Raw genomic sequence first — 288,358 nt, forward strand, 5'->3', positions numbered from 1 at the left:
TAAGCTGAACGTTTTAGAACTTACGAAGTTTCAAACGCGAACCTACAAACGTCCTTCGCAATCACGTCCGGAAACCATTACTAGGGCATTGTAAAAATAAAAATTGTATTCTCAAAGGCCCCCCTCTCATATTGTGACAAATGTTAAAGTAAGCTCAGATGCCAAATTTCACATCATTTGGACAATTCTAGACTCCCGCCCACTTCGCTTGAATTTTTTGAAATTGGTACTATAGGAAAATATGGAGGAAAAATATATTAAATATTATAACTTTTGAAGTAGCGATCAGAAAACTACAATATATTAATCTTTTTAAAGGAAATAACCTTACTATTTCAATGGAGATATTTTTGTTTCTAGAAAACTAAGGGAATGCGGGGTACTGGGTCATTTTGGCCCCAAAATCCACTATTTTTAATTATTTTTTCTGCTCAGTGATGCAAATCATACATATTTTGCAGTTTTTCTAATGTGAAAAAATTCAGAAATCGAACGGAATCTTTTTGACTTTTGTCCGAATACAAGAAGTTGGGGTTATAGGGCCTTTTGTTTTTCATATTAAATTTCATAATTTTCTCGTACAACGGCGCCGGTGGTTGAGTGGTAAGCGTGACCGCCACTCATTCCAGTTGGCCTGGGTTCAATTCCAGCCGAGGTCGTTGAGATTTTTCTGAGGTGAAAAAATCTGTGGTCACGATGTCTTCCTTCGGAAGGGAAGTAAAGCCGTTGGTCCTCGGTCCATGAAATTGGTGGATCGATATCTAGTCCAGGTAGTGGAATCACCTCTCTGGCGTCGGTAAAGAAGAAGTATATCCAACTTCTATACTCTACTAACAAAAATATCCTCCTCCCGTGATACTTGTGGAGTGCGCAGTGTATATACGGCCTCTAGCAAAAGCAAGTATCGGACTAACCATTCCTTCCCTTTCCTTCCGCGATCTACGTTCGGGCCTGGCCGGCGCCGGTATTGATCAGAAACACTTTAGGATTACCAGGAGTTGCACATTGAAAGATGTTTCGCTAATCCCAAGCATAATTATCTACTGATTCCCTGTGCAACTTCAGCTAGTCCCGATCAATAACGGAGTAGCAGCCAGGGGTGGTCGCACAAGCTCAAGCTCAAATTTCATAATTTTCTCGTACATATCACTTTTAATAAATTGCACCTTGTTGAACGTGGAAAATCCTTAGGAACAAAAAAAATAGATTCTTTACCAGTAAAATTCAGAAACGGTGGGTGACTAGAGAACAGTGAGTCTAGTTATGTAAGGTCTGCAAAATAGGCTGGATGGAACTATCCAAATCAGTCTTGGATATCACATACATTTGGAGCAGCATCAGATGTCGCTTCAAGCTGTTCTCAACTCCTATTCGGCAGTTTTCATGCCGCCACCCGCGTTACGGCTTGGTAAAGCCAAACTGATATCGAAAGGGGTCAATTAAGGTTGTCTTACATATTCTTGATGGTCACATCAATAGCGTTTCTGCGCTAGAATCGACAGAGAGCCTTAGTTGATTATAAGATTTATATTTAATATGGCAAATAACGTCTTTTTCGCTTCAGATAGTTGATATTCGAGCCAGTAGAACTCCTTGAGCGTCTGACATACGAGTTCCGACGGAAATTGATAGATAGAGATCCTTTCTATGAGACGGTCGACAGACGGCGCGGAATGCCGGAAGAGATGAGCAGCGGCAAGCGAGTTTAACATGAGAGAATGAAACTACCATTGTAATGAAATCTTAATTTCAGGAACTGTACGAGATGACGCTGGGCCTGTGACCTTCGACTGGCATGGTTCATTATTATTGATTCGGAAGTCTTCTTGTCTGGTTGGTAGATATGTACTCCTACTTGCAAATTGATCAATTCGCTTGGGTGGGGGACATGTGGATCCTACTAGTTGTCGACTCTTTTGATCGTGCGTATGAGGCTAGTTCAGGAAAGGAGTGCAGGACTGGCACCTAAGAGATAGTTAATTATTCTGGACTTGTTCTTATGATTATTAAACTCGACCAAGCACACCGGCTCTCAGAAATGATAAGCAACCCTTTCGGGTCGGTGTGGTCTATTCGAGTCGAACCAGGCGCTTTAAAGGGTAGAGATTCTTTTTGCGAAATCCTAAAATACCTTCACTGGTCTAGCTACTCAGGATAATAATGATAGAAAAAATTGAGGGTTTGCCTGGTCCATAATGTAATGAATACGTATATTGACTAGAACAGGGATAATCGAATTATGTTATAGGATAGAGATGAAACAGCACAGTTGTAGGAAAAAGTATTCGCGAGTAAGGACTAATACTGCTAGTATGTTTACCGTTTCAATTAATAGTCGATTGATCCGCTTCGGACCTAGGAGACAAAAAGGAGATTGGGAAGAGACAGAAGCGGATTCAATGCGAAATTTGCCAATATGACGTTGACCCCAAGGCGATGGTAGGATGATTTTCCATAAGGTTACACAGACTAGATGACACGACGTTACACGCTCTAAACTTGTGCCAAATAGTATGTATTAGGGTGACAGGAAAAAATGACCCCTATCGGCCCACCTCTGCGTCAATTCCTAGTCTCACCAGGAGTACTTGTACCAAATTTGAAGCAAATCGGACAAGTCTAACTACCGGACCAACGGGCCTGAAGTTTGTATGGGAATTTTCAACAATTTACACGGAGAAAACCCACCAGCACGCATTTTCGCCGCTAGGTGGCACTGTATGCATCGTATTATCACTATAAGTGAAAATAAGAAGGATAATTGAATTGTCTACAACTTAGTCGAAGACTGCATGTAAATCCGACTTTGTTAAAAGAAGTTATTAAACTTTTAACGAAGTGATGTCTGAGTCAGTTTTGCATGGGGCCTAGCAGTGCATGGTTGTGTATCAGTACTCGATTCACACGAACTAAACATTTTTGTGAAATAATCGTTAGGTTTAGCTCAATAGTATGTTCAAAAGAATTATAGTAAATAATACGAGTCATGCTTTGATTAGAAAATTTTAGTTCCACCTGTTACCGCATAGAGGGCGCCAACACTAACTTTTCAACGGAGAGAGATAGAAATTTGGTGTCTTCTACAAAGTTATAGAACAGGAATTTTTCAGTATTTCTTCTGAACATTTTGATACTCTATCTCTCTTCTATGAAAAGTTAGTAGTGGCGCCCTCTATGCGGTCGCAGGTGGAACTAAAATTTTCTAACCAAAACATAACTCGTATTATTTACTATAATTCTTGTAAACATACTATTCAGCTAAATCTAACCATTATTTCACAAAAATATATAGTTCGCGGGACTCGAGTACTGATACACAACCATGCACTGCTAGGCCCCATGCAAAACTGACTCAGACATCACTTCGTTAAAAGTTTAATAACTTCTTTTAACATAGCCGGATTTACTAGCAGTCTTCGACAAAGTTGTAGACAATTAAAATATCTTTCTTATTTTCACTTACAGTGATAATACGATGTATACAGTGCCACCTAGCGGCGAAAATACGAGCTAGTGAGTTTTCTCCATGTAAATTGTTGAAAAATCCCATATATACTTCAGGCACATTGGTCCGGTAGTTAGACTAGTCCGATTTGCTTCAAATATGGTACAAGTACTCCTGGTGGGACTAGGAATCGACTCAGGGGTGGGCCGGTTGAGTTTTCAAAAATTCATCATTTTTCTGGGCAGTCTAGTATGTATGTATGTACGAATGTGAGCCCGTATGTATGCTGTATGCATGGATGTGTACAGGAGCAATGTATTCCCTGAGCAACATGGAAGGACAGCCTCTGAGCCGCCAAAACGCTGATGGGACGCCGGGTTGTAGGTGTGACCATAAAGCACTGCACACACCGTCAAGTGCAACGGTGAGACGACAGGTGTACAGTTAATGCACATAGGTTGCAGAAATAGGTTGTTGAGACAGCACGATTGCACACTGATAAATAACAATAATAACAATTTTATCAGCTTCATAAGAAAATTGAAAGGTAGTTAGTTGGATTCTAGTAGACGAACCAAGTTGAATTAGTTAGAAGTTGAATAAATGCTTTCTTGAGCATATTTTTCTTATCTTAGAGATCCGAAATATGGAAAATAAAAATATTTTTTTTGTAATTTTGCGCTGTCTAAATAATCAGGAAAGGTTATGAGGCTATATCTAGGGACTAGAGAAAAATATTTTAAGAGATTCTGTTTCTTAAAAAGAAAGAAAAATATATGTCCTGATTTTGTCAATGTTTCCGTTTTATCAGCCAAAAATTCACCAAGTGACTGATAAAAACGTGTCTTCACTGTATATCTTAAATTACACTCACTAACACAATCAATTGAATATTCTCTCATATACACTCGCAATCTTTCTTATTCAAAACGTACAAGCGCTCCGATGAATAAGTAAACGTTTTAGCACTTATAAACGCGGACCTACAGACACATGTGTTCGCACGATTATAAATCGGTCGCGTCCGAAAGTTCCTTACCATTGGCCCTAGTAGCATAAGCTCATGCCTTCAGTTGAACCAATGAAAAAATGACGCTCATATCCACTAAAGAATACGTACCATGGCGACATGACCGGGAACCCTACTGACGTGGGGAATCTCACTTTCTTTTAGCATTCAGCACGGTAACATACAAACGCTCAAGACATTCGCCATCACTCACGCACAACAAAACCCGTGGTCTCGCAAGCATGAAAACACTCCGATGATTAATATGGGAATGGACACATTGTTCTAAAATCGAATTCATACACACGCGATCGAACACGTTAACGTACAAACGCTCGAGCCTTTCGCGATGATAAACGCGATCACGAGGTCCCTACATATCTGATCCGTACAATGAATATCATATTCAGAATCTCGGCCCGCTGCAATCGACCTTATGCAGTGTTTTAGTGCGTGACATTTCCCGTCTCGTCTGCAATTGTAGTGAGTGATTCTGACGGGGAAGCCCTGTCGAGACCCTAGCTCTACAGCTCCAGTAGGACAACACTGGAAAAAAATTGCTGTTTATGATAATTTTGCTATTATCGTTTTTCTTGACTATTTTTACATTTTTTACCATTATTGCCAATTTCTGATATTTAGTATACCAATTGCTAATTTTACTTATAATTTTTAATTTACGATACATTTGCTAGTTATGCTAATAACTTAAATACGATCAGAATTTTTTGTGTCGTACTGTATCCACCTCCTTGCGTTGCACCTTTCCCCATTTACAAGGCGTTCGAAAGGAAACGATGGATCCAAATAATAGAGCACGCACGGCTAGAACGGAATTCTCTTGCTGGTCAAAATCCCGTTCCCGTTCTATAAACCCAACGATTCTACTATTTAGTTTGATGTGCACAACATTGTATGGTATGTCGTCGCGTTGTTAAATATAAACTCCCCCGGTCTCGAAAGTGTCGAAAGCTGCCGACTGGGTGGAAATTGACTTGCTGCTGAATGGCGATGAAATGGAAAACAATGAAGGGGGGCGGGGGGCACAAGGAGGGAGTTGATGGGTTCACATTTCCGTGTTGGCTATTTTTAAATTGATTCGCGTGCTATTTTTTTTTTCCTGCTTTCAATTGTTCGATGCGGGGTTCGAGTGTCGTTCTATCTTTAGTTCCATCGCGGTTGATGCAACCAACGTCGCCAACGGTTGATAATAGAAGTAGCACTTCTGGGAGAAGCCATTTTTTTAGCACATAGGAACTTTGGTTCCTACCTATATTTAGATAGTTTGGGTTGCTATTTGCGGACGCAATCTGTGGCTATTTCTGTGCCAGCGATGAAGCGAATCTTCGTCGTCTTGGAAATTTGCCTAGTAGAACTATTTCTGTTCGGTTCATGTCCGATCTACTCTTAACATGCCATCAGGTCATTCGGATATGTCTGTGGATTTAATTAAATTTTTCCAATTTTTATAACGGTTGATTTTATTTTGCAATTTTTGAAAAATTTCTGTACTCTTTGAAATGTTTGTAATTTTGGTAATTCGTGTAATTTTTGTGACTTCACAATTTGCATCATTTTTATTTGCGTGTTTTTTTTTTTTGAATTTCGCTTTAGGTCGTCAGCAACTGCAAAACTGAAAAATGCAATTAAAGTTGAGAAAAATATACCCACAATGAATTTGGTTCATATGTTCATATGAAATCTTTATATGTAGTTTCAAGATCTTACGCTAGTTTCAAGAATTATATGCGGTTTTTCAAAGAATATTTTATAGGAACAGTTATGACAAAACAATTTTTGAATTGCCCTACTGAACAGTCAAGTAAGTTTTGACATTCAATAAAAAATTCGGTAAAGGCATAATCGAAGAAATGAAAATTTATTTGGTGTACCAAAAACACTTAAAATCATTCCATTCCAATCGGGATCACATTTTTTGAGTCACCCTAATTAATACAGATTATGTTTAGTCGTTTGTTTTGTGTCAGCATTTATTTCAGCCTGCCCGAATAACTAAATATGTAATTAAAAATGTGAAATTTTTCGGGAAAATAATTATTGTTGAGTCACCCTAATGAATAAAAATATCCATGTTAAAATTATATGTAGTGTATCAAATTCACATTAAACATGTTATTGGTCTCTTCACAATATATTTTTGAGCCAGAATCTTTCATTATTGGTTCAATAATACAATTACGAAATATCTTATCCACATAAAGGACTAACATCTCTTACGAGAATGAAAAGCCACTTTTCCAGCAGCTTCCAAACTAACACACGGCTTGTCACATTCCATTGACCGTGGCCATCATTTAATGGGAAAATGCTCTTACCCTTTTGAAATTGATTCCCTGGCACGTACAGAGGTACACCCAACAAATGATATTCCGTGTCGGAATCACTTTCATTAACCTTAGCATGCCAGCAAGACACGCATTTCGCCCCGGATAGAAGTTATTATTAATTCACCCGAGCTCCTGTCGATAATCGGCGGCTTCCCACTGGCCGCTCATACAGAGACCGCTGCTGTTGTTGCTGCTGCTGTTGCTACTACGGTCCACCGTACGGATCAACTTGACCGACCTTCGACATTTTCCGCCGGCACGCAATCCTAGTCCAGTGGGTTAGTGCATCACGATACACATATTTGACCTTTTTGTGCGTTGCCGAATATTTTCAACCGGTTACCGGGGAGGGATGTGTGTGTTTTCGAACCAATGAGCGGTGAATTATGGGTCAGTTCACTGCGAAAATGTAAACCTTTTTGGCATACCGGGTAGTACCACGAGTCAGTGGCATGAAAGTGTGACTTATTGGTTTTCATTAGAACCCTATCTTTAATCGCTGAAAGGTGTTGACTGGAATGGCTTTAAACCGAAAGCCTCCATATTAAACAGTCTATGGGGTTTCGAGTTTGATCTGTATAGCCAGGGATGATTTTCATAATAGTTTTTGCTATGAGTTCAGAAACTCCAAGAAGTTTGATACTCATACTGATATGTACTGCGTTCCGGAATCGAGTTCCAATATCAATCATCTCGTAAGTTAACATTGTTACCGATATTTAATGTAACTAATTCGTTACTACGTTACTCCGATCTATAGTTTCTGGCGAACGTCTCCTTTTTGGAGTTGATTCTGCATAATAATGAGTATTTTTTTTCGTGAGCTTACCATATGTATACTAGCCGGCATACCCGAAGAAACACCACCAGCGCTAATAAAGAGGTAACTCGAGAATTTCGCGACTTTAGCTGCGTCATCACGCAGCTTGACTGTGAAACACGATTTGGAATAATAGATTAGCTTTTATTTTTGGTAGGTAATCGAATACACACGCACGGCGATGACGTCAATCCATTCGATGGTTGTTATTAGTTTTTCTAACTGACAATGGCTCGGCGATGGAAACGGTATGGCGTTCAGTTTGTAATTGGCGCTATTTTTGCATAAAGAATTAGGTAATACTTGAAAATATTTAAGAGACGGCGCTGCTGTGGTGGTGGCTAACGTGAATCAAAATGTATGGGAAAGATATTAAAAGTTGGATTTTTGGAGTAACTATAATATTGGAGTTGTAAAATAAATACACATTTGATGCAGAAAAAATATGGGAATAGCTTGTACAAATTTACCTAGAGTAGAGTGGTGTCAAATATGTCAGTTTTCTTTGGCAAGCTCTTGCGATGGTATTTTTGCACTGATTTTGACACTCGTTGGAAAGGTTATACATCTTGTAACGTTTTGATGATAATGATTCTATGCCTGGCCAAATATTTTTCAAGCTAAATCCAATAAGGTGAAGGCATTTTTTTCGATGTTTTTTCAATTTTTTTTGAGACCGTGGAAGGAAAGGTTGAAAAAAATTGTTTTTCACCAGCTGCGTCTAGCTTTGTACTTGCGAATGACTTCTTCGATGTCCTCGTCGTCGCCAGAGGGTGGAAATGAAGTTGTGCACTACAGCTCACGTGGTTGCTTCGGAGCATTGTTTTATTCTTTTTCCAACTCTTTTGCGATCATGTTTTTTCGATTACACGGTGCTACAGTGAATTTGTACTTTACAAGAGATCTAGTAGAGGTTGTAGATCTTATCAAATGCAATACAAAACAATGCATGAAAAATGCTGTATATCCTCAAAATCTTGATTTATAGCAAAAAAATCGATTTTTCGAAACTTTCGGCACTAATTTTTTTTTGTGTAATCCTTTTTCAACCGATTTTAAAATTTTTGAGCGTTTTGTAAAAGAGTAAAATTTCCTTTCCAACGGTATGCTATGTTATGTCCTTTTGTTAAAAGTACTATGCGCTTTTGGGACAACAATATGAAAGTTACCTTTATTTTGCCCTTTTTTATTGAAAGTATAAAAATTGCTCAACATTTTTATTAGGAAATGTCCTTGTTCTATCAAAAATTTGAGAAGAGCATTTAATTCCGCATCCAATGACCTATTTTGGATCAAAATCGGTTGAAAAATTGCTGAGTAATTTTTTTTCACATAAGAAACCCGCTCGCATGAACACTTAAGAGGTTAGTGAGGTATCGCACTATAAGATGCTATAATTATATCTTCTTATATCTTCCGTTCTTTTATCCAATTTCATGTTCAAAGTTCACATAAATACTTTTGAATGTATACGTAATTGAGCAAAAAAATCTTTTTTTTAAATTTTATATGAGACCATCCCCTTAAAAGTTCATTCGAGCCAGTTTCTAATTTGGAAAAAAAAACTAATAACTCTGCCAATTTTCAACCGATTTTGATCATAAATAGGTCGTTGGATACGTAGTTAAATATTCTCCTTAAATTATTTTAAATTAACCTAACTTTAAATCTTTTTATTAAAACAAAGACGCTTTCTAAGAAAATGATGAGCAATTATCATACGTTTAATGAAAAAATAGTAAAATAATGGTAATTTTCATATTGTTGTCCCAAAACCGCATAGTACTACAGTAATGTTTCGATTATATCACGCTTATATATCCATATATGTATGCATGTATCTGTTTATATACATATGTGTATGTATGTTTCTTAGTATGCATATGGTCAAGGCTTCTGTCTGTCACGTGACATTTTTACGCATATTTCATAATATATGTCAGCAAAAACGATAAAATCAGATTCTATTCCAACTGCACATTATTAAGGTCACTAAACCGCACATTTTTTCTACAGGAATTTATTTTCTATCATAAACGGTTTTTGTGTTATTGTCATTTTAATACGTCTGTCACGTTACACAATTTTCGCAGTGAGTTTGGAGGTTGCCCGACTAAATTGAAAAAGTCTGTTCCGTTGGCTCCCAAATTTGCATGAACACAGTTTTAAGTTGAAGCTTCGAAAACAAGGAATAGTTTGAAATATAGTTTTCCTGAATAAAAACTTTGTTTTCGATTTTATGGAGCATTCTCAATGATCTGTCACGTTACAACCAGAATCTGTCACGTTACAGTACTATATTTTTATTAAAGCAAGCATATCGAAACAGTCGTGCACAAATCATGCTTGATCTGGGAACTGAGTATTAACGGGAAATTTCATGTTTATTTAGAAAAGCATATTGGTTTTGATGAAGAAACGTGAATAACTTATGAAAAGGTCGTAATTTCACGAAGTAATATATCGAAAAAAGATGGGTGGGTAATGTCTAGGACATAACCGGAGTGTCGTGACTACTCGTTTGACTTGTAATTCAAATCGAATGATACTCAATGAAATATGTGGGAATGTTTCAAGTTATTCTTTATAATAATTATGGTGGTTCTGAAAAGAACCTTTGTTGTTGGCGTCTGCGTTGATAGGGGATGCGCTGGATTCTAAGCTCGTTGAGACATTCATTCATGAAATGAACAATTTTCTTGCTTTGAAATATCAATGTTAAAATCTCTCGAAACAACCATCGGAATCTTTTCCGTACAGAAATGAACACGCTTAGCGAAAAACTAGGGGCGGGTAATGTCCGGGACATAACCGCGATGCTCATATTCTTAAAATTCTGCTTGTATCTCCTTCAAATGGCTAAATTTTGCGCATTAAGTTCGATTCACCGGGCTCAGCGAAATTTTCCTGGGGATCCCGTTCGTTAGTATATTCAGCAAAACAATTTTATTACCGAGTTCTCCGCGTTGAATACAGGTCAATAATTTCATATAATGAGTTCAACATGCAGACAATGTACATGTATGACAGGTGGGAGTGTTCTGAAGTGGTTTTAGTGGAGGTAACAACATAAAATCATGTATTGGACATTTTACAATGATTCTCCTTAACCCTGCAAAACCACGTGGTTGGCAGCAGAGGGTTAAGTTGTTTGGAAGAGATGACAGTTAATATATGATAACTAAAAATATAAAATTGTTCTATAAATTGCAAAGTTATTGCCGCGTTGACCTGAAAATTTGTCATTTCATTCATAAAGGAACAATCATTGAAATTATGTCAATTTATGCTTTGCAAGATTTGAAATAACTTCGAAGTGTGGCCACGACACCCCTGTTATGTCATATACATTACCAACCCATCTTTTCATCATTCGTTTTGGTGTAGCTTTCGCTTAGTGGTAGAGTTGCCATATTCACTGATTTTTTTGGAAGGATTTGCAAAAACCTTCGGGTTTGTAGATAAGAAAAACATTTTCTGATTCACTGGTAAAAGTACAGAATTACCAAGTGCAAACTTAATACTAGTTAATAAAAGAAACTTTCTAATTAAGTTCTTTTTCCATTTTGCCTTCGTCCTAATAAGGACGGTTTGTGGATAACTATGCTGATACAAGACGGGAATCTTTTAAAACAATTCAAACCTTGCCGACGATTGTTTTTACTGCGTACATCCGTACGATCTTTCCCCTTTCGCAGCTCACACCGAATGAGTACGCTTTGCAGCCTTCGATGTTTTTTTGGTGGCATTTTTAGTGGCAGTTACTACCGCCTTTCAGTGACTGCGTTTCTTAGCCTTTGGCTTTTTGGACTTCTCACCGCCACCACCTCCACCAACGTTTTTCTTCTTCTCTCCGATGGTAGCTGATTTGATTGGTCGTCCGATGCAGCTTCTCACGACCACGCACGTCTGTTATGCACTGCGTCTTACACACGTCTGGCTTAGAGAAAAGCTGCGACACCCCTATTTATAGGTTTTATCATTAATGTTGATTTCATTTAAAGTAGTTTTCGAACTATTTAAACAAATTTTATATAGCAAAGAACGCATCGGTAGCAAGCATTGAACGTTTTCCTTCCGATTTATGAAACAAGATTGGCAATCCGTTTTGTAGAAGAAAAGTTAATAAGGTTCAAAATGTACGTAACGCTTTCGCTAATATGCACTACTATCGCTTTCTCGCTCGTTCTCGTGGCGTCATGAGCCTTTCCTTTCCGTCCGACTTCTAATGGCTTAACCAAAATTAACATCCCGGCTTTCCCCCACCAACTGCTCTCGTCAAGCAACCCAATACGAATAATCATAGGAACAAACATGTAGTGGACCTTTATATAAACTTTTCATTATTTTATTGTTCATTTGCTGCACCATTTTGACGGCTCTGTGCGGGATGGGCTGAAAATTTTCACTTTTCCGAGTCGTTTTCGAAAGATTTTTCAAAACACTATTTTTCCGTTGATAATGAATATCCTACATATTCCAAAATTTAATACAACATTGGTACAAATATTTTCGACAAAATGCCGAAGAAATTGATTAAATCCATTCAGTACAACAAAAGATATAAGCGTTCAAAATCTTACATCATTTTTCTTCCGAAATTTTGAAAAGGGGCCCCTATATTGAAAGGTAAGTCGTTAGTCACGACAAAAAAATCTAAAATAACTTAAAAACATCTGCATTTTGAAGCACAATTTTTCATGAGAATTTTGAATTGAAAAACCCTTTTTGAAATACATTTTATAACTAAATTATTTAAAGAAAAAACAATTAAATTAAAATATAAAAATTAAAATTTAAAAATTAAAAGAATTTTTGAAATATGTTAAAACCTTTTATTGTTATTTTCTCCACAATGCAATTATATTTTAAACGTTTTTAATTTGCAATTAAATTTTAAACGTGTTTTGTTTTTGCGTTTGGTATCTGTGAGTTATTTATTAAAAGGGCGTATTTTCACTACTAGATATTTTTGCTGAAGAAAAAAATAAAAAAAATAACGAAAAAAATTTCTCAAGAGCATTTTGCTTTGAAATTATATTTAGTATTAGTATTGTATAAGAAAAGTATATTTATGACTGGTAAATACTAAGAAATTTTGAAACATACTTGAAGTTAAAAATGCTTCCTTACTAGTAACTTCCTAATAATGTAATTACAGTTTCTTCAGTTTTTAGGTTTTCGTTAACAAAAAAATCATTGTTTTTTGCCTTTCTCATATAAAGAAAGGCTATGCAATCACTGTAAAAATCGACTTTTTAACCGAGGCCCGGAGGGCCGAGTGTCATACACCATTCGATTCAGTTCGTCGAGATCGGCAAATGTCTGTGTGTGTGTATGTATGTGTGTGTGTGTGTGTATGTGTGTGTGTCATTTAAACTCACACAATTTTCTCAGAGATGGCTGAACCGATTTTCGCAAACTTAGTTTCATCTGAAAGGTATAACGCTCCCATAAGCTGCTATTGAATTTTTAGTTAATCCGACTTCCGGTTCCGGAGTTACGGGTTGAAGAGTGCGGTCACACAGCAAATTCCCATATAAACTGGTACCACCATGATGTTCAAATGATGTAAAACATATTAAAATTGATGTAACATTACTCTAGTTTGCGGGTCTGGATCACTAATGATCAATCAAAGCAGCTTTGACCAAATTGGCCACCTATGACAGGTCATGACGCCCCCGGGGAACTCGCCATGTTCCTAAGCTAATATCACACCCATTCCCCAACGAATTCTCTACCGATTTTTACAAACTTGATTTCAAATGAAAGATACAGTAATGCCATTGACTGCTGCTGAATTTCATTCGGTTCTGACTCTTGCTTCTGGAGTTACAGGGGTGTTAGTAAGGATACACTGGAATTTCCCATATAAATCGGTACAATCGTAATACCTCAGAGGCTAAAAACTATTGAAATGGTCACCAAATAACTTCTAATCGCAGATCTAGATCACTGATTGCCAATCAAACATTCTTTGAATATATTGCCTACTATCGACGATTCCGGAAGTCCGGAATTCCGGGCATATTCCACAATTAAAGTCAAGTCGGTTCTTCGGTGATGACTGAACCGATTTTCTCAAACCAAGTCTCAAATGGAAGACAAAATATGCAGTTGAGTATTGCGTCGCCGCCCCCCTCCGTCTTGCCCTTACACCTCCATCCTTCATCACTCCCCTCCCCTTGGACCACCCTCACGCCCGCATTTCCTGCATCCATCCCGTATACCGAAATAAGATGAAGGATTTCTGACGCATCCTCCACTCCCACTCTACTAACCCCCCATTCCCTCCACTTTCAAACCCATTCCACCATCATTTCAAAATATAATCACATGAAAATACTATTGAACTCATGCTGATTAAGCTAAATATTATTCTTTTGCCTTTCTCATATAGAAAGGTTATGCAATTGCTCCAAAAACCGACTTTCTAACCGACTCATAACATTCGACTCAGTTCGCCGAGATCGCAAAATATCTGTGTGTATGTATGTGTGTATGTATGTATGTATGTATGTATGTATGTATGTGTGTATGTGCGGATTTGTTAACAAAATGTCCACATCGGTTTCTTGGAGATGACTGAACCGATTTTTACAAACTAAGATTCAAATGAAAGGTATAATATTCCCATAGGTTGCTATTGAATTTCATTTTCAATCGACATCTTGTTCCGGATTACGAATTGAAGAGTATGGTTACAAAACAAAATTTGTTGATTTGTCCACATCGGTTTCTCGGAATTTTCTGAACCGATTTTGACAAACTTGATTTTAAATGAAAGGTCCATCAGCTGCTGTTGAATTTTGTGTGGATACGAGTTCTGGTTCCTGAATTACAGGGTGATACGTACGATCACGCAGCAAATCCCGATTCTAACGAATTCTGCGATGAATGTAAAAAGGTGAATTTGTAAACACATTTGTTGAATTTGTAGATCTAGGTCACCAACAGTCATTCAAAGTCTCTTTGGCCACACTGGCCACCATCGACGGATCCGGAAGCATCCAAATTCAGAATAACGGTTATATTGGTTTCTCAAAAATGGCTAGACCGATTTGATCAACTTAGTCTCAAATGAAAGGTGTTGCGTCCCTGGAAACCGATATTAAATTCCATCTCCATCCGACTTCCGGTTCCGGAGTTACGGGTTGTGGAGTGCGATCACATAGAAAACTCCGATTCAAACCGAGACCGCGATGAATGCAAAAAGGTGCTCTTATATATACTTACCAAGTGTAATAAGAATGAAAAACATTACCATAATGTTATATTGTACGAACCAGCTACTAAATCATAGTTTGGAGAAATGAGAAAGGCACAATTGCACCTCTAGGTGGATTAAAACAGGTTTTTGTAATTGCATTTGTTAACATTTTGTTGTTTTCTTATTGAAAAATTTCACCAAAAAATATTCACTAGGAAGAATTGATTCCATAGAATTTGCTATCATATAGTTTTGCTGCACCAATGGCGATTTTCGAACAATATATTTTGAAAGTAGTGCATTCAGATCGGATACGCCCTTTTTAAATATTACTCTTGAATAAAAATTGTTTGTTTAATAATGCAAAATACTTAGTCTCCCATAAAGATGAAACGTAAAAGGTTTCATCAGAATCGAAGATGGTCACCATTTTTGACGTACTTGAATCAAACTTGATGGAATTGCTTCACAGCAGAAAAAATCTGTCACGTTACATAAGATCAACTGTGTTTTCTCAAAACACAAAATGAATAAAACATTAAGGTTTTCACAATACAATTTCAAAAAGTAGACTCAAAGTAGTAATAAAAAATATAGGTTAGACATTGTATGCATGCTTTTAGTGTGGTCCACAAAACTTTTTCGAATTTTTGATCTGTCACGTTACAAGTTATATGGTTTCCATTACTTCACAATTGAAAATAAGTATTTATCCATATTCATCTCAATTTTTCAAGTAATATCATCAAATATAAATTAGACTACGATGGAAAAATGTGGTTCCAGGCAAAAAGTTGAAAATATGGATTTTGTGTACATTTTTATCTCCTTACGGTCTTTTAGTCGTTTTCAGGTCATGCAAGTAGCATCAACAAACTTTTATAAATGACAGACATGGAATTTTTTTTCTGGGCTCACCATTCATATTTTTTAATATTAGAGGTTATATACATAGGGAAAACAAACAGTTTGACGCAAAATTTGATAAAAAAAAAAATTTCATTGCCATTGCCATTTTCGGAGCCTTGACCATATGTATGTCAGTATGTATATATTTAAATGAATATATATGAATGTACTTAAATGTTGTTCTATACATGTATAAATCCATCCCTATATATATAACTAGGCGTGATATAATCGAAACTTTACTGTATTAACGAAAGAACATAACATAACATATCGTTGGAATGGTTTTTTTTCTTCTTTTCAAGACTCAAAAAAATTAAAATCGGTTGAAAAATGACCGCGTAAAAAAATTATTTAGTGCCGAAAGTCCCGAAAAATCGTTTTTTTGCTATAAATCAAGATTTTGAGGGTATATTAAATTGATCAAACATGGTTTTGTGTTGTATTTGACCAGATCTACAATCATTACTATATCACTTTAAAAGTACATTCAATTATTTTTATTTTGTAGCACCGTGTTATCTACTTTAACAACACCTTAAATTATTATATTGTTCCATAAATGACGTAGCATTTTTTGAGTGGTTTTTAACACCCCCCTCCCCCATCGTAGAATTTCGTAACAAACTTCTAAATATCGTAATATGGTAATTAGGTAGCTTGGCGGTAACCCCCCCCCCCCCTCTTATCGCCGAAAAAAATATTTAAAAATGAAGAACGATGTTAGTTAGATGAAATAGGTAAGGTTGTCTTGACAGCAGGTCAACCCCTATTCTTTTAAAAAGCTACGTCGCATGACATGACCCCCTACCTCCCCTCTCGTCACACATCATCACAAAATACAAAACTCCCCCTCCTCCATATAATGCTACGTCATTTATGGATTGTCCCTTAACTCTTTCGTAACCGAGCGCTCGTTCGTTATACACGCGCGTTGTTTAGTGTAACTTTACCTTGAGTTAGGAAATATCGCCAAAGGTGTTTATCCCATCAAGGACTGGCGTATAAACATTTTATTGCATCAAGCACTGCAGTGTAGTGCAATGTTAAGCAGTTTTCTTACCTGAAAGACGGCTTTGTTTAGACGACTATCCTGTACCAACTCTCTACTGTGTGAAGATCACGCGGGTGACGAATAAAAAAAATTCATTCTCGCGATGTGGAGATTGACGGTGTGATAAGTGGTGATGGGTTGGCCGCTTTAAGGACCCTAACCTTCAATCAGTTAAGATTTTGGAGTGCAAGTGGAGTGCTATTCTACCAACAGTAGGAACATTTTTAAAACAGTTGACTGAACAATGGCCCCTCCTTGCAGCGATCGTATCCTTCGATGGTTAACTTAATAAACGGAATCATGTTTTACAGTTTTACTTCTAATGTAAACCTCAACTTCCACAATTTTAACATTATCCGCTTGGATCGAAACGATCCATATGGAGGGATACTTTTTGTGATCAAAAAGTGCTACTCCTTCAATCGAATCAATCTCCCTGCGACGCTAGGCATTGAAGTTGTCGCTTGTCAAACAACAATCAAAGCCAAAGATCTTTGCATTACTTCTATTTACATTCCTCCTAGGGCCATGATGGGATATAGAATATTCTCCAACGTGATTGAACATCTTCCCTCGCCCGCCTGTTTCTTGGAGACTTTAACTCTCACGGTACAGAGTGGGGATGTCTGTACGACGATAATCGATCCTCGACAATTCAAGACCTTTGTGACAACTTCAATATGATAATTTTGAACACCGGGGAAATGACACGGATTCCTAGACCACCAGCGCAAGCAAGTGCACTGAACATATCTCTATGCTGCCGATTGTAATTGCAATCACCACTCGTTCAAGACCTTCGGAACCAATCAATGTTTCCTATGACCTCACACGAAATATTGATTGGAAGAGCTACGCTGCTGAGACATCCAAAACTATCGATTCAACACAGGTACTTCCCCCGGAGGAAGAGTATCATTTTTTATCCGACTCGATTCTCGATACCGCGATTCAAGCTCAGACGAAACGAGTATCCGGCGTGAACAGTCAAAAATGTTCTCCCAACCCGTGGTGGGATAAAGAGCGCTCTGACGTATACACGGAGAAGGCTGCCGCGTATAAAGCCTTCCGGAACGACGAGTTAGTCGCTAGCTATCGACTGTACGCGATATTAGAAAAGCGAAAGAAAAATTTAATGAAAGCCATAAAACGCAGTTACTGGCGCCGGTTTGTCGACGGGTTAACAAGAGAAACATAGATGATCACTCTTTGGGACACGGCCCGACGTATGCGAAACCGAAACAGTAGCATCTCCGTCGTATAGGGCTTTCTGACAGTAATCATTGCGTTTGTGAGAACGGCTATCACGACATCGCGCATGTTGTTTGGCTGTGCGCAGAGTACCGTGTTGCCAGGTCCCAACTAATAGATTCCCTTCGGGTCCGAGGTAGATCACCCTATGTGCCAGTCCGGGACGTCCTGGCAAGCCGTGACCACCCCTACATTTTTCTCATCTACATCTGTTTGAAAACTATTGATGCCCAAGTTTAATACATTTTCCCCTCTCATTCACAGTAGAACCTCGTCAACCTCTCCCTGTATCTACAATATGGCATTGCTTCACGAGTAGAGTCACAGGAAGAAAATGACCCCTATCGGCCCACCTCTGAGTCGATTCCTAGTCCCACCAGGAGTACTTGCACCAAATTTGAAGCAAATCGAACAAGTCTAACTACCGGACCAACGTGCCTGAAGTTTATATGGGCCGATTGAGTTTTCAAAAATTCATCATTTTTCTGGGCAGTCTATTCACGAGTCTACGATGCATACCTTTCTTGATAACCGTCCATCCAGAACATCATGGCACACGTCACAAGAACATCATGACAGCATCGGAGAGCAAATAATTCTCCGAAATATCGATCCTCTCCTCGCCCCTGCGATTACAGAATGGAAACCACTACAATAAAGTGTGCATATCCCCCACAATCATCAACCAGCCAACGAGGATGTCAATTTTACAAAATTTTGCAATATGTATCCCACTTCCTACCTTTTTCCTTTACAAACATAAGAGAGGAGCAAGCCGCCCCTAAATACGGCTTTCTCTTGCCCCACTAACACGTGCGATGTACCTTAAAAAAATGAATTATCGGCCTCGTTAAGCTACCGCATTTGGCCTAAATAAACTTAGTTACATAAATAAATTGGACCAATTGAAAAAAGAAAGCTCTTAGATCCACTGGAAACCACGTTACCTTGCGACATTACCGGGGATTCTAGTGATATGGGGTAACTCACTCCCTGTCAGAATGTGAATTGTATACGAAAACTATCAGAATGAAGGTCCGCGTGGCCATCCAAGAACGCACGCGTATATAGGAATGGCCACACAGTTACAAAATCCAGTTTTGTACACGCAAAGTCACATGCACGCGAGCACACGTGACACACACGGTAAAATACGAACGCTTAAGCCTTTCGCGATTAACAACGCACACCTACGCCCGCGATCACGCAAACTTGATAACACCCTGGTAATAAGATGAACGTTTTAGCACTTACGAAGCTTGTTACTATGTTTTAATTGCCGCAGGGTTCTACTGTATCGATTTTGTTGGTTATTTTATAATAGTTATAAACTTAGAACGGAAAACTAGGACTAGGCAGGCTCATATGGACATGATCGAAAGGAAAATGTGAAGAATTCTTTGCCTTTTGCTAAGTAGGAATTGGGCGTTGCACCGAAGTCTACTGCATGGTCTATGGTATAACATAACTCATCATCATGTTTTACCGCCGACTGCTACTTAGCAGAAGGCAAAGAAATCTTCACATTTTCCTTTCGATCATGTCCATATGAGCCTGCCTAGTCCTAGTTTTCCGTTCTAAGTTTATAACTGAATCGTTCTAGAATACCTATCCGTCTTTCAATTTCATTGCTTTCGTTTCTCTTAGTCTCAAATTTGCCGAAAATAACCAACAAAATCGATACAGACTTACGAAGATTCAAACGCGAACCTACAAACGTCCGACACGATCACGTCCGGAAACCATTACCCTCTGTCCTAATAACATAGGTCCATACATTCAGTAGGACCAACCAAAAAATAAAGCTCATATCCACTAGACAACACGTTCCACGGCGACATGTCCGGAATCTAGTGATATTGAAGATCTCACTTCCTTCTATCATCTGAGCCGTACACCAAAAAATAAAGTATTAGACTCACGGTCCGCGCGCGATTATCCAAGAACACACGCGAATGTGCGTAAGGCATGAAATAGAATTTATGCACGCAAAGTTACATACACGTTAACACACGCGACATACAAACGCACTCGCGATCGAACACGTTAACGTACAAATTCTCGAGTCCTTCGCGATGATACACGCGATCGCGAAGTCCATGCGCCCGCACATATCTGAACCATACAATGAATATCACATTCAGAATCACGGCCCGCTACAATTGGCCTAAAGCAGTGTTTTATTGGGCGTCAATGTCGGTCTCGTCTGCAAATTGTGGCGTGTGATTCTGACGGGGAGCCCTTCCGAGAACCTAGCTCTACAGCTCCAGTAGGACAACTCTCGAAAAAAAGTATTTTTTGCAATGAAATTCGATTTTTCGAACGAAAATTTGTTCAAATGTCTGCCATTTTGTTCATAATTTGATTTTTTGAAAAAGTTTGGGTCAAGGACTAGATAATTTAGTATGTTTCAAGACTCTTTTAGATTTTTCATTTCCGTTGAACGTATGAGCACCACCCCATGGACCGTAGTATTCATCTATTATTTGCATTGGCAACTTCTAAGAGCAGGGGTTTTCGCATGCGACTGAAAATTGCTATTTAAGACTCAAGTGTGTTTTGTAATATGGTCGGTGGTGTTAAGTCAGATCGGACTAAATCTTTAAAAAAATGAGATATTGATAGCACTGGATAAAGAATTTCTTCAACTACATTCGACTTTTATCAGATTTGAAAAATGTTACAATAAACAAAAATTATGGCAAAAAATTATTTCTAATTTTAACGTAAAGCATGCTGTGATTTTAAACTCGTTTTTCTCGAAATCAATACAGTGTCACTTAGACCGGTCTGACGTAACACCAACCATAGGCAAATCACCTCAATCCATTTTGTTTCCCTGTTTGCAAGAATTTTTTTTTTTTTGAAAATGTGTCAGAAAGCATGACACAAAGCTGACGTCCCCCCTTAAGCATAAGCAGTAGGTGAAATTGATTTTGTTATTCTTTTTTAACTGAAAAATATAAAAATTTTACATAAATTTTGATTGAAAATTTCGCATTTCCATGAGATTTATCCTTCTTTTGATCATGAGCAGTTTTTAAATTAACAACTTTTAATAAAAAAAAACAGTCTGCGAAACGTCAGTGCCAACCAGTCGGTTAACCATGTACACATGTGTCTAGCTGGTGGCCAAGACGGTCTGCAAGTTAGTAATGAGACAAAGTGGAAAGAAAAAAGTCCGATTTAGTAATGTAAAGTATTGTGCTCTCGTGCATAGACCTAGTTTAATAGGATATCATCCCTGAAGATAAAGTACAAGATTTTAAGAATGTTATTGACTAGCTTATTGCTTTAATTAAAATTTTTATAAGATTCATTTCTGTTATACAATTAGGATGACTTCCATACAGACGAAAGACAACTTTTGAAAAAAATTCTGGAACATCTAAAATTTATCAAATACTCAATATTGCTTAAAATAGCTCCAAATAAAAATGTCGATGAAGCTTTAGTTTCATTTTACCATTTTTTGTTATGAAAGATTTCCACAATAAAGAACAATCCGGAACAGGTACCTTCCAGGATATGACGCACATTCCCCTTCAATCACTCCTTTACAATTATATTACGTATTAGCAGACCATGTGATGATTTGTCTCATCCAGCAATATTATGTGAGTTCTTGTATAAGTGCTTCCGTAACCGAGGAAAAATAGGTGATGTAGAACGGGCGGCGGAACGGAGCGGAATCCGGAAAATTACAATCACATTGGATATTATAGCACTCAACTATTACAGCCGAACCGGCCCGTTGGCGAATGAGATTGATGAAAAGACTATTTTAAGACTGGCAAACTGCGACATAATATTCAATTATGCGGGCTTCTGTATTATTTTGTTCTTCTACGTCTCGGCTATAGATTTACGTCAGACTTTGCACTGATTTGAGCTCATTTGGATTGGACATTAATCGTTGAACGGGATGGGGCAGAGTAACCGAAATTTTTTACGCACCCTTTAAAGATTTAACTTCGCAAATGCGCTATTTTCGAATAACAGTGTACAAACAAAAAAAGCATTCTCAAAATCTCACTTATCGCTGTCGCGAATCGCAATCGACGCTAGAATCCATGTTGACGTCGTCAACAAAGTATGCCATCAACCACGCCAGAAGCTAGCGCAGCTTTAAACATTGTTTTTGGTTCGTCCAAACTGGTTTGTTTTGTTCGAGAATGAGGGGAACAGATAAAACACCAAAATAAACAACCCGTTTTTTAGGGAATGCCGTTTTCATAGTACATAATAATATTGCGTCGTGGGATTGCATTGTTTGTTGGAATTCATCTAGCTTTCCAAATACAAGAACCGCTCTCTAATCCCCATTTCCGCATGACTGATCTACTAATTTTGTTTTTTTCTTTTATTTTACAGGTAAGATTTTGTACCAGAGTCATGGAGAATAGTACGATCGGCAGGGAAGTATGTTTCGCACAGATTCATGTGTTCAACTCTCAACGTCCAACGATACTGTGTGAGGGGAAACACTGCTGTTTTTGTTTTCAATTCTCGTACCATCAGTTCAACCTTAACTCATACATTCATCTTTTTAGGATAGTTCACGGATACCTTCTTACATTTATCGCCAGATTGTACCCCTGGGAATTCAGGGAATATATATTTATTTTGATACCAACGCAAACATAATTATCAAAAAAAAACGACTCGACGCAAAAAAAAATCCCGCCCCCGGGTGGGCTCGAACCACCAACCTTTCGGTTAACAGCCGAACGCGCTAGCCAATTGCGCCACGGAGGCCCCGGTTGCTGCCAGCTTCGCCGGTTCTGTAGTGGCTGGTAGTCTGCTGCACAAGTTGTTCGCACACAAGCACCCGCATTGGCCATTCGCTACCAACCACCGATGATTGCAATGATTACGGAATCTCACGTTAGTGTGGGTGCGCTTCAGTCAGCAATGATGCATAATAACTGGGCGATGCAGTTTGCAGTAGTGTCCCATTTGGCAGCTCTTATGCTCTAGATTACAATGGATGCAAGAGCAAGGAAAAAATTTTTCCTTGATTTAATCAAGATTGAACGGAACAGGCATGTTCCTAATTTTATACATCCCGTTCAGGACGGAAATAGAACACGCTAAAAACTGAAAGGCGGGTAAAAAGCGATGTTCCTATTATTAGAATGATTTCATCTGGTCGGATTGCGTCGTGGGACCGTTCTGTGACAGACGGAAGGCGTTCTCGTCGACTTTTTCGACCCGATTCTGCAGCTTACACTTTCAAGAATTCAAACTCAACACTCAAATTGGGACAAGTTCTCGTACCAAAACTCGCACGCCTACTTGCTGGAGATCCGACTTGAACTTGACAACTCGTTAGGTTGTTTTGGTTGAATAATCTAGTTGATTGAGAGTAGATATGAAAAAAACATCAAAGTCTCGACAAACATATGATAACTGCCTAAAAGCCAACTGTCAAAATCCACTTTCAATGGAAATTCCGGACAAAACGTTACTAGCCGAACACAGTTTACAATAGTTTGTGAAAGAGAAAACTTTTCTCTTTCGTTTACTACCAACATCTGTGATTGGCATGTAACGGTTTGTCCGGAATTTCCATTCAAAGTGGATTTTGGTAGTTGGCTTTTAGGCCGTAATCATATGTTTGTCGAGAAGTTATCGATCAATCCAGTTTGAAAGCATTAGCCAAAATCCATTAATATCAACCCTTTACCCAAATGGTACACACAAAGGAACGGCGGACTTGACCCGGAAGAAACAAGTAAAATAACTGTTTGCGGTACACGTTGTTGTTAGTATGATCCACGGCCTCTCCGGTCCTTTCACCCGCTAACCTGGATCCATCTGGCGTCCCTGACCTTCCTGATGGTTCTAGCGCTCAAGCGGAAGGTCCTGAACTCTTCCCGAACTAGCTCGTTACCGATGTTCCGAAATGCGAATTTACGGCAACCATCACCGGAGCTGGTGGTTGGTGGCGGTCGTAGGTGGCCGCTGTATGTAATCGCAAAACTACCACCACTGCAATGGCGCGGCATGTTTTTACGATGTTTACGGGTACTACCGGCGGCTGGAGGAGAGCTGTGTGTACACCACCCAGCTGTACCACTAATGTATGTAGTTAAAAGAGCACTCTCTCTGTCATATGCATATAAAAAATGACAACAAGTGCGCAAACAGACCCAGCGCAGTGGAGGCTATTTTTAGAACCCCACACTTTACACACCCGTATAGAAGAACCGAGAGTAGTAATAACAACAACAACAACAAGCGCCTGCTCGGCTAAACAACAAATACAACCGTATGTCTTTTTGATCTCGTTCGTTTGTATACGATACGATAACGATATTATGATGAGCGCTGGTATGGTGCAAAACAGACTCACCGAATGGTTTTGTATGATAGAATGTGAAAGAAAATTCAGCTAAGCACACGTGCACACTAACAAGTTGACGAAACAAGAAATTCGCGAAGAATCAATTTTTTTTGGTTCCTGTTCGCGAAACATGTTTATCGTGGAAAAGTTTGCTGGGACATCACAGCAGGCTGTTGCGCTGCAAGGTCTATAGTATTTACATAGATATAGTTTTGTTGATGAGTTAATTTTGTTGGATATGTGAATTTGTTATAACGTGTTTGTGATTATTCAACGACTTTATCGAAATGTTATAAAAGCATCATATTAGTTTAGGCCAAGGACGATTGCGCTACCGAAATACTTTTTGCGAATTAGAATTCTGTCCAATATTTCATGTGACAAATTTAATCACTCGTAATTTTTTTTAATCTGCATATTTTTTCTTTCAGTCACGACCATAAATATAACCGGTCAACTGTCATGATACGGGCAAATCTATTTGTCCTTTTTTACCAACTGAACTTACGTGGTCAGCTCAGATGTCCACATCTACTAATCAGTGTTACAAAGTAGTAATATATCATCCCGTTCCGAGTGTGCGACGTAAGGCAATACCTTTTGCTGGTAACCGGGTATTGCTAACTTGCCAAAACTGTCATCTCGGAAGTATGCCAGGTGGGTATTGTTGCACCGAAACTGTTAAAATCCCCTTCAATTCCACATCATCGGCATTTCGGTGTTTGCACGACGCGAAAAAAAAACTGTCATCACAACCATCGAAAGAAAAAAATTGCCACCATCAATGTATGGGTGTGGCGATGGTCCGTGTTTGTGTTTTTGTTTTTTGCACGGACAGCTCCTCGTTGCCTGCTGTGGTGGATTGTTTGTATGGGTCGAGCTCTGGTTCGGTCAAATGCAAACAGTCTATAAATAGACTATTGGCTTTTTTGTGACTGTTCGGCTGTGTTGTCTCCAAGCCCAACCTGCCTTCATGCCTGCCGTGTTGCGTGTCTCTTCCGATGGGAGTCAGCAGAAGCTGAAGGGGTCGTGGCGGTTGCGGTTGTTTGGGAAGTCGTAGGGTGGGTGGGTGATTGGTGCCTTGCTTCAATCACACGAGCCGTGCCATTTGGCGATGGAATTCGAACTTGAACTGGATTCTGCTAATCTAGTTTGAAAGTTTTGCCAGCTAAGCTTTCCGAGAGGGGCAAACTGACAACCGATTTGAAAGATAAAAATATTAGGAAGTGGAACATTGCGTGGCGCTTTGATACTGATATTAAGATTGGATTGTTATACAGCTGAACCAAAATTTCTTCTTAGTGTAGAAAAATTGGTGAAATCTAATTTTTCTCCTCTAAGGGTCTAAAGAGGAAATTGTTAATAGTCACATTTGCGCATTAAAGGCGCAAAACCTATAACTAGCTTAGTTATGGAACTTGCCTTTCGAATTCGTCTCATCAGAATGCGACACTAACTTAGTGACAGGACTAAGCTAGCGCCCGATTGACGCTAGCTCCAAAAACGGAGACACTAATTGTATTCCTTAGCAAACCCCTAATCAAGCGAAATGTCCCGCACGAAAAGGAGTTCATTTTTAAGCTGATGAGAACCACTGAAATCGAAACAATTGGTTTGAATTAGCAAGGCAATGCAAGATGCACTATGCCATATTTCTTCTTAGTGGAGAAGAGTAAAATTTGGAAACTTCCTTGGATAATACGCCTTAATGATCATTTATAGTGCATTTTCGGTCACATTCGTTTTGGAGTCTGGCTTGGCCCATCAAATCGTTCGTCCTTTGTGCCATTTAGTTACCATATTTTCGCTTGTAATTTATCAATCTCTTTATACTTGAATCATTTAGCTGCCAACTTTTACTCGCATAGTTCTCGGCCGTTAATCTACCCTACTGTGACTGAGTGTTCCCAGGTGGCAGAATTTCTGCCAACGCGGATGCCCGTTTTCGTGAGCCATCTAGTTCCCAGCTTTGTCTCGATCTAACTTTTGTCCGACTGAGAGTTTCTCGGCGGCGGAATTTCTCACCATACCGTACTATTTAGAACGATCAACACCTGCCATCGCACAGTGGGCACAACAACGAAAAAAGAGGGCTTTTCGATTGTGCTAAAACTATTGATTTTAACAATATGATGTGTTTGAGGATGTTTCGTGGAACTAAGCTGCCCTTCTTTTGGTCTCACCGGATCGATAAATTATCCCCTTATTTATTTTCTTCGCTAAATCAGCTAGAATTACATTCCCTTCAGCGAAGTTGTACATATTTGGATTGTGTTATTTTCAATCGAAATAAGTGAATAGAAGCGCTAGAAAGTTAGCGGCTTCTGCAAAGTTGTCTATGTTAGCAGTCTACACAGCTTTCTAGATCACCAAAAATCGCACAAAACTTCATACATTTTTCAGAGAAAAAACGCTTTAAAGAGTTCTTTCACAAAAAACGTTGTAGGGTTACTGTGCCCTAATTCATCTGAGCACCTCTATTCATCCCACCCATTTGAACACATTAGTTAGAGCAGTGTCTGCTATCTCTATTCAACGCATTAGCTCAAATGGTAGGATGAATAAAGGTGCATTGTGCTCGACTTTTCGCTTCGCTCTAGCGCGAGTATTATACATTTTCCAAGCTAGATTTTTTATTGATCTGCTTCTTAAGAACGAAGCAAAGATGTTGATACCTATTTAAGCGCAATTCAATCAGTTTAAGCCGAATTATCAGCGAAATAGTGTGATTCCGTGACTAATGAGATGAATAAGGGCACGTCTACCCTATGTCTCGAAAACCACAAAGTTGATGTCTTCTTTATAAATAAGTTTACTGAAGAAAATATATTTCTTTTGGGGAGAATAAACATCGATTCGCTGAGACAAAAAGAACGAGAGTTTTATTCCAAGAAACTACCTCACAGATATATTGCTAGAATCAATAGTTTTAGCGCAATCAAATATCCCACGATTTTTGTCCATTGACACCAGTGTGCCTCGGTGCCTGGAGACGAGATCCGTCCCCCGGCGTTAGACATAGCCCACTCAGCGATCCAGTCGGTAGGTACCGAGGTCAGGTAGACGATTTCGAATGGAGTGTAGCTTCACTGGCACCTCCGGCAACCAATCGCTTGTGCTTCCACACGACCCAATCGATGTAGTCCCCGGTGGTAGATTTAACCTACTTGACGGCACGACCTTTATAGCGCGCCTGTACGAACTGTCACCTATGGTTACTAATTCGTTGATCAATTCTCTATTTTCTTTGCAGTTCCACTGGTATCTGCCCGAATACTCTAGTTACAGACGGTGTTTGCACAACTCTTCTACGATATTCTCTCCGCTTTGAACCGGTAACTCTCTTCGCACTTTCCCAGATTCAGGACAGTCGAAAGCCTCGTACTGTTTCCTTTATACACGCACAATCCGGATGGTAGGATGAAGGGGCGTGATCGAACCGATGTAGATACTTCCTGAAACAGCCTTGACCTGATACGAACAGCGTGAGTTGAAATTCTACCTCTTCTTCAACCACTTCCAATGTCTCACCTGTTATCGCTAGAATGATTCAATCTGCGAATCCAGCCATATCTCGACTCCTATAGATTATTAGATGTTGCATAGCGTTGGATCAAGTACGAAGCCTTATGGCACCCTCGCCGTGACCCTAATCGGCTTCTACCCCGAATTTGTACCGTAGACCAGTATTCGAATCAGAAAAAAAGGAATTTTGGAATATTGCACAATTGTTAGGGGACGCGATGCTGCTATAGTTTTCCAGCTAGCGCAGTTAAACACATTCTTGCCGTCTATCAATACGATAACGCAATATCGATAGCCCTTCCTCTTCTAGTTGGACGCCTTCTATGCTCCCTCAATAACTGTTTGGATCGTATCCACCGTCGCTTTTTTTTCGGTTTTTCGGAAACCGAACTGCCTGTTTAACAGACTCCTTTCAGGTTTCATGCATTTCGTCACCCTGTTCAGAATAACACTTTCTTAGAGCTTCCCAAGAATTGCCTACAGGCCTGCATGACAGTCTGCATTTATATTCTGAGAACCGTTGTCTATGCGAAGACACTCGACAAAAAGTCCTTGTCGATATGATATTCCTGCTTCACGCCAGATCTTCTGTGCCGTATTGCCATACTGTTCCGTTGGGCAATGCTTTAATGAATCACCTCTGGTTGTCGCTGGGGGTGTACTTCTCACTAATGCCTCACTAACTGCTCACCAGCGACGAACTTCAGAACGTTACGTCGATAATGAATTTCTGGCCGTCTGCGTAGCTTCCAGTAGGCTGGATCTTCCTACGTTGTTTAATCCTCCCTCCACTGTCCACACACTCACACTCCAAACTGTAAGGTGAAGACGCGTGAACGAACCAGTAGAGATACTTCCAGCAGGCTTGACCTGATAGGAACTACGTTAGATGAAAGTTCATCTCCCCGTATTTTCTGTTTGTCCATGAAGACACATTCGGAATCAACCGATGGCTCCATCGTTTGTTCTCTGTGTTAACACAATTCTGTTGCCCTTTGGTAATCGTGTCAGTTTTCGCCATCTTCCTTGTCCAGATATCTTTAGTTAGAGTGATGCCGATAGGGACCATCCCGCAGAGGAGGCATACTACCTCGCACGATGTGGTTCTGAGCGTGCTCGCGTATGGTCATCAGCCTAAACGTGGTCTTCAGCGCCGTACCTCAGTATCGAACACGCCACACCAACCAGAAAACTTCTCTTGCTGCTTCTTGGACCATAGCCTCCAATTTCTGCTAGCGTATTACACTAGGAGATAAGCAGCAAACGTAAAAGCTGCCGAGTTATTAACTTTCCAACAGTCGCGCTAGTGCACTGAGTGCACGCTGCTCTGAAAATCTAGCGAAATCGTCTTAGGGCTCCAGCGGATGCTCGTTCAGTGGGCCACAAGCGCGACTTCCGGAGGGTTAACGGAAGAGAAAGTCAACAAAGAGAACTATTCATTTGCACTTAGTGCCATTTGACATTATCAGTCTATGGCCGTGATATCCTTTTCTGTATCAAGAAATTGTCTCCAGTTCACTCGGTCCATGGCTGTTTGTCGTCAGCCTTGCGGAGCGCGAAGACTCCTCAGGACCACTTCAACTTGGTTCCTGCAACTTGCTCGCCGAGCACTTCTCTTTCTTGTAAGTGTCGGATTAGTTTCGCGAATTTTTTTTACCAAGCTATCGTTCGCCATTTTGCCGACTTACCCAGCCCATCGCAGCTGCCCAATTTTTGCTGTGCGAACGCTGGGTTGTTCTTCAAGCAACTGTTGCAATTCGTGGTTCATACGCCGTCTCTACATTCCGTCTTCTTTCTGCACCCCACCGTAGATCGTTTGCAATACTTTCCCTTTCACTAAGAGCGCTTGAAATTCGGAAAAAGCTACGACAAGGTGATGAGTTCTTCTGTCTACTATTTAAAATCGCATATCAAAAAGACTCGAGCGTGTCTCTAAAACTCGGACGTAACACATCCCTTGATCCATTGTCATTTTGATCTACTGGAACCCGTATTCGTGCATTATATGCCGTAGCTGAACTCGATCGATTGTACCATATGCGGCTTTAATATCTATGAACAGGTGATGCGAGGGTACATGTAGTACTCTATCCAGATGACTCTTCTTCGAGTTTCAGTAGCTCACATAGCAATTGATCATTTCCAGCGGCATTATTATTCTTTTACCATCCGATCTCTTTCTAAATCTCAGGTAGATCCACTTCTGGGCATCTTTCGTCGGCATCGCTTCCACAGGCTGATTCTTGTCGGCTTGTGGTACATTGCCTTTGCACCTTCTCGTAGAATTTCGTCGTGTCATTTACGCGGTACAGTTGCTGCATCGCCTCGTTATCACGATCTTCCTGAAGGTTCTCTGGTCATCGGAATACCGAGTTTTGTCTACCTTTTCTGAATTGTTCCTCCTTCGCTCTCGTATGGTGCTGCAGTATCAACATCCTTAATGTATTCTTCTCAACTAATTGCTAACACTCGCCGTCATATCAGGCATTTCCTAGATTTGAAGCTCTCGTACCTAGTAGCTGTATTGAGCAGTGCTACCTATTGGCTGTTCGTATGTTACTCCAGGGATCATCAAGACTAGCCACTTCTAGCTGCTCTTTCGTGTCTATCTGTTGCGCGTATTTCTCGATAGTACCATCGTCCCTTAGTTACTCGATGTTGAACCTAGGCGTCCGTGCTCGAGAAGTTTTGTACAGGGTCGATCGTTTAAGCACATGCAGACCGCTACCAGATGGTGATCCGAATCTATGTTCGTACTGTGTTAGATTCGAACATGTTTGATGTCAGAGAAGAATTTTCCGTCGATAAGAACGTAGTCGATTTGGTTCTCAGTTTGTTGATCAGGTGATCTCAAAGTAGCCTTGTGAATTCTTTTGCGGGGGAAGAAGGTGCTGCCTGCCATTCCTCTCGGGTGGCTGCGATATTCACACATCGTTGACCATTGTCATTTGTAACGGTGTGCAGACTGTCCGGTCCAATAACCGTTTTATTCGTTGCTTCTCAGGCTATCTGGAAGCTCATGTTGCCAATGACGAACCTAACACTCCACCAGGCAGCTATCATAGATACGCCTTAGCTGCGCGTGAAATGAATTTTTCTCGTCTTAGGGCACGTTGTGATGCTGTAGTTGAAGAAACGACCTTTGATCCTCACTATGCACATTCTTTCGCTGATGGCCGGCCACTTGATCACGCGTTGGTGCATCTTGCCCAGCGCTATAGTGTTGGTTTCCAACTCGGTTCTTGTGCCGCCGCTCTGGTTCTAGAGAAGGTCAAACGCTCTTGCAGTAGGACTAACTTGGTGAATAGGATGAAACAACACCTCTTCTACCAAATTTCACGACGCCAAATTCAAGCAAGAAGGACTCTGAAGATGTCAGAGAAAGCCGTAACTGGATAGTTACTAAGTCCTTCTGAGCCGATTTCGGCGTCCATCCTAGTAGCTGAAATTCAATAAAGTTGTCGAGGTCTACTGCACATATGTCGACATAGGTATTCAAAATTGAATATACTGTCATATCTGGGACATCTGAGCTGAATACGACGGCAGCAGGCAGAATTCCGTACCGAAAAATCTTGTGTGGACCAAATTGTCACATTATCTTAGAGTAGATCGACGAATTTAAGGAATTCCTCAATATAGTATTTACTGACTATGAGTTCTACGTCTCCGTTTTTTCGAGCTAGCGTCAATCCGGGGCTAGCTTAGTGCGGTAACTAAGTTAGTGTCGGATTCTGATAAGACGAATCGAAATGCAAATTCCATAACTAATTTAGTCAAAATACTGCCACAGTTCTCTCTTTTCGAGCCTGATAGTTTTGAAGGCTTCAAAAAAGTCTTCGGGATTGCATTATTTTTCGGCTTCTTTTTGCTACTTCGCGTGGTATTAATTGAAAATTCTGAAACCAACCAGAAAATCGAAAGCATAGTTCGAGTACTATTACATAAATACATTCGAAGTCCTAAAATAGGATATTCAGGTATAGAAATGCAATATGTAATGCTGTTTCAAGGTGACCCATAACGGGGTACAACTAGTGCCAACTTGCTTAATGACATCACTTTTTCCACTCAATGATTTTATAAAAATCTCTTTTGTACGGTAAACTACACCTCTAAAAGTTAGTTTATACATATTTACTCACCGTTTGCCGATGATTTTACAGTAAAAAAATCAATCACTGAAATTCGCAAATTCACTTTTCCGTTGATTTTTTAACACTGTGCTCATCTTTTGAAAAGAAAAATGTGACATCCCTGGTTCAAAGTCTTTTTGGCTACATTTACCACTGTTAACCATTTCGAAAGCCTCGGTGGAAGTATCCACGTTCAGAATAACAAATAACTAAACCGTTTGTAATAAACATAGTCTCAGGAGTTATATTCTCATAATTTTGAGTTGACTTTAATGGCTATCCGACTTCCTGTTCCAGAGTTATGAGCTCATGAGTGCAGTATCATAAAAAAAAAATCGTTTGAAACCTATATTGTAGTCCATAATGAACACTTTGAGGGCAAAATCACTTAAATTTTCAGGTTTAAGTCACTGATGGCCAACTGAAGGTTCTTTGATAGCAACGATCACACGGTGGATTTATTAGAACAACTTTATGCAAAAAAATTCAGCATCTCTGAAACTTCGGAATATGAAAGAATGGGCTTTCTCCTTTCATTTGAAACTAAGATCAAAATAATCCGTCGGGGGGTCCAGAGCAACTTTTTTTTTTAAGTTTTTTTGCAACGGTATAGGTTTTACTACTGGAGATAGTTCACATTTCTGTCCCTAGATGGTGCTCTAGACATTCGGACAACACTAAAGGTGAGAATTTCATAGAAAATTTAATTGTCTACAAGTTTGTTGACGACCAAAAATTGATCTGAAATCACCCGGAAAAGTTGTTTAAGATTTTAACGATCTAAGATAGTTTCACACAAGGCCTAATGGTTTGAAAATATATTTTCTCGCACTTATTTCATTACCACAAAAATAATTGGGTCTAGTGGCATGAAAATATTTGACGGGATTCATTACAACTTCTTCGTTGACAATTCTGATTGACCTTCTGAAAATTAGGATGTTTACCAGAGACAGAAATCTATTTGTGCTTTTGGTTCAAGTTTGTAATCTTTCCCGATAGGTTCGAAGTAGCTACCATTCATCGGAAGGTATTGCTTGGTTACAAGGGTTTGCTTACATTTATGTTTTAGAAAGGACCATACGTCGCATAATTTAGGTTATGATCGTTTAAATAAGCTATTACAATTCCGTTCAAGACGAAATGTTGGGACACACCGTTTCTAATTGATCGCAAACCACAGCAGTAACTGTAACTGGTTAGCGTGAAACGATTTATTCAAATTTTCTCCGCAAAGTATATTGTGGCAGTTGGATTTTACCTATCAATTATACGAGAAATCGCTATTAAATGGATCCTAGATTATGTAGAATGTATTACTTTTGAAAAAAAAATATGATTTGAGTACTCGAATATATCCCAAAAAAAATATCTTGATCCAAAAACTCATTTTTATTCACTGTTTGTCACATTGATTTAATTTTGAAAACGGATACGTTGCAATCAAACCCGCGAAATATTTCAATAGTGTTAAAAGTTTCATTGAGTTTGTTCAAATATAAAGGTTGAAGTTCAGGACAAGTGAATTTTATACGAAGATGCTAACAAAGTAGGAGGTTCATGCAAGAGTAGTTATCAGTCATCCCCGAGAATAATCGAAAAAATGAAAAAGAAGGCATACATCATTGAAACAGCTGTTTCTGCCGGAGGAATCACTCACTATCTTGGAAAAGAATATTAATATCATACTAGTTTGGTCAATACTTATGTGAGACTTCTCATCCCAAAAATATTAATGGTGCCCTATATCAGGTGGAATATGGAATTATAATTTTCAGCTAAAAGATGAAACTTTCCAAGCTCTCAAATTCCGCTGAATTCACTGGTCAACTAAATACAACTATTTGGCAAATAAAAAAAGTGCGTGTGAATTGACTTACAAACCATTAGGTCTTCTGTGAAAGTAACTTACACTTAGACTTCGTTAAATTATTAAACAACTTTTCCGGATAATATCAAATCGGTTTTTAGTTGTCAATAAAGTTGTAGACAATTAAATTATCTATCAGATTCTCACTTTTAGTGTTGTTCGAATGTCTAAAGCACCATCTAGGGGCTGAAATATGAACTAGTTCCATTGTAAAATCTATGTTTTCACGAAAAAATTTTAAAAAAAGTTGCTCTAGACCCCCCGACGGATTATTTTGATGTTGGTTTCAAATGAAAGGGGAAAGCCCATTCTTTCATATCCTGAAGTTTCAGAGATGCTGAATTTTTTTGCATAAAGTTGTTAAAAAAAGACACCGTGATCAGCGTATACAGTTCCGGAAGCCCCTGGCGAAGCGACCATGATTCGAAAACTACAAATTTACCGTGGTTTCTCCCATATGGTTGGGCCGATTAATACAGACTTAGTCTTAAATGAAAGCTGTAGTTTGAAGGCTGTTGTTGTCATTCTCATGGATAGATATTCAGCTACCCAACAAATATTCCTCCCGATTTTCTCACCGACTAAACCGGTACAATCGACCAACTATGCAATTGTTGCCCCGACTTTTAGAGACGTTTAACATTGCAGACGGTCGATCAGCAATTAACCTTTTGCATGCCCTACTTTTGTATTTTTTTCCTTAAAAATGGTGGGGCCAAGAAACACGAAAAACCTTTTTTGATAAAGTTAGATACTTCCTTCGCAGTGCAAGAATCTACTCAATTTTTATCTTCAAATGTTCAATTCAATTCTCATAGAATATTTACAATAATCCAATTACGTGGAAAACGTAGTCGAAATGGTCTTAATTAAGAGGTTTTATGAGCCTGCAATAACATTACAAAATAACGAAGATATATCAAAATTTTATTTTTCGTCGTTAACGTAAACTGTCCCTGGCAGCACTGCTCCAGCGGAATCGAATCAGGCTAACTGTAAAAACTTCAGTTCTACAGATAATACTTATGATTTTTAGTGTTCAAATGAAAGATCATAGACACATTTATTAGCCAGAATACTTGTCTTTGTGCTCAAATCTTACTTAATACTACGTTCACACTACAGAGTTAAAACACGTTATAATAATTAGCAACAAGAAAAATGTCATCAAGATAGCGTTAAAACTAGTTATAACTCGTAGTGTGAACGTAGTATAAATTAAAAGTAATAGCTGTTTAAAAACGTTCTTATTTATAAACAACATCTCGATAAACATATGATTACGGCTTAAAAGCCAACTGTCAAAATTCTCTTTGAAAGGAAATTCTGGACAAACCGTTATTCGCCAATCACATATCTTGGTAGTAAACGAAAGAGAAAAGTTTTCTCTTTCATTAACTGTTATGAACTGTGTTTAACCAGTGACGGTTTGTATGGAATTTCTTTTCAAAGACGAATTTTGACAGTTGGCTTTTAAACCGTATCATATGTTAAATATGACCGACGAAATCTGTAGAAATCGGTCTATTTTAACAAATTTCGCAACAAATTTTCTTTTGGATATGTTACTTCAGAGTTAATCGCTTAAAAATATTCTACTATGAGCCTAATGTGTGAATGTCTTCATTAAGGCAAATCTAAGTTGTACCATGCGGTGTTGCGAATAACAACAAAGGATCAAATAATCTAGCCAGTCATTATTTCAAGTTAAAGAATCAATCGTAAACCGATTACCGATTCGATTGAAGCAATAGATAACCAGTATTTTCGACTGAATCAAATCCTGAAACCTACTAATCCCGGCTGTTTTGGTTCCACCGTGTACTGACTGTTCTCACTATATTGGTTCACACTTTCTCCTTTCGGTGGCTCCCCGTACCACTACTATCTCGAACAACCACCACACACAAACACATGTCAGCACATTCGGCGTGGAGCAATCGGCTGCTCCCCATCCCCACGACGTCGTACGATACACAACAAACGCACACAACAACGGGCGACACCCGAAACCGAACGGGACGACGAAGCGACGGTCTGTCGGTCGGTACGGTAGTCGCGATCGCGAAAAGAACGGTACCCTCGCACGCGAAGCAACTTAAGCTTTCCAGTCTCGAGAACCAGTTTGTCCCGAGTGGACGTGTTTTTGGTCTGTGTTGCGTAGTGTTTTTGGTAGCGTCGCGTCACAAAACAGCCGTCACAATCTATATTGGTATAGAACCCCGCACATACGAGGTGTGTTGAGTCGTTTGTTATATTATTTTTTGTGTGCAAGTGTGTGCTAATGTTGATACCCAAATGCGTATCAGGGTTGGTCGCGCAGAGCTTTGAATCGGGCAAACAAGAGCGCGCGCGAGAGAGAGAATACTGCGTGCTCTGCCGCGATGCTGATAAGCACCGCGTACCTTCATGCGTGTTCCGTCGGCTATCATTTATTTTATGGGCATACTGTTGCGGGAAATAGCCTGCTATGGTTATTTCGATGTTTAGAAATATTCAGTGGTTCTGAGATTTTCTTGAATGATGAAAAAACGAAATCAAGTGAAACCAGTGGAACGTTTGTTTAAAGGTGCGATTTTTGAAAAAAAGTGAGATAAAATGGTAGTGATTTTTAGGAAGACTGGTTTGCATTTTGAATAAAAGAAAAAAAGAAAATACTAAATAACTCCGCCGCCAAATAAAGCAGAAGTGAAATGTGCGAAATTTGAATACTGCTATGAACGGCCAATAGTGGAGTTCGGTGAAGAACAGGTAGAAGAGGAGTTAAAAACCGATAAAAACCTGCTCAGTTCGTTGGGTTATGGTAGCGGTTAATGCGTTTTAATAGGCTACGGGACGATCGATTGGTGATAGTAAGGCGATCAATAAAATGAACCGGTTGAACTAGCAGAATATCTTGTTTTTGTTAAGTGAGACTATTTAAAAATATTTTATTATGTCGGCCAGAGAATGTGTAGCATCAGGAATTGTAATGAAAATTATAACCTATAAAATTTTATTTCGTTGAAAAGTTTTCCTTTCTAAAATGGCTTAGCCTATCAACCAACACAAATTTAAAACCCTTCCGGAAAAGTACTGATCGGCAAAATAATCATTCTCACTCAAATACTATTTTCCTCTCTGTCTCTGCGTCTTCTTTGTTCCTCTTTTGGTATTCGCCTAAACGGAGCTTCCGTCTGACCGCACCATCATCATTCGTCAGCAAACGATCGACAGGCTGTTCGTTATCACGCGCTCTGTAAATGGAGCATGTGGGACATACGTACATACGTACGCCGAGATTCGACGCAACTGGCTGAACGGTTGTTTGGCCAAGTCACCGTATGAAGGGGGAAAGGGGATACGAAAATGCGCCACTATATTCGAAAGTTGTTTTGTTGCAGTGAAGTGATAAAAGCAGTTAATGAATTTATTTTTCAGTTTTTTTTTATTAAAAGTTGAAGGCGAAGATAAACAGAAATATATCTTTATTTGATTTATACAAAAGTAACGTGCGAAATATTGTGTTTGGTGCACAAAAAAGTGATTTCCAGCTAAAAGTGCAAAAAAATTGGATGTTTGTGAAAGTGAAAAAAAAACTTGAAGCTTAACTTAAAAATAATATAACTTTGCGAGTTGAAGAAAAGCAACCGTGTTTATAAATAATCGATGGTTTCAATCAATAAAAACAACACCAACGTGTGCTGACTCAAGGTTCATTTCGGAAGCATTTCGCGCTTTGTGTGTTTTTTTCGGTAAACAACATCTGGTGTAAACAACATGCACTGGTGCTAAAAAGGTGTTTTTCCATCTAGCCGTAGACCGGCAGAGTGCTGTATAATCGGTTCACTTCGACTCTTAGTCGTACGTCAGAGAAATGCACGTTTTGAAACTAGGTGAGTTGGAATTTAAATTCGATTAAAAATTAAATAAACAGATTTCAGGACAGAATGTTCTTTGCCAGTTCAGACCTGCATTTTTTCCTTAGACATTCCCTTAACCTTCAGGCTACATTCCATGTCGATCTAGACCTTAATAGAAGTCGTAAACAATAAACACGATGGCGGCAGATTTCACGAAAAAAATTCTTCTAAAAGTTTAAAAATCGAATAAACACCTTAAAAAAGTTAGATTTTTGTATTTCGAATAAGTTAAGTGCACGTGTATGCACACATTGGTTTAATCCAGTTTTTATGGTTTGAGAGATAAGTGCCGTTTGGTTCCCAAGCCAAAAAACAAGAGTTCATCTTTGCCTTCTCATCAACAAACCAGAGAAACTCTATAAGAAGCAAAAAAAATGCGTTACAAAAATCGAATAAAAAAATACAAAATTTTTATGATTTTGGGGAAAAACCCAAGGTTTCAATTCTAATATATTTGAATGTGAAAATAGGATATAAACTTCAAGTGTAAAAATCGGACAGGAGCTCTTCGATATAAGAGTCGATAAAAAAAACCTTCAGTATAAAAACCCTAAAAAATATATCCGATTTTTACAAAGCATTTTCTTTATTCGACTTTTAATCTTGAAGGTAACTTTATGCGGATTTTCCTGCGAGAGGTTCATTCCTGCCTACTTTTTCGGGTGAGAACTTTTTCTTATGCTGAAGTCCGATTTTGACGTTCATTTTCATATTCGATTTTTACATTCTAAGATATTATTAATTGATTTTGCAAAGAATCCTTGCGACTTTTATTTTCGGTCGTTCGAATATAAATGCTATTTTTTTTTAAAAACGTTAAACCTCATGAAATCGATAAAACGAAAAAAACCCATGTTTCGGTCGGGTTAAAACGATTTGGGAAAAACCCGGTTAAAACCCAAAAATAAAAAAAAAAACCGGGAAGATGGAATCACTGGCTCACAGCTGTCGATTGACGCAGCACGTATTTTCTTTGCTGTGGCGTGCGCAATCGTGTGTGTAGCCGCAAGCCGCTGAACGGTGGTTGATGGAATAGAGGGTCCGAATAGCCCCGTACAGTCATTTCGCACAAAAGTGGTCAGCGTCTTGAAAATATTTGTGTTTTCACCCAAACAAAAATTATTCCATAAAATAGGATCCTCACGCTTTCCAAAACTCGGTTTTACCATCATAATGATTTTTGTTTTGAGTATGACAAACAAATGAAACACGCTGTATCTCCTTTAAAAAAACAAAGGATAAGATTCAGTTGTCAAAATTAATGTTTTAGAATAGCGGTTCCACAAATATGTACGACAGTCAGAAAGTCTTAAGATTTTCTGAGAAATCGAGGGGGTCCGAATTATCCCCACGGTCTTAATAGCCCCGGGTTCCTCTACATATTTCAGGTATTTTCTTTACTTGATGAACATATGAATTGATATCCTGTAAAATGGGATTCTCTTTTATTATTGTTTATGTGCCGGTCTTTTGTCACTAATTTGGGTTTCTGGTGTTCTCTTTTTGTTTCTCAGTGACTACAACCGTCTTCCTTGTTAGTTGTTACTTCGCTGGATGTACTGGCTGTTGGTGTAATGTCCATATGAGCCTGACCTTTCCTAGTTTTCCGTTCTAAGTTTATAACTGATTCGCTCTAGCATACCTATCCGTCTTTCAATTTTATTGCTTTCGTTTCTCTTAGTGTTAAATTTGCCAAAAATAGCCAACAAAATCGTTACAGTAAAGAGGCTATATATGTTACGCTGCGCCATAAACATTGAAACAAAGTTAGTATATCGGAAAAATTCTGATATCGAGTACGTTTAAAGTAAGTTTGAAATATGCACGAATTCACTTCAGAGGTAGCGTAATATCAACAGCTGCAATATATATTTATTGCATATATTTGAAGTGCAAATTGTCAATAGCGTTTACTCAAATTTTCAACGAGAGTGAGAACTAAGGACTGAAATTGCAGCTGTTGGTATTACGCTACCTCTGAAGTGAATGCGTGCATATTTCAAACTTACTTTAAACGTATTCGATATCAGAATTGCTCGGATAACTAACTCTCCGAAATTGGTGGTTTCGAAATGATGTGAGCTTGACCATAAATTACTGTTTTCGAACATTTATTGTACTTATTCATATTATTGATAACACAACAAAAATCAAATGCCTGCTAGAGTCAAACGGAAAACGCCATTTTTCAAACATTGCTTCTACTTTCGGAAAGTGTTTTTCTCGTTATTAATCATATTAGGTTTCGGTCTCAACTCTACCCATTCCAAAAACAAAGACATGTTCAGCAAATGTTGAAAAATATGCAATTTTTTCCATGAGCAGTTCAGTGTTTCGTAGATATTCAACCTATTCCAACTTTAAAAAAAATGAATTATCGGCCTCGTTAAGCTAAAGCATTTGGGCCTAAATAAACGCATTTAAGATAAAATAAAACCTATTCCAACTTTGCTTCCCATTCGAAAATTGACTCTAATCCATATTTCAGTACACTCCTCCAAAAGCGAATTCAATATGACAGAAAAACTGAGGACTTCGATTGGTTTCTGAGCTCCGAAATGAGTTGCTCTTGGAGTGTTTTCTTGCAGATATTTGACATCGATGTGATTTCTCAGTCTATTTTCTGACTTCGCACCAAGCAGAAGCAAAAAACTCGCTACGCTATATGTACCAGTGAAGCAAGCTAGCGCTTTGTTCTATATCCGGTGCACAAACAGTATCGTATCGTTGCCCCCGGCTGCGCAATGAAATGAGTCTACCAAAGGAAACAAAAGTGCCCGTGGAATAACACAATTTCGATCGACTTTAAGAAAACTCATGTTAGACCCACAGTTCAGGAGGTGGAACAACTAGTTAACTTTGAAATGGAGCTTAATCTCGCAGAAGTTACGTACATTCAGCTACACCACGTCAAAAACTGTGTTTTGGTTACGTTTAGAAGTTAAGTACAGGCAGAAAACTTCATTGTAAAGAATAATATGCAACACGAGGTCGAATTTAATAACACCAGAATCAAGTTCCCCGTGTATATGGAAAACGACATGTTGGACGTTCGTATCCATGATTTGGCACAGCGCACTAAAGAAGATTACATCAAACGAATTTTGTCGCAATACGAACAAGTGGAATCTATTACGGATGACATGTGGAGAATTCTTTTCACTGGTACTCCCAACAGCGTTCGAACCGTGAGGATGCGAGTGACAAAACCAATACCTTCTTACATAACTATCGCATGTAAATCACCGAAGGATGGCGTAATCTATAAGCAAACGACGCTGAACCCCCCAACATGTTAGGGGAAACTTTGCCACTGCGACCACTACTCAGATTGTCTTGTGTGGCTACCCCTGTTTGCTCTACTTGTTACAAATTACCCGAATTCAGTGTAGTTGAAAGTGAGTTGTTTGTTTGTCCACATGTGTCGTCCCAACCGGGTAATACATTATTAGTGTAGTTGATAAACCAAAACCAACGATCCAATTAACCAATAATAAAGGAACAATGACCGAAACCGACAACTGGTATCAACAATAAAGAAGCCAATACCGACGAAGACGGATTTATAACAGCGACCCGTAAGAACAAGGAACCAAATATGAACCTCTGAGCGTGAACAGCAAGAAAGCAGTACCGATGATGACATGATCGTGCACGATAACGCGAGAGAAGCCAGACTGAATAACCCCAAACTGCGACGAATAAGGCAACTAATGCTTCTCCGCCAAGGAAAAGGATCTCAACACTCAGCAGCAAACTACGCCAACAAGATCTGGCAGACAGACATTCTTAGTATTTTTTTATTTTTATTCTGTGCGCATGAATATAAAATAACAAATAAAGCTTTACCATATGTAGTTTTTTTTTCGAAAATGGAAAGTACCGTATTATTAGTTCAAACATTATTCCGACTTATATAAAATGGCGTTGAGCCATATGCAAAATTATCGTTTATTCTTTTGTCTTGTCTTTGCATTATAGCATTTGATTTTTTTTTTTATATTTCGTTTATTTGACACGGCTCATAGCGGTAGCTAAACGGAGCCGTGGATCTTTCATATGTTAACAATATGTGAAAATTAAAAATAAAAGCAAATATTGATTACCCGATGGATCTCGTGCGCGCAACTTTTTATTGCGAGCGGAGACCTTTCGCGGCTCGCCTACTGCGTCATGGGGATCATTTAATTCTCTTCTATCGTCTTGGTGCTCAGATGGTCTTTCCTGCTTATTACCCTTACGGGTGACCAGTGTAAATCCGTCGTCATTATTTTTATCTTCTTCGCCGATATTGCTTACAGTGGTATTTGGGGCGCTGGATGCTGCTTTTGCAGTTGTCAATATGGACTGAACAGCTGCCACAAATTTTGCAACCGTTTGTGGTTCAGGTATTGGTATTGAAAACTCTTTTTTGGGTTGGTTTTCCGTGGATTCGTTGGGAATCGGTAGTGATGAATTCTCCTCTGTATCTTCCGCGCAAGGTTGTCCGTGGTGTGCTGTCTGATTACAATACTTGCAGGTAGGAGTTTGCCCCTCGTGGGTGCATAACGTAGTTTGATTAATAGTAGATTCGTGGGTTTTAAGTTTTATAGTCAAGTGGGAGGGGATAGGTTTTTCGATCCGCATCCTCACCACAAGAACACCGTTAGGTGTACCCGGGAAGAAATATCTCCACGTATCAGGTGTAACGGATTCTACTTCTCCGTATCGCGACATGTATTCTGCAACTAGATTAGGAGGGGTACGTGGTGATAGGTCATGTAACTTTACATCTACATAGTCTTTTTCTATATACACGGGAATCTTAATTCCAACTTTATCACTTTCAGCCACGTGCTTCAAGTTATTCAGCAAAACAAAACGTTCAGCTTTGGCTAACGTGTTGAATGATATGAGTACTACATTGCGAAGATGATGATACTGGAGGTACATAACCTCCTTGAGCCTAAGCTGCATCTTCACCTTCAGCAGGTATTCCACTTCACTAAAACTCAATCTTATTGAACAGAATTTAAAGTCAACGACCGCTGTGTTGGGTCGGAGCAGACTTTTTTCGTCAACTTTACTCATGACGGCACGAATAAATTGAATGTTTCCTTTGTTCTCGAGACAATGCACACTAGATCGAGAGGTTGCTAGCTGTTGTTCACTTGGTTCGATTGTACGTCTGGCTTGGGCAGAAGTAGAAAGTAGACTGATAGCATTTGATTTGTATGTTGCAGTATAAAATGCAATATGAAAAATAGCATCCAGCGCTTTTTTGATCATGCCATATTAGTTCGAAATTCAGTCGTCAACTTTCATTGGAATTTTCGAAAAAGTGCTCCCAACAATATACGTACGTGCAAGAAACATATTTTAGATAGAAAATAGTCATACATCGCAAATATTTAAGCGGCACTCACCTTCAGGAACGACAGCTTGGGTCGAAACGTCAACGTACAGCGCATTTTAATTAAAATCGGTTTTATATCGAGTTCACCGATATACAAGTTCGTGATTTTTTAAAGTGTTTTATGCAAATTTTATTTAAAAAAGCGAAACACAGTTCGTTGGTAACAGTATCGAAAATAGAAACAAGTTGAATTATAAAAAAAATACAAGGTTGTCGGAGTTATAGCCCATCCTCCGAAGCGTGTTTTTGGAAGAGGAACAAAAAACATTATTAAAGACAAAATTATTGTGGTGTACTTGAACGGATCGGTTTCCCAATAAAAAATAAGAATACATGTTGAGCAAAAAAGGAGTTTCGCGGTTTACAAAAATTTAAACAAAGATTCATTGCGAAGAATCAAAAAAATTTTAATGAAAAAGGTACTGTTCAAGTACAGGAGAATGTAAATAAAAACTACAAAAAATATGAAAATCGGATGAAAAACACTGCTTTAGGCCAATTGTAGCGGGCTGTGATTCTGAATGTGATATTCATTGTACGGTTCAGGTCCGTGCGGACGTAGAGACTTCGCGATCGTTTGTATCATCGCGAAGGGCTTGAGCATTTGTACGTTAACGTGTTCGATCGCGTGTGCGTTTGTATGTCGCGTGTGATAACGTGTATGTAACTTCGCGTGTATAAATTCTATTTTATATCCGTGTGCCATTCGCATATTCGCGTGTGTTCTTGGGCGATCGCGCGCGGACTGTGAATATAATACTTTATTTTTCGTGTACGGCCCAGATGCTGGAAGAAAGTGAGATCTTCCATATCACTAGAGTTCCCGGTCATGTAGCCATGGAACGTGTTGTCCAGTGGATATGAGAGCTTTCTTTTTTTAAATGGTCCAATTGAAGGCATGGACCTAGTCTGCTGATACCAATGATAGAAACTTCCGGAAGTGACCGATTCATGATCGTGCGAGCGCGGGAGTTTTTAGGTTCACGCTTGAGACTGCGTTTGAAAATTTATAGGAGCTGAGACATTCACTTTATCACCGGGATGTTAACTTGTTTACGAGATCGCGGGTGTAGGTGCCGTGGATGGTCGCGAAGGGCTGAAGCATTTGTATATTAACGTGTTTGTCACGTGTATGTGACTTCGCGTGCATAGTTTTGATTTTATAATTATGTAGCGTGTATTCTTGTTTGATCGCGCGCGGACCGTGAATCTGATGCTTAATTTTTAGTGTATGGTATGAGTATGAGTTCCAGGTCATGCCACCATGGAACGTGTTGTTTAGTGAATATGAGCGTCACTTTTTTGATTGGTTCAACTGAAGGCATTAGTCCAGATTGGTAAAACTTTCAAACGTGACCGTTTCATGATCGCGCGAGTGGTGGGTTAATGTTTGAGACCGCGTTTGGAAGTTTAAAGATGCCACGTTTACTTAACTACCGGGGAGTTTTCATGTAGGCGAAATCGCGGGTGTAAGTATATGTGGATTATTGCAATTGCATGGTCGCGTTTGTGGCCAGGTTTGTGTTATGGCGAAGGCCACGAGCGTTTGTACCTATATGAGTACAGATAGCGGATAGTAGAGATATACCAATAAAAGGAATCAATGTCATGCCATCAATGTCATGCCGAATAAAGAAAAAAAGATGCAAAGAGCTTGATTAGAAGTGTATAAATTGAACAATACTATTTTGGTATACTAAATAATGGAAAAGCAAACTAATAGATGTACAAAAGAAAAAGACTAATGAAGTAGAATAGAAAAACGCATGTAACATGCAATCAAACTCGTCTAAATGCAGCAATTGTTGCATATTTATCATTAACGACAATTGTTTGCTGTTAGACTTTCATCATGCTATGCTGGCCGGCAATGGATGACTCACGTGCGTCGGTAAATTTTTATTTTACCCTAATTTATCCAACCCGACTTTCCCGAATGAATAGAACCAAATGCTCAGATTGATCACCAGAAGTATTAGCCACTATTCTATCATATACGTCAGTTCTGCATTCATTCCCTGACCCAACTGTCACAAATACTCGGATGAATACACACATAGATAGACATACGACTAGCACATAACAGTTGTACACTAGTACGAAAAACTACGATTATTACAAAGCTACAACTAATAGGTTTCTACTTATTCTACTTTATTAAATTAATTTAGTTATTAAATTAATTTAATTAGTATATGCATGATGACGAAGTCGACCGATAAATGGACACACAATGACTCCCTCCGTGAGCCCCGTCCACGAATACCACCAATAGAACAATATTCGCAAACACGGCACACAGGAAAAGTCAATCCACGTCGACCCGCCAGTCGGCCACGTTACCGCGCACAGACTAGTGGTTGAGCGTTGGTATGCGCTGGTGCAGAGTATGAAAAAACATAGAACATAAAAAAGGTGCATAACCCCTCTCGGTATCCTCGATGCACCACTAATGATGCGCAACCACTAATCTTAAAGCAATTGTCTGTCAGAGATTCTGTAGCACTGCACTGATGCACGCAATATGTTTGATGATGTTTGCAATACCGTCAAATCCCTCAACCTTGGGGAGGAAAAAAACTTCATTCCGAGATAAAATATTTTGGTTGCTTTCATGTAACTTTAAATTTTTTCACAATATCGCCTTGATGTCAAAGAGAAAGTTGCAGGAAGGTTTACGGGCCTTTTGAAAAACCTATTATTGTTTATGGAGAAACGCGACTAACTTATGAAAAGGTCGTAATAAAACAAAATAATTGTGTTGTTAAAACAAAAGTTAAAATATCTCGAGAACTACTACATTTTAGAAAATTTTTGTTAGGAGCATTTCGATTTAAAATAGCGTTTAGAATCATATTCAAAAAGAAAATTGTAGTTTAGACTGAAAATAGTAAGAATTATAAAAAAATGTCAAAAGTTGTTGTTAGAAAAACTTTTTTATTGAAAGCTTCTCCAGGATCCAAATACACTAAAAAGTTGCTTTTACGTCTTTAAAACGATAAACATTAAATTTTTGACATTTTTTGATGGGGTAACGCGAATAACTTTAAAAAAGAGCATAATTACACGAATTAATTGTTTTTGAAGGAGCAAAATTTCAAATATCTAGAAAACTATCGCATTTTGGAATATTTTTGTTAAATGCATTTTGATTTTAAATGGTGCTTAGAATTATATTCTGTAATAGAATTACAATTTTGTATGTCTATTATAATGAAATTTAAAAACATGTACGAAGTTATTGTTAGGAAAACTTTTTTACCGATTTTTTCTCCATCATACAATCACATTCAAAATGTTTCTTTTCTCTTTAGGTTTTTGGTAACAAAATATAAAAAATTTAAAAAATGGGTTTTTTCGCAATTTAAATTTTTATCATAAATTTTTGTTTTTTTTTGAAAAATGACAACATTTTTTTCAGTGTATATTTTTTCAGACAGAAGTATTAATTCCCTGTAACTCGTTCTCAGATAGTTTTGCTGTATAAAATACAGTAATCGAACAAAAAAAATTTGAAATTCATACGCGTAGAAACGTTTACGCCCTTTTGAAAAGTTGCTCTTGAGTCAAAATAATCTTATTACCTGTGGAAAATATTTAGTCTTGCATGACGGTGAAACGTGTAAAGTTTCATTGGAATCTAAGATGGTCGGTCACGATTTTAAAGATTTTCGGACGGATCTTCGTGGAATTCCTCTTTGGGTTCTAACTTGGTTTAAAACCCCTTAAAGCCTCGAAAAACGAACGAGTTTCCATAATACACAACGTAGGGGGATCCCCTACGCCAGTTAGTACTGCGATTCCGCCACGGTCAAGTTTGAAACTGAAACTAATTCTCAAATTTCTCCAATGACAGTACACGTACTTGGAACTATTACAAAAAGTGCACAAAAGGCAATTTTGGAAAAATGTGGAATCGTAACCTCCTCACGTCACACGCCGCGCAGAATAGGGCAGTATATTGGCATCTGTAAGCTGTCATTTTTCTCCCAATCTCACTCAGAGATCCATTGGAATAACTACCATTACATAAAATATCCGGCAATTTCTATAAACAATACCAACATTAGGGATCCGTATGAATTCAAATGAAGCCACAATCAAGTGCAAAGACGACCAATTGATATCGATTTAAAATTTTAAAAAAAAATCGAGTTAGCGTAATATTACGAAAAAACGGAGTTTCGCCAAGTTCAACAATTTAAATTTATTATATTTATGGACCCCTTGCGAATTTGATGCATTCCGTTTTTCAATTTGCAGCTACAAATTGCTTGCGAAACGAGATTATTTTGTTCAACAACAACAAAAATTCTCTTTGATTCTTTTATATTTCCAACTTTTTGAAGCAGCCTTCTTACTGTATGCAGTGTCTTATCCGGAATCGATCGCAGTTTTTTTCTCACTTAAGCGAATTACGATTATTTAATTAAAATGCTTAGATCAAACCATTCTCTTCAATCTCCCAGAATAGTATTGACTTCTTTAGCCGCAAAATGTTTACTGAGCGAGTTGAACTTCTTGTGTCATAACCTAAAAGTCAAAAATAAATGTCCCCTCGATAGCCCAGTCATCAAGTGATGCAAAGATGGCTAGCAAATCAGTTCCCTCGTTCACCCCTTTTGATAACCGGTCCCAGATAAAGTGCAAAACAAACACCATACAGCTTCCCGGAAAACTAGAGAGAACAAAACGAATACGGATCCCGCGCGGACAACGACGTAAACAACATTAAATATACAGTGAACTCGAACTAAACCGATCGTATGCATGAACGGAATTTTTTCTACTTAAAATTCTTCCGATTAACCATTGCGCGGTTGGCTTCCTGCAGTTGTCAAATTTGTGATTGAAATGTGTCCACTATAAAAAAAACTGAACATTGCGTGTTGCTCTCATGATTTAATAAGTGAAAATAAAATAATGCATTTACTCTTCAGCATTCCCCCCTAATAAGCTACACGTGTGACATACATTTCTGCCTAAGTAGAATGTAGATTCATTAGGAGTAAGACTAGCCTGTGAACGCGAACAAAAAACCCAAGCGAAATATTCATGCGACAGAACATAAACAAGTCCGTTTGTTTCAGAACAGTGAAGCGCCACCGAGAGCCGCAAAACATGCTGTACATAATAAATATGAGGCATATTTAATCATAATCGTACGCCATACACGCATACGTTCCGTCCTCCTCGAGAGCATGTATGGGTTTCGTCGTGTCCACCAATATCGCAACCGTGACGGCACGTGCGGGCGCGCTTCGAGCAATGAACAGTTTCCGCATGAAGAAATTCCGCGAATCTTTTGGTTGGTGGTTGGCGTTGGCGCGTTGCGGTCGGTGGTTGCTGCGCTGCGGTGGCGTCGACCGACGATGGTCATTGATTCTTCTTTTTTGTTTGCTTCTGACGAGTCAGAGAGACCGGACTCGATCTGGTGGTGGTGGCTCTTATCAGGAAGACCGAAGCAAACCGTTAGGCGTTGCAGTCAGTAGTACCGGCGAGTGGGCGGCCCCATTGTTATTATTGAAGGAATGAAGAACTCTTATAGCTTGATACGACAGTCAATGTCTACTCGCGCATGCTTGAGCTGGTGTTGGCTTTGGAAGTAAGTTTCATTATTTTGATTGTTCACATTGCTAGTAATTGCTAGTAACAATCGGTGTTTGGTGACTTATCCAATAAGTCGAACAATTTCACGAACTGTATCTCAGTATCGGTTACGATCGGTTGCGATCTTTCTCACCCGTTTGAAATCATGAGATTCCGAATCAAACACTATCATTTCAAAAGAATGTCGTTCCCACTCATCGCTTAATTCATCAAAAGTGCGAGTACAGTAAATTCCACGACTCAAGCTTTAATAAACCAATCACCGATTCCGGTCGCGGCCTGACAGTCGGCAGAAGCGTGACCACAGACCAGCGCAAACCGCTGTAAACACAATACGCCTGACGAAACATTTCGAGCATTATGATCGCAAGAAACAGCTGTTGATTGGTAGCTTATGGATGTGACAAAGCCGCGAATGTTCCATCACACACACGGCGGGGATCGAAGGGGGTCGGTCGGCTTCTGACGCAAATCGCCATTAGCTTCCTCCTACTCCTACTACTACTCCTCCATTGCCGGCGACGCAAGCTCTGATGCCATTGGATTTCGCACTCTTGAACCGGAATGAACTGGTTTTTGTTTACATTGGTATCGACCGTCATATCTTACACCGACTTCGGGGTTCGTATGCTTCTACAGACCTTGTGCTGCTGATGCTGCTGCAGCAGATTCAATTTGGGCCACTTTATTTGTTTCCTTCTTAGTTTTTGTTCGTTTGTGCTTGGGATTCTACTAATTGTTTTGCCGCACTGTTGACACTTTACGTGGTATTTTGTTGGGAATGTGGGGTAAAGATAACCGAAATCGAGTGCAGATTTGTTATGATCGTGGTCATCCGAAGGAAGACTACCCATAAAGAAAGTATGTACACCAATTAACTTTTACCGTTGTTGGTAATATCAGCTTGAAGTGCAAGATAATTGTACTCTTCATACTTTTTCAACTGTCAGAATGCAGTTCAGAAAGTTGGTTCAACTTTTTGAATTCATTCCTTCAGAATATGGCAGCCGCCAACTGGACCATCGAAAATAGAAAAGGGAATTTTATTCACTTAAAAACACTGATGTCCCCTTAGCAAAGAATTTCTGATTCTGATGAGACAGCGACATTGAAACATGGATCGGCTAACAAGCCATTGCGAATACTCTTTGTTGTATCTCTCTTTAAGGAGAAAATTGCACATAAAGCATTTGTACTAAATAGCACAGTATCTACTTTAATAAGCTGGTCGTACGCTTCGCACTCATCTCTTCAGTACCGTAAACCGGGGTGACTTTGATCAGCGGGTGACTTTGATCACTCGAAACTTTTTTCCTAGATCACTTATTAAACCAGAATAATCTACCGAATCATTTTAATTTGAACTGATTTTTACTCTGAACTTATAAAATACTGATTTGTTCTACATTTTGAGTATATTGTTCGGTTTTTGGGTACAAAAACTACAGAAATCCGAAATTTGACTTTACCTTTTTTTACGAAGCTGCGTAAAGTGTCTATTTTTTATATAACAAATAAATTTCAGATTGGAGCAAAAGTAATAAATTACAAGCGAGTTTTTATTTTCCTTTAGATTGGGATATACCAACTTTAGTTTTAAGAGTTTGTTTATTTTAAATACATTTTTTTGTAAAACTAGTTGGCAATTATTTCAAATTATTTTTAGCTAAAATTCGCAACATTTTTTTTTATTGTTCAATATTTCAACGTTTTAGAATGAATGAAACTTTTTGTACATCGATAAAGCACTGAAATAAAACAATTTTAACAGTTTCAAAGGTTTTCAGAATCTTTTATTCTAGTTGGACACGAATTATACAAATTTTGGTTACTCGAATTTTACAGTGCATTGAAATTCTTTGTATAATACCAATTAACATCTATTTAACAATGAATATCTTTCCAGAATCAGTTTAAGCAAACATTTCAATGAAAAACATTGACAGCGATAACTTAATGTGGGTGAACATGCAGGTTATCAAAGTCACTCCGGAACACGAAAACGGACTTCAACTTGAAATCATTTTTGGAAAAATAGCTGTAAGCGGACAATTTTAAGTAAAACCATCCAATCTTGTTCTCCATACATCAGTACATGGTTTAAAAATATTAAACTTGAAAAAAATGTATTGCGTCTAGAAATATGTAATGATTACTTCGAAAAGTGATCAATGTCACCCCGGTTTACGGTATATGGCAGCCGATTGGCTTGCTAACCATACCGTATTCCAATGATGGTGTATTGTTTCATCGGAATCAGAACTCCTGGTCTAACGGGACGTCATCCGTTACCATTAAATTTAAATGAACACAGATATTATTTTCTGTTTTAGGACGTCTACATAAATGGTGGACCAGTATCCTCCTTAGGGATACATATGTACAACAATGTACAGTTGTTTGTATAAGTAATCAATTTCGTTCACTTACAGCTAGAAGAAACTGTCACTGCCTGATATGTTAATAGCTTAAATTTCAGATAAGCCTCCAACAGACCGAAATGAGTTCGGTATATAGACAAAATTAATTAAAGGTGCTAATCCTTAGCTGCCAAACCTCAATTTGAACCAATGACGGCATTTCATTCAATTGCCTCTCATCATATTCTGTTCGAAGTGGTGTATCAGGTTCGATGAAAACAGTGTGTTTGAGTGTAGTTGAAAATATTTCAGCTTGAATGATACTGTCTGAAGGGAAATATTCATTATTAACCTTTCCCGATTTCAATACGCATTATTAATTTATGCAATTCAAACAATACAAACAATGTGTAAGAAAATGTAACCCAATTTTAAAGATAACGCAACCGATTTGCACTAATTTAGTTTTAAACAGATGGTATAACGTTCCCATATGCGCTGCTGTTGATTTTCTTTCCAATCAGAGTTTCGGTTCTGGAGTTACGGATTGAATAGTTTGATCACATAGTAAATTCCATATTAACTGGTTCGTCTGATGCGTTAAAATGGATGCAAAATTACTTGGATTAGATCACTAATTACCTATTAAAGTCTCTTTAACCACACCTGCAGCGGTTCTTGTTGTCATATAAGAGAGAACAGAAATTTCAGAAATCACATTTGTAATTTTGAGTACAACTGTTTTTAAAAATCATCTAGATAAAATGTCAGCTCCAAATTGACTTTCTGAGATTTTCTTATACAGAACGGCTATGCAATTACTTTGAAAACTACTACCTAACATTTTTTTGACGAGGGTCAGTCGCATAGCCCAAAAAAATCTTGTGTTGATTAAGCTAATTAAACGCTATAATTTTTTTAAGCTTTCTTTCCAATTTATCAATCAACGTTGACACCTAACTAATCAAGTTCGTAATAGTCGAGCGATTTCTCCCGAACTCATGCTGGCATAGAATCATAATTTGCATACATGACAAAGGCACAGTTGCACGCTTAGTTGCATTAACCCTTCGGCACTCGCGCCAAATTTTGTAACAAGAACACTCGCGCGTTGTTCTTTGTACAGCACAGATAGACTTTAGAATACCTCGTGATCCTAATCGTTTGGAGCACTATGTTTTCTTCTGCAAACTTGTGCAGTAGATTATGACCGTTTCAATGGGCGAACGAATCCGTTGTCGTGTTTTATCAACCTTTTGATGTTTGCATTCGTGGTTCATGAGTCTGCGTCATTCTCCGCTGACGAGCATTGAGCGCAGAATTGTTCTTCAAACACACCAATCACTCGATAGAGTGCCTCATGGCTGTAGAGAGCAACAGAGAGTATCAGCGATTTGTATAGAGTGAACTTTGTGCGCATCAGTAGGTTACGAAGACTTTAGCAGACGACGCAAACCATAGAAAATCTCTACCAGCTACTATTCTCCTGGACTCAGACACCTTACAACCCCTTAAAAATACCATAAATATGCTCAGCGCCAAATTTCACGACCATCAACATACCATAAAAACGTAATGGATATATGGTTTTATATGGGATTTACCAGGCCATTATGATGGTGTTTTCATGGGTTGAACCCATTACAAACACTATCAAGTGTTTGTAATGGGTTCATGAAATAGGGGTAAATTTGAACTATCAACATGTAAGTATTGCGATCTTTACGTTTGCTCGGGATGTATTTTGTCTTGCTAGTCCAATTCGTTGAGCCTCCCTTTGACAAGACACAAAAACGTCTTCCTCTGCTCTGCGATCAACGCCAATATAGGCAATGCACAGTGGCACGATTTAGAACAAAAGGTGGACTAAAGTCCAAACTTTACCGTATCGGTTCAAATAGGACGTTTTTATGTAATTTAGGTACGCTGAATTCGTTTTTGATATCAAAACATTTTAAAAATAAACATTTACCATTCATCAGGGTGTCTCAAAAAAAAATTTCGAATTCGTTCTTAAAATTTGTGTATATTAATTTTCGTGTGCTAAATCGTTTTTTATATTAAAATTTGTAAAAAAAATCATTATACATTAGGGTGGCTCAAAAATTATTATTTTGTTGTGAAGGTTCAAAAAAAATTAAAGAAATTTTTGTGCGCTATTTTGGTTATAAAAATAGAAACTAACTTTACTACTTATTAGAGTGGCTCAAAAGTAAATATTTTGTCTTTTATAATGTTTTTCAATAGTAATTTTGGAATTTATTTTCCATATTGAAACAAATTGATTGAAATTTCATTATGGGGTTTCAGAAATGACTATTTTGTTTGTGTGGATCAAATAAAATATGTTAGACTAATTTTGGAACGTTTAATTCATTATTGGGTTACTTGACATGAAAACTACATTTTCTTTCATTTTCGAAACAAACATTTTGAGCGTCTTAGTGGAATGTTGATTTACATTCACTAATCAACAAAAAAATTTTCGCAGGTGTGTTTTACTTAGATTGCTTATTTCATATCTTAAATAAAAATAAATCCAAAACCTTTTTTTCGCGTATATGGTTCATTTAAAAATGGTCTTATTTCATATGGATAATATCGCATACCCTTAAGCTATATCAGTGCTATGCAAACTTGGGTCAAAATTGTCTCACCAAATGACTAGAACTAAACTGTGTTCACTCAATTTGATAGTTATTGCATAAGTTAGCAAAAATAGTTCCAGAAACATTTTATGACACATTTCAGATGGTTGAAAATATTTACTGATTTTTAAACATTAACATTCTTTACCACCTAAAAAATCATACTTCCCACTCGGCTTCTTATTCTTGATCACTAGTAAAACTCTTGTAGATCATGCTCTCAATGCTATTTGAAAGTTGTGCATGTATTAATGTCATTATTCTAGCTATAAAGTGATTATTCAAATTCAATATCACGAATAACCATGCGTCTCCATTGACAGTTTTTTAAAATTTTGATTGCTTATCGCAAGTTTTCGCAAAACTAGCATAGACGCATTTTAAAGAGAAAATTAAAAGCTTTTGAATGAGTATAGTGTGTTCGCAGGCATTCACGGGCGTCGTTGTTGTTATCGCATTAGAAGTTTCGAATTCAATAAAAATTAATGACAAACAGTTATCTAAACATTAACTAAACCAACTAGTGACTTATTTTTGGCGATTTTACGATGTAATTTTATCACACGGATAATCTTGGTGAAGTAATACAATGCATAAAATCAACCGTTTCTTTGAAAAACGAAAATAATCGTATGTAGTTTCTATGGTCAAATAATGCAAAAAACACTTGAGTTATGACTTTCAAAAAGCTGTCAAAAATTCATTTTGCGTTCAAATCACCTAAAATCTCGCGAAAATGTCTCTGATGGCTCAGCTGATACGAGAAAAATACTAGTGAGAATATCGCATAACCTTCACATATGGACTTAAGTCCGGGCTCGTCCCACTGTGCAATGGGGCAAACCGAGCACGATAGCGCATTTTAGGGCATTTTAAATCTGAAATCGATTCTCCAAACATTTTTATATACATTTTTGATAGCCATTCATCTATTTAGCAAAGTTGTGTTCTTGATACTTTTTTCTCACACACGGTGGCCCAAAAACTTAATTTGGCATGAATTTTAAATTTTTAATCAATCTAAAGAACTCGAAATTATTGGATTTACGGATGATGTGGTCATACGAAAATGTTATATCCAACCGCATGCAAAGTACTCTAAATTAACGGGTGTTAAATAGAAAATGAGAATTTTTTTCAGTCATGTAGTTAAAAACAAAACAAAATTCATCGTATTCAGTATTTTTTTATTAAAAACATAATGTTTATTCTTCAAAAAACCTCAATGAATATTGGAGAAAGGGCCCTGAGCAACCGTACGACGCAACTTTGTCGCGATGCTCTCACAAGAGCGCTGGACGGCACCAATGAAGATACTCTAGCGTCTTCTTGGCGTAATGGGAAGACGCCTTGTCCGACCAGCAGACGTACTTCCCATCCGCATGATGCTCTTTTTAGAACGGCAGAAGAATTTTCTCAAGACACTCCTCCTGGTACACTTGTTGATTGATGGCCAAACCGCTAGGCTTGAGCTACGGCGTTGAAATTCCCCTGTCCGATATGGCGATGTACAGCATAACTTTTTTTGTCAATTTTATGCTTAAACGAGGGGTGTGGCCGAATTGTCGCTGGAATAGTAGCTGTCATTTCCTGGAATGTGTGCCTTCGAGAGTAGAAAGTAACTTTCGTCGTCCAGCACGAAAGACGTCCCGCGGTAGTTCTTCGTCATCCATGGACACTGCGATTTAACGATCGCTATCTGCTCGTCCGTGTAATCAGAGGACCGACTCTTCTTCCGCCAGATGATGTCCTCTATCTTGAGGATTCGGTGAATCAAAGTATGGGAAGCAGTGAAATTTTCGTCCGGCGTCACGCAAACTCGTTCCGTCCTTGTTGTCGAACAGATTTTTTAATGCTTCCTTCTTCTTCATCATTATCTTCGTCGGACGGCCGCTACCGGCCTTCCGCTTCACGTTCAGGGATACCAGCATCCGGTAAACTGCACTCACGGGCACGTTTTCGTCTTGAAAGTGGTCTACTGTAAACTTTTTTCCATGATGACCATGCGTTTCGTAAAACCGTACAACACGCTCGCGGAGTGCTTGCTGTTTCGACGCCATCTTCGATTGATCTGACAGCACCCGAGCGAAAAGAAATATACCACCCATTTCTAGGGAGTCCAGAGAGCAATTCTCTTGGTGAGAAAAAAATTTGCGCTCTTTACTTTAATTACAGAAAGGTCTTGAAATCATTCTCATTTTTTAATGAACACCCGTTAAGTAACCCCCACGAAACAGCAACAAGATGCGTAATGGTGCAAACGAGAAGAGCTCAACATAAATTCTTCCAAAACAACCACCGTTCCATTCACAAAGAAAAGAAAATATACAATAAGCGATACTGTACTAAAACTTTCATCTGAAGTAAAATATCTGGGTATTACTCTTGAGGAATTCTACGAAGATCCGTCCGAAAATCTTTAAAATCGTGACCGACCATCTCATGTTAGACTAAATATTTTCCACAGGTAATAAGATTATTTTGACTCAAGAGCAACTTTTCAAAAGGGCGTAAACGTTTCTACGTGTATGAATTTCAAAATTTTTATGTTCGATTACTGTATTTTATACAGCATAACTATCTGAGAACGAGTTACAGGGAATGAATACTTCTGTCTGAAAAAAATATACACTGAAAAAAATGTTGTGTCATTTTAAAAAAAAAACAAAAATTAACGATAAAAATTTAAATTGCGAAAAAAAAACATTTTTTTAAATTTTTTATATTTTGTTACCAAAAACCTAAAGAGAAAAGAAACATTTTGAATGTGATTGCATGATGGAGAAAAAATCGGTAAAAAAGTTTTCCTAACAATAACTTCGTACATGTTTTTAAATTTCATTATAATAGACATACAAAATTGTAATTCTATTACAGAATATAATTCTAAGCACCATTTAAAATCAAAATGCATTTAACAAAAATCTTCCAAAATACGATAGTTTTCGAGATATTTGAAATTTTGCTCCTTCAAAAACAATTAATTCGTGTAATTATGCTCTTTTTAAAAGTTATTCGCGTTACCCCATCAAAAAATGTCAAAAATTTAATATTTATCGTTTTAAGACGTAAAGCAGCCTTTTTAGTGTATTTGGATCCTGGAGAAGCTTTCAATAAAAAAGTTTTCCTAACAACAACTTTTGACATTTTTTTATAATTCTTACTATTTGCAGTCAAAAATACAATTTTCTTTTTGAATATGATTCTAAACGCCATTTTAAATCGAAATGCTCTTAACAAAAAATTTCTAAAGTGTAGTAGTTCTCGAGATATTTTAACTTTTGTTTTAACAATACAATTATTTTGTTTTATTACGACCTTTTCATAAGTTAGTCGCGTTTCTCCACCAACAATAATAGGTTTTTCAAAAGGCCCGTAAACTTTCGTGCAACTTTCTCTTTGACATCAAGGCGATATTGTGAAACATTTTAAAGTTACATGAAAGCAACCAACATATGATTCAGCTATATAGTTTAATCAACAGACCCTATGGTTGAAATATATTTTGGTTGCTTTCATGTAACTTTCAAATGGTTTACAATATCGCCTTGATGTCAAAGAGAAAGTTGCACGAAAGTTTACGGACCTTTTGAAAAACCTATTATTGTTGATGGAGAAACGCGACTAACTTATGAAAAGGTCGTAATAAAACAAAATAATTGTGTTGTTGAAACAAAAGTTAAAATATCTCGAGAACTACTACATTTTAGAAAAATTTTGTTAAGAGCATTTCGATTTAAAATGGCTTTTAGAATCATATTCAAAAAGAAAATTGTATTTTTGACTGCAAATAGTAAGAACTATAAAAAAATGTCAAAAGTTGTTGTTAGGAAAACTTTTTTATTGAAAGCTTCTCCAGGATCCAAATACACTAAAAAAGTTGCTTTTACGTCTTTAAAACGATAAACATTAAATTTTTGACATCTTTTGATGGGGTAACGCGAATAACTTTTAAAAAGAGCATAATTACACGAATTAATTGTTTTTGAAGTAGCAAAATTTCAAATATCTCGAAAACTATCGCATTTTGGAAGATTTTTGTTAAATGCATTTTGATTTTAAATGGTGCTTAGAATTATATTCTATAATAAAATTACAATTTTGTATGTCAATTAGTATGAAATTTAAAAACATGTACGAAGTTATTGTTAGAAAAACTTTTTTACCGATTTTTTCTCCATCATGCAATCACAATCAAAATGTTTCTTTTCTCTTTAGGTTTTTGGTAACAAAATATAATTTTTTTTAAAAAATAGGTTTTTTCGTAATTTAAATTTTTATCGTAAATTTTTGTTTTTTTTTGAAAAATGACACATTTTTTTCAGTGTATATTTTTTCGGACAGAAGTATTCATTCCCTGTAACTTGTTCTCAGATAGTTTTGCTGTATAAAATACAGTAATCGAACAAAAAATTTTTGAAATTCATACACGTAGAAACGTTTACGCCCTTTTGAAAAATTACTCTTGTATCAAAATATTCCAATTGCCAGAGAATATCATGGATATTCATACAGCAAACACACCTGCAAAGTTTCGTTCGAATCGACGATGGTCATATTTTGCGGTCGGCCGGTTTCTCGTGGAATCCCTCTAATAGAACATCCATTCTGACCGCATTTCTCCTTTCTTTCGATGCTCAACCAAACTCGATTTCTTTCGAGTTTGGTTGACTGCACGATTCTGAGTTGTTTTCCGATGTCCTGATGAGAGAGTTGAGGATTTTCCAGGCGCTTGCGCAAAATTTCCGTTGAAAAGTTAGTGTTGGAGCCCTCTATGCGGTAACAAGTCGAACTAAAATGTTCTAACCAAAACATGACTCGTATTATTTACTATAAGTCTTCTGAACATGCCATTGAGCTAAACCTAACCATTATTTCACCAAAATGTTTAGTTCATGCGAATCGAGTACTGATACACAACCACAACCCCATGCAAAACTGGCTTAGACATCACTTCGCTCAAGGTTTAATAAGTTCTTTTAACAAAGCCGGATTGACTAGCAGTCTTCGACAAAGTTGTAGACCATTAAATTATCTTTCTTATTTTCACTTACAGTGATAATACGATGCATACAGTGCCACGTAGCGGTGAAAATGCGAGCTAGTTGATTTTCTCTATGTAAATTTTCGAAAAATCCTATACAAACTTCAGGCATGTTGGTCCGGTTGCTAAACTTGTTCGATTTGCCTCCAATTTGGATTTTCGTTATTTTTAAACACAAAAATATCACGACACGTTTTTATTTTTTGCTTATATACTGCTGGATCTCGTGAATACAATATGGCGATTGTATGAACTATCTCCCAAAATTCCTTTCCGCGGAGGATTTTTGCGGTGAACATCGCGTATGGACACCACACCAGTTGCGTATGGACACCATACTAAAATTGGTTATTTACTTTTGTTTAGTGCAGGAATCACTAAAATTGCATAAATCGTCAAATCCAGTCTACCTTCTCATCTCGCCTGAAGCAAAAAGTATTAAGAGGTTGCATACTTTTTTGTGCAAAAAATGACAAGCAAGTTTGAATTTATGTAGAGGATGTAAAGCAATAATTTCATTACATCAATCATACAGTATTTTGCTAGCACATTTTTCAGTGAAATAAACAAGCATAAGATTATAAAAATGTTTTGATAATTGGTGAAGTTATGGCTTGTTCCCCGAAACGATTTTTTTTTATTTAAGAGATTTGCGGTGATCACGATTCAAAACCAATAAATCAACTAAAATCCCAAAACTCAAAAAATTCCCTTAGTATAGAGTATTCCTCGTACCTTAACGATTAGTTGAATAAATAATATTTTTTTCCTGCATTCGGGAACATTTTTCCTAAAAAATCACTGTTTTAAGCTCTAAAAACTGTATTAAAAAACCAAAAATTTATGCATATAAAAGGAATCGTTGAGGTACGAGAAAAATTAATTACGATCAAATGAAAAATAATTGAAGAAAATCGGTTGAGTGATCACGGAAAAACAATTTTTGAAAAAACGACGCTTCGAGAAAATCAAGTTCAAAATTTCAAGTTACCACTGCTCTTGGTAGACGAAGCGCGCTTCGAAACGCTGTAACTTTCGATCTGTTTCGATTTTTTGAAAAATAAAAGGGTATGTAACCCCTTAATAGAACTGACGCGCGGCAATTTGATTGTCATAGGTGCACAGCGTAATCTATGCATAGGGGTTGCCATGTTCCAGCATCACGCTGAAAGGCAAAGAGCGATTCCTCCGCATATCAAAGAATGAGTCGACAATTATTGCGACACTTTAGATTACTTGGCAAATCGGGTACAGCTATCAGAATGAAACCAAAATTTTACAATAGTTCATTATACCCATTTATTTCAGCGCACGTACGTCGATTAAATTTTAGCATGAGTTTGAGTCAAATTCTTGACATTTGCGATTAACGCCCTCTATCGAAACCTGTACAGTCGTTTTCGACACGTTTTTGCTGTTTTTCCCGCCTCCTCGTAGTTTCCTTTTCATCCGTCCTCCGCCACCCCTTTGAAGTTCCGAAGTTCGCGTTTCATCATGGACCAATTGGTTTTAATTGGACGCAGTTCAGAACAGTTTTATGGGTCCACAGAACTAGTCGCTTATTACTTTTGCGCGCTTTTTTAGTAGTGGTATGCCAAAATCCTAATCCGGCCAAAACAACTGGTTTCAACCGCGCCGTCTCGAAAAAGGCATAAACTGTTTTGCTAAATTCAAGCGTTTATTGTGCTTTTTCTCACCACTAGTTCATATGGCCTGCCAAATCAGGTACTTCTTCTTTCGGTTGAAACAGTTATGCACAGCAAACTGGTGCACTCGTGAAATATTCTCGTTCCGACAACCAACCAACACCTATATTTCTTTAGCAGTGTCATGGAGAGTTTTCGGGCGCACATTTTGGCAACACTTCTGGTGTTCGTTCAGATTTGGGAATGCTCTGTACTAGACGAAACTTTTCGAACCATCGAGTTTTTTGGGCGTCTAACGGATCTTTTCGAAACATCGAGTTTAGCGTCCAAATGTTCAGATTACACCTGAAATCTGCGAAAGGTGACGTCAGATCATGTAGTCGTATATTAACTGCACCTTTCTTCATATGGATGGGGCTTTTTCTTCAACGTTTCATGTTATCAGTAAAGCGTTTCACGTTTTTCTTATAGATAGTCATCTAGTTGGCTTCGATTGTCGAGTTGAACCAAAATCATATTCAGTACATGTTGGAACTGGATAAGTAGAACTTTATAATCGACAATTCATATTTTCTCTCTTTTAATAAATGATCCGTTTCTTGCGCGAGCGGATTTTGTTGTCAATAATCGCTATGAAGTAACGCTTTAAGATGAACTCATTATATTTAGATTAATACATCTATCCATGCAATGTTTACAATAAGGATAACGGTACTTTCTGTAGAATTTCTGTAACTCAGTGTACACGAACCAAACGCGCCGAGTAACTGTTTATTGTTTAACTTTTCTCCACTTGCATTGAACGCAATTCGTAAGCGCTGTCGTCGGTGTATGTAGGCAGACTGAATTCTAATACTTGCCAATTACTGAACGATTTGACGCTTTCCTGCACCCCGTTAAACCATGAGCTGGGACCACATAAAATGGCGAACAGTGGAGAAATGAAAAAAAACAGTTGCAGCAAAAATATAGGAAGGAATGCAAGGAAACAGCATAGACAAACTAACATTACATGAATAAGATAGGAGGCCTGTACATGATGAAGCTAAAGAGTTAAAACATTAAAACCAAGAGGCACATCATCACTAGAAGAATGGCGAGGAAACAAACATAGGTACTCTATCCCAGGAGACGAGCGGTTCAGTGCAGAAACCTTGACGAAATCATAACCGAAGACAAGCCGAGAAGTGCTTCGAAGGAACAAAGTGGCCGGGAGTGATGCACAGGGCCGTCGAGAGCCACGTCGGGCCCCAAGGCTTGTATTACTGCCGGGCCCTTTTAAACCTAAGTCCTCTAGCGCAGTATGAGTTAGTATCTCTTCAGCCATGGGAAACTCGTGAGTCCGTGGTTTCTATTAGACTCCGGTTGACTCATATTGCCACATCTACAGATAGCGTGCCAGACAGGCGAATTTCGACAGCTTCTTATTCCGCGGTATCCAAATAGGGTAAAATTGCCATAGTTAAATTTGTGGGTATTCAGGAATCAGTAGCGCCTGGCTCAAATGGCACATTCCCCATGTAGATCGGAGATCTGTGCCTTGCCCTGAATCGTTTTTTCATCATTTCCCTGATGGGAAGGATTTGGGAAGTGGTAAGGTTAGGGGTAAGGAAAATAGGATCTGCAGGTGCTACAATAACAGGAATAATACTTCTAACCTACGGAGGGATTTAGAATTTGTATTTTAACAGTGAGCGAATATATTTCGTTTCGCGAAACAAACGCTTCTGTTCCATTGATGGTCTGGAACATAATCAGCATGCTATGTCTAACATGGTGAAATTTTATGGTGTAAACAATAGCCATCTTTAGCTCCATTTGTACTTTTAACAATAGATCTTAAGGAAAGTCTCGAAAAGTAAATAGGAATATATTTTGACCGCAATAGGCCACTTTCTGCTTGAAATCGTCACTCATTTTTTTCGACACTGTAGCTTGGAACATAACATTTTGCTTCTACTGTGCAGAAAAAGCGACACATGGATTGATTTATTTGCTGGTAGCGGTGGAGCAGTTTTTGGCTTTTGTTGTAAGCAAAATGAGAAGGTATCGGATGCAGCTCAAAATTCTCGTTTAAAATTATCAAATCAAAAAGATTTTCTATTTACATAAGTAAGCTGTGAGAATATGTGGGACGCGATAACAACATAGACACAGAACATAGTAATCATACGCAAATAAAACAACTGTGAGTACAGTAGGCAATTGAGCACTGCTGCTATTGCATGAGCTGAACTGATTTGATTTCTTTATTTCGCACATTATAATTGGGTTCACACGCATCTTTGGTGAGACCCAAAATCACCGTTCTATCTCAACACAATGCATTTTTAGAGGGAAAATACTAGTACGTGCATAACAATACAAAACTATAAAAATTAACCATATTATTCAATGGTTAGTTAAGCTCAGTCTATCTTCTCATCTCGCCCAGAGTAGAAACTAAAAATCGTTCCGCTATAGATACACGGTGAAAACGACTGCAGACGAATTATGTTGTTATTGATTTTTGGCAATGTTCTGTAAGATCAGCTACTCGAGAAGTGAAACAATTACCTGCAGAGATACGCTTACATGAATTATCGCCACACACCCCTGACATCGTGATTAGCAAATTTATGTCAAGATACGGAGAAGTGCTTTTCATAACAGCTGAAACTTCGTATTTTCCCGGATGTCCCTAATGTTGTTCTTATGGTGAAAATGCTTCTGTACATACGTAACCATTTTATGCGGATCAACCGAAAATGGGACGTTTCATCAGACAACACTTATTAATGATTATGCACCCATGGAAGATTCCTATGCACGAATTTTTCAAAAAGACACTACACCACGGAAAACTTTGTGCAAAAGAACAAAAAACCCACCTGCTATAACCGTAAACAGCACACCGTTATCTTATGCCAAACCACAGACGGCTACACAGCAATATCTACGACTCTGACAGGAACAAATATTCACTCAACAACAATCACGCCCAGTATCTCCACGCCAACAACCAGCAAAGAAGCGAACGTAGAAGAGGACGGATGCGTTTGTCCGTGCGCTCGTATTCCTGTTTGACGTTCTATTGCTTTCTTCGAACATACTTTGAATTGGCTTCTCAATATTTCGTAGTGTATTCCTCGATTCAAGTAATAAAACTCGCTTTTTTAAATTGTACACAAAGTAGACAATTCCCTTAAGAACGTTTGTTCTAACAAATGCCAACTACCAAATAAAGTTTTCATTTTTACGCTTCCATCATACAATAATTTAATAGGAGGAATGATTACAAAGAAATTACTATGGATATTTTTATTGCTCTTTTATGAATACCGGACGTGTTCGCCCATTTACCGGATAAAAACGCGGGCCCCCAAAGACGACCCGGGCCCCAGGGCAATTGCCCTGGCTGACCCCCCCTCTCATCGGGCCTATGCAACAATTTACCACCGGGTGAGGAAATGAGTCAACGTCGATCAATAGTGACTCTAGGGGGAGGCAATGGAAGGCACATGCTCCTACTCAATCAGAGCGTGTTTCAGTATACTATCTATTCATGATTACTGTTTTTTTGTAAATATCGTTGATGAATAAATAAAATGTCAGTGGTTTTTAGTGGCTTCCTTGAGGAAAGTTGTAAGTAATTAATGGGATCCGTACGTGTAGTGTGAACACCCGACATTGCGCTACCCCCACTGTACGGATGGAACGAGGTTCTCGCGACCCTTCGCACTACTATCCTTATGTCCAGAAGAGGTTGTGAGAGAGAACAAGTGCCAGAACAGGCAGATAGAAGGCCGCGCTAAAACAGAGCAAATCTAAATGTTTTATGTACTTGTTAAGAAGTAACAGGGAGAATCCCCAACGTCGCTTTGAGATAGGAAATTCAGATTCCCTTACATATTCAGGGAGGTACTCCAAAAACTTCTAGATGAAGGTCACTGCTCTGATAGATGGAAGAGACAGAAGTTAGTGCCGCTACTAAAACTTAAGGCTCCTAAGAATATGACAAAGTATCACCAAATATAACGAGTTCATATCTTACTAGTCAGTACATCCTGAGAGCCTAAGTTTAAGTTAACGATCCGCAATACCAATCTTCAGAGAAAGTTGGACGTTTATTATACTGCATAAAAAGCACAAAAACGTCTACAAATGCACTTGTCGCACTTAACTGTACTCCTACTGCACTGCTAACCTGCTAGTTGTTTACAAACTAAATTCCGTACAAGTTGGATTTACTTAAATATGTCGGCAACCTGTTCCAATGACGACGTACAAAAGAAATTCTTTACGTATTCAAAGACCACGAAAGTTTGCTATTTAAAGCTCAACTTTCAACTGTATCTTAAAGAAAATCAACGTAACTCATCATAACCATAAGCACACACCGAAATACACAGCGAAACAATTCGAAAAAAATACCAATTTGTTACCGTACACGTCACCGTAAACTCTTTGCGAATGGAACATTGATCATTTTGGATGATTTTGACACATTTTCGCAATACAAATTAAGTAAATTCGATGGCTATTACACTGACAACATTGAAGTAACACCAGACGATGCTTAAAATATCCGGCAAATCAAAATTCGAGCTGAAGATGTTGGTACAGGCAACCATTTCTGAGAAGCATGTTTCAATGTGTCCGTCGAAACATTGCTAAAACGGTCAATTCAGATATGTATACCGGTAAATGCTCGGCGTAATCGAAACAAATCATCGAAAAGTATTACGCTCGTGAAGACATCATGTTTGGGCCGGATTTTCCAAGCTGTCACTTTGTGAAAAAACGACGGATTGGTTGAATAGACAAGAATAGCATTTGTGCAGAGAGAGGATAGTTCTCCAAACGTGCAACAAGTATTAAGTGCACTGTAAATGTATTTTTCGTCAGTTTATAACTAAAATGAAACACTATAAAGGGAAATTTTCAATTCAGCGTTTTGTTTTCAAATGGCGCACACTGAAATTTGGTCTAAAAATTTTCGAAAACATGTTGCATGGTGTCACCATAGGCTAAAAGCTTCAAATTCAAAGAGTTGTAATGGTAACATATTATATTCATTAAACTATATGTTCTGCTATGTAATGAACATCCATAAGTTTTCGTTGAAGTGGTAGAACTTCAATGTCCGAACTTCAAAATGGTTTGGAGAATACTTGCATTTAGCCATATGAATTGTAAAATTCGACCAAGCTCCATAAATCTCATTATCTTCGAATAATGATTCCGGACACAGTACACAGTCCATGTGTAAAACCCTATTCGAACTCGAGATCTGAAAAATGGGAATGAAAATTAAGTATCAGATTCACTGTCCGCGCGCGATCATCCAAGAACACACGCAATTATGCGAAAGGACACACGGTTATAAAATCGAATTTATACACGCGAAGTTACATACGCGATAGCTCTCGCTACCTACAAACGTCCACGCGGTCGAACACGTTAACGTACAAACGCTCGAGCCCTTAGCAAGGATACACGCGATCGTGAAGTCCCTATGCCCGCACATATCTGAACCGTACAATGGATATCACATTCAGAATCACGGCCCGCTGCAATTGGTCTTAAACGATGTTCTCTTGGGTGACATTTACCGTCTCATCTGCAATTGTAGTGAGTGATTCTGACGGGGAGCCCTTCCGAGACCCTAGTTATACAGCTCCAACTTTCCCATCAGATAGCGTAAACATCTAGTTTGTTTCTTTTGTAACCCGTCAGGGTAACAATTTTGCACTGGGTGGAAATATACCCTTTTGTGCGTACTCTCTCCGTATAGTGTATTGTTTACGAAAATTTATGCTCACCACTGTTTCGATACCGTTCACTTTTTCTTGTAAATTTTTATATATTTTCGCGTTTGTGAACGGTTATGTGCGTACAGATAGGTGTAGAAAATTTTGTTTAACATTTGTGTAGTAACAGAAGGTTAGATAGGCTCCAATTCTCCGATTGCTACAAGAAAGAGGTGTATGGATTATGCTGCCGACTGACAGCTTCGAGCGGTTTCGTGTTTTGTTTTGGTCGTGCAGAAGGCGGCTATCGTAAAAAGTTAGAAAGTGACGAACCACGGCAGTGAACAGACGCCCAGAATAATCGATCCTTTTTCGGGACAGTTTCCCGCCACTAGTGCCAGTGCACAGTGGCACGATTTAGAACAAAAGGTGGACTAAAGTCCAAACTTTACCGTATCGGTTCAAATAGGACGTTTTTATGTAATTTAGGTACGCTGAATTCGTTTTTGATATCAAAACATTTTAAAAATAAACATTTACCATTCATCAGGGTGTCTCAAAAAAAAATTTCGAATTCGTTCTTAAAATTTGTGTATATTAATTTTCGTGTGCTAAATCGTTTTTTATATTAAAATTTGTAAAAAAAATCATTATACATTAGGGTGGCTCAAAAATTATTATTTTGTTGTGAAGGTTCAAAAAAAATTAAAGAAATTTTTGTGCGCTATTTTGGTTATAAAAATAGAAACTAACTTTACTACTTATTAGAGTGGCTCAAAAGTAAATATTTTGTCTTTTATAATGTTTTTCAATAGTAATTTTGGAATTTATTTTCCATATTGAAACAAATTGATTGAAATTTCATTATGGGGTTTCAGAAATGACTATTTTGTTTGTGTGGATCAAATAAAATATGTTAGACTAATTTTGGAACGTTTAATTCATTATTGGGTTACTTGACATGAAAACTACATTTTCTTTCATTTTCGAAACAAACATTTTGAGCGTCTTAGTGGAATGTTGATTTACATTCACTAATCAACAAAAAAATTTTCGCAGGTGTGTTTTACTTAGATTGCTTATTTCATATCTTAAATAAAAATAAATCCAAAACCTTTTTTTCGCGTATATGGTTCATTTAAAAATGGTCTTATTTCATATGGATAATATCGCATACCCTTAAGCTATATCAGTGCTATGCAAACTTGGGTCAAAATTGTCTCACCAAATGACTAGAACTAAACTGTGTTCACTCAATTTGATAGTTATTGCATAAGTTAGCAAAAATAGTTCCAGAAACATTTTATGACACATTTCAGATGGTTGAAAATATTTACTGATTTTTAAACATTAACATTCTTTACCACCTAAAAAATCATACTTCCCACTCGGCTTCTTATTCTTGATCACTAGTAAAACTCTTGTAGATCATGCTCTCAATGCTATTTGAAAGTTGTGCATGTATTAATGTCATTATTCTAGCTATAAAGTGATTATTCAAATTCAATATCACGAATAACCATGCGTCTCCATTGACAGTTTTTTAAAATTTTGATTGCTTATCGCAAGTTTTCGCAAAACTAGCATAGACGCATTTTAAAGAGAAAATTAAAAGCTTTTGAATGAGTATAGTGTGTTCGCAGGCATTCACGGGCGTCGTTGTTGTTATCGCATTAGAAGTTTCGAATTCAATAAAAATTAATGACAAACAGTTATCTAAACATTAACTAAACCAACTAGTGACTTATTTTTGGCGATTTTACGATGTAATTTTATCACACGGATAATCTTGGTGAAGTAATACAATGCATAAAATCAACCGTTTCTTTGAAAAACGAAAATAATCGTATGTAGTTTCTATGGTCAAATAATGCAAAAAACACTTGAGTTATGACTTTCAAAAAGCTGTCAAAAATTCATTTTGCGTTCAAATCACCTAAAATCTCGCGAAAATGTCTCTGATGGCTCAGCTGATACGAGAAAAATACTAGTGAGAATATCGCATAACCTTCACATATGGACTTAAGTCCGGGCTCGTCCCACTGTGCAGTGAGGTAGAGTGCGCGCGTGCGACGGCAAGTTATACTGTCGAAAGTGCCGGCCCGTGGTTCGGGCACACGTAAGTACGGTGTTGATTCGCCATAAGGGGATAGCTAATCGCTAAGGAGTGCTCCCGCTTCCCCGGCTAAACGAGAAGGAGTCAAAACACCGACCGTTCTCACTGTGGAGGATCAGTCGAACGAGCCTAGCTCTCCTCCACAGTTAATCGCCAAGGAGAACGAAGCAGGGCGGACGAAGGATCCCTCTGGGAAGTGCACTGCGGTGACTTCCGGGATCGCTTGCGGCGAGCAAGTCGATCCGGCGATAATTCGCCAACGTCGCTAGGGAGGTTCCAACAAAGGAGCCAAGCTCACCTCCCTAGCTAAACGCCAAGGACCGCTGCCGGAGCAGCCAACGCCATTCCGGGAGAACTCGGCCGTTGTAGTCCCGGCCGGTCGGAAGAAACCGCCCGTCTTCCCGCCAACGGTAGCAGCAGATCGACGAGATCCAGCAGCGCACAGTACAGGAAGTTGAGGAATAAAAGTCGGTAAACTTATTAATTTATTTTGTTTATCTTTTGTTGTGAAACGAAAATCCGAAATTCTGTAGAGGCCGCCCTGAAAAGAAGGGTACGCTGGGCAGACAAGAACCCGAGTAGTGGGCAAACCCCTACTTACACTTTCAGTAAAACGGCCGTTATTCATGTTGAAGTAAAGTTCGAAAACTAGTGCGGCTGAAAGCATATTGAAACGGTAAAAGTTTTTACCCCATAGCAGGTCACTTTTTTATTCCGAATTATTCTAGACTTTCCTTGCTTTTATTAAAATGGACCAACTTTTTACTACCTACTCTTTACATTACCCACACTCAATAACGTAGATTCTAACTTGCTTCTCTTATAGCTTACATCATTAATTGTCATCGGTATCTCCAAAAGAGATGTTTTATGTTTTGAATTCAACCATCGAATGGTTCCGATATGATTGGAACACACTACAGCAATCTAGTTCATTTGACCCGATTCTTTGGAACAGCTCTTCAGTTAATTTGAATTTGACAAAGCCTGTGTTTATACCGCAAGCGGAGCAATATCATACGTTGGTTCACTTCCAAGGAGCGGAATGCCCATCTCTAGGGATCACAATGAATAGCTAAATTAATTTTTACACTTTCATTTTTCTAATTTAACACAGAAAAAAATAAATTATTTTTTTGTGTATTGTATTGGTGATCGTTAAAAGGGTCGATATGTTAGTGGTTCGATAGACAGCGGAAGTTATTTCGACCAGGTATACTGGTGATAGCTTGATCCGCCCAGTTTTTAAATGGTTCGAATAGAAAACAAACTTTATTTTATGCGTAACCGCCGTTCATAGTCATCTAATGGAGCGGAGCTAACAATGCAATAAAATTTTCGCTCGTCGCACAAATGATGACTGCACTCAAAAAAATTGTTTTTCGTTATTTGAAGTAATCGTACATTATACGAGATTAGATTGAAAATTGTTGTACATATTATCTATCAGATAATGCAAAAACCTGGTCAGTGTAACGGCTTTCATTCGCGTTAAAAAATATCCGAAACTATTTCGGTCGAAAACTTGGAAAAGGCATCTCTATATTGAAAAGTCGAAGATATTCTCCTTAAAAGAATATTTTCAAATCTTCTGACCAGCTCCCAACAGCTACTACGCCTTCATTCGCGAGTCTGAACCTTTGACATTTACCGAATTCTCTCCCCCGACGGAAAATGCCACACATAACAAGCCCGAACACAAGTCTTGTTGAGACATTTGCGTGGGCTAGAGACTAGATGATGAAATCGAAAACAACTCCCCCTATATGCTGCCATCCGAAGCGCATGGACAAAACAGCCACGGGCCCATGATACTGGAGCTCTGCCTGCTGCTGCTGCTGCTGCTGCTGCACTAGATACAGCAAAAAAGGTAACCAGAGGCAACCACCGACACAAAAGCCCCGTCTATTTTTGGAGCGGCCCACCTCCTGCGAGCATGACAATCACTCAAAATGCCACCGAACGAACGGCGGTGGAATGGGGCTGGGTGGGTCGTGCCCTCAAGCAGGGTTGCTCACTAGCAACCCATCATCACCACCACCACCGTAGTAGAAAGGGGAGATCTCATAGGTAGCAGCAATAGACCTCGTGTTGACTCCCACCCCGACGACAATGACTGTGGAAAGGTGAAACACGTGCAGTTTTTCTCGTTGCAGCTCGTTCCCAGCACAACCATTCCGGTCCGGTACCGGCGGTCGGTGCTGACCCTGGGGCAGAACGTTGTAATTTACCAATCACGAAAAACTTCACCGTTCGGTCAAGTGCACCGACTGACTGACTGACTGATGGTTGGATGGTGGGAAAGCTCCAGCTGCTGGTGGTAACGGGCGGGACCAGGATTTGCTGGAAGCGGTAGACCCGGGTGCGGCAAAATGTATACTATTTTTAGACTCCAATCGATAACGTTATTATTCTTTGTAGACGACGCACATTTGCGCCGGTTCGGTGTGGATATGTGGGTTACGTGTTCGGCGGCATGATTTAATTTTGTGCTGTGGAGGCTCAAACAGAATGGATCCGTTAGGGACTGGAAGCGTTGAAATTTGATTTGAAAAGTTTTAAAGCTGTTTTCATGGTTGGACATATTTGTCAAACAGAATGTTTCGGCAATGGCGAAGCACCGAAACCCACTTTGTAATGTCTGCCAAACGATGAAACATTGAAACTTTTCAAATGTAGCCTGACGCTGCGACAAAGGTGGGATCATTCTGTTTGACTCTCTGATCTAGCTAGATATTGTCAGAAGCGTTTCTACGAAGGCAACTAGATAATGTAAACACGCACGAAGCAGGCGATGAGAACACTCAGTGAATGCGCTGTAGTGGTACAACATTAGTTTGTTTTTCTATTGTTGTAGCGGAACAATGTGTACGTACCGGATCTTAGCGATAAACGAAATTTCCCCTGTCGAAAAAACACCAATACTTACCAGTTGAAAGTTGGGGAAAATTTTCATGTCACTGCTGTATGCGCAGCTGATGTTTATGTGTGTGTGTGTGGGCGAATGAAGAAAAAGAGAAAGGTGCTCCGGGAATGTACATACAATGAATCATAAGACTACGTGTTATACCCCTAGCGCGGGTCCGGAAACTTCAAGGACTCGCATGCTAGCTGTCTGTCATGTGGAGTCCCGTTTCGTGAGTTACTGTGCAGAAAAAAATCCTACCGTTCTTAGTGGGTGTATCCCGAGGTTGGGATAGAGGATAGAGGGACACTTGTTGGATTTTATTTTTATTGTTCCACACTCACTCACCCACACATACATATACAGAATAAGCTTCTCGTAACGAATGGGGGCATGTCAATAGAAATGCCAACGGATTATAGTTATTATTTTTTTTCCTAGACAGGGTTATTGCTCCATTAGTCATTTCAATAGACAGGCTCTCGCTGAATATTTGTGAATACGCAATATTCTGTCGATAATTAAAGCTCCAATTAAATTGAGCTTGATTCGCATTAACAATCGACAATCAATAAATGAACGTTTAATTTTCGACATTAAAATGGTTACTAGCTCCATTATAATTTGAAAGTATAGAAAACATTCAAACTTTGAATTTTTCGGAGACCGTGTAATATACACCAATCAGCGCAGCTTGACAAATTCGGATATTATTATTTATTTATTTATTTCGTCAATCAAATGTAGACTACATTATACAGGGTGTTTGGTTCATGGTTAAGAATCTCTCGGGGGGTGATAGACTGCCATATTTGGAGAAAAAAATTGTTCTACACATACCATCAAATCTCAACCGTTACAGAGTTATTGAACTTTTTGTGTAAAAAACTTATTTGTCTTAAAATACCTCTAACTTTAAAAGTGTACTTTGTATTTTAAATGTTTTAGTTCCATTCAAAAGGTGAGAAAATTTTGCATTGAGTGATGCCCTCACATGTTTCAGCTAATGAGTTTAAGTAAGCTTTTCAAAGTAATTTATTGAAAATTAAACAATTTTAAACGATTTTTCGTTCATTTCTTGAAAATTCTAATAGTTCACCTCATCATTTTAATAATTCAGATTGTTAGTCTTGATGAGCTGCTTAATTCGTTCTTTGACATGATACACTTACCTTTTCTTATTTTCATGATTTTGGGTTATTCAACTTGGATATTTTTATCTCATTTTCACTAGTACCAGCTCTAATTGAAAAATTACGGCACTTATTGTACTTTTTTTCTTTTTATTCGAAAGCCAGGAAAAATTTACAGTGAAAAATGTATTAATACCTTTCAGTTAAGTGAATTTAGTATTCTTTTAAAAGTAAATTAGTTTTAAGTTAGTGCTATTATTAGCATTTTCGTTAATTTTCTTGAAATAGTAAATAATAAACATCACCATTATTATCATGTAAATAATGCATCTCAGCAAGTTCTACAGTTCTTTCTTTGACTTCATTCAATTATCTCTTTTGGTTTCGACGCAAAATCGTTTTTATCACATCGTTTCGTATGCAAAAATAACGATTTCGACCCCACTACATTTGTGGCGGGGTCATGCTATGTTAACTATTAAATAGCAGCAAAACGAAAAGAGATATAGACAAAGTGTCAAATAAATAGTTATAGAGAACATTAAGGGGCATCAGATGAACAATAGTAACGATAAATTTTGTTGATAAATAATTGGAATAATTAAAAAACTCCAAAAAACACAAATTTTGAGTTATTTCTTTAATAAAAAATCATTTAGTACACTTAACTAACAGATATTTGTACATACACTGAAAGGACATTTTCTCAACTTTCCAATGAAATCTTGTAAATAACGATATAAAGCATATTTTTTAGATTAGAGTCTTTTAAGCACTTGCAAGTCGGTTACAGGAAAAGTATAGTAATGAAATTACAAAGAAATGAGAAGAGATAGAAATATGACGTCCAAGAACAAATTATGAATCGTCCTAAAACCCAGCTTTTGGAAAATGGATATTGCTATAATCATACTTCATTATTTCAAGAAAATTAGCAAAAACAATCTCAAAAACCCTAACTTTTAACTACTTTACAGCTAAAAGGTAATTAAAACTAATTACTTAAAAGATACGAGAACACCATTCAATAGGAAATTTTCTCACCTTTCGAATGGAACTGAAATATTTAAAATACAAAGTACACTTTTAAAGTTAGAGGTATTTTATGACAAATAAGTTTATTACACAAAAAGTTCAATAACTCTGTAACGGTTGAGATTTGGTGGTATGTGTAGAACAATTTTTTTCTCCAAATATGGCAGTCTATCACCCACCGAGAGATTCTTAACCATGAACCAAACACCCTGTATAAATATTAATTGCTTATATACTATCCTGTAAACTATTTCTATGTACTATGATGCCGTAAAGAGTTGAAAAACTGTTTTAAACTTGTTCGGGGCATGGTAAGGTCAATATTTTCACAATGCTCGTTATACACAGCCATCATCTGGTTTAGTGGTCCGAATTTAGCATAGTCTGTACGGTGATGACCTATCGCGAACAAATTTCTATTGCGTAATTGACGAGTAGGAGCATATAAATTTAATTTTGACAAAATGTAAGATGAGTCAATACGCTGCATGACGATATCGTTTAGAAACGAGATCATAGCATAGTCCCGACGTTCTTTTAATGTTTGAATATCTATCAACATACAACGTGCTTCATAAGATGGAAGAGGGAATACTGTCCATCTTAACTTGCGTAATGCATATAATAGAAACTGTTTTTGGATTGATTCAATTCTCACTTCGTGTTTTTTTATGAATGGTGACCAAACAATACTACAATATTCTAAAATAGACCGAACATATGCTACGTAAAGAGTTTTAATTGTGTAAGGATCTTGAAAGTGATATCCGAAGCGTTTTATAAAATTAAGCATATTACTAGCTCTATGAACAATTGTGTTGTAATGTTCCACAAAGTTTAATTTTTTATCTAAGATAACTCCTAAATCTCTTATTTTATCGCATTTCTGAACGGTTTGATTACCTAATGTAATTGACACGGAAGCCGTGATTTGTTTTCTGCTAAAAGTCATGAGATTACATTTTTTAACATTTAACTCCAGTAAACATTTACAACACCATGTATAAAAGATTTGTGTTTCATCGTGAAAAACATTATAGTCATTATTTCTGATTTCTAAAAATAGCATATCATCCGCATATATGAGAATATTAATGTTTTTTAAAATAAGAGAGATGTCGTTGACATATAAAATAAAAAGAAGAGGTCCTAAGTGTGAACCTTGCGGAACCCCCGAAGTAACTTTAATTATATCAGATTTCATCTCATAGAATTTTACTATTTGCTGACGATCTGTTAAATACGACTTAATCCAATTGAGGAGTCTCATCTCGATTCCCAATTTTTCAAGTTTGAATATTAACATGGGAATGTCCAGCTTATCGAAAGCTTTGCTGAAGTCAGTGTAAAGAGCTTCTATATGATTTCCTTTATCCATGGCATTTAACGAGTAATCAACAAATTCTAAAAGGTTTGTACTAGTTGAACGGCCTTTAAAAAACCCATGTTGTGAATTTGTTATTTTATGTTTGACTTGGTTGAAAATGGTTTGATTTATGATGGATTCGAAAAGTTTGGGAAAGCAAGACAGAATGGCAATTCCACGATAATTGCGAATATCAGATTTTTTACCCGATTTATAAATAGGTATTAAAAAAGATTTTTTCCAATCTTTTGGGAAAATACCAGATTCTAGTGACTTATTGAACAGCCAGAATAAAGGTGACGTAAGCTCAGTTGCTAAATTCTTTATGAAAGCAGGTGGAATTCCATCAGGTCCTGAGCCTTTAGTGGCATCTAGATCATTGAGACCAGACAAGATATCTTGAACATTAATGTGACTGACACCAACATCCCTTGAATAATCAGGAAAATAAGAAAAATATTCAAAGTCACGATCATTGTCTGAATAGTTAGAATAAGTTTCTTGAAAAAATGTTGCGAAGAGATTACAAATATCTTTTGAAGTTTCACCCTCTTTCCCATCTAAAGACATTTTTGATGGGAAGTTGCATGAATTCAACTTAGTTTTGATGTAATTAAAAAAGTTTTTTGGGCATGACTTGATCTCATTTTCAGTTTTTGCATTATATACAGTTAGTGCCGAAGAAATAGCCAAAGTTAGTTGGTCACGAATGTTAAGGTATTTTTCCAAATTATCCTGATTATTGTGTTTTCTGTAAATTTTGTGAGCTTTTTGCTTCCGATTTTTCAAATTAATAATTTCCTTGTTGAACCAAACTGGATTTTTGGATGCATGATTTCGTCGTTTTTTCGTGAGTGGAACTTCCTCCTGTATTATTTGCCATAAAATATTATAAAAGATCTCCACTCCACATTCAACGTTCACTTGATTCTTTAAAAGGGACTGCCAATTAGCACTGCTTAATTTATATTTAATATTTTCATAATTTGCTTTTCTATAATCGAAAACGTCCTCGAAGTCACAATCAATGAAATTATGATTCTTGTGCACAAAAATAGAGAATTCTATTGCTGTGTGAAACGTTTCATTTTTCCATAAGGGAGAATGAGATTCATCAACACAGAAATCTTCATTAATGTTTGTTAATAGCAGATCTAAATAACGATTGTGTTGATTTTTTATATGGTTTATTTGATTGAGTCCTAGCAATGCAATTTTCTCAAACATATATTGTAATGTTTCGTTATCACCAACGACAGGAAGTAGAATGCTCTCATTTTCAGAGTCAGGAATAAAATCTAAGTTGCGCTGATTAAAATCACCATAAATATGAACTTTGAATTCTGGAGGAAAATTAGAGATTATTTCTTCAGCTGCTTGAAAGAAAATCTCATATGTTGATTTGTAAGCTAGGTCCGGTGGAAAGTACACTGAGACAAAAATGTGGATTTCATCAGCGATATGTGCTTTAACCCATACATGTTCAAATTCTTTGAATTTTGGTGAGACAATAAGATCGGAATTAAATATAGATGAAACTGCGATGAGAACTCCTCCGCCTGACATTCTTTGGGTTAGTCGTAAATCACGATCATCTCTAAAACATTATAGTCACTACCGAAAACCTCTTCACTTTTTATATCCTCATTCCAACTTGTTTCGGTACCTAGAATTATCGAAAATGAGGAGCCTAATATATTCTTATGGATTTCGTTCATCTTTACGGCGCTCCTCATTCTATTAAAATTTTGACAGTAAACCAAAATTTCAGTGGCTTTCGAAGAAGTTGGTTGTGATTCGTTATTCGTAAAAATATTGTTTAAAACTATTGTACTGTTACCAGTTGCGTCATGCTTGTCCTGGTCTGCCTCTGAGAAGTGCGTTAAAATTGGCGAAAACACGAACGTTCACAGGAGCAAGATGAACAATGATGTTTATTGTTATGGTGATTGTTGTTAAGACCATTGTTGTTTCTATTGCAAATGCTGTTTCTGTTGTTGTTGTTGTTGCTGTAACTGCTGTTTCTGTTTTCGTTGTGGTTGTTGTTATTTCTGTTGTAGTTGTTGTTGCTGTTTTTGTTGTAGTTGCTTATTCTGTGATTATTGTTGTTGTTGTTGTTGTTACTGCTGTTAATGTTGTTGTTTCTGTTTCCGTTGTGGTCGTTATTGTTTATGTTGTGCCTGTTTCTATTGAAATTGTTGGTGGTATTATTGGACTTGTAGCTGTTGTTTTTGTTGCTATTGTTGTTGTTTCTATTTTGGTTGTAGCTGTGATTATTGTTATTGTTGTACTTATTGCGGTTCCTGTTCTTATTGCACTTGCTATCTTTGTTGTTGTAGTTGTTATTGTTATTACTGTTGATATTGCTGTATCTTGTACCCTGTTTTCTTCTCGATTTTTTACTCTTTGCTGCTTTATCTTTCTCTTTTTGTTGTTTAATGCGACGCTGTTTACGTAAGTCATATTCTGACCAGTCGGAGCGCCACACTCTTTTCGAACCAAGTGTGCGCCATCCATCTTTTGCCACTTGATTATGCTGCGAACCTGAGATAGCAGTTTTATTTGAAACGACGGTCAATTCCATCAGACTGGGGGGAGACACCGCAGGTGTCAAACGAGCATTATTAACACTGGTTTCCAGGGTACTAATTGTCGCGGCAATTGCCCTTACTTCGTCTAAAATATCGTCGCCAACAGCGCTGGCTTGTGATTTTATTTCGTCAAGAGCATCACGAGCAGAAAACGACTGGTTACCGGTATGTTCGTTGCATTGAGACGCCATGTCAATGGTTATTACGCTTAAATTTTGAACTTCGCAGCATATTTTTTTTAGCTCACGAGTCAGGTCAGTTGTGAGCTCCACCACGTACTCCTCAATGCGCTTCCTTGTGGATTCCATAGATATGTTGAATAATGACGTTATATGATTTTTTAAAACAACGAGCTCATCGGCCTTATTGACCGCGTTGTTTTCCATTGCGCGATAATGTTGACACCGCATAATCAACTTTCGCGCAGGTGATATTATTTACATTAGTCACCGCTTCTTTTAGCTGGTGATCAATGTTATCGAACAGTTCACCAAATGCGTTCAACTTTTTGATGTCAGCAGCCATTCGAAGATTGGAATCCGTTTGCGTCTTGATTAAATTAAAGAGCTGCTCCTGTTGGAAAAGCACTTTACGTGTGTCAATCCCCGTTTTAAGATTATGCTGACAATCCGAGCATAGAGGAATCATAAAAGACGTGATGTGATGCTCTTGGTGCCGTTGCACTCCTACACAGGCCGCGTGATACGATTTGTTGCAAAACTCGCACTTCCATAAAAAACGATCATCACTAATTGAACACGATCGAACACTGCACGACATAATGCTGACTATTTTTTTTCGAAAATCGCGCGCGGCTTCAATTAAATTAATCAAATAAATACTTGTAGCGTAGCGCTGTTCAACTACGTCTACTACCGGTAACGGTCGACTAAGAATTCTATGATAATAGATGTGTACGTATGTGCGTAATTCCCAGACGCTAAAGTGAATGGATAAACGGATCTTAACCAATCTAGTTTAAATGAAAGTTCTGATATTTCTAAAATTCTAAAATATTCTAAAATAAATAAGTTTCTAAATTGTTTTTGATTGCGATATTTAGTTTCTAAAATACTATGCTATATTTCTCCTTAGTGGAGAAAATTTTTGATGAAAACTATTTTTCTCCATTAAAAACAAAATTGTTTAAAGCCTTTTGTGCGCGGGAAGAGCACCTATAACTAAATGTGTTATGAAATTTGCCTTTCGACTTCGTTTCAATAGAATCCGACACTAACTTAGTGACAGAACAAACCTAACGCCGGATTGGCACTAGCTCCAAAAAACGAAAATACTATTTGTGTTTCAGAGCAAGCCAATGCGATATGTACTATGCTGTATTTCTCCTTAGTAAAGAAAAATTTTGGTAAAAACTAAGTTTCGATTTCATTAATTCTCCTCAGCTTAATCAGAACACCTTTTCTTGGGGGACATCACGCAGGACTACGGGTTTGCTCAGAAACATAAATAGTATTTTCGTTTTTTGGAGCTAGTGCCAATCCGGCGCTAGCTCAGTCCCGTCGCTAAGTAAGTGTCGGATTCTGATGAGACGAGGTCGAAACGCAAATTCCATAACTAATTTATGCACGCAGGTTTTCTTACGCGGTTTTTTTTTTGGTGCGGTTTTTTACGAGGTTTTTTTACGCAGATTTTCTAATTAACGCGGTTTTTTTACGCGGATTTTCCAATTAACACAGTTTTTAAACGCGGATTTTCCAATTAACGCGGTTTTTGCAAAAAATATTCTAAGTCCTTTTGAATGCAAAAGACTTAGACTTTTTTTTTTCTAAAAAAATTCTAAGTCCTTTTAAATGCAAAGAACTTAGATGAATTTTGGCAATTTTTTATTTTGCGCGGATTTCGCAATTAACACGGTTTTTGCCAAAAATATTCTAAGTTCATTTGAATGCAAAAGACTTATGGCCCGCACCCCAACAAAATGGGTATTTTCGGAATGGTCTTGAAGAGTATGTTCCAGAAATTGATTTTTGACGCCATTTTAAAATCAAAGATGGCGACTTCCGGTATAGCGAAATTCGCTATAACCCAATCAATGTGGGTATTTTCGGAATGGTCTTGACGAGTAGTAAACAAAGATCGATGTTTGACGCCACTTTGAATTCCAAGATGGCTTCCGGGTTAGTCACATTCACTATAACCCAGTCAATATGAGTGTTTTTGGAATGATCTTAACGAGTAGGTTTCAAAAATTGATTTTTGACGCCATTTTTCAATCCAAGCTGGCGATTTCCGATTTCACGAATGACCCAATCAATATTGGTATTTTTGGAAGTTGAAGTTGTAGTACAAATAGTTTTAATTAAACAGTTGAATTTACTTAAATTTAAGCAATATGTTTAATTTGAATAAATTCAAGCCCCCAACTCACACCACATACGTCTCTTTCTTCTCTCTCTTCCATTCTCACCGCACTTTCCTAGACGAACCAAAAAATATTTTTCATTTTGCTGGTTTATGATTAGATCTTATATTTGAGGGTGATTTAGATGATTGCCCAAATTTTTCATGCGGGAATTTCGGTAAACCGGAAGTCGCCATCTAGAATTTTACAATGACGCCAACCGTTTGTCTGCTACTCGTCAAAACCATTCCGAAAATACTCATGTTGATTGAGTTCTAGAGAATCTCGCTAAGCCGGAAGTCGCCATTTGGGATTTGAAAATGGCGCCAAAAATCAATTTTCATGGAAAACCTTGCGGGGAAGGTGCAGATTTATTTATTTCTGGCACATACTCGTAAAGACCATTCCGAAAATACCCATATTGTTGGGGTGTGGTCCATAAGGAGTCTTCCAGACCCGTCTCTTCCATCTTTCCGAAAATCTTCTAAATCTTTTGCATTCAAAAGGACTTATATTTTTTTTTGCAAAAACCGTGTTAACCCTTTCATGTCCAACGTTTTTCTAGTGCAGGTAGGAATACAAAACTATTTTTCCTTGAACACGGTGGTGTCAAGACACACGAAAAGCCTTTTTTCATCAAGATAGGTGCCTTCCTCGCAGTGCTAGAAGCTGCTCAATTTTTACCTTCCAATGCTCAATACAATTCTTCTAGAATATTTACAACAGTCCACTTGCGTGAGAATCGTTGCCAAAGACAGTCTAAATTGATAAGTTTTATCAGTTTTTAATAGTATTGCAACATAACGAAGATATCTGAAAAAATCATTTTCCGTCATCAGTACAAACTGTCCCTGGCAGCACTGCTCCATCGGAATCCAATCAGATGCATTTCAATAACATCAGTTCTAGAGCTGATCCTTGTAACTGTTAATACTCAAATGAAAGGCAATAGTCGCATTCATAACCCTTACTTGTTTTTGTGAGCAAACCTTGGCTCAATCAAAAGTTATAGCTGTTTAAAAACATTATTGTCCACAAACAACATGGGCATGAATGGGTTAATTGCGAAATCCGCGCAAAAAAAACTTCCAAATATATTCTAAGTCTTTTGCTGAGAGTTTTTTTTACGCGGATTTTCGAATAAACGCGGTTTTTTTACGCGGATTTTCTAATTAACAAAAAAAAATACGTTCTGCGCAGAACCATAACGCTGGAAATGGGTCCATTTCCAACTTGCTATAGACTTTTTAAATTTAAATACAATCAAAAGAGATGTTAAACATTATCGAAGAACGAATTTCGAATATCTATAATAAGAGCTGTTCGTGGCGCGTTTCTGTTAAAAACAGACGAATGGTATCTTCGCTGAGTTTGAATGACGTAACGAGCATTTTCTTTCGATGTCGTGTTAAAATTATATTTTCTGAACCAATTTGTATCACCGTCCACCAGGGATTCCACTTTGGCCATCTTTTTTATAATGTACATAAATGACAATTTCTTCGTTTTCAAATTCCAATTTACACTGTTCGACAAAAAAAAACAACTTGAGTGTTTTTTTTGCGAAAGTAGAAGGAGAATGATGAAAAAATTCTGTATGACTTTAGTACGTCAGGGTTAATTTTATAGGAGCATTTCAAAATATTTAATATTATCACTTATGAAAATAGCTATTTTTGGCTTACATTTGAATGCTGAGTTGCATGGCGTAATTAGATTTTACATACAAGGTCGCGTTCTCAAGTTGTGCACTTTTAAAGTCAAGGATACTGAAAAAAATTAAAAAACAGTTTTTACGGTCAGGACTGCATAATTTTGAAACCGTCAACTTAAGATGTTCAGTTTCTTCTGAGAAGTTTTCTTATATAACACAAAAAGTCGGTGATTCGTCCCTTGGAAATTATAATGGAGATGCTCTCCATTATAATTTCCAAGGATGAGATTTAGAGATTTAGCGTCTTCAGTGAAGTTGTTGAGAATGGTATTGAAAACAACTTTGTTGAAGACATAAGAGCTCTATGTGTGCAGCTTATCAAGATATAGAACAATATTCCCGGAATTTCATGAAACAACTTGTTTTAACGGTTTTGTTCTTGCAAATAACCTAATATATCTCAACACCCTGAATTCATAGAGTATTCATGTCTTCAACAAAGTTGTTTTAGTGTCTACAACTTTACTGGAATCATCATATACCTAATGATGTTTTTTGAAGATTTTATTCTCCATTACTATTTGTAAGGGGATTATTCGACGATTTTTTTTTTCAAGATGCGATGCATTCTATTATAAAACTTCTAAGAAGATACTAAACTTTCAAAGTTAACGGTTTCGAAATCATGCGATTTTGACCGTAAAAAACTGTTTTAAGCATATATTTTAGTATTCTGGACTTTTAAAGTGCAGAATTCTAATTACACCATTCAACACAGCACTCAAATTTACATTAAAAATGACCATGAAGCATTCCAGGACCAAATCAGTCTATTCCATATAGATACGAAAAAATGTTCTCCCAAATGCGTGAATAGCTTGTCAAGCATTCTGGAACAATCACGTTTCATCGCTTGTCCTTTAGCTTGTGTAACCATACCTGGTTACAATGCCATTATTGATCGGGACTAGCTGAAATTGAAGCAGAAAATCAATAGATGATAATGTTTGGGAGTGACAAGTCACCCTTCACGACTGCTGCCAGCCAGATGGGAACGTAGATCGCAGCAGGAATGAGAAGGAATATTAGTCCGGTATTTCTTAATGCTAGAGACCGTATATACTAATGCGCACTCCACAAGTGTCTCGGGAGAAGACAGATTGTTAGTAGAGATAGGAAATCTATTAAAAACTGCAGATCAGTAGTGCTCAATTCTATAGTATCGGTATCTCTGGTTTGGGCACCAGGAGACTCAGGTACCTAAAATACCTGTTTTGGAAGATCGCAACGGTGAATACAAAAAAGTGTGTTAAACAAACTAAGGCTACAATTAAGAAACTATCGCTTGCATTCGCTACGAGAATATGAAATAATTTTGAGCGGCTGAAACAAGTATTAAATGTAGCAAAAACCTTACCTTATTTGACGGACATACTAGCAATTTCGTGCGCGTGTCATTTGTTATTATGCTAACTACTATCTATCCGTGGAATAGTAGTATGACGCCAAATCAGGATAAAAAAACCATAGCTTTTGGTTGTACAGCCTTGAAAGCAGCAAAAATTGCTTTTGGAGGCACTTAGTTTCGTAAATCTCTCCGTACATGACTCTTTTGGTCACGAATGGTTCGCGACGTTTGCCCCAAGTGCATATGGACTGCCAAATCAGACACTTCTGCAGCAGACTAATCTGTGGTGCTCGATCTGTCCATAACAGAGGCAGACCTTCGCGAGACCTCCAAAAGTAGAAGTTGTGTTTTAACATATTGTAGCTTTGTCTGAATCAGAATCATTTTGGTCCCATTCGCAGATTGCTTGCCAGACAAATATTTTTTACCAATTTGGACAACTTCTTCTTATACTTCCTGTGATTTTGGGTCATCGTGTTCTGATTTTCATTACGGTTCGGTGCCTACCGAGCTATATGTACACATGTTAGAAATATTGGATCGATGTTTGATTGATTCAATGCCTAGCCTTTTCGTGCCACATTTCTAGAAGCATGACAAAAATGGGCTCATTACCCTATGTGCATTATGACTACTGTTTGATTCCGCATTCGCTCTTCAGGTGGGAAAATAGCGTCGCGTATCGCGAAAATCCAAATTGCCTGCCCGCCAAGTTGACGGAATTGTTGAATGTGGCCAAATCAGCTGTCACTAACGTAATGAAAAAGTTTGGACAACATTTGTAGACAACCAGGAAGCTTGGATCGTGGTGAATCTGTTTCAAGCGGAATCTCAACTTCTTTGTCCAAAATGTCGCAAGCAAGTTGGGAGCATCGTGCTAAAAAACGAGCCGAACAATTGGCTCACAAGAAAGTGGAGACCAGTTTGTATCGATAAGAAAAATAAATCGACCAGAGATCGATCGTGGAAACATGAAGATACTGACGAAGTTTGCTTGCCTGGTACAGGATGACGAAACCTACGTCAAGACAGACTTTAAACAGCTTCCTGAACAGGAATATTAGACGTCGAGGAAAGGTGACAGAGATTTTCAAACACATGGCGACGATCTTAAAAAAAAAATTGTTTGGCAAGCCAACTGCACCTGTGGCTTGAAGAGCGACATTTACATCGCAGCCGGGACCAATAACCAGCAAATTTATGTGCAGGAGTGCCTGGAAAAATGTCTGTTGCCTTTCCTCAAGCAACGCAATTGTTTCGTTCTGATTTGGCCACATTTGGCATTACAGAAAAAAGATCATAGCGTGATGTACCGCGAACAACATCCAAGTGCTACTCACAGCATGAATCCCCAACACGCATTCGCCAAAAAGGAGGTGAAATATTGTTTTATTCTGTGTGAATTCAGCTTGCAAAAGAAACATGATTTGATTTTTGCCTTTCTGATATAGAAAGGTTATGCAATCACTCGACTCAGTTCGTCGAGATCGGAAAATGTCTGTGTGTGTATGTATGTGTGTATGTGGAAAAAAATGCCTGTTTCTCAGAGATGGCTGGACCGATTTGCACAAGTCTTAGTCTCAAATGAAAGGTACAACTTTCCCACCGGCTGATATTGATTTTTTTTATTGATTGGACTTCCGGTTCCGGAGTTACGGATTGAAAAGTGCGACCGCACAGTAAATTCCCATATAAACTGAAATGAAAAATTCTTAAAGGGTGGAATAAGGGAAAATTTCAAAATCAAATTTACATTTTTGATGCCAAATAGCTTTTAAATGCATGAAACGTTGAGATTTGGTGAAATCTAAAAAATAAATTGACGAAAATTTACTGTTTTGGGTTTTGGCATATTTTTGCCTTTCTCTTATAGAAAGATTATGGAATCACTCTAAAAATCGTCAACCTAATTCCGGCCTATAAAGGCTTCGGTAGAAGTATGCAATGAGGGGTTCCTACTTTAAATTCAAAACTAGTTTAAAATTTCTTAACAAGTTGAAAATTTTCGGCACGGTCCGGACCACCGGATCTTCCTCATTGATCCGCCGCTGGTTTCAAGCGATGTTTCAGTGTCGAAACATAGTATCTCAAGATCTTGCCTGTCGATCCATTGCATGTATGTTCAAATCGTACTGAATATGCAATAAACATTTTCACCATTGTATTCAACATAACATAACCGTAGTTTAGACAAATGAGAAAGGCCCAATTGCACCACTAGGTGGATTAAAACAGGTTTTTACTGAAAAGTTTCAATGATTTACACACATTCTTGTTAGTAGCACCCTTTTTATGTTGTGTTGGCTCATATACATTTCAAGTAACATTATATGTTGCTTCAAGTTATCGTCTATTCCTATTCGACAGTTTTCACGACGCCACCCGCGTTGCACACAATGTTCGGATAAAACGGAGAATAAATTAATAACTCCTCAAGGCTAGAATGGAAGTTTAGTGTGTTCAGCAAAGCCGATGATTAATATCTAAGCTTTCATGAGGTTGCACCAAAGTAGTTCGAAACTCGGCCGCTAGAGCGGTGCTTCATCCAACTTTGTAAAGAGACTTTATTGATGTTGCTGGCCCGAACGTACTGGTCGCAATCGTTTGTTACTACTCCGTTGATACAGGCAATAGGTTAAGAGATCCAAAATGGTTTTGGATAGCTTTTTGATTATGTTTCGGCAACGTATGTCAAAGGCTGTTTGTTGCTGTCCGTCCTTTCCGTAATGTACTGTTTGGGTACAGAACTGGCACGCATAAATCTGACCATAGTTGGTGCACAACGTTATTTGCGTGAATTTGATGTTTTTTACTGCTTTGACTACAAAAATCAGATAGGAAGAGATAGATTTGGTCAGTCAGTGAAAAGGTTTTTCAAAGTATCGCTCGTAACGGGTGCCACTTCTTCGCATTTCGACATGAATCTTTTAATGTAGTCTGATTTGGTGCGCGGTGCTAGGTCGTGTGAACGTACTTCTATTTTATCGCTTACGATGAAAATAGGTATCTTGGCTTTCCCGTTGTCATGTTAGACATTGTGTTACATGTTGTGCTTCGCAATGAAGTTTTCTGCCTGGGTTAAAATTCTCAACGTTACCAGTACACGGTTACGAACGTGTTGTAGCTTAAGGGGGGCGCCTGGTGTAAAGTGCTCAAACCGGTGGTTATTTTGGTTTACGATTTTGAAGGCAAGGTAACAATGGATATGTTGTGTAATGTTAAGATTTATTTATACATTCATGGCGCACAAAAAAAAATTAGTCACACAGAACCACACATACGAGTGTTCCAAAAGTAGACGTCCAACCATTTCCACGTCGAGCAGCGCCGTGGCGAAAACGATAGCTCTCGATAAAATTGTCTGATACGGCTCTAACTTTCGTAAAGCTTATACTTGTAGTTAGTCGATGAACCACAAAAAAAATAGATAAAAGTTCGAGTTCCGGAAAATGGCTTCATGAAAACTTATAAATCTCGTATTTTACTGTAAAATTCGCTCACTTTTCTTCAAAATTATGGGGAGTAATTTTTGTTATTCAGAGTTCATCGACAGGCTACACATATTGTGCAGTCTTATAAAAATATCAAGTCAATTCGTTGATTAGCTTTTGAGTTATCGTGTTCGCCAATTTGAAAAACGCTCTTTCGAGAAAAACGCTATTAAAGGGTGCCCCACATCAAATTGCATCACGGAAAAACGCTGTAGAACATGACCTATTGGGTATTTTTTCTTGAAAATTTGGGTAGAAGTAGTTTGTAAGTAGGGGTTTGCCCACTACTCGGGTACTGGTTGCCCAGCGAACCCTTCTTGTCAGGGCGGCCTAGGTGACTCTGACGAATTTCGCGCTAAATCGTATTCAGAGTTGGTAGCACCCTCTCAGATTTTAATGAAACTTTTTGTACATGAAGACTTTGTCACAAAAAGCCACTTTGCAATTTTATTTTCGAAAATAATCTAGACTGTTTTGAAAAGGGTCAAAAAATTTTAACCATTTTTTTTTTTTCAAATGGCTACAATCAAAAAATGACAAATCCTACCAAAAATGTTGTAGGAGTGATTTTCAAAAAACAAGTAAAATTTTTGAATAAAAATATTGAAAAAATTCTTCGTCGACTCCTACACTGAAAAAAATCGATTTTAAAAATTTAAAGTCTATTTGCTAAAAAACTCCATCTTTGATTTGGATGAAAATTTGTTCCAAGATTGGTAATTATGTTCCTCATATACCGTCAAAAATTCAAGTTGGGCACTTTCAATGAAAAAAAGTTATTTGAAAAAAACTTTTCTTTGCCCAAGCTGAATTTTTTTCAGTGTATTTTTACCCGAAAGTCGTAATGATGTCAGAATCCAATAAAACTCAGTTTATGAGAAGATATTGTCAAATTTAGCAACTATGTATATTTTTTTATTAATAATCCCTTAAAAAAGAGTTTATGGCATTAAACAAATATATCATTATTACTTCTTTTTTTTCTTATTTAGTTCTTAGCAAGGATCACGTGACAAACCCGATAACGTACAAATGCTTGAGCCCTTCGCGACTATCCACGGCATTTATACGCGCGATCTCTCATGATAACATCCCAGTGATCAGGTGAACGCCTCAGCGCGTATGAATTTTCAAACGCGATTTCAAGCTCGAACCTAATAACTCCCGTGCTCGCACGATCATGAATCAGTTACTTCCGGAAGTTTCTATCTTTGGTATCAGCAGACTAGGTCCATGTCTTCAATTAAACCAATTAAAAAAGAAAGCTCTCATATCCACTGGACAACACGTTCCATGGCGACATGACCGGGAAATTCAGTGATATGGAAGATCATACTTTCTTTTAGAATCTAAACCGCACACCGAAAACTAAGTATCAGATTCACGGTTCGCGCGCGATCATCCAAGAACACACGCGATTATGCTAACGGCTAGGTTATAAAATCATATTTACACACGTGAAGTTACACGTTAGCACACGCAACATACAAACGCACACGCGATTAAACACTTTAGCGTACAATTGCTCGAGTCCTTCGCAATGATACACGCGATCGCAAAATCTCTACGCCCGTACATGTCTAAACCGTACAATGAATATCACATTCAGAATCACGTTCGCTGCAATTAGCCTTAAGCAGCGCTTTAATGGGCAACGTTGCCTGTCTCGTCTGCAATTGTAGTGTGTGATTCTGATGAGGAACCCTTCCGGGAACCTAGCTCTACAACTCCAGTAGGACAACTGTTAAAAAAAAAAGATTTTTAAACATTTAATTTCCACGAAATTGTTGCCATCATAGAAATACACCATTTTATTGAACCGAATAATTTGATATACCGAACAGTTCTTGAGGTATTCTCATTTTTTGTTTTAAAAAAGGCCTACCTTGTATTCCCCCCTAGGTTTGGGGTTTGACGGTATTGCAAACATCATCAAGCATATTGCGTGCATCAGTGCTAAAGAATCTCTGTCAGATAATTGTTTTAAAATGGTTATTGCATTACGCCTCTATAGTAATGCATCGAGGAGACCGAGAGAGCTTATGGGTCTTGTTCATGTGTGGAGTTTTTTCATACTCCACACATGCTCAAACAAACGACCACTGGTCTGTACGCACTGGCGTGGCCGACTCGCGGGTCGATGTGAAATGATTTTTGCTGTGGGCCGTGTTTGCAAACATTATTCCACAGCTTAATGGTGGGGATATTGGACACGGCTCGCAGTGGAGGTCATTGTGCGTCGATTTATCTTCGTCATCGTCATTGTTTTTAAAAAAATGTAAAAGTAGAAGCCTATTAGCGTTAATTAATTATTTTGCTAATTTTAAAGTTTACATTTCAGGTTTTTTTATGAATATATACCAAATTCGTTACTGTTACTTTTTACATGTATCAGGCAACTAGCCTGGCTTAGTCTTCGATACAAATACACTGTAAAAAAAATCAGTTAGGCAGGGAAATTTTTTTCAAATAACTTTTTTTCCTTGAAAGTGCCCAACTTGAATTTTTGGACGGTAGGTAGGGAACATAATTACCCATCCTGGAACAAAATTTCATCCAAATCAAAGATGAGGTTTTTGAGTAAATCTACTTTAAATTTTTAAAATCGCTTTCTTTCAGTGTGGGAGTCGATGAAGAATTTTTTTTATTATTTTTATTCAAAAATTTGACTAATTTTGTGAAAATCATTCCCACAACATTTTTTGTAGGATTTGTCATTTTTAGACTATAGCAATTTGAAAAAAATTGGTAAAAAAGTTTAACCCTTTTCAAAAGACAGTCTAGATCATTTTTGGAAAAACAAAGTATGCAAAGTGGCTTTTTGTGATAACATCTTCATGTACAGAAAGTTTCATTAAAATCTGAGAGGGTGCTGCCAAATACAAATTATTTAACATATTTGTATTTGGTGCTGCCAACGCTGAATACCAATTAGTGCGAAATTCGTCATATACAAAGTCGGTCGTTGCTGGTACTTAGATAGTACTTATTTTATACCGTTGATTAATCCCTTCAGCTGGCATAACAACGCGCACAAATACTAGTAAATCCATCATAAATTCTCGGCATCCGGCTACCCAGAGCAATCAACACATGATAACACTTGTTAGAGTTGCGTAGATCGTATCATTTATCAAGATGAATTCAAATTTGTGTAACTCTTTACCCCGCCATCCTCCTTAGAAAAACCTTTTCCCGTGACGCAGAGATGCAGAGGTATACACGGTCTTCACAACAAAGTTTGTTACACTAACATTCCTTTCCTTCCCCCATAACTGTAAGGACGTCAAGGATGCCGCTATTTCAAGGTTTAATACTCTCCCATTCGTTGATTTTCTGTACAATTTCGCTTGTTCTGATCAATCCCAGAGTAGTAATTATGAATTGTATGGACATCATGCTCATATTTAAAATTTTAACTATTTTTGAATTGTTTGCGAACACATGTGTTTAGAGAAGAAGAAAGAATCGTGAAATTTGAATTACGACAGCAAAAATGAGTCACGATTACGTGTAGTATATCGGGTGCTGCCATTGTTTCTGCATAATTGTTTTATGTAGAATCTCATTGCACAGAGGACAAGTACACACTGATCGTATAGTTAAGTGGAAGGTTTTATGTGCCCTTTGCCATACAACTACCTACAACATTTGCAGCTCAATACCAAAATAGGGTCTGCGGTAAAGGGAATCTTTTCATCTGTCGTAAATCTTTCGATTAATAATCAAACATTCCTCAATATTCTAATCTGAACTGAACTTGAATCGTAAACCTAAAATCCAATTTCGACCGACCAACGTCGATCCTAAATGCCCCTCATCAGTATTCCATCGAGCGACCATGCATCTCCATAAAACTCGACACGCCAACCTGGATCGATGGAGACGCACCATGAGTGTAATCAATTAGCAAATTATTTCAGTCACTGCTTAGCTCGGTTTAGCTTCGCGGATCGCCCAGAACCGCCGACATTTTTTTTCTAGCTTTGGAATGAACTGCGTCAAAGTTGTGATACTTGACGTCGCAGCCGGTTAAACCATAAAAATTTTGTTGTTGTTGTTGTTGCTGCTGCTTCTATTGGGCGTGATGTTCTAAATTTGTACGTTTTGATCCCACGCGTTCGCTTCATGCAAGTGAATGTGTTTGTGCTATACGTGCGTCACTCAGCTTGTAAGTAAACTAACTGCCTGTCCAGCTTTTCAACACTCACTTCCACCACCGCAGCAGCCATTTGAATCCGCACAGCCGGGACTATAAATATTCTTATAAAGTATAAATAAAGCCGTTGATAAAAATAAAAAAAAATCAAACGTTTCACGCCCGTCGTCTTTGTGTTAGTGTCAGAAGGAGAGATGCTCTACCAGCGCGCTGCTGTTCGTTCGGGGTCAGGTTTGATGCGGTTGGACTAAAATGCGCCAACTTTTTTCGACGTCTGCTCATGAATTATTGAATTTAGCCGAGGAATGTGTTCTGTGAGGAATTCACAATCTTCTTTAAATTTAGGGCCTTACGTTTTCGATGTCCGAAGTAGGTGGGTATCGGCAGTTTCTACGACGCAGAAAGCGGTTGTTCCGGTTATCACGTTTGACGTTGAGGTTGCGGATCGTGAGTGTCTATTTTCAGGAGGTTGTGACTTAAAATTAAAAAAAACATTGTTTTTTCAGTAGGTCCGCTCTTACAAATGAAAAAAAGATCAAGATATTAACTTACAATAAAATAAGTCTGCCACCTGAAAACTCGATAAAGCAAGTACCGCTATTAGTTTTTAAATGAGGATATCAAATTAATGTCATTAGTGTCTTAAATTGAATACTGTTTATTTATTATTGCATTTACAAAATTTGTTGTTATTGGCAAAGCTCCGAAATATTGACATCTTGAGAGTAGAACAAATTTCAATGCATGGCCTATTGCGTTCAAGGCCATGTTTCCGTTTGTTTACTTAATCACTCATTCGTTCAGTGCAGCGCTGTCATCCAACTAGTTTCAGTTCAAATTCCACTTCTGTTTGCAAACTGAATTTTCTTTCTACCCTAGCTCTGAGTGGGATTATCAAGCAAAAAATCCACCCAGCTTAGATTACGCAGTTCATAAAGGTTTAACGCAAGAGCAACGCACGCAAAATAGAAGCAGTGAATGACTTCCACGTCCGCATCACCACCACCCCGGTTCATGTTTTCATATGTAGTAAGTGGCAATACATCGGCCATCGGCATCGCGGCGGGAGGTGTGGCTGTGGTTTTAAATTTAGCACCGTGGGAAACTAAGGGGTTTCAAATATTCTTAGTGTACACATATGAAAACCTTCACTTCGACGAACGGGGAGGGTTAATATGTTGAACCGCGGCATCACCGTGTAGCATCACGCACTTGTTACGTGACTTGCTGGTCGTCGTCGTACAGTAGATGCGATCCTAAATTTACAACAGGTTATAGATTATTTACCACTGACAGATGTGATGCAGTGCTGACAGACGCTGGCGGAGATGTCGCGGCGTCCCCACTGGAACTGAATGCGAAGTGTGTAAATTTAACATCTGGATACTGACACGCTAGCCAGATGAAGATTATTCCGTTAAATTATTTCCCTTTGGATTGCATTTCCGATCTCGTTCGTATGGTGGGAACTGATTTTCTGAAATACGATTATTCTAATGGAAGTAAATTCAAGTATACAATCTTAAGCACTTAACTCTTTGAAGGTCATGTTTAGTCTTTAGACGTGTACAATAGAAAGGGGGAACTACAGTTTATGATTGGCAAAAATAATAACTTCAGTACTTCTTACTACTTACTGCACTCTGAAACGAAATGGATGAAAACATATGTTTTTGTACCCAATATTCATTAATCACATTCATTGCAACTGACTTAAAAGGGTTATGAAATAAATAGTCTCTGGTTGTGCGGCTGGAAAACTATAGAACTTCTATTACATCACTCGTCGGAATCAGATGCCCTGAAATCAATGAGATATTGTTTTTCCGAACCATCGTATGAAAATTCCATCATTATTTTATCACGAACAAGTGCGTGTGTTGTTTTTGTTCGATTCACAAATTATAATGTCCCCTTTGTTCGGCAAAAGTGGGGAATGAAACGGGACAGGGAATAGTGCCATCCATCTATTAGAGCACGCATTACAGCTCTATATCATCCGCTATAAATAGTATTGTGATTGGTTTCTTTCTTCCCCGCGCTATGACGGCCACTAACTATTTCGGGAACCTACGTGTGATCGACATTTTTAAGGAAAGCACACTTCCATTGCGATGGTGGCGGGAGAGTCGTTTATCTTTTCGATAAAGTATTTTCGGTGGTGCTTCGAAACACAACACAACAGACCGCCCTAGCTACATACATATTGGTACACTTTTATTATCTAATCAATCTTAATCATTTCAATATTTCTCTATTATTTCCTTCGCAGAAATGGCACGCGACTCGACAATGGGACGCGACCGGGTTCTGGTGATGCCGAGCACCGGTATCGCACTGGACACACCCTCCACATCACAACCGGCGGCTGGACCGAATGATATCAACCAACAGATACTGGAGGTAAGTATATTGCAATAGTAAAATTTTTAAATCGATGTAAGTTGCGTTATCAGTGGCTCACTACTGCTATCTACTCAACTGTTTGCTACATATAAAACTTTTGGAACGGATAATCGATCATCACATCAGATGCGTTAACTTAATTGGGTGGGAAATCCACGATTACGCTGCTTCACGATGTTGTTTACAACATTGGAAAGGCCTTCTTTCACAAGCATTGTAGTTTGAGTGTATTCCTAGATAGTGAGGGTGCTTTTGACAATGTGTCCTTTAAGTCTAATCTGGAAGCGACACGCGGTCATGGCACATCTGCATGTATCTCTGGTTGGATGAACGCAATGCTTAGTAACCGCATTCTGTGCTCGTCACTGAGATAGGTAGAGAAAAGGAGGTCGAGTATTAACGGTTGTCCTCAGGGTGGCGTTCTATCACCTTGGCCATGGAACTTGGTTGCCGACGGCTTGGTGCGGAAACTCAAAAAGCTTAGATTTCAAATCTACCGGTTGCTGTCGAACAATACTTTGACTTAATGCAACAATGATTAGGAGCTGTTGAATTGTGGTGTAAACAAGTTAAATTATCAGTTAATCCAATTCACGAAGAAGCGAATAACAACCGGAGTTCATCTCTTGCAGTTTTTTGGCTCTGAGCTACTGAGTGGATCAAGTCAAGTACGTTCGAGTTATATTTGATTGTAAACTGAACTAGTCTGTTCACATTGTGCTGAGAGTCAAGAAAGCGAGCCTTCGGGCAGTGGAGACTTTTGGAAAGACCTGGGGTCTCAAACCTAAATACATCTATTGGATTTACACGACAATTTTCATCACAACTCCGACTGCTGTCCTTAAGTGCCCTTCTAAATATAAAACCATTATACGTACACATCAAACAAGAAGCACTATCCTGTGCATACAGACTGCAGATTACTGATCTTGCTACCAGTCATACACGACTGTGGAAATAAATAGTTATATGGGGTGCTACCAGCGATATTACATTCACATGTAGTTTTCCTTACAGGACATTCCATGTGAAGAATCCCTCTCTGGAGGAGTCTGGCTATATGGAGAGACAACAACAAACGCAAGTGGCCTGTTACCTTGACGGTTCTCTGATGGAGAAACGTGCTGGTACTGGTGTCTACTGTCGTGAAATGAGATTGGAATAATCTCACTCGCTAGATAGATACTGTACTGTAATCCAAGCAGAAATCTTCGCGATTAAGTGCGGGGTACAATCGGCTCTTCAAAAGAGCTTGTCCGGTAAAGTTATAAACTCGGATGATCAGGATGCAATCAAGGCGCTTAGCTCGGACAAATCACAGCCTAAGCTAGTGACTGCATGCCGAATTCAAATAGTAGAAATTAGCTTTGAGAATACTATCAACCTCATTTGGGTGTCCGGGCATTACTACAGAGCCGACGAACACTTTGTTGATCCTGACTCTGGTTTGCCAATTTCAACAAATTGGATAAAGGAAAAGATCCGGTCTTGGGCTTCAACTGCGTACTGCAACTATCGGCGCGATCTACTTACCTTGTCGTCAAACAAAAGCTTTTTTGGAAAAACTTTGACCAGTAATTGCGGAAAAACTTCTTACACTTTCCGAAACAACACTGTGGCATGCAGATCAGGACTTTAACCGGGATCTGCAAACTCAATCATCACATGGCTACTATTCAGCGCGCTGCGTCATTTACATGTGTTCTTTGTGAATCCGACACAGACGAAACAGTGTTTCGGCGACTGAAACTTAGTAACATATTAAAAATTTTATCCAGTGCGGTAAAGAGCTTTTGGTTTTATCGCAGGCGACCTCAAGTACTTGTGATTTTAACTTAGCTGCTGTTTATTTTTGTGCTATCATTTTCTCACCCACTCCATTTTTCTTCTACCCTCCTCCTTTTCCTTTCCTTCCAAACAGGGAAATGAAGGAGAAGGCACGACAAAGCATAAATCCCCGACTGCATACGGGGAAAGTGCCATTTGAGCCAATATATTCTGATTCCTGACTCCTGCTATCTGCTCAACTACACGTAGATTGAAGGTTGTATTCCAGTTGGATAGCATGGATCGCTGCGCTACCCTCAAATGTTTGCTAAACCGACTTGGTTGCTCGCTTTATTCGGAACGACAGTAGTAGGTTCTTCATTTTTATAAAATATGGCCCTAAAATCACAGACTAACAGATATGACACTATCAGGGAATTCCCTCAAAAAATTTCGATCCGGCAATTTTCCCAGAAAACTAACTCCACCATTTATTCACGGTCTCAAACACTCATTTGCTGGTAAGTTACCCATCAAGCTTGGGAACAATTTTTCACTAGTGGTCTATCCCCCACATGCTTGTTAATATACCAGTGGCGCCATAATTACAAATGTGGCCACAGTCCCAACTACAAATATATTTAAAATGGCCGTTAAACCGGGCGAAGCATTATTTTCGAGTGTTATGTCTGTTAGTCTGTGCTAAAATCTTCCAGATAGATATTTTAGCTCTTTAAGAGGACGTTCTCTTTCTTTTGGACAAAAATTAGCCCAGTTCTGTTATTTTTTGTAATAATGAAGGCATACAGATACTAAAATTATGTACCATTCACGTACAAAATTACCATTAACAATTATTAATTTAGAATTTTTGAATGTGGATCAAGAGAAAAAAGGTGACAAAAAATTTAATTTTACAATTCAAATACATCAACTAAAAGAGCCAAAAGCTAAACGATGTTCATGATTTCAAGAGCTTAGTCGCGATTTTCGTAAATTTTCATCACGGTACCGTGATAGTCTAAATTTCTCTTCACTTTATCGTGATGTTATTTTTGGGTTACTAACGGATTGTTTACTCGGTATTAACTGGATCATAATTAAACAAATAAACGAAAAAATGTATTTTAGTTCTCAGCGTGCTTTTCTGTCCGCACTTCACCTTATGAAATGAATAACTATGCCGAAGGTTCTAATAAACAGTTCATGGAAAAGTTCATGGAACGAAAATGATTCTTGAATACTATTCTACATTTTGCGAAATAGTTCGCGCGAAAATTTCATGTGCAGAGTTACTTGAAATAGAAAATGATCAGGGATGTCTTCTGAATATCACAAGCATGTGAGATAGATCGTTAATAATTTACAATGAATTATAAACCAGTTCACGAATCATGAATGATAGTTTATGATTTTGCGGAGTTGTGACTAATATTCTGGAAATCATGAACCAGTTCATCAATAATTGAATATTTTATGATTTTGTGAACTATATCACGATTACGAACGGTGAGTTGAGACTAATATTCAGTCAGATTTTTTTTACGCGGCGATATCTACCTTTTCGTTAAAATTTTTCTAAAAATACGTATAACAAGCCTTGGACCTTTTTTTAAATGGCGCCAAACTTCGACCTCTGGCACCTATTCGTCAAGATCATTCTGAAAATACTAATATTGTTTATGTGCAAGCCATAAAGAGTCTTCAAGATCCGTCATTTCCGTTTCTTCAAAAAGTCTATATTCAAAAGAACTGAATATTTTTTCGCAAAAACCGCGTTAATTACGAAATATGCTCAAAATATATATTTTTAAGTAGTTTGCATTCAAATGACAGAAAAACCAGCGATGATTGAAAAATCCACGCAAAAAGGCCGCGTTGATTAGATAATCCGTGTGAAAAACTTCGTGAAAACCGCGTTAAAACCTGTGTCGCTGTGGTCCACTAGGAGGTCGTGTGGCATCCGACGGGTTGAAGTATCTCAGCCAAGAATTGCTTCACCGGGTTCCTGCTCCCATATCGTAAGAGGCGACTGAAAGCAGAAGTTCTCAGGTCGAGGAGTTTCTCCGCGCCGTGGATCTTACCCTTGCTGTGTTAAGCGACCATGCTTAGAGTAGCATAAATTAATCTTCAGCCTAAACCAACAGCAACTATGAATCTATCCCGACTTTTGCAGAAAGGAAAAGCTTCCATAGCTTTGGTTCAAGAACTGTGAAACTTCTATGTTGGATAGCTACTTAACCCCGTCTTCGTAGCATTCATCCACGTGAAATGCATCGTGCATGTAAACTTGTGAATAGTTGACGCATGTCTTCTATTCGGCCTCACAACTCGTGATAGTTTTGTTGTCACAGTCAATATGACTGTTAATAACATAAACAAGAAATACGTCTATTGTTCGGCATATTTGCCGCATAATGAATCATTACCTTCTGATGATTTTAGAAGGTTTGTATCACGTTGTGTCAGAAATGGGTTTCCACTCATAACTGGCAGTGATGCAAATGCCCACCACATAATTTGAGGCAGCTCAGATATCAATTTGAAAAGCACCAAGTTGATGGAATGGTTAGGTTTCACAAAATATTGGATCTGGCAGAGAAGAGGTATTAAATGTAACTCTGCTCTGACGGTATTACGCATGAGTTGGCAAACTGGCTCGTACCCAACGAGTTCGAGCCGTCTGATCATAAGTACATCGACTTTGATCATTTAAAGGTCTAGATGTAGCAACCTCCTGCGGTTCTAAGGGGCCATGCATAAATGACGTAGCCTTTTTGGGGGGTAGGGAGGGTATACCAAATTTGTGACGAAGTGTGACGAGGGGGAGGGTAGGGTCAGAAGATGTGCGACGTAGCATTAAGTTTAAAACCCATTGTTTAGAGAAAACAATTTAATGATCCTCCTTTTTCAAGAGAAATAAATTTAAATTCAAACAAATTACTTTTGATGCGGTTTTTCATGAGATAAATTTTATGATTCACAAGTTCGCAAAAATACGAAAAGATTTTGTATGCGGATTTAACTTGCTACATTAGTTAGCTAATGTTGCTAACCAGTAGACTTAGTTTGGAAGCTGAATTAAATTTTCACTTCGGATTCAACCAAACAAAATTTAGTAATTTAGATGGACGTATGCTTCTTAGAACTATTGGCAGTTGCAGGATTGTGAACTGAGAGAACTTCTCTTCATGCTCCCCTTGACTAAAAAAACTATAAAATCGAAAACAAAACTATCAACACTATATTTGTGATGAAATGGGCTTATTTTGCACGCAATTTGCTGTTATAATGAAAATGTTGATAAAAGTCGTCAAACATTTTGAAAGGACATGTATATAAAATAATTGAAAAACATGTAATTTTTTTTTCTTCACCCGATCGCTTTGCATGGGAGAAGGGGTAGGGGGTAGGTAAATGCTACGTTATTTACAAGGGGTAGGTTAGAATTTTGTGACCAAATGCTACGAGGGGGGAGGGAGGGGTCAAAAATCGCCGAAAAATGCTACGTTATTTGTGTACGGCCCCTAAAGTGTATCCCACATCAAATTGCAGCAAGGAAAAAACGCTGTAGAAAATTATTTGGTGCACCAATCCTTTTCAAACTTTCAAACAATAAAATATGGCCCATTAGTTAGCTATTGGGATTTTTATTTCATTCTACTCCAATACCATAACCGTACGCTCGCACCTTGCGCTTAACTCCTTTCATTAGGCTCTGTTCAACATCTGGCTGCTACTTCCTCTGTACGGAAACCCACTTTTTCTTCAGTCTTCCTCATATTTGAGCTCCTTGGGATGCTTCCGTAGTGTTCACTTTACAATTGCCCAGTATTTTTCCACCGGCCTCCGGTGCTTTGGGGGAGGGGAGTTTATGTCCTTAGGTACAAAAGTAACCCCTGGTTTCGTACCACTCCAGGATAACATTTGAATAGTGGCACGAAGCTGGATCCGGTCAGAAGATTGTAGGGCCCCCGTGATGCTTCAACAGAGGAAGCGGACACTTCGGTAGACACTCTTTGCGATAGATCTCCCTGTTTACAGTCCCGATAGTCACAAACTGCGCATTCCGTTTGCCACATGAGCAGATCGCTTGCCAAATCATGTATTTATTGACAAACTTTGAAATTTTCTACTTCCTTACCTCCTCCGGAACATTAAACTTGTACTGGGTGGTGAAGAACAGCAGCCCCAGAAACTGCCGCTGGAAGTCGACCTTGAAGTCCATGATGACACAATGAGGCTTCGTTAGCATGCACAGGTGTACAGTTTCCGGGTCCGTGACTTCCCCATCGTATTTTATCGTTCGTCACGATTTTGAGCCTTCTGCAATTTGTACGTATGCAGTCCCTCCTCCCGATCCTTGGCTCTCTGAACGAAAGACTTGGAGAGATTCAACTTTTTGGCCACATCCCTGACCGAAGCATTGGTATTTCGTTAACCCAGCAAAAGGATAGAGGTCGGATCAAAGTGGCTTAACGAAAGACGCTGCCTCGTAAAATTTAGATAGCCTTCCGGCAGTCGCGCTAGTGCACTGAGTGCACGCTGCTCTGAAAATCTAGCGAAATCGTCTTAGGGCTCCAGCGGCGCTCGTTCAGTGGGCCATAAGCGCTACTTCCGGAGGGTTAAAAAATGTTTTTATTGGTCATTGTACGTGCAAGCAAATGAAAACTAACGTCGACTACGTTTATTAATGTCACAAAACAAAAAATCAAAAACAGGAAAGAGATTATTGCATAATGACATCAATGGAGAAAATGACAGTACAGCGAGCTTGGAACTTGACTTCAGTTTCTTGTACTGTGGCGGAATCAGAACAGAGCTTCCAGATGATTCTGATAATAATCTGTATCGTAATAAAACTGTTTTAAATCTGTATCAGATCTTTAACTGCACTTAAAATCTGTATAATAAATCTGTCGTCCCGGTCCTGCGGTCGGAGGTCGTGAGGGGGTCTCTCTTCTCAGGCGAGTATTTTGCTTTACATGACAGTTCGATTTCTGGAAACCACTCGGTTTCTAGCGTATCATCGGGTACAACACGTTTGCGCAATTTGCCGTTACTTGAACGAAGCATAATTGCCTTGCCATCGCCAAGACCACATCTACAAACTCACGCTGCGCTGCCATCACCGGGACGCCCGTTATACAGTACTAAAGGGCGAACACGAAATTATTGCAACACCGAAAATGTCATGCCAATTTTCTTATAATGTTTAAAATCAAACCAAAATTTTAGGGTAATTTTATACATATATTTACTTCAAAAATCAAAAGAAAAGTTAATCGATGGAGCCTTGAGTGTAAAATTGAACGCTTTTTCGCTTGATGCCCTCCGTCAAAGTCTTTACAGTCTCATTCGGTACCAGTTTCTCAGTTTTTTTCCATTTTCTTAACATGTCCTTCTCGTCTTTGACTGTCTTCTTGCTCTTCCGAAGTTCCCGCTTCATCATCGCCGGGCGCAGCTCCGGACAGTTTGGCGGATTCATGTCCTTTGAAACAAAATGGACAGAATTGACCTCATACCACTCCAGGACACTTTTAGAATGGGGGCATGATGCCAAATCCGACCAAAATAGCGGAGCTTCGGCGTGCTGCTGCAAGAACGGTAAAAGGCGCTGCTCGAGGCACTCAGATTTGTAGATCTCGCCATTTACTGTGCCCTTTGTCACGAAAGGCTCACTCCTCAGTCCGCAAGAGCAGATGGCCTGCCAAATGAGATATTTGGAGGCGAACTTCGACATTTTCTTCTTCTTAAATTTGTCGTCCACATAGAACTTGCTCTTGCCGGTGAAAAACTTCAACCGTGGAATTTGCCTAAAATCGGCTTTTATATACGTTTCGTCGTCCATCACTCAGCAGCCATATTTTGTCAGCATCTTCTCGTAGAGCTTCCGTGCCCGAGTTTTAGCCGTCGATTGTTGCCGCTCAGTTCTTGAGGGAAGTTCTGTACCTTGTATGTATGTAGTCCAGCTCTCTTCTTTGCATTCTAGACGTAGCTCTGCGACATGCCGATCTTTTTAGCCAAATCACGGCTTGAGACGTTGGGATTTGCTTTAATCATCCGCTTCACCTTTCCCTCCGTCTTTTTGTTCTCCGGTCCCGGTTTTCTTCCAGCTCCTTTGCCGTGGTCCAACGTCAACCGCTCCTGGAACCGCTTCAACACTCTGGAGACGGTTGAATGGTGAATGTTCAACATTTTTCCCAACTGCCGGTGCGACAGGTCAAGAAATTCCAGATGTTTGGAAAGAATTTGTTCTCTCGACTCGCGTTGGTTCACCTCCATTTTGGTTGAATCGAAAAACACGACTTCGAGTTTGACAACATGTAAACAATACACATCAATGAGAAAGTGTGCGAAATTTGGTTGATTTTTACCCAATGGTAAAAAAGTTATACCCTGTTGAATGTGTCGCAATAATTTCGTGTTCGCCCTTTAATTCGTAGTTGCTACTCAGTGATTGACCAGAACGAGCGAATTGCACAGAGAATCAACGGATGGGGCCTGGGAGTAGCTATCCATCCTCAATGTACACGTTTCGAGAGTTCTATACTTTGAAATGCCATTAACGGCGACGGCCACGACCTTACAGTCATCGGGGAAGGGAAGGAATATTAGTGTAGCAAACGTTGTTATGCGGGCCGTGTATACCTCTGCATCTCCGCGTTTGTCACGAGAAGGAGTTTTTGTTAGTAGGATGGGGTAAAGAGTTACACAAATCTGGATTCACCTCGATGAGTGATAAGATCTAGGCAACTCTCAGTAGTGTTATCATGTGTTTATTGCTCTGGGCAGCCGGTTGACGAGAATTTATAATAGATTTATCGTTTATTGAATTGATTTTGATATGCTTGGTTTGAAAAAATGCAACTTCAGCCGACAGGTAGTAGTGTTGCTTATGTTTAATTGAATCAAACGGCAGGTGAACGATTTTATTGTTCCTTGCTCCTTCATTCCGGTGAAACACGGCATTCCAAAAACAATAGAATATGATGAAAAGTGATTACTTTAGTGTCTCAGACATTTGTCTATATATCCATGTGATTAGAGTTTTCGTAATACACGCATTATTTATCGTGTCTAAATTTTGGTAATTTATACGTAATGACAATTATTTATTGGTTCCTTTCTGCGCGGTGTACGTAAACTTCTACGCAAACTTGAAGATAAACTTGTACATAACAAAACTTTACGGAAACCAATACAGATTCGACGAGAAAAACTTGTACGCAAACGTGAACTTGTACACAAACGTGTACGCAAGCTTGCACGTGAACTTTTAAGTGCTTGTATACGTGTACGTAAATTTTCATGTAACCTACGCAAAATTGAACGCGTTTGAACCTAAATGTTTTTGTCAATCTTTGCCTAAACTTGTACATAACAGCACTGCAGGGAGACCAATACAGGTCAGATAAAAAATCCCCGCAAAGTTATACGTAAACATAACTACAAACTTGTATTCAAACTTGCATGCTAACTTGCACGTAAACTTGTATACAACATTGTGGTCAACTTGTAGGTTAATCTGAAATCAAACTCGGGGCGCATACTTTAAACGCATATTTAAAGTGTAAATTTGAAACGGGAAAATGGCTTTGTACCGCTACCGCTAGGTCTCTGTCATTCTGAAATGGGTTATTGGAAAATCGGTAGAGTTAACACCTACTATGTCGTGAAATGAAACTGTTTGTATGTTTGCATGATTGGACCATATTCAGTAAACTTTTTTTTCGTAATACTACTATCGGCCAGCGAGATCAGAAGGTTACCATACTAGAAAAGTTGAAAAGTGTTGGCGCCATCTATGCGGTCACAGATTGAACTAAAATTTTCTAACCAAAACATAACTCGTATTATGTACTGTAATTCTTCCGAACATACTATTCAGCTAAATCTAACCATTAATCCACAAAAATGTTTAGTTTGTTAGAACCTAGTACTGATACACTACTAGGCCCCATGCAAAACTGACTCAGACATCACTTCGTTAAAAGTTTAATAACTTTTCCTATTGGAGTCGGATCTCTTTGAAGTCTTCAACAAAGTTGTAGATAATAAAATTATCTTCTTAAGTTTCACTTTTGGTGATAATCTGATGTATACAGTGCCACCTAGCGGCGAAAATGTGTGCAAGAGGGTTTTCTCCATGTAAATTGTCGAAAAATCCCATACAAATTTCAAGCACGTTGGTCCGGTAGCTAGACTTGTCCGATTTGCTTCAAATTTGGAGCAAGCACTCCTGGTGGGACTAGGAATCGACTCAGGGGTGGGCCGATTGAGTTTTCAAAAATTCATTATTTTTCTGGGCAGTCTATTACCATACACACAAAACAGAAAACAAAGCGAAACTAATAGAACGACATCAATAGAAAAATGACAGTACAGCAGGCTTGCATGTGTTAGCAATTAAAAGTGACTTAAACCTAGTTTTTTTATACTGAGATGAAATCGGAGATTTTCTAAATCCATGTAAACAAGCGCTCGGAACTGTCAAAAAAGTTAAATTAAATATTTTTATAGAATGTTCTATGGCCTAATGAACCAATTCACATTAACCCTTTCATGTCCAACTTTTTTCTAGTGCGTGTAGGGTTTTAAAAACAATTTTTCCTTGAAAACAGTGAGGTCAAAAAACACGAAAAGCCTTTTTTTTCATAAAGATAGGTGCTTCCCACACAGTTCTAGAAGCTGCTCAATTTTTACCTTCCTATACACAATACAATTCTCTCTCTCTCTCTCTCTCTCTCTCTCTCTCTCTCTCTCTCTCTCTCAATATTTACAATAGTCCAATTGCTTCGAAAACGTAGCCTAAGACAGGCTGAATTGATAAATTTTATCAGTTTTCAATAATATTTCAACATAACAAAGATATATGAAAAATTTATTTTCTGTCGTCAACGTAAACTGTCCTTGGTAGCACTGCTTCAACGGAATCCAACTAGACTAAGTGCAATAACTTCAGTGCTAGAGCCGATCCTAGTAACTGCTAATACTCAAATGAAAGGCAATAGTCACATTTATTAGCCTTACTTGGTTTTGTAAGAAAATTTTGCCTCAATCAAAAGTTATAGCTGTTTAAAAAGTTGTTGTCCACAAACAACATGGGCACGAATGGGTTAATTCCAATCGACCCCTTGGACCCGATTTTATTCCTCATTCATTGATCCAAGTGAAACAAGTCGCAGCATCCCAAAAAACTCCCCTCAAATCGGATGTAGATAAAACAAGAGGAAACAACCATTCACTTGGCCTTCACAGCCTGTGACTCAACCGTTTTTCCGCGTACCAGTCTCGGATTCTCGGAATTTTCGTTGAATAATCACTCTAAGATGAGTTTCATTTTCGCAACTCAAGATATGTAGAGAGAACGACTAGATGGTAGTAAATCAGCCGTTCACAACTACCACTAACTAGAGTAGGCCAGCGTGCTCTAGAGACTTACGACGAGCCACTAACAAAGGCGCAAAACACTGCAAACTAAAAACGGAAAGTCATAACACTATACTGTACATACCTACTGCCAGGCACAAGCTAAAAATAGATCTGTAAACAAAGCGCTCTATATCCCCCAGGTCTCTAGCCCGATGCAATGAACAGTTGAGTCGAACGCTCTCGGACATTTTAGAACTTGCTATGGGTTTGAAGTGTTTGAACAAAACTTTCAAACATACCAATCGTTGGAGCGGAGAGGAGGAGTAGGAGGAGGAATGATGCTGAATGTGGAATTGATGATGTAAACAACATCGCATATAGCAAATTAACACTCGAAAGGTGCTACGACCCGGAGATGCGTGTTCGTTTTCGGTCCGGTCTCTTTGTAAACAGTGAGTCGTTCTAGGTAGGCGGTACACGGTTCTAGACTACAATCAACCATATAATGTCAACGAAAAGTTAGTTGCCCTTCGTTCGACTATTTAGGCAGGCGTCTGAAAACCGAAAGGCGGAATGAAGTTTTTTATTATTTCAAATTTGAAAAACTCACTCGTGGTTCTAATTTCGTTCCGGCTCGAGTAGGACGAAAATCTATTAATAAACTTCCGTTAGTGATTCGTCGTGGGAAATTTTTTCACTTTCAGTTTGGCGTCATTGGCCACTGTGTGGGGATCGGAGACAAATTGTGTGTGTGTATTTTGCTTCCGTTTCGGAGGGGTTTTTTGGCTTTGTTGTTTTTCGCTTGCTTGCCGCGTCGCAACGATGGGTTTCTAAATGACGAATACGAAGAAACTTCCTTAACTTCTTCTCGAAGTATTTCATCACAAATATCTAAATGCGTCTATGGTCAGAAAGTTGCATAACACATCTTTCGAGTAATGCTTTTCGTAGTGAGTAGTCTGTTGTTAGAAATAACTCGTAGCAATTTGATTGACCTAAGTACTTGGCGTTGTTTGAGCTCAAACTAGGCTAGGGAACCTACAGTAATGAAATGAACGATAGGATAGGAAGATTTGGGTACATTATCACCACTAAAAATTAACTGTTCTCACCAAGGAAGATATTTATTCAGGTTAGAAATGGCTGGAGTGGCTCCCTATCTGCACATTTTTAGTCACCCCGAATAGAAATGTACAGTAACATAACGATAGTTTTCAATGTAACAGTACAATAATTTACAGTACAGTCTAATGGTATACTACAATCAGTGTCTTCTTGTCACATCAGTATTAGCGCTATGTTGTAGATGTGTTGTGCGCAAAATTATTGTCTTGTCAATTATGGTCTTGTTAAACTGCGATGCAATGGCGTGAAAACCCAAGAGTTTTGGTGCTTTGAACACAAGTGTTTCTTTCTACACAAATACTAGTATTCTTTTTTTATTTTGATTATAGAGGTTTTATCCTTAGGGTCATTCGCCTCTTCTCGGGATAGAGACAACTCTTTTGGAAAAATCTCTAACCCCAAGTATTCTATTAATTGTAACAACTTTCCCGGTCCCTGAGCTTCGGTGATGAGCCCTGGTATTGAGACTCTTTAAACTTGGAGCGTTCCAAACCAGGGAACCCAAAGATCACAATAGACCGCCTTATTCTGATGATAGGAGCTTTTTGTTGTTGTTAATGCATGTTATCTACTGTTTGCTTGGTTTCGTTGTTGGCACCACAAGGGTATTTTTCTAGTTCACTTGGGTGTTTAATAGACTGGTTCGAGGTTGTAAGGGAAAAATAGAAAAGATCCTAATTAACGAGCACAACACTTCTTGCGTTCTTTTGCGGACTCAAATGACTGTGCGAAATATAGTAGAAATTGGTTGGTCCTCGGATTTAGAAATTAGTATGGAAAAATGCACATGTTTGCATCTCCACACGTTCAGATCGTTATTTCACTCAAATTGAAAACTAATGCAATAAAAGAGTAATCCAGAATGTGGTTAACAACTTTGTCGAAAGTTGTTACTTGCTAAGATTTTCTATAAAACATTACAATTTTAGATGGAAGGGTTAAATTAATTCCAGAAATTTATTAAATCTGTCAACACTTCAATTGTACCACCACTCCCTATTGGATTTCTGATAATTTTCACGGGTGAGGATTTAGTGACTTTGATCGCTTTGCAGTGCCCCTTGATCATGTCCGATTGGGCTCAAGCTTCGCGTGGAACTTGTGATGGTCTAGCTTTTGCGGTGTTTCCGTTTACAAAATTCAGATGGACCATTTTTATTACTGCTCTACTATACATACTGCGATCTCACAAACACACAAGCGCCTCGGTGATTTAGATAATGGGTTAGCATTTACGAATTTGCAAACGTGGTCTCAACGGCGATCATGCAAAAGCAAATTCCCACATGATCGCGAATCACCCGTGCTTGGAAGCCTTAACCCTCGGCCTTAGCAGCCTTGATACATACCTGCAATTGGACCACCCTGAAAATAATAAATAAAACATTGTATATTAGAATCACGACCGCGCGAGTATACAAAAGGCAACGTTATTATGCCAACGAAAACACTATATACTATACATACAAAAACAAATAAACTTATATACGTAAAGATACATACATGCTAGCACACGCGACATGCAAACGCTCAAGCAATCAAACACGTTCACATAAGACAAACCTGGTCACGAGCGCGAACAATAAATCGCGATCCTTTGCCCTCAGTCCTGGTGTCTAGGCTCGGGTATCTACGCTAGACAACTAGTTTCAACGTACCATAACCGGAGACTAGCGAAAATAGGAAGCTCAACACCTGAACTGGAAACTCAAAATTAAACATCAGTATCACGGCACACGCAAACATTCGAAAATCCACGCCAATATGCAAATGACCTCACGTATTGACACGAAAAATAGGCACGCTAACACACGCGACAAACAAACGCAACGTGATCAATATCGTTAACATGCAAACGCTCGAGCCTTTCATGACCAAACCGGGACACAAACGCGTGAACATGCAATCGCCGTCGAATACTTACGTGATCAAACTTTCAAAAAACGACGCCTAAGCAGCCAAAAAACGTCCACGCAACTTTCTATACTAACCATACGATCATACACAAGCAAACGAATGCTCATACAAAGACACATATACTCGACTAACGACCGGGCGAAGTACATTTCAAACGTTGAACTTGTCATTTCGATGATCGCCTTAGTTCTGCGTTGCCATTATTCACACAAGACTCCATAGTTTAGTCCATTTGGTAAAGAATGTAGGACATCCGGAAGCCCAAATGCAGTGTCATCAGCTTTCATCGCACTAGGAACACCTTCCCTTTTGATTATAATATTGCTGGAAATCAACTACAACGTGTTGACTACATCAAAGACCTAGGAGTAATACTGGATTATAAACTGACTTACCATCGTCACTTCTCTGCTACAATCGACAAGGCCAATCGACAACTGGGATTCATGTTTAAGATATCCAACGAATTTCGTGATCCTTTGTGTTTTAAAGCTCTTTACTGTTCATTAGTGCGTTCGATGCTAGAATTTGGAAATGTCGTTTGGAATCCTTACCATGCTGTTTGGATCAATAGGATCGAAGGCGTTCAATAGGGTTTGTCAGATATGCTCTGCGTTTCTTGCCATGGAGTGATCCGCAAAACTTGCCGCCGTATGAAGACCGCTGTCGTTTGTTAGGCTTGCACACCCTTGCTGAAAGGAGAATGACATCGCATGCAGTCTTTGTGGCCAAAATACTGCTGGATGAATACGACGTACCTGACCTACTAGCACAAATGCATTTCTATGCGCCATCTCGTACTCTTCGCCAAAGACTGATGCTTGTTCCTGAAATGAGACCAACTGACTATGCTGCCAATAGTCCTGTCATCGCAATGGTTCGGAGGTTCAACGAGTTCTCCGAATTATTTGATTTTAACCTCACCGCATCTGGATTTAGAAGACGAATTGAATCACACTAATTTTAGGAAATTTCATTAAGACATTAAATGTTAGATGAATAAATTTTTTACAAATGCAAATACAAATACAAATACAAAGAGAACAAAAACATCATCAACTTTTCTAATCACATTCGCGATTTTTGTGCTTCTTTGGTCTTTGTGTTATATACAAGTTAGCTTACCAATTATGTACAAGATTGCTGCGCAATTTCACAAGTGGGCGTACATGTTACCATTCAAGTTTACGTACATGTTTTTTTTTTATTATTTTATTGTTATTTTACATTGATAGTCTCCATGAAGTATTGTAATCAGTGTGGCCATTTTTGTTTGAAGGTAGATCCGTAGATTTTCACTTCAACACACTGAAATCCAAAACATACACTTATTCTAAAGGCTGGTTTTGACAAAAAGTGTTCTGCTTTAATCCAACTACGATACTATAAGTGGAAATAAAGCGGAATATTTTACCTAAGAGCATTATTCCGACAAATGTGAGGAACTTTATATTGTGCATTTTTAAATCAGGGACATTCTAGGTCTTTAGGTCTCTTACGTTTTTTTTATCTGTAACGAGCTATCTCATATTGGTTTAAGAACTAAACTATTTGTTGCCGATTTAAATTTAAAGTAAAATAAAACAAAAAAAGTTTTGTCTTATATATTTAGGTTCGATCGTAGAATACATTTGGGATTTCAATATAGATCCTAACTTAAAATTTTGTCCAGTTAGGTGGGGTAGCAGTTTGTTTCTTAAGCCGCGTCTTTATTAAGATTACATATGATTCTTTACATACAAAAGAACGAACACCGACTCAGGATAGGTGCGCGAAGCATTGCAACGTCTATGGTCGCAATAGCTGGTATATGCCATAAACCGAAAATATACAGGTCGCACCTCTCAGAATTAATTGTTATTTTTTGGAAGATCGAAGATTCCTTATTGGGCCATATTAGCTAAAACTTGAACAGTTATGGTTTTCAAATAACGGTAGAATAATGATATAGAAAATAGGTCCGCTCTTTCAAAAATTTCACCAACTATGATGTCGAATAGGACCTCGAGAGCGCACAAACTTTTCTAACTGATGTCTGGCATCACGATATTTTGTGTAGACGAAACAACGTGTTTGATGTTTTGGTAATACTTGACAGACGCATAGATTACAATCAGTGGGCGCAATACGATAAAAATGAACATCGAACGTTCTAAAGTAACACTCTTCTTCTCCTTCTTCTTCTTCTTCTTCTTCTTCTTCTTCTTCTTCTTCTTCTTCTTCTTCTTCTGAGGTAGAAAGTATGCACTCTAATTTCCTTGAATTAAAAAATCTGTTTACAGAGAGATCAATAGGCAAAGTTCCGATTCTGAGGGTATTCTGAATTGCAACTAATTTTGTGAGGTAAGCGAAAGCAGGATGATACTGGAGACACTGGACTCTTCGATATGTGATACGTCAAAGAAGAACACTTTGCCACAGACAGCGTATTCTTATTCATTTATTTGTAAATATTTTTAGGATCTTTTACGAATCAAGTTTCCTCTTGCATAGACGTGTCGAAGAACAAAGACGAGTTAGAAATATCTTGAAGATTGATACGATAGGGCGTAAACGATGAAAGATCGGCCGATACGAATTGTAGTAGGAGGCTGGTTTTTCTGGTTTCCGCATAGAAATTCCTATTAGTTATCGCCAGTCGCGTGAAACAATGTCTTCTTCAATATTTTTGAATGACGAAGTAGGGAATGATTCGCAAGCTAAGTTTCAATTGTTTTCGTAGTTGACTCTACTCGCGCAGATGGTAGATCTGGTCGTTTGTAGCGTAGCTCAGTTCGAATGGTCAAGGAGTGATTCCCGCAATTCCATTCCATTCTGTTAACTAAAATGTCACAGGACAACCGCCACAATTGTTTCTCAGATATGGTCGTTCAGGTTCACAACAAATTACCATGGAATGTCCGATCTCTGTACCGTTTCGAAATTCTTCGAGTTAGTCGTTATGGATACACAGTGGTTCAAAACGGCATTTTGAGGTACTTAATTCACTGGAGTCAACAATGTCCATATTAGCGATTTTACGTCTTCTACATTCTACAATGTTTGAGTGTTCAAAAAGCACCATTTTTTGGTAATTTTACTAGTAGGCTATGAGAAATCTAACTTTTGAATGCTTGACCGTCTTCGACAGAGTTGTAGAAGAGAGTAATTTTATAAAATTTGCGAAGAGATGCTGTCCCTGGTACACTATTATCGAATTATGAGACTTTTTCTCAGATGAACTAATAAAATTCTTTTGTTACTTATAACAATTTTGGTTCTGATTTTTAGCGTTAAAAATGCTTTGAGGTACTTTTCGTGATTACAAAACACGCAGCTTTTCCGAAGAGACCAAATAGCTGTGAATACTTTGTGAGGAGTTATTGCTGATTTGGTTTCTATCTTGGCCTGTTTTGAACCCTTATAACATCACTATGGGCAAAATTTGTAAGTATGTCTAAATTATTCTGGTAGGACTGGATTTCACCTACAAAAAATCATTTCTTCTTAACATAAAACGCTCGAGCCCTTCGCTATCATCCACGCACACCAAAGCCCGCGAACTCGCAAAAGGGATAACACTCCGGTGACTAAGTGAACGTTTTAGCACTTATAAATTGTCAAACGCAGTCTCAAGCGTGAACCTACAAAGTCCCGCTCTCGCGCTGCTGTGGATCGGTCAGTTCCAGAAGTCCCTACTCTCGACCTTAGCAGTCTAGGTCTATGCCTTCTGATGAACCAATGAAAAAATGACACTCATATCCACAAGACAACACGTTCCATGGTGACATGACCGGGAACTCTAGTGATATGGAAGAACTCACTCTATTCTAGCATCTGAAGTTGTGTACTCCAAATATTAAGTACTCTCAAGTTTTTTTTACGCGGTTTTTTTTTGCGCGGTATTTTTTACGCGGATTTTGAAATTTACGCGGTTTTCATTTACGCGGATTTTGAAATTTACGCGGTTTTCATTTACGCGGTTTTTGAAATTTACGCGGTTTTCATTTACGCGGATTTTGGAATTTACGCGGTATCCATCAATGAGGTTCCCTTTATCGCGGATTCTTAAATTTAAGTGGTCTTCATTTACGCGGATTTTGAAATTTACGCGGTTTTCATTTACGCGGTTTTCATTTACGCGGCTCGCATCCCCCGCGTAAAAAAACCTGAGTGTACCAGATTGACGGTTCGCGCGCAACCATCCCCACACGCAAATATGCGACTGGACACACGGTTTTAAAATCGCATTTATACACGCGAAGTTACACTAGCACACGCGACATAGAATCGCCCACGCGATCGAACACGTTAACGCACAAACGCACGAGATCTTCACATTTCCCGCCACGTCTGCAATTGTAGTGAGTGATTCTGACGGGGTACTTTTCCGAGACTCTGCAGTTCGAGTAGGACAATTCTCAAAAAATTAGAATAATGCTAAAATTGACATTAAGGTGGCATAATATGTGGCAATAATTTTAAATGTGAGGGTCCTTTGAAATAATGGATCAGACATCAGAACGTATTGGGTGGATTATCGGTGTTCCCCTTGTTATTTGAAGATTTGTGCCTTGCCATGTCGTCTCATAACTTTACTGATAGGAATAGAAAGCGAGGTGAAAGAAAAAAGGTAGGGAAATGGAAAATGACATCACAATGCAATCACAACACAAAACCATAAACATTCTCTCGATTCTTCACTACCGAAGGAATAATGAACCCTACTGATAAAGCCTATAGCTCTTTGCCACACTGCACTAAGAATAATAGCATATCATTAAGTTTTAGCTCTCTGTACATAGGTTCATCTATGTATGGAATGAATATAACGAACTACAAATTCGGATACACAATTGCATTACTGCATAGTAGATACATATCAAATGATATGAAGTTCCGTAATAACATTGACAACGATCACACGAATTATACTCGGCACGCTGTGATAATTGAGTATGAATTGTCCAGTCAGTGCCCTGACAGGAATATTTCAATTGGGCTTGAAAAAATGCCACAAATTCTTTGCCAATGGTTGGCATGGCCGGATGCAGCCCAAGAGCGAATCTTGTGATTTATCCAACTTATTAACAGTGATAGAACTGGTTCCGGACCAACGAAGTCAGTGACTTCATCCGCCCAGTTTTCTATGAATGACCGGATACTTATAATAGGTAGATAGCATTTAAAATGCTGAGTTCTTCAATTTGAGTCCGACATTCGATTACTAATTTCGATCTCGAATCTACCGAACTAAGTACTTTTGTAGTACCGATTGTACGCCACACAGAAGACGCGGTACGGTACAGCACCCGATCAGAAACACATAACAAGAATATTTTAAAACTATATCTCCCGTTGGCACTTGTAAAAATTTTCTGTTATTTTAACTACTAACGAGACCAAATTTATAACACAATATGTTACGAAAATTGCATTCTGTTATAATCTTGTTATTTCATTCTGCTCGGGATATCTACCAAGCGAATGAGATTGGTCTGATCTCATTTCACGACAGTAGATATCGGCACCGGCTCAACCCTCCAACAGAGAACCGTCAGTGTAACAAACTACGTATTCTTCAAGTTGGCACTCCATACAACGAGACACCCATTCCTCGCGAGAAGGAATACTGGCAGTAAGTAAATACTCTTCCCAAGCAACAATTTATGGCCGCAGTGTTCCTCTGGAACATCAGTTGGTGTTGTCTTGAACGCACCAGTCATCGCCGTCAAGACCATCCTCTGAAGACGGTTTAGCTTTGACTGGATTGTCGTGATTTCTCCTTTCTGCCACTACACAAGCCACCCGTATGCCAGTATTGGTCTAACAATTGTTGTGTAGATCCGCTGAATGTACTTGGGTTTGAGTCCCCAACATTTGCCGGAAGCCTATATACATTGGCCGAAGGTCATGTAATCTTTCTTGATTCTCGTTGTGAGCTGACCAATTCAGCTTTGAGTCAAGAATTATCCCAACGTACTTGATCTGCGACTATAATTTCAGAGTCAAAAAACTGCAACGGACAAGCTCCGGTTGTAATTTTTCGTTGCGTGAAAAGCATCATTGCACCCAAGCTCATTAAGTTTCCTCAATAAGCCATCGGTGACAAGGTGCCATAGAAGTGGTGACAGCACACCACTTTGAGGAGATCCACATACACTCAATTTCGATATCTCTGTTTGTTGTAACAATAAGCACAGATGTCGGTTGCTAAGCATTCCGTGTATCAAGTTTGTGATATATAAAGATATTCCATTACCTCGTGCTGCTTCCAAGCTGGATTCGAAAGACACGTTGTCGAAAACACCTTCAATAGCAAAAAATGTACTAAGCTTGATTGTTCTTGCGAAAAAAAAAATTCAGTGTTGTAGGCAACATTATGTAACAGAGTCGTAGTAGACTTCCCTCACTGATAAGCATGGTATATTGCATAAAGTGGATGCTCGCCTAAGCCAACATCCTGAATGTAGTGATCGATTAAAAAGTTTCACCAATTTGAGAAGGACTAATCGGTCTAAAACTCTTTGCCTCTCATAAATAACGCGGCAACCTTTGGGAATGAATTTTACAATTATTTTCCACTACGCTAAAGGTATATCCTGTTGCAAAACTACAAGTAAGAACTTTTTTCAAAATATGCTTGAAGTGTTCATATCCTCTTTGAAGTAGAACGGGAATGATTCCATCTGTTCACGGAGATCTGCACGGAACAAGGCTTTCAATCGCCCATTTGATCGATTTGTTTATCACAATTCTACGAGCAAAAGTCCAAGAACAATAACTACCTAAAAAGAGCTCAGGGGCAGTTGTTGGTGATGGCTCCGTACATCCTCCGTTTGTCAAAAAGACAGTTGAATACTACATTTTCGTCGAACGAGAAATCACAATTAGCAGCTCTAATCGAACTTTCGATTTCAAAAATAACTTATTTAATCTATTAGTCTCGTTCAGACTTGAGACATTTGTGCAGAGGCTTTTCCAACCATTTCGCTCAGAAGATCGAAGGGAATTTCTGTAAGCTTTGTAAACCAACTTAAAGTCTTCCGACTCGTCCCTGCGTCTGCGATTCCTAGTTATTCTACATAACTTTTTGAGTCTGAAAGGTTCGGTATTCTAGCAAGGTGTTCCTCTAGAAGTACGCATAACTCGAAGCGGACAAGCCTCTTGGTACGCTGTTTGTTTTATCAACGACCTCCTCCAAGTCTCTTGGAGATTCATTCGTTCGATTCAGTACCCAAGAAACCTAGTCGTTAAATCCTCTCCGTAGAGTTCCCAGTTTGTAGACTTGGGACTATAATATGTGACGATATGCAACGAGACGTTTAAGTTATCAAGGGTGATGTACTTATGATCAGATAACAATGGTTCGAGCTCGTTGGGTACGAGCCAACTCATGCGTAGTACTGTCGGAGCAGAGAGTTACATCCAACACCTCTTCCCTGTCAGATCATGCAAATGTGGGGTGATTTCCAAATTAAGTATGTGCAGATTTGTACGACTTAAGTATTCCATCGATTCGGTTACCTATTTGCCGCATCGCATTCTACTTTAAGCGACATGCAAAACTACGACTGTACTTCCTTTTGCGTTAAAGAACAGAAAACGTAAAATTTCTAATTTGTTTGAATTACCTGATACTGATTCAGACGGAGCCGGTGGTTAAGTGGTAATCGTAACCGCTACTCCAGTTGGTCTGGGTTCAATCCCAGCCGAGGTCGTTGAGATTTTTCTGAGGTGAAAAAATCTGTGCTTACGTCTTTCTTCGGAAGGGAAGTAAACCCGTTGGTTCCTGGTCCATGAGTTGATGGATTGATATCTAGTCCAGATAGTGGAGTCACCCCTCTGGCGTCGATAATGAAGAAGTAGAATCCAACTTCTATACTTACTAACAAATATCCTCCTCCTGTGATACTTGTGGAGTGCGCAGTAGTATATACGGCCCCTAGCAAAAGCAAGTGTCGGACTAATATTCCTTCCCTTTCCTTCCGCGATCTACGTTCGGGCCTGGCCGGCGTCAGTGTTGATCAATTAAAACATTTTAGAATTACCAGGAGTTGCACATTGAAAGATGTTTCGCTACTCCCAAGCATTATTATCTACAGCTGGTCCAGATCGATAACGGAGTAGTAGCCAGGGGTGGGTCGCACAAGCTCAAGTTCAAGCTACATTACCTGATATTGATTCATATTCGACTGAATGCATTTTAACGGGGATTTTACCTTCTTTCAATCATGAGTTGTTTTTTTTTACCTTGTGCGGATTGCTAACGACTATAAATTTAGTGCAGAATTTGTGTTGCTGATTCTAACCTTGATTTCTGGCGAAGAATTGTTTCTACAGTTTTAATAAAGACACTTTCAATATCCTCCAATTTTCAAATCGATATATAGCCAAAGTGTTTATTGTATTCTTGATGCAAGACCGACAATAAAGAACAAAAACTTAATTCAATAGTGCACCCTGACTAAATGCCGTTAAACAATCATAGCCTCAAACCAAAATTTCGTGCAATCGCACCTCCAACCATTTTCAATTAATTGATACTAATTGCGTCTATATTTTTTTGGTTTCAGCTTCGCAAAGAGCAGGAAATCCAGAAGCAAAAACTCTGGCATGCCTTCCAGGAGAAGAACAAAGAACTAGAGATGCAGCACCGACAACAGCTTGAGCACAAATTTCAGGTAATTTTCACAGTGGGCCCACCATCACCCTGCCCTCCTTAATGTTTGGTTTCCCAGCAAAAACTGGCAACAGTTTCTGTTGAAAAAACCGCACGCACACACTATCCTACTATTCCTCGTCTGAGTCACGCGAAAAACGAAAAAAAAAACACAAAGCAATCTGTTCACAAACCGAATACAATATCGATATAGCTTGCGGCCTATCACACTACTGGCTACATCTTCCAGGAACTGCGCGATCAGCGCCTGGCCGAGGAAGCCGCCCAGCAGCGGGAACGCCGGGAACGGGAAGCGATGAAGCGCAAGGAGAAGCAGGACTTCAGCGCCAACGCAAGTTCCGAGGTCAAACAAAAGTTACAGGTTTGTGCGAGCTGGCTTAATTTTTCAGTTCAACCATTAAACCGTTTCCAATTTTTTTCCAGACCTTTCTGATCCAGAAAAAACAAGCAGCTGCCTCCAACGGTATGAGTTCACCGTCTTCCTATCGAAATTGGTGAGTGGTGATAGGTTCTTTGAAACTGTCTTTAAGATTAAATGTCATTATCAAATTTTAGGGGCGTCGTGAAGTCTTCGTCGGGCGAATCGATACCAGCCGGGGCAGTCGCTACCAGTTCACACCCGTACAAAATCCCGCCACCTCCTCCGTCGTCGATCGCCAAGTACGATTCCGACTTTCCACTGAGAAAAACAGGTACGTTGCCCGATCATTTGTCTGACTTTGTGCGTGTCATTTGTCGTTTGATTGATACTAACTGGGTGGTCGCTGAGACTGTTATACCGCTACTTCTCGATAGATGGAGTTGACGGAATTAAAAATCGCGAAACTAATGCAAAACAAGATTTTTTTAACTCCCCGCATGATTCGCTAGTCTTTGTCGCGCTTTGGTAACACTTAACAGACAAGACCAAACGAACCTACTAGAAGATGTTTGAATAATTGGCCTTTTTGAAAAATGACGACGACTATGCCGAATCAAGTCGGCATCGCACGACTCCCTCACACACACACTACCACTATTTGTCGATGTAAGAAGCTACCACTAACCGCCTAAATCGAATGCATGTATTTTTGCCACACGACAGCTTCCGAGTCGAACCTGCTGAAGATTCGCATCAAGCAGCGGGTCATCGAGAAACGTGCCATGACGGGACCGTTGGCGGCGCGCCGCCAGGAGCGTCTCCAGCAGGCAGCCCAACGGCGGCTCCAGAAGCAATCGCAAGCCCAACAACACCAGCAACAGCACGCTCAGCAGCACCAGCAAGCTCAACATTCCCAGCAGTTGTCACATCACCAGCTTTCCTCGATGGCCGCTCATCCAGCAAGTATGTATTGTGCCCTGAACCAACCAACAACCAACCAGTCAGGGGTCACTCTGATGCATTCACTGTTGTTTTGTATTTGTGTGAGTGTGTTGTTATCATTGGAGCCAAACTTAATTTCGCAAACGACGATTAGCTGCACGAACAAACCCCACAGTTTTCACAAGTTTGTGTGCTAATGGAACTAACCTGTCGGTGAAGATCGACCTGAGTCTGTATTCGGCTGATAACAACTTCTCTTTAGCGCCATCTCTGGATGTTTAACGGTACTTAACGTTGTTTTCCACTTCCTCACACAGATTGCTCTACTGGAACGTCCGATTCGGGTCCCAATTCGCCACCGGCATTGGGAAGCCGCGGGTCACCTTCCAATGCCCCGATTCAGGAGGAAAACGAGGATCCACAGTACCGGTCCAGCATTAACGACCTGGCACTCTTTAGTTCACCCTCGATGCCAAACATTTCGCTGGGCAGGCCCCATCTTGCCGATGCACACTCGGCAAATCATATTGTAAGTGTCTCGTTTCCAGTACGCTATTTTTTTAAATGTAACTAACAAAATCCTTCTTTGCTGCAGTCGATGGTTCCGCTGAGACCTCCGCACCAACTGGTGGCCGCTGGTCAGCCACCACAACCTCCACTATCGCACCATCCACCACCGTTACCGCCTCATTTTGTGAACCACCCCTCGATGCTGGAACAACTCAATGAGCAGCAGTTGCAGGCGGCTGCTGCTGCGGCGGCCGCTGTAGCAGTCGCCGGTGGTCTTTCCATCAATCCGACCCATCTCGGTGGAATCAATTCCGGTGTTCCACCTGTGTACGGTCAACCAATAACCGACGCTCAGGTTGCACAGGCAAGGCTTTACAAGCAAGGCCATCGGCCCCTCGGGAGAACCCAGTCAGCTCCTCTACCCCTCGGGCATCCAATGCTAACCGGGGCATCTGGTTCTGTGGTGAACATCGGGCAGACTCACTACGAGGATAGTGACGTAAGTAGTTGAAGAATCACATCTTGATAGCATAAACAAATCTTATTTTACAGGCCGAACGCCAAGCGTACGAACAGCACCTCCTGATGAAGCAGAAAATACGCCAGACCGCGCTGAACCGTGCCAACTGCGTGCGGGAACCTCAGCTCAAAGAGGAAGTCGAATCCGGCGAGGTGATCGACCTGACGGATAAAAAGCAACCGCCCAAGACTACGGTGATAACGTCGAACAGTGTGATCAAGAGTACCTCCCACACCACCCTGCTGCGCGATTCGGCCGAGAGTTTACAGCAGCAGCACGTGGAGTTCCTACAGGCACAACAGCGTGAACTGGCCTTCATGCGACAATCGATTCAGCTCGGAATGCTGGAAGATCCCTACAATCGCGCATTATTGCGACCTCTCTCCCGAACGTCATCGAGCCCACTAGTCCACCTGGGAACCCCGGCCAGCAGTAATCATCCCGTGACATTATCGGACACCGGTCAGGAGGATACTCCGCCTCCGGTGAACCTTACGGTCCAGAATCGTAGCCGCTCGATGCTAAGTTATACTAACGAAGGGCTCGCCAGCCCTGGACCTTTACAACTAACGACCTCTTCGTCCGCCTCGGCCATCCCCGTCCGATCGGTACAGCAGCAGAACGGAAAGCTCACCACCGGTCTAGCCTTTGATAGTCTCATGCTGAAGCACAGCTGCGTATGTGGTGACAACGCTGCCCATCCGGAGCACAGTGGACGACTGCAGAGTGTTTGGGCTCGGCTGGTGGAAACTGGTCTAGCCTCTCGCTGTGATAAGCTCCGCTCTCGTAAAGCTACCCAAGAAGAACTGCAAACCGTTCACACCGAAGCGCATTCCCTCGTGTTTGGTACAAACCAGATCAACCGGCAGAAGCTGGACGCCAGTCGAGTCAGCTTCGTCCGGTTAGCATGTGGTGGTGTTGGCGTCGATCTCGATACTACCTGGAACGAACATCACACCGCAGCCGCTGCCAGGATGGCTGCCGGCTGTGTGACGGATCTCTCGTACAAGGTGGCCAAAAATGAAATCCGCAATGCTTTCGCCGTCGTGCGTCCTCCGGGACATCACGCGGAACCTAACGCCGCCATGGGTTTCTGTTTCTTCAACTCGATAGCGATTGCGGCAAAATTGCTGCTGCAGCGACTGCCGTCCGAAATTCGTAGAATCCTCATCGTTGACTGGGACGTTCATCATGGCAATGGGACACAGCAGGTGTTTTACGATGATCCGAACGTGTTGTATCTTTCGATCCATCGTCATGATGATGGGAACTTTTTCCCCGGTACTGGAGGACCCACGGAGTGTGGTTCCGGTGCTGGACTTGGCTTCAACGTTAATATCCCTTGGTCCGGTGGGCTGAACCCTCCTCTTGGTGATGCCGAGTACCTGGCGGCATTCCGAACGGTGGTGATGCCGATAGCGCGCGATTTTCAGCCGGATATAGTCCTGGTCTCGGCTGGATTCGATGCTGCCTATGGTCATCCTGCTCCTCTCGGTGGGTACATGGTTTCACCGGCCTGTTTCGGGTATCTGACCCGGGAACTGATGAAATTGGCTGATGGAAAGGTAAGTTGAGCTGATACTGCGTAGATTGATCTAAGTCGATTGACCAATTATCGACATTACAGGTGGTTCTAGCGCTGGAGGGTGGCTACGACCTGCCAGCTATCTGCGATTCCGCCCAGGAGTGCGTTCGGGCACTGCTCGGTGATGAGCTGTCTCCGATTGTAGCGGCGGAGCTGTCGCGACCTCCCTGTCTGCCCGCGATCGATACACTGCAGAAAACCATTGCCATTCAGATGACGCACTGGCCGTGCGTTAAGCGACTAGCGCACACGGTGAGCTTTTCCGCGATGCAAGCGGTCAGTGGGAACGATCGGGAAGAATCGGACACGGTCACGGCGATGGCTGGACTGTCGATGCAGCCGCCCAACAGGTGAGCTTTTTAATTTTGAAATTTCTTCGACAATAATAATTCGAATAATTCCCTATTGTAGAACGTCAGACATCTCCCGGGAGGATTCGGAGGAACCGATGGATCAAGATGAGTCAAAGTAAACAATCCGTACCAGAGTAAACTGTGTCCGACCGCATGACCCCGGAGGTGACAACCAAGAGCAGCTCGGACATTGTTAATGTTGGATACCTCATTTTTACGGTGTTTGATAAAAAGCCATTGTAAGCTGCGTTGAGGCTGAGCCACCGGTGCATCGCCATGCCGGAACAATGTGTGTGATGGAAGGGGAAGGAACGCATATCGGAAACCAGGACCGCCTGTAAGTGGGAGATAACTCATCAAACGAATTGATTTTCTATTGACTTGGTAGTAGTATTTGCAGGAAGCAGAAGTAAGAAACGTTACCTCGATGTGGGGTAAAAAAAAGAAATCGAAAGTTTAACGCTAAAAGCGTTTATTTTAAAGTTTAGGCACACACAAGATTTACACGAAGAAAAAATGGGTAAGAAATAAGCAGATGTGAGTTATTTTTGAGGAGCTGAACTATATTTTCTAGCAAATTTATTGGTAGAGTCACAGACCAGTTTGGAAACAGAACAGTCGAAATCCAATATTAAACACACAAAAAATTGAATCAGGGAATATTTTGAGATTGACTCCAGGGAATAATACGGAAAGAATTTGTCTTACCATTTGAAGTTGCTACTTGTTAGTAGACCAGCTAAATCCAACCAAATTTGTCAGGAGAAATCACAGTACTCTTTCTCGGTATGTCGACAATGATTATGAGAGGTTTTCACTTTATGGTTTCGTCATTACGAACAAGTTAATCGCATGATATTTTTTCTCTATTGTTTCTATTTACAATCGTTTTAGTATTGTTAATGGTTCATCGAGGTTCATTTTTCTTTATTTCCTAGTCATTTCGATGTTGAACGGTTTCCTACTTGTATCCTCTACAAGAATGTAAATTTCTCTCCCAGTGCTAGCCAGTTTTTAGACCTGTTGGTAAACCTTAGAGATAGTCGAATTTAAATGTATTGAATATTGTAGATAGAATACTTCACCGCGATGTCACGACTAAATTTATCATTCTTGTCCGTCCTCATGGTTAAGATCTCCTACTGCACTCAATGGATTAATGTTTTCTCCACCTGCATTAATTCGTCCGTGATGAAGAACGCTCCTTTCGACGTTGCCGTGTCCAGCTGGACGCAAAGATACGGTGCGCTGTTTCGATCTCGTATGTGTCAGTAATCCAACGTTGTAGACGATGATCCCTGAAAGTGGACAAAAACTAGAATGAAAAGTGAGCCGCTACTAGAGTGCTTGTCTTTCTTCGAGTTTCCTTATCAGGCAGAAGAAGTTGCAACTATCTTTTAGAGAAAAGTTGGATTTGAATGTTTCGTGTTCCACTCGTCAGTAACGGACACCAACTTGTTACCAGGTAGGCAATATTTCCAAACTAAAGCCAAATTGAAGCCAGTTCGACACTAAATTCAAACGGACCCAGAGCTTCTGAACTTGGCTAACCGAGAGTCACTCGGTACCAGCCAGTTGCTTTAGGTGTTGACATATGTTGTGTGTCGCTCCCTTTGATGAACAAGCTAAATAAATGCTGCTTGCTAGTGGCAATCCTACAACTACTACGAGGACGGCCCACATCCATCGGTTTTCATTGGCGAACTTAAAAAAAGGCGGGAGACAAATGTTTCCGCTCTATCGTACGATACACTGACCGTCCGTACTCCTCCGGCTCACACAAGTTACCGTTAGCTTCTCGCAATCACTCCGAAACAAGATAGCGACTGGACCCGTACACTGCAACCTACACTCGCGGGTCGCGCGAAGAAAACTTATCGTGCCACGGAGAATAACTGCTCCTACCTTCTGCTGCAGGCTCGCACGACTAATTTGCGGCTTTTTTTCCTTGGCCGCTCTCGTCTCACGTCCGCACTCAACCGGCTATCCAAAATTGTGAACATGCGGTTTTCTTTTCTGACAGCTCCAGTGCTGCCGTTATCTCGACTACCCATCGCGGGTGGGGTACGTTCACGCGCGTGCTACACACTCCCGTCTAACACCTCATTATTGCACTTTAATTACCCTTTACCCACTTTAAACGTAATACAACCCTACCCAGTGGCAAATTTTTTTCGTGAAGCACGAAAGCGGTGCACAAAAAATTTCAAAAAACTTCTCACTTCTTTAAGAAGTGTATCGGAGACTGTGCTGATTACTAACATAAACACTAACTTCAAACTGGATTGTTCAGCTGTTCCTCCTTTGCTTCTGCACACCCGCCTCACTTTTTTGGCATTTTCTGCGGTCGTGATCTCCCTGCAACACGTTTCCAGTCTGCAGGGTACGATTTCACCCGAATCGTGAAGGACCCGCGCGGTTGCGCTTGCTTGTCGGTTTCTCACGTCCTGAAACGGTTCGCGCGCTTGCGCCAGAAACTTAGGTCCTTGATTCAGCTTGATGTGTCACCATGAAGCAGCTTACCTATGAGATTGGCGTGCCTGCTGGAGGCTTCTGCTTCCGACGTGCGTTTTCTCCTGAATCGCTAACGGCGTGCCTGCTGGAGGCTTACTGTTCTGATTGGTGGAAGTCCTGTCCCGTCCCTCACGTCTCGACAGCTACTTGCTGCGACTGCGAGTTGTCATGGGCCTTCCTAGACAGCTCTTCAAGTCCAATTGACGCTGGCTGATGTGCCATGGTGGGGAGGTAGTTTCAAAAGATATTGCTCGCCACACCATGACAGGGCACGATTTATCCCGACCGGCTAACGGTGTTTCTGGAGCACTAAACTCGTGGTTAGCAGGCTGGAGCCTGCCAACGCAGCTGAGCAAATTTCTTCTAATCGGCCTTTAGGTCCTTCGCGTGGTACCTTCCTACTTTCCGGACGGAACATCCTCCAGTTCATATAAGTTGGAACCCAAAACTTTCCGGATCATAGCTGGCAAGAACTTCGGGTGCAGTTTCTGGTTGATGCGATCTACCTTCGATGATAGTCCGAACGACCTTCGCCAGACAAGATCTCCGACGTTGAACGCCACCGCTCTCGTACGCATGTTGTACCGTTTCTTCAATTTTTCGTGCGAGTTTCTGATCCGTTGCAAAATGAATTCATGGATCCGCTTTAAATTCGACAAACACAGATCTTGCACAAGCTTTAGATCCTGCGGCGTGTTGAGTTGTTTGTACAGATCCGTATGCAGAATCAGCTCTCGGCCGAAGTTGGCAAAGTGCGGACTCACTCCCGTGACCTCGTGCTTCGCGCTATTGATGGCAGCTACGATCGATGCTAGATTTTCGTCCCAAGTTCGATGATCTTCATCCAAAAGCGCTCTGATGCATGTTATCAACACCCTATTTACCCGCTCTGCGTTGTTCAGCATCGGCCAGTAATACGCTGTGGTCATATGCTCGGTATTGTGCCTCGCGAGAAGAGACCGGAACGCCAACGACATAAACTGCTTCCCGTTGTCCGTGAGAATGACCCTTGGCCGTGAGAATCGAAGGAATATTTCCTTTTCCAGAAAGTTACCTCTGCATCTGTAGCGCGCATGGGTTGCGCAATAACGTACATGATTATCCAGTCGGCTATTACCAAGATGACCGTGTTTCCCTTCTTCGATCTTGTGAATGGGCCGACGAAGTCAAGCGAAATCAGTTCCCACGGTATCCTGGCTGGTTTTAGCTTCCCCATGTCCGGCATCATTCGATGATTCGGAGCTTTGCTAGCTTTGCATACCTTGCAACTGCGCACGTGGCGGCCTATATCCTCTCGCATCTTCGGCCAGTAGAAGCCCGTTTGAACTTTCTACAACGTTTTCTGGAATCCCAGATGTGCTCCTGTGGCTGAGTCGTGAAGCTTGCCTATCACTACTGCTCGTTCATCTTTCGGCACCACCTTTTTCCACTTGTGCGCGACCTGTTCCAATTCGTCTTTGTATCGGCAGTTCTTAAACAGTACGTTGGTGATGATTCGGAAGTCCGGGAACTTGTACCATCCGTCGTTGCTTGTGCTGATGGAGAAAGTCATCGATGCCACGATCCTCGGCAGAGCATCCGGAACCACGTTACACGATCCCTTGCGGTATTTGAATTCAAAGTCGAACGCGTTCAATCTCAGTATCCATCTGCACATCAGCACCGTCGGATTCTTTATTGACCTAAGATACGACAACGCCGCATGGTCGCAAAATACCGTGAGCCTAACGCCCTCTACGTATCCGCGGAACGTCTCAATCGCTCGTAGAGTGTCAAAGCATCCGTTCACATCTCCAACTGTTTCATTGTCAAAGTATATTTGACAAGAGATTTTTACATTCAGTTGCTTTTCAGATGGACAATGGTCCAAACAGTGGATGTCCACTCTTTGAATGTGTCCAACCAGTGAATCACGGCTGTATAACACACTGTTTTTATTTACAGAGAGTACTACATATTTAACAAAAATGGAACAGATGTGCACTGGTATGAAACCAGACAAGCCGGCAACCTGAGATTGTTGAGCGTCAAGGGTACCTAGAACTCCGTATTTTATAAAGGCTGCAATTTGTTCAAAGCATCGCTACAATAAGCAAAGAATCAATAAGCTGGGAGAATGTGTGCAGCTCCGCAAAATATGTCTTAAGCAGAAGTATTTGGATGCATAAGAGTGCAGGATGGAAATGCACAGAAATGAAGCAAGATTAAAGCGAGGTAATATCGAGTTCAGTATCCTCAGTCTGCTAGATTTTGGAGTAGATCATCAGCAAACAATAACTGTGGACCGTTCAGGGCAAAGATAACCTCAATTCGATATTATAGAATAACATTTTGAGCGTATGGCCTGGTTAATCTTGCCGAAGACAGCGGATAGATCAGAGTAACTAGCGCTCATCCATGGATCGTTTGACACAGCTTTTGTCACGTAAGAAGTGAAGGACAGAAGATCAGTAGCCATAGAGCATGTTCTTACACGAAATCATGTTGATTCTCACCGATTTACTGCTTGCGGTGGTTTGAAATAAAATCCAAAACAACCTTTTTCAAACAGTTTTGGGACGACGCTTGATGATCTAATGTCACGTCAGCTGTTAATTTTGCCTTTTTTTGTAAACTGCAAAACACGAGCCACAGATCTGTTTGCCATAGACCGGAAAATACTCCAGTAGCGAGTGATAATCGAAACAGATGACAAATAGGTGCAAATTACTGCAGGCACACCTTCTCGTTCTGTTGAGTTTGACGTCTTCATTTCAACTAGCGCCGTCAGATTCGAATTTATTTCTACGTCAATCGAATTCAACGATTGACTTGATGCAGGCAAATTAGGAGCCACACGTGAGATTTGCTGCGTTGTTTTGATTTAAAAATTTCAGTAAAAAATTTCCACAAAGCAAGCTGGCAAATTACCTGTACACTCATACACCAGTGCGCTTTTCATAGTCCATCGATGAAGAGTATTGTACGTGCAATGGAAAAAAAGTTGTATTGCCGATGTGGATTTCAAATGGGATTGAAATATTGTAACAATATCGTCAATACTGATACTGACAAAAATATTGAACGTGTAAGAGCCGCTTATGACAAATCTCGCTTCACTCGTCGAAAATTTCCTCACTCGGTTCTGAGAATCGACTTGGGTGTCTTGCTATTTCTCAGTGTCATTTAATCTAATTCTACGCAGCGTGTGATGTGAGACGATGCAGCGAAGTTCTAGTAATAGACAGACTCGAATGCCGTGGCTAAAGAGCTTGACCATGCGGTGAATTTATTAGAAATTGAGCATGTCACTTGTAACAGATCGGACGATCTTCTTCAATAACTCAACTGTGGCTGGAGATCGGGGCTTCCATAGTGTCAACTGCAGTACGCCCTAGTATGCTATGAACTCTGCGCGACGTGACTGAAGCTATGAAGGATCAAGGAGGTAAAAATGAAGACTGAAACGATCTAGCGTACAGTATATCAACTCATGAATGGTCCGATATTTTTCAAAAGGAAAGATTTATTACATAGCTCTCGAACACGGACTTGAAGATCCAGGCGGTCGAGATTTGCTCTGGCAGACAGTAAGTGCAAAATATAGAGCTCGAAAGCAGTCCCTCCGGATGCTGAGAGTATCGAGGTGTTGTATTGACTGACAACGGTTTTCGTAGCTCAGCAGTTGGAAAATTGTTTCGCAATGGGAGATGTCGAAGTGTGGGACAGACCCCGTTCTTGTAGTACGCATTCCATGTCAGAGACCAACGTTGTTGCTACCCGGAAAAGGAACCCTAGCTGTCTTGATGCCTTATCCACAATGTATGCAGTATGTGGTTTGATCGTTAATGCCGAATCCAAGATGGCTCTGAGATCCTGGACGTGAGAGCGTCTTGGAATACTCGAGTCGAACAAATGGTATTGGATTGGATGACGTTTCTGCGCAAACGTGATAATTAAGCATTCTCTCGGGTTTAGAAACATTCATACTTTGAAGAAATTCGGCATTGTTAGAATCCCGTATGCGTCGAAAAATTTGTCGTTGGTGAAGGAAAGGCAGGGTCCTTGTAGTTTGATATTGACGTTATTAAAATAGAGGAGAAACATTACTGGGCCGAGGTGACTTCCTTACGGATGTAGCGAGAAAAGGGCAGAAAGATAGTCCTTTATCTTGATTTGAAGTTGCCTTCCCTCGAGATAGGAACGAAACCAGCGAAGAAGTTTGGATACGACAATTTGGATACGCAATTCCCCAGCAATAATCGATGTTCGATTTGTTTCCCGTTTTGTGGGGCGCTTTCCAGTAGTGAGAGATAGGTAACCTCATTCTTGTTTACGACGAATGCGAGATTCGAACGAATTTGCTTCGTATTCTCGTTTACGACAGCAAAATCAAATGGGCTTACTATTCGTTCGAACAGCTTTCTAACGAATCTCGCATACGTCGTAAACAAGTATAAGAATGAGAATGAAGATTCATCGAATTCGTTTGAAACGTGGTATGGCACCCAGTCGAATCCACAAGTTTTTGGTTCGGTGGTTCGGTAGCATATGTGCATTTAGACCGGCAACAATTTTGACTTTTTTTCGGAATATTCTAACGCAAAAGAGAACGAACGCTGGAGGCAGGGACCATAAACATGATGTCCGAACAAACCACATCATTTTATGAACCAGTCCAGCGATCGTTTTAGTAGAGTTGCGCAGCACACAGCAAACTAGAAGCTATCAGCTACCATTCGAAGCCGATGGAGGTAATCGAGTTTGAGTTCAGTGTCAGTGGCGAAACTGTACCAGTTTGGAAAGTGGAAGAGCTGTTCGAAGATTCTTAATCGGAGTACCAGTCAGGAGAGGACTAACCAAACGAATTCACAGACTACCCAGTTAAGCTCAGTCGAAAATGAACCGGAATTGTGGCTGGTTCCAGTTCTCATTCCGGCTCCAGTGACACAATCGATTCTAGTTAGTATCGGTTGTGTCACTGGAGCCGGAATGCAAGCTGGAACCAGCCAGAATTCCAGTTCATTTCCGGCTGAACTTTACTGGGTAACAGACACACTTGAAAACAAAACGTTGACAGAAATGAACCAAACTTTGCCCAGTTTCTCTTTAGAGTGTATTGTTTACATCCGCTCAGTTGTCCCGTTACCAGCGAGTTCCGGTCAAGAGGGAAGAAAATTATCAAACCATTCGCGAAAGGATTTTGTTCACCTGTATGCCAAATCATGAGTTATCACATCGCGCGATGAGTATGCATCATTCAACTGTCTCGAAGGTAGGTCCTCCAAAAGTTCCAGGAAGTGGAATTACTGTGGATCACAATCCAGAAGCTGGACGAAAAATGGTAACAATCAGTGCATGGTACTGATGGCCAGCCTGATAGACAAAAGAGGATGAAACGTTTAGCAGTCAAAACAGTAAGCAATTGAGTACCGGTTCTCACTCCAATCAATTGAAGACCATTCTCTTCTGAATATCACTCATTGAAATCATTATAGAGAGGAGTTGAAATAGGCCATCACTTTATGTACAATTTAAATACGGTTATGGCGGTCATCGTATTACAAAACAACGAGCTAGTATTAACAAACAGGCGGTTTCACACAAATAGCTTTGCATACAAGATACAGAAAGGTAGAGAAAAAATTAAAATTTCGCATGCTGTCTGGATATAATATACTGATAATATTTCGTTTGACATACCAATACAAAATAAATGGTACTCAATCTATCACTTTAATGCGCTCTCTCGTACGGCTTCTGTGAGAGATAGTAAACTGAAACACTGCAAGGAAAATGGAAATGAAATAACAGTCATCAGTCTTCCCAAATGAACATGTTAGCCTGCACAATCGAACCCCATGTACGTACACGGTGTGAGTACACATAGGCTTGGGGAACCAATTTTCTCTTTCTCACTTTCACCATCACTAGCGTTAACTCTTTTTGCCTTGTGCGAATCGTTCTCGTGTACGTACTCGGTGTACACGGATGTTTGAACTAGAGTTTGCACATGGGTTCGATGTTCGAGGCGAACTTGTACATCGAGACGAAGTATGTTTGAGGTTGAACGCATGCACGAAATTTTGTACACAGGTGCAAATATGTCGATGTTCATGGGAAGTCTGACGGTAATTCTTGTGGTGATACGATCACTTCATATTTACCGCCACAATTCAAAGACCATCATGAGACACTAAACTAAAAACTTGATGTTTCGCAAAATTTCGTCCAGATGGCCAAAAAACGATCTGTATTGAAAACTTACAAGGTGCAGAACTTCCTAAATCGAGACGAACATCAGCACAATGTTGCCAAAACGCAAGCTCGACGATGCTAACAAAAATACCGGTGCTGCGTCATGGAAGATGGAGACCTACACCAAAGCGGATTTCACGCAGTTACCGGGACAGGAATATTTCACGAGTAAGGGCAAGTTCCTGTGGATGATCGTTTCAAACGGAAGCAACTGTCGAAATTTACTTCGAGGTTCTTGATTTGGAAGGTGAACCATACGTTACCATATAAATGGTGTTATTAACAAAACCGAGTGCCTCTGGAAAAGGGCCCAGCCGTATTTGAGACAGCACGATCAAAGTCGTGCACGAGTAGTATGCGGCTGATTCAGTAAATTTTGTGCCAAAAGATATGAACCACCCCTACTGTCCTAAACTCCGTCCGATCGAAACCTGTAAGGCCAAGAGGAAGCGCGAACTTTGGTAGACCAAAGGAGAGGATGGAGGGCGTCAAATTCGTCCTAAAATTTTACCGAAGTTTGTAAGGTGAGTTAAGGGATTTCTTTGCACGGGAAGCGGATGATTAAGCGGTTGAATGGCCTGATTAGTTGTTCTTCAATATTGGGACTAGAGAGGAAATTCACAATGTAGGACGCGTAACCTTTTCGATTATGTCTGATCGCAATAACTCTTTTTACTTCGATCCAACTTCCTACGAAGTGGTTGTATTACTGAACGAATCATTCTATCTATAGCAGTGACTCTCAACCTTTCGTTCTATGTATTGTACCCCTTTCTGAATATTATTCCCCATCATGTACCCCTTTCTGAAAATTGTAGCGTTTAGGCATTATTTTCATTAAGTCAATTATGCGCCAAATAGAATCATAAATATTAGAAACTAAGAATATTTAGGCAACATTAATATTCATTACTAGAATTGTATGGGAATTTAATCATTGCTCGCCTTACACGTTCATTAAAAGTGACATTACTGCTCAGTAATGACATTACTAACGCCTCGTGTACGGGACCCTAGACACAGTCAGTTGAATTTAGTCGTCCATCGCGGTAGTAAGCAATTTTTCTCGTGGCGAAATAGTGTGACAGGTTACCGACGATTTATCACCACAAAATCGGCTTTTTGAGCCGTATAGATTTGTCCGTCGGCATAAGCTAGTACAAAGCTCCGCAAAGGGAATTGCGCTCTGCCACCGAGAGCAGCTTTGAGAAGAAAGAAATCGACTAAGAAGCGCAAACCAGAAAAGGAACGGGGTTATAAATCAGATCTCCGGACGATTCCACGTCGCCGTTAATTATATGGACGAGTAAGTACGGTTCGGAAAAGCTACTCGCTAACTGCAATGGCCCCTTCACACGAACACATTCGGTTTGGTTCAACGATGAGGAAGATTTTGATAGACCCCAGAAAGGGTTTATTTTTGGAATCTTCTTTTGGTGATTTTCCTATAGGTATTTCCGCTTTGGAGCATCTCTCTTGGACGACGATTGTTGCCGTACGTAGTGCTTGCTGCTTCGATGCGATCCTTCTCTACTGCTGACTTAGATCTAGAACAATGATTTTGCCGGGTAAGAATCCCGCGTATCTTGCAGTATCCTACTATCTGAAACGATAATGAAATTAATTCTTTTATTGCATCTGCACGTTCTTTCCTAATACTCAATTCAGGCTGCCCGTCGATTTTAGCTGGTAACGATCAAGAATACGTCAGACAACCACAATTGACCTACTTCGGCACCCGCTTGGCCTTACCAAGCCGTAACGGGGATGGCGTCGAGAAAGCTATTAAATTTGCGTTGAGAACAGCCTGAAGCAACATCTGATGTTGTTCCAAATGTACATGATTCAATACAACATGTCCTGAATCTACCATCGAGTCGAGCATGCATACCGTACGTAACTACCCAAGTAACAATTTAGCTGGATATTGGCTTAAACAGCTCTTGTTCAGCTTATTCTCTCGGATCAAAGGCTTTTTCAGCTTTCGTTGTTTTTTAGGTAGACTCACTGTTCGCCATTCCGTTTATTGGTATGGCTTCTTATGAAGCCATTCTGCTTTAGGACATGGCTTCAAACGATGTTCCCGTATAATTTTTACACTGAGTTCCCTTAGGAACGTTCTTTGTTGAATGCTACGATTCGAGTTCCTTGTTTCACAGGACAAATCTTGTTGATTATGTACGATCAGTGATGTACCAAAATGGGTTTTTACAATTTTGGGGAAAAAACCCAAGGTTTTTTCCCGGTTAAAACGGTTTTTTCGCGGGAAGATTGGGTTTTTTGCATTTTTTGATGTTTTGGTAATTGAACATTAATGTATTGTTATCCTAACATTTTTATTTTATTTATGAGAATTATTGTCATAAAGTTTTGCATGTATATGAATTCTAAATGGTTTTCCTCGATTGAATCATTGTTATAGCGGTGATCCAACATTTTTTTACAAATATTGTGGTTAAATAAGTGATAAAACTTTTCAATGTTTGGGCTAAGTCGATTGTGCTTCTTACTGTGAATCCACCTAAACGAACTAAACATTTTTTCTACTGTTGCTGATGTAGCTGATAACGCAAAAATTCAGATTGTGATTTGTGAGAGTTCTGATTACGGTTCATACTAATGACGAATGTCAAGGCCACTCGCATTCTGCATATGACTCACATTTCACCGAATTAAATAGGTATTTTCTAAATTTTGTGTGAATACCTACCTCATTTCGCTAAAAGTATAGCAACCCCTAAAATGAGTAACAAGCAGAATAAAAGTAGTTTGGGCATCACACGATTATTCTAATTTTCACTTGCCACAATGACTATTGTTCCCAGTATTATATGAAACCAGTTGGAATATGGAATGGACCCAAAATTAAAGTCGCAGGAACAGAAAATGCTTCGTAAAACCCGTATTAAATATATTAGAATGTGAAAATTGAATTTAAGCTTCAAGTTTCAAAATTGGACAGGAGCTTTTCGATTATGTCCTACAGAATAAAAACCGTAAAAAAGTATATCCGGTTTTCGCAAAGGACTTTTCTTTATCCAACTTTTAATCCAACGTTACATTCAATTGTACGGAATTTCCTCTGAGCGAATTATACTGGAGGTTTATCCTTGGCGACTTTTTCGTGTGAGAATATTCTAAGCGATTGTCATGCTCAAGGATCTCTGTCCGATTTTTACGCTTGATGTTTATATTCGATTTTTACATGCTAAGATATCTGGAGTGGATTCTACAAAGTATGTTTTATCCTTGCGACTTTTATTTTCGGTCTCTCAAATGTCAATGCAAGATTCTTTAACCCTCCGGAAGTCGCGCTTATAGCTCACTGAATGAGCATCCGCTGGTGCCCTAAGACGATTTCGCTAGATTTTCAGAGCAGCGTGCACTCAGTGCACTAGCGCGACTGCCGAAAGGATAAAAAAAAATTAAATGAACATTATACATTCGATAAAACGAAAAAACCCATATTTCGTCCGGGTTAAAATGATTTGGGAAAAAACCCGATTAAAACCCAAAAATAAAAACCCGGGAAGATGGAATTTTTCCCATTGGTACATCACTGTGTACGATAAGTCCCTCGACCCTGGGACGGCAGATTCATCAGAAAGGTACAGCGGAAAAAGCGATTTTAGTTGAGAAATCGTGTGAAAAGCACATAGACGCTAATCACGGCGCTCTATGCGCTGGCTGTACTCATCCAACAAACTTACTTTCACCGAATCGACAGTTCAAGCAACATCGCTCCCAGTTTGCAGATTTTGAACGAGCGTACGGTACGACGGCAAAACCAAATTTTAGTCGGCAGCTTCTAACTTATCGCAAAATACCTCTATCGAATGTTACAAATATTCACACCGCAAATCAAACAATACTAATGTAAAATACGGTCGTGATTCGCTGGTTGCGCCACACCTTTTGTCCAACTAACGAATTGGATTAGCTAGTTGGACCGAAAATGCATCTGCCCATATCTCTAATTATTGTCAGTTTGATTGTCAAGGTGAATTTGACATGAGATTTTGACATTCAGATACTTTTTAGTTGGACAATGATCCAACTAGCGGAGGTCCAACTAAAAAGCCAAAACTAAAAAGGTCCAGGTAAAAGTTACTTTCTAGTGGCTTTCCATGAGTAGATTCCACATTCCCTGAGCACTGAGTACACTCTTCACCAACTAGAAATGGTTCTCTTTCAGGAACAGTCCAATATTAGTTCGAGCCTTTCGATTCTTATTCCACCATTCATTCGTCACTTCACTTGGTTCCGGTTCCGCGCCAATAACCACTTCCCAGAAGTCTTCTTTCTCCAATAAATACTCCATTCGTTGTTTCCACGAAATCCAGTTTTGTTGGTAATTTTGTTCACATTTTGTAACACCGCCGCTTTCATCTAAAACTATCTTTTTGCACATACTGGGCCAAATAACCTATGGTAAAATACGACCACGGCCAATGTGTCCAACTTAAAACAAAAGGACATGCATGGTCATGTACAATCATTCTCATGGTTAGTTTTTAAAATCTTAGTTGTGCCAGTCGGTCCCTTGTTGGCTTTTGAAGCTCCAATTTTAACCAGATTCGCCGGAACCTGCATCATACGAGCTCGTATCTGTTGGGAAACTGCTTCCAGCAAGGAATTATCCAGGGAGGGACCGGAAATAAGAATTTGGAACCAGTTTAAAACTCCGATTCGCAGTTTGGAAATTATACACACACACACAAACCGGAGCGCTTGTATAAAGATGCCTGACCTCCAGAAAAATTAACTCAGCGCTCACGAAAATGACGTCCAACGTCCAAATATACGTCCATTTGCAAGAGTATTCGAGAATTGAGGGCTGCTATCCGGTCAAATTATTCGGAATTTTAATTTGAAATCTTGAATGTTGTCGGCATGGATTCCAGCTCAAATGAAACATTGCATTGGAGCTGGAATCTGAATTCGTTCAGAATTCCAAATCGGTTCTGGAATGGGTTTAAATAGGCGATTACGAGCGATCTAAAACGAAAAAATGTTGTAAACTTCGTATTGAAACCGCGGCTCGTGTCCAAGTAAAACGAGGACAACTCATGCCAAAAAACCCATTTAATCTTGTAGTTTTTTATGGAACAAATCCAGCCAGATTCACAGGAAACCGGTATTTTGTATCCACTAGGGGACTTCTGCAAAGAAGTGGCCTGGTCCCTTAACGAGTTGTTTTATTTTGCAATTGTAGCACCTCTTTCGGTTGGGCACTGAGCCGGACCCAAAATTTGTGGAGAACTGGAACCAAGATATTATCACTATAAATACTTTTCGCACGCACAGGCAGAAGAAGCAATGGGGTGAAAACAAATTGGCAAAATTTTCTCCACAAGCCAAAAGGTACCACCACAAAACAACCAAGTGTGATCACATTCAAAGCTGAATTAAACGCAAATGAATCGTTTTAGTTTTGATCCGAAAAAAGGTAAGAGCGAGAGAAAGAATCTTTCAAAAATCAGAAACGCACACGCCTAGAATAGGAATGACCAATGTAATCAACTGTGGTAGAGCAGGATTATGGCCTTTTTTGTTGCACTGAACGAAAAGGGAAGTTAGTGTCTGCAAAAAGATCCAATGCAAGTTAAAGGAAACGGTTGAGAAAATTGATACCAATAAAATGCATCGTGACTCATCAGTCCACCGCTGTCGCTGTGGTCAATGTTTATTGGATTTTTTGGTGAATTTATTCTTTGTTGTTTAGAAAAATTATTGCTGTTTTGTTTTACAAAGGAACTATTTTCAAAGTATCTGAAACGTTAGATTAAAGATATATGTCATTTTTCTGGTATTCAGATGTTTCAGATATTTGAATTGAATCACTAGAAATGCGAACAGAATCCTCTGTAAACGTTATCGACTGGAAAGAGTACCCTATTCTAAGGTTCAATCTACATTTAAAATAAATTCAATGGAGCTTGTGAAGTTGAATATTTGTAACACTTCTGTACAGAGTGTATTATATATGTTTTTTGTGAACCGCAAACGACCGTTTTTTCGTTAATTGTTCTTTACTGGTTGATGATGGCAAATTAGACAAAAACTATAGCTATTCCGTGAGTATTGAAGCTAACTTGATGGACATAATCGGAAAATTAAAACTAAAAATAACAGAAAACAATGTTTAAGACTAAGCGTTCTTAAAACTACCAAGAGTTAAGGAAAGTACGTTTGTTTTACAAAATGCAAATAAAACGGTAATTACAAAGTAATTTTTATATAGAACTAACCTAACGGTAGCCCAAGTAGGTGGAAAAGAAAAAAAAATACTTACGGCAAAACGATTTCCTATGAAAGCTCTTGCATAAATAATATTATATTTGCATCACTGTTTCTAATCTTTCCAAACCGAAACCAAAAAGTTACCCGTCAGCAAGTTTTAACGTATTCCCTTTGAACCCCGTTCCACTGTAACTATACCGCAGACTGTGGTAATCGCGTATAATAACTTGTGCTAAACTAAAACAACCTATATACTCTCAGAAGATTTTGCTCAACCCTGAACCAAAATATATGCTTCACTCGCTCCGCTCCCTGCTAGACAAAAAAAAATAACAAAACAAAGCTAAATAACGTAGCTGAAACTAAGGCCACACTCACAAATAACTGCTGCCAGCGAACAATAAACCAGAGAGCCCATGAACCCCTCCCCCCATACCAACTGCATGTCAACTGTCAGAACAATCGTGTGTTTTAACTATCGTGCAAAACTGATGCGTAGCTGGGTAAGCTTAATGTGCAGAAAAAGATAATATGGCAAAATATGAATTACAACAGAGAAAATATTTATAGCGATTATTAAACAACACAAAATAAAACACAGAAGTGAGTAAGTAAATTTTTAACAGTTTATCTTTAATAAGTGTTGAGTGACCTTAATGTATACCAACGAAAACAAAAAAAAAAGAATAAGTAAACATAACAGATGGTAAAACTTCAAAAATTTTAAGCTTTCAAACAACGGGGAACGAGATATTTAGAGAAAAAAACGTTAGAACTTTTGAGCGTTTAGTACTATTTGAACAGAAAATTTTGCCTAAAGTTATCACAAAGCACACACACACATACCGTGGCACAGCGAAAGCGGCACGGTTACGAGCCCTTCCGCATAAATAGAGAAGGTCAAAATCAAGAGTATTTTATCCAATTTTCGATCTATTCAAAGTTTATCACGGAGTTGTTATTTTGTGAGCCTGATTGTACTAAAAAACAATAGTCGATTCTACATATATAGAGAATAATTTGTCAGTACTAAACTTGTGTTATGTACTAAATACACATTTTTCCTAACATGTTTTGTACTAAACCGCTTCTGTTATCTGGAAGCATGAAAGCGAATACCGAATAGTTTGTAGTAACGATTTGTCAAGTGCTGGACACTTATTTTCTTTTTTTTAAATACCCACACAGTCGAACCGAGTGTAGAAAACTCAGCGGAGGCGTTTAGTACTAAAGAAAAATATAGCTTCAAGCTGTGAGATGTGATATTGTTTCTCAAAACACAAAAAAGCAGAAAAATGCATTTCTACTACATCTTGCCACTTATAAGTTGTTTGTGTGTTTCTGTTGCCGGTTCCTCAACATCCCACGTTATGTCACAGAACCGAATTTTGTTCGATGTTAATCAACCTCACTAACACCGACGAAAAAAAAGAAAACCAATTCATTGTTATGGCAGGAGAAATATTTGAAAAAACGAATGAATACGCTTTTGTTGTACTGAGCAAAACGAAAAAAAAGGTAGAAAGAAATAAAACACCTCATGTTTAGAAACCAACATTAAAAAAAACAAACAAACGAAACAAGAAAAAGCGAAGAAAAACACTTGAAATAGGCGTAAGGGTATAACACAGTAAGCCAATAATAAAAAATGAAACATTCCTCTTCAAAAGAAAGTAATTTATATTGAAACAAAGGTAATTGAATGGTGGATACACTGTACGAATGTTTATTTTAAGTTGAAACTCACTGTCTAAGTTTATGCAATGTTACAACAGCAGCTTCGCGAATAAGTTGTAAATAGTTAACCCGTAAAGCTGTAAACTTCCCTCCCCTTTCGTTAGGTTAACGGTTCTCCCTTTATTACAATCATTATTATTATTATTATTAAAACTATTATTATTTAGCCATGTAGAACGTTCAATTTTATTACGCTGTTGCTGTTCATTTATTTGTACTGAACAATAAGGTGGAAAAGAGTTTATTTTGTTTCCGGAAACGAATCACACTCGTACATGCAATGCAAACATACACAAACACACACTCACAAAGTGAAGGTAGTCCAGATATACACGAATAGCTAGTTCAATTCAAAGAGAGAAAGAGCTTGATTGAATAGAGCCAACGTATTTAAGAGGAGGAAAAGTAAATGCAATTGTAGCTAGGGTAGGCTGAAAGCTATTTGCAACATAACAAATAAAGAAAAAAACCGATAAAAAACATCAACGACTCATTTGAAAAATGAAAAATAAATGTAGCAAGGCGCCAGATGGTCTATTTTTAAGCGCGAACATCTATACTTGTTTCATGGGAAGCAAATAAAACTACAGTCTATTTTCTTCTTTTCCGTAACCTCTTTTTACACCCCCTTCCCAAAAAAAAACCGACAGGCGAGTTTTAAAATACACAAAAAAATGTAACCCGTCCTACATTGTCGTTGTTGTGAACCTGTTCCGAAGCCTCTCTCTCTCTCTATCTCTTTCTCACGCACACTCATACACAGCTGAAAAACCTCTAAAGACCAAAAACAAAAATCGGTGAATTAGTTCAACAATCAAATACACAATCTCTTGAAAACGGAACAAATCAATTGCAACCGTGTGAGAAAAGAAAAAAACAAGCAAACTGCTGGATTGGTTTAAGCTAGATGCCCTGCCTGACTTTTGCTGTGAACAATGAAGTATAGACAACTATAAAGGTAAAGAAATTTTGCAACGGGTTCACTGATTCGTCAAATTGTTGTTTTGAAGGAAATAAGCGAAGCGTAAAAAAGGCGACCCAGAGAGTAAAATTTAAAGAAAGCAAAAAAATTGTTAGAAAGGGAGACAAACAATATTGATCGTTTTGTGTTACACGGAAATTAATAAATATATGAGTAAAAATTATGACTTTTGGTGGTAAGTGGGTTATTTGATGAAATATACAGAGAATGATATATTTTTATTTTTTTTCGGCTATGCATATTTCGACTCAATGTAGACCAGATCAAACATTCGAAACATTCAGCGTACGACTAGCCTCTTCTTTAATATACTGAACAGGATGTAATTTACATCATTGTTTTCATTTTGTAACCCGTTAGGGTACGAATTTAGCACTGGGTGGAAATATACCCTTTTTGTGTAAACACTCCGTAGAGTGTATTTGTTTACGCAACATTATGCTCACCGCTGTTTTGGACGTTTTTTCGCTGGACCAATCCAGCGTGTTCTAGTGTGCGGAAAAACTATTCCCGTGAAAGTGCCAGCCCGTGGTTCGAGCACTAGTGTTTTGGTGTCGGGTCGCCGGAAAAGGAAACTAAGCGCCAAAGAGCCACTCGGTTTCCCGGCTAAGTATAAAGGATCCAGAAGACGCTTTCCCGCTCTCGCTGTGAAGGATCAGCCGAACGAGCCTAGTTCAGCTAAACGTCAAGGAGAACGAAGCAGGGCGACCAAAGGGGCTCCCTGGGAAGTACACTGCGGTAACTTCTGCGATCTCTCGCGGGGAGCGATTAGACCTGGCGATAATTCGCCATCGTCGCTAGGAAGGTTCCCGGGAGCAAAGCTCACCTTCCTAGCTAATAGTCAAGGACCGCTGCCGGAGCAGCCAACACAACGCGAAGGAGAACGCGGCATTTGTTGTACCGGCCGGTCGGAAGGAGCCACCTGCCTTTGACGGTATCTAGCGAGCTGCAGCGGCTGTTGATAGCAGAGGGAGTAGGTGAATAGACGGTAAAAGCAATTCATTTGTTTGGTTATTTTTTGTTGTTTGTTGTGTTACGAAAATCCGAAATTCCGGTAGACGCATCTAGGCCGCCCTGACCCGAAGGGTCCGCCGGGCAAACAAAGTACGAACAAAAGCACTAAAACAAGCTTTGGCGGCGTGCCGATTTCTGTACATAATCGATTCATTAGTTCAAATGTGAATGTAACCCGAGAAGAAACGTTAGAGCAAATGTGTGTGTTTGTGTGTCGATGACCATTGGATCCAAACGACTATTGCGTGCAATTTATGTTCCTCCCGACAAGAGCAAGGATGTCGACATTTTGAATGCGCACATCGAATCGATCCATGAATTATGTGAAAATGGATCTGACGTAGATCATGTGCTAGTTTGCGGTGACTATAATCAGTCTGGGATATCCTGAATGAGGGGTGACGATGGAAATCGCTTCTGTGACTCAGTGGTCCTATCTGCGGCAGGCTCCTTATTGGTTGATGGTATGGACTTTCTTAATTTGCTTTAGACCAATCTCAGCCGTAGTCATTTAGAGCGCACACTTGACTTAATCTTTTGCTCACTGGATATGCCCATTTGATATAATGTGTCATGTTTCACCACTGCTGCCCATTGGTTTTCATCATCCGCCGCTGGTGATTAGCTTACCATCTCTAGTACAAGATATACGTGAACCATCTCATGATAATACCGAATGAGAGTTGTTACCGTTGGACTATAATAAAATCGGTGGTTCCCAGCGTAGGTTACGACATCACCTGAAAACAGACGTCCCCGTAGAAAATCCTCTCGATTTTCCCACTGACTAAATCGGTTTGCGTCGGCACCATTGGCCGACTAGGCCACCAATTCATCGGTCGATTGTTGAACCGACACTTACAGGAGTTTAACATGGGCGTCTGCCGACGCGACAATCGATTAAATATGACCGACGAAGTCTCTTGAAATCGATCTATTTCAACCAAGTAAATCGGTCGATCAGATGGTAGTACACAGATTAAATGTGGCGATTAACATGTTGACGAAAATTGTTCACCGGTGAAATCCAACTTAGTCGGTTAATTAATCGGTCGACCTCGAAGCACCCGATTTCGTCGGTCGACTGGGAAATTTATCAACTGTCAAATTTTCTATGCGGGTACCCTTCATCTTGCATGTAATGAGTAAAGACGCTGAATACCTTGGGATAAAGACTCGACACGTCTATCGTTTATTTAAAATTTATCTGTCAGTGTCATTCCAATCGAGCACGAGACCTGTCAATGGCTCTCGTTCCAGAAAGATTGTTGGAGCAAATTGGGTTGAAACGAAAATGGGAATTATGTGAACTCTAATGTCGTTTTCGATTGAGAACCTAGAAACTAACCCAGGTTAGTTGCTTCAAACGAACGTTTTTAATGAAACTGAGTTGGGTTCTCGCCAAACAGCGGTGGTGTGAGCGAACCCGAAATATATTTCAGGTTGGAACCCAACCCGGTTTTCAGTTCAGTGGCGCATAACCTAGGTTGGAAACTGGCTTCAAACAAACGGTTTGACAGCAGTTAGGTCCGAAACTGAGTTAGTTTTTGCTTCAAGCGAAAACGACATAAGAGAAAGCTTTCCACAATTCCAGCGAACGTTTGGCTCCACGATATGGAGTCATCAATAGGCGGAGAGAAATGTTGGCTACTCGTCGATATTTGCTGTGCAATCAGTTTCCTTATCCGACCTGGATTTAGTACAGTCGTGATTCGCTGGTTGGACACTTTTTAACTGGACCGCTTTTTAGTTGGACCTCCGCTAGTTGGACCATTGTCCAACTAAAAAGCATCTGAATGTCAAAATCTTATGTCAAATTTACTTTGACAATCAATCTGACAATTATTAGAGATGTGAATAGATGCAATTACACTCCTAACGTCTCCTTTGGAGAGTTTTTGACATTTGTCAGTCGGTCCAACTAACGAATCAAATTCGTTAGTTGGACAGAGGTGTGGCCCAACCAGCGAATCACGACTGTACTATTAAATGGTACGGCCCTATTCTGCGCGGCGTGTGACGCGAGACGACTAATCTCACCTTACTCTACGTGACTTTTCTCACCCAATTCTGAAGAGTCACTTCGGGTGACGTGAGACGCCCATTTAACCGCAATGGGGAATCTCACCTCACCCGAGTCGACTCTCAGAATCGGGTGAGAAAAGTCACGTAAAGTGAGGTGAGATTAGTCGTCTCACGTCACACGCCGCGCAGAATAAGGCCGGTAGCCTGTTAGATTTTGATATCTTTGATGTAACGCCTGCAATGGTTACAAAAGCCGCAAAGAAATTGAAAAGTACATTCTCGCCCGGCCCAAACGACATTCCTTTTGTCGTGCTATGCCGTAATATTGGTGCCCTTGCAGGGTCGCTGTGCAGAATATTCAACCAATCGTTCGCTAATTCGACATTTCCTGCTATTTGGAAGCAGTTGTTCATGGTTCCTGTTCATAAAAAAGGTGACAGGCATAATGTCACGAACTACAGAGTGATCGCCAGTTTATCTACGGCATCGAAGATTTTCGAGATTATTACATTTCTAGCGACCAGCATGGTTTTGTGCCTGGACGATCGGTCACAACGAATCTTCTCGATTTCACTACTACCTGTTGTTAATATTTGGGACGCAGAACACAAGTTGACGTTGTTTACACCGATCTAAAGGCAGCATTTGATTCGATTTGATCATGATATTTTTTAGCTAAGTTATCCATGCTATATGCATCGGAGCGCCGACAGGAATGATTCGAACCTTTACGACTGTTGAAGGGATTATAGACTTCGGAGAGCCATCCTCCCGTTTCATCAAACGGATTCGAAATAGTTGCAGAAATTTAGGTTTCAGTTTTAATACTTACAATAACATTTTTTCAACTGTGCATTTTGATTAATTTGAAGCAATTTTTAGAAGAACTAACGATACTGAAATTTAAATACAACCCAGAGATTGTATCTGCTTATCTCAAACACGACACACATTGACTTATAAGGTAAAGTGTCATAAATCAAAAGAAAATTTAGAAAACAGCCCAAAGAAAATGATTACAGGATCAAATCAAACAAATTTTTAGGAATATTTTTTAGCAGTAGTGGAAATAAATTTATGAAATAAGTTCAAAATATGCACCGGTTTAGTTCATAAAAATAAATAATAGATGATAAAAATCCGAACGTAAATTCTATTATAAATATTCAAACCACTTAAATCCATATAAAGAAGAAATGCTAATGTCATGACGTGCACACATACCTTCTATGTATCAACTGTATAAACTATGTATACACACACATAAGTTATATGATCGTATCGGGATTTATGCCTTATAGTTATGAAATGTGAATGTAAGATTTATATTTTTTGTTAATACACCCATTAGGTTTATATGTCAACAAATAATGTCTATATGCCACCGCTAATCGCAAAAATCTATGTGTAAACTTGATAGACAATGTTTACATTTTTATCAGTGTGTAGATTGCAAACATTTCCCACTGAGACGTCCAAAAAATTTGTTTCAAAATCGTTCAACACGGGTCCAACGATGGACGTTCGTTGAACGGTTATTTGGACGATGTCCAAATTGGTCCAACGAACGTCCTTCATTGGACGATTTTGAAACCAACCGTTCTTAGAGGGTTCCCTCAAACTTGGAATCGGGAATGAAAAGTGAATAGCATTCACCCCTTAATACGTCACTACACAGTGTTTACCTAAAATTTATATATTCGCTGCCGAGCGTGCATTGCCTAAATACCACAGTTGATCGGCGTGTTTTCCAGTCAAAAAAGCGGAAGAACATTTCACGCCTTTTTTTTTGAAAAGGACCAATTCAGCTTTTTGTTGGTGGCTGCGTTCTCAAATGCGCACCCCATTTTGACAAGTCGTTCGTCCAGTGTCAATTTTATCAATCCTAGCAGGCCCTGTTTAAAACTTTTCTTGTGTCAAACAATAAGCGTCAATTTTGATTGGTTGTTGGTGCGTTTGCTTATAATTACCTTTTTCACTACTTCGCGAATCAATTTAAACACTGACCAATTAGTTCATAATCGTATTTCTGGTTATATGAAAACTGCTGTAAGTGTCGATATTTAAACCTGAACCGTTTGTCATAACTTTGCCCAAAGCACTGAGCGAACATCTCGGGCCCAGTCGATATTGATGATCATGATCGAATGTAGGCTTCCAGCTTGTTCGATGTTGAGCCGCCAGCATTTTCCTCGATTGCACACAGCCAGCAATTGCACGGTGTACTCCGAAGTCGATGGCTAGTTCCAGGTTATGTTCTAAACATAACTCAGGGTAGTTATCTCCGTGAAAACCGCGCTTGCCGAAATTTCTCACGCGCAAAGTGGCCAGTAGGAAAGGAAATCCGGTTTTGACCTTTCCACAAACTGAATCCAAATCCGTCCACAATACAACGTGTTGACATTTGGATTCGCTATATGTTTTTCAAAACAGTTTAGCAACATTCCCTCTTCTACGCAAATGATGATCACAACGAGAAAAGGCTTCTAATAGCAAACGCACGAATATCAATAAAATTTATATTTTTATTGTTTGACACGAGAGCGAATTTTAAATAGGCATGCTAGGATTGATAAACTTGGATAAACACTGGACGAACGACTTGTCAAAATGGGATGCGCATTTGAGAACGCAGCCACCAACAAAAAGCTGAATAAACAAAATGATTGAATCGAGTAAAATGGGTTTGAAATTTTGCTAATATATTTCAATCCGCCATTTGAAAACGAAGGTGAATCTTGTCAAAACAATGCACACATTCGTTGTAGTTTGATCTACACGGTTAAATAAAACAACCTGCAGAATAAGTTCTTTTAACTTACTTTTGAGTTGTGCGTCGCTTTCGCACTTATTAGTGTTGTCGAAAACAAAACGAGAGATTCGACTCAGTGGAGGTCTTCCGTGGAGGAAGGTACTTTTGAGTTGTTTGAGGTATACTGAAAATTAGGTAAATTCAACTTAAATTTGAGTATAAAAAACCTATCAATGAGTTGTAATTTTTGCCGTGGTTAAATGGAAACTACCTTCAACGCGGTTTACCTAATTTTAACTTCCCCACGATACCACGAGATTGAGTCGAAGGAACCCAATTTTAGGTAGTTTTTCGCTTCCGTGTATATTTTTGCTCAAAAAAAATTATTGGCCCTTTACTTTCACTGTATAGCACATCGGCCGTTTACTTTTGGCCGCCATTCGCCAAACTTCAAATGTTTTTTTGGATGTTAGCTGTTATGTATGTTTTAGAAAGTATTCTGAGCATAATTTCACGTGCATTTGATTAAAGTATTATTAAATTAGACGAACAGGATCGAGAAAAGTTCTAGTTCTACTGATTTGTCCAAATTTGATTATCAATCAAGATATTGAAGCAATTTACACCTTGCATGGTGTTTTTTATGTATTTGACAAGCATACATTGCTTACTGGATATTAAACTCGATAGATTTGGATCAAAAAGTTTATTGGCCTTTTACTTCAATCGTGTGGCCTTTTGGCCCTTTGCTGAAACGTCAAATTATTTATTGACCCTTAACTAAACTTATTTTTTTACGTCTTAGAAAGAGTTATGGACATACTCAATGTGTTTTAAGCGTTAATTCAATTAGCTGGGTAGTTGAATGCATTGTGGTTTTTATATTTTGCATGTATCTTCAATGATTTAAGATTTTTAAAAAGAGAACTAAGAAAAATGCCTTCTTTTGTTCTATAATAAAGCACCCCGCATAAATGTGTACCATACGCCAACCATTGTATCAAACGTCGAAAAACCATTTTCAATACGGTTCGTTCTACAATAGATTAACCATTGCCTGGTATAATATCGAACATAACCAGTGTCGCTTTTCCATGCTCAACCATACAAACAACGGGTCGTTAAGAACAGTCACCATACCAAAATATGCGATTTTCCATATACATTTTGACAACATACCATTGAAGAACTCTACAGATTATGGTGGCATGCATATTTTAGATCTAGCGATGTATAAAATATTGGCGCAGAAAAAAATGTCTTCCCTTTCACATATGAATTCTATCGATTGATGAAATTTCATTTTGTTACACGCAATATTCTGATGAGAGCTTGGTTGAGACTAACTGGACTGTCGCTTTATCCAACTGAGCTATCGCCGTAATATTGCAAGACGAGGATTTTTGATCATGTTAAGCTACAGGTTTTTGGAGCAGCGTGAACAGATATGCGAATAACAAAGACCACCAGAGCAATATTACCCTCTAGCGCAAAAGTACAATGTAGTATACAAATCTCCAATATAGGATACACGGAAGGTATTGGAAATTGTAACTAAAATGAGTATGGTAGTATAATAGTTGAAATATATTGGTGGAATGTATCAGTAGTATCAGAGACTAATCGAGACTCCCAACTCCCGAAGAAATCCCTGAAAACTTATGGTTCACAGTGTAATAGAATGAGTTACTTTGGTCCCTCGATATGTCACTTCACTCACCTCACTCAGTCCTTGGCACAACAAGCTTTTAATAATTTTAATCTAGTGTTCGATGGTATTTAGAGTTATTGTTTATTACTGACGCAACGAATTCCTGAGAGTAGCAGTTAAAGTACTGAAAAATCTCCGTTGTTTTCGAACGAACCGAAGTCAAAGTCAACCGTATGACGAACTTATCCTATTTTGCGTCTTGATTCTCATTCCTCTATTTTCAAAGGAATACGACGACTTTTTATCAAGCGGATTAATTAAGTAATCAAGAGTTTTCGCCTTCATTTTTTCCATAAAGTGGTAGTTTTGTGATATTTGAAGTGTCGCGCATTCGTCTCTGTTGGGGTAGCAGTAATTCCAAATAGAATCGTTAGCGTGTTGGTCATCGTTATCACTGCAGACGTCCGTGGAGCCTGTGGTTTTGAGGAACCACCCAGTAAGACAAAGAAGACAATCAAACAAGCGAAAAAGGTTGAAGCAGAAATTGGATGGATCTGCTGTGACTCGTGCCTAAAGTGTTTTCATACACATTGAATTTGAATTACTGGGTACAGTAAAATTTTACTGGTGTTTTGAACAGCAAACCGTTCTGTAACCAATTCATTAAAGCAATTTGGTTACCGAACTCTCCGCAAACCGTTCTATCCAACATATATACATCTTTAAAGGCAATCTGTCTTCGTTAAAAAGGGCTGATTGTATTTTGAGTCTCAATAATGTTCTTAAGTTCTGGTATAGTATATTGTTGAATAAACGAAATATACAATGATGCAGAATCTATTGTCATCATGAATTTGATATTGGGAAATGTAAATATATTTCTTTGGTTGGTTTACCCATTTTAATACAAAAACAATATTGTGGGTTCTGCACCAGTCCATTTAGAACAGTCCGGATATAGTGTAAAATGCTTCACCGGTCATAAAGGTGTTAGGCCTAGCAAAAGTTACTTTCAGAGAAATTTGTCCTTATAGATTTCTCTATAATATGATCCAAATATGATGAAGAGCTGTGTCAAAAGAGATTATAACTACTAGAGGTCGCATGTCACTGTTAACGCTGATAATTTATCATCTCGCTCTTACATATGCTAGACACATATTGTCCCGGATACACACATGTAAAACTAATGGGATACAATATGTTAGAGCGAGACTCCATGTTTAAGTCCGTGAATACATTGAGACAGTAGCACTTTGCTCCCTCTAGTAGTTATACTCTTTTGCTGTCATCTGGCCAAATCCGTAAGAGGCTTTCGAGTGAAAGATTTAATTGTCAGTTTGAATGCTTTTTGTTCTGCTTCCGGCACAGCTTAATTGCGGAAGTTTTGGCCACCGATTACAAGTTTTAGTATGAATAGTGTCGTCCTTAGTGCGGGGTCCCTGGCCATCGCTAAGGGCACCCATGCATAAAATCGATACTGCATTCACCGTGTAAAATTTTTCACTAATTAAGAAACACCGCTTCGTCGGCTAAAATGAAGTTCAAAATTAATATTCTTCTGTATTTGATCCTGACAATATGTGAAGCATTTGGTGCAGAAAATTTTTACTTGCCTGACCTCTTTATTATTGTTTAATGTTACTATAGTCACGCGAAGACGATTGCCTATATCAAAGGCATACTATGATAACGTAAGGGAATGAGTGCTGAGTACCGATCTTTCTTTGACATTTCGGGGGACCGTGCTAGTACTACTTGAACCATGGGAAATCCTTGAGTCCTCCGTCTCAATTAGTCTCTGGTAGTATTCCCAATATGGTAAGTATTATATGAATAGTTTGGAAATGGTTCCGAAGATTTCTGGAATGGTATTTATTTATACGGGTCTCGATTATTGGAAATAATGTTTGATTGTGTTTAAGTAATTTTTAAACGAAAAAAGTTAAGGGCCAAAAAACCAAAACAAAACAAAGTAAAGTCCTTAAGTAAACGGCCAATGTATTATCGCACGGCAATCTAATATTGTCCATTTACCCAATATAGCGATATGTTTACCAATTATTATTTTTATGGTATTTGGGTTTTTACACTTCAAATAGCGATCCTAAATATGAAATAAAACGAAAATCCCAAATTTTGTTTATTGCCAAACCTCACACCCCCTCCCCCATAATTGATTCTACCTCTAAACGACTTGTAAAGCACATTTTTGCCAATGCAATATCCGATTGAGCGTGGACTATGTGATTTTTAAGTAAAATTCACGTGAACTTGTGTGAAAATCAGAAACATTATAAAGAAAACCACGCTTTTACGCATTTGGGACTATCACACAAGAGTGTACCTTTCCTTATAATGTGATAGAAGTGCACAGGCACGTAGCCAGAGGGGGGGCTAGGGGGCTAAAGCCCCCCCCGAAAATTTTCAAAAATAAATTTAAGAAACAACATGTTTTTCGGTGACTCTTAAAAAAATTGTATCTTGTTTGGTTTCAACAAATTAATGCGAGAATTGTGAGGAAGATTGCTATTTCGAACCACCGAAGACAGCGGTCAGGATATCTACTCAGTATGCTGAGTGTGATAAAACAGTTCCCTTCATATTGTGTGACTCGTCGGAAGACAAACGAAACTGTTACTTTAATTCTTGCTGTGGGGATCTGTCGAATGATTGAGTCGCAGAAGCAAGAAGTAGTGCTCCAGCCAAATACGATCTTATGCGAAAAGACCTGAAGTCAATAGCCTCCGTATTTGGCTGGAGCAACATTAATGATGTGAAATATTTGCTGAAGGTGATTATGGTGGTTATGCTTACGAACATCGCCTTTAACGAGTTTAACCATGTCAGGCGTTCAGTGCTGATGCCATTTAACAAATTAGCCCAGGCGAAACCAGTCATTTTGCATAACAATTTGTAACATGTGGTTGATCCTCATATATATGGACGATGAGAAAATCAATGCTCGGCTACAAGATCTGATACCACTTACTTGCACCGTGGCTATTAAAAGATTCCTGTCACATTTGGAAAAAATGGTATTCATTATAAAGGACACATCTAGGAAGTATATTAAATGGTGTTTTTGTGGTGAAAATCTAGGTGAACAGACATATTTCCATATGACATATGAATGCGATAGTATTATTTTACACATTATATCTTTGCATATACATAGTCTCCAAAACCATTTCCTGAAAAACAAACATTTGCCAAATTTTGGCTGCTGTTCGGATAATATTGACGGCAAAAACTGCGTCTAGTATCTCAAAATCAACGGTCGGCACCATCATTGAGGAAGTCGACACTCGTGACCCGTCAGAAATTCGCGAACATGGACATGGCAGTAACCACTATGATGATAAGGAAGTGTACGAGATAGAAATGAACACCACCGCGACACTGTTGGTTAGGAAAAATATTTCTCAGCCTAGTAAATAGTTCTCCACATGCAATCGCTAGTTGTTCGCACGAGATCTGTAGGACAACCATTTACGTTTTATCACTTTCATTGTTCACATCATGGAAATATATTGAAGACACAAGGCTTCATTTAGCTAATGCATTGAACCGAATAAAATAAACAAAATATATAATAAAATTGCAGAAGTTTTATAGAAAAGTGAGCTCAAAAACTGTCCCAAAATGAGAACTTTATCGCTAGTGGTTGTGTCTAACAAAACTCAGATATTATGTTATATATTAGCCAGAATAAAGTTAGTTAAAGCATAAGCAGATTGAATTTCTGTAATAGGTTAGTGCACTGTACGCTTAGTAGAAACATCAGGCATCTCACTCAAGCGTGCTAGACAAAAACATTTCCGTTAGTTGATGACAATATAGTCGAGAAGACAGTTTTTGTTTTCGCGTCATTTTAATGCAATAGTATTTCTGTTGACACTCAATTTCATGTTATGCGGAGAATGCGGTCCGTATTTAAACATTATTAGTCCGCAAAGTAGTGATATTTTAAACAATCGAACAATAAGCAAGAAAAATGCCAAAAAATAAACAAGCCAAAAAGTGGTAAAACAGCGGTTTTTCTGAGGTGTTCATCAACCCAAGAATTGTATATCGTCGTATATTACTAATGTTGTTCACATACAGAAACGTACATAGTAGCGGTAGGACTATCTGTTGTGATTTTATCCTTACTTTTCAACGGATGTCAATAGATGCTAAACCACATATTAGTCAATCAATCATAATAAACTTAATGTTGTAAGCAGCAGCATTTCTGTCTCTTTCGATGGTTTCCAATTAATGTCCATGTAAGTCTAAAAACGACGTGACGATACAGTGAACAAACATCAGTAGCCTATCACGGAGAGCGACTAAAATGTTGTAACTAGTTGAGTCTACAGTCAATAAATTGGGATTAATGTTTCGATTTCATGTTTTCGTTTTATTTGTGTTCGTTATGGAATAAAATGAGAGAGATGAGCAGAGATCACGAAGAAAAAGAGAGAAAAAATAATAAATAAATTGAAATCGACCCAAGAGCAGCTGTTCTATATTTTCTGGGCACTCAACTACAGAACAACAGAAATCATCAAAGAAAGTTGGCCTTACACCTACGTTACTCTTCGACAGAGGTGAAGTAAGTGCGATGTATACCCGTCCATATGTCGGAATAAAGAGATGCTGAAATTATTGAGCTTGTTCATATTTATAATATTTCTTTTTTTTTCAATCTAAAATTTTATTTGAAACGGCTCAATGCGTTAGCACAACTGATCCGTGGGTCTTTTAATTTTTTTTACAATAAGTAAAAATAAAAAAATTCTAAGAATGTCGGTCTGCCAGATCTTGTTGACGCAGTTTGCTGCTGCGTGTTGAGATCTTTTTCCTTGGCGGTGAGGCCGCTTGGTGGTCATTCAGTCTGCCTTCTCTCGCGTTATCGTTCCCGTCCATGTCGTCGTCGGTACTGCTTTCTTCCTGTTCACGATCAGAGGTTCTTATTTGTTTCTTGTTCTTATGGGTCGCTGTTGTATATCCGTCTTCATCGGTATTTGCTTCTTTACTGGCGATGCTAGTTGTTGGTTTGGGAGCGGTTGTCGTGGTCGTTGTACCTGCATTATTGGGTAATTGGATCGTTGTTTTAGGTTTATCTGAAGGTATCGGTGGCTGCTTGTTAGAGTTGGCTGTAGTAGATGAGTTTTGACTAGTTGCTTCGGCGCATGTTTTTCCGTAGTAGGCTGTATAGTTACAGAATTGGCATGTTGGGGTCTGCCCGGGATATGTAATTAGCGTTGTTTGCTTATAGGTCACGCCATCCTTCGGTGATTTGCATTCGATAGTCATGTAAGAAGGTATTGGTTTAGTCACTCGCATTCTCACAATACGAACGCCATTGGGAATGCCGGAGAAAAAATTTCTCCAGGTGTCATTCGTAATAGATTCTACTTCTCCATATTGCGACATGATTTGTTTGATGAAATCCTCCTTCGTGCGCGGGGCCAAATCATGGATACGCACGTCCACCATGTCGTTTTCTATATGCACGGGGATCTTGATTCTGGTGTTATTAAATTCGACCTCGTGTTGCATGTTGTTCTTTGCAATAAAGTTTTCGGCCTGTGCTAAGCTTCTAAACGTGATCAAAACACAGTTGTTACGTGATGTAGCTGAATGTAGGTAACTTCAGCGAGATTAAGCTCCATTTTCACTTTAACTAATTGTTCCACTTCCTTAACTGTTCGTGTTATCCCGTAGCACAGGCACTTTTGCGTCATTTGGCAAACTCATTTTACTCCGCAGCCGGGGGCAACGATACAATTTGTATGTGCACTGATATAGAACAATAGCTAGCTTGATTCACTGGTGCCTGTAGCCTGCTATAGCGTAGCAATTTTTTTTGCTTCTGCTTTTTGCGACATCAGAAGGTAGACCTTCTAGTTCTTTTGGTAATACATTTAACAAATTTCACGTACCGTCAAGTCCCCAGTTACCGTGCGTTTAGGTGGATTTGACGTGACTTCAAATCCTGTTTTTTCATCAAAATGAAAACCGCCCTCATAGTCACCGTAAAAATACCTATCTAAATACGTCACAATTTAGAAATAATATAAAACTATTACCAACAAAACGAGAATAAGTAGTTGAGGACATTTGTTTGGCACCAGTGCACGTTATATGATCAACTTACGGTGTATTTAAAATTTTGATTCAACTTTAGTTGGAATGTTTCAATAAAACGATGAAACGAAAGGATTTGGGATCTGGATCTCTCCGATGGATTTAGGGAGCTAGTTCTTTAAATTTCGTGATTTTGAAACTGCACGGTGAACGACACATGCACGGCGACTGGCGATTTGAAGGAAAATTAGAAGATATTAGTAATCAGTGTTTTCATTCGATTTGTAGACAATTTTCTTTAATCAATTAAAATGTGGGCAGTTTCCTTCAGTTGATTTAATCATTTAAATTTATATTTTGATCCTATTGATTACCAAAAATCCTTCCTAACTGGGGTTCTAATCTACCCGACCAAGGCTAGTCTTGAAAATAGTTTCATTTAAATAGAATATATCAAAAAATTGTGTTAGCATGATGCCTTGGAACTGGTAATACTCGCAGAACACCAGACAAAGAAAATAGAAGTTGAACCGTCTCTGCGCATCTACAAATCGCTTGCTAAATCAGAAGATTTTGTACGAATTTCGACATTCTCTTCGTTCGAACATTTTATGGATATTTTTCTACTCATTTCGGTTTAGCATCTTCTACGCCTTTTAAAGGTGTAGCTTGGAACACCTAGTGTTTTCCAGTACCGTCAAGCATTGTCATATTCGGTTAGCGCATAAATACTGTGAACTCTAGAATATACTTTGTTGTAACGAGAGTAAGTACTATAACCTTTCTTGTGACAACATATTTTTAGGATTGTCTTTGATTTGGAATTGATTTCATTATGAACTTTTCAAAATTTAATTTAGTTTCTAGTGACTATATCAATTTGTCAGAATTAAAAGCTTTATGCAAATTTTTTTAAGCCCCTCCCGAAACAAAATCCTGGCTACGGGCCTGGAAGTGCACGTTCGGATCGCTTGGGAGTCTTTAGTGCACTTATTTAGTATAAACCAAGGAACACTCTTGTGTGATAGTCCCATTTGGTGTGAAATGTACAAAAAAAATTCCAAATGAATTTTACGCGAACATCAGTTAGTTTTACGTCGTTTCACCTAGAATCGGCCAAATCAATAGTTTTTCTTATAGAAATACACCATGCGTTTTTTTTTGAAACGAAGCTATGTGGAAAGTTCAAAAATACGAACGTAAATTGACTATTTGCTTCAACCATTTGCGACCAATTTCTTTACCCGAAGAAAACCAGTTTTTAGATAGCTGGAGCAATAAGGCAAAAAGCGGTTTTCACCGAAAACTAGTTTTCATCCAAGTGAAGAAATTGGCCGTTGAAATCCATACGAAGAAGAAATGTTAATGTTATCAGGTTTACACATATCTTCAATGTGTCAACTGTTTGCTCACACATAAGTTATATATGCGTATTGTTATAAAAATTTGAATGTAAGAATAAATATATACATTAGGTTTATGGTGCAGAAAAAAAGTGTTTATATGCCACCGTTAATTCCAAAATTCTATGTGTAAAATTAATAGACATTACATTTACATTTTTATCTGTTCATTATTCAACTCAACAGTATGGCATTAAATATTCAATGGAAAAATATATTTATATTAAAGTTACATGACATAACACATAAAAAGCGCTTTAATGAATTTCCATATGTAATTCGAAAAATCATTTGGTTTGCTTCGAAAAAGTTCGGAAAATCGGTAATTGTTCCGAATCGCGGCTTTTTCGAAAAGAGGGTTAATTTGTTTTGGAAATGGTTCTAAATGGCCAATTTTATAACAAGCAATGAAAAAAATTCGGGAGGAAAGCTTTAAAGTAGTTTAAACTGGAAAGATAAGTTGTTCCCACTTGCCTATCTAACAATTAGTCAATCCATCAGACGTTTCTGATCAGCTGATTATTTCTTTTTTACTTCCTCTGACGTTACTCCGAGGGGTGCGACGTCCGACAATATCGTTGATTCGATCCAACATCAAACGAATCGGATTAACGAAAGATGTTTGTCGTACGAGTTTTTTTGTTCGCAGGAGTAGACTTGTTGACAGAACCCACCGCTGGATTGTCAAACAAACGTCTAATGGATTGCCTAATGGCATTGCTCATGAGAAAGTGACGTTAAGGGTGAAAGTAGTGTGATGCGGCTTTGCCGCATAGTCGAGTCCAAAGATTCGAAGCGGCGCAAAGCCGCTGAGAAATCGACGGACGAGGTGGTTTTGATCTTGCTATCGAAGGGTGCAATCAAACCTGTAATCCACTCGTTTGCCCGGTATACTCAAACATAGGGGCTATCCCTAGTTTAAGTCCGACTGAGCGGTAGCGAAGTCGGGCAGCATGACAAAAAGCGATGTGGCGTAGCCACATTAGGCATTAACAATGTTTTATTTAGTAACAATAGGATAGTATTCATTTACAACAATAAAATGCTATGACAATTTTTATACTTATTTTCAAATGGTTTTATTGTGTAAAAATCCTTCAGTATACTAAACGCACTTAAAAGCAAAAAAATGTTCCCACCTTTTCCCTTTTAACTCCTGCCACAGTTGATCATGAAACGCCATTATTTTTCCAAGGCTTTTTGACGTGCCGTCAGTCGCCGCAACTGCGCGCAGTGAGAACGTAAACGAAAAAAACAAAAAAAAATTCTGCAAAACAGCATAGCTAAGTAGAAGCGTGACTATGTAGGTTGGTTGGTTGATCAGTGGAAAATCGAAACAAGCTGCAGAAAAACCAACAAAACGGCACGGTAAACCGTCAGCAGCAGAGCTCGGTAATCGGTTGTGGTCGCTAGTCGTCTCGGAACAAAAACATTCGCACCCGAAGCGGCACCAGAGTCGGACGGTTTTTTTTGTTCACGCGACGGATCTGCTCCAGCTCGCTCGGAATCGGTCGTTTGGTTCTTGCCTTGTGTATAGTGTGATTTGTGTACTATTTTCAGTGCCCCAGAACGTGTATGCTAAACAAATTACAAAATCAAGTGTGCGTGTGTGTGTCGAAGAAAAACTTGATCCTGAAGGAATCCTGCCCGGGCAGATTCCGGTGGTTATCGGTGCGGTAAGTGGGGATTTTCCGCATTGCAAAACCGAGTGTCCTTTACGGATACGCGGATCCAAGGGGGTAGAGTGCAGTGAAAGTGTGTGACGAGTTTAGAATTTTTTATTCTGCAATGCTATGCTTGCAAGTTTTGCAAACGCATCGGTGGAAAATTTGGTTGGATAACCATTCAAGTGCAGGCAGAAGCTTGTGCCAGGGGTGGAAAATTGTTTAGTGGGTGCCAAGGCGGGGGAAGCTTCTAAAGGTGTTTGGCTTCGCGAGCTGAATCTTATTTCTCTACTTTCGCCTGTTTTATGGTCCAGACGGACGGAGTGTTTATTGATTCCGAGTCGATTATGATTATCTGATTATTTTAGTGTTTTTGTTTTTTTTTAATTAAGTTGAGAGCTTTTTCCCTAACACTGGGAGAGTCGGGGAGTCTTGTTTAAATCATTCGAATTAACTGGACTCGAATGTAGCTCAATGTTCCTATATTATGATTCCACGTTTAATTTTCTCATGTGCTTTAAGGTTTCCTATTGATATGGGACAATTATGATGCAGCCCATAATCGCAAGGCAGTGCCATGTTCTATGAGATTCGCTATATACATGGGACACTTGTACGTAGAACGGCAGAATAGCAAATAGATGTAATCAATTACATCCGTAATAAAAAAAAGTTTAATTGCAGCTCCGTGAGTTTTGAGTTTTACAGTCAAGTAGGAGAGAACTGATCTTTCGACCCGTATCCTCACTACAAAAATTTCGTTAGGAGTTCTCGGGAAGAAGTTTCTCCAAATATCAGGGGTGACGAATTATACTTCTCCATATTTTGACATGCATTTTGCAATTGGCTCAGGTGGTGTACGAGATGATAGGTCATGTAGCCTTACATCTGCATAGTCATCTTCTATTTACACGGGAATCTTAATTCCAACGTTGTCGCTTTCAACCACGTGTTTCTAGTTGTTTTGCAAAAAGGAAGCACTTTGCTTGGGCTAACGTGTTGAATGATATTGATACTGCATTGCGAAGATGATGATACCAACGACCAACGTTTATGATACTGCAGGTACGCCGGGTACCATTTCATAAGTCTAAGCTGTATTTTCACCTTCAGAAGGATATTATTTGCTTCAGAAGGTATTCCATTTAACAACTCGCTCGTGTTCAACAAAATTCAAAGTCAACGACCGCGGTGTATGGGTCCGAGTAGAGCTTTTTCGGCAACTACTCATGATGACAAGAATAATCCACTGTTTCCTTTGTTCTCGGAACAATGCATACTAGATCGAGAGGCCTGTTGTTCGCTCCAAGTTAGTTACTCTTCGAGCACACGATCACTCGAAAAAGATAAGATCTTGTTTTGTTTTTGAGTTTTGTTTTTTTAAACTCTGGGCAGCCGGCTACCGAGAGTAACCTGATTTCAAAACAAAGGCATTTTAGTAAATATCTTGGTTAATATCGAAGGTCCGCTCAGACAAGGTTAGGGTCGTGTTGAATAATCCAAAGCAGGCAAACGATATTACTTGCTGTGAGTAATTTACATAGAACTATTAGGTGTATATTCCAGCAATAAGGCATGAAGGCGTCGTCAACGATGAGAGTTTGAAATGCGAGGATCTACTGAAGTACGGGGTTGGATGTTTTAGAGATCGCTTACTCCACTGCCGTTATAAGCATATTTGTCCCACGTTCTATGGGATTCCCTATACACATGGGACAATTATCCGTAGAACGGCAGTCCAGCCGGTCAAAATACCTGATTGCAAGCGTTTTCATTTAGTATTAGTCACTGGGGATGGTAAGAAAACGTACTCCCAATCAGATTCGTATCGGCTGACCTTCGCTGAAACCACCTGACCGAACTACGTCTTTTTGTACAAGGTCCGTTTGCCTCTTTGTTCCGCGGGACATGAACTGCACCAAGTGTAAAAAGTTGGGTCAAACAGTCACTTCATTGTAGCAATTCGGAGAAATTAATGTGGATGATTCGTGCATTAGGAATGCTGTAAAGTGTTCTTAGTGTACAGAGGGTCTGTATGAGATCTCAGCATGTCCCCCGTTCAAACTAAGCTAGGGTAAACGGTACAATGTTCTTTTGCGGGACGTTCCAAGCTTTTTTTCTCAGAAATATTGAAGAAAGCTACGCCACCACCCTCACCGAACCGGTATGCTGTCTTGCCTCCTAACGAAAGCGAGGCTGATGACCCACAAGAGGGTACATCTATTAGGGATGCCTAGAAGTTATAGGAAGAGAAGGAACATTTCCTCTTCTAAACTTCCTTGTAAATGCCAGAAGGTGTCCCTTGACGGGGCTCCGAAAGTGCCATGTCTTGGAAGCGTTGCAAACGGAACCGAAGCATGTAGCACTTGATCTTGGAGGTTTAAGCTCAGAGAAGGAGTTCCCAACACTTTCCGGAACACCAAAAACTCCAAGGGATCCTTTGTTTCGATTCCAGAATAATCGCGGCTCCGGAATCATCAAACTCTCGGACATAGTGGACTGGTTAATAAAAACTTTCAATATTACTGATCCAATTAAAAGTCTGTTAGCTTTTCTGCCTATAGCATGAAAATTTTTGAAGCAGTCATTGAGGTCACGGATTTGGTCACTGTTCTACGGTGGAATTGCAGAAGTGTAATACCGAAAATAGATTCTTTCAAATTTGCAATAATTAGCTTGAGATGCGATGCATACGCGTTATGTGAAATTTGGTTAACTTCCGATATAAACCCCAACTTCCACGATTTTAATAGCGTTCGCTTGGATCGAGACCCTCCCTACGGAGGAGTGCGCTACGAATGCCTATTCGGCGGCTACAATTCGTTTGCACGTGGAAGGTAATCCCTGATCCTCATGGCCGCAATCGTCTGCCGATTGTAGTCTCGATCACCAATAGCTTAATGCCATTGGAATCAATCAATGTTTCGTATGACCTCATACGAAACATTGATTGAAAGAGCTATGTTGCGGCGGTATTCGAAACTATTACGTCACAGGTATCCGGACGAAGAGTACAATTTTTGGTCCAACATGATACTTGACACCGCGATCCAGTCTTAAACGAAACGAGTAACAGACGCGAACATCCAAATCCGAGGTGGGACAAAGAGTGATCAGACGTATACGCAGAGAAGGCCGCCGCGTATAAGGTCTACCGCGACGACGGGTTATCCACTAGCTATCGACAGTACGTGAAGAAAGTAACGCAAATGAAGAATTAGATAAAGCCAACAATCGTGGTTACAGGCACCGGTTCGTTTATGGATTAACGCTAGAAACATCGATACGCACTCTTTTTTGGTGCACGACCCAACGTACATAATACCAAAACACTACTAAAGAGAGCGTGGAATATTCAAACCGTTGGATATTCTATTTTGCCCGTATGGTTTTTTATTTTCGCCCCGACACAGAACATCTACCGCGTCGCTTCCCCTCACGATAATACGAACGGAACACCTTTTTCGCCGGTGAAGTTCTCACTTGCTCTCTTATCATGTAACAATAAATCCCCAGGGCCAGACAGAATCAAATTCAACTTGTTGAAGAGTCTGCCAAAACCAGCCTCCGATCACAACTCGTATCGACCGATTGTAATGCTCTCCTGTATCCGGAAGCTGTTGGTGGAAATGATTCTGTTCCGTGTCAACAATTGGGTCGAAACAACTGGCTTACTGTCAGATAGGCATAGGGATGAATGATGTCGACAGAAATTACGTGATTGTCTTCTTTCTCACTCCTGTGTCCTAGCATAAACCAAAATTGGAGCCGAAACAACCCGAATATCTGGCTCAATTTGGAGAATTCCCCAAGGGTCCGACGGGACCACCTGACGTCCCGCTCCGTGCTCTCTTGGCAGTACAAGGCTGTCGTAACAGTCAACGACCTGCCATAAAGTGCAAGCTTGATTCTTCTCTTCTCTGTCATCGTTGTCCATCTACTCTTCCCTGTATTTGATATTTCTTTTCAGGAATCAGAATATATAGGCTTAAATGGCACGTTCCACGTATGTGGTCGGGGATTTGTGCCTCGCCGTGTGTTTTCATCATTTCCTGAGCGGAAGGAAAGGACAAGGAGGTGTGGGGAAGTAGAATTGGAAGCATGGGAAAAATAACAGCACAAAAACAAACAGCAGGTAAGTTAAACTCACAAGTAGTTGAACTTGCCTGCAAATAAGCCTAAAGCTCTTTACCACATTGGATAAGAAACTTTAGTATGTCTCTGAGTTTCAGTCGTCCAAACATGATATTTTCTATGTAAGGACGGCCGAAAACTCCAAATCGCAATTGCGCTACCGCTGGACAGTTGCATATCAGATGATATGAGGTTGCGTAGTCGGATTCACAAAGATCACATGAAAAAGACTCAGCGCGCTGCGATGTGATAATTGAGTTTGCAGTGGCCGGTTAAAGCCCTGGTCAGCATGCCGCAGTGGAGCTTCGAAAAATGAAGGAGATTTTTCGAAATCACTGGGCACGGTTGTTCTAGAAACGTCTTTGTTTGACGACACGTTTGTAGATTTCTCCAATAGTTGCGGTGCTCGGACGACCGTATTTTTTCCCTTATCCAACTTGTCGAAATTGGCAGCGCGGGCTCAGGACCAACGAAGTCTATCGCTGAACCTGCCCTGGCTAATTCGTCAGCCCATTCATTTCCAGTAATACCGCAATGTCCTGGCACCCAGACAAGGTAGATAGTGTTGACAATGCTTAGTTCTTCGATTTGGGTTCGGCACGCGATCACTTGCTTGGACCGGGATTTGTCTGAGCTAAGGGCCTTGATTGCAGCCTGACTATCGGAGCAGAAGTTTATAACTCTGCCGGACAAACTCAGTTGAAGGGCCGATTGCACCCCGCACATAATCGCAAAGATTTCTGCTTGGAATACAGTACAGTATCTACCTAGTGAGTGAGATTTTTCCAATCTCATTTCACGACAGTAGACACCAGCACGTCCCTCCATCAGAGAACCGTCAGTGTAACAAACCACTTGCGTTTGTTGTTGTCTTTCCATAAAGCCAGACAACCACTCCTCTCGAGAGGGAATCTTCACATGGAATGTCCTGTAAGGAAAACTACAAGTGAGTGTAATATCGCTGGGAGCAAGAATATCTTCACCCCATGTAACCATTTGTGACCACAATCGTGTATGACTGGTAGCAAGATCAACATGGTTACTGTTCCAAAGCCCAGTAACCTGCAGTCTGTATGCACATGATAGTGCTTCTTGTTTTAAGTGTATGTGTAATGGTTTGATATTTAGAAGTGCCTCAAGAGCAGCAGTCGGAGTCGTGGTGAAAGCACCAGTCAACGCCATGAGCGCCATTCTTTGCAGATGGTTTAGCTTTGACTGGACTGTCACCACCTCTCCCCTCTGCCACCACACAAGGTATCCGTATGACAGTATTGGACGTACAATTGTCGTGTAAATCCAGTAGATGTATTTAGGTTTGAGACCCCAGGTCTTTCCAAAAGTTCGTCTGTACTGCCCGACGGCCATGCACGCTTTCTTGACTCTGAACTCAATGTGAGCAGACCAATTCTGTTTGGAATCCAATATGACTCCAACGTACTTGACTTGATCTGCACACAGTAGCTCAGAATTAAAGAACTGCAAGGGACGAACCCCGGTTGTTATTCGCTTCTTCGTGAAAAGGACCATTGAAGTTTTGTTTGGGTTAACTGATAGTTTAACTTGTCGACCCCACTGTTCGACAGCTCTTAATGCCTGTTGCATTAAGTCAAAGATTGTTCCGATGCAAAATCCAGTAATTGGTAATCGTCAGCAAACCCGTAGGTTGGAAATCCATGCTCATTGAGTTTTTTCAACAAGCCGTCAGCTACCAAGTTCCATAACAAAGGTGACAGAACGCCGCCCGGAGGACAACCGCAAATACTCAACTTCCGTATCTCAGCCTGTCGCAATGACGAGCAAAGTATGCGGCTACTAAGCATTGTGTTTATCCAACCCGAGATACATGACCGCGCGTCGCTTCCAGAATAGACTGGAAGGATACATTGTCAAAAGCACCCTCAATATCTAGGAATACACCCAAGCTAGATTGCTTGAGCGAGAAAGATTTCTCAATGTTGTAAAATGTAAACAACATCGTGAAGCAGAGTGGTCGTGGATTTCCCACACTGATATGCATGTTGCATTTTGTGCAGTGGATATTCAACTAAACTAACGTTCCTGATGTGATGATCGATTATCCGTTCCAAAGCCTTCAGACGAAAAGAACTTAAGCTGATAGGCCTAAAACTTTTGGCTTCTTCATAGCTTGAGCGCCCCGCTTTGGGAATAAATCTAACAGTTATTTCTCGCCATGCTTTCGGGATATACCCGGTAGCAAGACTGGAAAGCAAAATCTTTTTCAAGACATGTTTGAGAATATCAAATCCCTTTTGCAGTAGCACGGGAAGTATTCCATCTTTTCCGGGTGATTTGTGTGGAGCAAAGCTGTCAACTGCCCACTTGACCGATTCAGTGGAGACCAATGTGCGTGCTAACGCCCACGAGTCCGAATCACCAGAATGAGATCTGTGAACATTGTTCAACTCCGGATCGATACAACCTGGAAAGTGTGTGTCGAAGAGACAATTAAGAACATCTTTTTCGTCCGTCACATAAACACCATCTCTGGTTTTTAAGGAGTTCATCTGAAAATCATTCGATTTGGAGAGTTTTATTTAATCTGCTAGTCTCGTTCAGACTAGAGACATTAGTGCATAGGCTTTGCCAGCCAGCCCGTTCTGCAGATCTAAGACATTTCTTATATGCACTACGAGCTGACCTGAAAGCCCTGGAGTCATCACGCTGACGCCGGTTCCAAGCTCTTCTCATAACTTTCTTCATTCTTTCAAGCTCAGCCCTCCACCAAGGGGTTCCGCTAGTAGATTTAATAGTACGAAGTGGATAAGCTTCTTCGTAGGATGAGTTTGTCGTATCCACGACGTCATCTAAGTCGTCTAGTTGACTAATTGTTGAAAAATATGCATAAAATTTAGTCGCCAAGTTTTCCAAAAAGAGGTCCCAGTTTGCAGGTTTAGGATTACGATATGTTACCACATTGAAGGTGACATCAAAATGTTTGAAAAATATATATTTATGATCGGATAGAGGCGGTTCAGTTTCATTTGGAACCTGCCAATTTCCCAGCTCATGCAAAATTCTATCAGAGTAAAGTGTTATGTCTAATACCTTCTCCCTCCCAGACCTCGCAAAAGTTGGTCGGTTTTCCACATTCAGAATATGGAGATTTGTACTACTTATGTACTCCATCAGTTCAGAGCCTCTCAGATTGATGTCTGAGCTGCCCCAAATGATGTGATGAGCATTCGCATCACTGCCGATAATGAGCGGAAGCCCATTTCTGCTACAATATGATACAACGCTTTTGAAATCATCAGAAGGAGATGACTCGTTATGCGGTAGACATGCTGAACAATGTATTTTTTGTCTACGTTTCCGACAGTCAGTGTAACTGTGACAACACAGATATCGCGAGTTGTGAGCTCTGATATGAGATACGCGTCAATAGCCTTATTTGCAAGAATGCTAGCCCGAGGCATTTCACGTGGGTTAATCATACCTGTCTTGTTGTAAGCAATGAAGGCAGTGTTAAGTAATTTTCCAAAATAGAAGTTTCCTTTATGGAAATACGGTTCTTGAACCAATGCTATGGAAGCTTTACCTTCCTGCATGAGTCGAGATAAATTCATAGTTGCTGTACGTTTATGTTGGAGATTGACTTGTGCTATTCTAACCATTGTTGATTAGAGAACTGTACATTTCATCTCCAACACAAATTGCACAACAACTAGAGGACACCAAGCGAGTTGGGATGTTAACGCATTTAGCGAGCCATATCAGGTTTAAATGGGACACGATCATTGGATTCCCACGATTTGCGAAGAAAATAATGATCCACTGTGTCAGAGATTCGCATAACACAGTAAGGGCAAAACCCAAAATGCTCCGTGCGCGACTGGCATATTTTAGACCCTCCAATCATCAAGTCCTCGGCACAGAACTACACCTTGACTTAGGGTCTCCTACTTTCAGTCGCCTCCTACGACATGGGAGCCGGACCCCAGTGGCTCAATTCTTGGCCGGATACCACACGGCCTCTGGGCAGGTTCATCTGTACACATCGAAATTTGATAATCGAAACCCAGCAAAACTTCACCGAACTACCATCAGCTGAGAGCCTCAGCAAACCCCCACCCAACAAAAATTCGGCAAAATTAAGCGGATCATCGGTGAAAAAAAACTTCGGTGCGTGAACGTTCCGCTGCGTAATGCAGCATACTGGGGAGTTCGCCCAACTCTTCCCAGGCTCCGTTCGCCATTGAGAATGTTTTAAACCCCCTCAACAATTTTACCCATAGCACGGGTCGCATAACACTATGGAATTGGGGTTACCTGTTTGGTGGATTTTTACCACTGGAACAGGTAGTCCGTAGTGAAATTCTTAGCCGGTTGAAACAACCACTACCGACACTACACGGCTTATCTAGGCTGTTCGGTGAAAGAAGCTGACATTGCAGGAAAGCTTCCATAGATGTCCGAACAGCCGTCATGTCGTCACCGTCAACGAACTGCTATAAAGCGCAAGCTTGATTCTTCTCTTCTCTGTCATCGTTGTCCATCTTCTCTCCCCTGTATTTGATATTTCTTTTACTACGATACTGAATCCAAATCCCCGTGAAAATGTCTCTCAAGCAAATTGACCGTTGTTAAAAAAAAAGAATTAGAATCAGTTTGCCATTATTGCCTTCCATTAATTCTCAATTACATTCTCACTAGAATAATCGAAAAAGTACGTTCAACAAAATAAGAAAATAGCCGTACATAGTAAGTATTGGAGCGGGTCTCACCTTCAGGAACAGGCTGTGCGAGCCGAAACGTCAAGGTACCAACTCTTTCAAATCGCTGAGAATTTGTAGATTGGACAAGATCACATGAATTTGAATGTTATTTGGCTGACATCTTATTTTCTAACACAGCTTCAGCTACTTTGCTGGATTAGTTAGTTATGGAATTTAAAAACTATAACTAAATAAAGAATCGAAATAAATATATTTTGCGTTCTGGCTAAAAATTTTTTCTAGTTATTCCTCTGTATGTCGAATCAAGCATTGTTTTTGGTTACAGGCCATTGGTCACTACACAGTGACGTCATGATATTGGGAATCATGTTTTTAGAAGTACAAATGTTCTCATGAGCGCCTTACAATTAAATTGTGCGAATTCCCTACTGTGCGAAAATGTATATGAAAGATCTAATTAGTGAACTAATTATTTGTTTATCAATTACTTCTAGTGTTCTCTGAATCGGTAACTAGTTTTGCGGTTAAATTTCTAAGCTTATTTCAATGTAATTCAAATTTGTTAAGTCCAAACTGTAAACAAAAGGACCAGCACTTGTCAAATTTGTGAGGTTAAGGCATTTCATACAATCGTCAATAGCGTACGGTGAAGTTGACTGTTCCCAGTCAAAAAGGGCAAGTTGCTGGCTAACGGAGGGCTACTTGTCAACTCGGATGCGCTAATTGCCCTTCAATGTGCTGGCAATTAGGGGGCTATTTCAAATGCAACATTTGGGCGATTTGCCGCCGTCATTTTTTGGCCGCTCTACTCGCCCTTAAATCGCTCCCAAATAGCCCACGGAACGCGCCATTTAATCGCACTTAATTGCCTAATATGTAAAATTACAAATAATACGTATTTTCGGATTCACTATCTAGTCTCATAAACTTAACAGTATACTAGGTAATCAGCACCAAACTATAAGAAGTATCAATGGTGAAATTGGTATTGCACACCAAAACTTACCACAATCTGACTTTCATTGAGACTTTAGGTCAGAGATCTTGTTCCACTATACTTACACACGATTCCACAGTTTCCCACATTTGTTGGCTAAATGAAGTGCACTAGACAAACAAAATACAAGCGAGAACACGCCAATGGTTTAAAAAAAACAATTTTAAGGTTAAGCCAAATATGAACCGCCATGTTAGAAAAACGTAAAAAACAACCAAGTCCATTTCAGCCGCAAGAAAATTTGAATAAGTATTGAAATTGCCTTTAAATCGCATTCGTAAAGTGCATTTGTTCCTAGGGGCAATTAGCACAGGCGAGTTGAGTCAAACGTCAAACTGTTTAAATCGCCTGACCATGTTCGTCCGCATTTTTTTTGACCGGGTTGTCAGATCAAGGGGGCAAATTATAGACACTCATAGTAATAGACCAGCGAAGGTACTTTTATCGAGCCAAACGAACTGTCAAAATCCGGAGCCAAACGAACATGACGTCATTCAATGCAAACAAGCAGAACAAGTATTGCGATTTTATTTAAAAAAATATATTTTGTTATTCACAGTAGGCTTCACTTTTCGTGTATTTCACAATGTTATTTAGAAAGATATTTATTGTGTTCAATATAACTACACAAAAAGCATTTTACTTATGCTCTTTTTCATCAACTTTGTGTTTCTGAAGAAATTGTTTTTTTTCTTTCTTTTCTCAATTTCTTGTTGCTCAGTATCCAACATATAACTTTTCTTTTGATTCATATATTGAACCACTTGAAAAATTATTTTGATAAAAACAGATGATCGAATACAGTCGAGCACGTTCGAGCTTGCACATTTTTGGGTGATGCCAGTTTAACATGCTTGTTTTTTTAGTTGCCAGTTTTGCGGTTTTTACATCCGCGAGTCTATTACTATTGTGGTTTTCGTTTGAGGCGAAACTGAGTCAGTTCCTAACCCCAACTGCTGTCAAAATGTATGAACTGACAGCAGTTGGGGTTAGAACCTGACTCAGTTTCAGGTTCAAGCGAAATCGCCATATGAGTGTTTATAGGGCAAATGTAAACATTTCATCATACCTTTCATAAACACACGCGGCGAACTACATTTTTTCTGTTTTATCATTCTATTGCTGCTCACCAAAACTTGTTTTTAAGTGAGCAGCAATTTGGTACTTTCAACGTTATCGTTGAGTTCTTTTATTGTGTATCGGAGGTTCGGTTGAAGAGATAAATAAGTCCAGCTCAAAGCACACCTTTAGTCGCATTGAAAATCACCTATAAATATAAATTGTTTCTATCATGGCAGTGCTCAAATTCCATATCGACATCCAACCGTACTATCCGTCAAGTGAATTTAATTAATTTCTTTTTTACTGTAACATTCGTAAGTGAGTGTGTGTAAAGTTTTAGTGCGCGCCATTTGGTAAAGCTCCTCAACCTTTTGATTGACTGTATGCGTCCGAACACTGCTACCACCGTTTACGACCGCTACCGTTGGAAAAAGATGGACCACTCGGGGGACAACAGCAGAAAGTCGGAGAACGGCACTGCCGCCGGTCAGAAGATTCCAGTACTCACACACGGCACACCGCCGGGTTCTGCAGTACCGATCGCTGCCTCCGGTACGCCACCCGCTGGAACGCCTGGTTCTGGTGGAACATCACCATCAAGACGTGCCACCAAGCGGAGAAGTTCGTCAGGTAAGCTACTAGTTTTTGTTGTATATCGTCCCCTTCCAAGATTTCACGAAGCCTAAAAAAATTGGTGACTTAAGTATTTACTAGTGGAGAAAGAGAGAGACAGTTTATGTGTTTCTAGACCATTTGCATCACGGGTACCGGAAACCATTTCCGGTTATGTGTTAGTTTTGCAGTTGGCATAAAAGTATTTCTTTTGCGCCCGCAGTGGATTTGTGCTGAAAAGATTCTGTTTGTCCGTAGAACGACGTTTTTGTCCTTCACTACTAACATTCCAGCGGGTAGAGAGAGAGGCGCGCACTGGAAATTCACCGAAACGAAACAGTGACACGAAACTATAATACCACCAGCTTCCTGGGGACGGGAGGGTTGCCGGGGGGCTGCGTCAGTGAAATATATCCGCATTACGCTAATTGCAGTTCCCTCATTCCCCCGCGTGGTGGTTGCTTTACGACGCGTTGGTTGTAATTCTCAATGGAACCCACGCCACCCACCGACCGGCTGCGCTGTAGCCTAGAGCCTAGCAGCGATTGATGTCTGCCGAAGGCAGAATGTTTTCAGTTTTCTAGAATCGTTACCATGCTAAAAAGCCTACTGCTACTACTACTTACCAGCAGCAGCGACGGCATGGGTTGAATCGATTAGGTTTCCACTTATGTCACTGGAAACGTGCTGTTCCACTTTCCGTGCGGCTGGAACAGACTGTGTCGCGAGTGTGAATAGATTTTACCGAATTTGTTTTAGGTTGTCAGCATTTTATTAAACAATTATCGTATGGCTTTATATATACATGGTTTCGGATAAACTTATTGTCGTTACATTTTAATGATTTCAGCTAGATATTAGCAAAATTAATTAGGACTGCAGATGCTTTGCTTTTATTTCGCAAAACAGAGCTTACTATAGTGCTTGTTGTAGTGTCATTTTCCGAGATGATCTCCTCCAGATAAGTCAATCAGTGTTTTATTGGTCCCGTCAAGGAAAATCAACTTGAATTTCGTTAATCACGGCATATGAACCAGTTTTGTAGCAATTCCATTGGATGCTTAGGAATTTTATGAGCGGTCCTATGAATAGTTCATAAACTCATAGACGTCCAATTACTTATGATGAAATTCATAAGTTGGACTTCTATGGAAAGTTTGAATAAAGATAAAAGAATTCATAAGATAGCTTGTCCAGAGACTTTTCATTATTTTATCTGGAACTCTCAAACTTCAAGGATCAATCCCACTATAACTACAGTTTTATAACCTATCTATGGTTTTTTCAGAAATATTTAAAATTCTGTTGTCAATAATGTGTCCAATTCGCTACGCCCCCGTCTTGTAATAGTGTAGGACACCGTTGTCTTCGATTTTACGCACCGAGAGACGAACATCCCGAATTCACTTTCACTCATGCCTTAGAATCTGTGGTTCGAAGTCTGACGAAACTTTTGTTCTGTAATGAAATGTAGACTTTCCGATTCACTTGCCTTGATATTTTATTTTTCAGTTTATTTTCAACTACCGAAGGCAACAGTCACGATACGCAGAATCAATTTACTTTCTACTTTTACTGACAACGTTCAACGAATCACCGCGTACATAGATGTCAAAATAGAGGTACGATTACACAATCTGACCACACAATCGAAGCAGATGGAGCCAATGAACCACCGGGCTCTGCTCGAACCAGCGAGACGATCACGATCAGCCGAGGACTGGCAATTTTAAGCAATCGGCAGCTGCTTGTAGATACACGAACGCGGATAGTCTTATCCGTTTTATGGTCGCGCGCATGAATCGGTTCAAAGTCGATTACTGCTGCTTCTTCCCGGAGTACCGCATGTTGTTAGAACCTTGCGAACATTGTATGATCGGCCCGAGTTACTCATCTGGTCGCTAGTGGGAACGATCCGACAGTTACATTGCAATCATTTCGGTTGGCGTGCGATACAAAATACCTTAGAACATCCCAAAGCAGGTCGCCAAGTCGGCCATTTAGAGAACCCGGTATTTAGGCCTGTTGCCTCCGCAAGAACAAAACAAACATTCAAAAATCCATTCGATTTATCCTTCCGCGCACTTGCCATGTAAACGACACGCATGCAACGCCAAAAAGAAGCAAAATAACATTTCAAATCCCCACTAGCCATAGCGCTGCTAACCGAGTGATTGAAAGAGTTAGAGCGAAAGATTACGAGACAGCGAGAATAAACAAGTGCACAGTCGCTACCGAAGAGCACCCGACGTCATTACCATCATCAACACCATCACACGCACTGAATGATGACCGCGTGGCTTACAGTGACGCCAGGTTTGTGGAATATTCAGGAATTTCCGATTTTTGTCCCGCAACATTTTCGAGCGCTATACCGGTTGATGGAAACAGTTTTGTTTTGACTTTGATCTGGCTAATTGATCTTTAAATTGAAATGTTATCCGACAGTAGTGATTCCGATTCCTCTCCAGCGGCGATTATTCCGAGATTTTCTACTACTCTAACAGAGAAGAGGAGAACCCGCAAGTATAATATCAACAACCGCAACGATCAACCGAAACAAGTAACACTTAGGGATCCGTCGTGTGCAGTCCAACCCAATAAAGTGATTTTTAAACCGAACAGTGCCAGATTCATGGAAAAGATGCCGGGGTCATTAAGGCTTGAGTGGGCTGTTTTCAAACACCAACTTACAATGGTTACGGCGGCAATCTTCATACATTTTAAGTTCTTTCTGGTTAACACGGCAGGTTCGAGCTGCCATCTAGCACGGACGACATGCAAGGCCATCGTATGATAGAATGTGATTGTTTCAAAACACTGAACGTGGAAGAATGGTGGGAAAACATGTTCAGAAAAACCTTGGCGTATGAATAATCACGGAAAAGGCCCTACAAATCGTTGAGTAGCTACTGCGATAGACATCAAAGCTTCGTCCTTCATCTGGGATAGTGGCTGCAGCGTAAACGTAATTCTGCTTAGCTCCAGTTGCGCTGTTCGGCAAAGCTACTGCCCAGACAATCATTGCCTTCATTGACGGTAACCCAGCTAGAAGGAACTGTTGCTTAGTTGTTGGATGTTAGTGGGGCACCGGAGTATTTTATCTTATAATGGACTGACCCTATGACGAGAAAAGAGCCTAGGTACCAGTGTAGTGTAAGGTTGCGGGTGTTGACAGTGCTATACGACAGTCGATTCATGCCCACACATGAATCTAGCTAGTTCTTCCGAAGCAGACAGCGCGGTACCGCAATCTTACCGAACAGTTTTGTCACTTGCGACGAGTCTCACTGAAAGACTGCGCCGATGTTCAATCGAAATTAATTGCGTGTGACTTCCGATAAAGCTGCGCGGAGGATTGAGGCATAATGTCGAGTCAGCTGGAGCATCTACGGTTGCTGGATCCAAAAATGCAACTCTCGGCTTGAAACTTAACAGTGGACGACCCATGCAACAACACTTCGTCTTTTACAAGCACTGAAGATGAAGCTTCTCAAAGATCCAGAACTAAAGAAGCTAGTGAACGCGCGAATTGCAGAGTCCGAGATTGAAGATTATGCCCGCCGGTCACCTAACAGTTCACTAGGAGTTGTGCTTCATCCAAAAGAACTCGGCAAAGTTAGGCTTGGTACGCCACGTCCAAGGTAGATGGTAGATGCTTTGTTTAACTCTACACCTTTGAAGGAGACAGATTTCCTTTCGCCATTTTCGAGTGTCCTCAACCGTTTTCGTTACTTCCCGATAGCTCTTCCACAAAATTAAGATTCGTGAAGCCAATCGGGTCTATCGCGGGAAAACTTCGCAGCGTCCTTCTCATCTACATCGATCCGTTAAACATGTGAAGAGTTTGCATGCGAATGACTACGGGCCGCTGTCGTATTGTGAAGAGCCATACGTCGTTGATCGATAATTTTCGAACTACTCAAGAGGCAGTGGACATGATCAACAAAGTAAAACTCGTGCATTTTTTCGATCTGTTTTGAAATACGGAGCTTTCTATCCATCAGACTGGTAGTTCTATATCGAATCAAGGAATGTCAAAAGATCTTTTACTAGAACGCAAAGAAATTAGAGAATCTGTTCTAGGAATGAGATGGATACCGTCGAAGGACATGTTCACGTATACGTCCACTCTTCGGAACGATCTGTATCACGACAATTCACGATTGTCCCGCAGGAAATCACTTCATGCTGGTGTACACTACTTCTAAAGCATTGCTTGACGATGTCTTACGCCATTCCGTTCATCCAAAATCTTCGTCGAATTCAGGTTGGCGTAGTAAAATAGCGGGATGTTCTTACGTAGTCAAAAGCTTTCTCGGTTGAAATTTCTGTTTGCGATCAATACAAGGTCGTCGACAAATCGAGTTCGATTTGCGGATCAAGGCGATTCAATTCTACGGAAGCGTGACTGTATCGATGCTGCATCACCGCCATTTCGACCAATCCAATCGACAGACCACCGTAAACGAAAAGCGCCATCGATTCGAGAAGGCTAAACATCGAGAGCTAATCAAAACGGTAATATGTAGGTGTATCTGATGTCGGGCAGCTCCTAAAACCTCTCTCACTACCAGTCTCTCATCGAGGCTTTCTAGCAGACTTCCACTGCTAAAACATTTTGATGCTTTATTCCACCTGGTATGCCGCATATTTGTATTTGTATTTCAATTTATCATCGGACACGTAGTCTTAATGAATATGTTAAAATATCAAAACTTAAACTTAGATTAATCTAGAGCTACCAATTCTATTTGCAAACCGACTAGAATTTTCTCCAAAATCGAACAAATCCTCTACTAAAGCGAATATGCGGATACACGATGTGAGCGGTTCATTGTATCCGAATGATGTTCTGTGGAATCTTGGATGCAACAGCGCTGTACTACGAGACGATCTGGATGGTGTTCGAAAGTCCATTAATGGCAATAGATGCGGTGCGTCAATTTCTCCATTCAGCAACTTGCCAACGAATAATGCTTGTTGGGTCTTCCTACGTCGTTGCAGCGTGTCAAGTCCTAATAATCGACATCGATCAGGATACGGAGGCAGATTCAAAGGATCACGCCATGGCAGGTTTTTCAACGCTAAACGAATGAATTGTTTCTGTATGCTTTCAACCCTTAGGCACCAAGGCGTCTGATGTGGACACCAAACAACAGAGGCAGTTTCCAGTATAGGACGGACTAAAGAACAATAAAGTGCTTTCAGGCAATACGGATCGGTAAAATCTTTCGCAACCTTAGCGATGAACCCCAACTGATGAGTAGCTTTTGAAATAACGGCTGACCGATGTGCCTCGAATGATAACTTAGAATCCAACAGCACGCCTAGATCCTGAACTTACTCGACTCTGGTCAGTGAAACACCGTCAATGTGGTAGTCGAATACAGTCGGTGTTGCAATACGATGGAATGTAATCACCACACATTTGCGGATACTTACAACTAATTTGTTCTTCTGACACCATAAAACGAACAAATCCAGTAGTGCATGAAGACGTTCGCAGTCCTCGATCGAATGTACAACAAAATATAGTTTTAGATCATCAGCATAAACTAGCTTACAGCCGCACCGCATGAACAGTGTTACATCGTTGAAGAACAGAATAAACAACATGGGACCGTGGTTACTACCTTGAGGAACTCCAGACGCGTTGGAAAATGCAGTCGAAAAACAGGAGCCCACCTTTACACGTAATACTCTGCCAGTTAAATACGAGTTCAGCCAAGCCACCAATTGTACCGAAGCTCCGAGACGCGACAGTTTGCAAAGAAGTATTCGATGGTCGATTTTGTCAAAAGCGGCTTTCAAATCAGTGTAAATTGCGTCAATCTGAGATCTGTTTTCAATTTGTGTGATGCATGTCGAGGTGAACTCCAATAAATTTGTCGAGACAGATCTTCCAGGCATGAAACCATGTTGCTCGAATGAAATGTAATTACGAGTGCTTTCTTGAATCATGGCGCTCACTATGATTTCAAATATCTTTGAAGCAGCAGACAGGCTAGTTATACCACGATAATTCCTCACGTTTCGTCGATCTCCGTTTTTAAGACAGGCAACATTGTGGATTGTTTCCAAATGTCGGCAAATTTCGCCTCGGCAAAAGAACGGATGAAAATACAGCACAGAGGTTCTGTTAAATAGGCAATACAGTGACGAAATATTACTGCAGGAATACCATCAGGTCCAGAAGAGTACGAATTTTTCATTTTTAATGCTGCCGACCTGACTATTTCTGGCGTTATAGTAAACGTTCTTAGGTCAACCACATCAGCTGGAACGTCCAAAGCGGCCGACGCAGCTTCCTACATAGAGGCGACATCAGGCGAAAAAACGGAAGCAAAATGATTCGCGAACAATTTACAAGATGTTGCAGCAGACGTAGATTCGGTTTGGTCCACGTACACGGTAGACGGCACTGATTCTGATTTCCGCTTGGAATTTACAAAACTCCAAAATCCTCTTGGGTTTCTCCTTAAACTTGGTTGGACGCGTAGAACATACGATTTGTATAAAGTTGCATTACGGTAGCGGTACGCATTACTAGCACGATGAAAGCAATCTTCAGTTTCCGGAGTTCGCTGTTGTCGAAGCCTACGTTGACATGCATTTCGTACACGTTTTAAATCCCTTAATTCTCGGGTACTCCAGGCAGGCGACGCAGGGCGACGTTTCCGCGGCACATTAGAGGCCAACCTCGATTCTATTTTATTACAGAACATCTCCGCCATATAGTCAACTCTATTCATTCATATAGATGGCATCTTGACGGACGAACGTGAGGTGGTCGAAAGGTGGAGGCAGTACTACAATGAACATCTGAATGGTGCGCAGGCCGACAATCGGGCGTTCGAGGAGGACGATTATGTCAGTGTCGCAGCTGACAGGGATGCACCGGCGCCCACTATGAATGAGTTTAACGAGGCTATTCAACAGCTCAAGAACAACAAGGCAGCTGGTAAGGGTGGTCTAGGAACGGAACTCTTCAAGGTGGGTCCGGAGAAACTGACGGGATGCATGCATGCATGAATAATCGAAAGAATCTGGGACAGAGAACAGCTACCGGAGGAGTGGAAGGAAGGGGTCATCACCCCGATATACATGAATTGGACTGTGAAAACTACAGAGCGATCACAGTGACAAATGCCGCATACAAACTGCTGTCCCAGATTCTGTTCCGGCGCCTATCACCGCTGATAAATGGATATGTCGGGAGTAATCAGGCCGGTTTCACCAATGGCAGATCAACAAACGACCAAATCTTTACGGCAAATCCTCCAAAAATGCCGTGAATACCAGGTCCCAACACATCACCTGTTCATCGACTTTAAAGCCGCATATGACACGGTGGACCGTGTGGAGCTATGGAAAATGATGGACGAGAACGGCTTCCCTGGGAAGCTGACAAGACTGGTTAAGGCTACGTTGGATGGTGTAAGGCGTTGTGTCGTTGTGGCCTCTCGGGTCCGTTTGAAACACGTAGGGGACTAAGACAAGGCGATGGGCTGTCCTGCCTGCTGTTCAATATAGCGCTGGAAGGTGTGATGCGAAGGGCGGGGTTCAACATGCGGGGTATGATTTAATCGGTAGAAACAAGGAGACGGTAGCAGATCTGTATACCCGACTGAAGCGCGAAGCAGCACGAGTAGGACTGAAGATAAATGTGTCTAAGACGAAGTACATGCTGGCTGGCGGAACCGATCGCGATAGGGAACGCTTGGGCAGTAGTATTACCATCGACGGCGACGAGTTCGAGGTGGTTGACGAGTTCATCTATTTAGGCTCATTGGTGACTGCGGACAATAACACCAGCCGGGAGATCAGAAGGCGTATTATCTCTGGAAGTCGTGCTTACTATGGGCTCCACAAAACTTTGAGATCCAGGAAACTTCACCACCGCGCGAAATGCGCCATGTACAACACACTGATTAGACCGGTGGTTCTTTACGGGCACGAAACGTGGACAATGCTCTGCAAGCACTCGAAGTCTTCGAAAGAAGGGTGCTGAGAACGATCGTCGGTGGTGTGCAGGAGGATGGCGTGTGGAGGATTAGGATGAACCACGAACTTGCGCGACTCTATGGTGAGCCAAGTATCCGGAAAGTAGCTCAAGCTGGAAGGGTACGGTGGGCGGGGCATGTTATGAGGATGCCGGACAACAACCCCACCAACTTGGTTTCCATCTCCAACTCGGCAGGTACAAGACGGAGAGGAGCGCAGTGTTCCCGGTGGCTGGACCAAGTGGAGCAGAACCTGGTGAGTATCGGGCACCTGAGAGGTTGGAGACAAGCAGCAACTGACCGAGTGGCGTGGCGGAATATTGTGGAACAGATTAAATCATGTTAATATGATGTATAATCAGGAAATAATAATAATAATACCGCATATACGCTTGGAAGCGTCTCGTACGATTTGTGAAGGCGGTAGCAGTATCACTTCTAGAAGCAAGTCCAACGATGAGACCCTACTGACGATTATGAAGGAGCCAAAGGCTACCTATAGTGCATTGTAGGCCACTCACCTACGTTGTATTGGAGTTGATCAACAGAGAAGCCTCAACTCCGAACCATTTTCTGCTAAAGAGCTCGAACGGAGTCAAAATGTGAGACACACTTTAAAGTAGCAGCCAGTTAGAGCAACACATTTGAGACGAATTCTGGAGACGGTGGGCGAAGGTATACCTGCCAAAAGGTGTATAGCTGAAAGTATCTCCAACGAGCGACATCCGCTTAGGCTCAATGGAGGTCGACTTGAATATGTCTTCAAAGGCAAAAATAATGCCAATAAGTCTCCTTTGCGATACAATTTATACACATCCAGGACTGGATGGTCTCCGAACTAAAGATAAGAGTTGCCAAAAACTGACTAATCACCACACATATATTTAACTATTGTCCAATTGATTGACATCCTATTTGCCAGGAGACATCCAGCTTAATAGTGGTTTATGTTTTACCTCTAGTGTAAAACTTCGATAGAAACTATGTCTGAAGTCCTTGTTCAAATTGGTTCAAACGAACCGAGTCTTGATTTGGTCAGGAAATATTTTATCATTTAGTTTGGGCACCTTATCAGACCGATAATTATTTGATCAATACAGAAACTATTTATGGCAACTCGTGCAAAAAAAACAAATGACAACCGGTCGACACATTTCAAAACAGCGCACCTCCAAAAGTCAGATAGTCAGAGCAACAGCTCTGTTTACGGGGTTCATGAAGGCTTTTGCGGGGTTTGGAAATAAGGTATATCCCGCTTTCCAGAATTTGTATAACGTCACAACAAAGCCCGACACTTGACAGTGTCTGGTACCTAGCAGAAAGCGGTTTCTCTAACCCTTGCCTTTATTTTTATTGTCATTTTTGTTGCTGCTGTTATTATTATTGTTGGTTGAACAATGACACCGAACCGAACAAAAAAAGTGTGATTACGGTTGGCTCGCGTTCTTTCCCGATGGCACTGTTTGCAACTTTGCACCGAAAGGTGCGCGGTGCACGGAGCAGAACACTGGAATCCACAAAAATGACACGTGAAGCTAGTTTTTTATTTTTTTTTGTTCCGTTCCAATTTTTGCGTCTTGGCAGGGGGTAAAAGTTTTGATTGATATAAAAAAGTTCAATTATTTAAATTTTAATTAAAAACTAAACAACTCATCCCACTCCGAAGCCTCAATTTTAATGAGTGCTGCTCGTAGTTTTGAGAACTAAACAACCAAGCTGTCAAACAATGGACTAGAAAAACAACGAAACGAACAACAATGAAATCCCGTTTGAGACAAGCCTGTCAGTTAGTAGGTAGGAGGAATCCTTGACTTGTCAAACTGAAACTCTGGACAGGCGCTGGTAAAATAAATTAACACGAACCTAATGCACGGGTTATGTCCCGGAAAACACCAAACACCAGCCAAGGACCAGTGCCACTTCCGGTAACTGAGCTATAGTAGTTTTGTGGGATCAACTAAATCAACACCTTCCACCATGGCGTGGAGACAGGGAAGCACTGGTGACTGTACAATTCGTCCCTGCTGCGTGACGTTTGACGTCGCCTGCTATCGGCTGAGTGTTGTTGAAATCCATCCCAATGTTCCAGTTTAAAATAATGAAATTGACTACTGTGTGGCACTATTGGGATTTATGGAGTATGAGGCAGATTTTTTTTAAGGGCGATCCCTAACCTTGTTGCTTAGTTAGAAGAGTCTAGATAGTTCGGTATTCCACCATAAACAAGCCTCTTCATATACTGCTAACCATACCGATGGATACGGTTGCCGTAACTTTTCTGTGGCATACCTCAACTTACAGCTGCATTTGCATTGACATCATTCGTTCACAAGCGAGAATATTTCAAGCCACGGAATGTTCTGTCACTGCAATGGTCCGGAGCGTGGTAGATAGCTATGCAGCAACACCATAAACAATTCAATAACCTTACCCCAACAACACTTGTGGTGGTACTTACACTTATGCAAAAACAAAACGGGTTTGCATGCGATAAAAAGCAGACTTTTGTTGCTGAAATGCTGCCACACACATTTCCCGTTATCATTATCGAGACGCGAGAATTGGGAGGGTGGTAGGTAGTTATGTTGGTAACAGCAAACGATACCAACTGCAGTACTGATCCGAAAGCCACTAACCTCGAGCCTGTAGCCCTGTTTTAGGTGTTTATTTATGCTACTCCGGTGGTACCAGAATATTGAACTGGGGAAAAACGAGGGACATCAGCTTATTAACAACAGCGCTAGAGTGTCATTTTTGCCAACAAAACCGCACGTCTTCGTCGCTTGCTCAACCGATTGAACCGTGTTTCTCTTTTAGTCACTATTTTAGTATCGTTAGGTTAAATAAAAATCGATGGTTAAACCGCTCCGATAGGAGCTGCAAACAAACACCCACTTTTATTCTGCGCGGCGAGTCACGTGAGACGATATATTTCACCTCACTTGCATACAACTTTTATTCGATTCTGAAAAGTCAGTTCGGGCTACGTGAGACTTCCGTTTAATGGTAGTGTTAAGTCTCACCTTCACCCAAGTGTGAATCTGACGAGAAAAGTCAAGTAGAGTGATGTGAGATATGTCGTCTCACGTGACACGTCACGTTGGATAGGGGGGACAGAAAAATCCGTTAATATGTTCGTGACTTTTTTACCCTCAAACTATCAACTCTCAAAATTAGTCGGAGCAATGTGATGCTATATCTCCACTGTTTTCTCAACCGATCTTGAAAATTATAACTTCCTTGGATAGCCCCAATTTCATAGATATGTTTAGAAGCCACAATATTTCTAATATTAATATTACGACGTTAATATTCAATTTTACCGACAAGTTTTTTTTACCCGCAAAGTGTCCTGTATGTATGCAATGCTCATGTTCCACTGGGACATCAGCGCTGCTGGAAAAATGTAATTTAACTCAACGCATTGCATACATACAGGATATTTTGTCACGATATTGTTGGATTTCAATGCATTTTTAACCGATTTTCAATTTTCTGACATCACATCTACAAACTTGGGGTTATCGATGTGCACCGGATTGACGCTAGCTCCGAAAAAAAGAAAAATTTCTAGACCTTTTATTCAAAACGACATATCTACAATGAGTGACTCTCATTGTTTACGCCCAAGTTTACCCGCATGGTCTTTGATAGAACATAACTCATCATCATGTTGTACCGCCGACGCCGCGAAGTATATTGCACACTACATTTGCAATGTCACCGTGGTCGTGTCCTGTACACAACTTTTTAGTTTTTGAATAAAAATATTGACAAAAATTCTCCATCGACTCCTACACTGCAAAAAATCGTTTTTAGAAATTTTAAGTCGAATTACAGAAAACCCCATTTTTGATTTGGATGAAATTTTGTTCCAAGGTAGGTAATTATGTTCCCTACCTACCGTCAAAAATTTTTCAAGTTTCAAGGGAAAATGTTATTTGAAGCTTTTCCTTGTCGAAACTGATTTTTTTTTTCAGAGTATTTTTATCGAAAACTAAACCAATGAAAGTCATAATCATCTCAGAATCCAATTTTCCAACTGCTAGTTGCCTGATACATGCAATCAGTATCAGTAACGAATTTGGTATAGCATCTCGGAATGGACTGGAACGAGGCCCAAGGGATTCGCTTAACGGAGATCTGGTACTAGTGGAACACTTAGCGCACGACCAGACAACATGTTCAATATCGCGATAACCGCCGCCACAAGCGCACTTTCCACGACCCCAATATTCCGGAGACAGGCATTCTACGTTTAATGATTGTACATGACACAAGATATCACCCGAATGAAGTCAAGACCCTTAGCCATTCACTTGGACCAAGGTATCTACTTTGGGATTCCTGAACTTTCATCGCTCCACGAAATTTGACAATTTTCGAGCGTCTTCTGAGAAGAAATATTTAAAGACTCGTGAAGCTACGCGATCTTTCATTAATATCACCTTCTAATGCTCAAATGTCTTCCTTCTCATTATCAATCTAATCCAAGTGTCCACCTCCTCATTACCCGGAATGGAGCACTGCGAAAGAACTCAATCTAAGGTAATCTGCCATGATTTTTCAGATAAAGTACTCAAAAACTCCCATGTTTTCGCCAGTAAATACAAAGAGTACTTTCCATGCTCCATCAAACAGAGAGCCTCCTGTAACTGTAACGATGTGGGCATGGTCGTTGATAGGTAAATAAAAAACCATCAGTTTTGCGGGGAGAATGTTGGCGCAGTGCAGCCTCTTTTATGATTGCACTCACCACTACTGTCATAATAATTAGCATAAAAGCGATGCATAGCTGTCATCAAATGACGAAAGGTCCGTGTATTCCAGCCACAGGATGAATTGAATACACAACGTAGGCCCTAGCCACCATATGAAACGTTGTTTCTCTGATGATCCGCCCGTTAATCCGTCGACGGACCGGTGCCAATAATCGCGTTTTTCAGCTTTCATTAAGTTTTTCATTTGCATTTGTAGCATCGCATATATTGAGAAAAAATCGGGCTATCCGACGTTCAAAAGTTCTATTCGCGTACAATTCTAAGCAATCTCTGCTCACCGGGTCGAGTACTCGTTTCGTCTGACCTTTAATCGTAGTATAAATGCATTGTGTAAAGCCTGGGGGAAAAGGTAGGGACTGAAATATAGGGACACTTGGGGTTTTTTGATGTCCCATGGAGCCACTTAATTCGGTTTTGTAACAGCACCCTTCAAGGGACACTCTCAGGGCTTTACGAGGAAGCTGAGAAGAGAAAAGGATTTTCCTCTTTGGATATTTTACGGGTGCATTAGAAGATGTTCCCACAATGGGATAGTCAGACTCTCGCTCTTTATTGTACAAGGAAACGTAGAAATTAGTTGTTGTCGGTGGCGTAGCGCTCTTTTGTATTTCTTATCGGAGTGTTCCTTAAAAAAATGTTTCATTTTGTCCCCACATAATTTATATGTGAGATATGTCGAGGGATCATGCGGAGTCTCTCCACAGTAGGAAAACTTTTCATGATTCTCTCCGCGTTTTTTATAGCGTGCCTTGTTTCTACAATAAGTCGCTGTAGGCCCAATTGTTTGCAACGACGGAAGTTTATGCCTCGCGGCACAAAAAGGCGAACAGGTAGACTAGCCCCGTCCAAAATATCAATGTTTGGAAAAGCAGATGCGGCGAAAGGTGCGAAATGAGGCTGATGGAAAATAAGTTGTTTTCCTGTACTCCTGGATTTTTCCTGAACGCAATTGCTTGCGAACCAGAATTTTCACTGACCGAAGCAAAGGGTTCTTTAAGGGGCGAACCCCATACTTCGCAATTAAGGCTCCTGTTGGAGACTACACCATCAATCTCTACTTCCCGGGCGGGTACATAGACAAGATACTTCTTCGTACACGGACAAGCGGTATTTAGTTAAATCTCACGGCTCATCTTTGCCCTCATTCAAGCTTGTTTTGAATATATACGAAATCCGTAATTGATATTTTTTTGCATGTGTCAGGCAATCAGCAGTTGGGAAATTGGATTCTGAGATGATTATGACTTTCATTGGATTGGTTTCCGATAAAAATACGCTGAAAAAAAATTGTTTGGACAAGGAAAAGTTTTTTTCAAATAACTTTTTTCCTTGAAAGTGCTTGAATTTTTGACGGTAGGTAGGGAACTTAATTACCTATCTAGGAACAAAATTTCATGCAAATCAAAGGTGTTTTTTTTTGTAAATCGACTTTAACCCATTATAACCCAGGGGTTTCAAAAAGTTAGCCAAATGCAGTGATATCTTCAATTCTACCAAAAAATGTATCAAAGATTATGGGAAAAATAAAATCACCGCTTAAAATGGTTTTGGGAATGAAAATATCTCGTGGCAAAAATTTCATACGCTGAAATAAAAACAACAAATTTTAAGTTGTTTGACATATTTCTTCGGATTTTCTGATAGACTACACTTCTTTTACACCTGTAGGAACGTTTTGTCACATAATGGAATTATTAGCACGAATTCCAACAATAAAATTCAATTAAATGTATTGCTTACTTTTCAGTCGCCATTTGCCCCAACTATACACGGTTCAAAAATGTAAACAAAATTATAAAAAATGGCAGTTGTCTTGTTTCACAATGAAATATGAGGTGCAATGATCCTATTAGTGCAATAATAAAGTAGTTAGATGCCAAAATTCTGCGGTAAATACGCGTTAAACGAAAGATAGTTCTGCGTCTGAAGTTTCATACGCTAGGATATAATGGGTTAAATTTTCAAAATCGATTTTTTTCAGTGTGGGAGTCGATGGAGGATTCTTTCAATATTTTTATTTCAAAAATTTGTAACTAATTTTGTAAAAATCATTCCAACAACATTTTTTTAGTAGAATTAGTCATTTTTAGACTAAAGTCATTTGAAAAAAATTGTTAAAAAAAGTTTGACCCTTCTCAAAAGTCGGTCCAGATCATTTTTGGGAGAACAAAGTATACTTTGTGACAAAGTCTTCATGTATAGAAAGTTTTATTAAAATCTGAGAGGGTGCTGCGAACTCTGAATACGATTTAGCGCGAAATTTGTCGCCTATGTTTTCGTGTTCTACAGTGGTGTAACCCGTTTAGCTCACCTTTCACCTTCCAAAATGGTTCTACCTTGGAAATAGAAGGACAGACACGGCAATATTTAAAATCAACAGTCATTGTGTAAAGCCGAAGTATTGTTGCATTACTTCTCTCGATATCCCCATAACAAACAAAAAAACGATCGCCACCCCAAGAATAAAAGCAAAAGTCAGTACTTTGTTTCTTATTAGGTCGAGGCGACTGTTGATTGTTGTTTGCTTTATTTTTATAACAGGATAAATTGTTTGCAAGTATTGTGTGTAAATCACTTCTACTTCACTGGTTTAAACAATTTCCTCCTTGGTTGAGAAAAAATTAGATTTTATCCTATCTCCACTAAGGAGACATATAGCATAGTGCAGTCTTGCTATGTTTTAGTCGAAATTAATTTTCTTTTTTCTAAAAAATGTTAGACATTGATATTGATTGATAGATATAGATATTGAATCATTGCTGCAAAAACTGTGTGTTCTCCAAAGTCCCAATACGGTTGAGAATTTTGAGGTCATCCGCCAATAACAACCGTGGTCCTCTCGCTCTGTAGTTCACATCGTTGAAATAAAGTAGGAAGATGAGTGGTCCAAAATGACTTCCTTGCGGATGCCGGATATAGCTGCAAACATTTCGGAGTATTCATTTCACTTAACTTACGGTCAACGAGATACGACTGGAACCAACGAAAGAGTAAATCGTTGAATCCCAGTTTGGCAATGGCGTGGTGAGATCGGTGCAGATTGCACCCGCCATAGTCGATTGACTAGGCATGAGTCCATGGTTATCTTCTGAGATGTATTGCTGGCAGCAAAAACGCAACGTTGCAATTGACAGCGACAATTCGAATAACCGGCGAAGTGGTTCAGTTAGGCCGGAAATGCATTTTTTCAAGAGCACAGACGGAATACCATCCGGGCCAGAAGAAAACGACGATTTTAGCTGGCAAATCACTCACTTGAAGCTCAGACAATGAACGTGCATGTTGAGTTACTGGTGGCGTTGGCAATCTGGTCCGCCTATAAAATTTCGGCGACAAAAACGGCTGGAAAATTAAGTGGAGGTATATATACATTAGAATGTCAATGGCATGTATCCAATTTGTAATTTTGATGCCAATATCTTAGAACGTCATGAAACGTGGGGGTGTGTTATTTCGAAAAAAAAGGTTGGAAAAAATGCTTTTCTGGGACATTTTTACTCGAAGTGAGATTTCAGTTTGACTTTTCATGTATACCTCTGCCGTGAGGTTTAGCTCCATGTTCAATTTTAGTAACTGTTCCACTTCGCGCTCTGTTGGTCTAATATGAGTTCGACATTATATCACAACCAAGGCAACGATACTATACTGTTTGTGTAATGAATAAACAACAAAGCGGTAGCGAGAATATATTTCTTGCCGGGATGATAGCTGTAGCAAATCGGTTTTTGCTTTTGCTCTGACGAGATGAGAAGGTAGACTGAAACGTTGAGCGTTGTCTTAAATATGTGAACTAGTACATAACCGCATACAACGTACCTTGACTCATGGGATACCTCAAATAGTCTGCAATAAACGGAAGGCGCCATCGTGGATTTCAAAATGTCTTCAAACATCAACCAACCAACTTCATTCAAATGGATTCCATATTGATGATGAAATTCCGGGTTTTGTGGTGACCGTAACCCGCCATCTTGGATTTCAAAATCTTCAAACATTTATTAACTTTTTTTCCTTTTTTATTACCGATTTAGAGTGAGGCGTTTCCTTTTGTTATATTATAACGACATTTAATTGGCAAGGGACTGGAAGGTGTGAAATATTTTTCAATATTAGGAGCCATAGTACTCAAAGAATAGCAAGGATTTGATGGAAGAAAGTTTATAAACGCGTGAAATAGGGTCATATGAGCAAGCTTGGAGTTTCCCGGCGACTTAAACTTTTGTCTTCTACACGTAGGAGTCAGGATATTTTGGCATTAGCTGCGAATCACATGAGTCTGTGGCATGTCCGGACAAGCGTAAAATCACCGGATTTATTAATCACCTGTCATTTACTAACGACCCTCTTTTAACTGACACCCACAGTGATGATCGTTTGTTGTTGTATTTTGAAGTAACACGAAGCCGATTTTAAAATTAAGTCAATCAGCAATTCCCAAGGTTGTAGTCACGATTTTTTAAGCATTTTGAATAAGTTTAACCAAGCCAACGTGATTTGACGAAAAGTTGGTCAATTTAGATCGCAAAATACTAGTTATACACGGCTGAATGAGAATGAGAAATAAATTTGTTGGAGCTGAAAAGAAGATTTAAAATAATGATCAATTTTTAATTAAGGGTGAATTTATGAGAATCTGGTTAAAATATAGAGCAATAATGTTTGGCACTTTAGATTAATGTTTGTGATAATTCCTCTCTGTATATTTAAATATGTAAAACAGAGCGTTTGTTTGCCAGTAGTATATATTTATAAAAAACTTGTCGCAAATGAAAAACTCCCGCTTCCGCTCAGTCGATCTTATGTTTGAGTAATCCAGGCATAGCGTAGTAACTCATGATGGGGACGGGCATAGCGATTGCATTGTGCGCAGCTCATCTGGGTTCGATTCCCGACCCCGCACATAGGGTTAGAGGCTCTACAAAAGAAATTTCTCTAACCCGAAAAGAGGCGAATGACCCTAAGGGTAAAACCTCTCTAATGAAAAAAAACTTATGATGTAAAGAAGAATAACAAGCAATTAAAGGGAAATATTTGAAATTATTTCTATTCTCCTTAGTTGTTACGAAATAATGAGAATGACATGGCTCGAAGGATGGTGAGCTATATATTGTGCCACTTCAGAACATCTTTCGAGTAATGGCATGAGGATAAATCCGGCTAGAAAAATATAGGACAATCGTCAGACCTCAAAAGTGGAAGCGGGTGATTTTGGAGGCATTCTTTCCGCTTATCTCGAACGGAGTGATCTGCTTCCACATGAGCAAATTGCTTGCCAAATCATGTATTTTAGGGCGAACTTAGACATGTTCTGTATCCTAACTTTCTCGGGTTGTAGATCTTATGACGAGTAGTAAAGAAAAAGTTTCGAAATATACATGGGTCAGCTCAGATTTTTGTTCTGGGTGTGAATTTAAAAACTCACCAAAAATGACTTAATTTGGACATGATTTTAAGGTGTCTCCAATCAAAAATCGTGTTTTTGCAATGTATAGGAAGATCACTTACACTCTGATTTTATAGGCCATACATGCCTACATATTGTTGTTCCTTAGACATATCTTAACATGTTTTAACATGTGAACATCAGAGCATCGCAAAAAAAATTTTTTTTTTGAATTCTCAAAGGCCAGATGCCAAATTTCACATCATTTGGACAATTTTAGACCCCCGCCCACTTCGCTTGAAATTTTTTGAAATTGGTACTATGGGAAAATATGTAGGAAAAATACATTAAATGCCTTTGAAGTAGCAATCAGAAAATTACAATTTATAACTCTTTTGAAAGGAAATAATCTTAGTATTTGAATAGATATTTTTGTTTCTAGAAAAATACGGGAAAGTGGGGTACTGGGTCATTTTGGACTCAAAATTTAATATTTTTAATGATTTTTCTGCTCCGTGATGCAAATCATACATATTTTGTAGTTTTTCTAATGCGAAAAATTCTCAAAAATCGATAGGAACCCTTTTGACCTTAGTCCGAATACGAGAAGTTGGGGTTATAGGGCCTTTTGTCATTCATATTAAATTTTATCATTTTCTCATGCATATATCTCTATTATTCTTCAATCAATTTTCATAAAATGTAACTTGTTGAACGTGTAAAATTCTGAGGAATAAAACAAAAATAAAAACGTTAAAGGTAAAATTCAGAAACATCAAACTTTTTGATATTTACTCTACAAATCTCATTTTTTTCATTATTTGTCCTAATATCTCAACTTCCCCTATTTTTCCAGGAATGAAACTTTTTTCATGTGATTCCTAAGTATATTTTACACTAAAAGTGGTAAATTAAATAAGAATTTTGTTGTTAAATGGAGTTAATATGTGCGATTTTATGATAAAAATGTGAAATCGACACTATATGTCAGATAATTTGATGTTCCTGAATTTTACCGGTAGCGAATCTATTTTTGTTATAATCCTAAGGATTTTCCACGTTCAACAAGGTATAGTTTATGAAAATTGAGTGAAGAATAATAGAGATATATTCACGAGAAAATGAAGTTTAATATGAATTACAAAAGGCCATATAACCCCAACTTCTCGTATTCGGACAAAGGTCAAAAAGGCTCCGATCGATTTTTGGAATTTTTTCACATTAGAAAAACTACAAAATATCTCGACAAACATATGATTACGGCCTTAAAGCCAACTGTCAGAATTCTCTTTGAAAGGAAATTCCGGACAAATCGTTAATGGCCAAACACAGTTCGTAGCAGTTAATGAAAGAGAAAACTTTTCTCTTTTGCTTACTACCAACACCTGGGATTGGCGATCAACGGTTTGTCCGGAATTTCCACCCAAAGCGAATTTTGACAGTTGGCTTTTAGGCCCTAATCCTATGTTTGTCGAGATATGTATGATTTGCATCACGGAGCAGAAAAATCATTAAAAATAGGGAATTTTGGGTCCAAAATGACCAAGTACCCCACTTTCCCGTATTTTCATAAAAACACAAATATCTCCATTCAAATACTAAGAATATTTCCTTCCAAAAGAGGTATAAATTGTAATTTTCTGATTGCTACTTCAAAAGTTATAGCATTTAATGTATTTTTCCTTCATATTTTCCCATATCATCAATTTCAAAAAAAAATCAAGCGAAGTGGGCGGGGGTCTAAAATTGTCCAAATGATGTGAAATTTGGCATCTGAGCTTACTTTGACATTTGTCACGATAAGAGAGGGCGGGCCTTTGAGAACTAAAAAAAAAATGGCGATGCCCTAGTGAACATAGCTCTAATCGCAATAGAAAATTTGTTAACTGGATTTTTATATAGAAAAGTGTGTAAAGAACAGCCTTTGATAATATGTGGGCATGTGGGGCTTATTAAATCAGAGTGTAAGTGATCTTCCTACGGAAACATCACAAAACGACGATTTTTGATTGGAGACACCTCAAAATCATGTCCAAATTAAGTCATTTTTGGTGAATGTATTCAAATTCACACCAATTACTGCAGTTGTGGTGCGAAGGGGCTTAAGGAATATGCAACAATTTCTTTCACAAAAGTGAAAAAAAATTGATGAACCAATTAGCGCATGAGAGCCCAATAGCTGTCTTGGAAAAGTTGGATTTGAATGTTTCGTGTTCCTCGTCAGTAACTGACAGCAACGTGCTGCCAGTTAGACGATATATCCAAACTTAATACCGAATTGGCGCCAGTTAGACACTAAATCCAAACAGTTCGCACAACAGGGCGCTCGTTTTTTGTCAATTCGAAAAAAATGACCGAGTGACTTAAAATTTGGCATGGGAACTTTTTTTGAGGTACCAAATCTTTTACTCACTACCCGTTTTGAGAATTTAGAATGACCTTTTTTATTGGCCTAATGCACATTCGGCAGAATGACCTTCGGCTTAATTCAGGCAAATATATCGCTTTTAAACGATTACCGTTTACTTTTTTGAAACTTTGTTTATACATACTTGAAAATTTGACTATTTTTGATCAACGCGCGCTTGACAAACCTGATTTGCGATGAAACATGCACATACTATAGTCGTAGAAAACCAGGTCATCGAACCGAAAGTCAGGTCTAGATGTATATTTCGGACGGGCAATAATAAAATTAACGTGCGTTGCTTCTATTTATAGATTCGAATAATTTTGATGCTTCGCGTAAAATCTATTTTTTAAATATTATGACTAAGTTTAACATAGCCAACAAATCGGTACGAACACTTTTTGGCAATTAGATTAGCGAAGAGAATGTTATAAATGTTAAATGTTTATAGATATTTTAACCTTATGGGCATTCGTTTCTTTGGGTCTGGAAAAGTTTTTAATCTTTTACGCGGAGTCCAACCCAGGTGAGCTGCGTACAGGGTAGTCGACTTACCAACTACGCCATGCTCGTACCCGTTCATCCAAAATAAGAACAGTTTTGCAAATTATTTCGGTTTAAACTACCATTTGGAATTTATAATATTTCGAACGATATGTATGAGTGCAAATGTGGTAACAATTCAATTCCCGAAACAGATCTACCGAGGCACGAATTCAACCGACTCCTTACAGGATCGTGTGAGTTTGCCCCTAAAAATGCTATCCGGCGGTCCTGGAAAGAATTTCTCTAAATCGTTCATAAAAGAAAAACAGTCACCACTCAAACAAAGACTCGTGTGGTAGGTACTACATGTATGCTGAACGGTGGAGTACGGCGGTTTTTGCTTCACTCAACCTACCCCCAGTCGCTCTAGAGCAAGCGTGGATGTGGATGAAGTAGCAACCAAAGAAGATTCGCCAAAATAAACCTACCTTTCCCTCCAAACAAACAACAGTCGGTGGATCCCTCCCGGAAGAGCGGAGCGGGTTCATCAGCTGTCTCCGAGGGGCATAGCTGGTGTAGAAAAAAAAACGATGGAAGTGAAAAAAACCTATTTATAGCAAGCACATTTCATTCCGTTCCTGAATACCACCGATAAGTCCACCCCATCTTCCGTTGCCCCCGTTCGCTCGTTCGACAATTTTTTCCCGCGCAAAGAAGAAAAAACTTGGGACTGTTTTACACAAGTGGACTAGGTGATAGTTTATGTGATAACAACGGACTAAACTGTGAAAAATTCTGATTGCTCGCCTCAAGCCGGTAGTTTAAGCTGCTCCGATTCAGTACTGAACCCTGAAATTCGGCCTGCATACGCCCTTTGCCTTTGTTAGTTGAAAAATGGTTATTACCAGTGTTCCTTGCGGCTAAGCCTAGCAGTGGAGCGCTTCAAAGAAAAGCAAAAACCTGTGCAAACATGAACTGCACAAAGTGCATAGTGTACGTCCTGCATACCACCACTGAAAGGAAGAAGCTCCCTCCATCGGCTCTCACTGATGAGGAAGGCAAGCACGGAATATAGAATATTACGGAAACAAAAGGTGTATGGCGTGTAAAGTGTGTCTCGCGCCTCAATGGAGGAGCGCGTGATTCAAGCCAGTCATGAGTACCCCTTACACTCTTCGGTAGTGTGTGGTATAATGTTTACGTTTAAGGTATGAATAAGCTGACCAACTGTGGGCTAAGAAAAATCCGTACACATTTCATTTCAAAATTTAGAACACAGAGGTTGATTTCTAAGACTGTTTAGTGTTTCTCTTGTTGACTATATTTTACTACAGGCAATGGAATTTTTAACAATGATTTTAGGGGTTGGCATAGCGTAGTTGGTAAATCGATTGGTTCGATTCCCAATCCCGCACAGAAGGTTACAGTTTTTTCAAAGGAGATACCTACCACGAAAAAAGAGGCAAATGACCCTAATGTTAAAACCTCTATAATCGAAATATTTTCTGGATTTGGGGCTGTGTAAGTGATGAAGCACAAAAATTATATGCCAGAGTTGCCTGTTGTAGTGTCCTGATCAGTTTCCTTCATGTACATTTGTTCTTTAATTTGCAGTTAGGGTAAGGTGGGGCAAATCCGACCTAGTAAATGGTTTTGGCTGTAAAATGCTGATTTTACAACGGATCAATTCGTTTTATATACCAAATTAAAGGTTAGACTCCCCTCTCGCAGGTTGATGGGATTGACGGTATTGTAAACATCATCAAGCCACAATATATTCAATAGAGTTATCTAAATATAAGGACCTTCGCTCTTTTTAGTTTTTATTTGCACCAAGTTCTACTACTAGAGGTTAATTAGTTCTCATGTTAATATTCCACCAAACATTATGACTACTGAGGATTTGATTTATATAAGAAGCCCGCTTCAAGATGTTGATTACAATACGCCTCGATAGTGGTGTGTCGAGGAGGCCGGGAGGGCTGATATGAGCCTTTTGTCTGTTCTATACCTCTCCTCTATTCACCAGCTAATAACCAACAATCAACCAGTAACAAATAGATAATTGAGAAAGGATGTGCTATGTGTGGTGATTGGCTATTCAAGTATTAGTAGTGTTTGAAGTACTAATGTATGTCTCATGTGATGATCATAATTTCAGCTGTATCTTGTACCTATCTAATCTATTATGTCTCTCATATATTGTCTTTTATTTCTTCTTTTCGAGTCCTATACTGCCATTCTACACCCGCCTTCAGCTGAATCAACAACGATGGTGATAGTAAACGTCTTAACACTCACACATTCTCAAACGCGGTCTCAGCGGGAACCTACAAAAATGCCATCGTGCACGCGATTACGAATCGGTCACGTCCGAAAGTCTATCCTTGATCCTAGAAGCCTAGGTCCATGCCTTCAGCTGGACCAATTAAGAAAATACGCCCATACCTATTAGACAACACGTCTCATGGCGACATGACCGGGAACCCTATCGATATAAACGATCCCACTCTGCCAGAATTCAAACCGCGCACTGAAAATTTAATATCAGACTCACGGTTCGCGCAACCATTCAAGAACACACGTTACAAAATCACGTCAGCGCACAAACGTTAGAGCCCCTCGCGATTTTCCAAGCAACATACGAACTCGCAAACATGATTACACCCCGGTGATAAGGTGAAAATCTCAGCACTCATAAACTTACCAACACGATCTCAAGTGTCAACCTACAAACTCCCGCGCTCGCGCCATCATGAATCGGGATCGTCCGGAAGTATCTATCCTCGGTACAAACAATCTAGGTCCTTGTTAATTATTGAAAAAATAATAAAATTGAAAAATAACTACCATATCCACTAGACAAAACGTTCCATGGCGACATGACCGGAAACTCTAGTGATATGGGGTAACTCTCTCCCTGTCAGAATGTGATCCGTACACCGAAAACTAAAGATCAGAATGACGGTCCGCGAATATATGAATCGCCGCAGAGTTTCAAAATCGAATTTATACACGCGAAGTCACATACACGCGAGCACACGCGACAAACACGTCAACATACGAACGCTTAAGCCCTTCGCGATCATCTACGCACACCTATGCCCGCGATCGCGTAAACTTGATAACACTGCGGCAATTGTGTGAACGTTTTAGTACTTACGAAGTTACAAACGCGATCTCAAACGCCAACCCGCAAAAGCGCGATCATGAATCGGTCACGTCCGGAAGTCTTTAACCTTCATTCTAGCAATTTAGGTCCATACATTCAGTTGGACCAATCAAAAAAAAAAAATAAAGCTCATATCCACTAGACCACGCGTTCTACGACGACATGATTGGGAACTCTAATGATATGGAAGAACCCACTTCCTTCTGGAATCTGAACCGTACACAAAAAATTAAGTATCAGATTCACGGTCCGCGCGCGATCATTCTAGAACACACGCGAATATGCGAAAGGCACACGGTTATGAAATAGAATTTATGCACGCGAAGTTACACGTTAGCACACGCGACATACAAACGCACACGCGATCGAGCACATTAACGTACAAATGTTCGAGCCCATCGCGATGATACACGCGATTCCGAGTCCCTACGCCCGCACATGCCTGAACCGTACAATGAATATCACATTCAGAATCACGGCCCGCTACAATTGGCCTATTGCAGTGTTTTATTGGGCGACATTGCCTGTCTCGTCTGCAAATTGTAGTATGTGATACTGACGGGGAGCCCTTCCGAGAACCTAGCTCTACAGCTCCAGTAGGACAACTCTCGAAAAAAAAAAAAAAAAAAAAAATTAAAGGTTAGACTCCTGGGCAACTTTCTGTATATAGCATTTTATTTGGATCTTTGGAATATCTTGAGATACAAGCGTTTTACAAAAATGTTCATTTTTGCTGTTTTCAAAAATGGTGGGGTAAACCCGACCCCCTATGTTTTTGGTTGATTTAGTGCAGATATTACTCAAATTTTATGGGTTTTCAATGATAAATCAATTAATGATGTGTTATTGAATTATAACATGAAAAAAAAGGAGTTCAATATCAATCTAGGAATGCTAAAATCACGAGCAGTAGCACGTAATGATATTCCCAATTGCATCGGAGCAATTGCTCGACAAATACTATAATCATTACGTTTTTGTGTCTTTCGTTTGTAATTATGTACCATTTTGCATAAAAATAATAAATAATAACAATAAAAATATATTTCAATTTGATAAATAAAAATTTTCTTAACAAAAAAGCGGTTGGATTTACCCCAATATTTAGAGGTCGGATTTGCCCCACAGCGTCATTTTTCATTAGGATGCAATTAAAAAATATATGAAAAAGGTTGAACTGAATTCATCTATGCACTTTGTAGGACTTAAATCAAAGAATTTAAATCCACTTACATTTATTATGCAATCACTTTAACAATCAGAAATATCCTGTAGTCAATGATGCACAAAAGTCAAATCAAAAGTTGTAAAAACACACTTTTTGTCGTATGAGCATCTCAATGTAGACTAATAAAATGCTGTCGTACCACCATTATGATTATTTTCGATGCTCTACACGACAACATTGATATTAGTTCGCGTAGTGCTTCTGATTTTCGGTAACAGAGGGGGGTCGGGTTTACCCAACGGTCGGATTTGCCCCACCTTACCCTATAATTTATGGAACCAAACTATATTTAGTTTACCATCTAAATCTAGTTCGACCATTCCGAGACATCGTTTCGTTCTTCGCATTATGTTTTTAAAAAATCCAGAAAAATACCTTCTTTTTAACATTCTTCATGTTAAGTTCACGACGAACTGAAATTTCTTGCCATTCAGGAAGGTTCTTTGAAATTATATGGGTTTCTGTAGAAAATTAGATATTCCGATCGAAATGAACTTACGAAATTATAACAGACTGTTGCTCAGCACATTGGATAAAATAATTAGGTTTCGAATTTAAATATCCACGACCATCCAATCCCGGGATTATGAATTTTGATTAGAATCTTAGTACAGAGACCAAAGACCCGAAACGCGCACAGATTTTTTTTTTTCAAATTCAAATTTTGGAATAAAAAGGATGTATTCTATACATCAAATTCACAAAAACAGCTGTTCGTAAGAACAGAGTTCTATACAAATCGACAAATTAAAAATAAAATGCTTATGCGTTTCGAATTCATCTCATCAGTATATGCACGGTTGGATCTTCTTTCTTTCTTCGTTCCAACTGAGAACTCTGGCTTTTGATTTGAAGTTGCACACAGTTTTTACGGTTTTGCAGTTGCCGTTATTGCCTGAACAAGTGTCACAAAGTTGGCAACCATTTGGGGATCAGGCAACGGAATTGAAGACTGTGTATTGGTATTAATTGTCAGAGATGAGTTTCCTTAACGACTGCTGTTACGTTTTATGATAGTGAGCCGTTTCATCATAGAATATGGAGGTAGGAATCTGTCATTGATAACTGCAAAGCATTATTTGTAAAATAATACTGTCGTGTTTTGTATTGTCGGATCAGGTAGGAAGGACGCAATCTTACCGCGTAATTACCATTGAAATAATCTAGGCATAATTAGTTTTTTCATGTATCCTTTGTAACGATTCCACTTTTCTGTACAGCGATACTTTTAAAGACCGTATCACAAGTTCGAGGTGCCGTATCGGGCAGTTGAATCTTGATTTTATCCATAAACACGAGGATATTGAATTTTATTATAGTGCTTCACGATCAACGACATGTTGTAGATTGTTCTGCAAAATGATTTTGTTTGCCTGGCGCAATCTATCGAAAATTATCATTATTGAATGCCTGATATGATGGCATCTGATAGAGGTGACTTTCGCAAGGCTAGGCTATGAAACCTGTAACTAAATATTCCAAAAACTCGGGCTAATACGGAACGACTCGAAGTTCGTTCTTTGACCAGAGTTCCACTTTTGTTTTTAATATTCACATATCTCGACACTAAACGATCACTTCGGCAAGATTTATTACAGCGATTGTTGTTCAAATTGGCACTTCCCGACAGATTTTACAATACAGTAATTCCTCCAAGATTCACCCAAAAATCTTTAAAATCGCGAACGACCATCTTCGATACGGTTGAAACATTAGACGTTTTAGCAGCATGGGTTCCGAGCATTTTGCACGCAAAGAAAAGCATTTTGATTCAAGCGCAACACTTTCAAAGGCCCTTAAAATTTTTGCAGGCATCGTTTAAAAAATGTGTTTCGAGATCTGTACTTTGCACAGCAAAACACTCCGAGAAAATATTGCAGGGAATATTCTCTTCTTCGCAAAAAACAAATGCTGTATAAAAAGTTGTGAATTTATCAAAAAATTAAAAAAAATTATTATAAACTAAAACTACAAAAAAACTCATTTTTTAAAAAGTCTGAAAAGAATGAAAATATATTTAATGTGATTGCATCGCGGAGAAGTAATTGGTAAAAATGTTTTTCTTGCAACTGCTTTAAATATGTTCCTAAATTTCATACTAACTGGCAGACAAAAACATAATTTTATTACAGAATACGATTCTCATAGATATTTTAAATTTTATTATCTTTCTTTCTATTTCGAGAGTTTTCCTACTGGAGCTGTAGAGCTGAGTTCACAGAAGGGTTCCATATCAGAATCACTCATCACTGCTTCAGTCCAATTGCAGCAGGCCGTGATTCTGATTGTGATATCGACTGTACGGTTCAGTTGTACAGTGGAATGAACTTGACGATCGCGTTGGAATGAGCGTTTATTTGTGTGCGCTTGAGACCGCGTAATCGGATTAGAAGTGCTGTAGGGGTTACTAAATCATTGGGGTCGTTTTTGTGTTTATGAAATCTTGGGCGTAGTTGTACATGGATGATCGCGATTGTATGTTCGTCTTTGTGTACCCTCGCGAAGGGCTCGAGCGTTTGGATGTTATTGTGTTCGATTGCGTGGGCGTTTGTTTGTCGCGTAGATGTTTGTGTGCCGCGTGTGCTAGCGTGTCATTTCGCATGCTTAAATTCGATTTTAAAAACGGGTGTCCATTTACATATTTGCGTGTATTCTTGGATGATCGCACGGACCGTTAATGTAATACTTAATTTTCAGTTTATGGTTCAGATGCTGGAAGAGAGTGAGTTCTCTATCACTATCAACTCTATCACTAGAGTTCCCGGTCATGTCGCCATGGAACGTATTGTCTAGTAGATATTAGCGTCATTTTTCTGATTAGTCCAGCTGAGGGCGTGGACCTAGGCGGCTAGGGCCGAGAGGAAGAATTTCCGGACATAACCAATTCATGATCGCGCGAACACAAGCGTATGTAGGCTCATTCTTCAGATCGCGCTTGTAAATTTATAAGTGCTAGAACGTTCACTTAGTCACCGGAGCGTTATCCTGTTTGTAAGATCGTAAGCGTAGGTATGCGTCGATGATCGCGAAGGGCTCAAGCGTTTGTATGTGAACGTGTTTGTCGCGTGTGCTAGCGTGTATGTAACTTCTCGTGTATAAATTCGGTTTTATAACCGTGTGGCTAGACGCATATTTGCGTGTATTTTTGAACGATCGCGCCCGGATTCTGAATCTGATACTTAATTTGCAATGTATGGTTCATATCCTAGAAGAGAGTGAGTTCTCCCATATTACTAGAGTTTCCGGTTATGGCCAAAGAGGCATCCACGTAATATAAAATCACCCCAATAACTGAAATAGAAGTAACAAATCTCATCGCAACAACATACAGCAGTAAATATGGACGGTTTTTGATACAAACAAGCCTGATATATAACACAATTCCTATTATGCCGCTATTCTATTATGTATCGCTGAGGTTTCTATTTTTGGGTTGTAACCGGGTTTTTTCCCAAATCATGTTTGTTTAGCGTTTTTTTTTAAGAATCTTGTATTTAGATTTGTGCGACCGAAAATTAAAGTCGCAAGGATAGAACATGCTTTGTAAAACCCACTTCAACTATCTTAAAATGTTAAAATCGAATATAAACATCAAGCATAAAAATCGGACAGAGATCCTTCAGCATCAGAATCACTTTGAAAATTCTCACTCGAAAAAATTTGCAACCTCCAGCATAATTGGCTTGTGGCTAAATCCGTATAACGTTACATTCAAGATTAAAAGTCGGATGAAGAAGATTCCTTTGTAAGAACCCAATATATTTATTACGGATTTTATACCGGTTTTTTTAATCGACTGTTACATGGAAGAGCTTCTTTTAGCTTCCGATTTTAACATTCTAATATATTTAAAGCAGTTACCCTAATAAAAATCAGAATAATCGTGATGTGTGCTTGTTACTCATTTTAGTTGTTTCATTTTTATCGAAGTTAGATAATTTTTCTAAATACCTTCCCAAAATTTACTAAAAATTTACCCAAAATTTACTAAAAATTTACCCAAAATTTACTAAACACTTCATTCGGTGAAAATGAGTAATATGCACAAAACATCGCACCGCAATCAGAACTTTTACAAATTGCAGTTCTTTCGGCCGGTGGTTGATTCGCAGCAAGAAACGCAATCGACTTAGCTGAGCTTGTGTTGGAAAGCTATTTAAATACAAGATTGGTAAATAAATGTTGGATCAGCGATCAGACAATGATTATATCGAGAAAGACTTATCAAAATTTTCCGATTCAAATCAATCTTAATGACAATAATGCTCATAAATCAAAAAATACATTAATTTTCAATTATTAAAACATCAAAAACTCAAAAAACCTAAACTTCCCACGAAAAAAACCGTTTTAACCGGGAAAGAAACCTTGGGTGTTTTCCCCGAAAATTATAAAAACCCGATTTGGTACATCACTGTACGCCATAATTTTATAAACGCACAACATTATACTACGTTCACACTACGAGTTAAAACGTGTTTTAACGCTATCTATGACATCTATGACATGTTTCTTGTTGCTAATTATAATAACGTATTTTAACTCTGTAGTGTGAACATAGTATTAAAGTCAAAAAAGCGCTTCTTTGCACGAGAAGAAATTGATTACGGAATATAAAAGTGAGTGTACACGCATTTTGCACTTATACTCATCATGTTCCTTGTGTGTATCAAGCTACCCAATCAGTTTATCTGGCTGAAAATCTAACGTAAATATAAAGACTCTATTGTACTTAACAGTCTCGTTTCTGTATCTAATGTTCTTCGAGCATGATTAAATTTTTGGTTCAAACTTTCAAATGAAATTAAAGGAAAACGTGTTAATCTATGTAAATGGAAAATTTTAGAGAGTTCTAGAATCCACTGCATATTTTAATTGTATTATATCTCAGAACTACAGAATATAATCGAACTGCAGTGGTAATAATTTGGTTCCGAAAAGGATTAAAAATAGAAATTGTATAATTCGGATCATATTGAGATACCTTCATAGGAGGCAAATTGAGTTGAACCAAATGTGTACATCGAGCACTATATTTTTCATAACGGAAATTAATCGGGAAAATTGCGTTTCGACTTAGATAGAACGACTTGGCGGCTGCTAGACACTGATTTTCAAAATACTACCCAACTTGGGAGAACGACTTAAACAACTAGTCGAGGCGAATAGTGAGACACATAAAAGTTAAATTTTTTCTTTTATGTTAGAAAAAATCGCAAAGTTTGCTTATGTCAAATTCGTTTTGGACAGTGCACTACACCGGTGTAGTCGGTGCTACACTCATTCAAACTTGGGTGTAATCAGTCTATCTCTTTCTTTGCACTACACCGGTGTAGCACCAAGAAAAAACGAAAACGCCATTAGTTCCACAGCTTATGAGAAAATTTACAAAAATCAAGTTTTTAACACTCTCCTTGTTCACCGGTTTCCATTTGCTAACAAAAATTGCATATCTGGAACCTGGGAAACTAGTTTGCAACATTATTTAGTCTGTTTCCATTTGTGGAAGATTTTTGTTTGTCCCGGGAGTACTTCCACTTCCACTGAAGTTGGAAATTCCGTACAAATTCTGGTCAAATCCGTACAAGTATTTTTTCCGGACACACGACCAAAAATCCGTACTGTCCTCCCAAATTCCGTACGGTTGGTCAGCTTAGGTATGAACATAATAACCTCGAGGCGAAAGATACCTCCTTGGACGGGTTTGGTGGCGGTTGGTCACGGAAGGGTTTGCGAATAGAGATTTGGTTTATTCTGCTGCAATTTCTTACTGGTTCCAATATGAGTAACCGTGGAAGGGATGTGGTTTTTGTCAAGTGGTCCAATCTTGAATATCTTGAAAATGAGTTCGCAAGCGTTTCGACGTAAACGTAAAAGTTGTAGGCTTAACTGAGAAATGTTTGAGCATGTTTAAGAAAATTAACGGATTATCCGAATTCTGCTTACTGATTGTCAGAAATATGTAGGCAAAGGTAGTAGAAAACTATATTTTTCGATTTTAAAAATAGTTTCATTATGGCGATCGCCTAAATTAACAGACCATGTTCTAAAATGAAGTCTTCGTGTAGTCCAGTATCTGATGAAATTCTCCGTCGTACTGAAAAACTGCTCAAAGTGTCTCCTGCTTCCGTATCAATAATGTCCTGCTTTCAGGAAGTTTCCCGGTCGCAGTACTTTGTGCTATTCATTTATTTTTACATTTTTTTTATTCATTTCGTTTATTTGATAGGCATAAATGCGTTACCTTGGCGGTGCCAAATTCTTTTGTTTTTACATTTTCGATATCTTAAAACTAGGAGGTTACAATGTTGAAATATTTTTTTTTACAAAAGAAAAGAAAGTTTACAGCTATCTTAAGACTAGAATTCAATATACAAGAGAGGGCCAAAAGATTTTTTTAATGAAAAATTTTATAACAAGGGATTCAGTTCGATATACAAAAGGGGGAGTAATAGTATTTTACGAATAATTTTACAGTTATCTTAAAACTAACAATATAGTTTAGTATACAAAAGGGGGAACAAATATTTATGAGAAATTTCACAGATATCTTAAAACTAGGGATACAATTCTATTTACAAGATGGAGGGCAAGAGTTTCAATAAAGAGTAAAAATTACAGCTATCTTAAAACTAGGAATACAGAATACAAATTTGATTTTTTTAACGAAGACTTTTGCTTGGTCAAGCTATTCAGAGGGTGGCTTATTTCCACATCAGTGTAGCAGCAGTTGTATCATGGACAGGGGAGAGAAGGCGTATCCAGGACAGGGGAGAGAAGTCGTATGGTGACAGGGAAAGAAGAGCAAAACTTGCAATTTCGCTCAAACGGGAGATCAGCGAAACAAACTTGCGCCTCAGTCTAGTAAGTCGTCGAGTATCGAATTGGCGGATGGTATTCTACGGACCCGCGGGGAATCCTTCAAAAGTCATCGGACCTCGAGTCGCTCTCGCTTCAGTTTCCTTCTATGCAGGCGGAGTGGTAAGGGCGACGGCGGTTGCATAGTGGCTCTCTGGAGCTGATCGGTTCCACAAGGCAGGAGGAAACTTCAAAAAGCAAGAAATAAAAGAGAGGGGTTAAATTGGGATATTTATCGTTTTTATGAAAGTATAAATAAGGGACATATAGGGGAAATCACGATTTGCCAGCATATCTCGGACTGGGACATTGGGTGGTCTACCTCGGGCCCGAAGGGAATCCTTTAACTGAGACCTGGCGTCCAAATACCCGGCGCACACCCAGACAACGTGCTCAATGTCGTGATAGCCCTCGTCACAAGCGCACATACTACTCTCCGCAAGCCCAATACGCCGCAAATGCGCATCTAAGGTGTAGTGGTTGGACATAAGTCGGGACATTACACGAATAAAATCCCGACCCACATTGATCCCCCTGAACCAAGGCTTCGTTGATACCTTTGGGATAATCGAATGTAGCCATCGTCCAAGTTCACCATTGCTCCACGAGGTTTGCCAACTGTTGAGTGTCCTCTGAAGACAAATACTAAAAAAATCGTTGAAGCAGATTGGTCTTTCGTATATGTCACCATTTAATGCGCCTACCTTTGCTAATGAGTCGGCCTTTTCATTGCCCGGGATAGAACAATGAGAGGGGACCCAAACAAAGGTAATCTGATAAGATTTTTCAGATAACGTACACAAGGACTCTGTGGGAAGATCCCCAGAAAATACGGGAATTGCTTTTTAGGCTTCACCGCCCGAAGAGCCTCGATAGAGCTGAGGCTGTCCGAAACGATGAAGTAGTGCTCTGTGGGCAGAGTGTCGATGATCCCAAGGGTGTACTGAATAGCAGCTAACACTGCGACGTAAACTGAAGCGGGATCATTCAGCTTGAATGAAGCGGTAATAGTATTGTTGAAGATACCAAAGCCAGTGGACCCATCGAGATTTGATCCGTCAGTGTAAAACATTTTGTCACAGTCGACTTCTCGGAATTTATTATAAAATATATTGGGGATCACTTGCGGGCGTATATGGTCCGGGATTCCACGAATCTCTTCCTTCATGGATGTGTCGAAGAATACAGTAGAATCAGAAGTATCTAGGAAACGAACACGGTTGGGAGTATATGAAGAAGGATTAATCCTCTGTGCCATGTAGTCGAAGTACAAGGCCATTGTCCGGAGAAAATTGATCCTTTGTTGGCATTTCTGTTTCAGATACCTAATGTGACATCTCCTACCTTTAGTACCTTTAGAGTCGAACCAGACCCCGAGATATTTAAATGTGAAGACCTGATTGATCGTTACACCCATTAATAGAAGCTGGAGTTGCGCCGGCTCTCGCTTCCTAGAAAGAACAACCAACTCAGTTTTCTCTGTGGAGAATTCGATGCCCAGCTGAAGAGCCCAAGTAGACGAATTGTCCAAGGTATCTTGTAATGGTCCTTGCAATTCGGCAGCTTTGGGCGCTGTAACAGAGACCACCCCGTCGTCTACACGTTGCCTTAACGTGCATGAATTGGCAAGACAATCGTCAATGTCATTCGCGTAAAAATTGTGGAACAGGGGACTTAGACATGAGCCCTGGGGAAGAGCCATGTAGCTAAATCGCGATATTGTTAAATCGCCATGCGAAAAGTGCATGTGCTTTTCAGACAGCAAGTATAGCAAAAAGTTGTTTAGAGTCGGCGAAAGACCATGCTGGTGCAGCTTCTCTGACAGAATATTGATTGAAACTGAATCAAAAGCCCCCTTAATATCCAAGAAGATTGATGCCATCTTAGCATAGGCCATTTGGATTTCTATAGAAAGCAACGCAAGGCAATCGTTCGTCCCTTTGCCTTTGCGGACGCCAAATTGTGTATCTGACAGTAAGCCATTTGCTTCAACTCAATTGTCGAGGCGAAACAAGATCATTTTCTCGAACAACTACCTAATACTTCATTGCAATCGGTCGATACGAGTTGTGATCGGAGGCTGGTTTTCCTGGTTTTTGAATGGCAATGACTTTCACTTGCCTCCAGTCATGAGGGACAATGTTACCCTCAAGAAACTTGTTAAATAAGTTCAGCAAGCGCCTTTTTGCAGTGTCAGGCAGATTCTTCAGCAAGTTGAATTTGATTCTGTCTAACCCTGGGGCGTTATTGTTGCATGACAAGAGAGCAAGTGAGAACTCCACCATCGAAAACGGTGTTTCGTTCGCGGTATCGTGAGGAGACGCGGCGCGGTACGTTTTCTGTACCGGGACAGAGTCTGGACAGATCTTCTTGGCGAAAGCGAATACCCAGCGGTTTGAATATTCCACGTTCTCGTTGGTACTGTTTCGGTTGCGCATACGTCGAGCCGTATTCCAAAGAGTGCTCATCGCTGTTTCTTTCGTTAACCCGTCGACGAACCGGCGCCAATAACTGCGTTTTTTGGCTTTCATTAAACTCTTCATTCGCCTTTCTAGTGACGCGTACTGCTGATAGCTAGCGGGTAACCCGTCTTCCCGGAAGGCCTTATATGCAGTGGACTTCTCCGCGTACAGCTCTGAGCACTCTTTGTCCCACCACAGTGTGGGAGATCGTCCATGGGTATTCGCGCTGGGTACTGGTTTAGTCTGAGCTTGATTCGCACTGTCGAGAATCAAGTCTGTCAAAAACCTGTACTCTTCCTCCGAAAGAAGCTCTTGAGTGGATTCGATTTTAACGGATATCGCGGTCGCGTAACTCTTCCAATCAATGTTCCGTGTGAGGTCATACGAGACATTGATTGTTTCCGTTGGTCTTGAATCGTTAGCAATTGAAATTACGATAGGCAAATGATCGCTACCGTGGGGATCAGAATTCACCATGCAATCTAACTGTAGCGATATCGAGCAAAGCGATAAATCCAACGCGCTTGCGTGTGCTGGTGGTGTAGGAATCCGCGTCATTTCTCCCGTGTTTAAGATGGTCATGTTGAAATTGTCGCAAAGATCGTGGATTAATGTTGATCTATTATCATCGTGAAGACAACCCCATACCGTACCATGCGAGTTAAAGTCTCCTACAACTAGCCGCGGTGTCGGTAAGGATTCCGTGATATCACAAAGCGTTCGGTGCCCTACCTAGGCTCTAGGAGGAATGTAGATGGAAGCAATGCAAAGGTCTTTGCCTTTGATTAGAACTTGACAAGCGACAATTTCAATGCCTGGTGTCGAAGGGAGGTTAATTCGGTTGAAAGAATAGCGCTTTTTAATCCCCAAAAGTACTCCTCCATAGGGGTTTTCTCGATTTAGACGAATTATATTAAAGTCGTGGAAGTTGATATTTATATCGAAAGTTAACCAAGTTTCACATAATACGAAAACATCACATTTTAAACTGTTTAGCAAAAATTTGAAGGAATCGATTTTCGGGAGGATACTTCTGCAATTCCACTGTAAGACAGTGATCAAATCAGTGACCTCGTTTGATGACTTAGCCATCGAAGGATACGATCGCTGCAAGGAGGGGCCATTTAGCAGTCAACTGCTTCAAAAATGTTTGCACTATAGGGAGAAAATGTATCAGAATGCTTTTAAGAGGATCAGTAACATTGAAAGTTGTGAAAATTAAGTCCACTATGTCAGAAAATTTGATTAGTCCGTTACTGGACTGAGTGTCTGTTGGAAAAAGGGGACACTTGGGGTTTTTGGTGTCCCTGGAAGTGGTGGATACTCCTTGTTAGAATTAATATTTCCAAGCCCTGGAGCAAATTGCTTCGGCTTTAGTGCATCACTTCCGTTGGATTTATTGATTGTAGTTGGCGCACTCTGAGGGGACGACACCTTGGCACCCTTACGAGGCAATCTAGGGGAGGCTAGATATCTCCTCTTCCTGGATTCCCCTGGGTTAACCAAAGATGTTCCCTCAAATTCTTGCTCAACGTTAGCCAAATCAGCATAGGGATTTTCGGACAGGACAGATGGCGAAGCATTCTTTAGCATTTCTGCATAAGAGCGCCTCGAGCGTTCCTTAAGGGAGCGCTTAATTTTATCCCCGCGCTGCTTGTACGCAGGGCATGATTTAAGAGTATGCGAAGGGCCCCCGCAGCAAATACACAATTCAGTTTCTTTGCCGCAAAAGTCATCCTCATGCTCTCCTTCGCATTTGCCGCATCGTTTCTTATTTCCACAATATGTGGCTGTGTGACCCAACTGCTTGCAATTGCTACAGCTCATGACCCGCGGTACAAACAGGCGAACAGGTAGGCGAACCTTGTCAAGGAGAATGTAGTTGGGAAGAGAGGACCCGGCGAATGTCACCCGAAGCGAGCCTGATAGAGAGTAGGTAGTCTTACCTCCCTCGGTGTTTGCGGTATACAATTGTTTGCATTCCGATATCTTAATCTGTTCAAGTGAGGGGTCCTTAAAGCAGCCAACCCCTTGCTCCAACAGTTCTTCGCATTTGAGGCCCGGTTCTGACACTACCCCATCGATTTCGACGGCCATAGCAGGCACGTACGCCTTAAATTCCTGCATAAAGCGCTCACAGCAAGCAATCGCGTTTGCCTGGCTGAGATCATTCACTAGAACACGTATCTTGTTTGCCCGAACACGTGTTATTTGAGTTACAAACGGGTATTTAGCAGTCAGATCTCGAGAAAGTTTTAATATATTAACCGGTTTCTCTCCGGTCCGAAAGTATACCACCCATGGCCCAGAGGAACCTTGTGGGTACTACTTTCTACGGGGAGCAATGCGAGTGTTAGGGGGATCAGGGACTTCCATGATAACATCAGATGGTATTTCACCCTCGGCCATTTTAGCACGAGGGCAGAGTTTTACATAAACGGAGATGTGCCTTATTACTTGATTACAAGGTAGAGTAAAAGAAGGGAAAAGGAAAGAAAGCAAACAAGGGAAAAAAAAATCAATCAAAACTTATCTGTAAACAACGTCGATTGTTCCGAACCAGCGAAAACAATGTACTGGATTTACTACCGGCACCGGCAGCTAACGAACTAGCAAAGGATGACCTTCACTCACTGAAACTTGCACACCGAACACCACTGTGAAGTATAACGATCCGTTCCGTTCAAAGGTTGGGAGACGTATGCTATTTTTACATTATTCAAAAACATAAAAGCTACATGGCTCAGTTATGCTAACGCATTGAGTCGTTCCAAATGTATCAAACATAAATATAAAAAGTGAACGTAAACCGTGGGGGTTTGCAAAAACCAACGGTGATTTCGAAGAGGTCCGTGATACGAAAAAGGAATCGCTGGCATAGATCATATTTATGGTCTTTTGGAGGGGCTGCATGTTGTCCATGAGTCCATGAGAATTTGTTCGAGAAGTTCTCACCATGTTCCTACCTTTTCGCCTACCTACCACTGTATTAGATATTGTACTTGAATGAGGTACCTGTTGGGTCGGAATTCTTTTTTGCCTATGCTGGGCCATCAAACCCTATCAATGGCTACAATGTACACCTTCACTTTTTGTGAGCAAGCAGGGTTGCTTTCGCCAAATTCAACAGGGTTTTAACGTTCCAACTACCGAATCAGTTTCCGATAAACATTGTTGTGTTCTTTCGACATCGTGGCATTTTGACATTATCGTATCTCGACATTTTGTCTTTCGATGTTTTTAATAACTGTCAGACCTTATTCTAAGTTCTAGACTCATTCAGGTTCTATGCTATATATCATCCTAAGGAGAAAAATTGTGTAAACACCAGGGTGAAAATTTTTGGTAAGCTTATAAACCAATAAATCAGTATATCAATTTTTACTGATAGCAATGAGCATCAGACATCTGTCCCTCGGCACTTGATGCAGTTCAAGCCATTCCATTGTACCTTGCAGGCATATGAATGAATACTGCGGCCCACTCTTCAAACGTTCGAATATTGAACGATGCAGAACGATCTCAATGACACTCAGTGAATGCTATGAATCGAATAGAACCGACCGACCCAAGTCGAATTTAGACGACGAATCAGATGGGATGTGCACCGGTCATAGCAGTGTCTCTTTTTAAATATGATTTAGACGATTCGTGAACCGTAAGCGCCACGAGAACGAATATATGCACTTTACTCAAACGGTTTTTGTGAAGACGGATGGTAACTCATAAGGATTATCACATACTAACATTAAATTAACGTGTCGTTCCGTTCCAGTGTTAAATCAACTTTATCCAGAAAATCGAATATAGCTGATGTGTACCACTGCATAAATCTTCATCAGATTGAATATCTGTGTCGTGGTCAAACCCGAAGCGCATCCTACCGTTTGCTGTGTTCTAAATATAAAATTCTGACAGATTAGCTCCTGTCGAAATAGCAAAGGAAAACTTCATTTTTGCGCAACTATATGACAACTGTTAGTACCATCAATAGCGGTGGTTTTACGATGGCGAAAATTAGAAACTTGCATTTTTAAACCCGCTGACAAAAAATGGCTTCCGGCGACAATAAACATCAAATGGCGAAGGTTGGGAAGCATACGGTCGCGTGAATTGTAAATACTTCGAATGCGAAGCAGTCAGATCAATATTGCCTACAATAACGCCAACTAAAACGTTCAAAAATGCTCGAAGCACCCTGTTTACGAACTTCCTCCACCGGTGGTCGCAAAAAGGCAAATCGCACATACTTTATAGGACACTGCCATTGGCTCTAATGGGGCTGCAGACTACCAAGCCAATCCAACCTCAACCAGGAACAGGAAAAAGGTCCGCTTCATCGTAACCGTTGTGTGCAACGCGGTCCATCCGGTCTGTAGGCTAGTTATGCCGAACTGAGCTATCCCGTACAGCCGGTAGGTAATGTTTATGTTCATGTCCGCCCTGACAGAGTTCGGATGGACATTAAGAAAAAGACGTTGCGGCGGTCGGTCAACTGAACCTGGTTTTGTTCGAGTAGTGGAAATAGAAAACTCGCCTCGTAGTACGTTGTACACAAAAAGCTACTCTGTAACATAAACATAACCACAATCCTCACGCAGCCGCCTCTTTGGGTTCAGGCATGTTTTGTCCGCACTACATGTTCGGCGACGGCAGGTGTTGCATTGAAGATTCACTGTCACTTGCTTAATTTTCAACATTTCCCAATGCAAATTCAGAAACCATCTCACTATTAGAAATGCTCTTGTGTTCCGTTATGGGTTTAGTACTGCATGCGTGTTAATTTTTGAATACTGCCGTCACTACCGGAGCGATTATTTTCCATCGTAAAGCACGTCCGATCAAGTGATTAAAATGAAAACAAACGCGAACATAAATTCTCCATACTACTCGATTTTCGGCAGCGATCGGTACGTCTAGTAGATAAACTAACGGACGCCGTTCGGAGCAGTAATTAACAGTTTGAAATATAAACAAATCGGGGTGATGAATTCCACCCACTCAGGAAATATTGGAAAAGTAAATATTTGACGATTGAGACACAGTGCGCCTCTCGATCGATTTTTTCCCAGGCTGTGAGGGCCCCTCGCACTTTAATAAACTTTTTAGACTTCGTTGGAATTGGCGACCGTCCAAACAGGCGAAAATCAATATAAACCGTGGTTTGATTGTCAAAAGTCTGCCACCAAATGTGTCTGTACTGGGTGTCATCGATCGAAGGGGGCCATTCCCTGCCTTTCAACAGTGAAACCAAAAGAATCATACATTCCACATACCGCAAGTCCTTTTAATGTGAATTTTATTTTCATTTTTCTTTGTTTTTTTTCGATTTCATGACTCGAAGCCTGTGCGCCCTTCCGTTGAAGGTACCGGTGCGGAAAATTGTGATAAAACATACAGAAAAACACCGCCCGCCATCGTTGTTCGGTCGGTAATGACTGCAGACGCACGTACCAGTCCTTTCGCCAGTAGGTACCTACTACTTATGTACAGTTGGCAGTCAGTCGGCATACATACTGCATACCTTGACGGCGCTGTTCATCCGTCGCCGGTATGAATAAGTTTTCCACTTTCCTCTCCCCTCCCATTGCAAGGGGTCTCCTGGCAGCGCATAGCTCATTCTGCGACCGGAAGGTCCCCAAAACATGAACGGCCGAAATCGCGAAACTAAAAATATTTCACTTGCGTCGCGCTCTCTATGAAGTGACACATTTTGAACTCGTGCCGAACCGAGTGACAGCTATAGTGTGACGCGCCGCGTAGCATAGGGTGTACTGAGGTGTAACGGGTCGCTCGACGGAACAGGTTTGTCTAATTAATGCCGGGAGCAGTGTAAAATAGTCCCACATTACTCTAATACCGCAGTTATTACAAACCTCTTACGCATTTCTTTTAACACAGATACCGATGTGTACCCTAGTATCTGCTATATCCGTCGACGGTGCTACATTCTCTATTCAATTGGCCTTACAGTGGAAAATGTTCTTGTTTGACTTATTTTCTTGTTCGACCTGAAAGAGCATAACGACTTTTAGCCGCGCGTTAACAAGGTGGCCACGTAAAACACTAAATCAACCAGTGACAAATAATGATAGGATTTGTGTAGTCCCCTTCTTTCTCGTCAAAGTTCTACGATTACGTTTATTGAACGAGAAAATGTGATTTGCTAATATGTAACTGACTTATATTCAGTTTCACCATGTGAGGAATGTGATCCAGATATCACTCAGTAAACTAAATTGGTTATAATCTCTAGTAACAATTGAGGTTTTATGGCACTCCTGAAGCCCTTCTTAAAACTTAGAATGCACTTGTAGTGTGCTATAAAACTAGAAATGCTACTTGGGAATAATATCACTAAATTGATTATAAAAGTGCCAAACTTAAGGTCTTCGTGCGGATGGATAACACAATCAAGGTACGACTACTTGATCTGTTACTTTCGGCTACTCTAAAAAATGTTGACCACAAATGACGCTTTTCATTCTACTATATTCCATTTTTCGTAAACATGGAGCACGTCACTTCCACCAATGCTCAGACTACGCTGTGCTCTTATACAAGTCAAATTGCCACGTGCAAACAGACTGCTTATAATTGAAATTGTACAATTGTAAGCGAAGCAAATGATTCTTGCGAAAGACACAAATTTCAACATTAGAGTAGCGGATACGAGAGGGCTGACATCGTTGACAGAACACAACTTGCTGTTTCATGGCAAATGCACGATTGCTACCAGGACATTGTGACCCGGAACGCCGGTTGGTCATCGTTTGATTTCTGAGGTCAGACTTCCAGAGCACTACTGTTTACATTAGACTTCCAGTTTCGCAGCATTAGAGACAAAACAAAATGTAGCTGAAGTTGGACATTTATTGTTTTCATATCTATTTTTGGGGTTCACATAGGAGAGATCACTGATAGTCAGAACATCCCAAACTCGGGCCCGAAGGGAATCATTTAATTGAAATCGTACCCATAACACTCGGCGTACGACCAGACAACATGTTCGATGTCATGATAACCGCTCTTCACGAGCCGGAAACGAGCCGCGCATCCAACTCGTAATAATTTGGCATGTTCCGTGATATCACTCGATTGAAGTCACTATCCACATCCAGTGGCGTATCAAAGGAGGAGGGTTTGGGGGTTGAACACCCCCCCCCCCCTGCATCAAAATTTGTTGGATCGAAAAAAAAATTGATGCTGACTAATTAAATATTGCGCCATAATAATTTTGTAAATATAATGTCTGATCACTGTATTGAGAACCTATTGTTTAAGCATCATGGGAACTCTTGGAACATTGTGGGTATTAGATCTTCTAACTGATCTCTTTGTCGACGTCCCATAGTTGTAAAATTACAATGAGCTCTTTTTTAAAGAGATGCTCCGAAATATGGATTAAGGACAATGCTTCGAATGGGAAACTCAGTTTAATGTTTAAATATATTTTATTGAATGAAGCGGGCATAGAGTAGTTGTCCAGTCGCAGTATGCAGCTCACCTAGGTTCGATTCCCAACCCCGTACGTCAGGTTAGAAATTTTTCTAACCTGAAAAAGAGCCGAAAAACCCTAAGGTTAAAGCCGTTATATTCAAAATAAAAAAAAACTATAGAATACATTCCTAATTTTGTGCTCAAGACTAATTTTGTTGAAGATGTGAATACTCCGTGTATTCAGAATATCGGATGCTTTTGAAATTATGTGATCTTGACCGTTAGAAAAGTTTTTGAACATTTATTTAGCCTTAAAGGTGAACTTCGTGATTTCATACTTTGTCTTAATTGACTTATTATAAAAGAAACTATAAATGGCATCCGTTAACTAATTTTGTTTATGAACTTTCAATAATTTATATGAAATTTAAGCATTTTCGAAAAGCAAACAATTTTTATCAACCCTTCCCACCCCAAACCAAATTTCTGGCTACGCCACTGTCCACATCCATCCATTTGAACAAAGATTCCGTCGACACCTTTGGAATAATGAAATGTAACCAGTTTTGCCAACTTTGGAACATCCTGTGATGAGAAATACTACAAAAAATAGTATCCTCATCTATTGCGTCCACGTTAGCTAAAGTGTTCGCCTTCTCATTGTCTGGAATGCAGAAATGCGAATTGCCCGGAATGTAGAAATGCGAACTACGCTAATCTGGTATGATTTTTCTGACAAAGCACTCAAGAGCTCCGGTTTTTTTTTCCAGAAAATATGGGGAGTGCTTTTCACTTAACAACTCCGGAGAAAGGACGATATTTCAATCGGATGATACGAATTGTGGTCGGAGGTTGCTTTTCCTGATTTTGATTTGGCGATGAACTTCACTTGCGTCCAGTTATGAAGGAAAATGTTACCCAGGAGGGGCTTGTTGAATAAATTGAACAAGCGTCTTCTCGTAGAGTCAGGCAAATTCTACAAGTTGAATTTGATTCTGTCAAACACTAGGGCTTTATTGTGGCATAATAAGAGAGCTAGTGAGAACTACCCCATCGAAAATGGTGATTCGTTCGTGGTGTCGTGAGGAGACGCGTCGCGGTAGGTTTTCTGTGGTGGAACATAGTTCGTACAGATCTTGGTGAAAGCGGTTATCCAGGTGTTTGAAAAGTTAACGTTCTCGTTGGTACTGTTTCGATTTTGCATTCGTTGGGCCGTTCCCAACGAATGTTTGTCGATGTTTCTCTCGTTAGCCCATCAACGAATCGGCACCAATAGCTGCGTTTTTTGGCAGTCAAGCTCTTTCTTCTCTTTTCTAATGTTGTGCACTGCAATGTGCACTTCCTCCAGATAGAAGCTTTTATACGCAGATTTTGCTGCGTATACGTCTTTGTCACATCACGGGGCAGGAGACCATCCGCGGGTGGTTGGTTCTAGCCTTGATTCACGGCGGCGAGAATCTGGCCAGCTGTACTCTTCGGAGGAAACTCCTGAATGAATTTTTTTTTCGGATATCACGGGTATCATCTTCCGATAAATGTTTCATGTGAGATCATACAAATCACCGATTGTCTCCGATGGTCTTGAACCGTTTGCATTTCATATCATGATATACATTATGGTCGCTACTGTGATGAATTTGCCATCGAAGAATGTCGCTGAAACGAGAGGCCCTTTAGCTGTCAACTGCTTTAAAATTGTTCATACTTCAAACAGAAAAGCTAGCAAACGGATTCGATTAGGATCAGTAACATTGAAACCTATGAAAATATATTCCACGGTGTGAGAAAATTACAGTATTCATGTACTAGACTGCATATCTGTTTGCAATAAGGGGACACTTCAGATTTTTGGTGTCCATGGAAGTGGTGGGTACTTCTTACTGGAATTCAAATATCCGGGAGCAACTTGCTTCGGTTATAAGGCAGCACTTCCTTTGTATTTATTAGACCTAGTAGAAGCACTCTCAGAAGGGGGATATATTGGTACCTTTACGAGGCAATCTAGGGGCGGGGAAAGATTTCTACTCTTCCTGGACATCCCTAATGGGAGCGTTTCGACTTCGTCTCATCAGAAACGAACACTTACTTTTTGTGGGAATAGATTAGCGATCCCTAAAACTAAAACACACTTTGTGTTTCAATCGAACGACTGGTCAAACGTGATGTCCCGTCCGAGCAGAAGTTCTGTTTATGCTGATAAGACACAGTGAAGCCGAGATTTGTCTTGGCTTAGCAGGCCTATGCAAAAGCACTAAGGAGAACAAATTTTCACCTATTGAGGGGTCCTTAAAGCAACCAACCCCGTACTCCGACAGGTCTGTGCACGCCAGACTCTGCTCGGCGACTACCCCATCTATTTCCACTACCTTTGCAGGTACGTAGACACGATAGTCCAGCGTGAAATGATCGCACGTGTTGTTTGAGTTACGGGCGGATAGGTGGCAGTCAGGTTCCGAGAAATTTATAATATACAGTGATTTCACCCCGGTTCGAAAGTACATAACCCAAAGCCCAGATGATTCCAAAAGATATCTTTTTATTCGAGAAGTTGTACAAGCAGTAATTAATCACTATGCTATATCTCTTCTTGGTGCAGAAAATTTAGGCGAAACAATTTTTTCTCGACTGAGTAGAAGTTTTCTTAAAACCTTCTGTGCGTAAACGGCACAAAACCTTTACCTAAATTAGTTAAGGAATTTCCATTTCGACTTCGTCTAATCAGTATCCGACACTAACTTAGTGACAGGATTAATCGGGAATTAATCGCAAATTCAAGGGGCAACTAAAATAGGGGTAAGAAACTGCCACTTATCTTTGTTAGCGATGATTCCTTCTTATCAGTGAGAACCACGGAGTCGATTGATTGACGGGAAAGAAAACGAACAAAGGCAAAAACGTTTATCTTCACTTTAATCCGACCTCAACAACACAGCAAAAGTTAAGTTCGGTCAGAGGCTCGGAAACGAAATATAGCAAATATCCCAAACTGGCCATTTAATTGTTATTAGGAAAACGCATTGCAGTTCGAACCTAGTAAGGGTTTGTGCACTATAGAACTGAAACTGGTCAACCGATTTAGAAGTATTTTTTTTCTGCATCCTGATCAAATACGCAGAACCAAACACATCATAATGAAATCGATTTAATTAGTTGTCGCTGAAAAAATAGGCTTCGAGCAACATGCAACCCTACCTCGAACCAATACAAACAATGAGAAGCATTACATTTTGTTTCTTTTATATATAGGAGAGCTATATGTCCGAAATAAAAAGGACATGTGCTTTGAGTAGTGGTTCTGAAACAGCTCGGGTCTGAATAGGTCACTGTCCCTCCGGGTTTTGTGAGTGGTAATCGGAAGACGTGATTTTGAATTTAAAAATGTCTATTTTCAACTGCTACTGTTTACACACCTTTCCCTTTCAAGAAACAACCATGCGGTCTAATCAGTGTGTTGTACATGGCGCATTTCGTGCGGTGGTGAAGCTTGCTGGATCTCAAAGTTTTGTGGAGCCCATAGTAAGCACGACTTCCAGAGATAATACGCCTTCTGATCTCCCGGATGGTGTTAATGTCCGCAGTCACCAATGAGCCTAGATAGATGAACTCGTCAACCACCACGAACTCGTCGCCGTCGATCGTAATGCTACTGCCCAAGCGTTCCCTATCGCGATCGGTTCCGCCAGCCAGCATATACTTCGTTTTAGACACAATTATCTTCAGTCCTACTCGTGCTGCTTCGCGCTTCAGTCGGGTAAAAGCGGTTATAAAGAGGTTTAAATATTCAACGCTCTCGTTGGTACTGTTTCGGTGTTGCATTCGTTGAGTCGTTCCTCAGTGTGTGTTCGACGATGTTTCTCTCGGTAACCCCTCAACGAACCGGCACCAACAGCTGTGTTTTTTGATTTTCATCAAGCTCTTCCCGATCTTTTCGAATGTTGAACACATCCTGCAGATGTAGTGGGTTCTATCGTCAGGAAGTTTTTATACGCAGACGATTTTTCCGCGTTTACGGCTGAGCACTATTTGTCCCACCACGGGGTAGGCAAACAACCACGGTCTTCGCTTCGGGTACTGGGTGATTTTGATCTTGATTCGCTGCCTCTAAAATCAAGCTTGCCAAAAAAACCAGTATTCTTCGCTTGGAGGAAGAAACTCTTGAGGTGATTAAAGCAACCAAGCCCGTACTCCAACAGGTTTGCGCACGTCAAGCCCGCATCGTCGACTACCCCATCTGTTTCCACTGCCTTCGCAGGTACGTAGACGCTATAATCCAACGGGAAATGCTCACACCTGTTATTTGAGTTAAAGCCGGATAGGTGGCTGTCAGATATCGATAAATTTAAAATATGTTTAGTGATTTCTTTCCGGTTCGAAAGTACGTTACCCAAAGCCAAGATGACTCCGAAGGATATCTTTTCATTCAAAAAGTATTGAGAGGATGAGGAAAATCAGTTTTGGAATTATCAGGCACTTCCATGTCAATATCAAATCGTCGTTCGTCCTCGGCCATCTGTTCACTTGGGTAGCACGTTGTGCAAACACGAATTAATCACTAGGTTATATTTCATATTGGTTGTAGAAAATTTAGGTAAAAACTATTTTTTCTCCGCTGAAAAAGCACATGAAAGCACACAACCTTTAACTAAATTAGTTATGGAATTTCCGCTTCGACTTCGTCTCATCAGTATCCGACACTAACTTAGTAGTCATCAAGTTAACGCCGGATTCATCGGGAATTAATCGCAAATTACAGAGGCAATTACAAAAGGAGTCAAAAACTGCTACTTATCTTTGTTAGCTATGATTCCTGCTTGCCCGTGAGGACAATGGACTAGATTGATCAACGGCAAAGAAAACGAACAAAGGCGAAAAGGCTGATCTTTACTTCAATTCGACTGCAACAACACAGCGAAAGTGAAGTTCGATCAGAGGTTTGGAAACGAAATATAGCAAATATCTTTTTTACATTTTCACGACATTCAATTAGCTAGAGATTACTGGGTTGGGAAAGTTATGAAAATTAGAGCCATAGTGCTCAAGTGAGAGCAAGGATGTGAAGTAAACAGATCGGAAAACTAGAAGTAGCAGGGTCATTAGAACAGGCTTAATATCGTATAATCTTTGCCTTCTGTTAATGAGGGTCGAGCTTAGGCAATATAACTACGAATCACCCGAGTTCACTAACATGTGTCCTGGTATCGATAGACGTGTCCATCTTTACCGTGACACCCGTATGTGTTTTGTTGTGACCGTAAGCCGCCATCTTCAATTTTAAAATGGGTTTGATCATCAATTTCCGTTATCTACTGACCACCTCCTGTCAAGCGGCCTTCATAATTCGTTGCGTTGCGTAAGCACGGTATATTTCGTAGATTGCAGACTGATGACTCTCATTTCCAGCCACACTACTTGAGGAGCGTTGTTTGAGAATAACAATTGATCCAGTCCAAGCAAGAATTTCACCTGAGAACCACCATTGTGGGCCACGACCATCTTTACCGTAACTTGGGATATAAGAAAGGAAATGTTGATGTGGTACTTACTCAACGGAAGGCCCCGACTCAGTGACACTCCCATAAGTACCACAGATTGGGTAGTGGGTGGGTTTTTCGTCAGGGTTCGCCTCAAGCAAGCGATGCGACTGAGAATATATTTCATTTTACTGACTGTAGGGTACGTAAATGTTCTCGATTTTAAGGCGGTCAAACTCTGGGTAACCGTTTATCGATAGTTTGTTTCATTGAAAACAACTTGAACTCCGGACAGCCGGCTGCCGGGAGTGTTGTCGACAATATAAAATGGACCATAAACAATGAGTTTTAAGGGATGCGTTAGTCTGTATAAATCTCAGCGAATTGGGAAATTGGTATTGTGGACCATTCATAAATTATGTCACGCAAAGATTGCCTAATACTAGCAAACTCTCTCTCCTGTCAAGTGGCCTTCATAATGATGATAATGCATTTTCGTTTTCCACTGACCATCAATTGACATCCATATTGATCATGATTTTCAAAGTTTTATGGTAACTGCCACTGGATTTCAAAGTGGTGTCAATCATCAATTTTCGTCATCCACTTATCACTTCCTTTCAAATGATATTCATATTGATGATGGCTGTCAGATTTGTGGTAACGGGTAGCTGTCATCTTGGATTTCAAATTGGTGTCAAGCATTAGGTTCTACATCTACTGATCATCAAATGATACCCTTATTGTTGGGATTTTGCAGGGTAACTGTAGTAACCAAAAACCACCATTTTGGATTATGAAATGGCAGTAAACATTAGTCCTGTTACTAAGTTAGTGTCGGATTCTGATGAACTTCGCCTCGCAAATTCCATAATTCTACAAATCCAGGTTTGAATGCTTGAACCTATATTACTAAAAACCAATTGTAACCAATTTTTATAGCGTGGTTAAGTCAAAATTTTATTCGGAATTTCCAGAAAAAGCTTCGATTTGACAATATTTTTCTGGTTCAAATAGAAAAAAATATAATACTTATGTAAATTGGAAATTTTTGCTTTTTTTCTGATTTCAACAAGAACTGCATTTTTCCCGTCAATTTGGTACTATACTGCCCATAATCGCAAGTCAGTCCCATGTTCTATAGAATTCCCTATCTACATGGGACTGGTTTGAGATTATAGGCAGTATAGCAACGAATTACTTCAGTAAATAACGCCTAATTTCGACGGTTGGTGATTTTTAACGCAAGTTTATTTGAACTTTTTAAGTGCGTGCACTAAACTGTTTCAATTTTTGACTATTGGCTCCACCAGGCTCCTCTTATTCCTTTTATGGCCCTTAGTAATTGTTGAAAATTTGGTACCTATCGGTTGTGTCTACGGATCTTCCAAAAATTTCAAAGTTTATATGGAAATTACTATGGAAAATCGGTGAACATAGAAACTAAATTCTTAAAAAATCACCTCATCAATCAATCAATAAATCAAAGAAATCATAGGGCCCTGGTGTTACTTCAAGAGAGGAAGCAGATGCTTCTGTAGACACTCCTTGGGGTAGATCCCCGTTTACAGTCCCGGTAGTTATGATCGGCGCACTCCGTTTACCACATGAGCAGATCGCTTGCCAAATCATGTATTTATTGGCAAATTTTGAAGGCTTCTGCTTCCGGAATATCAAACTAGTGCTGGGCGGTGAAGAACAGTAACTGCGGAAGCCCCCGGAAGTCCGGCTTGACGTAAGTCTAATCATCCATGATGAGACGATGATGTTTCCTCAGCATCTGGGTGTACAGTCTCTCCGGGTCTGTGACTTTCACACCGTACGTCACGATTTGTAGCCTTCTGCACTTTCCGGTCCTTGGCTCTCTGAACGACAGATTCAACTTTTTTGGCTACATGCCGTCGGTCCGGCATTGGAATTCCGTTTAAACGCTTTCACTACACGCTTGTGATCCAGATCACTAAACAGAACATCCATTATGACCGCATTTCTGCTTCCGTTTGATGCTCAGAGTTGTTTTCCAATGTCCCGATAAGAGAGTTGAGGTTCTTCTACGTGCTTGCGGTAACATCAATTCGCGACGTTGCTTTTCGGGTGACATGATGTTTTCAAATTTTCGTAAAACTGGTAGGTATAAAAATACAGTGTAAATAATAAACTCTAAACTACTTCTACCCAAATTTTCAAGAGAAAATACCCAGTAGATTATTTTCTACAGCTTTTTTTCGTGATACAGTTTGATGTGCGACACCCTTTATCGTAGAAAAAAAATAAAGAATTCTTATGAATTCTTCGTTCTGCAATCGTCGTGATTCGGTTACAGCATTAATGGCCTCTATGTAGCACGTACGACTTATATCAAAGGTTTAAGTCATCAGTCGATTGAGGATTGAGGAGATCACCCGATTTTCCGTGCCATTGGCCTCATCAATCTTGCTGGATTCATTTTAATCTGTTTTTAATTTTTCCATTGGAACAGCTTTTGCCTTTCTTCCGGCTTGTGTCGACGATAGTTTATCACATTCCCAAGACTTTTTTTTATATAAAACACTGTTTGTTCCGACACATGTGCCGACCGAATTATATTCTTTGCGCTAGCATCTAGGCACAATAAAACGACAAGAACTTACCGATTGCTCTCTTGTTTCTACATTTTTGCGTACACTCAATACTGTTTGTTTACATCTGATGCCTTACAGAATTAACAATCCAGTGCTGTTCAATATATGTTGAACATAATCATCCTTGAGGAACAGTATCTAGTGCAATATAGCAAATAATGTCGAATTCAAGCAGATTATTGGATTTTTGTGGGAGGACATAGAACAGTTTGATCCCCTAGATTCGACAAATGATCCATAGAAAATGTTATGTTCCGTTGAAAGTGAGAAATGATCCATAGAAAATAACAAACGTTGCAGTTGTGAAATGGATCAATGAAACACAATTAAAACGTTCCAGTGCTCCAATCATTCTTATCGTTAATGCGAAAATCTAGATCCGAACAAAACATGTTATTCCAAGCAGTTAGCATCACTATTGTCGATTGGAATGTTACCCCCTTCATAAACATTTACTACATGCAACAAATCAAACGTGACATTTGTAGGGCAATGTACAGCTCCCCTGACCTTTGGCACGAGAGTTCGATTAACCCCCATTCCCGTTTCGCGGTCTACTCATTGGTCTTGACTTCCCCATATGAGTAAGGGCGCTGCTGTGTAGAGCACCATAATTTGACTATTGTCCCTATTGATTACTGGAAAATGCACGATATAACCTTCCGTGAAACCTGTCAAAAGTTACTGTTTGATTTCAATTTGCACTCTACTACCTACCTTCTAAGTCTGTTACCGTGCAACACACTCATGTTGAGGAAATAAACCATTCCCTGCCTGTCCACCGACTGTAGTCACCAACCTGCTTTACCCTGCCTGCGCCTGGTTAGGGTAAGCTAAGGGTGGAAAATTTTCAACGCTTGTTGATCTGATTGGAAAATACCTACCTAGCTCGAGCTAGGTACTATCAATATAAACAAATAGCTTGGGTAGGTGGTTGTCTCTGCTAGTTGCTGTAATGGTGGCATATGGAAACAACGATGGATCATCTACAACCCTCCACCTGGGCTATGTGGCTAAATAGGTAGGTACCTACCCGCAGACAATCAACACAGAAAAGTCTACCCTATTTATTGTTGGATTGCGTGCGAATTGGCGAAAAGTAGAAAATGCTTCCACTGGTTCTTCGCACCTATAGGCATTCTTTGGAAGGTGTCTAACAATCTGCTGTATACAAACATGCTAGCGTATGCTATGCTATTTCCGTCCCTAATCCTGATGGGTTTTCCTTCATTTTTCTTTGGCAACTTTTCCCCAGTGTTATAGATCATCTAGCCATTGTTCCAAACACCAAATCTACATTCAACCTTATTATATAGCACGCGTATGTATGGTGATACATTATTCAAATCTTTGCAGCAAAACACTTTTCGAAATTGTCCCCATTTTAGTGAATTGCGCTGAATCGTTTTCGTTGGTAGTAGTTGGAGGATCGGGATGGTTCAAGCGCCGGTGTCCGGGCTCTGTCAATTCAGTGTGGAGCAAGACGACAGTTGTTCAAAGTTGCTTAAATCATTACGTTGACAGTTTTACATTTTTGCATGGCGTTGCAATGCGCGGATACGTACAGTGTCGGACAAAACAATTCGACCAACTTATGAAAAATAATGCAGAATTCGTCATTTTTTAATTCTTTTGTGTCGTTAAATATTTGTTTTGAAAATCAATTTATTTTTAATTGTTTTTGCGAAGTAACAACAAGAAGATAGGACATATTCAACACATTTATATTCAAAATCAAAGAAAGTATGAAATCAATCACACTGCTCTGAAGCTTCCGTCATTAGTAGTTGATAGCGTGATCGTTGTTATTTCCTTCTTCTCGGATTTTTCTTGACATTGACTTAGCGGAAGACGAAAGTATAGCAACACTTACCACCGACTGCAACTTCCCGCTGGACAGAAATCAAACAATTAACTCCTTATTTGGCAGGCAATCTGTACCTGCGGAAAACGATTCAAAATGTTTGTCTTAAAGGAATTATTTATGATTAAATTTACTATACGGATGTCTCTAAAAACCTCGCAGGGATAAATCTTTTCTTACTGCCGGGGTTTGGGTATACCGAAGACGATGACATGAATTATGGTTTGTAACTTTAATGCTGTACAATATTTACTCCCTAAAGCGAAGAAAAATTGGGAATGAACCAATTTGTGCATTTCGTGTTTGGAATTCATCTCGTCAGTAACTAGCACCAGTTTGGCATCTGTTAGATACTAAACCCAAACTATCACACAACTTTTGTGAACATTTTAGGCAACTCCGAGTGATGCAGAAAGTTTTAGCACTGTTGAAAATGAAGTTGTTAGTGTGATGCGATTAAGGTGCATCTCGGTTTATCGAATGAAGAACTTCGTCGAGAGCGATTAAAACATTTCTCGGCACTACTTTCAGAGGATTCTGCAGGTGGAAACATCGTGATCAGATTCCAGAAGAACTAAAGGGTTGGAAGACTGAATTTAAACGGCGATTGTATGAATTCCTCTAGTTAGGATTGGAGAAGATTTTTCAAGTTGTCGTCGACAGTTCGCAGTTCGTGATCAGATTCAAGCACACGCCTTCATCGATGAAGGGTAAACAATTTGTATTTTTAGTTTCTGACAATGATAGCATGGAATCCCGCAACTGCAGTCCATCAGCTGGATTTAATAATCTATAGATGTTAAATGGTTACTGCAAATTTTAGGGATTAAAGCCAATATAGATGAACTCTTTCCTCTGTGTTATTATCATGATTGAATTGTTTTACAAAGTGTTCAAAAGTACCGAAGATGGTACATTTCCTCAGCTTTTTTTTAAAAGAATAATCAGGTACGGAAACAGCAACAGAAGTTTTTTTAGATATGAAGGTTGTGTGTATCAAATCAAACTCCTTCTAGAATTGGGTGAGAAAAGTCACTTAGAGTGAAGTCAGCTTCGCTGCACTACAACAGGTTTTACGTAATATAATCTGAGATAACTTACGGAAGGAATTGTTTTAACTCTTCGTAGAACTGCAAAGCACAGCCGAATCTTCTTAAGGGATATTCAGTGTCGCACTCTTCAGGCAAAATAGCAGAGCGGTTTGTCGTGACCTGTGGCGTAACTTCCTGTAGTAATGCTGCAAAAGAGCTCTTGAAGTGTTTCCTACCCGGGACATGCCGAGTGATTATGCAGTTTCCCTGCAGTTGGGCCAATTCAGCATCCCTATTGATAGAAATATTCCCATTGATACATAATGTGTAGCTGACTGGATTGTGTGCAAACGAAGGCATGATTCATAACGCGTGGCACAAAAACAGGGAAACGAACCCGATCCGAGAAGACAAAATTTGGCAGAACTGACCCGATGAAATCCAAACGAGACAGATGGAGGATAAGATATTGTCTAATGTTCTGTGATGTTTACTCAACGCATTTACTCTCAGTGCAAAATTTCCTTTTACTGAGTCTTCAGAAGTCTCAACCCTACACTTCAGCAGATCTTCGCATTTCAGTCCCACGTCGGTGTGCACGCCGTCGATATCAAATGACGTGCGGGTACGTAGACTCGATCTTCCCACGTAAAAAACTTGCTTCAAAAAGCGAAGCAGTCGAAAAGTTGGGATAACCTGAGCAAACGGAAAACAATTACAATAAAGCAAACAGAAACTGAAAAATAAGTAGTAGTGAAGTTCTGGGCGCTTATTGGAACAGTAAGCCGGTATCGCTAGCTCACCGGTTCTTCAACCTTTGCGAAACGATTGCAAAACCAATTATTAAACGACTTTTAAACAATTACACTCAGGTTTTTTTACGCGGGGGATACGCAACGCGTAAAAAACCGCGTTAATTGAAAAAACCGCGTTAATTCGAAAATCCGTTTAAAAAAACCAGCAAATATTTTTGGAAGTTTTTTTTGCACGGATTTCGCAATTAACACGGCTTTTGCAAAAATATTCTAAGTCCTTTTGAATGCAAAGAACTTAGAAGAATGTTGGCAGTTTTTTGCGCCAATTTCGCAATTAACACGGTTTTTGCAAAACATATTCTAAGTGCTTTTGAATGCAAAAGACTTAGAAGAATTTCGGAAAGATGGAAGAGATGGGTCTGGACTCCTTATGGCCCGTACCTCAACAATATGGGTATTTTTGGAATGGTCTTGACGAGTAGGTGCCAGAAATTGATTTTTGAAGTCATTTTGAAATCCAAGATGGCGACTTCCGGTTTAGCAAAATTCGCTATAACCCAATCAATATGGATATTTTCAGAAATATCTTGACGAGTAGGTGCCAGAAATTCATGTTTGACGCTATTTTGAAATCCAAGATGGCGACTTCTTTTTAGCGCAAATTCTGGCACCTACTCCCCTAGTAACAATTGAGGTTTCATGGCTCTCTTGAAGCCCCTTTTAAAACTTAGAATGCACTTTTAGTGTGCTATAAAACCAGAATTGTTACTTAGGTCGTCACGACCATTCCGACAATACCTATATTGCATGGGTTGTAGAAAATTTTAGCTAAACCGGAAGTCGCCATCTTGGATTTCAAAATAGCGTCAAACATAAATTTCTAGCACCTACTCGTCAGGACCATTCCGAAAATACCCATATTAATTTGGATTTCACTAAACTGGAAGTCGCCATCTTGGATTTCAAAATGGCGTCAAAAATCTATTTCTGGCGGCTACTCGTTAAATCTATTCCGAAAATATCCACATTGTTGAGGTGCACTTGAAGCGTTTTCCAGACCCGTTTCTTCCATCTTTCCGAAAATCTTCTAATTCTTTTGCATTTAAAAGGACTTAGAATATTTTGTGCAGAAACCTCGTTTATTGGAAAATCCGCGTAAAAAACGCGTTAATCGGAAAATCCGCGTAAAAAACCTCGTAAAAACCGCTAAAAAAACCGCGTAAAAAACCTGAGTGTACCAGCTAATTGTTCAGCACGTTTTTGTTTTTCGCGCAGTTTGTCATTGCGGATAGAAACCGCGTTAAGCGCAATACATGACTGAAATTTAAGTTACAAAAGCCGTACACCGGGTCGAAACGAAAACTGAACCTTCACGATCGAGATCTAATACAGTTCTGAGATGCTTCCGGGAAACGATTGTAGCTACATAAATTTTAACCGTTTTCACATAAAAATGTTCTGTTAGATACTTCTTAGCTAAATTGTAAGAGACTTTAACCAAATAAAACCATTAGAGTGATGAGCTCATTTGCGCCATGTTTCTATTATCACCCTACCCATTTGAAGCCGTTGGTTAGATCAGTGTCTGCTATTTTTGTTCAACGCATTGAGTCAAATGGTAGCGCAACAATAGGGACACTCGATTCGAGTTTTCATTGAACTCAAACACGAGAATTTCGCTGTTTTCAGTGCATTTGTGTTATTATATTGGGTCTTAACAACGAAGCAAAGCTATTAATGTCAATTTTTACGTATTCCATTGATTGTAGGACGAGAAATTAACGAATTAGTGAGGCACCTTGCTTAGTATGGTGAAAACAGTCACTTCACCCTACGTGTAGTCGTCGATGATTCAGGAGGACGGTCTCATAGACGTCAAAATTCTGTTTCGATGTTCGAGTTTCTAATTCGACCGTGCAGTATTGGCAAGCGAAAACATTATTGGAGTCGAAAGAATTGATTCTGGAAAAAATCAAGACTTTGTTTTATTTATTTTTACGCCCTCCAGTAAATGACGTTTTGCTTTTTTCTAGGTTTAATTATTTCACATTAATTATACCGCGTTTTTTTTTGAATATTTTCGCAAGGAACCTACCGCTGCAACCAGTAACAACATTTTAGTCGCTTTACATGATTGTGTTGTTTTGTTTTAGGTTTCCCTTAAGGGGTCACAAATTTTTGCCAGGTGAACGAAATCATACATATTTTTACCAGATATTCCAATCAGAAAATTCTCAAAATTTCATCCGAATCGGAGCGTAGTGTTAAAGTTACTAGAGTTACAACTAATTCTAGCCACCCCCTCTTGATCGCTCAAAGGAGGCGCACAACGTACGATTTGCAACCGTTAAATTCGATCATCTTGAAATCGTATTTTTATCGTTCCATCTAAAATTTTGAACAGTCGTTCCTAACTGTAACAGCTGATTAGTGAACAGAAATATGTTTATTTGAATTACCGTTTTTATAGTTAAGTTCGGTAAAACACAATTTCTGATGCGCATTAAAAATTAGTCTTACAGTAATGGGTTAATACGTGTCCGTTCTGTAATCAGAAACCATGCACTGGAACCGTTAAGATCTTCTCTACGACACACCAATAATACCATCATCTGAAGCAAAAAAGATTGACAATTTTTGGCCGCGGTTCAGGCAATAATGACTACAGCAAAAACTGCACCCGATACCTCCAAATCTACAGCTAGTACCATTTTCCCGAAAGCTTATAACAAAGACTGCGGATTCCCGTTTACGATCCATTGAAGTAACAAGAAAGAACATCTGATCACGAACATCATGTCAGCATTAACTATGACGACAATGGCAACTAGAGTGAAGTAATGCATATTCAGAAACATCAGATTAGAACATTTTTAATAATGTAGTTTGGCTTATGTATTACAACAGTACTCACAGCGCATAAACCATCACGCGGGTTTAAGCTGGTATTGCGAAATTGTTTATGTGACCGGATGTTATTGTTGGAAGGAGATTCTTTGTTCTCCGCGGAATGCGCGTAAATGCCTCTGTTTACGGGTCCGCCCGACTCTATTTTGGTCCTTCGATAATAGCAATAATATGAAAGTTATCTGATAAACAAATACAGTCTACCGTGTCTACCCGTATCTACTTGTAATGCCTTGAACTGATAGTGGCTTCCTAGTACATACATTACATACATACATACATATAACAATACTCACCTGTGCTATTTAGAATATGACCGTTTATTTTGAAATACGCCTTGTTAATTTATTGGTGACATTGACCTTCAACAGCCATCGAAGATGAATCGAGTGAGTTTCGAAAAATTCTACAAACATTTTTCGAGTTTTCCTACTGGAGCTGTAGAGCTAGGGTCTCGGAAGGGCTCCTCGCCAGAATCACTACAATTGCAGACAAGACGGGAAATGTCACCTACTAAAACAAAGCCCTAGTCGTTTAGGAAGTATTTGAACGAGCAGCGAAAAGAATCTGGCTTACTATTTTGTATGTCATTTAATGAAGTTTTGGACACCGACACTAAGAAAATTTTCCAACAGTTCTCCGACAAACTTTCAAGCGTTTTTTATTCGACGAGAGCCTTCACCACCACAAGTTGCTGCCGCGGCCAATCTAACTACTTCTCTAGGACAAACCATCAACCGAATTTGCGTCGATAATGCTGCTATTCTAGCTGCAAATTCCAAGCTGAAGAATCTAGCACACGCATTCCAAGACACTCTCACGTCAAGGATCTCGGAGTCATCATGGATTCGGCACGAACGTTCAAACCACATACTTCATACATCGTGGATAAGGCATCTAGACAGCTTTGCACATCTTCCTTGGCAAAACAGACTACAGCTGCCGAGCTACTCTCTTTTGTGATTACCATTCAGGAGAACCAACTGTGGTCGCCAGAGCGCTGTTACCGGACTTCAGCGTATTTTTAACAGTGTGGCGACGGCTTTTGACTTCAACCTAACGTTTGATGCAAGCTAAAATATTTGCTACCCTGAAATGTAATTAGTTTAAGCAACCACCATTGGGACCAAGGGGTCTGTTGGTGAAAATGCAACAAGTAAACAAATGAAACACTGCTTACGACAAATTGTAGCGGGCTGTGATTCTGAATGTGATATTCATTGTGCGGTTCAGAGATGTACGGGCGTAGGGATGAAGTCGTGATCGCGTGTATCATCGCAAAGGACTCGAGCGTTTGTACGTTAACTCGTTCGATCGCGTGGGCGTGTGTATGTCGCGTTTGCTAGCGTGTATGTAAATTCGTATATATTAATTCGATTTTAAAACCGTGTGTTCAGTCGCTTATTCGCGTGTGTGTGTTCTTGAAAGATCGCGCGCGGACCGTGAATCTGATTTTCAATATACCAGGTGCTAGAAGAGTGAGTTCTTCCATATCACTACAGTTCTTGGTCATGTCGCCATGGAAGGTTTTGTGTAGTGGATATGAGCGTCATTTTTTCAATTGGTCCAACTGAAGGCATGGACCTAGGTTGCTAGGGCCGAGATTGGAGACTTCCTGACGTAACCGATTCATGATCGCGCAACCACGGGCGTTTGTAGGCTCGCCTTTGATACTGCGTTTGTAAAGGTCTAGACCGTTTACTTAGTCGCCGGGGTTTTATCCTGTTTACGAGATTGCGGGCGTTGGTATGCGTGCATGGTCGTGAAGGGCTCGAACGTTTGTACGTTAACGTTGTTGTCGCTTGCGCTAGCGTGCATGCAATTTCGCGTGCATAAATTCGATATTATAACCGTGTGGTCATTCGAATATTCGCGTGCATTCTTGAATAATCGCGAGCGGACCGTGAATCTGATACGTAATTTTTAGTGTTTGATACAGATGCTATAAGAGAGTAAGTTTCCTCATATCTGTAGAGCTCCCGCTCATATCGCCATGGAACGTGTTGTCTAGTGAATATGTAATTTTTGGTTGGTCAAACTGAAGGCATAGACCTAAGCTGCTAGGGCCGAGAGTAGGGATTTCCGGACGTGACCGACACATTATCGCGCGAACATGGACGTTTGTAGGTTACCGCTTGAGACCGCGTTTATAAGTTTATTAGTGCTAAAACATTCACTTAATCACCGAGGTGTTTGAATGTTTGCGGGACCACGGGCTTTGGTGTTCGTGGATGATCGCGAAGGTCTTAAACGTGTTAACATGCTGAATGTTAGAAGAGAGTGAGATTCCCCATACCACTAAAGTTCTCGGTCATGTCACCATGGAACGTGTTGTATAGTGAATATGAGCGTCATTTTTTCGATTGGTCCAACTGAAGGCATGTATCTATGCTACTAGGGTTTGTGTTGGAGTAAGGAACTTTCAATGTGTTATCGTGAAGGCCGCGAGCGTTTGTACGCTTGGAATGGGAGCGATTGTGATTATATATAAGAGAATATGCAATTGATTGTGTTGGTGAGTGTTTGTATGAATATAATTGTGCGGCTGAAAATAAAAGTCGCTAGGATAGAACATACTTCGCAAAACCCGTTTCAGACATATTTGAATATAAAAATCGGAAATAAACCTCAAGCATAAAAATCGAACTGAAATTCTTCAGCATAAGAATCGCTTGAAAAGTTGTCAGCCGTAAAATTCGGCAAAGATGAACCTCCAGTATAAAAATCGGTTAAAAATAAATAAATCGTTCGTAGGAGCATCCGTATATCTTGATGTTCAAGATTAAAAGTCGGCTAACAAAAACTACTTTATAAGAATCAGATATATTTTCTCCGATTTTTTTACTGAAGGTTTTTTATACACTCTTACAAAGGAAAGTCCAAGTCCAATATTTATGCTTGAAGTTTATATCCGGTTTTTATATTCTAATATATTTGAAACGGGTTTTACGAAGCATGTTCTGTCCTAGCGACTTTTATTTTCGGTCGCTCAATTTAAGGTATAGTAATAAAAGGAAACACAACATGCCAAATAAAAAAAAGATGCAAATAGAATTATTAGAAGTGTATAAATTGAGGGGAAAACAAACTAATAGTACAACAAAAGCAGATTAATGCAGTAGAAGAAAAGAACACAAGCAACATGCAATCAAACTACTTGAACTCGTCTAAATGCCAGCGAGTGATATTTATTTACCATTAAGGGGGAGGGGGATAAGGGTTTTAGCAAGAAAAAAAAATACTTTTTTTGCGATTTTTTTTGCAATTTCGGGTGAAGCGAATTAATCAAAAATTTTGGGTATTATAATGCATCATTTCAATAACATTCTGTGATTTTTTAATGCAAAAATATCGACGAGCGACATGGTGACGAGGCTTTTTGTAGAACATCTCTGAAAAAACACGATTTGCGGTAATACCCCCTTAATCGAAAAAATTTCACAAGAACTCGACGTAGGGGTTAGGTATTTTTTGCATAAAATGTGTATGCAAAATTCGAAAAGATTCGGTCCAGTAGTTTTTGAATGGCAGTTAACACCGCAAATCGTGTTTTTTCAGAGATGTTCTACAAGAAGCTTCGTCACCGAGTCGCTCGTCGATATTTTTGCATGAAAAAATCGCAGAATGTTATTGAAATGATTTATTATAATACACAAAAGTTTTGATTAATTCGCTTCACCCGAATTTGTAAAACAAATCGCAAAAAAGTATTTTTTTTCCTTGCTGAAAACCTTACCCCCCCTTAACGACAATTGCATTCTGTTAGAATTTTATCATGCTATGCTGACCAGGAATGGATGATCCACGTGCATCGGTAAATTAATGGTACCTTAATTTATCCATTCCGATCTTCCTGAATGGGGTTCCGCAGGGTAGTAACTAGGAGCCCCTAATGTTCACAATCTTCATCAACGACGTGATGGTGACATTGGGAGCAGAAATCAAGATTGTTTATGCGAAAGATGTGAACCAACACTTTCATGCTTGCTTTCCGAGTCACCACTCGGGACTAGCCAGTTGTTTAGGCTTTCACACAAGACGAGCGTTTTTTTATGAATTTAGTGTGGTTACCAAGACTGTGTCAGTTACGGATGAAATGAATTCGAAATTGTTCACTAGCTAGGTATTGTGTCTTCACTCATGTGGTTTAATCCAACATTTCTCTTTAGTGAGTATCTTTGCATGAAATGAATAATATTCGGAATTTCGTATTTTTTGCAAATATTGCAATTTAACCGTGAGGTCAGAGAAGAAGCCCGAACCTTTAGTACGCCGTTAAATTTAATGGTCATTCGCCAAGATAGCTTTTCGATCAAACGACTTGTTTACTCAAATGATATTTGCTTGAATGACCGTTCGGCTAAACGACCCATTCAGCTAAATGGATGGACACCTCTTTATCGGCATGTTTTAAGTCTAATAACGGCAATAATAAACTCATTAGATATCTTTATTTGGCCATAAATCTATCTGATCACACATACATGACTACGCAATTTATTTAATTTGCGGATGCGCAACCGCAGCAGTTTAAATGTCACAAGGGCATCCCCAGGAAGCAAATAAATCAATTCGAATGGTAACATTTTGCCACCATGCGTTATGCGATGTGAATTTCACTTCACTACAACGCAGTCCGCCAACAGTTCACTCATCTCCACAACAGAACTGTACTATTTTTGAAATGTCTCATTTTTGTTGCCATACTAACACAGAATCTCCACTCCAAAAAAACTGGCGTGCTCTCCCGATCGTTAAAACCCAGAAATAAATCAGCTGACGCAAACACGCTTCCATTATTATGGGCAGTGTGTTTTGCAACAAACCAAAAAAAACAAAAAACTGATTCTAGATCCTATCTTTTCTACTATCTTTGAAAACAAAAAAAAAACTAACACGCCTTCCGCTGCGATACGACATGATGGGATCCTAAAAATAGTCAACATAGCGGCAGGTGAGTTTTCCCGCTCCTAGAGTTATTGCTGTTCTTTTCGTTCGTTCACCATTTGATCTTTTGAACATATTTGTTTATATGCGACGGTTTATTTTGGTTGTTGTTATCGGTTGACTCATGCACATTTAGTCTGTGATAAGAAACGTCATTGGTCCACTTTTGTGTTTTTAGTAGATTATCAGACATAAACACCACACCCAGTTCCATTATCCGGAATAACCGGAATCAAGCGAGTTGCTTCTTGATAAAAACAAATAATACAGAATCAACCGTTATCTGATAGGATAGGCCAATTGTAAAACCCGTTTTGATTTCTTTTAAGAGTAGCTTATGGCTTTATAGCATTATTCTTCAACTTAGTTTACAGTTATTCGCACCAGCAACTAATGATTCACTTTTCTATCTTATCTTATTTACGCAAAACAAACAGGAAGTGCTGCGGCTCGGAAGCGTCGCAAATTGCAGCAAACCCCGCCGAAAACTGGCGAACCAAGCGCGGAGCAGCTTCCACAGACCAAGAACACGGTCGCAGTGCTGAACGAGCTGAAGCGCAACCTGGTGTACAACCTGGAGTCCCAGACAGGTCCGGTGCATGCTCCCATCTTTAGCATGTCCGTTGTGGTAAGTGGCATTTTTTTTCAATTCCCTAAATTTTTACGAACTGAATGGATAGTTATTTTTAACGATGTTCGGCGTCGACCGATAAACTATTAGACTGATTGATGGTAGATAAGTGATTGCGATAATAGTTGCCACGGACCATCCGTTTTAGGCTTTACTTAATCAGGCAAAGTTCTACCATAGGAGCAGCGCGCACGCTCTTGTTAAATATTAGCTAATGACAGTTGCATGTTCTCGAAGTGTCAACAATTTTGTTCGTTCTTTGGCTACTAAACGGCGAATACATTAACACTCAATGAGCTCGTTACTAATGAGTACGGTTTCAGATGTCGTTGATGCAGAGGTGCCATCGACTGAGCAGATGAGTTGGTACTTCGCTGCTTGATTGTCAGTTGAGTGTTTTATGGTGGATTTTTGGTTAATTAATGGAAAGGGGTAAAAAGAGGTTTTGAAGTGGCATCAAAATTAACTACGCTGGTTTGTTTTCCGGTCTTTCCTGTCTATAATACTGCACGATTAACACTGGCAGTGGATGTAAAAGTGGAGAAAACCTGATTGCTCGCATTTTCACCACTAGATGGTGTATTGTATTTCAAAAATTAGTAGAGGAACTCGGGGCTATTCGGACCTACTTAAGCAAATCGCCCTTTTAGGTGGATAGATGTGAGAAAATTTACCGGTAAAGGTCCTAATTGTTAGTTTGAAACCTCAGCGACATTTTGATGACATAAAAGGTTCGTTTTCAGCAGCGCTAGGCGACGATTTGCAAACCTCTACGTTTTTCCATCCTTTTACAATGTAGGGGTAATTCGGACCTCCCTACGGAGCAATTCAGACCGTGATTTTTCTTTATTTTTTTGCAATGGAATTATGTTTACTTATAAAGTATTTATAGGAGAGACTCCTTAAGAAGAAAAAAAAACCTGTTTTAATCCACCTAGCGGTGCAATTGTGCCTTTCTCATTTCTCTAAACTATGGCACGGAGGCTTTTTATGTTCAACATAATTGTGGAAATGTCCATTACATTCTTAGTACACTTTGCACTTATACACAATGGCATGCCAGCCACGAACTTGATGAGCTACGTGTCGACGGTGAAACACTTGAAACAAAAAAATATCATACTCCATTAGCCTAATCAGCATTAGATCAATGTTATCTGCTTGCTAACTCATTTTGTCATGCGGGGATGGGTATGTGAGGAGGGCGAAAGTCCCATGAATGAACGACTCCCCAGCTTAAATTGGTATGCTTTGTAATATAGTGGTGGTTTAAAGATGATGGGGTTGAAAGGGAGGGGTATGAGGGCTGGATGGGGTGGTGGTCTGAGGGGTGATTTAAGGCGCTTTTTAAAGGAGGGAAGTGAACAGTAGAGGGGGGGGGGGGGGTGTAACCCATCTCCGTAAACAATCAACTACGCCCCTGTTAAAATCCAGAAACCTTATGCGAGTTGAAAAATTAGGTTGACGTTTTTCAGAGTGATTGCATAACCTTTCTATATGAGAAAGGCAAAAATGTGCAAAATCCAAAAACGTGAATCTTCGTCAAATTTTTTTCGTGTTTGCATCAAATCTCGACGTTTTATGCACCTTGAATACATTTAGCATCAAAAATAAAAATTCTATTTTTAATTTTTCCTATAGTTTTTATGCGAAATTTCTGTGTGGCCGCACTCTGAAACCCGTAATTCCGGAACCAGAATTCCGATCGATCCAAAATTCAATAGCAGCCGATGGGAAGGTTGCACCTTTCATTTGAGACTAAGTTCGGGCAAATCGGTCCAGCCATCTCTGAGAAAAATGAGTGACATTATTTGACACATACGCACATACATACACACACACACATACACACACACATACACACACACACATACACACACATACACACACATACATACACACATACACACACATACAGACTTTTTCCGATCTCGACGAACTGAGTCGAATGGGATATATGACACTCGGCCCTCCGGGCCGGGATTAGCTTGACGTTTTTCAGAGTGATTGCATAACCTTTCTATATGCGAAAGGCAAAAACATAAATTCCTTTACAAAAACTTAATCTGGTATGTCACAGCTGTCGATTGGCGACCCATGTATTTTCTTTGCTGTGGCGTGCGCAGTGATGTGCGCAGCCGCAAGCCGCTGAACGGTGGTTGACGGAATAGGGGGTCCGCATAGCTCCGTTCGCTCATTTCGCATAAAAGTGGTGAGCGTCTCGAAAATATTTGTGTTTTCACCCAAACAAAAATCATTCCATAAAATAGGAGCCTCAAGCTTTCCAAAACACTTACCTTATATTTTTTCACTTTCATTTGTTGCTTTAATCACGGTTTTTCCATTAAAATGATTTTTGTTTTGAGAATGGCAAAAAAAAACGTTGTATCTCCTTTTTTCAAAGAACAAAGAATCAAATTCAGCTCTCAAAATTAATGTTTCAGAATAGCGGTTCTACGAATATGTACGATAGTCAGAAAGTCTTACTATTTTATGAGAAACTGAGGGGGTCCGAATTACCCCCACTATCTTAATAGCCCCGGGTTCCCCTATAATTTTATTCGCCACTTGACAAGCATGAAAATGTCATCGTCAAATAAGAAACTTTACACGCAACGACAAATTGGGCACTCAGAAGTGTGACATGTGGTTTGTATGGTAGAGGTTGTGATAGGAACGCCAATTTGGAACGATGATACACTCATATACGGCAAATGTAATGATTGCTTCACTTTAGGGAAAATGCTAATTTGTGCGATATTTGAAATTTCTGGTTAATAACGAAATAGGTATTCAAATCAGGGTCGAACTTTCTTTTTCATTTAAAAAAAGACCGAAAATGACGAGAGAGCGACGCTACTTTCTAAAACACCACAACTTTGCGTAAGCGATAATGAGGGCGACGACCACGACAAAGCATGCGCGAAAATTCAATTTCATTTTTTTTTCCTCCGCACACCCGCTTTCGTTTTCGGATTTAGAACGACATTAGTCTCTTCGATATTGAACATAGTGCTGGGTAAACTAAAATACACTAGTACCGATATTTACTAATCGTTGTTCGATTCTGTGGATTTACGAGCTAATGATGACATTGGAAAACTGAAGCACTATAGGTGCGCTTATTTGGAGGGTCCCCCTTTTACACCCCTAGCTACGGTCCTGTAAAATCCATAAATCCTATGTCAGTAAAAAAAATACCTTGATGATTTTCAGAGCCATCTGGCATCAAAAATTTAAAAATATATTACATTTTCCTTCATTCCCCTTTAAACATTATTTAGTTCCTACTTCTATGGCCATCATAGGTGACCAATGTGAAACTGACTTTGGGGTGTCATTAGTGATCTAGACTGGCAAATCCAAATGATTTTGCACCCATTTGAAAATGTTTTGCCTCATTTTGATATTGTGGTATCAGATTATATGGGAAATTTATGTGTAGTCGCACTCTTAAACCCATAACTCCGGAACCGGACTTCAGATCAACACAAAATTTAATAGCAGCCGATGGAAAGGTTGTACCTTTCATTTGAAAGTTTGGGCTAATCGGTTCAGCCATCTCTGAGAAAAATGACATTTTTGACGCATACACACATACATACGCACACGTACACATATACACGGGGGGGGAGGGGGGGTCAGCAAGGCCAGAAAGGACAGAAGTCTAGGGGCTTAACGACCCCCGGTCTTACTGCGAGTTGGGGAGTCATGCTAGGATATGGTGGAGTTTGGATTGGCTCTGCTAAACCTCTAAAAAAGCGATAACTTCGAAAGCAGCTCCGACGAAGCGAGTCTGTGTCGCTTTTAAGATCTTAACATTTCAATAATCTAAGATCTTAACAATAGAATCATTCTAGCCCAACCGGAGTGCCAACCGCACATCAGGATTGACGCCAGTAACATCTTGATAACGGCATACTGACCATGGCGAACGTCAACGGACAGACCACGGATCACGAATTGGACGGCGACTTTGGTTCTACTCCCTGAGTAAGGGAGCATGATACCTACTTGAAATGGCGAGTGGGCTACCAGCATGGTTGCCTCCGTTCTGACGAAACCCTGGCAGGTCTCTCGGTACGTTCAAAACTCGTCACTATTTAGTTGGTGGTACCTGCTATGTTCGGTTGGAGCATTCCCGATTTTACGCCGATCCGGCTCTGAACACTACTCTTCATTAAGGATAGTGTCAACCCTAGTATGACCTCACTGCATAGATAATCATGGGATCATGAGGCGATTATGTACAACGAGTGGAGATAGCGGCTCGGAGTTAGGCCCCAATAAAATGGAGAAAAAACAAGAAGTTCACATACACGGGGCAGGTACAGTGAATCCGTTCGCTAGAGGTGGGTTGGTGAGGTTACCACCACCAGCAGCAGCTGAACTCATTCAGCAAGAGCAGGAGGAGGAGAAGCAGCAGCGACAGCAACAACAGCCAGAGCTGAGTGGGATGAAGTACAACCCACAGAATCCAAAAGTAGTGGCTGCGAAGCACTTAGTGGAGGAGCTCCACAAGTTTGTGGATGCGAGAATCAATGTTCATAAGGACATTAAGGAGATGGTAATCAGAATCCGAAAAGCGTTACTGTCTGCCGTGAATGAATCTGACATGGCAACGCGGAGAGCTGATGTAGCTGAGCGAGCATTCGCGTCGGCTAAGGCTACTATCTTCCTAGCCCCTCCGAAGCAGGGAGTGGAGAACGCGCCAGATTTCGTGACTCCAAAGAGGAGAAGATCCTCGCCAGGAGACGGAAGACCAGGCGGGTTCAAAAGGCAAACGCTCGAGGATGCTGTTGCCGAAGAAAAGGACGACACCTAACAGGGAGAAAGCTGGAGTACTGTTGTTGTAGGTCGGAAGGAGAAATACGGGGAACAGCTGAGGAAGAAGGAAGAGTAGAAGAAGAAAGGAAAACCGCCGGCTCGTCAGAAGGCGCCAAAGGGATGCACTGATCGTCGCAGCGAACGATAAGATGTCCTACGCCGCTTTGCTCAAGAAAGTGAGAGAGGACCCAGAGCTGAAGGATTTGGACAAGAATGTTGTTAATGCGAGGCGCACTCGGAAAGGCGAGATGATCTTCGAGCTGAAGAAAGATTTTATCCGTCAAGAGCATGACCTACCGTGAGCTCGTTGCTAAATCCTAGGGCAGCGAAGCGAATGTGAGAGCCTTGCCGCAGGAAGCTGTAGTCGAGTGAAAGGGTCTAGACGGGATAACGACCGTAGAGGAACTGAGGGGTGCACTGATCGAGCAGTGCAAACTAGATGTACCGGCGACTATCCCGATTAGGAAATCGTATGGAGGTCTTCAAACGGCTGCGATTCGACCACCGGTGGTCGTTGCCAACAAGCTGGTGGAGACCGGCAAGATAACAGTTGGATGGTTGGTGTGCTCACTGAGAGTCGCTCCGGGAGTTACCAAGCGGATGGAGCGATGCTTCAGGTGCTTGGACCTCGGACATCACGAGAGGAACTGCAAGGGCCCGGACATGTCCTCACTGTGTAGAAAATGCGGAGGAAAGGGGCATGTTGCTAGAAGCTGCACGATGCAACCAAGGTGCATGATCAGCAAATCGGAGGACGGAAACGACCACACGACGGGCGGCTTCAAATTCCCTGAGTACAAATAGGCGACGCCAGCTCAATAATGATGAATCTCAATCATTGCGACATTGCACAGCAACTGTTGCGGCAGTCGACAACAGAAATGAAGTACGACGTGGCAATTATTCCAGAGCCGTATCGTGTTCCTCCTGATAACGGTAACCGGGTAGTGGATAGTGCGGGCATGATGGCAATCCAAGTGGTATACGATTTTCCTGTCCAAGAGGTGGTGGATAGCACGCACGAAGGCTTCATGATCGCCAGGATCAGCGGCGTATTCGTCTGAAGCTGTTATGCTCTCCCACGGTGGACACCGGAGCAATACAATCGGATGCTGGACAAACACTCGTTAGTCGGACGAACGCCGGTTGTTATAGGAGAAGACTTGGAAGCCCTGGCGAAGCTGGATGTAAGGTTGTGCAACGAAGGCTCCGCTAGCACATTCCGTAAAGACGATCGAGAATCCATCATCGACATAAAATTCTGCAGTCCTTCGCCAATGGATGAAATGAATTGGCGAGATATTGAGCCGTACACAGTACACACATAGCGATCCCCAGACGAACCGCTACACTATTGGTCTGAGAAATTGTATTGTATCGCGAAGAGTGAGGATTGGCGAGCGGAAGTGGAAAATCAAGGACTTCGACAAGAACCTTTTTGTGAAAGAACTTCTTACTGACAGCCTCGCCCCAATTCTGAATGCCGATGACCTCTCAACAAAGATAGTTAGAGCGTGTAACATAACAATTCCGAAGCAAATGGAGCCGAAGAGCTGCCGGTTCCCGGTGTATTGGCTAAACGAAATGCTCAGCATCCTCCGTGGTGCCAGAAAGCTCATCCAAAGAGGAAGATCTGAGGCAGTCAGAGAAGAGTGTCAGGTGACACTCCGGACGGCCAGGGCCGTTTTTAAACGCGAGGTAGTGCTGAGCAAGTCCAAGTACTACAAGGAGCTGTGCATAGAAGTAGACGCCATCCCATGGAGCAACGCTTACCGTATCGTGTTGGCCAAGATCAAGGGTCAAACGACACTAGCTGAAATGTGCGCTGACTAACTGAAGATTATCGTGCAGAGTCTTTTCCAGAAGCACGACTCAACCGCTTGGCCACCGTACGTCGATGCAGACGGTGGAAATGTTAGTGACAATCGGGCCTCGAACGACAAGCTCCTTATAGCGGCAAAAGGGCTGAAATCGAAGGAAGCTCTCGGTCCGGACGGTATCCCAAATATGGTACAGAAGACCTGAATCCAGAAATGTTGTTGACAGTCCTACAGAAATTTCTGGACGAAGGGTTACTTCCCGGATGGATGAAAGATCCATAAGCTGGTGTTACTGCCAAAACCAGGGAGGCCACCAATAGATCCATCATCGGTTCAACCTATATGTCTGCTGGCTACTCTTGGTAAACTTCTTAAAAGGTACATTTTCAGTAGGCTGGTGAACTACGCTGAAAGTGAGAACGGACTATCGCTACTGCACGATGGTAGTAACCGACGTGAAGAACGCGTTCAACAGCCGCGAGTTGGCTGGCTATTGCTGTAGCGCTGCACAGAATGCGAGTTCCGGACTACTTGTGCAAGGTTATGCAAAGTTACTTTCAGAACCGTGTAGTGGTCTACGAGACGAACATTGGGTCGATTAGGGTCGATAAGGATCACGACAGGAGTACATTTGGGTTCCCTACTCAGCCCAACGCTCTAGAATATAATGTACAATGGGTTAACACTGGAACTGTCCCGGGGAGTTGAGATTGTCGGCTTTGCAGATGGCGTTGTCCTGACGATAATCGTCGGGACTCTTGAGGAAGTGGAGTCGTTGACGGCAGAGACAATGGGCATGTCTAACGTCAAGTTGCAGCAGGCTCACCACAAGACCGAAGTAATGCTGGTCAGCCACCGTAAAAAATCTAACAAGTCGTGATCAGCGTCAGTGAATACTTAATTCTTTCGATGTGTGCACAGTTACATCTGGATGTGATGGTTGACGATCGGTTAAATTACAACAGCCATGTCGACGACTATGTATGCGAGAAGGCTACGATGACAACTAACGTATTGAATATTGCAGGAGCAAGATGTAGCACGAGATATCTTCGGACGGGTCATCGTCAATACTGAAGTATGGCGTTCCGGCCTGGGCTGCTGCGCTGAACGCAAAGCGGAGTCGTATGAAGCTGACAAGCACGTTTCGCGTAATGGCTGTTCGTGTCGCGAGTGCATACAGAACCGATGTTGTCGAAGGCGGCATTCGTCATTACCGGGATAATCCCCATATGTATCACTCTGGCTGAGGATGCGGAATGCTACCAGCGAAGGAATACACGAGAATGGTCAGCGGACTCGTTTGCTAAATGGCAGCAAGCGTGGGACATCGCGGAGAAAGGAAGATGGACTCATCGACTCATTCCAAATATGTCGGTGTGGGTTCATAGGAAGCATGGCGTGGTGAACTTCCATTTGACGCAGTTTTTATCCAGATACGGATGCTTCCGGAAGTACCTGCATCGGTTTGGGCGTGCGTCATCACTCCTTTGCCTGGAGTATGTGGACGTTAGAGAGATACCGGAGCACGTGGTCTTCGAATGACCTAGGTTCGAAGGTCGACAATTTCATCGTAGAGATGTGCCACGACGAGCGTATCTGTCAACAGAGTAGTGACAAGTATATTCTTCGATTTGCAGCGGAAGAGACGAAGTGACCAACATAGTAGCGTTGTCGACTAGAAAGCCGCCGTTGAACAACGAATCGAGTTCGGGAGAAATTCCGCCGCCGGGGAACTCTCCGCCGAAGTAGACTAGGTCCACCGCCGGGAACCAGTTTAGTAGTACGCATCGTCGTACCGGGTTCGGGTCGTCGGGGTACCAGCGAACCGGATGTCAGGATCCTCCGGAATTACCGGACCGACCTTGATATCCTACCTGGTAGCTTGTGAGTCGGCCAGATGCACTGTCAGGGAAGAGAACGAGTAGATCGCATCGAACAGCCAGCGGCGTGTCGTTGGGGCGCCAGTGAACTGGGATCGGTGAACGGACCTCGGCACCTACTGGCTGGTCCGTTGAGTAGGTGTAGGTCCATCGCCAGGGACTAGGTCTGCAATTTTGTTGTATCCCACAGATCGGCTGCAAAGTCTGTCAAGTTTCGCAACGGAGTGTAGTGCTTTTAGATCGATTCGAGTTTTCTTCGCGTTGCTCTAGCTTGTTGCTAATACAATCATGTGGGGCTTGGTGAGAATCTTGAACGAGCTGAACGAATGAAGATTTGGTAGAATGGACAAGATCCATTTAACGTGGGAAGAAGACGGTCACTCGTACAGCGACAATTTCTTCATCCACCCTATACTTTATTAACCCGCCACATAACAATTTAAATTCTGTGCTTCGATGTACCAGTGGGCTTTAAAATGACCACTAAGCTAGCGATATACAGGGTGCGCCATCTGGGTGCACCTATTTCAACATTGAACAACTCCGATTTTGACAGATAAACACAATTCTGAAATGTCACCCTGTACCTAGATACCAAATACCAAACATCTCCAGGTACTTTTAGAGTCCAACCAGACCCCCAGGATATTTAACTGTTAAAACCCGAGCGATTTTTTGACCCATCAGTAGAAGCTGTGATTACGCTGGTGTATGCTTCCCAAAAAACGATTCGCTCAGTTTTTTCCGTGTATAACTTTTTGTCCATTTACCATCGCGGGAGCCAATTTAAGCATCTGACTAAAAGCATGTTTTAAACAATTTCAGGACACAGGACAGCAGTTCAATCGTGCGATACGAATTGTGATCGGAGGTTTTGGAATGGCAATGCCAATCACTTGTCTCCAATCATGAGGGACCCAACAAACGCTTTTTTGTAGAGTCCGGGAATACTTCAACAAATCTAATTTGATTGTCCGTTTTTAGCTTTCGTTGAACTTTTCTTTCGCGTATTTTATGCGTACGCGGAGAACTTTTTCGGCGTACTCTTCTGAGTACTCTTTGTCCCGCCACCGGGTGGAAGACCGTTCGCGGGAGCACTCGGCGCGAGTACTCACCAGAGTTCGATTCGCGACGTAAAAAAATCAAGCTGTTCCCTTCCTCCAGAGTAAGTTATTGGTTTGATTCAATGTTTTGGGTATAGTGAACGTATAACTCTTCCAATCAATATTCCCTTTTTTACGTCATACGTAACGTTGATTGTCCCCGATGGCCTTGCGGTTTTTGAAATATACTTGGGATACTTGGGGTTTTTGATGTCCCAGAAAGCAATGCGAATTCCGACTCGTTTCTAAGATTTCCGAGACCGAGGATCTACTTGCTTCGGTTTTGTAGCAGCGCTTCTTAATATTTGGGAGACCCACCAAGAAACACCCTTCATGAGGATGCTTAGGAGAGGAAATGAGTTGCCCCTTTGCAGGATTTTTAGAAGATGTTGCCTTAGTGGAATCATCAGGCTCATGCTGTTTAGTGAGCAAGGGAGTGCCGAAATTAGTCTTGGTCGGTGGCTTCCTTAAGGGAAGGCTTTAATTTTTCCTTGGGCAATTTGCCCGCGGGACATGTCGAGAAATCATAAAGAGTCTCGTTGCAGTAGGAGCACGTTTCAGAATTCTCATTACAAGAAACATCCCTGATTATTTGCACATTTTCCACAGTTCATTAATATAATGGATAACTGTGTGGTCCAATCGTTTGCAGTGACTTCATGGGGTGCGGCACAAAAAAGTTGAATAAATAGACGAACCCGGTCCAAAAAGATCTAGTTCGATAGGGAATACATTTTTTCTTATTCACCGAGATTTTTGTTGAACGCAACTGCTTGCAATTCAGAATTTTTACTGGGTGAAGCAAAGGATTCTTGAGGAAGCCAAATCCGAGGCAATGAAGCTACATATCGGAGACTACGCCTTCAATCTCTACTTCACTGGTAGGTGTGTAGATAAAATATTTTTATCTTGTATCTTGTTTGCCTCTTCAAGGTCGCTAACAGATACATTAAGTATGTCTGGTCGTACTTTTCTGATATCGATGACTGTCGAGAAATGTTTAGTCAGGTCACGCGATCATAGATGATGTTAAAAGAATTATTTTTAGTCCGGAGGTAAACCATCAAGGGATCAGTTAAATTAGCTGTATATAATCTGCATTTAAAGGATGATTTATCGGCCTTAGTTTTGCCTTTCAAATAACCACCAGCTATTTTGTGGGATCCTTATTTTCCTTGTTGCTTAGACACGCGATTTCTTGACGTTCGATACTACGGGTAGACACCACTCCGAGAACAATAGCACGCATTAAATACAACAGCGAAACAATGAACACGACCTTCTTGGTCGAGATATAACACGGTTATGACGAGACCAAGAATTTTGATGGAAGCTTATTTCGAAATGTGAGCAAATTAAAGATCATTGCTTTGGGTATATTCTATGAAAATCAAAATCAGAAAAAATAAACAGTTCCTTTGGGAAGACTAAGAAATAACAAGAATCAGAAAAATGTTGAGATTTCATTTTTGAAAAATATCATTTCAGACGTGTTACCTTAAATATGATAATAACATTACTTGAAGACCCTAACGACAAAATCCTAATGTTAATTTCTCTAATTCCAGGTCGACGGCCAGAAGTTTGTCGGCCACGGTCGCAGCAAAAAGCTCGCTCGCATTGAAGCTGCCGCCGCGGCCCTGAGGAGTTTCATTCAGTTCAAAGACGGTGCAACGTTAACTCCGATCAAACCGATGCACAATGTAGATTTCACCAGTGACGATCCGATGATCGAGAATAGTGTCTTCCCTCTGTCGGACCCTCCGACCCTACCGGAACCTGCTGTAACCAGTCCTTCTTCGGCGAATTCAAGCAAAGCTAGCAGTAAGGGGTCACCATCCGAAAAGAATCACATTTCACGTCGGGCTGAAACCAAGGAACGACAGAATGGTCCCAACCACAGCAACAATAATAATACCAACAACAACAACAACAACAATGTGCACTCAACAAACAACAGTAATTCCCCTTGTCTGTCCAAACAAAGTTCACTTTTCAGCTCTCATAACAATAATACTACTACTAGCTATTACCAACAACCCGCTAGCCATAACAATAATATCAATAATAGCAGCTGCAATAGCAACACTACCGGTTATCCTTTTCCCCGTCCTGGAACCTATCACAATAGTACATCGACACACTACCAACAGATCCAACATCAACACCAATCCACTCACTATTCAAACCACTACCAAACCAAACAACACAATAGCATTCACCCACACAGTTACCACCCGCAACAACAAAACCAACCACCACACTTACACCACAATCATAGCCAAGTGGTGCAGCATCAGCAATTGTTAGCGCCTCCAAATCATCACCCCAGCAAGAAGGGCAGTGTTGCCAGTACCAGCGGCACCGGTGGCAGTGGCTCCAGTATAAATCCCTTCGCCGAAGTAGTCGAAGCGAATGTCTTCAATCCTTCCTCTACCACCACCATCACCAATAACAATAGTAATAATAATGATTTTCCTACTAATACTACCTTACTCAATCACCATTACGATCGTTGTAAGCGTACCAAATATGATATTAATACTGAATCGTTTAATGCTCTACCACCAACAACAAAACCACCACCTCCACCACCACTACTACTATCACTACCATCACACCGCCTACCACAACAAACACCAGTATTAGCGACTACTACTTCCACTACTGCTAGCCAACCACCGAGTAGCAGTAGCAGTTCCATTAGCAACAGTGCTAGCTCGGCGACGACGACGACGGCGGTGGCCGTCGGTAACGCGACCGCGCAGAACGGGCACCGGCAAGTGGTTGACATAATTCAGCAAAGTTTAGATCTATTTAAAAATTCCAATGAAAAGAATGTAGCATGGAAGAAGCGATTAGAAAGCAAGTATATTTTTATTTATTTCAAAAGATATTTTTAAGTTTGTCTTCCTCCTCCACCACCACCACCTTCTGTCACCTACGATGCAAGAAAACACACATACATAGTTACATGATGCGTTGTTATTCTCTTTTTTATTTGTGTGTGTCTCCTTCCGTCTGGCTTTTTGTGGTAGTAGTTGTATCTTCTGGTTGCATAAGTCTGTGAAATTGGTGCTGATATCTTCTTGTGCTATCTGTGTAGACTAGTGTAGCGATGTAGTGTTTGCTTGAACTCCTGTAATGTACTGTGTCCCCTTTCAATCACTGTGTCGTATTTTTTTCCTGTTCGTGATCGCTATACATACTTCCTACATTTGATTGAGTTGGTTTACTTTTCGCGATTGTGGCGAAAGAAGTATTTCTTACCTTTTTTATGATGATTTCTTGATACAGCACGTCTCCCCCTCCCTTCTCCGTGTAGAAGATGCATGTGAATTGTTGTTGATTTACGACAGAGTAATTTTCCAGCTCTGACACTAGGATTATTACATAACTCCTTCCATGTGTGTAGGTACAGCATTGTATCACCACAACGCATAATAATTCTGTTAGGCTAAAATTGATGCACTATCCGCTGGTCGTTGAATTTTCCAGATAATATGTTTCCAAAAGAACTCCAACGAGACCTCTTCCACTTGTAGAGCATAGAGAAAAGAAAATCATGGCATAAATTTGCATTTATTTTGTACACCTTGAGCCATTTGAGCCAGCGTTGGTGTTGAATTCAAATGAAGTTAACAGAAATCTTTTTATAAGTTAGAATATTTCGAATTTGTAAGACGAGATATCCGCCGGTAAAAGTTGAAGAAGTTTAGCAGATCCCTTCGTATTCCCGTATTCCCAATTACATTCTCTTACACATTGTTTTCAGTGTCAGCGTTAAATGACTGCATCTTATCGGTCTGGCGTTACCAAGGTATGGCCCTGAAATTGCGAAAAATCTGCTGCAAAATCTGTCGAAATATGTGCTGAAATTAAAGGTGGGCCAAAGAAACTCTCTCGGGTTCTTTATTTACCTACCACGGTAGACCCTTTGTGACAGGGCGGCGAAGATGTGTCAACCAAAAAAAGCCGATTTTCGTATAAACAGAAAATAAGGCAAACAAAATAATTTTACATTTTCCGATTTTAATTCTCCACTTTCGTTATTGGCTTGCTGGTATGTTTCGCTGGCTATTCCGGCAGCGGATGGAATCGCATCCCATTCCCGTTGCATACCTTCATCATTCACAACTTTCACCACTCTCGATTGCTAGCGATTGTGTGGTCTAGCCCGAAATTGAATACTTCTTTCAAGGTCTCTACTGAGCATAACATTGACCGGTCTATTTTTCGGTATTCGAGCTACATGGGCAGCCAAATTTTGAGAACTCAAATCGGTTAATTTATTACTTTGTTTCCTTTTTCTTCTGTTTCTGTTTTTTTTGTATGAAAGTACGAAATTCTCGATAGACGTATCTTGGCCGCCCTGTCACAAAGGGTCTGCTGGAGAGGTAAATATAGAACCTAAGTAGTGGCCCAAAGTCAACCGACAGAGCGTTTCGTAACGGAAGGTAGCAGCAAGAGCTTGCTTTTTCGGTTTTGTTAAATAATTTACCGAAAAAACGAACTCGAATATTCTTTCAGAAAACTCGTTGTTTATTCTTAAAATTTTAATAATTTTACAAACATACACACATACACCACACATTTGTCCTATTCATTTGACCCGTTTTTGCGCTATATACTTCTAATTTTGCTGTTCTGTTTTGCTCTACACTCTCGGTTAACAATATTGCTAAAATGATTTCCACGCCGCTTGAAACGAGAGAAAATGCTTTTTTCTAATATATATTTTGCATTTTGCTTTGAAACAAAAAAAAACGAAACGATACAAGCAACAAAATTTTCATTGATCTTTTCAAATACATTTAAACGTAAATTTCGACGAAGATAGGAATTCGCGTCCAAGAAAGTCTTTAAAACTTGCCCTCCGATAGTAAATTTGTCCGTCGACTGTACGCGTCTCGAACGATGAATGATTTAGAACGAATCTTGTCTTTTGTAGTGTCAAGTGTAAATATATCCGTGTCTAGCCAATGTGTATTAGTTGATTAGCGCTAACATGTATATTGTGTGGTATAACGCGAACGTCGTTTGCGTATTGCGCTTAACACCATGTCTGGGTATTTGTTGCGAATATATTGTGTAAATATTTAGAACTAGATTTGCATATCAGCACTATCCCTAGTATTCACGCTGAATATTTTGCTTCTATCGTCCTTTTGTCTGTGAGGTGGAAATCCTCCACTGTTATCGCCCATGTAGAGTAAATACAATCAGTGTTGCCACATTTACATATGTAATGGAAGTTACAGAATCTTGTTTTTTAAATATTTACTATTTTGTAAAAAAAACTTAATTATAATTGGCATCTGCCTCTAAGATATATTTCTTTTAATAAAAGTCTAGGTCGCGCAAATAAGTTTAAAATACGTGCGTAACCATTTTAACTATTACCTGTTGAAACACTAGCGCCACCACGTCAAGTAGAAGTAGAACTATATCGACCATTTTAAAATCTCTAGGCTGTAAACTGTCAATTCAGTTAAGCTCAGCTACGGCGATGATATCCCAATTACCTTTGAATAGGAATGTTTATACAATTTAAACCCTCAACATAGGCGTTTGTTCTCTGTGCATCCAGATGTTATGGTTGTCGAAATATATTCGCGAATCCTCATCGCTTCATAAGTTGCTTAGGTTATTCTACTCATAATATCGGATAATCATCGCACGTTTACGATTGTACGAAATTCGTACGGAATCGCCGACTTCAACGAAAGAAAGAGTACTCTCAGACATTACAAATTTCGGTATGCCGAGATCGTCTCATCAGTAACTGACATCAACTTGGAGGCCTTGGACACTAAACCCAAACAGTTCACATAGCTTACGTGAAGACAAAAAGCAACAGGCTAATCTCGAGTCATGTCTCGGGAAGCAAGCATAGAAGCTCTGTTTGGCTGACGAAAAAGCGAAAACAAACTCTTGTTTTTGGTTTGGGACCTAAACGCTTGATACTATGCAAAATTTCGATGCAGCAATTTGTGCGCGATGGCACGATATCCCACTTAGGAATTACTTGGAATCAGTATGTTGCTCTGGCTGTTCACACAAGTTGTATGAACTGTTTGGATTTAGCGTCTAACTGGTCCTAGGTTGGTGTCAGATACTGACGAGATCAATCGAAACACCGAATTAGAACTTTTCTGCCCGATATTTTTATTAAAAAACGTTGGATTTTTGTGTTTCGTATTCTTCTCGTCAGTAAACTTGCTGCAAGTTAGGGTGCTTAGAGAGTGGCCGCGAGAAGCTGAGCTGGGGCGGGTACTGACAATAGAATGTGAGATGCGAGAAACCTGCTTGCAGCATATCAAATGGAACCTGTCAGAGTAAAAGCAGGCAGTCGGCGCCGATCCGCTCAGCTTTCACTCTGACAGGCTCCATTTGATAAGCTGCAAGCAGGTTTCTCGCATCTCGCATTTTAATGTCAGTGTCAGCCCCAGCTCAGCTTCTCGCGGCCACTCTGTAAGCACCCTTAGGGCCGATTTCTTCACCCTCGCGTAACTTTTAAACCAGGTTCACCAGTACGTTTAAACCTGGCTTAAGCTCTAAGCGAGGGTGAAGAAATCGGCCCTTAGACGAGAAAACCAAGCTGACACCAAATTGGCGCTATTTAGACATATGTGAACGCCTAAAGAAACAACTGTCTGGCTCCGAGTGATGTCTCGTGTAGCCAAGGACAGATGCTTTGGTTGGCTTCTGCCGTCGGATGTCACACTGTCGCTAAGCTGGGATTGTCCGGAACAAAATGATAGTCAATAATAGTGGACACTAGCCACTTGCGAGTGCGTTTCAGACATGTTTAGAAAAAAAACTATTGGCAACAGGGAAGACGTTGGTGTAGTATCTACAGAAACTGAGACAAATGCCCTTTTCATATCTAAGAAAACTAATGCCATTTCTCTTTGTTAGCTTATGTCATTTGAATTTCTTTAGAAAGCACCGTATGTCCATCGGCCGATAGAAGTTATGATCAGAGACTGGTTTTCCTAGTTTTGGATTGCGTGTTCACCCTCTCTTGTCTCCAACCGTAAGGAATAATGTTAGTTGCATCGCTGGCTTGGAGTACACGCGTAAAAAAAAGCGGGCTGTGGAGCATAATATAGTTGACATATACGGAGAGTTAAGCAGGCAGGACAGCGGTATCGCCTTGATGGCACTCCGCAGTGTCTTCTGGGGTCTTTAGTAACAATTGAGGTTTTATGGTAGTTTTATAGCCCCTCATAAAACTTAGATTGCGCTTGTAGCGGGCTATAAAACTTCATTTATTACTTGGGGGTTCTATGTGAGGAGCAATACATCCGGTCTTTCGTTGCCACAGTCACTAGAGAGGATCCAGCAAAGGAGCAAAGCTCATCTCCCTAGCTAACTGTTAAGGACTGCTGTAGGAGCGGTCATTAATTGTTAGACATCTCTGGTGGAGCCCAGTTGGAAGAGACCCCACCCGCATTTCGCCAAGCAGTGTAGCTTTTTATTGATGTGATGTCTGACAGATAGTGGCAAAAATCCTGCAACGCGTTTGCGAATCCTTTTTTTTTGGTATTGATCCACAGGCTTTCGACAATACACTTCTGCACCTGGTGCGAATAAAACTCAGTTCAGAGAAGTTGAAAGCTAGCTAAAACATTCCCAGCAGCAGAGACGCGTGCACACTGATCTTAGTGTCGTTCAAAGTAAGCACTAGTTAATGTTAGGGATGATCCATAAATGACGTAGCATTTTTAAGTGATTTTTAACACCCCCCTCCCCTATCGTAGCATTCCGTCACAAACCTCTAAATACTCCCTGGTAATTATGTAGATTGACGGTAACTCTGCCCCCCCCCCCTTTGTCACCTTAAATTAAAAAAAATCTATTCTATTCCCCCTTAAAAAAAGCTACGTAGCATGACATGAACCCTTACCCCCTGTCGTCACACATCATCACAAAATACAAAACTCCCCCCTCCCCCATATAATGCTACGTCTTTTATGGATGATCCCTTACGACAAGGACTATGCTGGTGGGTACATGGCAAACAGGTATTCGGTTCCTAGAATTCGAGGATGAAGAACATTTAGAAGGTTTCCGTATATATCTTTTCTACCTCTGATCACAGTGGAGACGCGGCTAACACCCAATTAACCACTGAATTGACTCAACACATCTCAAATACCGATCTGTCTCACAAATCCATCCAACTCTTGAAGATTACTTGTCCGTTTATTACGAGAACATTCGTGGAATGAGAATAGAAACCTAACTACGATAATATGTTTGAAGTACGAGCTTTAGACGAACTGCGCAATTTACCGATGCGATCGCAACGCTTCCACCAGCCTTCAACGTCGAGGAGGTGGCGTTCTAATTGCTCTATGTACGTACACAACGTTTACTCCGTTGAGGTCCAAAATATTCTCAGCACACTCTAAATCAGCAGATTGAACAGCGTAAGTTCGATGACGACCTTCTTGAAAATGCAACATCGGACCCAGAGATGGCCATCACAGAAGCCATCGGCTTCTCAATCTAGCCTTTATGAACGACAAGAATGTCGTCGAGCTGACCGAGTCTCCGAGCTCTATACTCAAAATAAGCCTTCGCCTATGTATTTGGTACGCATACTAACGATGGCAACGATCATACTCCATGCCGACGATCTCAATTTTGATTCAATCGATTGAACGCAATGTAGTCTCAATGACGTTCGATGCTGTTAATTGGTGTGACATGTTGGATAGAAATGATCTGGATCAGACAGTTGCAGTCATATATGTTATATATGAAATTCTCCGCTGTTACTTTCCGAAGAAATAATATATCAGCAGAAGTGTAATTTGTCAGTTTCCGTGTCGGAACGCCTAATGTACAAGTCCTGGTAATCCCAGTTGTTTATTGATCAGTACCGGAGACGTCCAGGCCCGATCGTAGATCACAGTAGGAAAGGGAAGGAATGTTAGTTCGATACTTGCTTTTGCTAGAGACCGCATATACTACAGCGCACTCCACGGAAAGTAATAACAAAAATTCGAATAGAAAAAAATAAGAGTGGAAATCAAACTGGGGCTACAACTGAAAAATATCGACTATCCTCCTGACAAAGATATGAAAAATTGTTGAGCGGTGCAAAATTAACTGAACTGATAACCTTATTCTAGTATTATCCCAAATACTAGGGAGAGAAACAAGTAGGCCCATCACGAATAGAAAAGGAGAATGATCAGAATTAATCTACTAATTTACTACCAAAGCATAAGTGAGATCGCCCGTGCTTGCCACTCCGTTAAAGGAAATTGATAGTTAATTCTCAAAATTTATACATGATTGAAGTCATCATTCCACTCGGACAAGACCATGCGTTTTCCCTATGCACGTTGAATACCCTGTGGATTAACTATAAACAAACATAAAAATTAGTTTGCTCCGTAATCCCGCAATGCCTTATGAGGAAACCTTCTTAAAGTTAAAATGGAGCTAAATCTCGTGGAAGTTATGTACACCACACCACTCCAAAAACTGTGTTTTGATTACGTGTTGATGTTTAGCCCTGGCGGAAAACTTCCAAATTTAGCCCTCTTACATGACTATCGAATGCAAATCATCGAAGGATGGCGTAGCCTATAAGCAAACAACACTGCTCACATACACCGGCAGGCCCCTACATGCCAGTTCTGTAACCAGACAACCCACTACGGAAAAACATGCGCCAAAGAAACTAGTCAAAATTAATCTTCTACAGACAACTCTAACAAGCAGTCACCGACACTTTCAGATAAACCACAAACAGTCTCCAAATCAACCAACAGTGAAGGGACAACGACAACGACAGGCGCTTTCAAACCAACAACCAGCACCACCAATAAAGAAGCGAAAGCCGATGAAGACGGATTTACAATGGCGACCCGTAAGAATTCTAAAAAAATCTACTGTCATACGTGATTCAATCGCAAAATGTTCCAATTTCTTTTGGATGTCTAATGGCTGCACGAAAATGATGTCAAATGCTACTTTCCGCCAAACTACCTCATCAACAAACAATGCCATGTATTAGTGTCGAACACAATAAGGTACAAATGGAGCTCAGGAAAAATATGGAGCAAAGTAGCGATAAATAAATAAAATTTTGCATCGCATTCCAGCCGCTCTAAACGAAAAAGCCGGCCATAAGGTTATATAAATGAAGGCACTAAACGTAGATTCCAACGTGAAAATTCTACTGGCATTAACAAAGTCAAGCGAAGAAATGTTTTGGCTTTACCTGGCCGGTTTGCCCCGAATGAGGAAAAAATGCGAAGTTTAGTGCAACAAAACATGAACACTAGCGAGATTGTTGGCGTTTGCAAGTTAGTTTCCTTCGTGTCCTACAATGTCAGAGTTGGATTACAGCTGTCGAAATCCTCCTGGAAGAAGGGCATAATCTTCGGTAAGTTTGATTCAATCATAACAGCAGATTTGAATCTACAACAGCATTCAGTACCACCCTGCTCACTGTATGTATCGCGCCAATCGCTAACACTAGCCAGACGGTATACTCCCAGCTGAAATCATAGAGCTCCGAATCCGACCCGACGACTGACAACATGATCAACCAAACTAAGCGCTCACTCATGGTTTATTATCAAAATGTTCGTGGCTTACGTACAAAGGCACCAGAAATTCATGCGGCTCTATCTGTTTTTGACTATGACGCAGTAATATTAACTATCAACAGAAACATGGCTTAACGACGATATTCGGAATGCTGAGCTGATCGAGGAGTATGTGATATACCGATGCGATCGAAATTGCTCCACCAACCGTGCCCTTCGAGGTGTTGGTGTAGTGATAGGCATCAAAAAGGGAAATCGAAGCAATATTGATTGTGACTGTCGATGAAGCCGACCGTCTAGAACAAGTATCTCGTAAATATTATGAGGTAGTGTCCCTCATTGTATGTGCGATTTACTTACCACCGAATTCCGATCTCGTTGTCTTTGCTACTTTGGAGCTTCGATGACGAAGTTGGATGTTTTATTTCAAGAAATGCCTCTTCGGCGAAACACGAAATTTTGGTAGTGGAAACCATGATCGCTTTTGGGTTACAACAAGTGAACTATTTTACGAACGTGAATGGAAGGTTGCTTGAATTAGCGTTTGTTAGTAACGCTGGCGACTGCGAAGTATTGGAACCACCCTTACCACCGTTAATGAAATTAGATCGTCACCGTCACGTCGTCCGTTTATGTTGAACGTTGACGCTGTGTTTGTTTATCAATGACGCTGCAAATGAATCTATTTTATTACGAACTGGAATCAACATTTGAACGACTTGTGCCTTGGAGGAAACCTATGCGCTGCTCGGAAAACAAACGACCTTAGTGGAATGCAGAGTTACGAAATCTTCGAAATCGTCTCAGGAAGGCCCGAAAAAAAAATTCAGAGCAAGAGGCGAAACCGACAAAACATCAGTGCGGGAATTATAACGCCAATTCGAATTCATGAACGCAACATGCTTTCACCCATATGTTTCCCGAATTGAGTGCAGAATGAAGAACAAACCTAAGCAATTGGTCTCACCTGCGGAACAAAACGTCCTCCGGTGGAATTCCGGAAAGTGTCAACTATAGAGACAGGAAATCGATTTCTTTTAAAACGTGCTAAGTAATAACTCATCATCTTTGTCTGAATCGCACTTGAGTAGTTAGACAATGTTCACTCTGAATTTGCCTGAAACATCATTCACCGAACATCAGGTACATTTTAATCTACGGGGCATTGACAACTTGATGGGTCCGAAGCGGGACGGCCTGCAAACATCGTTCATCAAGCATTGTTCTGTATCTCTGACGCTACAGGTATCTCTACTATTCAATCGCTATCTTGCCGAGAATGTTTTTTCCACGAAGTGGAAAGAAGCTTTGAAAACGTCAATCCACGAAACCGGCAACGTACATGAAGGCACCAATTATAGAGGAATTTCAATCCTGAACTGTCTCCCAAAAATCTCCGAGAGTATGTTATCTATTCCGCATTAAAACACATCATCACCTCAGACCAGCATGGTTTTGTGTGAAAGCGCTCGACAGCTACTAATCTGATGAGCTACGTATCGTCACGAATTGGAAAATTCGAAAAAAAAAACAGCAACCGATCGATGCGGTGTACATCGATTTCTCGAAAGCTATCGACCGTGTTCCTCATCAGCTTGCTGCGGAAAAGCTAAGGCGGATATGGATGGCCGGACTGGCTGACTAATTGGATATCATCGTATCTTGCGAATCGTAGAGATTCGGTACGACTTGTAACTGCACTCTCGGGTCCTTTTCACATCACATCGAGTGTTCCTCAAGGGAGTCATCTCGGACCTCTTATCTTTATGCTCTTTCAGAACGACCTCTGCAGTGAATTATCGTCGTCTAAAGTCATGTATGTTGACGATCTGCAAACTTACCGTGTTATAACAACTATGGTAGACATATATTCCTTGTTTTGACGTTTTTTTGTTTGTTTCAAGGTTTTTATGAACGTGGACCATAGACAGAGAAAGAATGACCGGAACGGTGACAATTCACCTTTTATTGGACACACTGAGAAAAAGATATCGAACCTTCGATCTCCCAATCTCTAGTTGGCGGTAACCACTCCGCCATCGATGTGATGATGTCATCTCATTGCGGCTGTTCGCCCATCTAAATATGGAAGCTGTTCTTCAATGTCAGCTTCTTTCACCGAACAGCCTAGATAAGCCGTGTAGTGTCGGTAGTGGTTGTTTCAATCGGCTAAAAATTACACTACGGACTACCTGTTTCAGTGGTAAAAATCTACCAAACAGGGAACCCCAATTCCATAGTGTCATGCGACCCGTGCTATGGGTAAAATTGTTGAGGGGGTTTAAAACATTCTCAATGGCGAACGGAGCCTGAGAAGAGTTGGGCGAACTCCCCAGTACGCAGCGGAACGTTCACTCTACACACCGATTTTTTTTCACCGATGATCCACTTTATTTTGCCAAATTTTTGTTGGCTGGGGGTTTGCTGAGACTCTCGGCTGATGGTAGTTTGGTGAAGTTTTGTTGCGAATCGAAAGCGAAACTCGCTTATCAAATTTCGATGTGTACAGATGAACCTGCCCAGAGGCCGTGTGGTATCCGGCCTAGAATTGAGCCACTGGAGTCCTGCTCCCATGTCGAAGGAGGCGACTGAAAGTAGGAGACCCTAAGTCAAGGTGTAGTTCCGTGCCGAGGACTTAATGACTGGAGGGTCTAAAATATGCCAGTCGCGCACGGAGCATTTTGGGTTTTGCCCTTACTGTGTTATGCGAATCTCTGACACAGTTGACCATTATTTTCTTCGCAAATCGTGGGAATCAAATGATCATGTCCCATTTAAACGTGATATGGCTCGCTATATGCGTTAATATCCCAACTCGCTTGGTGTCCTCTAGTTGTTGTGCAATTTATGTTGGAGATGAAATGTATAGTTCTCTAATCAACAATGGTTAGAATAGCACAAATCAATCTCCAACATAAACGTACAGCAACTATGAATTTATCTCGACTCATGCAGGAAGGCAAAGCTTCCATAGCATTGGTTCAAGAACCGTATTTCCATAAAGGAAACTTCTATTTTGGAAAATTGCTTAACACTGCCTTCATTGCTTACAACAAGACAGGCATGATTAACCCACGTGAAATGCCTCGGGCTTGCATTCTTGCAAATAAGGCTATTGACGCGTGTCTCATATCGGAGCTCACAACTCGCGATATCTGTGTTGTCACAGTTACACTGACTGTCGGAAACGTAGACAATATATATATATATAAGATTTTATGGTCACCGCAACATATTTATTTCATGGACTTGTTGACTTTTCTCGGTGAAAATGAAAACTTCAAATTTTCCCATCCCAATTTTTATATATATATATATATATATATATATATATATATATATATATATATATATATATATATATATATATATATATATATATATATATATATATATATATATATATATATATATATATATATATATATATATATATATATATATATATATATATATATATATATATATATATATATATATATATATATATATATATATATATATATATATATATATCCTTCTGATGATTTCAAAAGCGTTGTATCATATTGTAGCAGAAATGGGCTTCCGCTCATTATCGGCAGTGATGCGAATGCTCATCACATCATTTGGGGCATCTCAGACATCAATCTGATGGAGTACATAAGAAGTACAAATCGCCATATTCTGAATGTGGGAAACCGACCAACTTTTGCGAGGTCTGGGAGGGAGGAGGTGTCAGACATAACACTTTGCTCTGATAGAATTTTGCATGAACTGGGAAATTGGTAGGTTTCAAATGAAACTGAACCGTCTCTATCCGATCATAAATATATATTTTTCGATCATTTTGATGTCACCTTCTATGTGGTGACATATCGTAATCCTAAATCTACAAACTGGGACCTCTTTTTGGAAAACTTGGCGACTAAATTTCATGGATATTTTCCAACAATTAGTCAACTAGACGACTTAGATGACGTCGTGGATACGACAAACTCATTCATATTAGCATCCTACGAAGAAGCTTGGCCACTTCGTACTGTTAAATCGACTAGGGGAATCCCTTGGTGGAGGGCTGAGCTTGAAAGAATGAAGAAAGTTATGAGAAGAGCTTGGAACCGGCGTCAACGTGATGACTCCAGGGCTTTCAGGTCAGCTCGCAGTGCATATAAGAAATGTCTTAGATCTGCAGAACGGGCTGGCTGGCAAAACCTATGCACTAATGTCTCTAGTCTAAACGAGGCTAGCAGATTAAATAAAATTCTCTCCAAATCGAATGATTTTCAGATGAACTCCTTAAAAACCAGAGATGGTGTTTATGTGACGGACGAAAAAGATGTTCTTAATTGTCTCTTCGACACACACTTTCCAGGTTGTATCGATCCGGAGTTGAACAATGTTCACAGATCTCATTCTGGTGATTCGGACTCGTGGGCGTTAGCACGCACATTGGTTTCCACTGAATCGGTCAAGTGGGCAGTTGACAGCTTTGCTCCATACAAATCACCCGGAAAAGATGGAATACTTTCCGTGCTACTGCAAAAGGGATTTGATATTCTTAAACATGTATTGAAAAAGATTTTGCTTTCCAGTCTTGCTACCGGGTATATCCTGAAAGCATGGCGAGAAATAACTGTTAGATTTATTCCCAAAGGGGGGCGCTCAAGCTATGAAGAAGCCAAGAGTTTTACGCCTATTAGCTTAAGTTCTTTTCTTCTGGAAGGTTTGGAACGGATTATTGATCATCACATCAGGAACGTTAGTTTAGTTGAATATCCACTGCACAAAATGCAACATGCATATCAGTGTGGGAAATCCACGATCACTCTGCTTCACGATGTTGTCTACAACATTGAGAAAGCCTTCTCGCTCAAGCAATCTAGCTTGGGTGTATTCCTAGATATTGAGGGTGCTTTTGACAATGTGTCCTTCCAGTCTATTCTGGAAGCGACGCGTGGTCATGGGATACCTGCATGTATCTCAGGTTGGATAAACGCAATGCTTAGTAACCGCATACTTTGCTCGTCACTGCGACAGGCTGAGATACGGAAGTTGAGTATTTGCAGTTGTCCTCAGAGCGGCGTTCTGTCACCTTTGTTATGGAATTTGGTAGCTGACGGCTTGTTGAAGAAACTCAATGAGCAAGGATTTCCAACCTACGGGTTTGCTGACGATTACCAAATACTAATTACTGGATTTTGCATCGGAACAATCTTTGACTTAATGCAACAGGCATTAAGAGCTGTCGAACAGTGGTGTCGACAAGTTAAACTATCAGTTAACCCAAGCAAAACTTCAATGGTTCTTTTCACGAAGAAGCGAATAACAACCGGGGTTCGTCCCTTGCAGTTCTTTAATTCTGAGCTACTGGGTGCAGATCAAGTCAAATACGTTGGAGTCATATTGGATTCCAAACTGAATTAGACTGCTCCCATTGAGTTCAGAGTCAAGAAAGCGTGCATGGCCGTCGGGCAGTACAGACGAACTTTTGGAAAGACCTGGGGTCTCAAACCTAAATACATCTATTGGATTTACACGACAATTGTACGTCCAATACTGTCATACGGATACCTTGTGTGGTGGCAGAGGGGAGAGGTGGTGACAGTCCAGTCAAAGCTAAACCATTAGCAAAGAATGGCGCTCATGGCGTTGACTGGTGCTTTCACCACGACTCCGACTGCTGCTCTTGAGGCACTTCTAAATATCAAACCATTACACATACACTTAAAACAAGAAGCACTATCATGTGCATACAGACTGCAGGTTACTGGGCTTTGGAACAGTAACCATGTTGATCTTGCTACCAGTCATACACGATTGTGGTCACAAATGGTTACATGGGGTGAAGATATTCTTGCTCCCAGCGATATTACACTCACTTGTAGTTTTCCTTACAGGACATTCCATGTGAAGATTCCCTCTCGAGAGGAGTGGTTGTCTGGCTTTATGGAAAGACAACAACAAACGCAAGTGGTTTGTTACACTGACGGTTCTCTGATGGAGGGACGTGCTGGTGCTGGTGTCTACTGTCGTGAAATGAGATTGGAAAAATCTCACTCACTAGGTAGATACTGTACTGTATTCCAAGCAGAAATCTTTGCGATTATGTGCGGGGTGCAATCGGCCCTTCAACTGAGTTTGTCCGGCAGAGTTATAAACTTCTGCTCCGATAGTCAGGCTGCAATCAAGGCCCTTAGCTCAGACAAATCCCGGTCCAAGCTAGTGATCGCGTGCCGAACCCAAATCGAAGAACTAAGCATTGTCAACACTATCTACCTTGTCTGGGTGCCCGGACATTGCGGTATTACTGGAAATGAATGGACTGACGAATTGGCTAGGGCAGGTTCAGCGATTGACTTCGTTGGTCCTGAGCCCGCGCTGCCAATTTCGACAAGTTGGATAAGGGAAAAAATACGGTCCTGGGCTTCGTCCGAGCACCGCAATTATTGGAGAAATCTACAAACGTGTCGCCAAACAAAGGCGTTTCTAGAACAACCATGCCCAGTGGTTTCGAAAAATCTCTTACGTTTTTCGAAGCTCCACTGCGGCATGCTGACCAGGGCTTTAACCGGCCACTGCAAACTCAATTATCACATGGCAACTATTCAGCGCGCTGAGTCTTTCATGTGATCTTTGTGAATCCGACTACGGAACCTCATATCATCTGATATGCAACTGTCCAGCGGTAGCGCAATTGCGATTTCGAGTCTTCAGCCGTCCTTATATAGACGAAACCATGTTTGGACGACTGAAACTCAGAGACATACTAAAGTTTCTTATCCAATGTGGTAAAGAGCTTTAGGCTTATTCGCAGGCAAGTTGAACTACTTGTGAGTTTAACTTACCTATTGTTTATTTTTGTTTTGTGCTGTTATTTTTCCCACCCTTCCAATTCTACTTCCCCACACTTCCTTGTCCTTTCCTTCCGCTCAGGAAATGATGAAAACACACGGCAAGGCACAAATCCCCGACTATGTACGGGGAACGTGCCATTTGAGCCAATATATTCTGATTCCTGATTCCTGAACCACTCCGCCATCGACGAATTGTGATGATGTCATCTCAGATTTCCAAATAGTATCGCCATCACCGCCACAGCCCTAATACCTACCAATGGAGCCATCTACCACCAATGCCCCTTATAAGAAAATCGGCTCCAGTGGATCACGTTCTGGCTTGAGATATTATGACTGCTTGCGTCCCCTGTTGTGCATTAAAAATGAACGTCAAAAGGATCATCGACTGAAGTGACAGAAACGAATATTAAAAAATGTTGCACAATCACCTTTACAAGAGTACATTCTCCAATTGTGTTCGAATACTATCTGTGTTCTGCTCCTGTATAACGAGTCGTATCCGTCAAGGACATTGACGTCATTCTTGACCGTAAGCTACGCTTCACAATTTGTCGGTTACCATGGCAAAATCGATTCCAGCTAACTCCATATGAAGATCGCTGTGCCCTTATCAATCTCCCTACGCTGCGAAACAGACGAATCTTTCTGCAGCGACTTTTCAATTTTCGATCAGCTGAGAGACAACGTAGGCTCTTCTGCGCTTCTAGCGAAACTTGAACTCAGCGTTCCGGGAAGATCTTTCCGGAGAATTGATGTTTACCGACGCTCAACTCATCGTGCGCAGTGCGGCCAGTGTTTATCTGAAGAGCTAAACTATAATCAATAAGAATTAATAACTTTTTACAAAAATCTATCCTGTGCCGTAAGAAATTTGTTCCATAATTTATCAACATATTTTTAGCTTAGCTTTCCAAATACTTCTGTACATGTGGTGACACTGATAATACTCTATGGTTTTAACCAAAAAAAAACTATTTTTTCTTCCATGGTGGTTACGCGATACACTGCATTCTGCGAATTTATAGCTTCCTAGTGGCTCCATGTTCTACAAAACATTACCACATTAAAAGTTCCCGGTGCATTATGTGGAAAATATTTAGAGCATTTCTCAAAGATTTTTTTTTGATTTTTATCTTTTTCATAGTGAGTTAACAAACCTGAAAGTTACTGCTATTGAAACAGAAGTTTTTAAACATTGTTATTAGCGAAGACCGATCTCGAATCCAGCAATAGTATTTATTTAGACAAATTTTTCCTACTATCACTCCTGAGAGACAATTGTATACACTCTTTGTTTAGTTGTACAAAATTTCCACCTGTATATGTTTTCTGTAGGATCAATTTGTGCCGATTTCGGATAGATTAATAACATTTTCATATTTTCACCCGACACCCCCCCTGCAACCATCGAAACCTGAAACCACCGCCGTTATTCACTAAAACAAACCCAATAAAATCGAACCACCAAAAAAAAAAAAATAACCTTTATATCATAACAACTCTCGAAAACCACCTTCCCGCTCTTGTTGCTATCTTTCCACGTGGCCTGGTTGTGCCTGCTACCGCAGAGCTCAAGTCATCGGCATCGAACGCCTCACGGAACGGATCACCCGGCCAGCCACCGAAACCGCAACCGGAAAAGGGTCCGGTCATGCTACTGCACGAGTTGTTCACCGACGCGACCTTCGAGTGCGTCTCGACCGACGGGCTACAGCACTCGAAGTTCACCGTCGTCGTGACCGTGGACAACCAGCGGTTCGAGGGAACTGGACCATCGAAAAAGATGGCTAAGAATGCTGCGGCCAAGGCTGCCCTTGCTTCAATGTGCAACATTTCGTTCAGCCCACTGCAGCAGGCTAAATTCGGTGCACTGATGAATTCGGGCGCCGGAGCAATGGGTGGAGCTGGCGGTGGCGGAAGTCCCGGAATGGGCATTAATGGAGATGCCAGTTATGATCAAAAGAGTGTCGAATTGCCTCAGACGTTTGCGGATGCCATCGGAAAGTGAGTTAGGGGGGGTTGTGTTCGGCGGCTGGACGAGAAGGTTATTAATCGGTGTTTTGTGTCTTTCGGTTTTAGGTTGGTCATCGAAAAGTTCAACGAAGTAATGGTAGGCAACGATGTGTACTCGCGGCGGAAGGTACTAGCTGGCATTGTTTTGACTGAAGGGTACGATGTTAAAACGGCAAAGGTGAGTGATAATTTTATTGTTTATATTGAATTCTTAAACTAGATGGTTTAAATTATGACTTCTCCTATCTTTGCAGGTCATATCGCTGGCCACCGGCACAAAGTGTGTGAGTGGCGAACACATGAGTGTCACCGGTTCCGTCATTAATGATTCCCATGCGGAAATCATCGCTCGCCGTGGTTTGTTGGACTATTTCTATACTCAGTTGAACATGTTCAGTGGTAACAAGGCGTCCAACAGTAATGCAACAGTGGCTCAATACAACGGAAAGCAAGGCAATAATAATACTACTGCTAGGAATAGTAACAATGGCGAGCTGTTGGATTCCCCGATGGTGGAGCAGGAAGCGTGCATTTTCGTTGCACCGTCGGAAGACTCGACGCTGTACCGGTTGAGGGACGGGTTAAATTTCCACCTGTACATCAATACAGCGCCTTGTGGGGATGCCCGAGTATTTAGTCCACACGAGAACGACAACATGGATGTGGATAAGCATCCGAATCGGTAGGATAGTTGCTTTTTCTTGCTTGGTTTGCAATTCAAGCAACATCAGCATTATTTAAATTGATACATTTTTTCATATTTCCCACCTGGAAAACATACATACACAAACACAGCAAAGCACGCGGTCAGCTGCGCACCAAGGTGGAATCGGGCGAAGGGACGATACCGGTCAAGAGCAGCGAGGGCATTCAGACGTGGGATGGTGTCCTGCAGGGGCAGCGTCTGCTGACGATGTCCTGCTCGGATAAAATATCACGCTGGAACGTACTCGGTTTGCAGGGATCGCTGCTCGCGTCCGTCATCGAGCCGATCTATCTGCACTCGATCGTGCTGGGCAGCTTGCTGCATCCGGCGCACATGTACCGGTAAGCACAAACGGCCAGACAGAGTAGACGGTCATAGTTTTACATGAACCGTGCACGCATTGGTGGTTGACGGTTTCGTTATCCATCCGAGATGTTGTACAATGAACGTAACCAACAAGGGTCTAGGACATTTGGCATAAAGTTATTTGGCATAAGGTCATTTGGGTTAAGGTCATTAAGCATAACGGACGTTTGGCATAATGATTATTTGGCATAATCGTCATTTGAGATAATTTTGGGAATTGATCACGCTGAAGGTCATCCCAAGTAACAATTCAAGTTTTATAGCATGCTATAAGTGCAATTTAAATGTTATAAGAGGCTCTAAAACTACAATAAAACATCAATTGTTACTAGGGATTTGGCATAATTTATTTTCTCTACGGGATAACGATCGTTTGGCATAGTTTCTAATTTTACGTAAAGTGAAGATCATTTGGCATAACGGACATTTAGCATAACGGACATTTGACATAACGGATATTCGGCATAATTTTGAGCCGTGCTACTGCTGAAGGTCTAAAATGATTTAGTTTATTCTTCTTTACAAATTAACGAATAACATTGATGCTTAAGGTGGCTACGCCACATCGCTTCTCAGCTACTCTTCGTACTTTTTGAAAACCTTTGTTGCTATTATTTTCACCTGCTTGATCAGGACTTTCTTGCTAATGTCTACACTGCACTTCCACCTCGAGACCACGAGCGACTTGATCAATTAACGGGAATTTGGATTTCGCAAAATAAACAGAACTTGTAGAATTTTTATGACCGATTCCAACGATTGATTTTGTCTATCTGTTTTATTGTATATTTGTGTGTACATTAGTTTGTATGTGTTTATGCTGCGAATCGTATGGTAAGTATTTTACATTGCATTTCGTATATAAAATTCTAGGATTATTCTGCTTAGGGCTAGGTAAGTATTTACAGATATTTACATTGCACAAAATTTCATTTTCTTTTTAGGTTCGTGTTGCAGAGTTAGAGATGAGTATTGAACATTTCAGCTGCCAATGAAACTTTAAGGAATTCAACGGGCATTAGCGGCGAAAATTCGAGCTTCTTGCGGTGATTCAAGATACAACGGGATATGGAGATACAGATTCGTCTTGTCGGTACAGGCCTCCTTGCAGCTTCCAGGATGTTTTTTTCGTAGTTGCGTCGGCTCCGACTGCAGGGTACTGTCCGTGATTGGTGTGCTGTAAAAGAGGAATCTGTACGCGAACTGTTTGTTTGAAAATTAAAATTGTGCTCGTAACTTGAGTCAAGTCCCAGCTGGAACCCACACGGCGAGGCTTGATTCTTAACAGGTGAACCACGAACCGTTCTATACCTCCGAGCTTGACCCAAGATTTCGTCTGGCGACTCGTTTCCCTTAGTAGGGGGCCGGGATCTGTTCCCTGAGTAAGCGCCTTCATCTGGCGTTTTTGACGCAGGGCTGCTAGTTGATGCGGGATTCTGTGCTACGCTGGGTGGCTCAACTTTAACCGGAAGTAAGCAGAATGGTGCGTCGAACGATACCGAAGGTCGACTTCACGGCGGCGACACGAACAAGGCCTTCTGGGTCAGGATGAACGGTGAGCGCGCGTCCCACGGGCCATTTAAACGGCGGTGCTCTCTCATCTTTGAGAACGACGATCGAACCAACGGCACGGTTGTCCCTGGCTTCTGTCCAGTGGTAGGGATTGTGCAGGGTGGCGAGATACTCCTTGTGCCTACGAGTGCACAAGTGCTAAGTTAGCTGTTGTACTCTTTCCCATCGAGACAACCTGGATTCATGAACTTCGCGGCAATCTGGGCCAGGTACCGCATTTAGCCGACGACCAATCAGGAAATGTCCTGGGGTCAGAACAAGCTCATCGGAAGGATTATCCGGCAACGGTGTGATAGGGCGAGAGTTTAGCATTGACTCGATTAGAACCAATGCGGTTTGCAGCTCGGATTCGGTCAGGTTCCCAAATTCCACCGAATGTGGCAGAGCGAGGTGGGATGAAGTGGAACTGTTTTCCGTTGTCTGCGCATTCGTTTGCTACTGCATCCTGGTGAAGTTGGATTCGGAAAAGCTTCCGCAGTTCTTCCAATTCTCGTTGTGTTCGAACGAAGTTCATGGCGTTGTCGCAGTAGATATGCGCAGGCTTTCCTCTACGGCCGACGAATCTTTGCAGGCTCTCAATGAATGTGCCGGTGATCAGATCAGACACAGGAGTTCAGCCATACATACGTTGACGGTGAAGTAGGGTTTGAAGAATGGCGATCTCTTATTTCGGAGTGACGAGTTCTCAGGCCCAGCCAAGTCAACGCCAACATTCTGAAACGGGTACGCCTGGTTGACCCGAACAGACGGCAGATTCCCCATCAACTGCAGAAACGGTTTGGGTTGGGGTATACAATGTGGCAAACTAACTTCCGTCCGCCCGCCCAGAGGACAGCAGTAAGCTGGGACCGGTATGGAGCGTCTTGTAGTGTTCTCTCGTGGCGATTATCTCGGTGAGACGATGTTTGGGGAGGTCGATCGGGTGTCTTCAGTCGACAAGTATACTAGCATTGCGTAGCCGGCCGCTGACACGAATAATGCCGTCTACGAGTGTCGGCTGCAGACACCATAGTTTGGATTTACGGTGAACTTTTCCGGCTTATCTCCTTGGCAAAGGGCTGCTGTTGTATGTGACAGTCAAGGTGTAGCAGAGTGCGATCAATGTCAAGAGCCGTCAATGGACCGACAAGAATTGGTTGGTAATTCTTGCGGTGGAGTTAGTTATCAGCGAAACGTCGATGAAATGTGCCGATACAAAATAGCTGACGAAGATTGGAATAGCGATCGACGATATCCGACGGTTCTTCATTCATGACCGGAAGGGCAATAGTCTGTCGGTCCATTCCTCGAGAAACGAGATCGGCGGGATTGTCTCCGGTTGGGGCATAATTCCAAACAGCGTGAGACGTCAGCTCTTGGATTTCAGCCACTCGGTTGGCTACAAACGTCTTCCATTGTCGATGGAGTTGCTGATAACCAGTTCAAGATGATGGAAGAATCGGTCCACAGATATATGGTGGCGGTGATGTCGATGCTGTCCTGAACTTGACTCAGAAGTTTGGACAGGAGTTGAGCTGCGCATAGCTCGAGGCGTGGAATAGTTTGAGCTCCCATCCGAGCGACCTTGGACTTGAACCGTACAAGGGCCATTGGCAGGTATTGACCGGAGATAGATGTATGCGACATATGCAGACTCCGAAGCGTCGCTGAACCCGTGGATCTCCAAGCGATCATAACCCGGACGTAACACATGGCGAGAAATTCTGGTTCTGGAAAAATTCCTGCCATTCGTGAGTGAATCCTATTAGTCACGGGTGTGTCTTAGTCGGGATGGAGCTTCCAAAGACTCTGCAGCATGATTTTTGCTTTTGCAAAAACTTAAGGGTTCGAAAATCAAACTTAAGGGTTCGAAAATACTACTGATCTGAGAGAGAGGATCGTTCGTTTGTTCAGAGCCTTCCAATTCAGCGTCTTGAACGAAAGAAAATCGGTCGACGGCACCTAGCGAAGGCCAAGTGTAGTCAAGGAGGACTCGTGGTCCAAATTGAGTAGTGTTTTCGTCTCTCGGAGGTACAACGGAATGGTTTCAAGAACAGTTTGACAATTCTAAGAACATTGTCGGAGAGGAAGCCCTGCGCAAGCGAGCATTAAAATGTGCTGTTTCCAGGTAACGGCGAGAGATTCAGTATCGTTTGAACCGAACAACAATGTGTTAACGTAGAAGTTGTCAAAAATGGGGTACTGCTGGTGCCGCAGGTGACGGGGCGGAGCTGGTAACTCTTCAGTGGAGCTTCAGGATCGTTGCGCCAGAGAATTCGCTGCAACGGTTGATCGGTGGTGTACACCAAAATCTTCCGGTACATTTTTTCAATGTCCGCAGAAATCACGAGCTGATGGATCGAAAACGGAGGTCAATCGTAACGAGAGTGTCCTGGATTGTGGGACCAGGAAGCAGCACAGATACTGGACTTCGAGCGACATGATGCGTCGAATACGGTACGAAGCTTTGTAGTGGTGTTGTCAAGTTTAATCACAGCGTGGTGTGGAAGGAAGTATTGTGGTAGCACGTCGATTTCATCGGAGCCAATCTCTCGAATATGTCTCAATCGTGACTCGTGGATGAACTGCTGGTACATCACCTTCTTATCGAAACTCGCACCGAGTGAGAGTTCTAGAGAGAAGAAGTGACGGGTGGCGTTGTATTTGTTGTTCTTTAACTGCCACAGCAGTTCGTCACGCTTGGGAAGCTTGACGACGTAGCGGCCGTCGGAGTTGCGGGTGGCGTTCTTCACGAAATGTTCCTCGCAATAATTTATCAATTGTGCAGGGATTACAGAACTGACAATTTCGTGGATCGCTGTGATCGTGATTTTTCAACAAACACTCTCCGGATACGACCCAACGGAATTCTGTATTCTGCAGCGATATCCTGCTGTATCGAATAACTTAGAAGAATTGAACGGCGCCCAGAATCATGTCGATGTCTCGCCAGTAACAGCGAACATTGGATCTGCAAGCTCCACGTGCTTTGGAATCGGCCAGTGGCGGGCTTCTACTGTCGACTGGGGCAGCTTCACGGTAATGGAAGGCAGAACGAGTATGGAGCATTGTATGGAGACGGTAGTGAGTTACTCGAGAGAAGACGGCCTGGTATTCAAACAGCGTGGTGGTGTTTTCGATTCTGCTTATCGAAATAGCATGCGGCAATCGGATGTGAGTAAGCAAAGAGCTCCAGAAACAAAGTTGCGTTGGGAAGCACAGTCCAGCAAGCCACGACGGGTGACGTTGCGACCTCTACCGTTACTGATGTTCACTAGCGCAGTTGGAAGGAAAACTGTTCCAGGAATTCCTTCATCAGAGTTTGATACCAGGGCAGTCTGAGAACTCATGGAAGACGCATGAACTACGTACAAAAAAAAACCGCGTTAATCAGAAAATCTATGCAAAAAAAACGCGGTTTGGCAAAAATATTCCTTTGAATGCAAAAGACTCAGATTTTCGAAAAGATGGAAAGACAGGTCAGGAAGACTCCATATGGCCCGCACCTCAACGATATGGGTATTTTCGGAATGGTCTTGACGAGTGGCTGCCAGAGATTGATTTTGACGCCATTTTAAAATCCGAGATGGCAACTTCCGGTTTAGCGAAATTCTCTAAAATTCAATCAAACCCCCCCCCCCCGACATTTTTATTGTGGTTTGAAAAATTGAAAATGTTCGACAAAAATGAACCTAATATTTTAAATGGAATTATTGAAGTTTCTTCTTCTGAGAATATTTCCTTGCAGTGAACATTGGCGATAGACCTTGGCACGTACCGGTAGGCTCGTTGTGGAGGCTAGGTCTACCACCAAGAGGACCACACCCCGTAGGTCGCGACGAAGCGATGTGGTAAACGGCTCACGTGTATGGTGACAAAACTGGGACCTAATTGGTTCACGAAACGGACATAGGGAAGTTTCACCGCCGGGAAATACCCGAGTAGATTGCAACAAAGCTGTGAACTAAATGGCTTACGGAAACCAGAGCTAAATGGTGATAACTTACCGTAATATCCGAGAAGAATTCGTGGCTAAATGACTCAAGTACGCAGAGAATGACGAACAGCAACAAGAATCTCAGGAACTAAATGGATTAAATGTCGAGCCAATTCATGTATCAAGCGAGGCTCACAGTTAACTAAAAACAAATCGACAAAAGACTTCGTGATCGCCAAAATCAACGGTTCCATCGTGTGCAGTGGTTACACACCTCCAAGGAGGATAGTGGAGCAGTCCAGAATAATGCTGAAGCAGTTAACCGAACAGTTGATCGGCCGAAAGCCGGTAGTCATTGGTGGTGACTTTAATGACCGGGCTGTTGAGTGGAGTAGTAGAATAACCAACACACGAGGATGTATCCTGCAGGAAGCTCTAGCAAAGTTATACGCACGGTTGTGCAATGAAGGTTCCGTTAGCACATTGTGGAGAGATGGGAGGGAGTCCCTCATCGACAACAGGGCTTGTGTCGCCACAATGCCGCGAAAACTGGAGCCACGCAGGACACGGCTTACTCCAGCTTACTGGCGAAAGAAGAAGGTGCAAACACGGACGATCGACAAGTGATTAATGATGAGCTCCTAGAAGCATCAAAGCTATTGAAATCAAAGAAAGTTCCCGGTCCGGAGCGAATACCAAACGTGGTGCAAAAAGCTGCTATCTTGACATACCCCGACATGTTCAGGATGGTGCTGCAGAAGTGTCTAGATGAAGGCAAATTTCCCGAAATGTGGAAGGTACAGAAGCTGGTGTTGCTGCCAAAGCCAGGGAAGCCTCCGGGCGATCCGGTCTCATATTTGCTTATATGTTTGCTGGATATACTCGGAAAATCTTGTAAGGAATTATCCTTAACAGGATGACGAAATGCACGGAGGGCGAGTGCAAACTGCCCAAGATGCAGTTCGGATCCCACAAAGCAGCATCGACAGTGGATGCGCGGCCATGGACCGAGTGGAATGGAGGAATCTTTTGTATACGGCACAGGCCACTTCGGCCTTAATCTGTTAATAAAAAGATATCAACTCGGATTATGTTGTCTACAGAATGACATACGACGTAAACACGTGGAACACGGTCAACAGAGTGGTGACGTAGATCATGTCCACCTTATTGTGAAAATGGCGTGATGAACAACGAGCAATCATCGCCGGGAAACTCTCCACAGGAGTAGACTACATCCACCGCCGGGGCTAGTAGAGTAGACAGCGACAGAGAACCAGGTTTTGGTCGCCGGGGCGCCAACGAACCGGACACCACGTTCCACCCGGAATCGCCGGACCGACCACAATACCCTACCGGTTTGCCCGAGAGAAATGAAAACCAAAAAAGAACCGATATCGGGAGAACTTCTTTCTCGGAGGAACTCTCGGTCGCCGCCGCTGGAATTTCCGAACTGACCTCGGCACCTGACTGGTTGGTTCGGTTTCGCGAAAACTTCTCTCGTCGGGGTATTCTCCGTCGGAGTAGGCTAGGCCCATCGTCAGGGACTAGACTAAATAGTTTGCGAACAAGTCTATAGCTCGTCAAGAAAGTGGTTCTAAATGAAACAAGGGCTCAGTATGTAAGACAACCTGAAGTTTGCCACCCAGATTGTCCTCGTAGTAGAAGAGCACTGATTCTCGACCCACAGCTAGCTTTCCTACTGCCGTGCAGGAATTTTTACGTTGTGAACCAAAAACAACTAACTGCTAAGTTATTGGATTGGTGTGTATACTGTGCGCATTAAAATATCTCTCCCCGAAGCAATGCCATAGTTCCGGGGAGGAATCAGGTTCCGTGCAAGAGTAATTGTTTTAGCGAGTCAGTTGGCTGCCCAAACCCGTCCCCTGAGTTGTTTGTTTTTGTACAATTTTTTTCCTGCTCAGGGTGTTTTTGAACGTTTTTTTTTCTGCTCTCTAAAAACTTTCCAAAATCCTCCCCGAAAAATTGCCGTACTGGCTAAAACTCACTGGTGATCATAATAATGATAATCAAAACAAAACATACGTATGGTGGATCGCAGTTATAGTGTACTATATAAGCGGTTCTCAACCTTTTTCGTCCCGTGGACCCCTTCGAAATCACCCAGGGTTGTTGCGGACCCTCACGGCTGAACAAACATTTTGTGTACTATCCAAGTATTATTTTCAGTCTGTTACAAAAAACTCCTTCCGAGATAAATTATCTTCGTCGCGGACGCCTGGTAACTACTTCGCAGTCTCCTAGCAGTCCGCGGACCCCAGTTTGAGAATCGCTGCACTATATCATCAAAAAACTGTAAAATCTACACTATACTACAACGTAAGTCATAGACAAAAAATCCATACTTGAGGAAATAAGTAAACACAAGAATTTCAAAAATGAAACTCAAAAGAACTGCTCATATTTAAAGGAAGACAAAATCAGTTATAAAATTTATTCACTCGTAATATAATCAATATCAGGTAATGGAAATCAAACAAAAAAAATGTCCGTTATGTCAAATGACCGTTTTCCAGAAGATAAAAATAATTTTGCCAAATGTCCGTTATTCCAAATGACCTGCATGATGATCTCTTCGCAAAATTATGCCAAATGTCCGTTATGCCAGACGTCTATTATGTCAAATATTCTTATGCCAAATGACCCACTCCCCTACCAATATGTAATCGATTTTTTCTTTTTTTCCAACAATCCCCACAGTGCCATTTGCGGTCGCGTGGAAAGCTCCATCCAGGGGCTCCCGCCGCCATACCGGTTGAACAAACCGCGCCTAGCGCTGATGACATCGGCGGAGTCCCGCAATCAAACCAAACCGCCCAACTTCAGCATCAACTGGGTGATCGGTTGCAGCGAGGTCGAAATCGTCAACTCCTTCACCGGTAAGCTGATCAACAACAATACCAATACGAACAAAATGTCCCGTCTGTCGAAGCAGTCCTTCTACCGGCGGTACGCTGCCGTCATCGAGAAACTACCGATCGTTCGGTTCCGTGAGGTTAAACCGAGCTACTACGAGACCAAGATGTCCATTCCCGAGTACCAGCAGGCAAAGAAGGAACTGTTTGCCGCCTTTGCCAAGGAGGATCTTGGCGATTGGTTGAAGAAACCGATCGAGCAGGATCAGTTCACGTTGATTCCACCCCGGCCGGAGGAAATGGTAAGCGTAACGAGCGCCAATACTAGCAGCAGTAGCAATAGTAGCAACAACAGCAGCGGTCCCGTCGGCGGTAACAACGGTGGTGGATCCACGCCCGGAGGTAAATGACACCAGGGTAAGCACTCCGGTAAACATCAGAACAGTTCCAACAGTTCGTCGTCCAGTGCGAGACTGTTCTGAGAGCGACAGAGAACGGGCAGTTCAAATTCTTAGACCCGTTCGGTCAAAATGATGGTAGACGTCCTTTGAGTGGGCGCATTGGTACCTTATTATTTACGGTATCTTTTATAGAATCTAGTTTTAGGCTGTTAGAACTTTTACGCTGTTAGCGTAGTAACGTAGGATATGTTTACCATTTGGTTTTTTCTTCCCTTGACTTTTATATTTTAACGGTGTGAGCTGCCTCACCGTAACTTGATTTCTCAAAGGAATTAATCTGAAAAAAAGATTGCTTGCTTCGGGATTTGGTCGTGGGAAGGTATTTCATACCTTCACGATTAAGCAATAACGCTTTTTAAAAAGCGATTGTTATAAGACTATATTTGACAAGATTTGAATTTTTATGCTGCTGTAGATTTAATTGAGGAAATATCCAGTCACTGCTGCTAAACTGAATTAAAAGCGGTGGAATTATGTAATCGTTCTGACTACCCATTTAGATATAGAAGAGTGATGTAAATTTTTCACAGTTGCGTATGCGAAAAAAAAATACTACTAATCAATTGCGGTTAACGCACTATTTTCGGTTGCTTTTTAAAAAAGGAAATTTGTTTGGCGAATGTTCAGATTTAAGCGCGTTTGAAGCGCTCACTGACCGTAAACGTGTCGTGCATTTTTTTAATAATTTGTAACAAATTTGATTGAGAACAGGGATAAATTATGCGGTAATTTAATTGGCAATTATTGTACTATTACCAGCTACCGCTCATTCGAATATTATCTCAATGGTACTAATAACACTTTGGCGCATTATTAATTGTTGAGTACCTTCAACTGTGATTACGTTAGGGCGCCACTAGCGTCGTCGGCGTGTTTCCCATGTAGCTTAAATCTGAACAATCACAAGCAAAAATATACATAAAGAAAGAGAGAGAGCTAAGTTCAAAAACAAAATCAGTGCAAATTATTTGATTCTGTCAAAAAACATAACATCAATAACAAATTGAAAACAAAACAGTGATGGTTTATTAAATAGCATGATTGGTTAGTGAAAATCTAAAGCTACATTCGTGTACGAAAAATAAAGGGTAGTTGAAGCAAAATTATATCTCACAAAAACAACCAAATATTTGAAAATATTAGAGGGAACGATTGCGGAAGGAATAGCTTATATATTATCAAAAATAAATACCATCATATTCATCGCCTTCCACGGTGGTGGCATCCATTGGTGTGATATACATATTTCAAGTAAAGATAATATTTCAGTAATTATTCAAATTTAACCCCCGAAGGAGAGGAGAGAAGCGTGTACCACGATTGAATTAAACCGTCAATCGCTGCCGGTCTGCAGACAGACCGGCAGACCATCCCCACAATCGACTGAAACACATAGACAACAAACAAATTAGTATACTTAACTATTAATAGGAGAAGAAGAATCAAACGAAAAAAAAAACACACGAAAAAGGAACGTATCATTGTTTTCTACTGCCCCTTTTAGGCGTTGTTGAGTGGTGAGTTAGGATCTGTTTGTTGGAGACTGTCGGCAGGTGGTCGGTTTACCGGTTCCAAGACTCGAGGTTTTAGGAAACACGGGGAACATACATCCAAGTTGAATGGTGAACGATCGTGTGAAAGTCAGTTTCGTTATCACACTGTTTTTACAGTGAAGAGCAAGTTACGGTGGGTAGTTTCGAACAAAATTTCAACAAACTACCTCCATTTAAACTCGCGTAGTCGCCTTTTCGTTTTGCTGGGTTAAGTTTGAAGGATGACGGCGCAAGGATCGTTTTGCTGCAAGCTCGATCAGCACTAGGTAGAAATGATGCGATCTTTAGATGTTTGTCATCGAACTAAAATATTGGACAATAGATGGAAGAAAAGTATTGTTTTCGACATGTTGATGAATGGTAATCACTCTGTACCCTGATATTTAAATAGTAAAACGAAATCAAACCTCACAAAGTCGTATCGAATGGAATTGGCTTGAAAATTATGGCAGCGTAGCACATACCTGGTTTGAACTCTACTAGATTGACAGTATAAACACACTTTGCATTTGAGTGTCGTACAAAAGTTCTGTCTAGATTCGACACCCATTCCATTAGATAGTTTTTAAGAATTCCCAAAATATTGATGCAGAAGAAGTCTGTATTGAAAGTTTATCTTTTTGTCATTTCATGTCTGTTAGAAAAATGTTTTTCCTGTGCAATTTTACGCCAGAACTGTTCATATATCACTCTAATTCGTCCTTCAGAATCTAGTGAAGAAATAGATAAAAATAAATATATTTTCCAGGCAATACGTTCTGTCTCGAAATGTACCTGCAGCTGTAAATCTCGAATCTGCAAAGGATTGACCCTACAACTTTGTCGAAGACACCTTCTTCTTCCATCTAGCTTTATTAAATAGTTGATAACTGCGTTACTCTACCGATTGAATTTTGAACTAATTTGATAAAACCAAATTATTTCTCCAAATCCATTGTAGCAGCTTGCCCTCGGCATGATACTGTACCTTGATGCGGTCCGGGGGCTTTTCCATCAAAGCAGTATTACAGTGATTATATCACAGAAACTTGGGATACGATTATTTTCTTTTTAGTTAAGCTACATTGTGATCAATTTTAGTACTTAACTTGGCGACCTTTATTATCCACTGCCATGGTCAAATAATATACAATGTGGGTTTTGGGCCCAATTCTCTCTGCAGGCGCTCTTCTTTTGTTGCTGTATTTTCAATTAGATTCATGCTAACATTAACTAACACAAATTGCTTATTCGCTCATGTACACTAACAGTCTCTCATTCCAAACGTACAAGCGTGGCCTACGCGATAACACAAACCTGTTCACAAGTGCGAACGCCCGCGATCTCGCCAATATTCAAACTCCCCGATTGATTAGGTGAACGTTGGAACCTAAGAACCTAAGCTCGCGCAATCATAAATCGGTCACGTCTTAGGTCTCCGCCCTTGATCCTAGTAGCCCAAATTCATGTCTTTAGTTGGACCAATAGAGATAGAAACTAGACAAGACGTCGACGCGCGATCATTGAAGAATACGCGAACATGCGAATGGCCACACGCTTATAAAAATAATGTGTCCACGCGAAGTTGCATACATACTGGCACACGCGACAAAAACGTCCACATACAAACGCTCGAGTCCTTCGCGATCATCCACGCACGACCACACCCACAATCTCGTAAAAAGTATAACACCCCGGTGACTGAGTGAATGGTTTGGCACTTATAAATTAACAATCCCAGTCTCGAGAGAGAACCTCCAAATGCCCGCGTTTGTGCGATCATGAATCGGTTTCGACCGGAATCCCCTATTCTCGCCCCTAGCGGCATAGGTCCAATGCCTTCACGTGGATCAATCGAAGATATAGTGCTCATATCCACTAAACTACATAAAAATCGAATGTATACACACAAAGTCACATACATACGACAGACAAATATAAAAATGGTTGAGCCCTTCGCGGCCATCCACGCAATCTATAATCGCGCTCTTCCAGGCATTATAACATCCCGGTAATAGTATGAACGTCTTAGCACTTGTAATCACTCGGGCGCGGTCTCAAGCGTGAACCTACAGTCCCCCGCACTCGCGCATTCATGAATCGTACACGTCCGGGAGTCTCTATTCTCGATTCTAGAAGTCTAGGTCCATGCCTTAATTGAATCAATTAGCTCTACAGCTCCAGTAGGACAACTCTCGAAAAAAAATCGGCATATTAGTAATACTCAATAACAATACTAACTCTTCTCTTTATATTATTTTTATTTATTTTCGGTCTCATGCGTTATATTCTTGTGATGACCTTTTCGAGCTCATACATCCAAGAAGAGCAACATTGCTGCCAACAATGATTCTTCTCTGCCATCAGACGTCGCCAAGTTTTAGAACAATGGAGATGTATTCTCATACTCGATGGAATCAGATAAGTAGGAACGATCAACAAACTGTAAGTAGTATATTACATATTTCTTGTTTTGTTGTATAAAATATTATCCGTATTAAAATATTATTTACAGGCTCCACGCATATCTCAACACACACAAATACACAAATGCTTGACAGGTGACTGGGCCAAGTGCATTCACTCGTAGGATCTATCATTTCGATGATCGCCTCGATTCTGCGAAACCAGTGCACAAGTAAGCTGACATAAGCTAGTCTCATCTGGTGAATGCATGTAACCTGGAAACCCCAGACACGACAGGACGAGACGCGAACTTACATTACAATTTCAATCATCCACACACACCTACGCTCGCAATTTCGCCAACATTAAAACACCCCCTTACTTAAGTGAACTTTTCAGCACCTATACCTTTATAATCGCGGTCTCAAGCATTAACCCATCACTCGCGCGATCATAGACCGGCTACATTCGGAATTCTCTACTCTCGATCAGCCTAGACTCATGCCTTCAGTTGGACCAATCAAGAATGATGCTCATATTCACTAGACAACACGTTCCTCTACCATACACTAAAAATTAATTATCATATTCAGGGTCCGCGCGCGATAGTTCAAAAATACACGTGAATATGCAAATGGCCACACGAATCTAATATCGAATTTATGCACGCAAAGTTAGAGACACGCTAGCACTCAAATGCTCGAGCCTTTAGCGATCACACTATTACACAATTAGTAAACGCCCACGCTAACCTAGACAGATATGCACTCCTGGACTCAAACGCTAAAAACCACATCTTCCACGCATACACCACTCAGGACTGAACATTAGATTCAGACATACAAAGCAACAAGTAATAATTACAGGTATTCGTCTGGCAACCGGGGGAAGTACATCTCAAACGCAGAACTTATCATTTCAATGATGGCCTTGGATCTGCGTTGCCTGTGTTCAAGGCACCATAGCTTTGTCCGTCAGGTCAAGGATGTATGAAACCCGCTAGCCACCACCCTCGGCCCTAGCTGCCCATAAAGGGATAAAAAAAAAAAAAATTGATAAAACCAAATAAATCGCTAGATATTTCAACATTGCCGAAGATACCATAATTCGGAAATGAAATTAATTGATGCTGATTAAAGTTTTTCGTTTTCCGACCACTGTGCACCCTTTTTATAACACATTTCTTGGATATTTTTCAATATTGCGACATAATCGAGTATTTAGGTAACACTCTTGTCTTCAGGGACTACTGCTCGAGGTGAATTGGGTCTTTGAATGAAAATAAAATTCTTTTTTTACAGTTGAATTTTCTAAATATAGCATTGTATATTCAGAGCCATAGCGTGGTCTTCTGGCGCCCTTGGTGGAGTCTCAGTCTTGTGACCTTTGTGGCATTTGTCTAACGAATCTAACCGGAAAGTAATGCTATCAACACGAAGCACCAACAAACACTACAGTTTTGGGAAATTTTAAATATAAGTTCGATGCCGATTTGTTTCTAATACCAATCAAAGTCAGATGTTTAAAGGTGACGGAGGGAGCGTTTTTTTCGGAAGACTTTGAGAAACAAGTTGAGGCTAGGTGACGGACGAAGGATCGTTCCCCAAGACTGGATGTGTAGATCAGTTTATTGAGCTAACGATTTATTAGAAAATTCAACCCGCGTCTATCACAGAACCATTTGAATATTTGTTCCTTCACCAACCGTTCGTTATATTTACTTCGGATGGTTGGAAACTGGATTTCTAAAAGATTCGACCGACGTTCGTTCATGTTTGGCTGTCGCTCATTTCATGTAAATTTCGGTCACAAATCTGTATAGGTATTTGGAGGCAACGAAGGGAGCATGTATTCAGGAGGCTGTATATTAGGATGCAAATAACTTGTATGGAAGGAAACTAACCATCGAATTTTATAACTGGACACACTTTGAAAGCACATCTTGAAAAAAGTCTCTCTGACAAATTTCAGCTCATTCGGATATAATTTTTACAGTCTAAGTGCAAAAATGTTCACCAGTGAAAGCACATTAAGGACCCGTTGAATATTCATAAGTCAATTTCGTATTTCTTAATTGTTAGATTTGAATCACCAGTCCAGTTCGGTTGTATCCCAGACATTGCACAAGCGAACAAAACAAAGACAAAGGTTTTTACACATACGTAAAATCGGTAGCATCCATTCATACATTAAGTGAAGATAGCCGACAAAATTTTTGCTTGGCCATCCTCTATCGTGTCTTTCAATTAATTATATCTCCTGCAATTTCTACCTTTCTTCGTATTCTTTAATTTTTCACTTTGCGTTGTTCTACAGACCCGCACATAAATAAACTCTACTGACAAAAAAACAGTTGATGATATCAGACTCTGACTTCCCGTTTAAATCATACACATTGAACTCTGATCTTTTGGATTAAACACAATCCGCTAAGTGTTAAAGATTTCGAAAGAACTGACGCAGACATATTCAGCCTTGACAGTTATTTCGAAAGCTCACCCATTTAAGTGCAGAATTGTGTTATTTTGACTAAAGCAAGCAAATTACGTGACTGGCGATAAACCTCTTTTATGAAGGACTACCGTGTTTACATGCCCGCTCACAATGTTGAGAACGACGGTGTAATCACCGATTCGAGTTTGCCATGAAGCACGGAGTTGGCTGCTTCAAGGGCCCGTTGCTCTAACGATTAAGATTTTGAATGACAATCGCACTGGACAGGACAAAATGGTGCATCCTTTCAAACTTGTGTCAAGTCACCTTTTGCAGGAGAGTCCACTTATCCATGCCACGTGTACAAACGCTCTGAGTATTTGTTTTTTGCAGATTTATCAAAAAAGCTGCGCTACTCACCACGACAAATCATAATGCTCTCTTTGCTGACACAAAGCCGAAGTAAACAGTTCTTGAGCTTAGAAATTTGAGAACAAACAAGAAGTTTGCAGTGCTTCCAGGAACACCAAAAATCTCATGTGGCATTTCAACCAGATATGCGACTTAATGCACTTGGTGATATTGCGGAACTCCTCCCTAGCGACGGTGACGAAATATCATCGGATTCGCTTGCTCCCCGCAAGGAATCCCAGAAGACACCACATTGTTCTTCCCAGTCCGAGCCGTTGTCCCTCTCCTTCGCTGTTAGCTGCAGATGAGAGCAAGACTCGTTCGGCTTATCCTCTACAGTGAGAGGGGTGGATGCTAAGGATCTAACGATTGGCCGGGAAGCGAAAACTCCTTGGCACTTAGCTGTTCAACTTCGGGGATCTAGCAGCACTCTTTATTGAGTACCCGGACAACGGGTTGGCAGTTTTCGACGGATATTTTACTGTCGCACGCACGCACCCTCACATTACTGGTTGGTCGCGGTGAGAAACTGTCCCGAAAAAAAAACAACAAAACTAAACGGCCGGTTGTTCTAAAGCGTGGTCCGTGACTTTTTGCCTTTTATACGATGGCCGCCTTCTGCACTCCATTAAAACAAGCACAAAAAAGTGGCACATCGCTATTGAGATATCTGACGTTTAAAATACGCACACTGATGACATTTGTCATTGAAAAATACCGGCGCTGTGGATTGCACTGGTTTTGCCAGGTATCTGCTACGCCGCCATGCTTTCAAACCAAGATCTAAAACGTCGTTTTAAGGTCGATCCACAATCGACAGAATCAATTCCATACGACACGACTTTGCGATGTTCGAAATCGTTTTATTATTGATGAATCATTATGCAAATTACTTATCAGTCATCAACATGTCGAAAACAACACTTTTCTTCAATTTATTGTCCAATATTTTAGCTCGATTACAAACATCTAATGATCGCCTGACGCCGTTTCGTTTCTACCTAGTGCGGATCGAGCCTGCAGCAAAATGAGCAGAACAATCCGAATTGTCAGTGGGGCTCATAATTTGTGTGCCCGCAGAGATGTTGACTTATGTCAGTTCAATACAAACGGTATAGGGGTGTCATATACGTGGGTTTTCCACTTTCTAGCAGAAATGGGAATGAAACACGTCTAGTGCTCTGCTCTTCTGCTAAAAATGCAACACCAGTGCAATCCCCCGCCCTGGAGTTTTTCAATGAAAACCCCCATGAGATCCCGCGTTTTTATACTGCCTGCCCAGAACCGGTTTGTTTACCTCCCACTTCACCGTGTAAACGATTCGTTTTCCTCCCAATTCAAACGTCAAAACGGCACAATACCAACGTTGATGGATAAGGCTACACGGTAAAAAAACTTTACCCATTCCATGTATTCAAATTGCCCATACATTCGGAAGTTATCCGAGCTGTCAAAAAATGGGTATTTTTTGTTTCTAACAATGAGTACTTTTTATCCATTTCACAACTACTCGATGAGGTAATGTCAATGGGTATATTGATCTTAATAAAGGGTGAAAAATCCTTAAGAAGTATTTCAAGCGAGTTAACCTGTAAACTACGTAACGTAGCGGAACCTGCAAATTATCGGCCTGCATCGAAGTCGGTGGCGGAAACGGAACATTTCGGCAATGCTCCGAAAACAATGGCTGTTTAGACTACTGATGATGTTGCAAATAGGCGCCAGTTCGGCCTTTTTAGAGCAGCCAAAAGATCCAGCCATTGAAAATATATCCAGTTGGCGGTTTTATTTTGTTGAGTAGTTTTAGAATAAGATCTCTATTGGCGATTTGCGGCAAAACCAAAATTAGTCATGCGACACCTAGGATTCAGCTCATGAACTTTCAAAGTGATACAGGTTGCTTTTTTTCGCCCGCAAGTGAGTCGTAGCTTACAACAAAAACTCCATTTTCTTCTCGGAAAAAGCTTACCACTGCCAAAATATGAATGAAACGGGTAAGAAATTTTATTTTATTTGCAATTGTTCTGAAATTACAGCCATTTGCAACTATTTGGCTCATACATTTCTTCGAAATGTAATCGGGGTATTATTCTGGTTATAAAAAATCGTTGGACTACGTAGGAAATTCAGTGAAGACTATCAGAGAGAAGAATTGGCTGTGTAAGATACAAAACTGACACTCCCATTAACCGGATATATTCTTTCCTCGCGTGATCTGGAGAGTTTCATGAATTTACACCATCTCATGAAGGTGTAACTTGACTTCGGAGGAACGGGAAATGATGTTGCGGCGGCTACGGTGCTCAACAAATTACATTTCGGAACAGCACACATATAGCTCTGCGAATAATATTAGAAACCACTATGTTTTACACCCTTTTCGCAAGATGTTTACTCATCATCTTATAAAATGATGGTTTTCCTTCATTTTCATAAACAATTATCAACAAATTGATCGGTGATTTGGTGTTTAAAAGTTATTTTTACCAATGTTTACAGAAAATAGATGCACTATGACACAACAGAATCAAATCAGCAACACTTTGCTTCCAGCGCTATCTGTGAGCGGTTTCAAAGTAGAATCGCCAATTGGTTGATTCTGTTTTTTTGCACCGTACGCAATGTTACTGCAGGGATAGCGAAATGATGTTTGGCAGTGTTGCTCTTTTTATAGGAAAAGATTGTCATTACTTTTGACAAATAAAATTATTATCATTAAAAAAAGTAAAAATGACTAAATTTAACAAAAATTGTGCGGCAAAGCGAAACAAGTACTTATCATGCATTTACCGAATACGTGGTTGAACACCCATGGTAAAACGGTGCCCTTCATCATTATAGTGGATTCAAGATACAAAATATTGCCGGCATAAAATAAATTAACAACACTCCATTTTCATTTAAAAAAAACAGCAAAACTGTTCGGAAGATTTCGGAAGAAAATGTGCGAAAAGAATGTCAAAGGAATAATAAGAAACCGATTGTTACGTCTTGTCTTAGATCGCTGCAAAGGTATGACACAAATTTGTTTTCTTCACATACTTTTGAAACGATCGTAAGTGTGCCGACAATATTTGGCATCCGTTTCATTACATTTTTCAAACTCGCTTATATCTTATCTTGATTCGCATCATAATTCAGCATTTAAAGTTCCAAACGGGCTTAATTCCGCATCAATTGACGTAAAATTTCATGCCAAATTTACTTTGACGATCGATCTGACAACAGTTAGAGATGTGTGCTTTTAGACTACTAACGTCTTTTTTGTTTTCTACAGTGGTTAATCGTTCCAAGTTGCGGAAAAAGGGATCTTTTTTAAAAGGTTGGATGATTGCTAGTATTTACGACGACCGCGCGGTACGCCATCATGCCCGTTTTGCCCCAATTTCCCCTTTCGTTTGAGTTTATTTTTAAGAATAAATATATAACTCGGAAGAAAAATGAATGCGGCTGACCAAACTTAGTATTTCTTATGTTAAAAAGTCTAGAGAATCGGTTGAAGATAATTAGAATAATCTCACACAACGTATACACCCATTTTACCCCAATTATTCGCACAACTAAAGTTTGAAATTGATCCTGACTTTATATTTCGGTACACGGAAAAAATCCGTTCATAAATTCATTTATGAACGATTTCGTGAACTGAACGATTCACGAAAGCCGTGACCTAGTTCCTGAATTTGAGAATAGAAAATCTCGTTTTCATGAAAATATTTGTGTTGTTCGCTCCGAATATATACGGCGATACATTCGAATGTTTGGTTAGGTTACTGTTGTTGTTCCCTGGACATGTTTATTTTTTGTGATACTTGTTCATAATTTGGGAATACACAGCCGACAGTCAAACGATGTTCATGATTTCAGGACCTTTTTCACGATTTTTGTTTATTTCTCATTACGTTACCCTTCTATTTTATTCATGAGTTTACTATCAGATTTTTCTGACAGACTGGCGGGATTTATGTTCATGATTTTAGGATCCTTGTTGCGAATTACGTAATTTCTATTCACGTTATCGTCATATTTTCATGATCTCAGTTGGGATTTTTGATATTTTTATCACGATTAATGTGATTTATGTTTTTGATTTCAGGAAATTTGCGACGATTTTCGCAATTTTTACGTTGTCGTGATTCTTAATTAATTTCACGTCGTGATATTTTAGTCACGAGTATAGATTTATATTTATGTTCTTGATTTCATGATCTTAGTCACGATTTTTCATATGTTTGTCTCGAGTTGTGTGATTTATGTTCATCGCATTATTTTGATATTTTATTCTAGAGCTGACATTCGAATTTGACACGTGAAGAAATGTGACTCATGTTCATGATATCAGCAGTTTGATTCTGTGAACTATACCACGAACACGATTTGCGGTGCTCAACGCAGTTTTCGTTTTCTGTCAAGACATTACACTGAACCTTTTCAAATTAATAACGATGCTCGAGGTTCTAATAGTTTTATTATAACTACTGTTCGTACCTGTTACTGGTCGCTATCAGCAAGACATTTCATGAAAAAGTGCATGGAACAAAAATGATTTCACAAATAATACCCTAAATTTTGTGAGAGTTCATGTGAAAATTTCACTACCATGTGGCATGAAATTGAAAATGATTAGGAATATAATTCACGAATCCATGAATAATATTTCATGAATTTGTGAACTATTTCACGATTACGAATGGTAAGTTGTGACTATTGTACTAGGTATCATGAACCAGTTCACGATTGCATAAAAAATATTTCATGATTTTGTTAATTATTTCACGAACACGGATCGTGAATAATATATTGGGAATCGTGAACCAATTCACGAATACATAATAATATTTTATGAACCATTACACGAGCATGAGTGGCAAGTCGTGACTAGTTCACGTATACATGAATAATATTTTATAATTTTGTGATTTACTTCACGGACACGCATGGTTAGTTGTGACTATTATGCTTGAAATCATGAACGAGTTCACGAATACATGAATAATATTTCATGATTTTGTGAACTAATACACGAGCACGGATATTGGATCATGGATGTATTAGAAATTATGAATCAGTTCACGGGGATTAAATGAATCCATGAATAAAATTCCGAGTTTCGTGAAATAGTTCACGAAAAGATATCCAGAATGTTTTGATTTTGTGAACTAATGTTTCTAAATTTATGAACAGCATCTTGAGTCAATCTTTGGTTTATTCAAATGTTCATAAAGCTGTGAACTATTTCACGTACAGAAAATCGATTTGGTAATGATATGGTAGAAACCGTGACTGAAGTTCACAAAATAAAATCAAATATTTTCACTAATAAAAGGGTTATGCGGGCGTTGCTGAAGGGAGATTGAACACTTATAAAACACATGATTTTTGTTCACGGTCCTGTTTTCGTAACGTAAATACGCGATTGTTCCAGAATTCCTGGCACTTTATTCACGACTTTGGGAACAATTTTTTTTCTGTATAAATGGCTATATGCGGCAGATGAAAAGTAATTTTTATGTATAATGGTCCAGGTTATCGTTTGAATATAATTAGACTGACCGCCTGAAACGTGTGTACCCGTTTTACCGCAACTCTTCCCACATCTCAAGTGTCAAGTTAAACTTGGCTGTGCTTCTCGGAAAGAAGCTGAATGCGGCTGATGGAAAATAATAATTCTTATGTGGAATAATCTGGGGTATTGACAAAAGACAGTAAGAATAACCGGACGAAACGTTTGTATAATCTTTACCTCAGTTCTTCCCAATACAAGTGTGGAGTTTTTTTGTTGGAGACGAACTACTGTGATCAGTATTTAGATCTATTCTTACCATAACTCAACTGGGAAGTTTACCCTGGCTGTGCTTGTCGGAAAGAGGCTGAATGTAGCTGATGAAAAGCAAAATTTCTTATGTACAAAACGCGTTCAGCTTGTTTCTGTAATGTAGTCAGGTTTGACTGAAAACATGAATTATGACAAGAAGTGGGGTAAAACGGATTGACACGTTTCGTACGGCCACTCTAACTATGTGTAATCGATTTCTCGGGTTTTCATTCATAAGAAATCTTACTTTTGATATCTCACACTCAGCCTTTTGTTGTAAAGGTGGAGCAAGGTGAAGTTAATCCTAACTTGAGTTCTGGGAAATGGGGTAAAACGGGTAAACATGTATCGTGCGGTCGTTTTAGTTATCTTCAACCGATTCCCCGGACTTTTTCATATGAAAATTAATACGGCATTGTTTTGGACTTTCCCAGTGGATAATTTTCAATTTTGTGTGGATCTATACACTGCCGTTCTTTGCACATTTGTTTCATGTATAGAACAGTGTAGCGGTACAAAACTTCGTGAACTTGTTCCAGCTTGGATGTTTATTCTCCGTGATCGATTCGTGGATACGCTATTCAATACATCTGTCGAAAGTTTCTGCAGCGGTCCTACAGTGTGAATCAATTGTGTGAGGTTGTTTTTTAAAGATTATAGTTTATCTAGTCCGTGCTTGTTTTGCTTGAGTTGAAAATTTTGATGATTGAAGTGCAGAATAGGAACAGTAGTTTATTTTCGTCGTAGTGAACTACCAGTAATTAAAGAGATATTAGCGATAATGACATTTAGTAGATAGAGTTGGCGTACGGAGTCATTTGGCTTCCATATTCCAGCAACTATAATTCTCTAGCGTCCATAGAAATGATCCATAGATTTAGCTTCAAAAAGAGGTTTCTTTTCATGTGGGTGTGTTAATTTTTGTCAAGTGATTAATGAGGATAGATTTCTATTTGAGGGTATCGGCTACGGCATTATACTGGCACTAGGAATGCTGTCTAGTGATCTCGAACACGCGACGACTCAATGTGGTATAAATAGGTGTGGCTAAATGCAGGTTTGCTAATGTTGGAAACTAAAAATATGCAAATAATCTAGATGTACAACAGGTCGACATCACACGATTTAATGGGAGCTGAACGAACGGTATGACGAAAGCAAGTCGATTTAATCTGATATCACACACTACTCGTAATATTCATCTTATGAATACTAAAATGTCATCTTGGCCCCATCTGTATATACCGCATTGGCGACGACTGATTTATGAGATTACAGACACTTTATACACAGACTAGCGAACTGTCTAAAAGGGCAGCCAAACGCAATGACGTAAATTAAAAGGTCTGGCAGATAAAGGGATTTGCCTGCGCTAGTAACGTAAAAAAAGTAAACAATCCCGAAGCAACCAGTGATGACGTCATTGAGTTCCAAAATGGCAGCAGGCGAACATTAATCAAAACACACGAAGTGACGTCAGCACCTTCCACTTTTGCTATCGGTAATGTAAACAAACGGAAAAATCACATTCACTATTAAACATTTCTTCTGCGTATTGGTGATAGGTACTGTAACAATCATCTGCCAGACCTTTTGCTTTTAGACATGGAGCCAAACGAGCATGGTGGGTATTGAGAGGGGAAGCAAAGGGGAAGTCCATGCAAAGCTTATGGGAACTTCCGTGATGCTTTTTGTCTCCGCAAGTCTGCGTGTAAAGTGTCTGTATATAAGACTAGCATCTCCCCAGTAAAGTTCAGCAGGAAAATTGGCCGAGATTCTGGCTGGTTCTAGCTAGTATTCGGGCTCCAGTGACGCAACTTGTACTATCAGATCAGGTCGAAAGATTATTCTGATCTGTCGCAACTTTTCAATGGGATATATTCCCATGTGAATTTTAACCTTTTCACAAAAATTACATTGACGTAAATGGATAAGTATAAAAACAGTAACTAATACACCAACGCGAAAGTTTAGTAGTAGGATTTTTTTCAGGAAGTAAAAAAATAGAACAAAACAGTAGCTTAGCTAGACGTGCAGAGTTTTATGAATGTTTTATTTTTGCTCTTAGAGATAGCGAGCGAGCAAGCATTAATTGGAATGAGTGAGGATAAGTGTCGAAAAAATACAACAGTTTAATGCGTTTGTGTATGTGTAAATGTCGATAATAAATTGAAATATTTACTGTGATATTAATCTTTACTTCAAATATTGACATTCGTATCAAAGAAACATTGACAAGTAAACAATAAGTAATGGTAACCTAAGCAACCCAAAACTCACAAAAGAAATTCAACACATAAGAAACGTTCAGTAGGCGAAAGTCCACTTTCTTATCCGTAGCAGTTAGGAATCCGAGTTCGTGATTTAATGTCAATCGGATCGTTGTTCCATTTTAATAACTCTATAGTACTGAAATAGTCACCATCGCCCCCTCCCAGGCACTGCGCGAGCCAGTTACGAAAGTCAATCGATTCCATCAAAACATCGATTCGCCGCAGTCAACTTGTCACAGTGGATCGATTGTCGAGAATAGAAAATAATCATGAAAACATCACAAGTTGACTGTGACAAGCTCACACACCCCATCCGGCCGATGCCGTGATCCCAGATATCAAAAGGTATCGGCGAAATCGATTGACTTTATAACGCGGCTAGCTTAAATTCGCACTCCGGCTGGAGTGCATTACGCAATTAACATTTAAGGACTGTTTACTAAAACAAATCTATTACAGTTTAACTACAACAAAACCCAGTTATCAGTATTTAGTAAACAAGCAAACAATTTTCGCTTTCGATTTTTCTTTTCTTGTTTCTAACACTCATACCAATGCAACTTTTACAGCGACTGCAACAACAACAAAAACACTGACACATTCACACAAAACCACACACACACACACACAAGACAAACACACATACACACATGTGTCGACATATCGGTCTTTGCCGGTTGCTCGCCAGCACTTTCTCTTCTTGGTTGTTTTCTTTTTACTCCGTAAATTTAGCGAGATGGTTAAAATAAAATAAAATAAAAAAAAAGAATGAAAATAATCAAGAAGAGGGCGCAGCGTTCGTAAGCAATTTTGGCCTAGGTTCCGGTACATGCCGTTGTTTTTTCCGGTTGAGGGAAATTAGGAAAAGAAAAATTTAAAGTGGCTTATTAAGTGATTAAATTAACGATAGTAATAACAAAAATTGCGTGTTTTGAATACTTGACATTATTATAACGAAAAGAAAGAAGAGAAAAAAAAATGTAGGAAGAAAAATAAAATATTGAACTTTGAGTAAAACAATAGTGGTTCAGAGAGACATGTTAGGAGAATATCGCATCGCGTGTGTGAGGGTTGGAGGACGCATCGCCGAATCGCTTTGCAATATTGGAGATAGGATGATTTTACAGTCGGATGTACGTCTCCACCATCACCCCAAAGCTATACGTGCCACAGTATTGACGTCTTCGATGAATATTGGACAGTAGGTAGTTGTTCGATGTATTCTCGTTTTTGCCAATGCATTTGAGCAGACTTCCCATGAACATCGAGAAGTTAATTTCGTGCACGCGTTCAACCATAAACATGCCTTGTGTCGATGTACAGGTTCGCCTCGAACATCGAACCCAAGTGAACGATTTTCAAACTCTAATTCAAACATCCGTGTACGTAAACCGGATGCGTACACGTGAACGATTCGCACAAGGCAAAAAGACTCAACACTAGTGATGATGAGAGCGAGAAAGAGAAAACTGGTGCCACGAACCTGTGTGTACGCACACCGTGTACGTACATGGGGTTCGGTTGTGCGGGTGAACATTGTGAACATGAACCAGAGTGAACATTGTGTACGATGGTCATTTGGGAAGATTGCATTTTAGGATTGAAGGTTCTAGATTTCATTTTGCCCCCCAGCGACACAGTAAAAAGATCACAAATAATACACCTATCATGCACCTTCTCCAACCCCGACGCGGTGCGATAGTGAACAGATTAAACGGGAACCTATTCGTAAACAACCACAAAAAAAACTAACGAAAAAAAAATTGTATGAAGTTTTTAATCTAGCTACCAAACAAGAAAATAAACGTTTCTGCAGCATATTTAGGATAGACAAACTTTACATACGTAAGACTTCCAGGTATTGCACTTGTGTGACCGTGACTAGTATGAGCATAGTTACATAAACAATACCAATTTCAAGTAGCCTAGTGAAAACGAAGAATATATCAAATATATTGCGATCCAGTAAAATTCAAAAAAACAAAAACAAAACCCGTTCCTGTATTGCTCTTAACGATATGTTTCGATTTTGTAGTAGTTTTGAACTTATCACATCGACAAAAGATATCATCTAAAACTAATTAAACGGTTTTGTAGACGTTGAAATGATGATTGGCTAACGTTTTTGATCAATTAGATTTGTTCTTAAAGTTTGATAATAGGTAACTAGATCGAAAAAAAATAAAATAACAATTTTAACAGTTTGCATTGTTACACAATAATCGGGGAAAATTGACACTGCTTTAAGAATAACATGATTTTAGAGGTTTTTGAAGTGAAAGCGAAAAAGCTAGCCTGAAACAGAAGCACATTTCCATTCATACGTCAATTCTTAACAGATATAACTCACGGTTACAAAATATGTATACAAACTACTACAAACCATATATTTTACTCCGAAAAAGTACTAATTAGATTATCGTGTTGCATGCAAGTTCTAATTAGCACATTTCTCATACTATTAAAGACTATAAACCAACAACAAAAACTCTCCAAATCAACCATTTCTTCGAAACGTTCGTAGCAGTTCTAACTGATCGCAGCATGCCGTGCGGCATTATAATTCACCCCTCGGAGAACCCAAACAAAACCATGACAACAAACGTGACCCAACCAAGATTCCTAAAGACAATTCTAAACAACAACACATCATACCGGTTTTGCTTCTAATCTCTCATACATCACAATTGATATCAATTTTCTTCTCATTAAAAAATACACTAAAGTGAGCAAGACATCTTTCTATGATTTATACACCCTTAAAAACCTCCTTTAACGCCGTACTGTCTCTAGACGATAGCCCATTTAATTAATTAACAAGAAAAAAACAAAACGAAACAACTAACACAAACAAATATACATGGAACACAGCAACGGATGAGCAATGTTAAGTGAACAAGTGAGAACGGCGGCGGTAGCAGATGAGCAGTGGAAAAAATGGTAACTTTATTGTCACACAACCTACAAGTGAGTGATTTATCCATCATTAAATAGGAAATCGAAACGAAACGGTGCAAAACAAATTCATACACACATTATTACACTAATATTAACCTTACGAAATTTAGCATTCGGTCAGAAGACGATGAGAATGAATAAAGTACATGATAAAAAGTGAAGAGATTTACATTTAATGACAGTTTGGTATGGTGAGGAATCGTCACCTTGGTTTTTGTTTGCTCACAGTAGAGAAAGTCCCACGTCCATTTGTGCTTCCGGATCCGTTTGGGAAAGCGTACTTGGGAGAATCGAAAGGAGCTTTCGATGCGTATATTCTGTTGTTCACTGAATCGTACTCTGCATGGAAATCTACCCGCCTTTTACTAACCCAGCTTTCTTTCGTATACTTTTGCGTCGTTTTAATGTGATTTTAAGTAACATATTTTATTCAGCAATATTGTGATGCATGTTTAGTAACGACTGTTTCTGCTCAGAACTGCTGTAAATATCGGTACCTGTCGAGGCGCAAACCGATCCGGAGATACCGACCATCTTGTCATACCTCACATTCCTGTATTCATCCGGAATCTGGGGCTCTACTTTCACAGTCACGTCACCTAGTGTCACTAGACGAAAATTTCCTTCTAGTCACTAAGTAACGTGACTGTGATAATAGGGCCCCCAGATTTTCTTCCGAAGCGGAAGTCTTCTTTTGTGCTCTCAGAATCAAATAGCTTCAGCCGTTAAATTTATCTTACGCAGACGGAGAGATCACCTGTGGTGCATTTCCTCCAAAAACCTATATCTCGTTTCTTCCGTTAGTCATTCAGTTCCCGTCACTAGTGTTGTCCACTGTTCGTGCCAGAAGTGTCAAACCGAACTTGAATTCCGTCGAAACCGCTACACTCGCATTACGCTGGTCTCTGTTGATAGAACCCGATGGAAGACTTCACCTTCCCCCTGTAATCCATCACAATTCTCCTAATCCATTGGGCCATTCTACTTCCAACTATGGTCCTCTGCTTACGTTGCGTCATTTGGCTCTTGTTCTTCATTGACAGCTCCCGGGGGATGAATTTGCTCTACTCCGACGGAAAGATCCACGCAACATAATTGTCTATATTTGATTCTATAAATTATTTCTTTATTTCAAAATAAGATTTTTTATTATTTTACTCAAGAATCTTATTGAACTAAAATGGGTTTTTGGAGTTGGATCAACCGAAATATTTGTCAAGAAAAATTATACCGGACAGAAAAGGGATCGCAGCAACCTTATACAGTCGTGATTCGCTGGTAGGGCCACACCTCTGTCCAACTAACGAATTTGATTCGTTAGTTGGACCGACTGACAGATGTCAAAAACTCGGAGACGTTAGTAGTGTAATTGCATCTATTCACATCTCTAATAATTTTCAGAATTTTCAGAATGATTGTCAAAGTAAATTTGACATAAGATTTTGACATTCAAATGCTTTTTAGTTGGGCAATGGTCCAACTAGCGGAAGTCCAACTAAAAAGCAGTCCAGTTATAAAGTGTCCAACCAACGAATCACGACTGTACTACATTCACACTACGAATTAAAACGTGTTTTAACGCTATCTTGATGACATTTTTCTTGAGCATAAGCATAAGCATAAGAGATCGCCCGTAGTTGCTACTCCGTTATTGACCAGAACCAAATTAGGTTGCAAAATGTTCATTGGAACAACATATTTGGGAATAACATGATGAGCCACATTGTGCAATCTATTCTGATCCCTGCATGCTGATCAATACCGACGCCGGCCACGTCCGAATGCAGATCTTCTGGGAAAGGAAGGAATGTTAGTCCGATACATGTTGCTACTAGAGACCGAGGAATCCTCTGCATCTCCACATGTACCACGGAAATGGGAGCGTTGTTAGTAAGTGTGTCAATAGCGTTATCATGTAATAATTGCTCTGGGCAGCCGGCTGCCGAGAATTTGGGAAATTTATCATTTGTTGTATTAATACGATTAGCAAAATAAGCAACTTGAACTCCGGAAAGCCGGCTATAAGGAGCACTGCTTATATTTCTTAATAATATTCAATCACGCGACGAATTTTTTCGTGGTTTCTATCGTGTTGGTGCTGATTTTACCCGGCGATCATTTGAATAAAATGAGGAATCTTATACAGAAGGTTCATCAGACTCTTCCATAGGTGTCGCGAAGTTGGTGTTCTAGGATTCGCTCCATGCAAGCGATGCGACCTGTACATATTTTATTAGGTAGTAGTTTAGTAAGTTTTCGAGAACACGATCGCTCGAAAAAGAAGATCTTGTTTAGTTTTTGGTTCTTTTAAAACTCTGGGTAGCCGGCTACCGAGAGTATCCTATGTTTTCTAAACAAAAGCAATTTCAACTCCACACAGCCGATCGTGGGAGTATTGCCTTGAAAAACTAATCTTATCTGCATAATAGACCGGATCACTATTTATTGCGACATTATTTAGACTAATTTCGCTATACCTTCTCCACAATATATTTTTTGGGTTGCAAACTACCGAGTGATAACACGTTATACACACAAAGAGTTATGATAGCTCGAAATGTTATAAATCAACGAAAGTATTTCCTATTTCTAATATCGGTTTGTTTGCGAAATACACGTATAAGAACGATTATATCGAACATTAAAGGGAAATACAGAGGATCGTTAATCTGATGCACGGGCTTGCCACCAATAACGGAACTTGAAATTAGATTCATTAAAACAGAGGCGGCAAATTTTCAGTACGTATTGACCCGCGATCATCGATACTAGTCAAATTAAAGTCTTATTGGAGCTGATTTCCCAACAACTATTCATTTTTACGGTATTGTTTTCTTCGCTAGATCTGTTCGCACCCTCTCATTCTGCTACTATTGGCAGAAGGCTGATAGCACCCAGTCGTCGCCGGTCTAAGGACCAAATGCCATTAATAAACTTAGACTCGCGTGGAGGCATGAGATAGAATTGAAAGCTAACCAACATGACAGCAGAACACTTATTCTTCGTGCTGACATAACTGAAGGTAATTGCTTACCGGTCCCCGATTGCTCTCGCGAATTGTCAATTCTCAAAGCTCATACATGATTGAAGTCATCATTCCACTCAAACAAGGCCATATGTTTTCCCTAAGCACATTGAATGCTCTTTGGATCAGTTCCCCCGTTGGTAAAACAAACCCCAAAGAAACATAGAAATTAGTTTGCCGACCGGCAGACACGTGTTCCTTTACAGTGCCATCACATCAACGAACCCCCAAAATTTACATGCGACAAAATATCTGCAATCCCGAATATTAAAGAATCAAAAC

The 288,358-nt window shown here is 40.1% G+C and overlaps 2 protein-coding genes and 1 non-coding gene across 10 annotated transcripts; 2 read left to right on the forward strand and 1 right to left on the reverse strand.

The window, feature by feature from the left end:
- Positions 1-22,733: 22,733 nt before the first annotated feature.
- Trnan-guu (transfer RNA asparagine (anticodon GUU)) lies at positions 22,734-22,807 on the reverse strand. The gene has a single exon. It is a non-coding gene; the product is annotated as a tRNA-Asn (tRNA).
- Positions 22,808-24,868: 2,061 nt separating this feature from the next.
- LOC131682976 (histone deacetylase 4) lies at positions 24,869-137,885 on the forward strand. 2 transcript variants are annotated; one of them, XM_058964808.1, is made up of 12 exons: positions 24,895-25,055; positions 92,759-92,889; positions 115,632-115,739; positions 115,932-116,099; positions 116,162-116,232; positions 116,294-116,430; positions 116,823-117,062; positions 117,359-117,570; positions 117,637-118,050; positions 118,104-119,636; positions 119,699-120,006; positions 120,068-137,885. In XM_058964808.1, exons 1-12 carry the CDS (start codon positions 24,920-24,922, stop codon positions 120,126-120,128), a joined length of 3,519 nt encoding a protein of 1,172 aa, XP_058820791.1. In that variant the 5' UTR covers positions 24,895-24,919; the 3' UTR covers positions 120,129-137,885. The 2 variants fall into 2 exon arrangements, with proteins under 2 accessions (XP_058820795.1, XP_058820791.1); XM_058964812.1 differs by lacking the exon at positions 116,823-117,062 and having other exon boundaries at positions 24,869-25,055.
- Positions 137,886-153,848: 15,963 nt separating this feature from the next.
- LOC131682941 (double-stranded RNA-specific editase Adar) lies at positions 153,849-285,227 on the forward strand. Of its 7 annotated transcripts, none has more exons than XM_058964769.1 (11): positions 153,849-154,321; positions 165,436-165,829; positions 227,626-227,640; positions 228,071-228,261; positions 239,466-240,357; positions 240,541-240,762; positions 256,882-257,317; positions 257,393-257,504; positions 257,581-258,008; positions 258,122-258,373; positions 266,608-285,227. In XM_058964769.1, exons 2-11 carry the CDS (start codon positions 165,583-165,585, stop codon positions 267,170-267,172), a joined length of 3,360 nt encoding a protein of 1,119 aa, XP_058820752.1. In that variant the 5' UTR covers positions 153,849-154,321; positions 165,436-165,582; the 3' UTR covers positions 267,173-285,227. The 7 variants fall into 7 exon arrangements, with proteins under 7 accessions (XP_058820752.1, XP_058820735.1, XP_058820769.1 ...); XM_058964752.1 differs by having other exon boundaries at positions 153,849-154,037; positions 154,206-154,321; positions 239,466-240,762; XM_058964795.1 differs by having other exon boundaries at positions 153,850-154,321; positions 239,466-239,856.
- Positions 285,228-288,358: the final 3,131 nt, after the last annotated feature.

Source organism: Topomyia yanbarensis, chromosome 1, assembly GCF_030247195.1.
Source record: "Topomyia yanbarensis strain Yona2022 chromosome 1, ASM3024719v1, whole genome shotgun sequence".
NCBI lineage: Eukaryota > Metazoa > Arthropoda > Insecta > Diptera > Culicidae > Topomyia > Topomyia yanbarensis.

Bases quoted from the DNA above. Each gene is read 5' to 3' on its own strand.
- LOC131682976 (XM_058964808.1), top strand. From the start codon at position 24,920: ATGTCCACATCTACTAATCAGTGTTACAAAGTAGTAATATATCATCCC. The intron at 116,100-116,161 runs GTTTGTGCGAGC...ATTTTTTTCCAG, and splicing joins AGGTCAAACAAAAGTTACAG to ACCTTTCTGATCCAGAAAAA. The intron at 116,233-116,293 runs GTGAGTGGTGAT...ATCAAATTTTAG, and splicing joins CCGTCTTCCTATCGAAATTG to GGGCGTCGTGAAGTCTTCGT.
- LOC131682941 (XM_058964758.1), top strand. From the start codon at position 165,583: ATGCGTCCGAACACTGCTACCACCGTTTACGACCGCTACCGTTGGAAA. The intron at 228,262-239,465 runs GTAAGTGGCATT...CTCTAATTCCAG, and splicing joins TCTTTAGCATGTCCGTTGTG to GTCGACGGCCAGAAGTTTGT. The intron at 257,318-257,392 runs GTGAGTTAGGGG...TTTCGGTTTTAG, and splicing joins TTTGCGGATGCCATCGGAAA to GTTGGTCATCGAAAAGTTCA.